Source organism: Anastrepha obliqua, chromosome 1 (assembly GCF_027943255.1).
Source record: "Anastrepha obliqua isolate idAnaObli1 chromosome 1, idAnaObli1_1.0, whole genome shotgun sequence".
Taxonomy (NCBI): Eukaryota; Metazoa; Arthropoda; class Insecta; order Diptera; family Tephritidae; genus Anastrepha; species Anastrepha obliqua.
Window position 1 is genome coordinate 43,302,565 of NC_072892.1, and position 288,358 is coordinate 43,590,922.

General features: G+C 36.9%; 4 protein-coding genes across 6 annotated transcripts; 2 read left to right on the plus strand and 2 right to left on the minus strand.

Moving 5' to 3' along the window:
• The first annotated feature begins 36,847 nt into the window (after window positions 1-36,847).
• On the plus strand, window positions 36,848-182,952 carry LOC129253100 (uncharacterized). Of its 3 annotated transcripts, XM_054891346.1 has the most exons (7): window positions 36,848-36,911; window positions 69,850-69,954; window positions 151,330-151,408; window positions 180,216-180,509; window positions 180,649-180,825; window positions 180,999-181,113; window positions 182,345-182,952. In XM_054891346.1, the coding sequence occupies exons 4-7, from the start codon at window positions 180,407-180,409 to the stop codon at window positions 182,502-182,504; spliced, it is 555 nt and encodes a 184-aa protein (XP_054747321.1). In that variant the 5' UTR covers window positions 36,848-36,911; window positions 69,850-69,954; window positions 151,330-151,408; window positions 180,216-180,406; the 3' UTR covers window positions 182,505-182,952. The 3 variants fall into 3 exon arrangements, with proteins under 3 accessions (XP_054747321.1, XP_054747322.1, XP_054747323.1); XM_054891347.1 differs by lacking the exons at window positions 36,848-36,911; window positions 69,850-69,954 and adding an exon at window positions 108,130-108,187; XM_054891348.1 differs by lacking the exons at window positions 36,848-36,911; window positions 69,850-69,954 and adding an exon at window positions 108,158-108,276.
• Window positions 138,774-143,990, minus strand: LOC129249857 (uncharacterized). Its single transcript, XM_054889556.1, has 2 exons — window positions 142,819-143,990; window positions 138,774-142,575 (listed from the first exon to the last, which is right to left on the minus strand). The coding sequence occupies exons 1-2, from the start codon at window positions 143,988-143,990 to the stop codon at window positions 138,774-138,776; spliced, it is 4,974 nt and encodes a 1,657-aa protein (XP_054745531.1).
• A 24,950-nt stretch (window positions 182,953-207,902) lies between the features above and the next one.
• LOC129247812 (protein HGH1 homolog) lies at window positions 207,903-211,549 on the minus strand. Its single transcript, XM_054887131.1, has 6 exons — window positions 211,345-211,549; window positions 211,090-211,277; window positions 210,802-211,021; window positions 210,456-210,739; window positions 208,160-208,377; window positions 207,903-208,088 (listed from the first exon to the last, which is right to left on the minus strand). Exons 1-6 carry the CDS (start codon window positions 211,460-211,462, stop codon window positions 207,980-207,982), a joined length of 1,137 nt encoding a protein of 378 aa, XP_054743106.1. The 5' UTR covers window positions 211,463-211,549; the 3' UTR covers window positions 207,903-207,979.
• Window positions 211,550-226,812: 15,263 nt separating this feature from the next.
• On the plus strand, window positions 226,813-238,730 carry LOC129249937 (uncharacterized). Its single transcript, XM_054889623.1, has 2 exons — window positions 226,813-227,163; window positions 238,521-238,730. Exons 1-2 carry the CDS (start codon window positions 226,813-226,815, stop codon window positions 238,728-238,730), a joined length of 561 nt encoding a protein of 186 aa, XP_054745598.1.
• The last annotated feature ends 49,628 nt before the right edge of the window (window positions 238,731-288,358 follow it).

Below are 288,358 nucleotides of genomic sequence, written 5' to 3' on the forward strand. Positions count from 1 at the left end.
GATATCATATTTAGAAAATAAATACTATGAAATTACGCACCGTTTTAATAAAAAAAGATTGCATTTTAACAATAAATCTGTTTTACATCCTCAAACTCTTAAAAAAACACCCGATATGCAGAAAAAAGTTTTAATCAAGAGAAAAACCGCATACTGACGGTTCTTCTAAATTTCAATGTGTTGACCAGAACCCAGCAACGAATGTTACATATCCTTTTATTGAAAAACCAATCCCACCCAGCCTTGATGTAGTTATTTGAAAATTATTCCAGAATTATCAGGTCAGTCAATAAGTTCGTGCGTTTTTTAAAGGTGGTTTTAAAATTAATAAAAAAGATGTTTAAAGTATTTATTAATCAATAAGATATTTTCCTCCATTATTTACAATGTCTTCCCAACGTTTAGGCAAATTTTTAATTCCCTGCTCAAAAAATTGTTTGTCCTTGGAGCCAAAATACGCTTCGATATCCCTTTTTATAGCTTCTTTTGAGGAGTAGTTCTTGCTACTCATATGGGATTGAAGTCCACGGAAAAGGTGATAATCACAAGGAGCAATATGCGGAGAGTATGGTGGATGCGGCATTAGCTCCCATCCGAGCTCGTTCAGCTTGCCTAATGTTCGCCTTACGGTATGAGGTCTTGCGTTGTCGTGGTGAAACAAAACTTTGCGTTTATTCACTAAAGGCGGTATATTTTTGTTAAGTGCCTCATTCAGGTTTGATAGCTGATGGGAATAATAATCAGCAGTTATTATCTGCTTTGCTTCCAGAAGTTCATAATAAACAATACCAGCCATATCCCACCAAATAGACAGGAGAATCTTCTTCAGGTGAAGGCCATCTCTAGGGGTCGGTTCTGGTGTTTCATCTTTATCTAACCATTGGCGTTTGCGAACAGGATTATTCTAAAGGACCCATTTTTCACCACCAGTAAAGATACGGTTCAAAAAACTTTCATTTTCAAGCCATTGCAGCAGCTGAGAACACACTATTCACTATTCACTCTCTGCTGAAGGTTGGCGAAGGAAAGTCTACGCGGAACCCATTTTCCCAGCTTTGAAACCTTTCCCAACTGAATCAGACGCCTGCGAACTGTTCCATGCGATGAATTTAACCTCTGAGCTATCATATCGACTGTCAAATTTGGCTCAGCTTCCACGAGTTCGAGCACGGCGTCGTAGTTAAAGACTTCAGGACGACCAGCGCGCGGGGCATCCTTCACGTCGCAGTTACCACTTTGGAATTCTGAAAACCATTTTTGCGCAGTCCTTACACTCACGGTATCCTCTCTGTGAACAGTGTTTATTTCTGCAGCAGCAGTTGTTGCATTTTAATTACCAAAAAAAAAAAATACAAAATATGCCTCTTATACGCGTTCGAAGATTCCATTTTAACAACACGTACTTCTCTCCGCGATTAAAATCACTTGTTGAACGCACAATATATCGAAAAAAATATAAATAGTTCCGTTATATTCCGCGAATAATTTTTTGTATGCAAAAATCGTACAAAAGTGAAATTATGAGTAAAATACGCATGAACTTGTGGACTGACCTGATATAGAGATAATTATTATTTTTATTTCTAACATGGATAATCTATCCGCCTTCGAACGGGAGATATTTTTTTATGAGGAACTTTTTCATCGCAGAAATACACTCGGAGGTTTGCCATTGCCTGCCGAAGGGTGACTGTTATTAGAAAAAACGTTTTCTTCATTTTGGTCTTTCACCGAGATTCGAACCTACGTTCTCTCAGAATTCCGAATGGTAGTCACGCAACAATCCATTCGGCTACGGCGGCCGCCGTGTATTTTGACTGCCGTCAATAAAAAATTTGCAAATGGAACTACAGGAAAATCCTATTGTGTCTAACATATACGCCATCCTAACAGCTCTTATCAACTGTAAATCACAAATGAGAGCTCTCTACTGCTGTTAATGCATACAGAATGTAGCACAAAGTAGGAGTTATGCATGAATGTGCCCTATACATATTAGTGATAATGTTAATGTTAGTTTTGATTCCTATGTTAAATAATTAATATGTGCAGATCATAGAGAAGCGATGAAAGGAATTATGTTGAGTCGTTTATGTTACCACAAATGAATATTTACTCCTAGATATAACAACTAAGAACAACTAGCTGTTAGCACTAACATTTGTATATATAATTCACATAATAACCGTTTTTTATTTTAATTTTTTGAATAATAGTGCAGATGAATAAAGCAAGAGATGTGGGAATTAGGTAAATTGCGTTTGAAAACATTTTGATTAAAAAGTATGCTTTGAATGGCGTTGTAACCTAATTTTTAATTTAAAAAATACTAGTGAATAATTAAGTAATAATAATTAAGTAAATGGTTTTCCAATAACATGTGTTATGAATGAATGGATTGCACTATCGAGATGTGATTAAAGATTTTTTATGGTCGGAATTGGATGGTATTGATCTGGACAACGTTTATTTTCAGAAATACGGCGCTACGTGCCACATAAGCAACGAAATCATTGATCTTTTACTGGAAAAGTTTCCGGACCGTGGTATCTCTCGAAGAGGTGTTAACAATTGGCCACAGAAATCTTGTGATTTAACACCTATTGCCTTTTTTCTTTGGGGCCACGTGAAAGAGAAGGTCTACGCCAACAGCCCAGGGTCGCTTCAAGATTTCAAAGATGGAATTCGTGAGACTATCGAGGACATAGAGCAGCCACTTTGCAATTCGGTTATGGAAAATTTCATGAAAAGGATATAGTCCTGTAAGCGTGGTCGTGGTGGTCATTTACCTGATGTTATTTTCTATTATTAACGGCATTCCTCTCTCTTTATAATGAAATAGACATCCGATCATTTATTTTAAGAAATAGCATTTTTCTTTGCATATCAAAATAAAACCTCTTATTGGAAAACCCTTTAATAATAAATAACTATTAGATATCATTATTAAAAAAATAAAGACAGAATTAAATATTCTGGCTCCAATCGAAGAATAAATTAAATGGACGATACAAAAACTCAAAAATGGAAAGGCAAGCAGTAAAGACGCTACTGCTAAATATACCAGCTGAATTGCTGAGACATTGCGGTCGCTTCCAGTGTTGGCGCTAACAAAACTATTGCGACAAATTTGGCGTTCGAAACGGTCCCTTAGAACTGGCAACTTACTTTAATATTTCTAGTCCATAAAAAAGCACATAAACGTGAACGGAACAGCTACAGAGGCATCTATCTTCTAAGCTCTGCGTACAAAGTATTCACCAAAATACTGGTCGACAAAATTAATCCGGAGGTCGAGTATATTTTGGGCGTTTATCGATGTGGAATCGGAACCAATAGATTAACAACAGTGCTTCGAAATGTGCCATATTTTTGAAAAATGCAATGAGCACCGACTGAATAATCACTGTATTTTCATAGACTTCACAAAAGCCTTTGACAGCATCAATAAGAAAAAGTTACGTGTCACTCTACATCGGCAAAGAATACCACTGAAGCCCGCCTAACTAGTTACTATGGCAACAGTACAAGGAAAACTTCTGACCGTTTTGATGTCTGTGTGTGCGTCAATCAAGGTGACGTACTGTGAACTTGTTATCCATGGCATTGACCCTGGCGTAACTATTTTCCCTAGAAGCGTTCAGATTAGTGCCTTTGCTGACGATCTTGCTATCATCCGAAGGAGCCCAAGCAAAGCTAGTTGGTCTAGAAATCAATACTGAAAAGACTAATGCTTGGTTAGATCGCAAAACAATGGTCGTCACGGTAACCTGTAAGTCTTGCCCCACGGATTAAAAAAAAAATCGAAACCTTCACGTACCTAGGAGTGCACTTAAGTTGTGCAGCAGATCCGCTTATCTGCATAAACTACAGATTGCAGGGTGCAAATAAAAGCTTTTACGCACTCCTCAAACTACTTAAAAAACGTTTGTTATGGACGTGTAAGCTACAAATCTATAGGACCCTTATAAGATCAATAGCAACGTATGGATGTGAAACATGGATTCTGTGTACTAATACTTATTTAAGGAACTATATCATACGCTTTGAGCGTAAAATTTTGAGGAGAAGTTTTGGGACTACACGAGAGTATGTGGAGTCTTATAAAGGGTGATTTAGTTTCAAGGGCCGGTGTTGATTTTGAATAAAATAGAATTTTTTTAAGAAATTATTATAATTTCTCTTTACTATGATAATACTGGTATGGCTCAATTACGTATGGAACAAAATATCGGCCAAATAGCCGCCCCGGCCTCGGCGGCACACCTCCATCCGAGGGTCCAAATTTTCGATGACGCTGAGGCATAATTGAAGTCTTATGCCGTTAATGTGCCTCATTCTTTACCTCTTGAATTGTTACTGGCTTATCGACGTGCACCTTTTCTTTCGAATAACTCCAAAGAAAGAAGTCCAACGGTGTCGTTGACGTTTAGGTGTGGTTCACATTCAACATCAGCCTTTGAAATTTAACCACCCTTTAGTATGAAACATAACAATGGGATCGAAGAATATAATATAAATGTACAAAACATAATGCGTTTCGTGAAGGCGCAACATCTTCGATTGTAGGGTACGTACTACGAGTGAAACAGAACTGCAAAGAAGGCTTTAACTCTCGCATTTTGGGCAGTAGAAGGCGGGGACGGCCACCAAGAAAGTGATGTGGAAGACGACCTGTGTAGCGGGATTGCACGAAGAAGCCAAGGCAATGTGCAGAGAATTATGGAGCGTAATAGTAAGGGAGCATTGACTCCCACCGAGCCGTAAATCCTGTGATCATGATTAAGTTAAAATTAGAGAAAAAAGTCAAGTTTCATTAGACAAAACCCCCTATCAAAATAGGAATTCATGACTGCGGTCGCCCTAGCCCAAAAACTTATCACTCAGATATAATGAACTTTATATTAAATTCTAGAAAAATTAGTCGGGGGTAAAGTGACGTGTACTTCGATAGATATCCTTATGAAAAAGGCCACTAAAGGATTTCACATGAATTTTAAATCTTGTAAGCGGGTACACACTTTAATATGGACCAAATAAGCTTGTGTTATGTGCATGTATATATATATATGTGAGTTTGTATGACGTATAGTACTTTGTTGCGGCTACACGTCTATTCACTTCAACGCGCAATTAACTTTGTTGTGGTTAAATTCTGTGGCCTCCCGAGATTTGAGAATTGTAGTGAGAACGCATCGCCGCTATTTTCTTGCTAGGCGGTCGTAAGCATGTAAATATTGACAGAGAAAGATTCGTATGTGTCTGTATATGCATATTTAAGTAAATATATAAACTTTTTAAAATGTTGTGCTGTTATTGTTATCCCTACAACGAGGTCAGTCCCTGAAAAGTTGCCTCACAAAGGGAATATGCACAAGTAAAAGTTTACTATTGTTTGCACAAGCTCTGTGGCCCATTTCATGCACACATTTGAACTACAATTGTAAACATATAGTAAATACATGTACGAAAATGGCAGATATTGTGACTGGCATTGACATTTTTCGTCCGTTTTCTTTACCGCCTATCTCTTATCTTCACTTAAATGAAAATTTACTTTCAAGCACACAGACATACGAGTACCAAATAGTGTGGGTTAAAGAGTAATATTTGTGGCTCGACCTTCGGCTAACAGCAATTGTCCCGAAAGCAAATAAAAATGTTGATCGACTCATATTGACTTTGTGCTTTAGGTTTTTAGGTTGAGGGAGCATCGTTGTTTTTGTTGTTTTTTTTTTTTTGTATCAGAGTTTTTCCGTTTTGTTTGTTTGGAATGATTTCATTTTGTATTGGCTATTGAATTGTAGTCGACAGTGTGCCACAAGGAGGATTTATTTTGGGCCAAAGTGTGCTTTTCTTTCCGGCGATAGTCGCTCTAACCTTCTCAACAAGTTACTATCAGAAACAGTGATTTGCCAGCGTACGGAGGGGTTCCTTGCAAATTTGGCGTAGATATTGAAGAGCTGTCCCACAGAGTGAATCCATTTTTTGCAAACATATTTCCCCTCATGTCACTAATATTCGAAGTAAATATGATTTTTCAAAATACTTCCAGCAATGCCTAAATAAATATTTCCAAGCATACTAAAAAAATTGTATCGCAGTTGCATGAATGGTGTACGGAGGTATAGATTTCAAACGGCCGCTCTTTTACATTTACATATACAAAGTTGCGCAAAATTAATCGTCCAATTTGGTTTTTACTGCAAACCTCGAAGTAATCTATCTTCTAAATAAAAAAAAATGATTTTGAGTGAATGAATTCCTTATTTTGACCTTTACGCATTTCAATTTGTTTTTTTTACCAACTTTTTAATAAAGGGTGGTTAAATTTCAAGGGCCGATGTTGAATGTGAACCACACCTAAACGTCAACGACACCGCTGGACTTCTTTCTTTGGGCTTATTTGAAAGAAAAGGTGCACGTCGATAGCCAGCAACAATTCAAGAGCTAAAAGATGAGATAATTTGGCACATTAACGGCATAGAACCTCAATTATGCCTCAGCGTCATCGAAAATTTGGACCATCGGATGGAGGTGTGCCGCCGAGACCGCGGCGGCCATTTGGCTGATATTTTGTTCCATACGTAACCAATATTATCATAGTAAAAAGAAATTAGAATAATTTCTTTAAAAAATTGTATTTAATTCAAAATCATCACCGGCCCTTGAAACTTAATCACCCTTTAAATGAAAAAACAAAACATTTTTTTTTGAGTTAAGGAGTTCCTTTTTTTGACTTTTACGCGCTCTACTGATTGTCTGTTTATATACTGCAGCTGTCTAGTTGAGAAGTGGCAAATATGATTGACATACACGCCATTTGCTAAAAATTGAAAATCTTCTGATAGTGTGATGGATTTTGCGCTACCTGGTATAAAAGAAATATAGACAAATTTGAAATAAATTAAGAATTGGTAGGCACCGTTCGTTTGTGAAGATGGGATCTGATGACATTAAGTGTCTATTGGAAATTTTCATTTTGGACCATTTTTTATATTATATAATATTTTTTTTATAAAACTCTTTAAAGTCCTTTCTTTTGTATCTAATAATAATAACTTCACTGCCAAAAACTAAAATTTGTTAAATTTCTACTCTTGGATTACTAAGGATATGCCCTTATGCATGGGTTACTTCTATAAGGATGGCGTTCGAATAATCTGATTCATCAATTTAGAAATGTTTGGGGCATTACTTATAAACTGTCTCAGGTAAAAAAATGAATGTACTGAAATTAAGAGCACTACCATTTTGGGTGTTTGGCCGAGCTCTTCCTACTATTTGTGGTTGTTTCACAAATAGAGAGACCTAAAGTTTCCAGCTGACTCCGAACGGTAGATATTTTTTACGAGGAGCTTTTTATGGCAGAAATACACTCGGATGTTTGCTATTGCCTGCCGAAGGGCGACCGCTTTTAGAAAAGTGTTTCTCTTAATTTTGGTATTTCACCGAGATTCAAACCAACGTTCTATCTGTGAATTCCGAATGTAGTCACGCACCAACCCATTCCGCTACGGCGGCCGCCAATTAATACGTGATTTTAAAATATTGGTTGGTAAGAGAAAAAAATAAGTCCTAAAGCTATTGCTTGACGTATTTCTTATTTACAAGGGTTCAAAATTTCAGACTTCGACCACACACGCTGCGTGTGAGGGTATATACCTTCTACTCAAATATGAACGAGACGGTATCAATAAAACAGTCCGCGGATGACATATGGCAAAAATAAATTTTTTGTTTTTTGGTAGGACTGTTATAAGCTTACATGGCAAATTTCAGCGTGATATGTCACATAGTTTGTTTTCTGTGCTACTGCAAACAAGTCAAGCTCGAGTGTGTTCTTCGAGTTCTCTTTTATGACTTCAATTGTCTCAAAATGTTTCAAATTGATACCGTCTCGTTCATATTTGAGCAGAAGGTAAGTATAAACTCTAAACACATAACAGAAGGATATAGCGAGTTAAAATGTGCTAAGAAAATATTTTTCATTAAATTCTGCTATAAATCTCCTAATACACCAACGCTCAAAATTTTAAAATTCCGGAAAGAAGTCATAAGGTAAGTCATAGTACCTAAATTGGCTAGAAAATATCCACTTACAGCCGCTGCAGCTAAGTACAAATATGTATATTTAGTTGTACAAGTGAAAATATAATTGTGAAAGATTTTGACTCTACTGAAAATAATCCTTCAATTCATTCCACAAGTAAGTATATTTGTGAAGAATCAGCATAACAGCAAAACAGAACATTAAAAAGTGGCTTTAGAAAAAGTAGATTGCAACTGTGTTTGGTATACCCTGTATGAAAATTTCAACACTCGCTTTCATAAACACAATAACAATTGACAAACTTCACTCAACGAGTATCGCACGTCCACTTGCACATTCTTGAGGCCGCTCAACACGTGCCCTCCACTGACACCGGCTATTGTTTTCGAAATCAATAAATGCCCAACGTAGAGCACTCCTTGTAAAGGAAAACTTTGTCAATATCGACACGCAATCAAAACGTGCGCTGATGATAGTGTTTATTAGGGATGTATTTTTTTTAAATTTTCACGATCCCAGGATTTCCGGGATCTAGTCCCGGGACTTCTTGTTTTGTTCTCTTGTTAGTGAATGCGGCACCTATTGTGCACACAGCATTCTGAAACCCAATGCTTCAGTTAAAATATTGCTTACACCTTCCAATGAGTTGCTTAGCACTTCTGCTCTCTCTTTCAGTCATTCGACGATTTTCCAATACGATCTCTTGTATTTTTCCTACGATTTCTGGTGTTGTTGCTGCTTTTGGACGCCCTTGACGTTAATCACATTCAAGGCTTGTGCGACTAGGTTTAAATTCAGCAACCCCTCTTTCTACTGTCCAAAAAAAAAAAGGTTGCTGGAAGCAACGCCCTCTTTTATCGAACTGCAAAACTTATTAAAAAACCTAGTGTTTGCTAAAAAGTTAGACTTATTGTTGGGTTTTTCTGCTGTGAAAAGAGATTTTTTAGCCTCAATCTACTACGATTCGTAAGAAATTACAAATCCTGCAAATTATTTTCTGCCTATAATCCCGGAATTTTTCAATTCCCGAAATCCTCACAACTTGTTAGTCTTGAAAATTACGACCTGAGCTGCATGTAATCCCGGAATTTTCGGAAATTCTAGAATTACAGGCAGATCATCCCGTAATATTCGAGACTAAACAGTTACCCGGGATTAACATCCCTAGTGTTTGATTGTTAATGTGCGCAAGCCAATATGCACTTGTTTCTAAATATGTGTGTGTATGTATTGGGTGTGTATTTGTGTTTGTATTTGCGTGCCAGTTTTGTTTGCATAGTAGCCTTTGTGGTACTTTTCGAAACTTTCACCTGACCCTACTAGATATTTTACTCCCTACTATAGTCTAACTACTTAGTTTTTTCTACGTTTTCGCATTATTAAGCTTTGTTATTTTACGTTTTGTATTGCTATTGTTATTGTTATTGTTTTGCTGCTTTTGTGTTTTTTGGCCGTTGTCTTTATTTTAGCATTTGCTATTGTTAAGTTTATCGTTATTACTGCCACTACTGTTGCACATTTCGAAGTTTATTCCTGCGTGTTTTGTTTTGTTTGCTTTCATTATCTTCCCACACTTCAAGTTCGCTGTCTTGCTGAATGATTTTGTTCACTCAACTCATTCAAAGAGTAGGTCGATGTGAGCGTAATTAGCTTATGGAGTTCAAAATGTTGGTTTTCTACGGTGAAAACAGGGTAATTCTTTCAATGGCAGCGCAGTTAGGTGATATTGTTGCTCCTAACCCTACCGAAATATTTTATACTAAGCTGCGGGGAGTAACTGCGGCGCATTAAATAAAAAGTCAAGTATTGATACTATTTTCATTTTTTATCTTTTCTGCTGTAAAATATCGATTTAGCTGTGTAAGTGTAGGTTGTAACAGCATTGCTAGTACAGTTTTATAGTTACTTCTTGGTTTCGTACTTTGACTGATTAGAAGGGGTTAGTGGAAACCTTTTAGCTACTCAACTTTTGATATATATTCTCGCTGAAGTTAGCACGTACTAAATTAAGACTTAACAAAAAACAAAAAATAAGAACAAGCAAATAAAATAGACGTCTAATGAGAGAGATACCAAACTAGAATGTAGATTGTTCATTAACATCGTTTTTATCCGTAGACTCATAATCTCAGACCACTATGAATTTAACAGAAAGGACTTTGGGTCGATCTCAAAAGTCACAAACGGTTCACAGACGTTTCGAAAACAAATACTAGAATCGGTGTGGGGATCTATGATCAAAACACAAAAATCTCCGAACCAATAGTCAAATGGCCTACCATCGTTTAGGCTGGAATTCAAGCAGTTTCAATTTGTGCGAGAATGAGTTATATGAGGGGCTACAAGAGATCACCCATAGCTATATTGTCGGGCAGTCAAGTTGCTTTAAATGCACTAGCTTCACATTCTGGGGAACCGAAACTAGGGTACGAATGCCTTAGCAACCTAAACCAACTTAGTGCAACAAATAAAATTGTACTTTGCTGGGTTCCGGGTCACTCTGGAATAAAAGGTAATGAAATTTCTGATGAGCTCGCTAGGCCGCAGGTGGGTGGCGGATTTTCCTTCATTCATTTCCAAAACCACACTATGGTATCAACTGGGTAGAAGATAAATTCAGGGTAAATAGTTGGGAGAATACTCATAGAATTACCTATTGGGGAAACATATAATAACTCTGTCAAACCAAAAGGCTTATAAGACCTTTAACCCACAATAGAGATTTACATAACTGCAATGCATAAAGCAGACATCAGAAAAATAGTAGGTTTCCTGACAGGTCACTATTAAAATTAATCTCGTAAAAATTCACATTGGGAATGAGACAGAGTGCAGACTCTGCGTGCTGGATGATTAAACCACAGAGCATATCTTGTACATCCGAATTGTCTTGGCAAAGAAAATACAGCAAATCTTTCATCAAGATCTAATGGATGTGAATGCAATCAAGAATACTCCTGCTGCAGATATTCTGAAATTCGCCGGTAAGGCGGAAAATTTACTCAATAATTTTGGCTTTCAACCAATTCTTATACTGGGTTAAATTAAAACTGATATAATACATTTAGTGGTAGTAGTGCCATTTCGAGAAGTTATACGAATATGATATTGACGTCTATTGCTTATTTGTGGACTTTAAACAAGTATTTGACAGCATAGACAGAAGGCATATTAAATTTTTGTTGCAATCTATAGGAATCCCGCTAAAGATAATTGCGCTTTCTTCTGTGACGCTTACAAATACCACGCCGAAGGTCATTGTGCAAGGAGAGTGTTCTGAATCATTTCCTACAATATCGGTAGTTAAATAAGGAGACGCTTTATCAACATTGATATTCAACCTGGTCCTGCACGCAGCAATTGCCGAACTAAAACTAAATGGGACTTTATACAACAAGCCGTTCCAGCTTTGTGCATATGCAGATGATATATGATACTTATCACGGCGAAAAGCAGGAGTGAAACACAGAGTGCGCTTAAAAAACTTGGAAAAAGTACGAACTTCCGGGCTAAGAACTTATACAGAAAAAACGAAGCTCATGGTCCGAATTCATCCGTCTTCCAAGTATTCAGCTTGCTTTGATAATCTGAAAACCAAAAATATATAAATGTAAATTTTGTTTTTCTAAGACTGCTGTCACCTTGAATAGATTTGAATTGCAACTGTTAACAACAAAATGAAAAAAGTCGCCAACCAGCCCCCCATAAAACTCAGAAATAGAAACACAGGCAGAACTTTAGTGCACTTTGGAACGCTCTGCGTCTCTAATTGAACTCCTGTATGCGCATATTCCCTGCGAATCCAATGTAGCCAAAATCGGTCGCTGAGTCCGAAAGTCCACGATGTTTTCTGCTGTCATGTAGTTTTCGAGGTAACGCCAAATAATGGTTTAGTATTAAAAAAGGAGGTAAATTATAACAATTTCTAATATTTAGAGAATTCGCAAACCCGCAAAAATAAGTTAAACATCAAACTAAGGGTAATACAATTAGCTATTTTTCATTGTTTCATAATTGGCTACTAAAATTAAAAGTCTTTAAGATATTGGCAAAGATAAAAACAAATGTATCGGAAAATTTCCGTTTATTAATGTAAGAAATACTTATATTATATATAAAAAACGACTTTTAAAAAAGCATTCCTGAACCAATATATTAAAACTTAAATAGATAACTACAACAATTTCAGATATGAAGGGAAAAAATTATTCAATAAATATTATATAAAAGTTGAAGAATCGAGTTTTAAAACTTCACTGATTTTCCCAGTAGCAAATTATAACTTTTTACGGCAATAAATTTGAATTATAAAATTACATACACAGATTGGTTGAAGCTTGAGGATGGTATCTCTGGATCGGGTTCTTTGGGCCGAACTTAAAAAGATCGAAACCAATGGGCGGTTATCAGACAGTATTTCAAGCGGAGTTCCATGGTATAGAAATTTGCGGTTGAGAATGCCTAAGAAGAGGCATCTGTAGCAAAGCGCTGAATTTTACCACATAGCCAAGAAGACCTAAGTGCACTGCAGTTCCACATATTACTGTCCAAACGGATGGTTGAGGAATGATCCATTCTTCTATAAGAGAATACATTTTGTTTGGAGAGCTCCAGAACATGAAGATAAAGCCGGCATGCCATGATGTTCAGGTGGATTGTCTAGCGAAGCATCAAAGAACAGAGCTTCTCTGCGAGCTTTCCAAAGCCCAAATAAAGGAATTCATATGACACTGGATGATAAGTCCAAGACAGAGGGAGGCAAAACAATTCGTACTTCTCCCCAAAAGAGCTTCAAATAAAACCATAAACCTGACTAGAGAAGCCTTGTCTCACTGTGCATACTGTGCGGGCGTTTATAGTCTTCGTTATCGTTTCAGAAAACTAAAATCAGTAGAATTACGTGCCTGTCGTTTTTACGATCTGAGCGATGAACTATAAGAGCAGATCCTTGGCGAATGTTAATCTCTCGCAAAGCGAAGACTCTCTCACCGAGGTGGTGAGACTCTGATATCATTTATAGTAAGGGACAAAAACACAAAGAAGAGAAAGAATCTTTCAAATATGAGCGCGTTGTTAAGGACATTATTCCATATTAGAGATCGCAGTTCACTACGCCCGAAATGAAACTGCATACTAATAACTTCATTACAGATACAATATTTTCAAAGATAGTAAGAATGCGGCCACCATAATGGAATGGGTAGGTGTGTGACTACCATTCGCCTTCGGAAGTGCTCGATTTCGAAACCTCGGGCATAAAACTGAAAATAATAAAAAAAGGTTCTTCTAATAGGGTTCTTTGTAAAAAACCATCTGCTGTTCGTTCTATAACTTTAGACTCGTCTATTTGTGGAAGATGCAAAACACAAATAGGAAGAGGAACTCGACCAATAAAGGGCGTAAGTTCTGCTAAATGATGGTTCATCTTCCATAGATATCTAGCCCTGTTGTGGATCTTACAGTACCACTGCTTTATATTACGCAATTTTTTCTATATGAAATCTTTAAATTAAATTAAATTAAAGTATTATTAAAAAATATTCTGAAAATGCAAACCCAACATTTTTGCTCGACGATTATCAATCTGAAACTAGAAAATCAGAAGCCGTTTGCAGACCTACTGGCCACTTAATGCATAAATTATTAACACCCGTCAATCTAGTTTGATTGATTGTAGTTTCTCATATTTCGTTCTTTTTTTAATATTTATATTTTGCATTTAGTTGACCTCTTTTGGTGGTAGATTTTGTTGCCTTAAATCATTTCATGGCCGCGCAGTGAGCTGGAATTCATAAATAATGCATTAACAACATGGAAAAAAGTTTAATTCCTGGTTTTTTGTTTGTTTTGTTAAATTTAATGTTTTGAAATATGTATGCCTAGTTATATACACATACATATATACACATAGACTTGTTATACAAAATTGAAGCTTGAGAAAAAATATGCAACAACTATTACCATGAAATGCCAGCAATCTGTCTCGGTAAATGCATAACATGGAAAATGATATATGTCACCATTTAATTTCATGTATCTAATTTTTTCATGAATATAATATTTTGTCAATAATTCCTTCAACAATAACAAAAACCAAAAACAGAAGCAATTAATTGCTGCCGTTAAGACACAATTGCCAGTCATTTATCAGCGTTCCAACCAGCTAAATGGTGAGCACACCTTTGTTTCGTTTTTAATGAGCTGACCGATTTTTTGTATAATGCTAAGTGAAAGTTGTATACATGCACACACACACACACACATCCATACCTGCACTCATATATAACTAATGATGATAACTTCTGGGTAGCCATTTTGCGTAATTACCTGCCTGTCTGCGAATTCGGGCATTTCACTCACTTCGCTCACTTTCACTTTTATTGCCCTGCTACACGTCAAGCTCATTATTCTTTTAGCGAGAGGAAATGTGAGGGTTGAAATTTAAGAGACTTGGATTTAATTTAAATTTCTAGAATACCACATTTGTGGACAAATGGAAAAAAAATAAATGTTAGTTCTCAACTAAAATGGATTTAAACGAATTTTCTTTTTGTAAAAATTACTAGTAATTATTAATTAGGTAGTATTATTTAAAAACAATAAGTTAATAATAATAAAAAATATGAATATTATGCCATCGAAAGCCAAAATTAATCAGCGCTTCTGCAAATTTTATTGCCTCATATATTGCCATAATACACAATTTTTTGGTTTCAGATAGGTACACCACACGACTAACTAAATTTCTTATAATTTTATTGTCAGTTTAGGGCAACAAATTTAATGTTTACATTTTTCATGATAAGGGGTTTAAAAATATCCAAAAATAAGTACATGAAAATTAAATTAGTTATTAAGAAAAGTAAAATTTTTAGATTGAAAGAAGACCATAAAACCAAGGTTTATATATTTGAAATAAACAAATACAATTCTTGGCGTTAGTTTATAATTTGGAGATAAGTAATTTATGTTGGATCCTTCTTTTATTATGACTTGTTGAGGCATTGCTTTTATTAAGTTTTTTTATAATATTGGGTTCACGCCCTCGTAAAAGGGGTATCGCTGTCGATACTACTTTTGTGTTCGCTGTAGTAATACACTGGTGATTTAAAGGTGTATATCGCACACATCTTGATCGCAGTAGTTGACATTCGTTTGAAGCGTAAAGATCCTTTTTTACTGACATTTCAAATGTCTACGTTCATCCCCATAAAAACAGTATTTGCGGGACGTCATGCTTCATTATTACTTTTTAAAGAAAAGTGCAGCTGAAACTTGTCGTGTATTGATCAATAGTTTCGGTAATCACGCGCCGTCAAATACAACTTGTTTTGACGCTTCCAAAGTGGTAATTTCGACGTGAGTGATAAAGATCACGAAGGGGCACCGAAAAAATTAGAAGATACTCAATAACAACAATTATTGGATGAAGACGCATGTCGAACCCTTGATGATATGTCGAAAGAGTTGGATGCTGACAGATCAACCGTCGGTAAATGTTTGCACGCAATGCGAATGGTCAAGAAAGCAGGTTACTGGGTGCCACATCAATTGAAGGAGAGGAATATTGAGAGACGTTTAGTGACGTGTGAGATGCTTCTTGAACGGCGGAAATGAAAAGGTTTTCTGCACCGTATCGTCACTGGTGATGAAAAATGCATCTATTATGATAACCCTAAGCATCAAAAATGTTGGAGCCTGCCAGCTGATCCAGGTCTATCGACAGCGAAAAAAATATTCATGCTTCAAAGGTTATGTTGTGCAACTGGTGGGATCAGAAGGAAGTCATCCATTATAAACTCCTTAAACCATCTGAAACCATCACTGCGGATAAAGCGCCTGAAGCGAGCTCTCAACGGAAAGCGGCCGCAACGGGATGTAGACATAACCAACTGATTTTGCTGCATGACAACGTCAAGTTACACGTTGCTAAATCGGTGCAGAAATATTTAGAGGGACTGAATGGGTAACGCTTGGCGCAGAAGCTTGAACGATGACAGCATCCGATGATGAGTCGTTTGAGAGAAAAATTCTGCGCAAAATTTTTGGACCTTTGCACGTTGGCAGCGGCGAATATCGCAGGCGATGGAACGATGAGCTGTATGAGCTTTACGACGACATAGACATAGCGCAGCGAATAAAGATCCAGCGGCTACGTCGGCTGGGTCATGTCGTCCCAATGGATACAAACGGTCCGGCTCTGAAAGTATTCGATGCGGTACCAGCTGGTGGTAGTAGAGGAAGAGTTGGAAAGATAAGGTGGAGAAGAACTTGACTTAACTTTGTGTGTCCAGCTGGCGCCGGTTAGCTCGAATCGGCCAAAATTGCATAAGCGGTTATTGCGCCAATCAAGAAGAAGATGAATTGGGAAATATTGCCCCATCCGCCGTATTCCCCAGACATCTGTTCCGATCAATGCAGTCAGTTCTTATTGGAGAGCGGTTCACTTCTTACGGGAGCATCGCAAACTGGCTCAGTGAATGGATCAAGTCAAAAGAACACGAATTTTAGGACAAAAGAACACGGAATCCGTATGCTGCCTGAAAGATGGAGTAAAGTTGTAGCTTCCAATGGCACATACTTCACATAAAATCATATATTATTAAATTGTTTAATCACATTTCTAAAACTTTTAGCGCTATCAAACTGTCTTAAATTTTTAAAAACCGATTGAGAAAATATTGTCCGTACATTTTCGATTGGGTTAAGCTTAGTACTGCAGTCAGCCCATAAGGCAATTTTTCTTTTATTGCCTTGTAGATATCTTCATAATCGTCTTGACATTATAATTTTTTCGGATACTTAAGTGAGCGTATATATGTATGTATATGCGCATATGTACATATATAAATTCACGTATTTGTACTTGCATATGCCTTCTTATTGATTATTATTAATTTGATTTACTTGAAGAATTTAAAATAAAACCAAGTTTTTTAATAATACCTGTTGTTTTAATGTTATTACTATTAATTTTTTTTTATATATGAAGGAAAAAATGTATGGTAATATTTACCATATACCTTATAAGATATGTTGTTTACTAATATATATATATAAACATGCATATACATATACAATTTCGCGCCATTTTCAAAAAGAACAAATCTATATGTAAAGATGCATACAAATCATATGGACATATCAAATATACGAATCTATTCCGTACGCAAGCAAATGTAAGCTAATGTGCTTGAACTGCAAGCGAGAGCGCGGAACGAACGACAAAGAGCATAATCGGGCCCCGCGTTCGGCAACGTTCGACATCTGGCTCTGTCCTACTTGAGTGAGCATATATATGTATTTGCATATAAATTCACATACTTGTATTTGCATATGCCTTGTTCCTGTGTGCATGGTAATGAACCATTTCTCTGTTGAGAATAGGACGATGATAGAAAAAGTAGGAAAGAAAGGGAGTGTTTCGAGTGTAAAGTGTCTTGAAAAAGGCAAATCGATGATGGTGCCTCTTAGTGTTGTTGACTTATTAACGTCTGATGCACAATCGAAATTGAAGATATCTTTCATGAATTTGATAAATGTTTCGTCATTTTTCACGTTTGTGTAAATGTAACTTGACCTATTCCTCCTCTATATCCATACAAAATATCTATCAAACAAATAAAACTAAAATTTTGTTTTGAAAATTGCAACCATTCCATCAATATTTTTTTATGACGTTGTCACGTTAAACTATCGTCAGTAAACCGACTTTACAGACAACCTCTTTTTTTGTCTTATTATTATTATTTTTTTATCATTACCATTATAAATTACAATTTCTTAATATTGACAATAACTAATCACTGTGAGGGGTTGGAATTGAAATAATCCCTTCCTTTGTAGGAGAGCAGTGTTGGCTTTAGTGGTATTTAGTTATAATTCTTCTAACGTAACATGGCTTTATATAATTATATTTATAAGTATGTACGAGTATATTAAAATACGAGCAAGATCTGCGGGTATTTGGACCTTAAGTATTCTTGGTTGAAATCCCATTCCCGGTATTAGTCTCATTTTTTGGTTTTTGTACTCTAGTAGACGCAAGATATGCTTACTGCTGCTGCTCATTGCTGTTTCAGTGACTGTGTCCATGCCGAGGTCGTAGTGAATATCGTCATTTTTCATGTAACAATCTGCGTTTGTGATTGTTCTTAGTCTCTTAAACTGACTTCTCTGCATAATTTCTAGATTTTATTTACTGGCAGTCCACCATATTTCTAGTCCGTAAGCCCATGTCAGTCTAATTATTGATTTATACATTATTTGCTTAAATAAGCTGAGGTTTGATTGTTTTGCTAGTAGCTCATAGAGTTGTCGGAATTTGTTTTTCATCTCATTTTTCTTGTTCAATGTGTTGTTTCCAAGTGAGTTTTGAATAAATTGTGATCCCAAAATAATTTGCACTTCAGTGTATTTTTATGTCTTCTCCGCTAATTTGGATTGCATGTTTTGCAGATTTTCTCTTCGTGTTGTGTTTTGTCTTAATTTGCCCCATTTTTGAAACCAAAGTGTTGTAGCTGATAGTATATCTTGCAATGTTTTTCTTGCTGTTTCTTCACTGCTATTGGCTGACATAAAACTGTCTCGTCTGCAAATGTAACTGGCTGTTTGCAGACCTAAAAAATGCTCGCCGGTAAGAAGTTTCGCATCTTAACGTAGTTGTTAGATGGGCAACGGATTGCGGCCTGTCGGTGAATCCTCTTAAGACGGAGCTCGTCTTATTTACAAGGAAACATAAAATACCCAGAGCTCAACTTTCCTCACTAGGGGGCGCTCCTCTGATGCTTTCTGACAAGGTAAAGTACCTATGTATTATCCTTGACAGCAAGCTTACATGGAAGCCCAATATTGAGGAAAGAGTGAGGAAGGCAACAATCGCCTTGTATGGATGCAAGGGCGCAATTGGTAAAAGATGGAGCCCCTCGCCCAGGGTTGTTTTCTGGGTATATAATACCATTGTAAAGCCTATCTTGTTATATGGAGTCATAGTCTGGTGGAACTCACTAGAGAAGACGACATTGGTGAAGAAGCTGGAGAGAGTTCAGAGGTCGGCACTCATTGGAATCAGTGGGGCGCTTCGAACGACTCCTACTCTGGCGCTCAACGCAATGTTAAATGTGGTACCCGTAGACATCGCAGGCAGAAATGCCGCTTCGCGTACCGCAATCAGACTGAGGGGCTGGAGCTATAAGCTTAATCTCACTTATGGGCACTCAAGCATCCTCAGAAACTTCGAGTTCATCCCTCTGTCAACGGATCAGTGTATACCCTCGTTTAGCCCAACCGGAATCTTCTCCACTTATATTCCGTCAAGGGAAGAGTGGACGGAGGGGTACACTTGGGGGCAGGGCCTGGTGAACTTGTTCACGGATGGATCGAAGTTGGAAGGAAAGGTTGGTGGAGGAGTATTTTGCGAGGAGCTCCCCATCAGACTCAAATTCAGGCTACCGGACCACTGCAGTGTGTTCCAGGCAGAGGTAGCCGCAATCAAGGAGGCAGCCGATTGGCTGCTCAAATGCGTATTAACGGTCAAGAAAGTAAATATCTACTCCGACAGCCAAGCGGCTATAAGGGCCCTCGGGTCTATGACGGTGCATTCGGAATTGGTCAAGGAATGCTTGACCTCGCTTTCGACTGCGTCCGAGTTCTTCAACATCAGCCTCATCTGGGTCCCTGGTCACAGCGACATTGCTGGAAACTGTGAGGCAGATGAGCTGGCCAGACAAGGGACATGCGAGGTAATTTCCCTGCGAAGGGAGAGAATCGGGATCCCCCTGACTACCTGCGGTCTGCTTCTGGAAGGATGGGCATCGCACCAACTCAGCGAGCGCTGGGCAAGTACACAAGCGTGTAAGGTCGCGAAATCCTTCTGGCCACGTGTGGACCGCAGGCGCTCGGGCGAGCTTCTGAAGCTGAGAAAATATCAGCTCTCTAATCGCGTGGGCTCTCTCATAGGACACAATGCGCGAGGAATGCATGCTGTGAGACTTGGAATCGCCTCGAGTCCTTTCTGCGCTGGATGTATGGATGATGAGGTGGAATCATCTCAGCACCATCTCCTTAGCTGCCCTGCTCTGGCCTGCCCTGTATCTCATCGGTCTTTCTCTCCCCTCCATAATGGCATCACAAATGACGAATCCTTCTTCGTCCAAGTGTGCCCATTCCCTGGGCAACCATATCAACCTAACCTAAGAAGTTTCGCTCGAATGAAGAGGTTTTCCGCTGAAGCTGAGACCTATTTTGAGGCAAAAGATAAATCGTTCTACAATAGTGAAGAGATTACGTTTATAAATAAAGCTAATTTTGAACAAAAAAAAAAAGTGTTTTCTTTGTTATACCCGATATGTTCAGCCCATATGTTACTTAGATATGTAGTGTAGAAATACATTTTTTTAACCCTAGTGAAGGCATCTAGTTTGGTGAAGAAGTACTGAAAAGAAACGAGAAACTAATTAACCGATCTGATATGTCACGGCTACTTCTTTCATAAGTAGTTGAAAAAAAATAAATAAATTAAAGATAGATTATAAAATATCGCGTTTCTATAAATCGATTAATATGTAAAAATAATTTTTCATAGCCTCACATGATTAGTTTTGATGCAAAATTTTTAACAATAGTCGTTAAAAACAATTTATTTCATTTAATTATTTAAGAATTTATTAGTATAAGAAGAACATGAACCGAACTGAACTCTTATAATAAGTAGAATACAAATGGCAAACAATTTGTTGAGGTTTCAGTTGTAGTACTATTTCCACATAAATACATTTTCTGTACCCCAAATTCGACGTGCATTCTGCCGTAGCAGATGGATCTTCTACATTTCAGTGGATACTGAATTTCTCACTGGTTATATACTAGACTACATCCTCGTGCAGTATTATGTCAGAGGTAACGAAAGTATTTATGATACTTGAAACTACTTTTACTTAAAATTCTGCGAATTGAAGGTGAACCAGCGAGTCGACTTTGTTAAAGATAATTTCTATTAAAAATAGTCAGAAGCTTTATACAACATTAATCGGAATAGAAAAACACAATTCCTCGCCTTTATGTTTTTATAGAAGCGTCTAATAGAAGTGTGACCATCATTACTAAGAAACAATTTGTCAATTCCATTCTAACAAACTGCACTGTATGAACATATAATATTTATTATACGCAATATATTCAATAAAATGTACAGTCATCATCATTAGCTATAATGGCTTCAAATCTTTGAGTCATACTTTGTGTTAATTTCTGCGTTAGTTGTGAAGGTGATCAGCCAAATTTGCCTTTATAACTATTTGACTGTCCACATTTGTTTTCTTTTGTTTACCTATAGCGCAATAATATTCATGGTAGGCATCAAGGGACTGTAATGGCCAGTCCAAAATTTCTACCCCATTTTGCTGTTTCCACTCTACGCATCTTCGGCGTCAATGCTTGGAATCGTTGTCTTCTTTTAAAATCCAAAGTTGGCTAGTTCCAATCATCTTATCAGCTGTCTTAAAAATGCTTTTTGGTAACTTGCATTCATCAAAACTGCATCCAAATAAACGGTCGAATCTGCGGAGAAGCAGGACAAAATACGAACCATGACGAGATGCTTAACAGTTCGTTGAAGTTGTCGATTATCAGCAGTACACCAGAAAAGAGATATGCAACTATGCCCAAAGGAGAGGCTCATCCATGAGTGTTACGTTTACTCAATTCCATTCTGAATTTGCCTTAGTCCGTGGAAGTATTTTTTCAATGTGCTCCAGTATTGGTGGCCTTCTGCCGTAAATGTAACCGAATCGTGTCTTTGGATACATTAACACCTTCCTTGAAACTGCTTCAGCTCAAGGCAATGATAAGTTCGGCATTATCACAAACACTCTATTTCAATCAAAAAATTATGAAATTAAACGAGTAATAAATAAATTATCATGATTTATCAATAGGTCTCTTTGCTATGTTATTTCATGCAGTGTATTATCCAAGTAATGTATGCGTTAGCCTGATATTAAATAAATAATGAGTGAAAATTTATACGTGCCATGTGCACCGTTCATATATCTATTTTTGTACCTTAGTTTTATCTCGCTTAAATGAATAAATACTTTAAGTAAGCAACACTTGCCAGGATTAGTCCTTTTATTCTAGAGGCAACTGTACTAGACACATGGGGATTTATTTACTTTTACACCTTAAAATATTCCTATTTATTTGCTTGTGTATTTCTAGCTCGTATAAGTTTCATGTGTTGTGGCATGCAATCACCGGCATGTTTGGTAAATTTTTAATAAACTCCATGAATAACGTAGTAGCAATTTTCTAAGCTTCTCGGCTCGAGCGAATACACAGCGGGCTTCATAGATTTTTAAATTTCAAAATGTGCATGTGTAAGCTATAGTGTTGGTACATTTGTACCCTGCAGGAAAATCTAGAAATATTTTAGGTGAATTACTAATGTTTAAGCATCATCCGCTATTCAGCTGTCTGGAAAATGAGATGGAATCAGAATAAGACACATTCGCTCTCACTTTTTTGATACACCTGAGGACGTAGGAGGTATCACACACCTGGAGAATTTTATCAGTAGCATGAAGCGATTCAGGCAAATGCAATTACATATGCTCTAGTCGTCATCCTCTTCTCGTGTGCCCTTATTTTACCTTTGCTCTGTTCTTTCTCCTGTGTTTTCCCCTCTTCCATAAAAATAAATTTAATTTTTTGTCCAAGTGGGCCCTTGCATGGGCAACAATTAATCCAACCTAACTTCTTAAAATGTTACATATGTAAAAAATTGAAATACCTATGTAGTTTATTACGGTTACCGGTAGAATAATCATCCCGAAAAATTTTTGTTCCGGAAGGTTTTTCCATAAAGACCAAAGTCAACAAAAGTACATTATTTTCCTAATTTCGGCAGAATATCTATTTACTAATGATCGCAACTTCTTCTTGGTATAAAGAGTTTAAAAAATGGGGGTGGCACTTTAATTAGAGTGCGCAAAACGAAATTCCAAAGAGGATGCATTTGTTTTGTTAACATCTAATCAAACTATATCAAACACAATATAAGGTATTTGGTTTGTATACTCATGTTGTATTTGTGCAGTATTTGAATATAATTTAAAAAATAAATTCATGTACATACAATTTGAGGTACCTACAGTTTTATGCCACCTGCAAGCGGCAGATGTTTTTTAAGAGGAGTTTTTCCATGACAGGAATACACATTTTCTATCATTTGGTGTTTCAGGCCCATAATGGGTTTCGTTCGCAGACCCTATTGAATGGCCATTTGATGGGCGCCCTAACTAATTTATGGATGTCATGGCATTGACGACTTTCTATATTAGCAAGGAAGGCTCAGAAAACGTGATGCGAGACGAAATTTCTTCACAACTTTATCGAACACATTGGTCCTTGCAAAGATCGAAACTCGTATGAATAATCCAGCCATTATTTTTCAATTCACTACTTATTGCGCTATGGAATAATTTTTTAACAAACCACAACCTGGAAATATTGCAGTTAACCAACCAACCGGAGTCGATACACTCACAGCGAAGGGAGATTGTCGCTTTTGCCATCAAGGAGGTGAGAAGCTTCCTCGAAAAACTCGTTTTAATTGTATTTTATGGTAGAATTTACTATGTCTACAGCACTCAAAAATCTCTTCTGCATATTTTGCTTGTCTTCCACCGAATCTATAAATTAAAATCATTTCATACTTTACTATAAATTTCAATGTAATCAACTCTCATTCTTCAACCTTTTTCAAAATGCGTCAAAATAAAGAACAAAACAAAATAAAGACGTTTTTTCGCAAACCAACATATTTTCAGCGATTATTTTTGCTTCTGTAGGTAGCCTCAATGCATGTCAAAACCGCTTGAAAAATGTAAGAAATTAAAAATATATACCTTGGATATTTAAAAATGAACTATAAATGTGGCACATTTGCCACATATTCCCATACAAATGCATGTAAATACATAGGGGTCTGGCCGGACCCGGGTGCCTAAACGAAGGTTTGAAAAAAAGGTGTCTAACGGAGGATTAATTGAGAGTAAGCCAATTTTGAAAAAAAATTATAAAATTATAACTTAATCAAATTTCATGCAAAATTTTATTTCGATTTCGTTAAGGTGACTGAAGAATTCTATAGGCAATTCTGAAGAATAAGGCCCATGAAAATAAGGATCTGAATTACATTTCCAGCATCTGAATTTAATTATTAGTCCTTTCAAATATCTGTTTTACAAAAAAATATCAAACAAACAATATTTTTTTTTTAAGTTTTTAAATATTCCATATTAAAATTACTACGAAAAATTATTTTTTTATTAAAAATAATTGCATTTTATTGATTGTTTCTTGAGAGAAAAATTTTACTTTCATAATTTCTTCCATTCGGGTCTGTTTTGCGTCAATCTCTTAACTTCATTCTAGCTGTGGCATATGGCGCAGGGTTCTGACTTCAGTGTGGTCTCCAGATGTTCGCTGGCTTTCTTCGTCTGCAGCTTTCTTGGCTGTTCCAACGGCTCTTGTTGCGTCGCCATTCTCCCTGTGTAGAACATGACCAACCCAGCTCCATTTTCTCTTTCGGGTATCGAATAGCATTGGCTCCTGCTTTGTTCTAGCCTATAAGTAAGCATTCGATATAATATTTGGCCATAATATTTTGAGGATTTTTCGTAGGCATCGGTTTACAAAGACTTGTAGAGAGCTTTTATTACCTGTCGTCGCATTCCACGTTCGAAGTTTTGTGCGCCGTTATATGTGTGATGCGTTCCAAATTGTTTGCAGAGATCCAAATGCAGCCGTTGCCTCTTTGCTTTAGTTTTTTGTGCAGGATTTCTCCACTGCTGCGTTCACTGCACTGTTACGGAGCAAAATAAATGAATACTCCATATTTAAGAGCTCTATACATGCTTTTTTCTAAAAAATTATCTAAAAGAAAATTCACAATATAACTACATATGTGGAATTTAAGTATCTGTCATATTTATGAGGTTTAATGTCTAAACATAAAACCAAGCAGGCATCAAACTAATTATAGAACTTTTTTTGTAAAGTAAATTGTGAAAATAACTTTCATTTCATTTTTTCTGAACTAGTCACACTCTAGTCCCAATCTGACTGCATCAAAATCAAAAACACTACCCTAAAAATTACCTCACCAGTGAAAGTTCTCCCTGTAGGTTGTTTCAATATTGCGGGGGTAGTGCCTCTATGCCACAAGAAGTGCAATGTTGTGGCAAGCAAATAAAAGGCATAGGTCGGAAGTTTCTGAGTAAGTGTTGTGGGCAAGCTTAAGCCATGCATGTATGTGTTTATACATGTATGTATGTGCATGTAAATGTGAAAAATTTACTAGTAACCAGCAAAACTTGCCCCCACCAGTTGAGTTCAATTGGGAAAGTTGTATTTTGCATGTTTTTGTAAAGTTTTCAGTGTTAGTTTGTCTTTTCACTGCATTGTTTCTATTTTGGCGCATAAAAGTTGGTTGATTACTTTGTGGCTTGATTGCTGTGTGGCTTCGTTTTTCAGACTGCGTTGAGGGAAAACGCTTAGCTAATCATGAATTTTAGATGCGCGTTAGGCTTTGAAATAATATCGTAAAATACTTTTGATAAGTGCGGGAGGTAATCATTAGAAATTAAATTTAAAAAATTTACATGTTCGAAAAGTCATAAAATACTTGTGAATACATACAGGTATTAGTTTTTGCATATTATGTACCTCCTAAAATTTGTATCCCAATAATTATTGTTAGTGTTATTTATTTGTGAGAGATGCTTCATTCTCTTGGTGGCAATGCATTCTTTCCACCTAATTTTCCAAATCTTTGCCTCTATCTAACGAAGGCTTCAAAAGATATTCAAATTAAAAGCCTGGATCCATACTGGAAAGGTAGGGCCAATTGTACCTTTTTTGGCGTTTTTTTAATATGAAAACACAATAGGTTTTTATGTAAAATAGATTTTTAGTTATTTAAAGCGCGGACACATAAATTTTTAAGTTGGTTTTGGGTAAACATATTTAGACATGAACGGAGAGATATTATTTTGCCATTTTTACAATCATTACTAACTACATTCAAATGACCAAGAAAGTTTTTGCACATATCAACATATTCAGCCAAGACTCATAAAAAAACAAAAAGCTTGGCTTATGCTACCCATATTTCAAATATTTTTCAACTCTAAATGATCTAATGCAGATCATTTTAAGAAAGTTGTTTAGATGGACTCTAAATAGTGGTTTGGATGTGAAACCTCAGGCACAATTCCACAATTTTTGAAGACATCATGGAATGGTGTACGGCTAGAAATAGGAGATAGCGCCAGGTATAATTCTAGACAAAAAACTAAATTGGAACATGAATGTAGGCAACAGAGTAAGGAAAGCTACTGCCGCTCTATTTAAATGCAAAACGGCCAATGGACGTAATTACGATCTTTTTCCGAACAACACTTACTGGCTGTGTAGAACCAGACCTGTCCTCCTTTACGGAATTATGGTCTGGTGGACGGCACTCGATAAGACTACAATTAGAAACAAGCTCCAGAAAGTTCAACGCATGGCACTTAAATGCAGCAGCGCTGCTCTTTGAACCACACCCTCTGATGCTTTTAATTCTCTTTTCTCCCCTCCCCTAGACTTGTTTGCCAAACAGAACGCAGGTAACCCTGCTGGTCGGTCTACCAAAATACTTTGATTTATCGTACTTTAATGATACTGATGACCTTAAGGATTTACTAATAGCTTAACGAGCTGACGTATGTAAACTGCTACTGTGGTATCACAATGGATCGGCAAGGGTGTAAGTGAGTTGGTTTAAAGACCGACTGGCACTTCTATGCTACTCATCATCTAAAAGTTTCTTAGGAAACTTAAGGGGTCCCGGTGGTCTAGAGCTCGAAAATTTTGGGCATTTTCAGGAAAAATTGGACCGGGACGGCTGTGTCCATTTTGGCTCTTCTATTTATCTAAAATACAAAAACCAAAAAAAAAATCATTAATCAGTATGACTGCTGCTATGCCCCGTATTAGGATTGACAAAATGGCGCGGTTTTGAATTTGACATTCTGAAAATCGGCTTTTGTTTTTCAGTTTTTTAATAAAAACAAAAAATACGAAATAATTGAAATAATAATATGATTCTAGTACGGGCGACAGCCGTACCTACTGATATAGGTCAATCAGTCTTTCGTCTTTCCTGTTAAAAACCTTCGAAAGACTTTTGGATATAGTATATCTCAGAAGCTCTTTGGAGAGCTCTGCTATATCAACTGCACAACATACGTACATTAAAGGCAAATCTACCGAGACAGCGCTTCACGGGGTAATCCGAACCATAGAGGGCTCTCTAGAGAACAAACATTACACCATGGCGGCATTCTTGGATATAGAAGGCGCCTTTAACAATGTTAGTACAGATGCCACGGGCGTTGATAGTCTTAGGGGTGGACAATTGCATCAGTAATTGGGTCATTTCTATGCTAGAAACCATGATCATCAAAGCTAATATGGGTAATATCAGCATAACCAAGAAGGTGCCCATAGGGGCACTCCACAGCGCGGAGTATTGTCTCCACTTCTCTGGTTATACGTTATTAGCAAAGTTTTAACAAAACTTAATAGAGATGGGGTAAAAGCGGTGGTGTACGCTGATGATGTGGTGTTAATGGCGTCAGAACTGTGTCCTAATACGATCACTGGGATCATCCAAAGGCCGTTAGGCGAGCTTAACTCTTGGGCCACGGGCTGTGGCCTAGGCTTAAACCCGGGTAAAATAGAACTTATGCTTTTCACCACCAGATATAAGGTACCAACTTTTACCCTACCAAATATTAACGGGCAAACTCTCTCACTATCACCCAGTGCAAAATACTTAGGGGTAATTTTGGACTTCAAACTAAGCTGGAAATTAAATGTTGAAGAACGGGTTAGGAAGGCAGAATTTTCTTTATATGCCTGTAAACGTATGCTTGGAAGAAGATGGGGTCTTCAACCTAAGCATACATTATGGCTGTATAAAACGGTTGTACGACCTTTTTATCGTATGGTTCGGTAGTTTGGTGTAAAGCTCTAGGGAGAGAGTACAATACCAAATTACTCGGCAGAATACAAAGATCAGCCAGTGCAATAACGGTCGGTGCAATCAGATTATGTCCTAGAGAGGCTATAAAAGCACTAACACACGTTATTCCAATAGACCTACATATTAAGAAGACAGCAACCATGGGTGCATTTAGGTTAAATGAAGCGGTTCGCTGGAGAGAAAAAACATATGGTCATGCTAGTCTATTATTGCGACAAACTCAGTTAACCTCGGTGAGGACTGACTACATCGTCCCGATGATAACTTTCAATAGGAATTTTGCCACTCTCTTTCCATCTAAAGAAGAATGGAATAAGGGATTCTCTCTAAACAACTTCGACACTACAGTCTATACAGATGACAGTAAAATGGATTGTAGTGTTGGAGCTGGTATATATTCTCATAGACTTGGAATTGAAAAATCTGTGCGTCTCCCTAATACCAGCAGCGTCTTCCAAGCGGAAGTACTTGCAATTGGGGAAGCCTGTAGGTTACTAATCGCAGATTTCTCTTTTAAGGGCAATATCGCTATTCTTTCGGATAGCCAAGCCGCAATCCAGGCGCTGGACGCGACTATAACAACCTCCAAAGTGGTGGAGCAAAGCAGGAATAGCCTCAACACCTTGAGTGAAAACCTTAAAGTAACCTTAATTTGGGTCCCGGGACACCGTAACATAGAAGGTAATAAAAAAACCGATGAACTGGCAAGAGGGGGATCTGCCATGAATAACGTTCTTGCAGTACCGGTATTCACACCATTAGGTGCAGTCAAGAATGCAATTGCCCTAAAATACCTTCGAATCGCAGATTGTAGATGGAGAGATCAGACGAAATGCAAAATCAGCAGGACGTTATGGCCCACCTACAACTTCAAGTAATCGGCGACATTGATAAACATGAAACGACGGGACGACTGGAGACTAACGGCAGTCATAACTGGCTTTTAGTCTATCGGAGAACAAGCAGGCAAAATGGGTATCCCTCACTACACATACTGTCACAGTTGTAAACAACCGGAGAAAAAGGAGACAATCTTCCATTTCCGCTGTGAATGCCCTGCCCTATGGAAGGACAGAATGTTAACTCTGGGCCTACCGCGAGAATCTCGAACAACTGTCTGGCTTAGACGTCAACAACCTAATAAGGTTCTTAATGCTGTAAATAACCGTTAAACAAGTTAGTAGCGAGGATGTGGCAACAAAATGGTGCGGAAGCGCTAGTTGGATTCTGGAAGAATCACCACTTTAACCAACCAACCAACGGGCGATAGCCATTGAAGTTATGAACAACATATTACAATTTCAGACGATTCGGTTGAGTAGTTTTTTTTCTTTTGACAACACCAGGCCGAAAAAAGTCATTTCGAAATGAGCTTAATACTTGAGGATCAGGAGCGCGCGGACAACTCTTTATCTAGTTAATGGGCTATAGAAACTATAATATTGGGAATTTCTGCATGAAAATTTCACAGTATATTCTTAAGATGCTATGCTTTCGAAATATCGAAAAAATGAAAAAAAACATTTTTTGAAATTTCTAGACCACCGGGTGCCCGCAATACTGGTTACTTCAGCAGTTGACCCGATGTTTATAAGCTTGAAACACTGTATTGAGGCTTACTCGATGCCTACAACTAGAGAATAACTCTTATCGTCCGTTACTCAATTGGAAAAATACGCATCCTGGGAAAGGAGGCAGAATTTTTTAATTGATATGTTTAACGAATATGTTTCACGGAGTTTCAGTTTTTAGAAACTGATGGTTCCATTATCTTTGCACACTTAGTACTCCACAATTCGGTAGCATTATATTTGGTAACACTGTGCAACAGCATTTTCGAGCGACATTTAGGCCAATATAACGTCCCTCGGCAGGCTATGACTAGTCTCCCAAAGGACTTGCGCTATGAAAGAGGTCCTCATAAAAAAATGATTAGCGGTTCGGAGTGACCTTAAAACTGTAGGTTCCTCCGTTTGTGGAAAAACATCAACACATACACACAAATTGAAAGAAAAGCTCGGTCAAACACGCCAGTTATAGTTCAAAATTTCTTTTCATAAAATATTCAAATAAATTTTTGGCACTGTAGCCCTATCGATAAAATAGTTACGGGTACGTGTAATATATAAGGTGGCGTAAGACTGGTCACTCATAGCACATCATATAATATTTGCCACTTAGTTTTGAACTAGACAGCTCCAATACAAAAGCAGATAAGCAAAGTGGCGCTTAAAGAGCCAAACATTTCTATCGCTCAAAATAATCTTTTTTAATATTTAGTAAAAAAGTCTGTTAAAATCTAAACTAAAGATTAATTTTGGGCTACCTTGTAATTTTATTTTAAATAAAGACACCTATTATTTGATACATTTTTGTGTTTGATTTGTTTTCATTAAAATACGGTGTTTTTTGTTGGTTCTTATTAATTTTTTTAGATTATTGAGAGGATTTTATATAAAAAAATCGGAAAAAAATGCCGTTTGTGTACAGCCACTCACAGACATCACGTCACATCCTTAGATCACTTGTAACTATTTTGTAAGTAAATCAGAAAAAAGGGGTGCTATTCTCAGTTGTTAAACGCTTTTAAAGCCATTCATATTGAATTTGCCGTACCAAAAATGATTTCAGTGAATAATTTTTCCATGTCAAAAACAAAATTGGCTGACTTGCCAGCGAGAGCCGACCACTGTTGCATGCCCCGAAGCAGAGCTGAAAGCAACACCAGCTGTCGCCAAACATAAAGGAGACTTTCAAAAGTGACGCCTAGACGTCACTAGGGAATAATTCCTAGATGGTACTTGTTTTCTATGTTACCTTTGACATTTGTCAAGTAGGCACAATAGAACAATGCGTTAAAATGATTGAAACTCATTATTCAAATGATTGAAAGAATCTTCCAAGTGAGTTGAAAAATCGAAGGTTGTTAAAAAAATGTGAAGAAACTGATTCTTTTGAGGTTAGGAAAAAGACTGGTAGTCTAAAAACTGGACGTTTTGTTGAGAATAATGCTGCTGTAGCGCAAAGTGCTTCTGAGCAACCTTCAACATAGATATCTCGACGTTCTCAACAATTAAGTTTTCATGGGTCGGCTACTAAGCGGATTTTTCATACGGCCTTGCATTTTCATCCTTACAAAATTCAAGTAAAATAAGAATTAAAGCCAATAGATTATTTTCAACACAGAAATTTCATGAATTGATTCTTTCCAATTCCAGAGTAGAAACACAACATTCGGATCGAGATTGCTGAACTCAATGCGATAGTGTGTGAGCGAATCCTTGAAGATGTTAATTCTAATATGCTGGGCGGTAGACGGACATTTAAGTGATGCTATTTTGCAAATATAATTCTTAAGAGCCGTGTGTTAAATAGAAATAGTGTAACCTAAAAGAATCTAAATTTTTACATGTTTTATTTTAGAATAACCTGTAGACGCGTCTTTAGAAAGGCCCTTTACTTGTACAACGCAATGTAACTGTCAATAAAGTTAGTTATACTTTCAGGCCTAACCAAGCCAAGAAAAAGAAGACTGAATACTCTCTCTATACCAAAATTACCAAATTTTGTTGTATGTCGACCTGCCTCCTACTTTTCACTTTCTAGAAATTGTGTTAATATTAGGTTTTGGTTTCATAAGTTTGAATTCTTTCGAATATACCCAGCTTGCCATATGCCCATAGTTAACTGGCCTTCTTCTTGAGTTGGGTTCCACCAGCCTACATACCTTTTTTTTGCCTACATCAGTAAAATTAAATCGGATTTGCTCTGCACTAATTTTGGTTCACTTTTGATTACACTACATCCCACTTAAGTTCTGAAAAACGCTATACCTACGTCGCACAATGTTCTACAAAAAGTATTATAACTTAAAAACCCACAATGTTTTCTACCCAACTCCGCATTATAGATATGAATACATATGTACATATGTATGTACTCATATGTACGTGTGTAGTTACTCAATTGCCTAGACTCAGGTGCTGTATTTGTGGCGGTATTTGACTTAATTAAACAACTTTTTGTGGTGTGAAAACCACAAAAGCACACACGTGATATATCAACCTACGAAGCACACCCCTATTTACATTCCCTGGTGAACTGAGTTTATCTTTCTTCATCAAATAAACTATGCAAGCTCGGTTTGTAGTGCAAAGTCTTAACATCTTTGCAGCTCATCATTTATTTGGCATTCGCTTTCAGCTGCTACTACACAATTTATTAACCACCAAGTTCTCACCTTATCATTTGTGGTTTTGCGAAAGGATTACACTTAATATTTATAGGAGTTTAAGATAAATTCTTTTGAGGCACTTCGGTCTACCAACACGAGTAGGTATGTTTGTATGGGTATCAGCATTCACATACACACCAAAAAACTTTGTCTATATATTTCGAAAGTGTTGGTAAGCTCAACATACGCATGCCTGTGACTATGTATGTACAGTTAAGATAAAATAATTAACAACGCTACAGCGGTTCAGCTCCATACAATTTTTGGAGAAAGTAGTAATTGGCGATGTGTTTTTTTCGTAAGTGCGGTTTTTGAGCGAAAAATTGGTATATCCTTTTCATTTTAAAGCATAACTTCCATGCAAGTCTAAGTTCAAAAACGGTTAAAGGTGCTATTCAGATGGCACTTAAAAACTAACCTCAAAAAATATTAAAAATGTGATAAAAAGCGCACCGATAAATAAACGTTGTCAAAAAAGTCTTGCGGTATTTGTATTGAATTTTCAATTGTTCATAAAATTGGTTATAATAATGCCATTTAAGTCAAATATGCGCCGTTTTGTTCGATGACGAGTTCCCAACGAGATGCCAACTTCATAATGCCCCTCTTAAAGAAGCTCGCTTCCCTATTGTCCAAAAACTCGGAGAGCCAATTTTCACAGGACTCTCTTGTGGACAACTTCCGACTACCAAGCTCGTTCGCCATGGACAGAAATAGGTGGTAATCACTTGGTGCGAGATCCGGACTATACGGTGGATGCAAAAGAATCTCCCATCCGAGCTTCCGGAGCTTCTGGCGCGTCACCAAAGATGTGTGTGGCCTGGCGTTGTCCTGCTGGAAGACAATTCGGCCTCTGTTGATCAAAGATGGCCTCTTCTGCATGAGTGCTGCATTTAAGCGGTCCAGTTGTTGGCAGTAAAGGTCCGAATTGAGCGTTTGGCCATAGGGGAGCAGCTCATAGTGGATGATTCCCTGCCAATCTCACCAAACACACAGAAGAACCTTCCTGGCCGTCAATCCAGGCTTGGCCACCGTCTGGGCAGCTTCACCGCTTTTCGACCACGACCGTTTGCGCTTCACGTTGTCGTAAGTGACCCACTTTTCATCGCCAGTCACCATCCGCTTCAAAAACGGGTCGATTTTGTTGCGATTCAGAAGCGATTCGCATGCATCCATACGGGCAAAAATGTTTTCTTGCGTCAAGTCGTGTGGCACCCATACATCGAGCTTCTTTTTGAATCCAAGCTTCTTCAAATGGTTTATAACGGTTTGATGACTCATGCCCAGCTCTTGGCCAATGCTACGGCTGCTACTATTCCGGTCTCTTTCGATCAATTCAGTGATTTTATCGCAATTTTTGATGACAGGCCTTCCGGACCGTGGCGCATCTTCGATCACCTCTGCACCAGAACGAAAACGTTGAAACCATCGTTGTGCGGTGGAAAGGGAACCTGTATCGGGTCCATAAACTGCACAAATTTAAAATATGCCGTATTTTCTCTTTATTTTGCTCCATGTTTGCGACGCTATAACACACGAACGACTAAAAGCAAATAAAAATTAATCAAACACGTGTTAGCACGTGAAAAGAGCTTGCCAAAAAGCTCTAGCGTGAAGCGATGCGATGAATACAACTAGAACTACGCGCTTGCAAAGACAAGCTTGCGGAAATACCGCAAGACTTTTTTGACAACCTTTATATATATCGGGAGTTTTTTAGTTACATGCGAAATATCGACATCGACAACTATAATTTGATAGCTGAGAATGGTAAACTGTGTTGACATTTCAGTTTAGTAAGGCTTGGCAAGTCATCATGAATTGTTTAACGCCAGAGCAACAACCAAATTGTGGAAATTTACATTGAAAAAAAAAAAAAAAAAATAAATAAATAAATCTGTGCTGTTTATACGTAGGCGGCATCGTCGATTTTATTTCCTTTGAAATGAGGAAGGAGCTGCCGTGCTGACTGACTTTTTGTTTTCTAAAATTAATCAGCTAAATATCGACGGCGTTTGGCTCCAACAAGACGGCGCCACTTCTTGTACTCAATAATCAATTTATTGGGGTGAGCGAATAGACCATGTAACTCGTAGCTGCGGTGGACATCATATTCAGAAAACAAATGCCATGCAATTATCCACCAGTCTATAATATAAGCAAACTCCTTCTATCAATATATGTAGCTTATATTATCATTTTAAGTTCTCAAGTTCTTAAAAAAAGACACCCGACGTATATACCTATATTTTATTTATTTTTATTTATTTAAGTCTATGAATTACAATCCTTACAAACTATGATACAAAAGTTGCTTAGACGAAACTACAGATATATATGTATTTAAAAACAACTATAATATAGAATTCAGGAGATTTAAAAACGCTACTCTTGAAAGCGAAAAATCGAGAACAACATCATTATGAACGGCATTTAATTCCCGTAAAGCACGAGTAATGGGAGCATTTTTCACGCAAAAGAGCCATTGTTTCGTTAGCTATGTGACAGGTGGCACCTGTGGTCCTGTTGAAACCACATATCGTCCACATCCATATCTTCCAATTCGGGTCATAAAAAGTTCGTTATTATCTCACAGTAACTGCCTGACCGGCCTCATTCTGGAAAAATACGGCCCAATGATGCCGAAGGCCCATAAATCGCACCAAACAGTCACTCTTAAAGTCTTAAAGTATATGGATCTGATGTGAATAATAATGAATGTTCGTTGTTGAACATTAACTCTTCCCAGTATAATGTAATCGGTATAGTCTGTAATCTTCATTTCGCGCTTCTTGTGCTTCCTCAGACTATTGGCCGATAGCAAAATTGGGAAATGTCTTATTACACTTTCACCATTAATAAGGATTTTATGCGGCGAGGATGACATATAATTCTTATTATTGTATATTTATTTACAAATATGGTACTTGATCAATATATATTACGTGTTGATCGAATTCGGTGGAATTTTTTGCGACTCCGGTTGGCATCGTTTGTAATATTATATAAAACCAGATGTATAAACTTTTCGTCAGTACCTGCAGTATTCGCTGAAGATTTATAGTTTGAAAAAAAATCTTCGCGCGGCATTACTATCACTACCGTTGTCAGTCCCTTGTCAGAGTTTTTCTATATGGAGGCCAGGTTCATTTCAAACCCAACTTTGCACATATTTTTTTCTCTTACAATTTACTTTAAAACTTCTGCGTGACGAGTGATTTTGTATTGCCTTTTGGAGTGATGAAGCCCATTTTTATTTCAATGATTGTGTAAATATGCAAACGTGCCATTTTTGGTCACCTAAAAGACGGAATCCACTATTAAAACATCACAGTCACAAAGTGACTAGTTGGTTATGCACTGTCAAGCGGTGGAATAATTGGACCATATTTTTTTTGAAAATTGTTCAGGGTAAGCATGGGAGGAAATAATAAGAAAATAATCCTCTTTGACGCCACGCCAGACACGATCAAAGAGCCCATGTCGACACTGTGTGATTTCTTCCCTAACAAATAATAAGCCGTTTCGGTGACATATCCTGGACCTGGACGCCAACTTATCCCGCCCTATTGATTTTTTCCTAGGAAGGTACTTCAAAAGTAAAGTCTATCAAACAAACTCAGTGCCTATCCCAGACCTTAAAAAATATCCTTCGCGAGGTTAGCGGCATCTCGACATCACTTCCTCAGCGATGGGCAGATTCCAGATTCCAAAAGTGTATCCGAGGTAATGGTCAACATTTAAATGGAATAACTAAACAAAAAATTATTTCCGATTATAATCGATTTTTTACGAAATTTATGAATTTATGTTCTGCGTAAATTAAAAATAGCAGGTGCAATTGGTGAGCGTGGAAGAAATGTCACTTTGAAGAAAATGTAACTTTGTAAGAGCAAAAAAAAGCATTATTTTTATAAATATTGCTGAAAATAAAACAAGTATTACTTTTTTCGTGAAACTAAAGGGAATACCTTGTATGACCAATTTTCCTTTAAACACTAAATCTCAGATGTTTACAAATCACTGGTTGGAGTGCGCCGCCACCCACATCCGGTGAGAAAGTCTCACGTAAATGAAATTCTCAAAAAGAGAAAAACAAAAAAGAAAAAAAACAAAGGAACAAATACTAACGGTAGCTACACTGCGCATGCCTTGTTTACATGCCAATTGGCACAAACAATTCCATGGGAAAGAAAACGAAAGGAAACAGCTGGTTTGAATTTTTTTTTGAGAACACACTTCAGTCAGTTGGCGGCACTCGAAACGAACGGAAATTGAATTATTGTATTTGTGCGAAGAGCCGACGACCACACGCGCGTGTGTGTGGGTGTGCGTCTCGAATAATTGAAGTGTTAATAACATGTGAAAGGGGAAAATATATGTAGTTGCGTGTAGTGACTTAGTTTTTGCAGTATTGAAATGAAAATAAAAGAATTTGATTTGAAACTTAATAAAAAGCGTAATTTGTATACATTCGCTGAGATTTATGGTTCTGCTCTTATTTGCTCAGCAGTAAAGAAATTCAAAGCAAAGTAAGTCGAACGTTTTTTGGTTTATTTTTCAGCAACACCTTGCTTTCAACAGACATATTTGCGGCATAGCTAGTGAGCTACTAGTGACTTACCAGTTGAAAGCAAGCAACATTAAAAATACATGTGGTTTCTTGATGCCAGATGGATGAAAGCACTCAGACAAGTGGGCCAACAAATTTAAATTTAAGGTGAAAAGCAAAAACCGCAATTCAAAAATAAATAAAAACTTTGTGTATTGCCCTGTGGTGAATCCTCTTTGCTGATTAGTCTGCTATTTTTTATTTTTGTTTCTGTTTTCGTTTTGTTCTTTTCTAGAATGTTTTGAAAATTTCTATGGCTATAAAAAACACTCTTTATACTTTTTCTTTTACGCTGTACTGTGTTAATTAAGATGAAGGATTTGAGATAGGTAAGAGTTAGGATGGCTCCGAAAAAATATTCTGTTTTCTCCAGGAACCCACCAAATCTGTAATATGACTAAAAATATTAATAACTTGTACTAATTTTTTTTTTTTAATATTTAGTTGTCCCGCCGACGCTTTGAAAATGATACCTTTTGTGTTAGCTTAAAAAAATTTAGCTCGAAAAAAAAATTTAAATTAAAAAAACAAAAATAAAAGATTAAATAAATAATTTTGTTTTGTCGCTTTCATTTTAAAATAATTTTAAAATATTGCAGAATTTTGAGGGTCACTATAAAAATTGTTATTTATTGTTTATGCTACAACATAAGGTATCGTTTTTCGAAGCGTTGGCGGTACGAAGAATACTAAAAAAAACATATTTTAATAAAAGTAATTAATTATCTTGGTCATAATTTTGGCCTTAGGAAAGCAAATATTTATTTATTTTTGTTTTTATTTCTAGTATTACCTACTTTTTGGGCATTGCGTAGAGAAATTAAAAAGAAGAGATTAAATAATATCGATATGTAAATATTTTATAACAAATTTATTGAAATGCGAGTTCAATGGTAGTTTTCAAAGCGTTGGCGGTATGAGTAAATATTAAATAAAAAACATAAAAATATAATATATATTTTTTATAGCCATAGAAGAAATTTAAGGATAACATCACCACATTGCAAACATACTTTGGATAATACAGGGTGAACGATATGAAGTGTTACCTATTCAAAACACCATAACGTTTTTGTGTGAAATTAGTTTTTATTGATTTCAAAGACAAAATTATTCAAAAATGATTACAATTTTAACATATATTCACTTTAGCTCGATACGACCACGTTTTGCTTTGACTATAGCCTTCAAACGGTCAAAAAATGAGTTGCATGCTGCCAGAATGTAATCTTGAGATATTTTGGCCCATTCTCATAAATTCGCTTTTTTCAGCGCATCCATATTCACATATTTTTTAGTCCTCGCCTTGCTCCCCAAAATGGTCCAGATGGAATAGTCCATCGGATTTGCGTCTGGCGAATTCGAAAGGCATTGTGTGGACAAAATGAAGTGTGGAACATGATTTTTTAACCATTCTTGGTGCACACGAGCTTTATGAGACGGTGCCGAGTCCTGTTGGAACGTCCATAGTCTACGACCGAAATGTGTGCGTGTTCACGGCTCTATAGCAGCTTCTAAAACATTTTCCCGATAATAAGTCGCATTCACTTTGACACCAGGCTCCATAAAAACGATGAGAGAGCGTCCATCAGCGGCCAAAACTCTTACTTGCGATGGGAAATTGCTTCGAGTGGCCATACGTAGGCTCAAATTCTCGTATGAGCGTTCAGTCAAGTAAACACGATCGTTTTGGGTGTTTATGAACTGCTCAATTGAGAAATTTTTTTCATCAGAAAACACAATGTTAGGAAATTCGCCACGATCGTGCAAGCGCAACAACTCCATTGCTTCTTCGCACCGAACTTTTTTTTGCTGGGGTGAAAGATTGTGTGCTTTTTGGAACTTGTAAGCCTTGACCTTGAGCTCATTTTTCAATATGCGTCGAATGCTGCGATATTTTTTGTTTTTTGGCCATTTTTCTTCCACTTCACTTCGACATGGATTCCGTTCAAGTCGAGCCCTCACTTTCCGAACCATTTCTGGCGTTGTTGCGGTTTTTTATGGTCCACCTCCATAGCGTTTTGCAATGCTACCAGTATCATTGTAACGTTTTATAGTGCAATACACAAATATTTTATTCACTTTGAGGTGACTGAGCTCACGAACAATGGATTGTTGTGATTTTCTAGCCAAATATAACGCAATCACACTATTACGTTTGAATTCCATCACAGAAAAAAAAATTCAACAAAACTGAGACGCAAATGCTCTTGATGGCTTGTAAACAATATATTGAACTGTCATTAGAACAATTTTGACGTTGATGCCATGAACTGTTTTACAGATACAAGCAGTGTGAAGTTGGTAACAATATATATATATAAGAACGATCACACTAATACTTGTCGTCAGTTGGCACAGTTTTTTCATTTTTTGCTGCAGTTTTTTCCCCTATTGAGTTGCTCTTTCTCAAATGATATCTCAAATATTAATGGACCAATTTCAAAGAAAATTCCTTTTTGTACTTCATTATACTTCATTCGAGTTGCAAAGTATTGTTAAATGAAGAAATCGCCCCTTCCCGTTCCAACGCCTTCATTTCGCAAACTTTTTTGACCACCCCTTGCATGACTATAACTATTATTAGTAAACAAGTTGAACACCGCCAAAAATATATGCAAAGTTAGACACTGGTTTTGTTACCTTTTCAACGCAATTATTAATATCAGCACATCAGCTCATTACTCTGCCACCAAATACTGGTTGAAATATTGCTTTGATGAAGTTCTAGGCACAATGCCTTTAGTGTATTTGCAGGGAAAATAAAGCACAATTGTCGCTGAATATAATAACACTTTTGTGTGTGTGTGTATGTGCATTTGTCGCTATGTGCTTTGCATATACAAATGGAGCTAAAGCGAAATACTTTTACAACCCTTGCAATGAACATTTTGCATCAACAATGACTGAATAACCTTAATTACTAAATGGTGCTCCACGGCGTATACTGAATATTTTGCAGTAATTACACTAGGTAACAAAATAAGCAAGAAACTGAAATTATTGGCCGGCCTACGACTACTGTTTTGTATAGTTTGACCTATCCAAGCCACGAAAATCAATAAAACACTTGGATGTAGCTCCGTCTTGTAAGAATCACAGCTGACATATATCGATGTTATCGAGATGTGGCCACATAAAGCCTCCATTCTTAATTGAAGTGAACTAAGTTGTGGTAATGCCATTATGTTATAAAATTTGCCAAACAGTCCGCTTTTGATGATGCATTGATACGTTCCATTAAGGCTAGTTGTGCTTCTTGACTTCACAGGCTTACCAGAAATAGCCCTCTTCCGGGAAGTTGACGTTTTGGACAAAGTCCGGATGTGCATAGCGTATTTTGCAACTGATCTAGAAAATTTTATTGATTTCGCTCGGCAATCGTGCCACGATGCATACTGGAAAGGCAAATCCTACTTAATGTTTGAACGCTATGAGTAACTTTGAAAGCTGCTGAAACAAAAGCCTTCCAAGAACCATCATAGCTATCTGGTCACTTTTTAAAAAGAAGCCAAGTATTAAAATGAAACAAAATAAGATAATAACAACGTCTAACATCTATAATTATATTGTACGATAATTTTCAAAAATACAAAAAAAAAATCGGTTTTATAAAAATTATGAAAAAATGCGCCTAGAACCGCTTACATCTTAATAATATTTTTATCAGAAAGCGATTTACCGAACTACCATTTTTTTACACAATTTGTTCATAATACAGGGTGGGCCATATAGCGTTTGCTTTTTGAACCACCTATTTTTTGAGAATGGTAACACAAATGGCATGTCAAATGTGTTCATAATTTACTTAAAGGTTTGACATTTACGAAATGGGACGCTATACGCTTGAACAAAATTGGGAAATATTGAAAACCTATTTCCAAAGTGGTGAGTCTTTTTCTTCTTCCGCGGTTACAGTAAATGGCGAGCGTTACCGTGACATGCTCAACGAGTTTTTGTTTCCAAAAATTGAAGAGGATGACATGGATGACATTTGGTTTCAACAGGACGGTGCAACTTGTCACACTGCCAAAGTTACACTCGAACTTTTTTCTACCGTTTTTGAACTCCAATATCAATTGGCCGCCTCAGAGCTGTGACTTAAGCCCGTTGGACTATTTTTTGTGGAGAGACGTTAAGGACAAATGCTATGCGAACCATCCAGAGACGATTGATGCTTTAAAACACGAAATCGAAGTTACCATTCATGAAATTGGAGCCCAAACAATCGAAAATGTGCTTAAAAATTGGGTTGATCGAATGGCCTACTGTAAAGCTAGTCGTGGCAGTCATTTGAACGATATTATTTTTTATTCATAAATGAAAATGTTCAATCTTCAAAATAAAAAAAAAGTTTGAAAAACTATGGATTAGTTTTTTTTTATAGCCGATGCAAAAAGCAAATTTTACATGGCCCACCCTATATACTTACGTATATGTAAACGAAGTAATATTGACAAAATTTATGTTGTCTAGTGCAATTTCGTACGAGATAGCGGTATGGCTCATGTGAAGGCAAGCGACTAAAAGCAGCGTCAGGTGGAGTTGAATTTAAATTGGCTTCTGTTTTGCTTTTACTCAGACCCTTTAACTAATCCGGCAGAGAATATTAATGCATAAATACAATTACATGTAGGCATATATGTGTGTATATCCGAATGTATGTGCCGTCTTTAATTTAGTATTTAAGCATTAAAGTCAACACATGACATGCAAATTAATTGTCACAGTGCAAAATTCTCCTTCGGCAATTAGGGCTCTGCGTGTCAGTGCCCTTAGGCAGCAACGAGTAATTTAATGCACACAAATGTAATTACCTTAATTACAAGGGGACGCACTTTTACACATTTTTGTAAACAGGATTATATGTAGTGCAGCATGTAAATTACGCATACTTGCTCATCTGTACTAGGGCCTCTTTCAAGTCTCCCGGTATTTTCGAGATTTGTAATTCCTTACGAAGCAATTAAATTACACACCCAAATATTCTCTTTCGTTGCAAAAAGGCCATATTAAAAATTATTGGTGTTGCAGAAATCGGGCGGGTTTCTTTTGGTCATCATTCAACTCTTCAAATTACTAAAATATATATGAATGGCTTTGTTGCATCAAACAATATCCCCTTCATGAGTATTATTGGTATCGATAACTATGGTTTGATTGCTGAGAATGGCTAACTGAGTTCACATTTTCGTTCACTAAAGTTATTTGGCGGCCATAGCTGAAAGGGTTGTATCGTGACTACCATTTGGAAGAAAGTAGGTTTGAAGCCACCGTGCATGAAACCCCAAAGTAATAGAAAAAAAAGGTTTTCTAATAGGGGTTGTCCCCCGACTGGCAGTGGAATACCTCCGAGTGTTTTTCCGCCATGAAAAAGCTCCGCATAAAAAACCATCTGCCGTTAGGAGTCGGCTTGAAACTGTAGGTCCCTCCACTTGTGGAATAACACCAAGACGCACACTCAAATAGGAGGAGGAGCTCGTCTAAACACCCAAAAAGGGTGTACGCGCCAATTATTTATTTTTTTATTTTTATTTAGTACTAATATAACTTCATTTAAAACTATTATTTTGTTCTTCCCAATCATAACTTTAAAGTTTAGAAAGCACTTCATCCTTTTTGCGTACGGTTTACACGCTGGCGGTATCATCCATCTTATTACCTTCGAAATTAAGAAGGAACTACCGTTACGGTGAATGACGAGCCCTATCCAGCCATGATGACTGACCTTTTGTTTTCAAAAATTAATCAGCTAACCTTGATGATATTTGGTTCCAAAAACGCGTCGCTACTTGCCATACAGCGGGCTTAGTAATTTGTTTATTGCAATATTCACCAGTTTTATAGGAAAACGTAGCTAGAAATTAAACAGATCGTATGGATACCCGCGGCGGACAGTTAAGTGAAGTTATCTATCAGATTATAATATAGTAAAACTAATTCATTCCAAAAATATTTCGATTCAGTGTTATCATTTTAAGTTCTCATTTATTTTATTTAGTAAAAAAGTTATTCAAATAAAAATTGGGTAATTCATTAGCGCCACCTAAAGAAATAATAAAATTAAATAATAAATAAAAAAAAGAAAAAAGAAAAAATAAAAAAAATTCAAATTCAAATCGTATTACCCAGGTTTTGTCTCGCAAAAAACAAAGTCAGAGGACTCCGCCTCCGATTGGGCATAGCTTTGAGTTGCCCGCGACAAAAATTAAGCAACTAAATATAAAATATGTTATTATCAAGTTTTGTGAACAGAGGGGCACTTGAAAGCGCACCATGTTTGAGCATTGAATTAGTACGAGTAGTAGACAAAAAAGCGAATCAGCGCGATTCTGTCCCTTGCATGCAGTTCAAACTAACGCTTTATTTTTTAAATAAAAATGACAAAAGACTTGGAGCTATTTTCGCAAGATTGACGGGCATGCACAGCCTTAAATTTTTATCGTTTGTAAAATTTGAAGAGCTCCGAGTTGTAGTGAGAGCTAGCGACTTTGAGTTGCCAAAATATCGAAAAGCTATTGATGGTATCGCCCTCAAATACTATTGTTTTTTGATTCATTATTAATTTTGGCTTTCAATAAAAACGTTTGCTGTTGCTCGCTAGAAAATTCGATCGCTCGCCAAGCAAAGAGTTTGTGTGTGAAAGCAACATCAATTAAGCGATGACTAAGCGACTTTGGAGGATGGTTCCATGTGTAGAAGTCCACGCAAGTGGGGAAAGTTACTGATCGCCATTCACTTGGGAATGGCCAGGACGATTCTTCTGCATATGGTTCAAGCAGCTCACAACGGCCGGGATTAGCCCACGTATCCTCTGGGTAGCTTCCGAACATCCGTTCGGGAGTGAGCTAACGTGAGAAGGCGAAACATTCCAGCATAGCTGGTTGTGCGTTGGGTTTGGGACCCGCCACTTAAAAATCGCCCCCAATGAAAAGTGTAAAAAAGCCTCGGATGAGACTTCCCTATACTGATGACGACCCCTGCAAACGAACTAAGGATTATGATTTGAGGGCATGCACCTGGAATGTCCGGTCCCTTAATGGGGAAGGTGCCTCTGCCCGGCTGGTTGATGTCCTCGTGAGAGTAAAGGCTGACATCACTGCCATCCAAGAGATGCGATGGACGGGGCAAGGTAAGAAAACCATAGGACCTTGCGACGTCTACTACAGCTGCCATGTAAAGGAGCGCAAATTCGGTGTCGGATTTGTTGTGGGAGAGAGATTTCGTCGCCAAGTACTGTCGTTCACTCCGGTGGACGAGCGTCTCGCAACAATCCGCATCAAAGCCCGTTTTTTCAACATATCGCTAATTTGCGCCCACGCCCCGACGGAAGAGAAGGACGATGCGACCAAAGATTCCTTCTATGAGCGCCTGGAACGTGCCTATGAGCGCTGCCCCCGCCACGACATAAAAGTCGTGCTTGGCGACTTCAACGCCAGGGTGGGCAAAGAGGGAATTTTTGGTCCCACAGTCGGAAAATTCAGCCTGCACAACGAAACATCCGGTAACGGACAGAGGCTGATCGACTTCGCCGGGGCCCGAAACATGGTAGTCTGCAGCACCAGATTCCAGCATAAAAAGATACACCAAGCTACCTGGCTGTCTCCTGATCGAAAAACGCGAAACCAGATCGATCATGTTGTGATAGATGGAAGACACGCTTCTAGTGTATTAGATGTACGCACGATCCGAGGACCCAACATCGACTCGGATCATTACCTTGTTGCAGCCAAGCTGCGCACCCGCCTCTGTGCAGCAAAAAACGTACATCTACCTACGCAAAGAATGTTCGACATCGAAAAGCTGCAATCACAACAGACAGCCAGAAGATTCGCCACTCGACTCTCACTCCTGCTCACCGAAAGCACTGCCCAACAAATCGGCATGCGCGAGCAATGGAGCAACATTTCTCGTTCCCTACGTACCGCCGCCGAAGAAGAAATCGGATTCCGGCGAGCCCGAAAAAACAATTGGTACGACGAGGAATGTCATGCTGCCGCAGAAAGAAAAGATGCCGCGCATAGAGCCACGCTGCGATCGGGCGCAACGCGAGCCATGTGGGATCGCTACAGAGAGCTGAAAAAGGAAGAGAGACGTATTATCCGAAAGAAGAAACGAGAGGCCGAAATACGTGAGTGCGAAGAGCTTGAGATGCTGGCCAACAGGAACAACGCCCGAAAATTCTACCAGAAAGTTCGGCGGCTTACAGAAGGTTTCAAGACCGGGGCGTTTTCCTGTAAGAACAAAGACGGCGAACTGGTGACTGACGTACAGAGCAATCTTAGATTATGGAGGGAACACTTCTCGAACCTATTAAACAGTGACAACTGCGCATGTCACCGAGAAAGTGAAGATCCCGATACCCCAATCGTTGACGACGGAATTGTCGTTCCGCTACCCGACCATGACGAGGTGAGAATAGCAATATCACGGCTAAAGAACAACAAAGCCGCGGGCGCCGACGGACTGCCGGCTGAGCTATTCAAACATGGCGGCGAGGAGCTGGTAAGGTGCATGCATCAGCTCCTATGCATAATATGGTCGGATGAAAGCATGCCTGCCGATTGGAATTTAAGTGTGCTCTGCCCAATCCATAAGAAGGGTGATCCTGCAATTTGTGCCAATTACCGCGGGATTAGTCTTCTAAATATCGCCTATAAGGTTCTAGCGAGCGTATTGTGTGAAAGGCTGAAGCCCACCGTCAACCAACTGATTGGACCTTATCAGTGTGGCTTCAGACCTGGAAAGTCCACCATCGACCAAATATTCACAATACGCCAAATCTTGGAAAAGACCCATGAAAGGAGAATCGACACACACCATCTTTTCGTCGACTTCAAAGCTGCATTCGACAGTACGGAAAGGAGTTACCTGTATGCCGCGATGTCTGAATTTGGTATCCCCGCAAAACTAATACGGCTATGCAAGATGACGTTGCTCAACACCAGCAGCGCCGTCAGAATTGGGAAGGACCTCTCCGAGCCGTTTGATACCAAACGAGGTTTCAGACAGGGTGACTCGCTGTCGTGTGACTTCTTTAACCTGATGTTGGAGAGCATTGTACGAGCCGCAGAACTTAATCGCTCAGGCACAATATTTTATAAGAGCGTACAATTATTGGCGTATGCCGATGATATTGACATCATTGGCCTTAACAACCGCGCTGTTAGTTCTGCCTTCTCCAAACTGGATAAAGAGGCAAAGCAAATGGGTCTGGTGGTGAACGAGGACAAAACGAAGTACCTCCTGTCTTCAAACAAACAGTCGGCGCACTCGCGTATCGGCACCCACGTCACTGTTGACAGTTATAATTTTGAGGTTGTAAAGGACTTCGTCTATTTAGGAACCAGCATTAACACCGATAACAATGTCAGCCTTGAAATCCAACGTAGAATCTCTCTTGCCAACAAGTGCTACTTTGGACTAAGTAGGCAACTGAGCAGTAAAGTCCTCTCTCGACGAACAAAACTAACACTCTACAAGACTCTCATCATACCCGTCCTAACGTATGGCGCAGAAGCTTGGACGATGACAACATCCGATGAAGCGACGCTTGGAGTGTTCGAGAGAAAGATTCTGCGTAAGATTTTTGGACCTTTGCACGTTGGCAACGGCGAATATCGCAGACGATGGAACGATGAGCGGTATGAGCTTTACGACGACATAGACATAGCGCAGCGAATAAAGATCCAGCGGCTACGTTGGCTGGGTCATGTCGTCCGAATGGATACAAACGCTCCGGCTTTGAAAGTATTCGATGCGGTACCAGCTGGTGGTAGCAGAGGAAGAGGGCGGCCTCCTCTGCGTTGGAAAGATCAGGTGGAGAAGGACTTGGCTTCACTTGGTGTGTCCAACTGGCGCCGGTTAGCACGAGAAAGAAACGACTGGCGCGCTTTGTTAATCTCGGCCAAAATCGCGTAAGCGGTTATAGCGCCAATTAAGAAGAAGAAGAAGCGACTTTGTATATATCACCTTAGCTCACAGGCGATATGCTTAGGCCAGTGTTTGCAAGTATAAGTAGGGATATTTTTTTATTATATCTTGCATACTTTAGGCGTATTGGAATTGCATAACAGTTTGAGCGATAGGTGATAAAGAGAAGGACGCTTGTCTTTTGACTGTCAAACGACGGAATCGAACCGTTTCGCATACTTTCGGGTGGGACGCTTCTACATTAGCAATTCGCCAAAGCGGAAATAATGCCAAACCATACATGGCGTGGCACAAAATTAAGCATTAACTTTGGTTTTTGAATAACTTTTTACTAAAAAAAAAAAGATTTTGAATATTGAAAAGGAACTGCAGCTATCTAGTTCACAAGTGTCAAATATTGCTGACATACGACGCCATTTGAAAATATTATAAACCTGCCAGTAGGTCGAAACGGGTACATTTTTTTCTTTTATTCACTACTCACTACGTGTTGGTGAACCTAAAGCAGTTAAAATAGGTGCACATTTTACGAGTTAAGTAGAAGCAAAATAATAATTATCTAAATCAGGGAACGGAATGTCGTGATTATAATCAACAATTCATAAAAATTTACATCCCTTATCTCTACATGTGCAAAAAACACAGCATTGGGGAAAATAATAAAAATCGGCAGTATGACGAGCCTTTCGTGCAGACTTACATATCTTCCATATCCACATTTTTCAATAGTCATACCGATTATTAGATATTGGTATATTGAAATGAAAAAAAAAAAAACAAAATAAAATTGAAATATCTGACTGAAATTTATTCCAAATGTAGTACGTACATATGCTGGATTTAAATATGAAAGTTATATCGCCCATATCAGAGCCGTAAACACGTAAGCCAACATTCTTTCAATTTATTTATTTATATATTTAAGTCTATGACTAAAAAAACTTTAAAGTCTAGATATATAAAGGAGATAAAATAAATTTGCCTGTTTTGTTTTATTTAAACCCTCCCGGTACTTTCTGCTCGTAGTGCATGTCCAGGGTCCCGCCCAAGAAGTGTAACCAACTTCAAAATGCTCGCGCAGCTGATGTACAGGCATTAGCTGTCTATTTGTTCGCAAAATGACAGTCCTGAGTATTGTTTACAAGCGCGCGGAAACAATTTTCCGAGAGTGAACGCGAAAAAAAAAATCAGTAATGGACTTCAAACGTAATAGTGTGAATGAGTTATATTTGGATGGAAAATCACAAACAGCGTTTGTTCGTGATATCGAGCCCCTTAAAGTAAATAAAGTTTTTGTTTATCACTCGTTACAATGAGACTGGTAGCATCGCGAAACGTCATGGATGTGGTCATCAAAAGACAGCAACGTCACGTGAAATGGTTCAAATAGTGAAGAAGCGACTTGAACAAAATCTCAGACGAAGGGCCAATCAAATGGCGAAAGAACTAAAAATATTTGAACGTAGCATCCGCCGTATACTGAAAAATGATTTCAAAGTCAAGCCTTACAAGATCCAAAAGTCGCATGATCTCACACCAAAGCAGCAACAAGTCAAACTTGAGAGAGCGAAGAAGTTGCTTCGCTTGGTAGAAAGCGGTCAATTTCCGAACATTGTGTTTTGTAACGAGACAATTTTTCAAATTGAGCAATTCGTAAACTCCAAAAACGATAGGGTTTAGTTGACCTATCGTACGAGTATTTGAGTTATCGATTGACCATCAGGAGACAGCACTTGCCACAGGTAATGGTTCGAGCCGCGGTAACCGCAGATGAGCGCTTGTTCTGAAGGTTTCTTTGAAGCCGTGGACAGACAAACATTCCAGTGGCTGACTATAGACGTTTCAACAGGACTCGGTACCGTCTCACAAAGCTCGAGTGAACCAAGAATGGTTAAAACAGCGTTCCGAACTTCATAACGCTTCAAGGCTCTCAAATTCACCAGACGCGAATCCGATGGATTATTTTTTTGGACTATTTTGGAGAGCAAAATCCGTACTAACAGATTCACCAGTCTCGCGGCGCTAAAAAAACCATTTTTCGCGAGTGGGCCGAAATACCTGGAAATCACATTCGGGCAACTTCCGATTCGTTTTGGCCTTCTCAAGGCCATAGTCAAGGTAAAAGGTGTTCATATCGAGCAAGATTAACTTGGTTCTTAATTTTGTATTAGTTTCACACATTTTTTACTTTGAATTTAATAAAAGAAATTTTCCAAACTAAATTTGTAGCCATTTTAATTGGTTACGCTTCGAGTGCAGGACCCTGTACTTCTTGGTACACAAATTGGTCTGTAAGAATTAACATTAATCTAAAAGGGGATCTATCGTAAAATTAGGTACAATTTGGACTGCGTAATTTGAATTTAAATAATCCTGTGAAAGGATTAAGCGGTTAAAGTACTCTAGCGACCGGAAAAAGACAAACTCTGACGATTTATTTTCGAAGTATGAACAAACTCGAGTATTTTTTTTTACTAGGTTTATTTAATATGTATTCAAATATAAAAATAAATAATTTCTTATCATTCTTATATAAAATGGCGGATTGCTGACATCAATCTTCGAAATCACATTTAATGGCCGAGGAAAATCTTAAATTCGCAGATTTATACAGAAAAAGGGTTGGTTCAATGAATTGTGTGATATGGAGAACCATTCTGTTGGAAAAAAAAGATCAACCAAGCTCATATCTCCACTGTCAGCCTCAGAAGGCCAACATCACAAACAGGATTTTTTCACAAACATTGACTTCTTGGCATGCATGGTTTTCGAACCTTATTTACCCTTATCTTGTCTGTTAGCATAGATATCGAAATAAAAATGTGTATTATATAAAGTTAGTTGTTTTGGGTACAACTTCGCAATATTTATTGATGTTTTTGTATTCCGCAACTTCGTGAAACTGATTTTAAAGTTGTTCAAATATTTCTATTATGGGATTTAAAAAAATGGCTGTCTTTGGATCACCCGGTACATGTGTGAAATTTTTCTTACTTCGAGAAGGTTTTAGCGTCACATAAATTATCGTTTTAGCCACGCTTTAAAAACTAGCGAAATCGAGGTTTCTTCACAACTTTTCTTTATATGACCAAATTTAAAAGTCCGATGTTTTTTAAAGGCAAATATATCCAGTTAAATTCATGTTGACCTAAATTATCTCTTTCGGTAAGTGAACTTTATTATCCAAAATTCCACCACAATACATTCAAATTTAGTTTCTAAAAAATTTAACACTTTTTAAAATAACTGGGATGTAAACCAGGTTTGGCGCTTTGCAACGATCGTAGTAAATTTGCACTGATTTTTCAAAAATTTTAAAATTTGTTACTTCATTATATGGGTCCGCCATATAACTTTACGGAATTAAAAATGCTATAAAAGAGAAACTACTCAATATTTTTCCAAACTGTTTTTTTTATTTTGAAGTACAATCCTTCCGGTTAATGATGGAACACAACTTCATTCATATGGCTGCCTCGGCTAGCCATGCACCATCCCATACGAGCGGTCCAATTTTTCAACACATTTTCGATTGTATGCGGCTGTATTTCAGCTATGACATCGCGTATGTTGGTCTTCAGTGCATCAATTGTTGCTGGTTTATTGGCATAACACTGGTCTTTGACGGCACCCCAAAGATAATAATCCAACGGTGTCAAATTGCAGCTCCGAGGCGGCCAAACGCATAGTAACGCACATACGCTTCATTCGGTGCTTTTCTTCTTTCCATTGCCGTACGTAATTTTCGTACACATTCTGCAACATTACCATGATTTTCAAAGTAATGTCGCAACATTTCCCAGCGTTCTTTGAGCGTATACACAACCACTTTCGTTCAGCGGAAGAATAAAACTAATTTTCTGTCAAATCAGATGACAGCTAAGTGTTACCATTCTTCAAATAATACCTAGTTCAAATCCGTAACGATAGATGCCGGGCCCTGTACATAGTGTGGTCTATTTTTACTACACTTCTTTATTTCCTTCCACTAATACTTTTAATGGGGAAATAAGTCGCACAAAAGTGATTTTAGAGTGATCCATTGGAAAAATTTGGTATTCAGGTTGGACAGCAAGCTTGCTTAACTCACACACATACAAGGATAATTTGGGAATTTATTACAAACGATTCGGTTTAAATTCTCAATTTTCTCCCTGTCATATCAGCAATTGCTTATAAATAGTGCTTACACCTTTCAGTGCGATTTTGGCCGAGCTTCTCCTTCTACTTGTGAAGTACGTCTTGACGTGTTTTCACAAATAGAGGAACCTACAGTTTTAAGCCACTTCCGAACTGCAGATGATTTTTATAAGGAAGTTTTTCAAGGAAGATTTTTGCTAATCGTGGATTTGCATTTGCCTGGCGAGTGGCGAAAGTTGTTATAGAAAACGTCTTCTATCAGATGGCTCGTCATTTCCGGGGTTTCGAATCTGGTCACTACGGCGGCTACAATGGTCGCTCCAACGATGTGAAGCTATAGAGTTCTTCTTCTTCTTCTGTGTGCTATAGATTTCTTCTTCTTATTCCTGTGTGCTATAACCGTAAAACGCGCCAGTCCTTTATTTCTCGTGCTAACCGGCGCTAGTTGGAAACACCAAGTGAAGCCAAGTCCTGCTCCATCTGATATTTCCAACGCAGAGGAGGCCTTCCTCTTCCTCTGCTATCACTATAGAATTCCGACTCATACTATTCTCTTCTCCAACTTCAAGTAATACTCGTACTTTCACCAACTTGCCAACTTTTCTGAAAATATACATACAATTACTGTTATCATTCATTCATGTGTTATCATTGCGTGAACAAAGTAAATGTGTCAGTTGAAGAGATTTAATAAATGGCAAATACAAAGAAAAGATTTACATTTGCATTATTCAATAGCTATTCAAGAAGAAACACTGCGACAACAAGTACAAAACGAAGCAATAGTAGAGCAATAGTGGAAATACAAGACAGCCATTCGTTTTGAATTGATTTATATGGCTTGCAAATGGATTTCCTTGCTCTCTTATTGTATCCCCTTTCAAGGTAAGAAATTGGCTTTATTGGTGGGCAAGAGATTTGCATCCTCAGATATGTAGTGTATGACGCATATGAAGAGTTCAATAGTAGTTGTAATGTTTGAATAAGTCATATAACGGTATTCACATACTTTGCATACATTTGTATGGGTTAGAAAAATAAGTTTAAGAAATTTTGTGAATGGTCTTTGATTGGATGCAAATGTTGGCTTTGTAGCAAATTAAATACAGTTTGGTATATTTACTAATTTTTCAGTTACATTTAAATTATAATATTTTTACGTGGAAAATATATATTTGATAAATATTAAAAAAACAAAAAATCTGCGAAGTTGCCGTACTGCTTGCTGAGCAGCTCAGATATGGCGGCAAGGTGCTGGCAATGAATGTTTGCCTGACTGTTGGAATATTAAAGCACTCCGTCGCGTGCATAAGAAGAAGAGTTATTCTGAAATCAGCACCAATTGATGTGTAATTATTCTTCTCGCTATAGGATGCATGGACCTATCTTCTGAAACGCCATCTTTTGTGAAACGCTGAAGCTCACCATTTGATATCCGATGAGACTTTATCAATTTCATGTTAACACATGGGCTGAAAAGTTCTGGGCCTAATACATAGGTATCACTAGTTTTATTGTATTCACCTCTTTTTGAGTTCACTTAACTAACCTTAAAAAGACAGCTGTTTGATTTCATGATATTCTATTCATTTGTTTGTGAATTATTGTGCTAAGAGTGACGCTACTTTGGTTATTTTCAGAACAATGAATCAGAAAGGATTTCGTGTTTTAATTTCAAGTGAAGCAATGGCTTGAAAAGTGTTATGAGGACGTCCAAATGAGACGGTAACACCAGAAAACATCAAAAAGCAATCAACAAAATCGTTTTCGTGATTGAAAATGAAGTTGCTTACGTTAGCTGATATCGTAAAGATATCAAAAGTATGGCTTTATTTTGCATGAGCACTCAACTATGAGAAATCTCTATTCAAAATGGTGGGTAACTTCGAATTGCTCCCACATCCCCCGCATTCGGCAGATTTGGCTTCCAGCGGCAATTGGCTATTCGCAGACTTAAGAAAAATACTCGCCGGTAATAAATTTCGCTCGGACCTTGCTCATTTGTCGTTACCTTGCTCATTAGTGTTACCTTGCTCATTGCCGTTACCTTGAATGAACTGCAAGCAAAAGCGTGGAACGAACGACAAAGCAAACAAAGCAAACGAACGGCAACGTGCGACATCTTGCTCTCTCCTACTTAAGTGAGCGTAAATATGTATGTATGTATATGCGCAAATGTACATACATATATAAATTCACGTATTTGTACTTGCATATGCCTTCTTATTGATTATTATTAATTTGATTTACTTGAAGAATTTAAAATAAAACCAAGTTTGTTAATAATACCTGTTGTTTTAATGTTATTATTATTAATTTTTTTATTATATATGAAGGAAAAAATGTAGGGTAATATTTACCACATACCTTATAAGATATGTTGTATACTAATATATAAATGTATATAAACATGCATATACATATACAATTTCGCGCAATTTTCAAAAAGAACAAATCTAAATGTAAAGATGCATACAAATCATATGGACATTCAAATATACGAATCTATTCCGTACGCAAGCAAATGTAAGCTAATGTGCTTGAACTGCAAGCGAGAGCGCGGAACGAACGACAAAGAGCACAATCGGCCCCCGCGTTCGGCAACGTTCGACATCTGGCTCTGTCCTACTTGAGTGAGCATATATATGTATGTATATGCGCATACGTAGGTATATAAATTCACATACTTGTATTTGCATATGCCTTCTTCCTGTGTGCATGGTAATGAACCATTTCTCTGTTGAGAATAGGACGATGATAGAAAAAGTAGGAAATGAAAGGGAGTGTTTCGAGTGTAAAGTGTCTTGAAAAAGGGAAATCGATGATGGTGCCTCTTAGTGTTGTTGACTTATTAACGTCTGATGCACAGTCGAAATTGAAGATATCTTTCATGAATTTGATAAATGTTTCGTCATTTTGCACGTTTGTGTAAATGTAACTTGGCCTATATCATTGCAATTCCATTTACCTCCTCCTCTATATCCATACAAAATATCTATCAAACAAATAAAATTAAAATTTTGTTTTGAAAATTGCAACCATTCCATCAATATTTTCTTATGACGTTGTCACGTTAAACTATCGTCAGGTAACCGACTTTACAGACAACCTCTTTTTTTGAGACAAAAGATAAATCGTTCTACGTGTTTTGTTAGGCCTGAGACTTTTCAGACCATGTTTTATATCTTACAATTTTACTATCGACCAGATATTCGTAATTCTCTAAATCTTGGAAAAGACTGCTGAAAAACTATTTTCTACATAAACCTTTTCCCTGCGGATTCTAAAGCAGCTTTCCAAAGGAAAACATGGATTCGCTATAAGAGACGATATCTGAATTTGGTATCAACGCCAAAATAATGCGGTTGTATAAAACGACGGAACTGTAAAATACTCAACAAAGCTGTTTGCCAGCAAACGAGTTTTTAGATATGGTGACTCCTTCTCATGTGATTTTTTTTCTTCTAGTGCTGAAAAAATTTGTTCAGGCTGAAGATCTAAATCGTTAACTCGTAGTTTTTGATAAGAGCATAAATAAAAAATTACTGGCGTATGACAACGATAATGATATCAGCAGCATCATAAGACACCCCTTGGTTTTGACTTTTCTAGGCCGGATAAAGAAGCGAGGCGGATGGATCGAGAAATGAGCGAAACCAATATGAATTATTTTCTCTTCCGCATGACTGCTGACATACATTTTGCGATGTAAAAATAATATATACATATATCAAAACATTCTACGTTAACCTGAAACTACTAAAATCTCCACCACTCTCGCGCAGCTGTAGGTTCAATATTTACAAAACAACCAGTTTTGATGTATGGCTGTGAGTCATGAGTAATGTCACTCAAGGATGAACAAAATCTCCGAACATTCATGTAAAGAGTCCTACGAAAAGTGTATGGTCCGATTCGGGTTGAGGTAAGTTATTGTAAAATCAGATATAATAAGGAGCTGCTGAGGATTAGCAAAGGAGAAGATGTGGTTAAGCTCGTCAAATGGAAATGAATCCAATTGCTATTTCATATAATACGCATGTTTCACAAGCCATTATTTGTTCATTCTTTCCAATATGTGAACAAATAAGATGATCAATAGAAACCATAACTCCCCTGGGAGTATTTTTTTTCTAATTGTTAACAATTAAAAAGGATGATCAGTTCTACGCGGTTGGCTTTCCTTAATTCTGCGAAAACTTCTGGTAAAAAAATGGTTGTGTGCTCACCCAGAACTGACTATTGTAAATTGCTCTAGTGGTGCTGTTGGGACATTATCAGAAAGAGAGATGCTTTGAGGTGCTTCTTCCCCGAACAATTTTTATTGGACTAATCTCATCTTGAACCATCCATACTGCTGATTGCTGCTTTATCCGACTCATATGCAAAGATCCAAGACACGTTACCTGCTACGATGCCACAGACTTGCTTTCAACCACCACGGCCGAATTTCTTCGAAATTTCTTTATACCAAACGACATGAGTCATTTCTTGGGCATCTCTCAAATTTCGCGATATCCGAAAGAGCATATCATCTTCTTCGACTAAATGTTCTTGCGATATTGAATGTCCGAGTATGCTGATCCCACTAATGCCCAAGGATGTCTCTATCTCATGATATGTCGCGTGACGATCTTCCGTTATAAATTAATGCACAGCATCGATTGTTTCTGCCACAATAATCGTTTCAGGATGGCCTTTACGAAATTCATCTTGAAAGGATCGATGCCCACGTTAGTGGCGAAGTGTGATGCCAAAACACCAAATGTCAAAGTGAGTTGACCAATGCACTTCTGTCTCGACAATCCATGTCGAAAGTCGTAATAAATCAACGCAAGAAAATTTTCACGAGTTAAACCTATCTTTTGGGCGAGAAAAAATTTACAACTCGCTGAAAAAAGGACAAATAAAGCTCATAAGTGAAAACATATTTAAGTTTATGCTGAAAAATACCAAACTTTTCGTATTGTATCAATATGTAAGTAATATCGAGTTAAAGCTCAGCGCATGCAGAGTTGCAAAGGCGGAAAATATAAAAGGCAACCCTCGTATATTGAGCGGCAGAAACAGTACTATATCTGCACTTAATCCTATTAATAAAATCATAATGCAAGGAGAATCAAAAATAGAAAGAAGTACAAATTTATCAGCTGACCAAATGTAACAAATCGAGAAAAATTAGCTTACATTACTTCACCAACAGAAAATTAATCATTATCCAATAATACGGATAGGGGCGCCAATACCACATGCAAACACTGCAACATATATACATATATATATTTTGGGAGTTTGGCCGAGCTCCTCCTCCTATTTGTGGTGTGCGTCTTAATGTTGCCGAGGGCGACCGCTATTAGAAACATGTTTTTCTTAATTTTGCTGTTTCACCGAGATGACATAAAGCTCGATGCTAAGTTTCGATGGAAGCAGCCTACAAAACTTAAACGCCTTCAAGTTTATCTGAAGATAATAAAAATGACGAAGATTTTAATTTGACGAAGATCAAAGCTCTATTGCTAAATTATAAACAAATTATAAAATATGTGTAGTCCTACGGCGCACAATTAAAGGTTTGTGCCAGTCAAAGTAATGTACATATACTTCAACGACTCCAGAATAAAATCCTTCCTCAACTCAACATGGTACGCAATAAGGCTGGATGTTAACTTAAGGAAGGAACTATGAGAATCTTTTCCCAAAATTGTCTTTATGATACTAAAATTGTACCGCTCGTTAGTTTATTTGTAACTTGTTGCAGTGTTAACAAATATTGGTATGTATTTTATGTTGTATATATATCTGTAATAAAAAAATGAAAAAAATAAAAAATTGTATTAGTGAGTTTTCAAACAAAGCTGCAGCTTACCTTCTACTCAAATATGAACGAGACGTTATCAATAAAACGGTCCGCGGATGACATATGGCAAAATAAATTTTTTGTTTTTTGGTAGGACTGTTATAAGCTTACATGGCAAATTTCAGCGTGATATGTCACATAGTTTGTTTTCTGTGCTACTGTAAACAAGTCAAGCTCGAGTGTGTTCTTCGAATTCTCTTTTATGACTTCAATTGTCTCAAAATGTTTTCCACGGAGCGGCAACTTGAGCTTGGGAAACAGGAAAAAGTCACATGGAGCCATATCAGGCGAATACGGTGCTTGCGGAACGATATTAACATTATTTTTGTCCAAATAATCGCGAACAAGACGTGATGTGTGAGCTGGTGCATTATCGTGATGCAAGAACCATGACTTGTTGTCCCACAATTCCTTCCTTTTAAGACGAATGTTCTCGCGCAAACGCTTTAAACGTCTAAATAATATTCAGCGTTAACCGATCGGCCTTGTGGAAGGAACTCCGAGAGCACCACACCTTCGTAATCGAAAACAGTCAGCATAACCTTAATTTTTGAGCGACTTTGGCGTGGTTTTTTGGGTTGATGTACGGCCCTCTTTGAACGATTTGTACCACTGGAAAACACGTGCACGCGATAGAGCAGAGTCCCCATAGGTTGTCTGCAACAATTTTAAGGCGTCTGAAGCCGAAATTTTGTTGGAATAACAAAATTTCAAACAAATTCTTTGTTCAACTTGAATTTCCATCGGTAAATTCGAAGAACACACTCGAGCTTGACTTGTTTACAGTAGCACAGAAAACAAACTATGTGACATATCACGCTGCAATTTGCCATGTAAGCTTATAACAGTCCTACCAAAAAACAAAAAAATTATTTTGCCATATGTCATCCGCGGACCGTTTTATTGATAATGTCTCGTTCATATTTGAGCAGAAGTTATGTGCCTAAAAAATTTCCCTTCCTAATATTTTGTTGTTGCTATTGTAGCCGTCGTAGCTCATTGGGTTCGTGACAATTATTCGGAATTCGGGGTACGTAGGCTTGAATCTCCAAATATCTGCCGTTCGGAGTCTACTTAAAACTGTGAGTCACTCCATTTGTGAAACAACGTCAAAACGCACACCCCAAAGAGGAGGAGGAGCTCGTCCAAACATCTAAAAATGGTTTAAGTGCCAATTATATATATATTTGTGGTATTGTGATACTTAATTGTAACATCTTCTGTCTTCGGAGGCTTTTTCGGGGTTTTTCTTTTTTTTTTATTAAAATATTTCGCTTTTCCTGATAGACTTCGTGCAACTATTTCTACACCTACACCAGTTTTTGACTAAGTAAAAAAAAAAATGATTTAGAGTGATGTAAATTTTTATTTTGACCTCTATTCGCACGATTGCTTGCTGTTTATATACCGCGGGTGTCCAGTTCGTACGACAAAAGTTTTAAATCTTCTGTTAAATCTCAGGGGAGGGTCAAAATGTACTGAAAAGTTATACTTTCTGCAAAAATTCATTAAAAATTTTACAAACAAACCAGAATCGAAAAATATTTACATTTTCTTTTGCTTAAAAGAAGCCTTTTCAAAACTTAGGAGCATTTTTTTTAAATTATTAACTGGCTTGCAAAAATCTCTGAAAGCATAAAAGCTACAAGAAAAATAAGACCAAATTCAATTCTGATTCAAAATTCTTAATAAGAAGCGATATTGCAAACCGAAATCTAAGACCACTAAACGAGAGCTCAGAGGCAAAAAAAAAAGTACACAGTGCGTCGTTTAGGAAGAAGTCTGGCTCCAATAGTGATACTAAAGCTCCTCAAACTCTCAAGAAACACTGAATTATGTAATCTCTTTAAAAACAAAGCAGGGGCCTCCCAAGCAACGAACAAATTTAAGATTTCTTTGTCTTAAAGGCTTCGCAATTTCTCAAAGAATTTCTTCTCCAACTTTAAATGTGTTCAGCACATCAGTCGAAATTTGATTGATGTAAACGCCAGTTAAGTAATCACTAACCACTCACCACTCTAAATACAGCCCTACCTGGCAGCCAAAGAGCCAATGGGAGTCACTTCTCTGCGCGGATAGTGACGATATATTTTAAACTAGAACATGAAATATTAAGGAAAAAATACCTTCAATTTGTAATGCAATACTTTTAAATGAAAATACTTTTAATACAATGTAATGCAATACTTTAAAAAAATTTCTGTAAAATAAAATCAATATCAAATATTGCTTAAACTGATATCCGTAAAATCACAAAATTCGCTTTAAAAATATACATATATATTTTTGTTAAAAAACATTATATATGCATAATGAGCAAAACAGTATATGAGCATAATTCAATCAATTTACACATCATTAATCAAACACTTAATGCGCCTCCCTGTTGGCTTTTCAAAGTCAAGCAAAACATACCGTCAATGAATCAAAGCTGCCACATGACTGTTTGGCTCTCAAATTTTCAAATTTCCATAACTCATTATGACTTTCATAAATTCGTATTCATTGCATTTAAAGGTCACAAGAACAAGAATTTTAACTGAATTTTATACTGCTCTCCCAAACTCATACCAACACTATTACAGCTACCACCCGCCTGTTGCTATATGGCCCTCTACCAATTGACGCTGGCTAAGATATCGTCTTCAAAAGCCATAACATTTTTTATCTCATTCTTCTAGTGGCATAAAATAGCACCCTAAGACAAATATTTGAAAGCTGGTTAGCCGTAATTGGCAAGCTTATTTGCAAGCTCATTCGTTTTTATGGCACCACCCTCCGCCCAGTTGTTTATCCCAATCCCAATAATGGGAAAATAATCTTTCGAAATCTAGGTGGAAAAAATGTTGGCGAAATTTTATTCTTAAATAAACGTACAATCTCGTATGTCATGTGAAATGATATTGGCTTATTAATAAAATAAGAAAAAGTGAAGAAATAAATGAGGGCTGACAAAATTTAGTAATAAACAGAAGGAGAAAAGAAGGAAGTTAAAAGATGAGCTAGAAAATGAAAATGAATATATTTAAACTCTAAACAATCTTCATATGCATATTTGCATATAATAGATATATATTTTATACGCATATTCTATCAAAAAATTACTGCGAATAGAAAATTGAAGAAGTCTCTTTAAAAGGATGGTCGAAACTAACAGTAAAACGGGATCAAAGGGTAAATATAGAATATTATCTATTTGTTATGAGACTTTTGAGAGATCGAATCTTTCGAACAAAGCCAGATTTTTGGATAAAGAACTCCTGAATTTTAACACGAAAACGCATCGTCTGCCCAAGAACCCAACACTGGGATCGAATTTTTAACTTTTGTTTTTCGGCAAAGGTTTTGCTAGTTCCACTTACTTTTTTGAGACTTTCTAAATTTAATAGCACTCACCTTTTCGCCAGAGTGCCTACAGTTTTCGAGATAATGGCACTTGAAAATTTGCTTATATTTTCACTTTTTTGTAAATAACTCTCTCAATTTTACAATTATTTTGCTAAAATTTTGCGAGTGACTGTTTCTTAATATTATGCATAAATATCGAAATTGTATGTGTGTTAGCTACCATGCAACTGGCTTTTCAGATATGTGGTTTTGCGCTATAACTTCTACAATTAAGCAGGTAGGAATATTAAATTTAGTACCATTTTTATTTATCATTTAGATCGGATTATTATAACATACAGCTCCCATACAACTGAAGTGATGCTACTTTTTTTTTAAATAAATTTTAAGATTTTATGAATAAGTTCATGCGGTTTTACAACAGATGGCGTAACTTGATTATTATTCCATCGATCCACATTTCCAAACATTCATTGGAGAGCTACTGTCGTAAGGCACAAACGTCAGTATAAGTTTTTTATTTGAAGCGTAAACAACAATATTTTTACCACACTTGAAAATGTCGAATTTTGTGCCAAATAATGTGTTTTTGCGGGGAATTCTTCTTCATTATTTTAATATGAAGAAAAAAGCAGCCGAAAGTCATCGTATCTTGGTGGAAGTTTATGGTGAGCATGCTCTAGCTGAGCGAACGTGCCAGAAGTGGTTTGCACGCTTTAAAAGTGGTGATTTTGGCTTGGAAGACGAAGAACGCGAGGGTGCGCCGCCAAAGTTCATGGATACCGAATTGGAGGAATTGCTCGATCAAGATCCGGCTCAAACGCAAGAAGAGGTTGCAAAAACTTTGGGAGTTGATCAATCAACCATTTCCAAACGTTTAAAAGCCATGGGAATGATCCGAAAGGTAGGCCATTGGGTGCCGTATGAATTGAAGCCAAGAGACGTTGAACGCCGTTTTATGGCATGCGAACAACTGCTTCAACGGCACAAAAGAAAGGGTTTTTTGCATCGAATTTGACTGGCGATGAAAAGTGGGTCAATTACGACAATCCAAAACGTCGAGCAACGTATGGATACCCTGGCCATGCTTCAACATCGACGTCGGCGCAGAATATTCATGGCCTGAAGGTTATGCTGTGTATCTGGTGGGACCAGCTGGGTGTTGTGTATTATGAGCTACTGAAACCGAATGAAACGATTACGGGGGATGTCTACCGACGACAATTGATGCGTTTGAGCCGAGCACTGCGAGAAAAACGGCCGCAATACGCCGATAGACACGACAAAGTTATTTTGCAACATGACAATGCTCGGCCACATGTTGCACAAGTGGTCAAAACATACTTAGAAACGCTCAAATGGGATGTCCTACCCCACCCGCCGTATAGTCCAGACCTTGCGCCATCCGATTACTATCTCTTCCGATCGATGCAACATGGCCTGGCTGACCAGCACTTCCGTAATTACGATGAAGTCAAAAAATGGATCGATTCGTGGATTGTGGCAAAACCGACCGAATTTTTCACAAAGGGAATCCGTGAATTGCCAGAAAGATGGGAAAAAGTAGTAGTAAGCGATGGACAATACTTTGAATATTAAATTTGTAACCATTTTACGTCAATAAAGTTTCAAATTTCGAAAAAAAACCGCACGAACTTATTCATAGTCCTATGCAAAAAAAGGCTTAGGAACGGAAACTGTAGATTTCACATTCATCCATTCCCATATGTAACTTTATACAAATTTACAAGTGACGTTAGCTTGAAAACTGGAGCCTATCTGGCAAAACAGAGCACGTCATTGAATTTGGAAGGCCCCAGTTGAGTAAAATCAACATAAACAAATGAACATAAAAAAAGCCAAGCACAATGTAAGCAATGGGAGACGGCATCATCTCGTCTGCATCATGACGGCAGATGGTGGAGCAGATGAATATGTCAAATTCTGACTAAACAAAGCAAGGGCGGCATTTGGACGAATTCATACAGTACGGGAAGTTTGCAAATCTCCAGGCGCACTAAACTACGAATATTCGGGTCATGCGTAAAGCCAGTATTGTTGTACGGAGGCGAAACATGGCTGGTACAATCCTTCATCAACAAATGCCTTCGCATCATCTGCAGAATATTCCGGCCAAATACCATCAGTAACGACGCACTGTGGAGATTAATGAACGAGGAACCCATCCTTAGGCAAATAAAACGCAGAAAGTGGCGTTGGATAGGTCACACGTCGAGAAAACCACCAGATAGCATCTCGAGAATGGCACTATACTGGAATCCGCAAGGGAGTAGAGGTCGCGGTCGACCAAAAAAAAAACACTTGGAGATGGTCGATGCTGCACGAACTAGCAGATGCCGACATCTCATGGGACGGTGCAAAAACAACAACACGAAACCGTGTACGATGGAAGAGTCTTGTCGAGGTCCTATGCTCTCGAGAAGAGTGATCAAGGGGGAAAAAATTGTAGTAAATAAATAAATAATAAAATAAATATTTTGTGTTTTGGTGACCCATTGCCAGTTTTTTGAGCAAAATATTTTGCCACTGAAAATTATCATATTTTTGGTTTAAAACTAAAATAAATCAGAGATTAAGTACAGGCTCGTCTTTCCGATAAAGCTAAATATCTAGGAGTAATCTTGGATAAGAAATTGACCTGGAAGACACACGTTGCACTGAAGGTGAATCGCGCATTAAAGATTTCTCAGCCTTTGGTAAAACCTGGGCTCTGAAACCTGATGTGGTCCCATGAATATACACAGCACTTATCAGACCAATAATCACTTACCCTTCTGTGGTCTGGTGGCGACGGACCATGCTTACGTCACACTCCGGGAACTATGCAGGCTGCAAAAAAGTGTATGATTATGCATTACGGGTGCCAGAAGTACAACCTGCGGCGATGCTCTAAATGCTATGTTGGATTTGCCCCCCTGGATCTTAAGATACAAAAGGAAGCAAAAGAAAGCAATGCGTAGACTCCATAAATATGATTTCTGGCACGAAGACCGAACTTCGGGACACAGAGAAGTCTTTAAGATGCTATCTGAGCAGTATCCACCGTTTTTGGCACCTGAAGACCACCTGACACCCATATATTCATTTGGAAGGAAATTTGATGTCAGATTGCGTGAGCAATGGATCAATCCAGAATGCATTCAGGGAGGTTTGACGGATATTTTCTTTACCGATGGGTCCAAGTATGAAATAGGGTCTGGAGCCGGATGGTAATAAGTATCACTTTGCTATGGGCGGCATGGCAACTGTTTTCCAAACGGAAATTTTTGCCATCCTGAAAGTAGCCGAATGGACAATCGAGATGAAATGAAGCGGAAGCAGATTGGAGTTTTCAGTGACAGTCTAGCTCCAGTGAAGGCGATCGCGAAGCAAACCTCGAAGATTGTTCAAGAATGAAAGAAGAAACTTAATTTTGTCGCAAGACAGTACAGGCTTGTACTTATAAGGGTTCCAGAACACTCCGGTGTACAGGGAAATCAAATTGCCGATGAATTGGCCAATCGTGGATCAGCGGTTCCCCCAGAGGGGCCAGAGCCAATAATTGGAATCAGTTCCGCGGTAATCATGAACTGGATCAGCGATTATGTATGCAATTTACATAAAGAGCGATGGTCCGGTCTAGAACGCTGCAGAGCTGCAAAGTGTTTTGTGATAAGTCCGAACAGAAAACTGTCAAACTTTCTACTAAAACTTAGAAGGAAAGACGTTCGGTTGATGGTCGGTATTATTACAGGACGCAACCCATGGGCTCAGCATATGACTACGATTGGGATCATTGAGGGCCCAATGTGCCTGGCATGCTTGGGGGAGGCGGATAGCACTGAGCACTTTCTCTGTGAGTGTCCTGCCTTTACTAGAGCACGGCTACGAGTTTTGGGTTCCGATGTCGTGAGAATGAGTAATATTCGTTCTCTAAAACTGGAGGATATTTACAGATTTGCCAAAGAAACTGGAAAACTCTTACAGGACTGACTGCCTTTGTCTCTGCCTGTATTTTTTCTTATCTCTTTTTTTAATACTTTTCTCCTTTCCTCCGAGACTATCCACCCTCTTTCCAGAGCTCTGAATACAATGGAATTTTTATCCTGAATATTTTAGGAGCCACAAAACCTCTCGGTGCTCCTTGGCTCGACCTTTTCAGGTTTCAATTTTCAAGTATGATACCTGTAATTTTTTCGAATTGAATGGTAAAACATGCACAGCTGAGGTAGTGTATGTGAAATATGGTATCTACATATGTACATATGTGAAGTATATGAGAGCTGAAGGAATTTCTCAAAATTTTAATAAAAAAATTAAACTGAGAAACAAATAATAAATTTATACGCTAAAAAATGTGAAATAAAATAAATACGCGGCCATACGATCACTAATTTTTACCGACTAAATAACCTAATATATAATACTGCACCAACGCACTGCGTAACACCGTTTTGTAAGCTGTTGTCAAAAATAGTAAACGTGCTCCAATTTAGCTGAAACTTAGTATGCGTTACTTCCACTTAGCAAAGAAGGAGCATAAAATAGGGAACAGATTGACACACGCATATCCTTTTGCGGGCGGAAATTTTAAGTGCTATAGGTTTTTGATGAAATTCGGTTTAAACCTGGGTTTTACCCTAAAAAGTAAATAAATCTCAATTATGGTGATAGGCCTACTGCCATGCTCACCACATCAGGTTTTGAAAGGGAGAGCGATTCGAATGAAGGTGCCTCCATTAGTTTATTTTAAATATTTATATTCAAAGACTTTCGAGTGTAATTACTTACAATTACTTACTTCTTTACACAATTGCAAGACCCCTTTGGAATTGAGCGATTTCATGGGAAGTGATCCAATTATTTCGGTCATTGGAGTAAATTTAGCTGAAAATTCATTTGTTTGGGAGCTTGAGAATTATAAAAAGATAACTGCAAATTTAGAAAAAATGTATTAACTTTTAAATGCATTCGATGTTGGAAATTTTGAGTAAGGAGATCGTTCAAATCAAATATCTTTGGTTTTCTTTAATATTTTTATAATTTCGTTTTTTCTTTTCTGGAAAAAATATACTCTCTAAATACATTTGGTGCATGCAGTTCAAGAAGCGATGAACTTTGTTGTCGAAAACCGATGGAGAGGCAGATCTATATGTGTCTGCAACGACAGCCAAGCTGCGCTTATGGCCCTAGACAGGCCCCCAACCACATCAGGGGTAGTCCGGTAGTCCTGTAAGTCCGGGCTGAACTATGTCGGTAGACATAATAGCCTGATGCTAACATGGGTCCCGGGACACGTAGGTATCGCGTGTAACGAGACCTCTGACTCCTTAGCTAAGATAGCCTCTGAAGCCAACTTCTTTGGCCCAGAGGCCGTTTTGCCACTCCCTTCTGCAGCCATCACAGCCGCGGTTAGCAAATAGGTAACTACGACCCATAAGCGGGCTTGGCAGGCTGGGAGAATCTGCAGATGGACTAAACTGATGTTACCTGTCATGTCCGATCGACTGTCGCAAACCCTTCTGTCATTAAGCAGAGAGGAGTGCAGACGGGTTGTTGGAGTAATGACCGGCCACTTTCTGTGGCCGAAGCACTTGGAAAGGTTGGGCACCTCAGACAGTGTACTCTGCCCAGCTTGTGAAGAGGAAGATGAGACGGCGGACCACTTCCTGTGCGTCTGCCCCGCCTTCGCTCGAATCAGGTTTGAGGTATTTGGGACTGATGTGTTAAGAAGCGCCCATCTTGGCTCCTTCGCACCACAAGATTTACTCAGATTAAATACATTTTTTTGGAAAAAAAATTTGGGAAACCATTTTTCTGTTGTGAACACTTCCCCCTCATATTTTGTATTATTAGCTCAGCAATCCCTGAAAGTTTCATAGTGGGATTCCATTAACTTTCCGAGCTATAAATACGTACAGCGAAGCAGTGAAAATTCTCTGTTTGTGCTCACTAATGTAAGCAACGACAATCGATCCATTTGCAAATGGCCGAAATATGACAAAGTACGTGTGCAGGCGCTACGCAAGATCAATATTGTATACTGATTTTTCAAATAAACCAGTTTTCAGAAAAATGTAAAAATCAAAATACGTGAGCCATTCAACACGTAAGTGCTCAATTAGTAAAATTGATATTATATATTTAAAGAAAGTTCACATAGTTTTTTATTTTAAGTTCAAACATCAACTTGATACTATTTTGCTCGCTCTCACCAAGATAGTACCAGTAAAATACTAGTAGTAAACACGAACTACAATATAATTCTACTTGTAATGCAAAATATATATATATCTAATGGCGGGTGGGCGAATGGGTTGGTGCGTGACTACTGTTCGTTTCCTCCAAAATCACGACGCATATTACAAAAAGGAAAAGAATCTCCAGAAGAAGCTCGGCCAAACAGCCAAAACGGGTGTACGCGCCTATTATTTATATATATATATATATAAATGAATCTAATTGGCCCGAAAGGGTACATTTCTAGTGAACTCAAAACCACGACCAGTACGCATTTGCTCTCTCCTTCATAAAGAAAAATGAATAGAAAAAAGTACATATATATTATTTAATACTACATATTTTATGGAAAAATATAACATAATTTACATCTAATTTACTTCAAAACAAAAAATAAAAATAAATAAAAATCAACTTTATCTTCCAGCCATACCTCATACCTTTTTCTATTACAAACCTCCTCCTTACACTCCGCCACCATCGTTATGCAGTAGAAAGTCGAAAACGAACTATACCGACCCACAAATTTAATTAACTTGTTAAGATTTTCCCTGCAGGGCTTTAGAACATAGACCACATTTTTTACCTGTGTATATCCAATCATGGTAAGGATGAGGTAATGTGTGAACTAAACGAGTATGCAGCGCGAGTTTGTTTATAAGCACGCACTATAATATGCATATAAATATGTGTGTATGTTTTAGCTGTAGGGAAATATGCGGAGCATAACAATCGTATAATTAGTTCTGCTTAAATGAATAAACAAACTTAAAAAAACACGAAAATTAAAAAACAAACACTGCGAGCTCATTAATATAAATATGTACAGGTGGCGCAAAATTAATAACCCTTTTGGTTTTGAATAAATTTCCGTCATGCCCTCTTGGAAAGGCTTCCTCTTATTTCAGAACAAATTCTAAAGAAAAAGTACTCAAAAGAACCAGAATACAACATACCAAGAATTGATAAAGTCCTTGGTATTTTCTCTTCTTGAAACTCATCTTTCTTGTCACATCAGAATCAAGACTTTGCCTCTGGCGTTGCGCTTTCTCATTCAGCGTTTTACACAATGCTTCCGCGAATAAGAAAATATCCCAGAAGGAGAACGAAAAATGCATGGATGTAAATTCTGTCCTCGGAATTTAGACAGAAATTATACCCGCCGTAGCCGAATGGGTTGGTGCATGACTGCCATTCGGAATTCAGAAAGAACGTTGGTTCGACTCTCGGTGAAACACCAAAAATAAGAAAAACATTTTTCTAATAGCGGTCGCCCCTCGGCAAGCAATGACAAACCTCCGATCTTGGCCATGGAGTTTTTATGTTTGTTTTTCCTTGCACAATGTTTTTCTTCTTAATACCTCTTTTAGTTTCGAAAACTTGAAAGTTATAGAAATAAAAAATATACAAATTCATTAGCCCTGAACTTTTTAGCTTACTAAAGTGATCAAAGGTTTCCCATAAATAGTAATTTATGGACTCTTTTGTAAATTTTCTGTAAAATTGAATAAACTGTTTTTTATAAGTAACCTGGTGCATTTAGGGTAAACTAGGACAGTTCTACAGCAAATATTGAGTGATTTCGACTTCTAGTGCATCACTCGAAAGGTAGTTTTTCACTTCTTGGTAAATAAACGCATTCGTGGTAATTTTTTCATCCAATATGTTTACTTTGATTCCAGAAATTATAACTTTTATAATAAAAATATTGATAGAATTGTAAAACATTATAATGCAGACCATTTAAGCTTCACATCTTCTATCATATGACGTGATTTTTGGGAAATTTTTTTTAAAAAACATATTTAATTGATACCACCCTCGCTTTTTGAACTGATTCAGTTCACTTATTGTATATTCTGTCAAAAAAATATCGGGAATTGTTCTTTTAAAAAGCGTGCGTGTAATGTGTAATATGTCTAAATTTTTTTTGCTGGGATGTTGGTACAACTGCCCTCTATAGTGTCGCCGAGTTTGAGCGTGATCTGTCAATTATCTTGTTTTCGGCATTTAATTACATCATAGGCTGGAAGGCGTGGAAGATTTGCCCCGATCTGGTCGCCCATCAACGTCTTTAAAGGATTGAAACGTCAAACGTCGAAAAAGTCAAGGAAATGGTGCTGGAAAACCATCATTTAAGTTTGAGGGGGTAGCTCGTGACCTTAGCGTATCTCAATTGGACATGAGACGCGTGCTGCCCCACTCGTTCGAAGAGAGTTGAATTTCTTTCAAAAAATGCATTGACTGAAGACATGTTTGAGCAAGTGAATTCGGACCCAACGTTTATCCAGCACATCAAACAGATGATGAGACGTGGGTATATGAGTTTGGCATGCAAACCAGCCAACAGGCGGCTGAATGGCGCTATCCACATGAGCCGAAACCCAAAACACCACGTCAAAGTCGGTCAAAAGTGAAAGGCATGCTATTCTGTTTTTTTGATTATCATGGTTTTGTGCACTTGGAATTCGTTCCAAATGGTTCTACGGTAAATAAAGAATATTATTTGGAAGTTATGCGACATATGAGAGAGAACGTGCCTAGAAAGCGGCCCAATTTGTGGAAAGAAAACTCATGGATTTTGCCCCATGATAATCCACCGTCTCACAAGGCTCATATTGTGAACGCTTTTTTGACCAAAAAACTCGAAAAGTATCATCGAACAACCACCGTATTGACCGAATTTAGCCCCTTGAGACTTTTTTCTTTTCCCAAAACTTAAATTGCCACTAATTTTAGAATGTTGCGCATTGATGTCTCTTAAAAATAGTTTTGATTTTACACAAAAATTATTTATACATTCTATTTTTTCAAATAAAACTTCGCATGTGACATTTTTTTCTCTCATGATATTTATGTTGCTTCTATTTCAGTTTACACAACAAGAGTAAAAATGTTTTTAAATCAACAGAAGTATTCAATGCATTTCTTTTCATACATATGTATAACCACAACAAACTTAAAAAAATATGTAGCAGAATAAATTATTATATATTATTAAATTAAATAAAAATATATTTAAATACTTAAATATAAGTAAGATTTTAGGGGGCAAAAGCCAGTGCGTTATAAATCCCTTTAAAAATATTTGTCAAAATAAATAAAAGTTTCTAAATAAGAAGCTGCGTTTACATGATTTTGCATTCGAATAAAATTTGTTTACATACATTAATTTTAATTGATTTCTTATGAAAATATGCTAAAACTACGTAATTTTATTAACTTTTAATATCTTGTCCGCCGTCGATCTTTTGGAGGAAATGCCCATATGTATAAATATAAGTACATTTCTTATCCTTCTTGAATGCTACAAAGACCTTTAAAATATGTTTTTCTTTAGTTTCAGGTTGATGAAATAAATTAAACGCTTTTCTTACTCTTACGCATCATTGGATTTCCTCAAACTTAAGTGCTTAGTCCCATCAAAAGCGTCATTCAAATGTAGGTGAGTAGCAAAATGAAAATGTATCTGATACAGCAGTGCAGTGCATGAATATAATAATGAGGCGATATTGAAATACTCTTTATTGTAGAAAAAATATAATGAGCTATAGTTCTACGTATTCGAAATTTTTTTAAAACTTCTGATGAAAATGTTTGAGATGTAAAAGTTTTTTTTTAAATTGCACAAAGTAGGGGTTTTGTAAGGATATTTTTGAAATTTGTTATGAAAATGTTTTTTTCTTTCACGAACTTTTTTTAATTTTCACAAAGGACATTTAATGTTATGACATTGTAATGAAAATTTATTTTTTATCAAGTTATTATTCATTTTTACAAAGCTTGAAACTTGGTTTTTTATGGTTTTCGTAGGAGAATTAACTATATTTTCATAAAAAATTATTAGAATTAATCAAGAAATAAAGAAATTGTTAAAACTTGTGGCCTGTCCAATACCTAGATCGAAGGCTGGATACAAAGCAAAAATTTTATTACTGACCTGCTTGTTTACTGTAAAGCGATTCAATGTCAACTGAAGTATTTATTTTGGTTATTATAGCAATTTTTTCTGGAAACTGTTTCATATGTAAGCTGAAGTGTAATAAGAAGTCAACTCAATTTTTTTTTTTTTTAATTTTTTTGCAAATTTAGACTTTTTTAAAGTGAAATATGTTCGGACCTTTTTATTATTTTTATAATTTTATTTTGATTTCTTTTTTAATTTTTCAGGGTAAATTATATTTTTTAAAAACAATTTAAGTTTAAAATTTTTTTTAGTTTTTTTTGCCATTATTGACATTGTCATACCTCCCATCATATTTTTTCTTATTTTGTTTTTTGCATAAATATGCTCATTATTATGCTCAGTAGCCCTTGAAAGTTTCATCGTGGTATTCCCCTATAACCTTTCGGGTTATATTCGATTGCGTACAGCGATTTTGCACTGGTTTTTCACTAATTCCGGTATGACTTTTTAATTTAACTTTAACTAACGTTCCTAGTTTAAATTTAATAATCTTAAAGTAATAAGGGGGGGTGGCGAAAAATGTATCACCACATCCGAAGATTTAAAATTTTTTTTAATGGCGTTGTACTTTTATCATATTTGACACTTGTGATTTAGACAGTTGCAGAACAGACCAGCAGTAAAGGTCAAAATAAAGATTTCCGTCATTCAAAACCTTTTTTGTTTATGGACTTAGTAAAAAGTTTTCAGCAACAAAATTGGATGATTAATTTTGCTCCACCTTGTAGAATGTGTACTATTGTTTGTGGCCACATTTGCTAGAGCTGCTCAGCCTTGTATTGGAATGGTATGGATTGTTTGGAGCTAAGTTTGGAGCCACTAGAACTGAGCAACTTTAACGTTTGCTTAGGATTTTAAACGGCTTAATGGAAATGGGAGGCTTCTTACTCAGGTCACCTAGAAATCATTTCCGTTACTGTTTTCCTTTTTAAGTTATACCGCGAGTTAACGTATTCAAATGGTAAATTTTTAGTGCTCATAAATCACTCATCACAAAAACCAATCAACTAAACAAAGAAATTTAAGCGAATGGAAATTGAATAATCTAAGAAAAGTGGCTTACAATGGTTTCCACAACAGCTTTAGAATTTGCTGGTAACTGGTAACTTTCAGTCTATTAAAACTGCATGTATTTATTTTTTCTCTTTATGCTACAAAAATGTGCTTGAAAAGTACTAAAATTTGTTTAGGAATGGCATAGCTGTCTGATATTCCAACAAATTGAGCACCTGAGGGCTCTCAGCGCAGTACAACAAAGCATAACTAATTCACCATTCATTTTTAAAATGCTATAATTTATTCTTCATACAATCCATGCTGCAGGTAGACTAAGAATACTGAAGCATTTGTCCTAGGAATACTGTAGCCACTTAGTCTATGAAGACAGCAACAAAATAAAAGAACAACATTTAAAATAAAAACGCCCTCTTGAAAGGAGGAGCAGGTTAATGGCTAACTTTTATGCGAGAGCAGGTTACACTTCGGTAGTTTATTGCACTGCCCTTAGAAATGGAATTGCTAGTGAAAGGAATGGAGGAAATGCAAACTCAAAACCGCACAGTTGTATGTATGTATATATGTACATACCCTGCAGGAAAATGAACTAGTGTCGCAATGGACTAGTGAATATAGAACGATTACCTTGGGCGATACAATCAAGACCTTTCGAAATTGATAAGGTTCCGGCACAGGATTATGGTAGAGGAGACAAAAAAAAACAAACATTTGCATGTATCGGCGATTTGAATTCAAAGTTTTCATCTTTTTGCACAGTCCCAACCTTCAGTACATCAGTAAAGGAAAGTGTATGATTCTTACATTTTAGAGATATATGTTCCACATCTCTGCATCAAAATCAATAAGGAACATATTAGTGGAATATTTTAACCATTTAACTCCTCAATAGAGGGATGTTTTTTGTCTCTTAAAGCGTAAAAAATACTCAAATAGAGAAATGAAATCGATTAAAATGTACTACAAATATATTTGCTGAAATTAACTTGATTGCCAGAAATAAGTCAAAACGAAAAAAGTGTAAGAGTTTATTTAACAGCCTACCGTCGCACATCCCATCGTCGAATTGCTTCATATTTGCACGCAATGATAAATTCTTTATCAATATCAATTATCAGCTGACAACAAGAGAAATATTGTGGAAACAAATTTTTTTATTATAATCTGGTAGATGGTTAATGGTTAATGGTAGTAAAGGGTTAAGGGGGTGGTAGGGTTTAGCGCTAAAAAAAACACTTTTTTTTGAATTTTTTACAGAAATATGGCTTAAGATACTTTAATAAAATCAGTTTCATGTTATTGTACATCTTTTCAATAAGTTTTTAAAAATATGAATAATAAAATATTGACAAATAAGCCCATGGCAGAGTTTTTTTGGAGATATGTTTTTCGAGAGGTGCTCTGCGGTGCTAATCGGCATTCGTCGTAGAATCATCTGAAACCAAAAAAGTCGAATTTTTCAGTTATGACGTAATGCTCCCGCCCCGCCCCCCCCCCCCCCCCCCCCCTATGAATACAATTTTTTTTTTTTCATTTTTGTAGTTTTGGTGGCAAAAAAACGTAAAACGAGCATTTTTGGCGAAAAAGTTCGCCATATTTGTAAGTGAAAAACAACCTTAAAAAAAAAAAAATAAAAAAAAACATTGTGGGGGGGAGGCGAAAAAGTTCGCCATATTTGTAAGTAAAAAACAACCTTAAAAAAAAAATAAAAAAAAAACAGTGTGGGGGGGAGGTATTTTTGATTTAGAAAACGTGTGCCAAATTTGAAAAGAATCGGTTGAATAGTTTCGGAGTTGTGATTGGCACCGACTTTTAAGAAGTCGTTTCGGGAAAAACGCGTTTGAAAAAATGACTCTGAAAAATTATCGATGCTCCGCATTCGAGGTAGAGTGCCTACAAAGGCTATAACTTTGAGAGTTCTGCTCCGATCCACTTAAAATTTTGACACAACATTCTTGAAATGATTTACTATAAGATGAGTGAAGAAAAAAATTTCGATTTTGTGACCCTACCCCCCCCCTTAAGGTATGGACCTTTAGCACTGCGACCATATTGATCTATTGTGAACCCTATGCTGTCTATTGACTGTTAAGTATGCTTATGAATTGTACCAGCTCCTTCTGAGGGAGTGATTGTAGGTCTTCATCTATAAGCATGAACTTGTTTAAAAACTTTTTCCTTCTATTCGTCAACCCCGGACATTCGATGATGAGATGTTCTATAGACTCCTCATCATCGCAGCAAAATCTGCAGGTGCTGGTGTTAGTTATGCCTAATTTATGTAAGTGTTTGTTGCAGGTGAAGTGACCCGTGAGTGTGCGAATGCTCTTTTTGTTTAACGTGAGGGCCATGTTAGCTCTTTAGCTTTTGAAACTTAAGAACTTTTTGGAGTGTCTAAGACCCTCTACGTTGTTCCAATGCTGATTTATTAGAGTTTTGGCCGAGTATTTTACTTTTTGTTTTAGGTTGTTTTTGTTGAATCCCAACATAGGACTAGGTCCGATGAAGTTTTCATCTGCCCCTTTTTTGGCTTGAAAGTCTGCCTTTTCGTTGCCGTCATATCGCTCATGTCCTGGTACCCAAATTAATGAGACATTGTTTTTGGATGCCAGGTTATTGAGAGTCTTGTGGCATTCTAAGAGAGTTTTTGAGTTGTAGGCATAGCTATCTAAAGCTTTTAGAATTGATTGGCTATCCGAGAGTATTCTAATCTTTACTCTCTTGTCGTTTCTACGTTGCATGATGTTTGCTGCTTTCATTATTGCGTATAATTCCGCTTGGAAGATGGTGGTGTCGCTGGTGAGAGTGAATGATTTGTAGATTCTGTGCCCCACTACTCCTGCTCCTACACCATAAGGTGTTTTTGATCCATCAGTGTACCATTTTTGTGAATCATCATTCATCCATTTTGGGTTTGTTTTCCACTCGTTCCTCTCAGGAAAGGTAACTGTGTATCCTTTTGTGAAACAGAGGGTTGCGTCAATGTGGTCTGAAACTTGAGTCATGCTTATGGTATTTTCGACTTTATTTAGGATACTTAGGTGACCGGTGAGGTTGCCTAATTTGAAATTTTGTTTCATGTGTAGCATGAGTGCTTGCGTAGCTGCTTCCTCTTGGATTGCTATATGAAGTGGTGCGAGATTAAGGAGTGCTGGTAGATAGTTTCAGGGTATTTAATTTTTCAATAGAGTATCCGGCATATGTCCGCCTCGGCTACGAGTTGCATGGTCCATTCGATTAGTCCAGTTGTTTACTACTTTTTTTAATTATTGGGAATTATAAATCTAAACGAGCCAAATCAGCAAACGATGGTCATTTGACTTCAATTTTCGCACGAGGTGGGAGGCATGTAAGCTAATTTCGTAGTAAAATTTTCCACGCAGTCGAAAGACAAAGGTCAACAAGTTGAGAACGACACCAAATCGACATTTCGACGTTTTCTTCAATACTTCGCTCAATGAAATTCGCGAACAAATTTATTTATTTTTTTTTCAAAGAAAATTTCCACAATTTGGAAGCGTTGTTTGGCGCTAAACGAATTATCAGGACTTGCCAATCTTAATGAATAGAAATATTAATACCGTTTGCTATTCTCAGCTCTCAAACAATACATAGTTATCGATATCGATAGTTCTCGTGTCGCTAAACAAAACCAGATGTATGTGGCACTCAGCGAATTTTACAGAACCAGCTTTTCTTTTATTTTTTCTATTAATCTCCTTGCTTACTTTAACCTAATCTAACCTTTCATTTTTATTTACAAAAACTGACAATTTTGTCATCTTCTTCTTAGTTTTCCCACACACCTCACCTACAATTGCAATACGGCGACGTTACGCTCATTTTTCCCAATTCAATCTGCGTAATCTTGCCTTCTATCAAGTTAGAGTATCAGAGAGGCTTGGAAGTCTTTCTTGCAGGTCGTGTAGATATAAAAAGCGGACACTCACGTTTATGGCCCAGTAATGCTGACTTATTTTAAATATTACCCAAAAAAAAAAAGAGACAACATGCATGACTTTTATCGAGTTTTATGCCGAAGGGCACCACGTTGATGCGTTAATTTTTTATTGTGTGGCTTGCCCATTTAAGCAGAAACATATGTGTGAGTAAGCGCATATATTTATATAGTTATCCGTACAACCCATATGCTTATACATATGTACGTATTTAAAAGCACGCCCGTGTAAATGTATTCCTGTGTCTGTTGTGTGCAGCTGTGTAAAAAGTTTGCAGGTAGAAATTAAAATGCAGTGAAAGGAGGTTAACCACAACATGGCAAATAAGGCATTGTGTACACATATATACTTATACAGTTATGGACAGAAAAAAGTACACTTCAAACAACAGAAACTAAAAATAATAATTTAAACCAACAATTTTTTAAATTTTCCAAAAAAAAAGGCATGCTAATTATTAATACAGAGGCAAAAAAAGTTTTAAATTAACTTTTCTTACTTTTGCGGTTTGTGAAATAGACTGATGTAAAAATTTTACACGACAGAACAACGCGTTCAAATTATTGAAATGCATTATGAAAATAGTTGAACTTTAAAAAAAGCATATCGCGAAATTCGTAATTTTTTTTTGGTGGAAATGAACATCCGAATGAGTTGACAATTCAAAGGTTGGTAAAAAAATTTCAAGAAACTGGTGCTATCGAGTATAGAAAAAGGACAGACAGACCAAAAACTGGACGTTCTGTTGAAAAACCACCTTAAACATCGAAATCTCGACTTCCTTAACAATTAGCATGAATCGACCGTTTGGTGTATTTTACCTGAAGACTTGCTAATGGTGGACATTTAAATGATGTAATTTTTCACATACAATTTCTAAGGTGTGTTTTAAATAAAACTAGTGAAAACTGAAAGAATTAAAATTTGTATATGTTTTATTTTAAAACAACATCTAGGCGTGTCTCTCATACCATTCAACGTAAATCAGCTTGAAGATTTATAGAGTCTTTTGTAATTGCAATATCTTTAAATCAGCAGCACCCAAAATTTGCGTTATTAAAACAATTGGAAACATTATTAAACATTTTTACTACAATTGGAAATATTATTAAAATTTTTTTTTAAATAGGGGGCCCAGTATACTTAGTTGGGGAATACCAGAGGTCGCAATGAAATAAATGGAGACAGGACTTAATCCATTTTAAAAGAGTGGAGTAAAATCCTGAAGTATTCAATTGGAAAATTAAAACTTTGTGACTAACCTCGTCAGGTGTTTTTAAATGCGTCTATACACAGTTCAACTTAAACTCGGTTTTGAAAAGCAGAAATATAATATTCATAAAATACTGCCAGTTGTGAAACCATGTTGGTTTACGGGAATTAAACTATTAATTGCAAAATAAATTTTATCTTCCACAATAAGCACAAATAATTTTGAAACCGACTATAATCTGGAGATTGGTTTATAAATAGCAGTATTTATTTACTGCCACTTTTGACTACTAGCATTAATGAAACTATTCCTTACCTAGTCTGCAGAATATTATACTAGAATTGTTTATAAAATACACATCTGAGAAAAACTTTGTTATCTAGACTACAAAGTACCAAATGGCCTAAGGTGTAGAGGTATGGTAGGTATATGCAGCAGAAAATTTGGTCTGTCTCACTCAATGTGACTACCAAATTCAGCTTGAACCAGGTTAAGTTAGGCTAGGCGCATCTAACGGAAAATCTTTTTCTTTTTTTTTTGTTTTTGTTTTTTTTTTTTTTGTAGTGGGTGAGGAGGGTTTAAAATGCCTTTGCACTTACAGCGACCGTCGTCAACTGCGTTGAATGGTATAGCCACTAAAACAATTCCTCCGCCTCTTCTGGTTAGACTCCCTTCCCGGAACTACCTTGCATTACTTCGGGAAGGCCCAGAACGGTGCCCATTAAATGGATGAATACTATTCACCCACGTCTGGGTCCACCATATTTGTAGCCAGCTTCATGTTATAGGCTCGTCTTCTAACGTCTCAATGCCGTCATACCAGTGGCATGTGTGGCATGCTCTCAGGTTCCTTTCACATGGGCGTATGTATGTTATACGCTATCGAGGCTTCTTTTACATCTGCACCAAAGGAGATATTGCAATAATATTGTACCGTTTTATGCCGTCGTAAGCACATGACTCGACCGCCTGTCATCAGTTCGTAGACAGTCCACCTCCTATCGAGGGCTGATTAGTTTTTCTCTGCGTATTGTGCTGCCATTCCGCGCGTTACAGGTGCAGCATTATCCTCTTTGCAAAATTTTTAGTTGCGTTCCAACAGTCATGTGATGCACACATGTGATGTTATTGACTAAGCTGTCTGGGCTCAGCTGTTCACCCAAGACTAACTCAAGCGTTCGGCGTTCTTCGTTGAAACGATCGCAGTAGAAGAACACTTGCTTCGCGCTTTCTATTGCATTGTTGCAGCTTGGACAGAACGAAGTGTCCTCCATGTGAAAACGATGGAGGTACTCCAAGAAACATCCGTGACCGCTCAACATTTGGGTTAAATAGCGGTATACGTCACCGTGGCGCATCTAACGGAAAATCTCATAAATACTGCATAATGCTCCTTGTGAATGCCAAGAGGAGACAAATCCATCAAACTGAGAGTTTTTATTTATACACATAACTAGATGTAGGATAACTGCAACAACCTAGAACCCCGCAATAATGAATGCAATCGTCCTTTGTTGATATTAACATCTCGGTATGGACTGAACAAGCTTCTCACGTCATGCAAAAGCTAAGGTGAATTCATATTAGGAGTGGAAATATTACAAATGAAGAAATCAAATCAGCGCTTCTAGTAAGGTGTAAGCTGTTGCCGTTAGCGAACAAAGTTAGTAACGAGGCTTTTATAAGGTGAACAAGAAATAAAAAAAAAATAATAATTATAATATCTCATACTCATTTCAGTTTCATCCTTCTGACTATGCCAAATACGCTCAAGGTAATGGCAGAATGACAGCTGGTTTTATTTTTGAGTTCGCCTTCTTTCGGGGCATTAAGTAGATACTTCTACTTTTAATCTTAACCTAAGTATGTAATTGAGTCTCTTCATGTTTTGCCAAGTCGTACACAGATGTTTGCATCTAAAATTTCATGAACACCTGGCTATCCAGTTTTTTTTTTTTTTTGTGTTTTGACATGAGTCCTGATGTTGTACTACAAATACGGAGAGGGTTTTTAAAGCGTCTTCGCTCAATGGTTTCTCATTATGAAAAAACTTGCCATTGCTCACCAAGGGAAGAGAGAGAAAAAAACCTGTTTTATAGAAAAACCGCTATTATTTGATTATTCATGTGCAAAGTGAGTATCACTTACCTGTATGAATGGCCTACAGAATGGTAATCTGTCAAAAATTTATAAGGTTGCAGCAGACCCGGTGGGCCCTATTACTGCGTTAATAAAAGTTTAAACTTTTCTATGAATACGAAGCTTTTGCGAATATTTTTGGTATACTTTCTCTTTTATCAGTAGACCATAGAGCAGAGATCTTGCCATGCTATTTCTGGCTTTTGATATTTCTTCATACTCGTATTGTCACCTAGCAGTGATATGGAAGTGGTCCAGTAATGTCGGCGGTATTAGTTTGATTAATGTATGCACTTATTCCCAGATAATCAAACAGTCGTAGGCATTCGATAATGGCAGGCTCAAGAAATGGTTCGTCAACTCATATGTGAGTCCTCTGCTCTAGCGTTGAGTTAAATAAGTTATTTGCAGCAACTGAATGACATCTTTAAACTATGACTCCATGACTAGCAAACGTAGATTCAATGCGAAGTCTTAACCCTCGAGAAGGCACGCCTTAATAAGTTACACGAATTGGCGCACGTGAGCATTTTGCTCACACCACTTTCACATAAACATATTATGCTCCTAGGTTAGGTAGATTAGTAAGATAAAGTGTTTTTTTATAGGTTAATGGTTTATTTTTATTAAGATATATGCATTTTTGAGTTTTAAACTCTTAGAAACTATTTTTGATAACATAAAAAAGATAAAACGAAAATTCAATACATTTTTTTTCACTAACAACAAAAAAAAAAAATTAAATTAGTAGCAATACATATTAATAAAAATTCAATATTGAGCCAGATCTTTGTTAAAGGAGCAATCGAAACAAGTTGGACATATAGTTCTTGCGTGCACCAGTAATTTGTTGCACAAAAAACATCATTTTTTGGTGCGTCTATTTTTTCGCCTCGGACACAATGCGCAAAATCCATTATTTTCAGAGGCTTCTAAATGTTCATTGTTTGGCACTATATGAGATATAATTTCTTTTAATGAGCTTGGAAGTGTTTTGATAGTCTGACGACGTACAATATTTGGCTTTATAAGCTCCAAAGCAATTTCTTTCAAAAATAACCTTCTCTGTGTCATGATTTGGGTATTGCATTTATAAATAATCTGGGCGTTTATACCAGCAATATTAATAATTGTAAAAAATAATCGCATGGGCCACCTGCGAGTAGTTCTGGATACCGAATAAGTTTCCTTCATCTGATCCACAGTATCTAGTCCACCCTTTGTGTGGTTATAAAATGTTATAATTTCGGGTTTGATTTTGTCACCCGTTTCATCATCTATTCCGTCGTCGGTATGAAAAGAAGATAACAAAAGTACAATTTTCTTATCTTTCTTTTTTGGAATATGCGAGACAATAGTTTTATTTTCCCCAAAACTAAATAGGTTATGAGGTACTGGTCTTCCTCTTGTCGAAATGAATTGACGAGGAATTTCCTTATTATTTTTTCTTAGTGTACCAACAGCTGTCGTCCTGTAGTTTTTGTAAAAATCATCAACCAGGGGTATGGACATAAAGTAATTGTCCATTGTTAAATTTCTGCCTGTATTTAATATTGCAGGTGAATTATCTAACTGATAAGGTCCAGGTGGCTGTTTTCCGCAGAATATATATTTCCATTTTATAAGTGCAAAACGTCCTTGAATCAGCCAATGCGTTGAGTTTTAATCCGTACTTAGCTGGCTTATTAGGCATATAAATTCGGAACTTACACCTTCCTCGAAAAGATTCCTGCATTTCGTCAATGGTGCAGTATTCTCCAGGAATAAAATGTTCGGAACAATAGTCATTAAATTCTTCAAATATTTCTCTGAGTTAATGAAAGCCAATTTCAAACAAATGTTTAGAAATCATGCTTCGGATAGTAACAAACTAAGTAAACCTGCGCCAGAAACGATTCATTGATTTCATAGTGTCTGGATGGGAGTATTAGAAACACAGGATACTGCTTGGTTGAAAAATATCTGATACATTCAATATAGACTAGTTTACTGATATGATGTTGATAGTTGTCATGTTGTGGACTATTAGCAGTCGAGTCCAGGTATTGAAGGTATAGGAATTGAAGGTGTTATTGAGTAGTACTACAAAATGTCAAATCCAGCAAGACGGATAGTAGCTTTCTACAACTGATCTCAAAATCTCTTCATCAAACATAAAACAATTATTCTGTATAAAACAGCCACCTAGGGCTCTTCTCGCGAGACAATCGGCTGGCAGCCCAGAACCACTCTCCTATGCGGTAAGCCAATCACCTACCAATCTTAAAATAACTTGGTTACAGAAACCTCAAGCGGCTATTTGTTTCTCTCTGGAAACATAGGAAAATAGAGTATAAATAATACTAAAAAATGCATTTTAAATAACTCTTGGGGAGACTTCTACATAATCATTACTTATCACAATAGGAGTCAGCTTCTAATTTTAATTCGATTTGTTCCTACTTTTTTTGAGAGAATCACTCGTAGTAATTTGTATTTACATAACTTTTAGACTATTTTTAAGTTTGCTTCACGTTTTATAAATATATGTAGTGGTCACACCCCTGAATTGCAAAAAAAGTAAAATTATATATCTCTTAATTTCTATTTTTGATAGATTTAATAGCATTTAACACCTTTTCATCACCACCAATCAGAAGATTACTGACACCCTCTCTGAAATAGTAATAACATGTTTCGGCAACTTCTGCCGTCAGGCTTACATACATTTTTATAAACTTTTGTAATTTGTAAAATAACTATCAGCCTTCGAGAACACTTCCCGTGCATTTTTCCCCACAAAGTTAGTAGCAAAGTATAACTGTACACACTGAGCTATTTGCTGTCTGAAATGCTGCGAATTTTAAATATGCAAGGTTATCAACACATTCCCTGAAACTAACTTCGTAATGCAGTTTGTTGGAGAAAGCAAATATAAAGACGGATAAGGGAACTTGAAGAGTGTTGGTAAAGTATTCTTGAGAAATGTGTAAAGAAATTTCTGTTTACTGCAGAAATTTTTTACCTCCTACAACTTTCAACTACATACACCGCTTACTCGTGTAAAAAAATGAGTCAATTGTGCAGCATACAATTTTTTATCACAGCCTTTGGGAAACGTGTATCTACCATATACCCACGTATGCATATATTTGTAGTCGGAAATGCTTTTGGCTATATGGGGAATTTTTGCGAGCATAAAGTTGTTGAAGAAAATTTCAAAACGAAAACTCTCGATAAACTGTTGCAAAATAGATAGAAGAAAATGAGATAGAAATAAAAATATATTGAAGCGCACACATATTGGCAGACATTATTTTGTTTGTCTATCTCTTCTAGAGTCCGAATTACTATGCACCACTGATATTATTTCGAGATTACAGGCAATCTGAAACACAACACTTATTTGTAGCAGGCAATATTTTACTACCTGAGTTTACTAGTCTGTGAATTTAACACTGTGTTTAAAGGGTTTTCCAATAACAGGTGTTATTTTGAATAGCCCGCTATTTTGGTAGATATCCCTTTTGAAGCTACCATTTTTTTATATTTGACAAGTAGAAACTACGCTATTAATAAAAATGGAACGATACATGCTTACAAAATGCATTCAAATTATTTAAATTTACTATAAAAATTGTGAAAATTTGGCAGAGACGGTTCGTAAAACTCGAACATTTTTGGGTCATCGTGAAGCACCTTGTTGGATGGCATTGCAGAAATTGGTGAAAAAATTCCAGGTGTTGAGACAAGTTAGTAATGTGAAGAATAAAACCCGTGCACGTCGCTCAAGAGCAGACGAAAATATTGCTGTTGTAATGAGTGATGAGGCCCCGTTGGTTTCGTCAACAAGCAAAATAGTCAGATTTGGGGATCAGAAAATCCAAGAGTTATTGTTGCCTCTAGTTTGCCTGCAGATAAAAGTAGATCTCTTTTATTAGCATTTGCCAACTTTAGAAATGCGAAGAAAAATTTCATCGGTAATGTCTATAAGGGGCATACTATGAACCATATAAAATGCAACTTCTTACTGGAGCTAATACTTTTTAATTGTCATTTACCTTATCACAACACCAATTTTAGTCAGTATGAACCACTTGCACGTTGTATAAGGCAGTCTAACCAATTTTGTAAAAATTTACATGTATTCTCTAACTGACGAGAGGCTTTCAAGTCAAAGCTTAATCTGGAAATGCACATTTTGAATTGTGACTAATGTATCTCACAGTTTTGCTTACCATATATTGTATTATATTTAAGCTTTAGTATCAGTAATCTATTTGAGTTGTATTTTAAACCGGCGTTCGTCGCTACTCGGTAAAAAATAGCACACAGGTACTAACTTTTTTTCTACAAAATATCGCGACCTGCCGCTTTAAGTACCTTTCTGCATAGAAAGAAAAGATGCGCTCCCTACGTAAAATAAATATTAAATTAATCAAACACCTATATATTATGTGTAAATTTTTACCCGGTTGCGACACTTTGTGTTTGTATTCGCCTAGAGACAAACCCCGGATTAAGGGGCTACATACCTCCAGCAGCGCCAAAAATGCGCTAAGTGAAAAACTGTTTTTAGAAGGGATAACAATAGAAATAAATATTAAAAATTTTGTGCATTGTTTATTAGTACTTAAGCTTTAAAAAAATTTGATTCTAAGTTTTCTTTACAAAAATTAGTATATAAAAAATCACGTGGCTCAAAGTACAATGAAAAAAAGTTGCTCCACGGTCTGCATCATTTTTCCTTGAAATGTTGATGGATCTGTAAAAAGTAGAAAAATTCTTGTAAAATAAAGACGTAGTTATAGCATGTCGACATTTAAAAAAAAAGTGTGCGTTTTACGTCATAAATGTCATAATTAAAGTATGTTTACAAAATTTTTTAAATAAAAATATCAAAAATCCGGCGCGACAGTCTATATAGAAAATACTTTTGAATGTTTAAAAAAACGCATCAAAAAATAATAAAAACTGTATGAGTTATCATGCGGATCGTGCCGGAAAAAAGAAGTTTCGAGAAAAACGAGTTTAAACTTTCAAGTGCATTTCGCTCGAGCTACCTGCGCGCATCAAACTTCCGTAAACCAGTTACATTTCCTGCCATAACTTTACATCTATGGGGAATTTTTACAATCCACTTCCACAAAAATACGCATAAAACTATAAAGAATATTAATCTGTAAAACAAACAAAAAGTCGATTTTTTGAAAACTCTGGACGTATGTAAGCCCTTAATTGATAAAAGAATAAATAAAAAAATAAATATTTATTAATTTAAATTTAATAAATAAATAGAAAAACAAATAAAGCTTAAACTAAATACCAGTGCAACTTGATTAAAAAGAATACAATTATATTAACGAATGAAATGTCGCAATAAAGAAGGAAACTGATTTTAAGTTATTGAACGACTTTTTTCCTCGTCCTCTTCTCCCTTCTCTTCACGCACAAATAAATCATGCATAGTGACAATAATTGTTTTCCGCGTTCCATGTCCACCCAGCAATAAACAGTGTGAAATTAAAATCGCCAAAAAATCCACACGTGTTTGGCGAAATGGGTTTTAGCCGATTGCTTCGATTTGTATCCCGCCTGTGGCTTGCTTTATTTGTGTGTGATATTTGTTCGCTTCATTTAAATTTTTTCCAAGTTTGTTCATTTATCTGTCGCAACCGCAGTGTTGAGCAGTTTTGGATATAAAAAAGCAATAAACTGCCCATTTAAAGAAAAGAAAATAACAAATTTGCATTGAATTACTTAAAGAACTTTATATAGACTGTATGGAAACAAAGGCCAAAAAATTTTAGTGCTATTGAAAATTTGTTGGTTCTTATAAAATTTGATGTTTTGAAAATGGAAATTTCTTTTTTTCTATTGAAACTTACGACTTTTGTAGCTTCAAAGTAAGAAAAGAAACAAACACCAAACTCATAAACTTCTTCATTTTGGGTTTAAAAAAGCACTACATTTATTGCGAAGAGCAAAGGGTTGGCAACATTGCACAACTAGATGTGATGACACGCACTCTTTGATGGGCGCAATCTTGTTTCTTACTTTAAAAGTCTTAAAAAAAGTGTGTTGCGTATAAACGGAGAGAGTGGGCGCTAGTTATAGAAAGGAATAGGGGATAGCCCGATCCAAGGATAGCCCGATCAAGTTCAGATCAGAGGAAGCACCATACACCATATAAACTAATGATTTTATATACCTGACGAGAATTTCTTTGTGTACCATTTGTTAGAAAGTCTGCTCTATGGAAAGACTCCTGCTTTTAAGGGCACAATTTGTAAATACATACTATAGCTTAACTTAATTTAACTTAGCTTTACTTAATTTAATTTAACTCCAACTAACTTCGATTAGATTAACTTAGCATGGTATGATCTAACTGAGAGGAATTCAACATCGATTAAGGGACCTTGAATTGGTTTAACTTAACTTAATTAAAAATAACTTATCTTATCTTATCTTCACTAAACTAAACTTTGCTTATATTTACTGAACTTAATTTAAATTAACTTAACTTAAAAAAGTGGGTAGAAAGAAAGCGCGGTGACGTTAAGTATTTCCTCACACAGTTTTTGTCCGGACATGGTCCTTTCGCAATCATTTATGGCGAATGCGTAAGGTAAGCCTACCAAACTGCATTTATGGAGATACTGAGTGTGATGATGCGGAGCACACCTTCTTTAAATGCGAGAGGTGGAACACAGTGAGAACATCTCTGGAGCGAGCTATTGGGGTATTTATGTACACCTGAAGAAATAATCAAGAAAATGATGATAAGCGAAAAAAAGGGAATACCGTTGTGGAGGATATTATCCGAAAAAAGAGACGGGAAATGGAAACTTATGCTGGAGAGTATTTAGCATAGGTTTCTCAAAACAGGCGAGTGAGTGGAGTTTAACTTCACGTAATTCAAAATAACTTGGCTTATCTTATCTTCGCTAAAATAAACTAAGTTTACCTTTACTTTATTTAACTTATCCTAAATTAATTAAACTGAGTGGAATTGAATTCTTTGCGTATTTTTGACGTATCAGGGCGTCATGCATTTATTTGGCCAAATTTGCACATGACGTTCTGACGCGTCATTGAGATAAATAATATTTAATTTGTTCATTCTTGTTTGCTCGGTGGTAATTTGTATCAGTTGCAACAGAACATATAATTTCAGTATTGAGGCAAACCTTACGAGATCTACCAGGAAGATGGAAAAAAGTGGTAGCCAGTAGAAATTTCCTTGCCGTAAATTAATTTAATTCAACTCAACTTAACATGACCTTATATAAAAACTTCGTGTTATTCAATTTACCGAATCTTAACTTAACTTATCTTTTCTCATTTGTCCAAAAGAATGCTCCAAGCATACAGTTGCTGCTAGATATTTAATGATAGTCAAACAATTTTTATTTTTATTTTGCACACTTATAGGAGGCTTATAACAATAGCACAAATGATGCCCTTTTGCACCTTGACTATGTCATCACAATTGCACTCTCGTGAAGGAACCATGTTTGACTTTTAGCAATCGATTTGGAGAAGGCTTTCGACCGAATCCGAGAGCATATCATTTTGCAACAATTAACATAGTTGAAGGTTGGTTCCAAAATTATAAACTTTGTTAGAAGTTTTCTCACTAACAGAAAATGCAATGCGAGAATCAATGGCTTTACCTCAACCATTGTAAATCTAGATAATGAAACGCCACAAGGGTCACCACTCTCTGCGCATCTTTTTATAGTAGCGTTCAATGAAATTGCCAAACTTTCAGGGAACTATCCTAATATAGAATGTCAGCTCGACACCGACCATATCGCGGCCTACCTATATACGGAAACGCAGATAAAAGTTCAATTAGCCAAATATCATCGCCTTATCACTCTGCGATACGCTGAAGCAACTACACCACTTCGAAACTTGTTTGCGGAAACAGGTTTGTCAAAGATTCCGGATCGGATCGAAGACAGCACTCATAAACTTTTACTAAAACTACTTTTCACCCGCAATGTCAATCTTATTAAAGACTTCAGAAACGCAGCTTCAACAAAAAACATCCTAAAGTTCACCAGTTGTTGCCAAATGTTTGAACTTCCAACGAAGACTTGAACTGCTATTTACCATTCGCCACCGCACAGCTGAAACGCAGCCTAAATGGACCAAAAGAACATAGAGCGAAAGAGATGCACAAAGCACTTTTTACATCCGAAAAGCACTCCAAACAGGGTTGGAAGTTTATATTTATAGATGGCTCAAAAACCCAAACCTCAACCTCATTTGCTGCCACAAAGCAAAACGAGAACACGATCGTACATAGTTTTTTGCAACCAAAATGCTCTGCGTTTACAGCAGAAACAGTGGCATTGTTGAAAGCCTCCATTTATGCCAAACAAATCAAGGGCAAAATAATTATATGCACAGACAGCCAATCATGTATTCTGCGTACCCCTTTACCCCAAAAGAATATTCGTATATTGCTGTTCGAAAGTTTTGCAAAATGTTTCAACAGTTTTGTTTTTTCATTTAAAATTTAATCAAACATTAAGAACACTGATTCAATTTTCTTTCCATGGAGAGTGTATGGCGAACTTCTTTTATTTATTGAACAATTTTGTTTACTCGCATGCTTCCATTTTGTATTCCATTCACTACAAATCATCAAACTCACGCTTCATAAATTCCCCTTAGGTGAGCTGCTGCTGAGATTGTGATTGATTGCTTTTGTATCAATATGTCATAACTATGTTTTTTCTACTTCTATATCCATTACTTGCAGACTTGCTCACTCAACTCACCCAAGCTCAGTCCACTTGTGAATAGCATTGCACTAAATGGGCAGTCAAGGTGCACATGAAAAATGATGTACAACGATTTTTTTGTTTTTCTTTTGTTAGGTGCTGTCGTTACCTTGTGAGTGAAAAATAATAATTATGTTTGGAGAAGCAATTTATCAATGGCAGGAAAATTTGGTTATTTAAAGTGCATTATATTATACATATGTTCTCTGTGTGGAAAAAAAATTCCATCCACTTTCATGGAGACTTATCACAAGTTGAAGGTCTAGTAAAACTTAGAAAATACGTGAAATCTGTACTGCACCCTCAAAATCTTATTTTATGGTCAACAAATTGGTTTTATTATATTGAAGATTTCTGTTTTATTTTTGAAAAGGCAAATAAATTGTATTGCTAATTCGCAAGCAGGCAAGTCTCAAACAGACCAGAAATACGATTTTTCAATTTATCTTATATTTTTGAAAAAAAAAAAATTTATTTTCACTTTCCTAATACTTGTTTTGAATATTCTTCATTTATTCATCTACAGATATTCTAGATTAGTTAAAGATTTTAAATAAATTCGAATTTCGTTATTTTTAATGTAGCCACAATTCTGGCCGAAAATATGATTTTAAAAATATTTTAGCGCCAGCGCCACCAGCAGAGCATTATTTTAGGAAGAGAAATAGCCTATAATTTGCTGCAATAGGGAAAACAAAAGCCGAAAACTTCGAGCCTTTTGTATATTTAAGCAGTTAAAGAAAAATTACCACTTTTATATGTCAGCATTTTCTTTTCTATTCAACGAAGTTAGCACTGTGTTTAAATAATTTGCAAAAGTTAAAAAAATTCACGGCAAAAAGTCAAAGTAATCAAAAGAAGAACTCGATAAAGTTCGATGTATCCGCGTACATGCTAGCAAATTATGAAATATTCAGCATTGAACAAGTATGCGAGTGCTCGTTACTTCCGCACCCGGGCTGGTCGAAATATATTGACAGATCTATCATGGGTCTCAAAGCTGTTTTTAGTGAATAATTTATCTCTCTTTCCTAAAAAAGAAAGTCACATCTTTCAAGCATATAGATTTACACTGATGGACAGAGGTCACCATCGTTTGGTCAATACCATCACGCTTAGGAAATACTTGAAATACATAATTTTGTATTTTCAACAGAAGTTAAAAATAATTCTAAATTTATTTCTGTTAGAAAAAAATATCAATCTTTGCCTCAAGCACAAAAGTTACTATTATACTAAAAAAGTTAATATACTATTATTTTGTATTTGTAGTACAACTTTTTTGGCAACAAAGAGCAACTTCGTTTGAAATTGTGTTTTATTGAAGTGAAAACTTCTTTAGAATCGTTGGGAGTGATTTGAGAAAAAGTGAAACGAAAAAAGCGACACTCTTGGCTACGAAGCGTTATATTATATGTTGATATAAACGTAGCGACGAACTAAATAACTTTTAGGCCAGCGCCGACAGCATGGCGCGGTAGCCGAGCGACTAGCAATGTGAGCTTCCGATCCAAAATCCTTGGTTCGAATCACAAGAAAAAAAATTTTTTTATACAGTTATTTTATTTTATTTTATGATATGTTTATGAGGAGCTTTTTTTCATGGCAGAAATACACTCGGTGTTTTGCCATTGCCTGCTGAGGGGTGAGCGCTATTAGAAAAATAGTTTGCTTAATTTTGGTGTTTTCACCGAGATTCGAACTGACGTTCTCTCTGTGAATTCTGAATAGTAGTCACGCACCAACCCATTCGGCTACGGCGTTTGTTTAATTTTACTGATGCAAAAATGAGGGAAAATATTTGAATAAAGTTTGCTTACTGTTTATACATTTTCCAAAGGTGAGGAGAACCAAAAAAAAAGTCGATTTTCAAACAAATACGAGTGCATATGTGTAATTGTGTTAGAGTTTCGGTCACGCCCCAGCAAAACCTGCGTGCATATGTGTTTGTAACATTCAAAAAAAAGTAATTGTGTTAGAGTTTCGGTCACGCAGGTTTTGCTGGGGACGCTCATAATAGCAACCGCGTGTGTATTTTTATATTCGTAAATATTTTCATTTTTAAATATTTACCGCAATTATGCCGAAAAATAATGCAGAAAAGTGTCGTGAATATCGACAGAAAAAAAAATCAATAAATAGCATCACGGAATTCATTCACGAAAATTTAATAAAGTATACACCAGAAGTATCGCGGATACTTAGAAAAGATTACGATAAAGTTCCAATGATTTTAAGTGGCGATTTTAACGTAAATTTTGCATTGGACACAGCGGTTCCTTCAATTGACTTTCTCAATACAACATTCAATTTAAAAATGTGTAACAATCGCACTGAATCGACAACACGATCAAAAACAACAATTGACGCGGTATTTCAAAGATATGTTGACAACATCGAAACCATCGTATCATTTGTTGAAATTGAAAACATAATAACATAATAAAATGAAGAAAATAAAATATGAACTTTATAGCAATATTATAATGAACCTATAATTATCCCGCCCCTAATGCTGCTTTCGTCTCATTCTCTCTCAGTTTGTTTTACGGAAGGTTTCACTTCTATCGCGTCTAACCGTTAGACTGGTAGTTTTTTTATATAAGAACCTTCCATTACAAGGTGCTAATCCCCGAACAGGATGCGAAGTGAAATGTTACTATACTCATATATATCAAATTATAGTGCTCAATATGAAACTTTGTACAAGCTTTTAGGATTTAAATTCAATGATGAACTTTCGAAATTCTTGTGTGAAAAAATTTTTAAATTTTTACTCAGCGTAACATACTCCATTTATTCAGTTTCTTCTACATTTCTGTTTCGTATTGAGCAGAGTTTTGCTCTGTTTGCGGAACATTTACACACAAATTTACCTTAAATCTAAAGCCCATCCTTATTAATGCCATTTACTACATTTTACGTCAATTTGCAATTATTGTAGTGCGCGCAATAACAATAAATAAGTCCGAAGTGCATCTTTCCTAAAACAGAATTGTTTCAGACATGGTCAGCAGCACGTGCCAGTAAAGTTCTATCTTGCAAAAATATCAAAGTTAAAATTAATGACCAAAAAACATATTAAAAATGTAGTTTTTCACGAATTACTTATATGAATAACATTACATATTATGGTTGGGTTAGAGTTCGAAACATTATGGCAAGCAGTAGTAAGAAGGCGAAGACATACCATTTCCATTCGGAATGGGAAGAACAATACTTCTTCACAGAAGTTAAAGGCAAAAGTGTTTGTTTGTTATGTAATACATCTGTGTCAGTTCCTAAAAAAGGAAATATTGAGAGGCATCATAAAACTGTACATTCGAATTTTGAGAAGGCATTCCCGTTAAATTCTGCTACCAGAAAACAAAAACTGAAACATTTAAAAATCCAGTTAATTGGACAACAGTCAATATTTTTGAAAACAATCGACAAAAATAAGGCTGCAACTGAAGTATCTTATCGTGTTTCCCAGATAATTGCACAAAAGAAACAACCTTATGAAGACGGGGAAATCATAAAACAAGCATTTTTGGAAGCTGCAGATTCTTTATTCGCCAACTTTAGAAATAAAGACGAAATAGTGTCTGCTATAAAATCTATGCACTTTCTGCCAATACAGTGATGAGGCGAGTAGAAGTAATGAGCAATGATATTTTTTTACAGTTAAGAAGTGACTTAGATAACTGTATTTATTTTTCACTGCAACTGGATGAATCAACGGATATAGTTGACACCTCACAGATGGCCATATTTGTCAGGATGGCTTTTAGTGCTTTTACAATTAAAGAAGATCTTTTGAAGTTTATTCCACTCAAAGGACATACTACTGGGCTAGAGCTGTTTTCTCATTTAAAAAATCTCATCTCTTCTGAGAAAATTCCAATATCAAAAATGGTAGGCCTGACAACTGACGGTGCTCCAGCTATGGTGGGTTGTGATAAGGGGCTCGTGGCGCTATGTCATAAGGATGAAAGTTTTCCACAATTTCTTAGTTACCACTGTATTATACATCAGCAAGCATTATGTGGAAATTTTCGAAACTTGAACAACGTTATGAAACTGGTGGTGAAAATTGTGAACAAGATTAGAGCTCAAGCGTTACAAAGAAGATTATTTAAAACCTTGGCTGATGAAATTGACTGTCAATACGGAGAGCTACTTCTTCACTCTGAAGTGCGATGGTTAAGCAGAGGACGCGTGCTCAAACGTTTCAATGATGTCCTGCCTGCTATACTCCAATTTTTCAAAGAACGCGATGAACCGAATCCTGATCTGGAAAATTCGACTTGGCTCAGAGATTTTGGGTTTCTTGTGGACATTACAGAGAAATTAAATGAGCTTAACTTGCAGCTTCAAGGCAGGGATAAAGAATTAGCGGAAATAATTTCTGATATAAATGCATTTATTACAAAACTTGAATTTTGGGAACAAAACGTAAAAAAACCGCGATAATAAGCATTTTCCTATTCTTTCCGAAAAGATATCCAAACATCTATTAGAGCCCTATGAAATTAAATATCATATGGAAATAGTTTCTAACTTGAAGGAAAACTTCAAAAATCGTTTCAAGGATTTCAGCAAAATTGCTTTAGTGACGCAATTTGTTGTTTCACCCTTCATGGACATTGATATACAACAGTTTGCAACTTGTGTTATGAACAACTTTGGCGAAGACATTGCTGTGACAGAAATGGAACTGATTGCTTTTCAAAGTGACTTGACTTTAAAATCTTTATGTTCAAATACAAAATGTATATGAAATTTATTAAAAATTAATACCGCAATCGGCTTACAGATATACATTTGGATAACTGTATTCGAATGACTGTATCAAATTATACTGCAAATATTAAAAAAATTATCGATGAGTCAGAATGTCAACCTTCTCATTAAATATGCTCTTTTTATCTGCCCATATTTTATTTATATAATAATGTACTATTACCGTTTTGTTGTTCTTTTAAGTCGCTTGTGATTTGCCATTATGACTGCAAAAAATTGTGTTACGATTGATAGGTGTGAACATGGATGTAGTTATGCATAAGTATAAGCACTATAAGTCATAAGTTTATTATATATAGAACGTATATTAGTAAAATAAATACATGTATTGTATGTCGAATATAACTGTGTATTATTTAATTTATGTTGGCTTGTGCAAGTAGCTCGCTGTTTATTTCAAAATCTTGAAAGTAGCTCAACACATTGAAAAGGTTGGCGACCACTGTTTTATAACATCTTGTAAACATTTCAGCAGCGAATACAGTATCTTTGTGGGTATACCTGACTAAATATTTCGCCATTTGTAGGGGAGTGCTTTTTTATAGTATGCGCATTTCCCAGAGTAATGAGGTGCTTCGAGAATATGGATGAATGGTTTGTTGGCTGAAGATATGGTAACTGACGTGGAGATTTTAGAACATGAAGGGTGTTGTATAAAATCTGCAAGCGAGCATATTTCACTGTATACTTAGGGTATTCACCCTGTTAAAAGTAGTAGTCAATGCCTAATTTTCCTGCATTTTCTTAAATTGTTATTTGAGAATACATAAATTATGGGGTACTTAAATCACGTCTTGGATATTTTACACAAAATATGTGGCTATGTGTGACTAGCGTAATATTCTTTATATTTAACTAAAAGCGTTAAAGGGATTAAACTTAACATTTTCTTTTTAATTTACAGTTTGTGGCTTTGTGTAACCGAATGCCAATTTTACATTCTGCTCTTAATGAAATCATGTGACGCTTGAAGCTACTGATATGCATCTAAATTGACTACCATTTGAAACGCAGCTAGCCAACGGATTTTCGTACATGTTATCAACATAAATATTTATAGCCAGCATTCAAAATAATTTCATATCAGATTTAGTGACGCTGAAGCATAACATTTAATGCTGGCATGTATATGTGTGTAAAACGGGTGCCACTTTTTTCAAAGCATGCAGCTTTTAATGGAGATAACTTTCAAGCACTGCTGAAGAATTTGATTTCGGCTTGCTGGTACTAAACATTTGCCATACCATAAATGGTTTTGAAACGTGCAATCCCAAGACTCGTATAGAAAAGTTTTGAGTTATTTCCCAATTCGGATTTCTCTTTGAAACTATTTAATGCTCTCAGAGAATGTTGCATTTGCGTGGTTACTTTCTGCAGTTGCAACAGGAAAGCATCTTAGTAATTGTATTAACACCTCCTACAGGTATATTATAATAAACTTCTGTAGAGTTCTACAAAGTATCAGGTCAGTCCATAAGTTCGTGCGCATTTTACTCACAATTTCACTTTGGTACCATTTTTGCATACAAAAAATTATTCGCGGAATATAATAAATGGAACTATTTATATTTTCTTTGATATATTGTGCATTCAACAAGTGATTTTAATTGCGAATAGAAGCACGTGTTATTAAAAAATAAAATAGAATCTTCAAACGCGTATAAGAGGCATATTTTGTATTTTTTTTTATAAAAGTGGTAAAAAAGCAACAACTGCTATTGCAGAAATAAACATTGTTCACGGAGAGGATACCGTGAGTGTAAGGACTGCGCAAAAGTGGTTTTCAAAATTCCGAAGTGGTAACTGCGACGTGGAGGATGCCCCGTGCGCTGGTCGTCCTGAAGTCTTTAACTCCGACGCCTTGCTCGAACTCGTGGAAGCTGAGCCAAATTTGACAGTCGATATGATAGCTCAGAGGTTAAATTCATCACATGGAAAAGTTCATAGGCACCAGGTTCAATTTAGAAAGGAATGGCTTGAAAATGAAAGTTTTTTGAACCATATCGTTACGAGTGATGAAAAATGGGTCGTTTACTATAATCCTCTTCGCAAACGCCAATGGTTAGATAAAGATGAAACACCAGAACGGACCCCTAGAGATGGCCTTCGCCCCAAGAAGATTCTCTGGGATATGGCCGGTATTGATTATTATGAACTTCTGGAACCAAATGAGATGATAACTGCTGATTATTATTCCCATCAACTATCAAACCTGAATAAGGCACTTAACAAAAATCGACCGTCTTTATTGAATAGACGCAAAGTTTTGATTCGCCACACGACAACGCAAGACCTCATACTGCAAGGAAAACAACAAATGTTTTGAGCAGGGAATTAAAAATTTGCTTAAACTTTGGGAAGGCATTGTAAATAATGAAGGAAAATATATTATTGATTAATAAATACTTTAAACATCTTTTTTATTAATTTTAAAACCACCTTTAAAAAACGCACGAACTTATGGACTGACCTCATACTTTGTAGGGTTGTTCCCTTATATTTCTTCCCAATGTACCAAAAGAACTTTGTCTTATTTAAGAGTGAAAATCAATACTTATATAAAGACAGATTTTTGCTTTTAACTAGGTTTGATGGGACGGATCTCTCATTTTTGGTGATAGTTTCCAGCAATAATATCATAGCTTCTGACTGAGCTTGATTCCCCAAATAGGGCTACATTTTAAAGATCTTCAAAGTTCTAAAGCAAATATTGAACCACAACATAGGTCCATATTTTTCTGCTTTTCAGGGCATGCATTAATGAATTTATGTCTACCCTTACAGTCTGGAAGTCTGCTCATCAAGTGTTGCACATGTTTGTGGGTTTTGATAGCTTCCTATTAAATGTGGCTATTTATACACTTTACGGACAGGTGCAATGATGTGTAGCGAAAAATATCTGAAACAAATCTCTGATATCATTAAAATGGATTTCCGCAAATCGCAATAAAGCCCACTATTCGCTTACCACGCTATTCACGAAGTTTTATTCTATTGGAACAAAAAGTTCTTTGCCATTAAAAACCCACCCGTTATATATGCACATATTTTATAAGTACTTCCAGCTGCGTACAAGTATAGATGATGTGTCGATGAATGTAACAGTATTTCATAATAAACAAACCCCCGCGTTTTGCAAAGAAAATATGTCTGATATATAAACAATTTTCGCAATATGTCCATGTCACGTATACGCCATGTTGCACTTATGTAAAGTAGGCGCTGAAAGTGACATTTGAAAATTTTCTGTGCACAAAAAAGTTTATTGTATAAGCTAACGAGTTTTGTATCAATTAATTAGCTCTGGTAGTACAAACAAAATGTAATACAGCTGTAGTTGAGCGTAGGAACTGATTATGTCACGTATACGCCATGTATTGTGTTAACATATTGGAATTTTGGCATTAAGTCGTATTAAATAGAAAATTGCGGATTCGTAGAAAAACGCACAAACAGAATTTTGCACTTTAGTACAATACAGTTACACGTGCAGTTAATTTCTCATTATCCGAAAGGGATACGCCAATTGGAGCAGCAGGAATCTATGGTATAATTAATAGGATATTAGACTATACATAGTAAATAATTTCATTGTCTGTGGCTGAAATGTGTGTTATTTTGATTTCAGTTTAAATTTCACAACAATGCAAGGCCTTTACGGTACGTCAGGTAAATATTGCACTGCAATGCTTCAACATACACATAGTATCTGCTGGTTCAAGCTTAAATTATAAGTAAAACGTAAAAAATAGAATATCCACAAAAACGAATTAAATCGTAAATGTTATGGAACTGTAACTAGTTCGAATTATTTTTATCTTAGTTTTTTTATATAAACCTTGTTTAGTTCAACTATGCATATGTGTGTAAGATAAATAAACCGAAAAAGGAGGCGAAGGATCGACTGACTGTGTTTTTCTTAAGGCTCTCGTCTCATTGAAATGGTGTTTTTTGGGTATTTCTTTAAAAGCGTGTAAAATGGACACGAAAAAAGATTTTTTATTTCAGGTTACAGTATTTTGTTTTTTGGTTCATTGTGAAAATTAGATGACAATTTTTTTTCCTGCCATTCGTGGTTTGTTTAAAAAGTTGTCAGCCTTCAAAAATTTGTATTGAGATGGACAATGGATACAGATATAGCCGGTTCTAGTGAATCGATTGTGATGAAATAAAATTTAAATAACGTGGAATTGATGTCGTTATCGTGTGATCTATGATCATTCGGGGGAAAAAATTGTATTATATTTTCAGACCTTTAAAGTCCAAAAAAGAGTTTAAAAATGGTTCTTTGAACGTTTGTCATTTTATGATTTTTTTTTTTTTTGTTAAACATCGTAGTTTACACCACAATCCTCCCCACTCCTTTCCCTTTTGTCCTATCGTCCTTTTTCCTTCACCTCTTTTCCCCCTCTTGTAATGGTATCACAAAGGACGAACCAGTTTGTTTTCGTCCAAGTGGGCCCACTCTCTGGGCAACCATCTGCTGATTCCTGCAATGTAGCACTACCGTACATTTTTGTGTGTATTTTTTTCATGAATTTTCATTCAAATTTATATCCTACTGTTTTTGAAAGCTAACTAAACCACTTATTAATGCCTCCTCTTGAGAAAAAATGTTAATATAAAATGTTTTACGAGAAGAAACAGTCGGTTCTACGGTGCCGGTTCTATATCCGGCCAAGGATTGTTACTCCAGCAGCATGTTTCATACATTTACACACACATAGTTATGCTGCTCTAGCACAAAAAATAAGAAGAAATAACATTTTTATGAGAAAGACTAATTTTCTCACCAAAAAAGTAAATATTTTATTACAAAACAAGTTTTATATTTATCTTAAAAACAGCATAGTATAGAATTAGAAGAAAAACTGGAAAAAACGTTATGAAATTAAATCATCAGTTCTACTAAATTCTTCAATATGAGAATTTATAAATTCACTAACATATATAAATATAAAATAATTAAATCTGTTGGTTAGGAGATCTTTTCGAGACTTAGTCTGGGAGGTAAAAAGTGCTATTAACTTATGGTTTCGTCTATTCGTATAATTACTATTATGCTCCTGCGCACTGTGACCAAAAGAGATTATTCCACTATTTCTAAGGATGCATGGCAATATTACCAAGGGCATACAGCCTTTTTCTGCCTAGTCCAGGACATTCGCAAAAATGCGTGCTGAATTTTCAGTAACAATTTCATAAAATCATTAGATGTATCACAGTCTACTGTGGTATGTAAAGTAACCAGTTGAAAGTTCAGCAAAAGTAGCTTATCAGAAAATCCTCTGTCCGGCGTTAGGAATTTTTGCCGCGGACCGATTGAATTTCGGCAGTGTTCAACGAATCTATTCTCTTGTTTTCTTTCTAATACGGAGACATAAACCTCTATTGCATATCACTGTGGTATTGGTGGAATCGCCTAAGAGTTTGAGGTATTCAATAATTGATACCAAAGATTTTTCAAGATTGATCACAGTTTAACTCGTTTTCATTAACTGAGAAGAGAAAAAACGGTAAAGCAATTCCAATATTAACAACACATTCCGGTAATTTTACATGAACAAGCAATAATAATTACGAAATAGGATTCTTTGCCAAAAACAGTGCTAGTTGAGAAAGCCTGATTTTCTTTGCGGAGAGATCGAATTTCCAAATATTGGGCGAAACTGCCAACAGTTTACTTAAGGGGTTATATAAAGTTAGAATTTTCAAAAAATCGATTTTTTTCTTAATGTACATTTATTTAAGAATACACACAGAAAATTTAATATCGTTCTGGTAAATATTTTCAAAGTTACACATACAAATTTGAAAAGGCGTTTCAGAGTGCTTTAAAGTACAAGGCAAACTTTAGAAAGGGTCTTTCAAAAGACTCACCTAAAACAAGATATGCGAAAATTTAGATTCCTTCAGGTTTTACTATTTTTATTCAAAATACTGCTCTTAGTAGTTATAAATGCCAAATTATTATACATAATTTAAATGTCCGCTATTACTACCTCACTAGGCAAAATCCACCGAACAGTCGATACGTGAATGGCTAATTTTTGAGAATGTCGAGTTATCGATGCTAAAAGTTATTCTACATATAAGCGTCACTTTTGGAAGACCCTTTTTTATGTATAAAACGACTTCAAATATAATTTTAGACTTCAGCCTGCGGCAGCAGAATTTAACAAAAAAAAAATTTGGTGATACAGTCCCTCCCTCTACCTCCTACCCAAATAGATAATTTGACTCTTTCTCAAAGCTGCTAAAATGAGAGTTCATTAAAAATGCGGTTATCGTTAAATTGTTCGACAGAAATTTTAAGGAGTAAATTGCACTGGAGGTAACCAAAGACAAAAACTTGTGAGGGTTAAAGGGGGTGCGCAAGAAAGCTTTGTATGAAATTATGTTTAATGTTTGGTTAAAGGTGCATTCTAAAAACATAACTTTAAAAACACTAAGGCGAATGGATTTGTAGGGAAAATAGTTTTGGTCTTATTGTTTTGTATTGCCGCATAGATTGGAATAAAAACGAATTTGTGGCAAGTAAATCAAAAATAGCAAACGCTGTGTACTTTGTTTTTGCTACTGGTTCCTAAAATATCAAGATCTATAAACAAAGATTGACAGTTTAGAGTAATTTATACAAATTTTTTTTTTCATTTGGTGCCAAATAAATGGAACAAAAAAAAAAACACAAAAAGAGCTGCTCTGCTGACACCACCTGTTCACTGCGCCTCAGTTCGAAATAAATATGCAGCAGGTTGTCTTGAGCATTTATTTTTTTAAGCTAGGAATGCAACTGTGTTTATCTAAGCTGACTTAAAAATCGTTTGTTCACGTTAAATGACCAGTATTAAGCAATGTAATTACTCGCCATTATAAGGAGCTGAAGTTTCTAAATGTATAAACTCCATTGAGAAGCCAGTACACAAAATTTACTGAATCTGCTAAGGTGCAGGGTGAACGATATGTAGTGTTACCTATTCAAAACACCATAACTTTTTGTGTGAAATTAGTTTTTGTTGATTTTAGAGACAAAATTGTTCAAAAATGATTACAATTTTAACATATATTCACTTTAGCTCGATATGCCCACCTTTTGTCTTGACTATAGCCTTCAAACGGTCAAAAAATGAGTTGCATGCTGCACGAATGTTATCTTGAGGTATTTTGGCCCATTCTCGTATAATCGCTTTTTCAGCGCATCCATACTGGCATATGTTTTAGTCCTCACCTTGCTCTCCAAAATGGACTAGATGGAATAGTCCATCGGATTTGCGTTTGGCGAATTCGAAAGCCATTGTGTGGACGAAATGAAGTGTGGAACATGATTTTTTAACCATTCTTGGTTCACACGAGCTTTATGAGACGGTGCCGAGTCCTGTTGGAACGTCCATGGTCTACGGCCGAAATGTTTGCGTGTTCACGGCTCTAAATCAGCTTCTAAAACGTTTTCCCGATAATAAGCCGCATTCACTTTGACACCAGGCTCGATAAAAACGATTGGAGAGCGTCCATCAGCGGTCACTGCGGCCCAAACCATTACTTGCGATGGGAAATTGCTTCGAGTGGCCATATATAGGGTCAAATTCTCGTATGAGCGCTCGGTCAAATAAACACGATCGTTTTGAGTGTTTTTGAACTGCTCAATTGGGAAATTTACATCACAAAACACAATGTTAGGATATTCGCCACGTTCGTGCAAGCGCAACAACTCCTTTGCTTTTTCGCACTGAACTTTTTTTTGCTGGGGTGAAAGATCGTGAACTTTTTGGAACTTGTAAGCCTTGACCTTGAGCTCATTTTTCAATATGCGTCGAATGCTGCCTTGCGATATTTTCAGTTCTTTGGCCATTTTTCTTCTACTTCGACGTGGATTTCGTTCAAGTCGAGCCTTCACTTTCCGAACCATTCCTGGTGTTGTTGCGGTTTTTTATGGTCCACCTCCATAGCGTTTTGCAATGCTACCAGTATCATTGTAACGTTTTATAGTGCGATGCACAAACATTTTATTCACTTTGAGGTGAGTGAGCTCACGAACAATGGCTGGTTGTGATTTTCCAGCCATATATAACGCAATCACGCTATTATGTTTGAATTCCATCACAGAAAAAAAATTTAACAAAACTGAGACGCAAATGCTTTTGATGGCTTATAAACAATATATTGAACTGTCATTAGAACAATTTTGACGTTGATGTCATGAGCTGTTTTACGGATACAAGCAGTGTGAAGTTGGTAACACTTCATATCGTTCACCCTGTATATTTCAACCGAAATGCATCGATGTTTCAAGACGATTCACTAGCATAAACTCACTTTATTCGGGAATGAAGCCTAAACATACCCGTTATGAAGAAGTTCCGGACAACACTAACCAACTCTTCTGTGAACTACATGACTCAAAAAAAAAAATAAAATAAAAATATATAAAAATTAAATAAATTACGAAGGCACTTGTGAACATAAGCACCGCATAACTTATGGCCCATGTAAAAGTACTACGCCACACATCATTACAATTATTCAATCGGTCCAATATATTATAGCGGAAGGCTCAAAATATAATAGATTTTAAAATTCCAGTGGGAAAGTAGAACCAGGTTTTGGTGAACCACTCTAATGTGTATATAGGTACATTGATATGTGTGTTCATATTACGAACAGCCGTTATGTGAATAAAATTATTGCTATTATGACACCACAAAGCGCTAGTGCAAGCATGCTAGAATACAAATAAAATAAAATTCTAGTTCAACCAGCACCCAACAATAACCGTCCGTCATGTGTCTACCCCAGCGCTAGCAGACCTGACAGCTCGCTACTTTAAAATGAATTAAAATTTGTATACATTAATAAGCTACAAATTTTGTATATGAACATCTCACTCACATCACTCTCTGGCCATACCCCTGCTGATCGACACTGGCACTTAGAATTGTTCCCCTAACAATTGTTTACTTTCGGCGAGTAAATAATTTCTTCGCCAACAATTTTGGTATACACTGCATTTGTACGGTCCACTATGGTTCCTGTAGTAGCCAAATTCAAATTAGCAAATTTCATCGCACTGCCATTCATTTCGTGTTTGCCTTTATTTCTCGTTTTTACTCTTCGCCCATTTGGCGAAGGGGAGATTGTGCTCTAGGGCTCCGAGTCATAAGCGATTGCAACAAAATGTAATGAAATGAAATGTTTACCTGTCAAATGTTAACAAAAAGTAGCATTCAATGTGCAGCGCAGTGGGGCACAATGCAGTTGGCGTTTGTTTGAATGGCGAACTGGCGGATTGACGGTCTGACGGACGTGGAATGTATGGAGGTTGGCAGACTGGCACATTGATGTGGTTACTCGAAAGTTGTGTTCTACTTAAAAATTGTTTATGCAGCCAAACACGCAAATTGTATGTAAGCAACACAATTAAAGTAGCATTCGATGTGGTAGGAGCAGAGTCGGTATGTAAAGTATACTGGTTGTGCAGGGCGTATAAGTTACGTTCTATGTAAATGGTTATGAAATGAGTGTGGGAGCGAAGAATATAAATAGTTTTTTTCGTAATTCATATACTTTACGTTGATTTTATGTAGTATTATATAATTATAATGCTATGGATCATATCCAACGTGCGCTAATACTTCACTAAAAAATATTTCAAATAGTTAGTCTTCAAATATTAAAAATATATATATTTTTTAGATTATTTATGGTAACTCGAGTATACAAAGATTATTCTGATTTAGAGCGCAATTTTTTCTGATGTCGCAATATAATTTTCCATTCAAATTTAACATATTATTGCTGTTGTCGCAAAACTGGTTACGATTCTTTACCAATGGGTCAAAGCTTGGCTATGAAGTTGACTATGGCGCCTGTAAGAAAACAAAAAACAAACATTTCGTCTTGTATTTCTAATTACAGTAGCGTATTTCAGACTGAAATTCTAGCCATTAATAAGGCCTATGTCTGGTTAGTGTGAACTATCTTTAGAGAAACCTATATTTTTCCGATAGCCAAGTCTACGTTGTTGTTGTAAACATGCCCGCAAAATATTTATTAATATTAATATTTACAATTTTCTTAGCAAACTTTAGTTGTGATACTTTGCCGAAAAAATTGCAACTAAAGAAAATTTTCCCAACCCGATGTAGCATTTAATTATCGTATATAAATTTAGCGAAAGGAGTTTCATACGAGGTGTGTTCAAAAAATAAGGTGAATTTTAATTGTTTTTCAAAAAATATTTATTTATTCATCAGTTTATATTTTTTCTCCTTTAAAGTTGTCGGAAAACGCCGTCCTTTCATGGTTCTCTGCAACCTTGGGAACAGGAAAAAGTCGCAGGGGGCCAAATCTGGTTAATACGGTGGCTGAGTCATGATAACGGTGTTGTTTTTTGGGCAAATAATACCTCACAAGCAAAGATCAGTGAGCAGGTGCATTATCATGATGCAAAAGCCATGCACTTTTTTTCCACAATTTCTGGGGCTTTTTCGCATTGCTTCACGCAAATGGCGTATAACTTCAAGGTAATACTCTTTTGTATTGTACGATCTTATGGTAAGAAGAAAATTGATAAGAAACGCCAATGGTAATCGAAGAAACCGTCCAGCAAAACCCTGATGTTTGATCGAACTTGGCGCGCTTCGACGATTTTCCATAAAAACTTTCCTTCCTTACTCAACATTTTCATCAGTTGTTGATGTGCTGTGCCATCCAGAGCGAGCGCCGTCATTCACATCTTCTCGACCTTCAGTGGAAAGCTCGTACCCCTTGTAAACACTTTTTTGACTTAGAGTACTCTCACCGTCAACATTTGAAGTGATTTTGTGCACTTAATTTTTACAAATTCTGTGATCCATTTTTTTCGATAGCAGAAAATCAGTGAACACGCAAAACACTTGCCTTATTTATGGCCTCTCACAAATAAACTAAACCTGCTATATTGTTAAAAGCGTAAACATATCTTCGAGACGACGTAAAAAAAATAATATTAGGTTCGCAACGAAGTCCTCGCTGTTTTTTTTTATGAAAATACTACTTTATTCTAAAAAAATGGTTGCAAGTGAATCATTGAAAGTATTTCCCATCGCTGGCTGCTACTTTTTTTCATCTTTTAGATGGTGCTGAGAATGGCGGGTGCGGTAGGATTTCCCATTCATTTGAGTGTTTCCAGGTAGGTTTTAATGGGTTTGGCAACGTGAGGCCGAGCGTTGTTTGCTTGGTTTCAACAGTTCATAATAAATAAAACCAACTTGGTTCCACCAAATACAAAGCATAGCCTTCGCAGCGTGAATATTCGGCCGAAGCGACGGCGCAGAAGCATGACCGGGCAGTCCCCATGACTTTCTTTTTCTTTGGATTGCGTTAATTAATCCATTTTTCGTCACCCGTCACGACGCGATGAAGAAATCCCTTCCTTTTTTTGCCGATGGAGTAGTTGTTCACAGGCGAAAAAACGACGTTCAGCATCCTTTGGTTTTAACTCTTAAGGAATCCAAGTCCCCTGTTTCTGAATCATTTCCAAAGCATGCAATCGCTTGGAAATGGATTGGCGGGTAACTCCTAATACTTAAGCTAATACTCTTGCGTTTGACACGGATCCTCATTGAGCAACGCCTCCAATTCAGCGTCTTCGAAGGTTTTTGGCCTTTCTTCACGCGGACGGTCGTCAACATTAAAGTGATCGTCTTTGAAGCGATGGAGATTGATTCGGCACATTGTTTCACTTAAAGCAGCATCTCCATAAACTTTTTGTAGCTCTCGATAAGCTTCTGTATGGAGTCCAATTCGACACATATTCAAAATTTTCAAACATACACTGCGTTAACTAATTATAGCTCCAGGATATGTTGCCAAAAGTGGAGAATTTTTTTCGTAATATATTTTTAATATTTTTTTACGAAAATATAGTTCATTCTACTGTAAAAGCTGTACGCGTGTACGTCTGAGACAGTGTGCAAATTTAAGGAAAAATTGACTAATTTTCATTCATATTTTAGTTAAGGAAATAGGTGTTCATTGCATATACTTGAGTTCTTCAGAGGAAAGTTTAACTAATTTTTCACATTTTGATAAAACAGGAATAAGAGCAAAGTTGAGGTATCTACTACTACATACATATTTTCTTTTGAAATAATTCATTCGGAAATTTCAAGAATATTTAAGAATAAATCTTTCAAGGGCCATTGGTGTATCATATTTTTCGCGGATTGGTCTGCTACGACTGCAACATGGTATCTACCGGATACAGTGAAGGATTGCTGCAGCTATTTAATGAGAGATGACCGCTTCCAGAAATTAATCGACGTACAAGAACGTCTAAGACTAACATGGTTTAAGCAAGCTCTCATGAACCTGAGGACACGAGGACACTGAGTATTAAAAACTCGAGAACTGTTACGGAGGATTCATATGTTTGAAAATGAATCGTGAATGAAGTCAAAGCTCACCCCGAGCTGTTAAGCTGGCCGATGATGATGATTTTCCGATGCAAAATCTAAAAAAAACAGCAATTTGGTTTATTCGTTTGATATCCAAAGTAATATGATAGCGTGACCATAAGGATTTATCTTAACTTTTTAAATATAGATTGATAGGAAAATAAAAAACTGAGAATGCAGCATTACTATATAAAATCTATAGTTTTGCGCGCATATGAAATTTTTCCTGGATAATTTTTGCAGTGTTAGTTTTGACGGCGTTATATTTGCAATTGTACCACGACGAAAAAAGCGGATTAGATTTGGGCAAATTTTGAGAATTCGCCTATAAAGGAATTTATTAATATAAATTTAAATTTATTTTAACAAAATGCGAAGCAAATGTGATATCTTCTGTTTACTTGCTATTCCGCGTCAGCCTTTGGCTGGTCACAACCATGCGAATGAAATATATGAAACATCAATATATTTCACTTAACGCAAATATTATTTTTTTTTATATTTCTCAGATTGATTTCATTTATTCACTGCAAAGTGACGAATAGCTATATGGTGTCCTTCTGCTATTTTTATTAGAAGCAGTGCAATTTTTAAATGCAAAATGCCAGTTAAAGCAATTTCCAGTTTCCAAAAAAGAAATTGAAGTGGGCTGGGTATGACTAGTGCAGATGAAAGTTGAATGAAAATAAATGCATACAGAAATACATACATTTGGGATATAAAAAATTAAGCAGCTTGATATTTACTGAGAAGTGGGAATATTAGTTTTCTATTTCAGGCATGATTAGGCAAAAAATTTTAATAAACCTCCTACATCTCTCTTTCAATAAATCTAAAAAACAACGAATTAAAAATTTTGCTCACAGGACTACAAGTATAAAGCAATTACTTAAATAAAAATAATTTAAAAAATATGTGTTTAAATCTGACCAAAAACTCTAACATAATTGCTCTTAGGTCAATATTGATTCTTAATCACATTGCGGTTGTTCCGAAAAATTTTGCTTTCTGGGACTTACCGATCATTGATGTTTATAAAAAAATGAAGCTCATCAGGTTTGAATAAAAAACTACGCTTTTAAATTATCATTTTTAATATAATATATTATAATTTTTTTGTTTTACTTTGAAATGAGACTTTCAGCTATTAGTCCATAGATGTCGCTAGGAGTATTTTTAAACCTTCCCAAATGTCTTGCTTTTTTCGGCTGTCATCTGTCAACAATATTTAGTTTATTGTTTGTTACGTTTCATACAGCAATACAGTTTTGTCGCTCTTAAAACTGTCGAATTTCGTACCTTCAAACTACGATTTGCGGACATCGAAAAGCCACTTGTGAAAAGCTGCTCTCCCGGTTCAAAAGGAAGTCTTTTTTGCATCCAATCGTTACAGGTGATGAAAAATGGGTGTATTTCTCCAATTCCAAGCGTAAACGATTGCATGGTCCGCCTGGCCACAAGCCAAAAACAATGGCCAAGCCAAATCGCTTCGGCCGCAAGGCAATGCTGTGTGTTTTCTGGGATCAGCGTGGAATGATTTGGTACGAGCTATTAAAACCAGGTAAAACAGTTGACGGGCCACGCTACCAACGACAATTAGCCGATTTGAACAGCGGTATACACCGAAAACGCCCAGAATATGCCGATCGGCGTCACAAAGTAATTTTTCTTGATGACAATGCACCGCCACATCGAACAAGAGCGACCCGGAAATTGGTGGAGACGTACGATTGGGAACCACTGGTGCATGCGGCTTACTCACCAGACTTGGCGCCTTCCGATTATCAATTGTTTGCATCGATGGGCCACGCACTTTCCGAGCAGCGCTTCAATTCTCACGAAGAAGCCAAAAAATGGCTCGATGATTGGTTTGCGGCCAAAGGCGACCAATTTTTTTGGCGCGGCATCCACAAATTGCCTGAGAGATGAGAAAAATGTGTCGCTAGCGATGGCTATAATTTTGGAGATTAAATTTGTAATCATTTTTTGTTAATAAACGTATGAAATTGAAAAAAGGTCTCATTTCATAGGTACCCTAACAATGTTCGCAAGGGAGACTCCATTTTTCTTTTATGGGAACTTTGAGATTAGCTCAGAAGTGATACAGCAGACTACAATTTTGATGAAACCAAAGAGTTTTAATGAATTCTAAGTCTTAACTGATATGCAAGTCACAGTGCAAAGCCCATTGCAATGTCCTTACCCTGAATACCTTACCAATAACAAAAGCACCACATAGTGGCAAGTAGTGACTGTTTATTCATTCGTTTTTTAATTTCAATTGTTTTATCTATAAAAGTAAAACTCATTCTTTAATAAATGACATATTAATTCAGTTTTCAAATTTTGTGTAAGATTTATAATAATTTCAAAAAAATTTGCATCCAAATTTGAAGGTACATTTTTAATCGGTGAGCAGTTTCCATTAGTTTTTAGTACAATAAGAATAAAATAGAGTGACTAAACACTTTATTAAATGTTTTATTATTTTTCCTTCAACGAGAATTTTCAGCCGGTTAAGAATTGTGCTTTAGTATACTAAAAACTTTAAATAAAAAAATGAACGCTTAATAGAAGTTCAATGAATATTGAAAAATTGTGTAAAAAGTTTGAAAATTGGATTTATGTGGTTTTTGTTCGAACGAAATGTATTGTTATAAAAAAAAAATTAAAGTATATTTGAAAAAAAAAAAATCTAGTCAAAATCTATCAATATGCCTTATCATTATGCCACTGACTTAATAGAATGGTGGCACAAAATTAACCATTCAGGATGGTTTTTGAATTCCTTTTTTTGCTAGATATAAAAACAGTGATTTTAAGGGATGGACATTTTTATGTGGGCTGTTTGTATACAGACTGCAGTTGTCCAGTACAGAAGAGTCAAATATGATTGACATATATTATAAATTAAAAATCTTCCGATGGAGTGTATTAATAGACAAACATGTACGTATTTAATAAGTCTACCCATAAGTATGAGAGGAATACCAGAATACGTGAACGATGAATTTGAGAAAAAGTGAGACAATTTTGATGACAATATTTCTTAATTTTTTAATTGATCTCCCTTCAATTTAAAAATTGCATTTAAATCAAACACCCTATATTTTCAATACTTTTTCTAATTGCTTCAATACAATGAGAATACTATAATCTGACTGAATACACTTACCTCACACATATTTAGTTAGTAAAGAAGTTCATACTGCGCATGTTTTGTTTACATCGAAGTGCTCTCACTGTGTATGGGAAAGAGAGCGCAGTTGAAAGCAATTGAGGGAACACCTGCTGTGATAGGCAAATCAAATGTTATTCAGTCACTTGGCGGTACTTGATGAGTTTGGGAGTTCAATTTTTCGTACGTATGCAAACGGAGAACGACGCGTAAGTGAACAACAAGTGATTGAAAGAAAGTGAAGCAATAAAATTTGCGATAAATATATAAAAAAAAAATATTTCATAATCAACACAAAGTGAGCAGCTAATTAAAATAAAAAGAGAAGTTATTTGAACAGAGAAAGTTCACGGTTAAGAATTACAAAAGAAAAAAAGGTATTTAAACCGAATCTGAGATGTGGATTTGTTTAAAATAATGATGGAAAATGGAAAAGTGTTAAAAATTGAAAATATATCTTTTTGATTTTGAAATTATACTAAAACTTGTATTTAGTATTTTCCTTCTATCCCTTTACTGCATGAATTAATAAAACGATGAGAAGAAAATTGTTTCATGATGGAAATAGCTTTATTTAGTTACTACAATAATAAAAAATTAAGGACACATTTTTTTTCGGAACCATATATATTATAAAAACTAGTTGTAAAGTAGGGAAAACAGTTGAAAAGCAAAACAAATTATTTTTCGCCAAGATAGATGAGTATATTGACCTCATCAATGTATTTGGTTGTTTTGTCAAAAAGTACTTACGTTTTACTCTGTTATCGTGTCTTGAAAATAAGTCACTCACACCTCAATTCTGCCCACTTGAATCAAAGTGAGAATATTTCGAAATGTCATAAAATCATAGACAAGTTTTGCATTTTATTATTATGAAATATGTACTTGATGGGTCATATTAGTTTGTATTATCTTGTAATACTTATTTGGAAATAAAATTGAAACAAAAGTGCAATACCATATATGGGCCAACATGCAATAAAGGGTTAACTTATATATTAGTTTGCTTGAAATAAATGTTTCAAGAGAGTTTATTCGAAAAATGGTAATTTTGCTGTCGAAATTAAACTATGATTTATTTTTAATATTTTCTTGTAATTTAAATATGTATTATATATATACATATATAATTGCCTCTAAACCCTTTACTGTGTGTTTGGTCGAGCTCCTCCTCCTATGGGTGGTGTGCGTCTTGATGTTGTTCCACAAATGGAGGGACTTACAGATTTCAGACGACTCCGAATGGAAGTCGCTTATCAACCCATTCGGCCACAACGGTCGCGTTTATTTATGGAAAAAAATATTTAAAAAAACAGTTGTATTAAAAATGAAAGTTAAGTAAAAATTAAAAAAAAAGTTATTAAAATTTTAAATATTTAAAAAATCTGCTGGGTGAGTTTGTATCAAGTAGTATTAGTCAAGTTAGGTTAGGCTAACCTGACTGGCATTAAGCCACGCATAGACTGTTTGGATTCCTAGCGATACCCGATGAAGACTGAGATCTAAAGTAGGCATCACGTAGGAAGCCAACGCTTTTAGTAAATCTAATCAACTCCTCAAGGTACATTTTTTAAATATCCTCCAGTCCCCCAAACTGTGGCATTTCCAGCGCGTTTCTGGTAATATCCGACAAAGATACAGAAGATGTTCTAAAGTTTTCTCTACTATATATCATCTCTGCACCTCCTGCATTTGTCGTTGCTAACAACCCTTATCTTGTAAGCATGTGCAGCCAATAGATTACGACTTGTCAGCACAACTATTATTATGTAGTTCTTTAGTTTTTACAGGAGAGCGTAAGCACTAATTGAGTCAGTTTCTTATTATTAGTTCTTCACCTGACATTTGCAGTTTTGCATGTAGTCAAATTAGTCCGCCTAGTTTTCACTTGAATTTTCGTGTAGTCGTCCGTAGCGGTTTTTGTATGTCGTTATTTGTTCAAAAGATAGGATAATAGCACTTTTAACTATCTCATCTACTATTTCGTTTCCTATAATGACTTTGTGACCCGTTTCCCAATAGATGTGCAGCCTTCTCTGTGCGGCTAACCTTTTTATGGCTCTCCTGCTCCGTTGAACATTTTGGGACATAACACAATACGGGGTTATTGTTTTTATTGCTACTTGACTGGCCACATAAATATTATGATAATTATTGAGTTTTCGAACCGTCCTTATACTATAAATATGAAATTTTCTATGGCTAGACTTCGTGTCTTGTGCTATCGTTCCTCTTAAATTGTAGTATGGAACTTTATCTCTCAATTAAAGCGCGGAGTCAAGTAGTCAGTGTAACTTATACTCCTCTTTCCTATTGAGTTATGTCCGAAGGTTCTGTAAGTAAATACTCAACAGCCACTAATTATTAGTTAGATAAATCGTGAAGGTAATTGCAAACAAAAAGTGGCTAAATAAGTTAAGCTTATACATTAATTTTTAAAAGTCTTCCAACTTCAGACACTATTACTCGTAATAAGAAACTAATGCGAAATATATGCCCATTAACGTCGAATTCAGACAGTAATTTTAAGTAATTATTAGCTACAACTTTTCATTAAAGTAGCAGCTGCTGCTGGTCAAATATCCTTAAACTATCAATGTCTGCATCAATAAATACCAAATTTGTGTGTTTTTATAGAAAATCAAAGTTTCTCATTAACAAATGAATTATACAGGGCAAGAAATAATAACACCCATCACCTGAAAGGTTTGCATGTATATTTCTTTACTCTTCTGCATCTTATATTTCATAGACTTGCTTAGAACATACCATAAAAATATTTAGTCATCACAAAAAGGGGGCAGTTATCGACACCTATTACGAGCATCTCATAGCCATACAAAAACAGACATACAAAAATCACTAATAGCAACCAACGACTGCTGTCCTCATTCAAGCTATCTGCCTTTCTTGCAAGTGAAGTTGGAAAGTTGTTTATACATAACTAATACAGGGTGGCGCACGAATCGTGCTACAAAAACAAAACGTAATAACTTTTTTTCTAATCAATGTATTTAACTTTTTGTTTTTTTATTGTATAGATAATTCAATTTTATTTTATGTAACTAATTAGTTTTGAAAATAATAGAACGTAAATGACCTCCATGCTCATTCACGCATATGCGACACCTGATGAGAAAATTGTTCATTGCGCACTGAAGGGTTGAAGTCGGGATCGCCTCAATTATTGTTGTGATGGACTGCTTAAATTCAGTCAAATTACTTGGTTTTGCTTTATACACCTCTTGTTTGAGATAACCCCATAAAAAAAAATCTGGTGCAGTGAGGTCAGGTGACCTTGGGGGACAGCGGAAAGTGGAATTTCTGGATATCAATTTATTTCTAAATTTTCGTTGGAGCTCCTCCATAACCGGTCTGGCTATATGTGCAGTTGCTCCATCTTGCTGGAACCAAATGCTGTTAAAAGGGATACGTCTTCGCCGCAGTTCTGGATAAAAAAACTCCTTCAACATGTTTAAATAACGGCCCCCATTTACAGTCGCTGTTACACCACCGTTTTCTTCGAAGAAGTATGGCCCGACAATGCACCTTGATGAAACTGCGCACCACACTGTGACTCGTTCTGGGTGCAGTTCCATCTCATGGAGTATTTGCGGATTTGATTGACTCCATGTTTACATTGCCGTTTAGATCAAAATGGGCCTCATCAGACATAAACAAGCAATTTATGAAGTTGTTGTCTTCTTCGGCCATTTCAATAATTTTTTGGCAAAATTCCAGGCGAATAGGCAAATCCAGAGGGTTTAATTTGCTTGTGATTTGAACTTTGTACGGAAACAAGTTTAAGTCATCATGAACTATCCGCTGCAATGACCGTCTGCTAACTCCAATTTGCGCCGACAAGTTACGAGTCGAAACTCTTGGATTTGCCTGAATTGACGATGCTACAGCCGCGATTGTGGCTTCGACCGGAACATGGGGATCTCGATGGTACGGTCTGCGTGCGATGCTTCCAGATTCAGCAAACATGTTCACCAGCCTCATAATGGTCCATCTGCTCGGGGGAGTGCCGCCAAACTCCCGCCTAAATTCCCTTTGGACGGAAATGATGGACTGCAAAGCATGGTACCGCTGCACTATCCAAATCCTCTTTTCGGTATCCCAAGCCTCCATTTTTTGTAAATCTAAATACTAATCTGCAAAATAAAAAAAAAACCCCGATTACTCACACAGAAAAAAAGTTATTACGTTTTGTTTTTGTAGCACGATTCGTGCGCCACCCTGTATTTAATTAAAATTTATTTAGTTTATATGAAACTTTTCAATAGCGACATAACATAACTTTTGCATACCTGCATTCCTGTAGGAGACGGTTTGAAGCTTCAAATGATTCAGGGGCTTTATGTTGTATATTCTTGTGCCAATTTGAACCCAATTTGTAAAAGTATAGGAAAATTCTTTTTATAAAAAATTCTTTACTTAACCGAAAATTGGTGCAAGCCCTTTCAAAGTTGTGGTTACTGGTTCGGACTACCAATATTAATTTCTCATAGTTTCCCGCCCAGGCTAATTAAAAAAAAATGATCCATTCTCAAGTATTTCGCTCTTGCAGTTTGGTTGTTTGATTGCTAAAACTATATATTTTAAGCAAATAAAACGGCAACAAAAAGGGTGACCAATTTGAATAAAAAAAAAGAAAAACCAGCTATTTTATTGGTATCACGGGATATGGCTCCGCTGTGCTCCGAGCGCTTCAAAGTGACAGTGAGTCAGATGTTTCTTAAAGTGGCTATCACAATGAAAGTTCATATAGAGGTGGTTTTTCTGAGATCTCATTATAAAACTGGTACGATTTGACATCATTATTGTTATTGAAATTTTTACTATTCAAGGAGTTTTGTAAATATCGAAACAAAAAGTAATCAGATGGTGCAAGGTCAGGGCTATATGGTGGATATGGCAAAACATCCCAACCAAGCTCCAATAATTTTTGCCGAGTGGCCAAAGATGTAGCCTTGCATTGTCATGATGGAATACAATACTTTTTCGATTTGTCAATTCGAGCCGCTTTTCTGCAACTACAATACATTGTTTAATTTCGTTATTTGTTCATTGTAGATATTATAATTGATCGTACGGTTGTGTGGTAAGAGTTCAAAGTAGACAATTCCTTTGTAATCCCACCACACTGATTTTGATGAATATCAGCTTTTGATGTTGTTTGAGTTGGTTCACCTGGCCTGCTCCACGATCTTTTCCACTTGATATTGGTGTAAATAACCCATTTTTCATCACCAGTTATCAGTCGTTTTAAAAATGCATCATTTTTATTACGTTTCCTTAGCAAATCGCAGCTGTTAATGCGATGCGTTAAATGCGATTTTTTCAGTTTGTGTGGAACCCATGTATCGAGTTTCTCAACATATCCAAGTTGTTTTAAGTAATTTCCCTTGCATGTATGTGATACAGGAAGCTTCTCTGCAATCTCACTTATTGTACTGTGACGATCCGAATCGATTATTGCTTCGATTATTGCTTCAACTGGACGACCAGAGCGTTTCTCATCTTTGAGTGAAAAATCACCAGAACGAAATTTGGCAAACCAATTTTTACATTGCCGTTCTTTAAAGGCTTCGTCACTATAAACAGCACATAACTTTTTATGAACTTGCGATGCGCTTTTCCTTTTGCGGAAATAAAAAAGCAAAATGTGACGAAAATGTTCCTTTTGATTTTCCATTTTCCAACGACCTTTTTTTACTGATTGACAGCTGAATTGTCAACTATCAAATAACAAAATTTGTTTTACATTTGTACTACGTTGCAAACTTAAAAATCCAACTTAAGCCATATATGAGTTAAATGCGTAATTACTTAGTTGCCAATGCAAGATATTTATACATATATATATACATATATATGTGTAAAAGACATTTTTCATAATTCCAATTGACGCATCTAATAAAGCAAACGATTTTAAAGAGAAAATTACAAAATTACTAACCATAAAATGTTTTAATTTATTTTAAGCCGAAATTGCATACAAATATGATTCTATTTTCCGAGAAATTAGCAAATTCTTTAAATATAAAATGCTGTACTATGTTTTAAAAATTTGATTAATGAAAATTTCTTCGAAATTGGCTTGATTCATCCTACAGCTGAAGTCTGTATACGTTAGTATGCCCAATACAACGCTTATTATTGTTTTTGACTAAAAAAACTCGACCTCAGCGTTATTAAGTACAAGTAAATTTAAGAGATATTTTCCTCTAATGCTTGAGGTTTACTAATTTTTTTCAAACTTATTTATAAACAAACAAACTGCGCATATGAAGCACATGTATTCAGAGAATGGCATTAACAAGTTTTCAGCGATTAGTGTTGTGCTTTGTTTATTGTGATTGCGAGAGTTCAAATTTAAGTGACTTGGCGCTGGTTCATAAAAATTATTGAGCATTCGTAATGTTGGTATTGTTTTTTGTTTAGTTTTCTCTCTCCCTTTTTCTCTCTCTCTTTTTTGTTTCTAGTTGCTTTAGATTATAGGCGCTTCATCTTCAGAGAGCAGCAGGTGTAATGGCATACCTGGCAAGGCCAATAAAAAAATTGCCTGAAATTTGTCTCTGCAATAAACTCGAGATCGTCTAAGCTTTCTGTTAGCTTTCGAAACTTATAATAAAACAAGATAGATGATGTATACTGGGGAAACGTCCTCGATACTTAAGGGCATTATTATGTAGGTAACTTCTGATTGATGGGTTGGTGCATGACTACTGAAAACAAAAACATTTGTATGGAGACTATTCTGAAAATTAATTCAAAAACTAGAAGGTCTTTTTAGTTATACTTCTACACTATGTTACTGATCAAAACCCTAGTGAGTTTGAGCCAAAAAAAAATTTGTCTGAGTATTGCTATTCTAAACACTTGAAGAGATTAGAGGTATGCAGACCTCAAATTCCAGAGCACACTGAAAAAGGATTTGCATGGGCTAAGGCAAATTCCGAATGAAATTGAGTAAAATGTATTTGTGGATGGATCTTTCTGATAATCGATCATTTCAACGAACTGCATCAATTTTAGATTCATGTTTGTGGATGCTTCTCTGCGAAAGTACTTGGCCGTTTATTTGTGTTTCCCGCCAATTTGAATGCAGTTTTGATGAACAAAATCTACCGAAAAGTATTAATACCGTCAACTGCAAAGATGTTTGAAAGAACTAGTCAACATAGGGTTTTACAAGAGGCCAACGAACCCAAGCATCATAGCCGAAAGTCTGTAGAGTGGAAACAACAAAATGGATTTTTTTTTTTTGGTGGGTGAGGTAGGGTTCAAAATGCCTTCGCACTTACAGCGACCGTCGTCTACTGCGTCATGTGGTGTGACCACTAAAACGATCCCACCTCTCCTTCTGTGGAGACACCTTTCCCGGAACTGCTTTCTATATTACTTCGGAAGAGCCCAGAACGGCATCCATAAAGGACCAATTCTGTTCACCCACGTCTTGGTCCACCATATTTGTAGCCAGCTTTTATGTTATCGGCTTTGTCACCGCAGCTAGTGATGGCGTGTTTCTTCTTAGAGTCCCACGCATCTATTCGTTCCCGTACCAAGAGGTCGATGGGTATCTGACTGCTGATCATGAAAATTGCAACGCCTGAGACAGTGCGAAGGGCTAAGACAACTCACCGATGTTCGTTGCACAGCCTCCAGTGCTTTGCGCTTAGCTTTGCAGTTTAGCACAATTCCCCATACTTCGCTGTCGTACAGGAGAATTGGGCTTGTGGCCGCCATAATTAGCTTTCTTTTGCTCTGTGTTGGCCCTCCGATGTTTGCCATTAATCTCCTTAGCATACCTGTTACCGTTGCTGCTTTGGTAGCCGCATGCCGTATCTGGCCCCAGAAAGTAAGCCTGCAGTCAAGTATAATACCTAAGTATTTTACTACTTTTTGGGTCCCTAAGGACGTGTCGCCTATTTGCATGATGACCTTGAGCGGCATATGACCTCACGTCATAAGGATGACTTCGGTTTTATGTTTGTCGTGTTCCAGGCCGTGGTCCTCAAGCCATATTTGCGTCCTTATCATGACTTGGTTCAGCTTCCTTCTAGCGTCTTCAGTGTCCCGAGCTGGTATGACCACCACTATATCGTCCGCGTATCCCACTAAATATGTATCTTCTGGCATTTCTATGCTCAATATTTTATCGTAGCTCAGATTCCAGAGAACGGGGCCGAGAATAGATCCTTGAGCTGCGCCAGACGTTATCGCTTTAGTTTTCTGACCATCTGGTGTGTCGTACAGCAGTCGCGCTCGCTCAGGTAGCTCTGGAGAATCCTTAGCAGGTTCGCAGGTATTCGAAATCTTTCTCGTAGTGCTTTTATAATGTCTGTCCATCGTAGGCTGTTAAAGGCGTTTTGTACATCAAGCGTTACCAGGGTGGTGATGCGGTTCGGGTAGTGGCGTCTGCGTTGAGCGCTGCTTACTACCTCCTCTATTGCGCCAAGGGTTGATTTTCCCCGTCGGAAACAAAATGGGATTGAAATGTTGGACTGACCTATACATTAACTTGACGCATACTTTATTGAAAACTTTTGAAAAATAGTTAAGTAAAAACTCCAAGGAAAGCAAGTATAAGCGGTAAAATGGGTATGAAGATAAAGTAGGTTAATTTGGAGCCGATTAACTCTACAACTTGCGCAGAAATTAACCGAAAACATGACACGAAAATGTAAACTCATTATGGCTAATGATGATGACTATACATTTTATTGAATATATTGCGTGTAATAAATATTCTATGTCCATACAACGCAGTTTGTGAGAATCGGATTGTCATACTGTTTCTTAGTTATGGCGGTCACGCTTCTATTAGGCACACTGTATATTCAACACGCAAGGAAATTGTATTTCTTAAAAATTTGTAAGCAAGCCAACTGCATTATCATAAGTCACTTCTTCGATAAACGCATTGAAGTGCAATTCAATGGTGTAGTTTAGTGAAATCTAAATAAATGTATTTATTACCTTTGCCCCCTTGCTATTGCATTGGATAAACATGTGCAAATTGCTATAGAATTTAAGTAGACTAAATATTAAAGACATGTTACTAAATATTATATTCAAAGAAAAAATACTTCTCTCTCAATTTTTAGCATCTTAGTTTAAATTGTTTTCGTCAGCAATAGTTCACCTACAATTGAAGTTAATTTACAATTTTATATATATATATATATAATTGGCGCGTACACCCTTTTTGAGTGTTTGGCCGAGCTCTTCCTCTATTTGTGGTGTGCGTCTTGATGTTGTTCCACAAATGGAGGGACCTACAGTTTTAAGCCGACTCCGAACGGCAGATATTTTGATATTTGTATGAGGAGCTTTTTCATGGCAGAAATACACTCGGAGGTTTGCCATTGCCTGCCGAGGGGCGACCGCTATTAGAAAAATGTTTTTATTAATTGTGGTTTCACCGAGATTTGAACCGACGTTCTCTCTGTGAATTCCGAATGGTAATCACGCACCAACCCATTCGGCTACGGCTGTCGCAATACAATTACACATACACCAATTACAAATGCCATTCGACATCTCAAGTGCTTGGCTGTCTAACCAAATGTAGACCTTTAGCTCTTCTGCCAAGACATTCACAGTTACAGTTTCGCACAAACGATTTAAATCGATTTATTTTCTGTTTGCAAACAACCATAACATAGGTAACTATATCAGTTCATTTTAAGCATATAAAGAGAGAATTATTCACGCTTACTTGAAATAATATTATTATAAGCTGATTTATGTCGACGCCAGAAATGAGAACAACGCAATGGTAAACAAATTTGATAGCAATTACAAAATTCACATATTCTGTAAATTTAGTTCATACCCCTTATACTGGCACATGCGAAAATGATCGCACATATGCTGTTCATGCCTTTATATACCGTCTAGAAAAAAATGAAGGCAACTTTCTGAAGGACTGATTTTGAGCTAGTGCACAGCGGATGTGAAGTACAATATGATGTACTAGGTTGTTCAAAAAGTTTTGTGGTTCGACACTTTATTATTTAGTATAGTCTCCCTGAACATCAATACACAACTTACAATTTATGAATTCTATCCCTAAAGGGAGAATCTGGAAGGGCTGCAAAATACGTTTCCTCAGCTGTTATGACCTCATCATTTGATGAAAAATGCTTTCCGCGCAAGAATTTTTTTTTAGGTTTGGAAACAGATGGGAGTCGCTAGGAGTCAAGTCTCGGGAATCCGGTGGATGCTCCAACAATTCGAACTTTAGCCATTATCAAAATGCTTTTCTGACACAGTGCATTGTCTTAATGATTTTTTTTTTAGAAACTGAGTCTTTTTTCAGGAATTCCTTCCTTCAGTTGGTCCAAAAAGGTTACAATAATATTCAGAACTTATTGTGTTAGCAGCCTACAAGTAATCCACAAACAAAATTCCTTTCGCATCACAAAAAAACTGATGCTAATGCTTCTTGGTCGATTTCTGGACACGAACTCGTTTTGGAGCCAAAGAACCAGATTCACACCACTCTTTCGCTTCTTGTTTTGCTTTCGGATCATGGTGGTAGACCCAAGTCTCATGCATAATGATGAATTTACGCACAAAATCCACTTACTCCTTTCGGAAGCGCTCTAAATGCTACTGAAAAATTCGCTTTCGAATATGTTTTTGTTCCACTGTTAGCGAATGCGGCACCCGTCGTACACACAGCTTTCTAAAGCTAAATATCTCAGTAAAAGTATTGCTTACACTACCCAATGAGATACCTAGGGCTTCCTTCACTCACTTGGTGACTTTCCAATACGATTTCCTGTATCTTTCCTACGATTTCTGGTGTTGTTGCTGTTTTTGGACGTCCTTGATGTGGATTGCCTTCAAGGCTTGTACGCTGCGCTTCGGTGCATATTCAGAATATACTATTGTATTCATTATTTTATTTCCCCATTCTTTCTTCAAGGAGTATAGGGCCGTTATAAAAATATTCCAATTTTCCCTGTCTAAAGCTAGGGATTTTATTTCCACCCAGCTCTTGTTTTGGGCTGCAATTTCTAGCTCGATCTGCTTTGTCTAAGTATGTGCTCTGCGTCCTGGCCTGCGGCTGCACTGCGGATTCCATTCGATAGCCATTTTCCTTACGACGCCCGTTGGTCTACGCAGAACATGACCAATCCATCGCCATATCCTTCTCCTAACTTCAACGTTAATAGCATCTTGTTGCGTTATAAGAGACTATTTATTCGTAACGACTTCTGGCCAGAAAATGCACTATATAGGTCGCAAGCACTTGCAATTTTTTATATCGCTGGCAGCCATGTTCCACGAACCTAAAGCCGTACAAGAGTACTGACTTTACATTGGAGTTGATTTTTTTTATTTTGATGCGTGTTGACAAAAGGAAAAATTTCCAAACTGGTTGTAGGCCTGTCTGGCTTTCTGAAGTACCTTCTACTCAAATATGAACGAGACGTTATCAATAAAACGGTCCGCAAATGACATATGGCAGAAATAAATTTTTTGTTTTTTAGTAGGACTGTTATAAGCTTACATGGCAAATTTCAGCGTGATATGTCACATAGTTTGTTTTCTGTGCTACTGTAAACAAGTCAAGCTCGAGTGTGTTCTTCGAATTTAACGATGGAAATTCAAGTTGAACAAAGAATTTATTTGAAATTTTGTTATTCCAACAAAATTTCGGCTTCAGACGCCTTAAAAATGTTGCAGACAACCTATGGGGACTCTGCTCTATCGCGTGCACGTGTTTTCCAGTGGTACAAATCGTTCAAAGAGGGCCGTACATCGGTTGAAAACTTGCCTCATGAACGTTGTCCAGCAACATCAGTAAACGACGAAAACATCGGAAAAGTAAAGGAAATTGTGCTTGAAAATCGCACAGATCGCAAAATCGGTTAACGCTGAATATTATTTAGACGTTTTAAAGCGTTTGCGCGAGAACATTCGTCTTAAAAGGAAGGAATTGTGGGACAACAAGTCATGGTTCTTGCATCACGATAATGCACCAGCCACACATCACGTCTTGTTCGCGATTATTTGAACAAAAATAATGTTAATATCGTTCCGCAAGCACGGTATTCGCCTGATATGGCTCCATGTGACTTTTTCCTGTTTCCCAAGCTCAAGTTGCCACTCCGTGGAAAACATTTTGAGACAATTGAAGACATAAAAGAGAATTCGAAGAACACACTCGAGCTTGACTTGTTTACAGTAGCACAGAAAACAAACTATGTGACATATCACGCTGAAATTTGCCATGTAAGCTTATAACAGTCCTACCAAAAAACAAAAAATTTATTTTTGCCATATGTCATGCGTGGACCGTTTTATTGATAACGTCTCGTTCCTATTTGAGCAGAAGTTATGTGATTAACATCAGCTCCAGATGAGAATAAATGTTTTGCTCTAAAGATAGTTGACGCTTGTGCTTTTACTTTACAGCTTTCACTTTCCTGTCGAGGTATTTTTAAAAAATATTTCTGCACTTAAATTTGGGTCATATTAATAATATAAAAAATAAAATATGTCAAATTGGGTAGATCATCGTAAAGTGATCAAAAGTGGCTGGGCAAATATTGGGTGATTGCCAAGATAAAGGGGTGCAAAATTAAATTTTGTTTTTGTTCAAGTCTGTTTCGTGTGAATTGTAGGCCAACGAGTTGTCGATCTTAGAGAAAATCAAACACACTTTTTATAGAATTGCATCCTTTTTTTGGAGAAAGTATTAAAAAAATGGTACCAATTTTGTGTTAAAAAAATGTATTTCAAAACTTTTTTAAATATTTTCAAATTTACATATGCACAATTTTTTTTTTAATTATGCTCAAATTCAAGTTGAGAATATTTCCTTTAAAATGATACCTAACCGTTTAAGGAGCGACAAAATTTCATGTATAAATTTTAATCTTTTTCTTGGTTTTTTCCCATCAAGTCTACGCTGATCGATTATACAGCGCCATGTCCGAAGAGCGCTTACAAGAACAACAGTACCATTTGAGAGAAGCTGCGATTTGTTAGACCAATTAAGTGATAAGCAAAAACAGAAATGTATACTTGCTAGCGAGGAGAAAATTAAACGAAACCCGTTAAAACATCCTTCAGTATTTGTTTACAAGTGGTGATGGAGGTGTTTTCTGAGTGACATAGCCCAGACCCAATTAGCACCAAATTTTCTATTTTGATCCCCCACTTGTACAGCCACTATTTTTTATTACTCAAACCATCTTCATTTGTTTACGAATCTGCCTTAGTCGTCTATTTTTTTTTTGCCGCAATCTCTGTCAAGTTGACCACCGAGAAACTACCCAGCATGTCGTAGAACACCCAGACTGTTTTCTTAGATTCTTTCTTAGCAACTTCTACATCTATCGTTGTACGGCCATCCCATCTTCTTGGCATGGTCTTACAAAGGCGAGTGTCCGATTATTGTAGGCGTAATTCTGAATATATATGCTTGTGGCTTTCTTAACAACTCGTCAGTTCTGGATTTGTTGTAATTGTTATTTTGCAGGTATTCGTGTTAGTCCATCTGTCAATGGCCTGCTTCTGGAGTAGCGAGAAGCTTCTAGAGTAGAGATTTGTACCGCTTCGGATTCATTATAGATTGCCCTCTGGCTCGTCAGTCCATCAGCTTTCTCATTCCTTTCTATGTTCCCATGGCCAGCTAAAGAGATTAGAGTGATGTCTGTCATGGGTGCTAAAACGTTAAGGTTTTCTTTGCATTGTCAGACGATTTTTAAATTGGTTGCAGGTAAATTTAAAGCTAAGATGGCCGCTTGACTATCCGAAAAAATAGTTACATATTTCCAATAATAGTTTCTTGCAAACTTGCCTTATCCCAAGAACTTCTGCTTGAAAGAAACTATTCCAATGCCCCAGATGTAAATACTTGGAAGTTTGGAGGACTTTTGAAAATACGCCGGCTCTGATGCCGCAATCCATTTTGGATCCGCCATGAATACTTGTAGACATTTGAAATCCCTGGACGAGAATTGCGCGATAAATAGGTGCATCTTTATGGGAACCTGTTCTAGCCTATTTCCAAACTAGTCCAATTTACTACATGGTTTATGCAAACATAAACACGTATGCACATATACTGAACGAGTATTTAGACTGCCTACGCCAGCAATCGTCGACATAAGTTTCCATTTCAGCAGCGCAGTTTAAGCAAATATTATATGTTGTGGTGCAGATGCTTCCCATTCGAAAGGCAGCCAAGTTCATAAATAGTTATACACATATACATTCACATACATAATTAAACCAGCTACAGTCAATTGAATGCCTTTTTTCAGGTAATTCGGTTAATATGCTTAGTTGAAGAACATTAAATATATAACCAGCAAAACCCAGGCAGATGTTGATATGCCAGTGAGGCAACATGTTTTTATATTGGGAAGTAGCACCAGTCGAATAGCAGTTAACAACAGTTGGCGATTTATTCTGGGGTACAGAAGGTGTATTTCATATACATATACTGAAGGTTCTAAAAATATTTTGTAAGCATTATAAAGGTACAGGACATCAAACAGGCCTCTCTCCAAAACCACCTTTTTCAATACTTTTACAGGCGAATAGAGTTTCTTTTGTAGAGGACCAAAAAAAAAAACAGAAACTTGTACAATCTATGCGCTAACGTCTTTAGAAGTTGAATATATGATTGGCGCTTACACCCGTTTTGGGTGTTAGGCCGAGCTCCTCGTCCTATTTGTGTTCCACAAAGGAATTTAATAAAAAAATGTTTTTGGCCAAAAAACTAAGCAGTAAATTTTTGAAAACAGATCGCTTAACCCAACAATAAAGAGGTTATGTACTTTCATACAAATAGTGAATAAGATTTCAAATCAAATTTTACTTTGCACGTTTTGGAAGCATCGGTCTCTATATGACGACGTGTGGTTTTTTCGTCCCAAATACGAAACTTTTTTACGTTTTAGCAAAAATTTAGTTTGCTGTTTTATTGTAAAATCGACCTTGAGGTCGCAAAAAAAATTACAAGAAAAAAGGGAACAAAATAATTGTTTTTGTTAATACTATAGCCGCCGAGACGAAAGTGAGCTTTATCTGAAAAATTGATTTTCAATGAAAATTTCATCTTCAACCAACTTTTTAATATTTGCTTTAATACTTCTCACACAATTTTGTAAATTTATTACCAAAAACTAGATTTAACGCGTGTTAATTTAACTGAGTCAAAAGATTTATACCACATATTTCAAATGGTAGACGCGCTCCACCGCACTTCGTTGTTGAAGAAGTTTGCTGAAGAAAACAATAACGAGAAAAACTCGTTTCAAGTCGCATCAATCACGTGCGTTTATGACATTGGCATCTGCTGCCAACCACAGAGACCGCTGTAGTTACATGGGTTGGTGCATGACGATAGAAAAAGTTGTTTCTAATAGCGGTCCCTTCCAGGCAGGCAAACCTCCGGGTAAATTTCTGCCATAACAAACTTTTCATTATGTATGTATACAAGGTGGCAAATGGCGTCATATGTCAATTATTTGAGGCACTTGTGAACTAGACAGCTGCAGTATACAAAAACAGACAAGCAATGGAGCACGTAAAGGTCAAACTACAGATTTTGATTACTCAAAATCATTAAAAAAAGGGGATGATTAGGTAGATAGGTATAGTGGTTGTCAGTTGACACACCTAGGCCTGCTGTAGGCCCATGGTGATACCACCAGGGTTGTCCCCTCTTCTCACTCTACATTCGCTACTTCTGCCACTTTATTCAAGGAACTTTTTCCTAAATTATTCAACCTTCTTCTATCCAGAGCCATGCACCGGCATAGAAAGTGTTCTATAGTCTCTTTTTCTTCAATGTCGTTATAGCTTCTGCAATAGTTGTTATAGGGTGATCCCAATATACTGGAATGCCAGCCAATCATACAGTGCCCTGTTAGGGTCCCGAGAAAATTTTTCATGTTCTTCCTGCTCAGTTTCAACAGTCGGCTTGTGCGGCCCATGGTCCGTTCTACTTGTTGCACAGGTCAGGGACTGAGTCCATAGCCCGTTCGCAGCTCTGATAGTGTGTTTGTCTATAAGCATCTTACAAGTTGCTACAGATATATGTAGGTATGTTCGCTTTGTCTGATTGGATCGGTAATGTGGTACCCAATCTCGTTAGTTCATCTGTTTTGCAGCTGTCTGCTATGTCGCTGTGAGCCGGCACCCAGAGCAGGTTTATTGTAAAGTACTCTGATAGTTCTGTCAAAACGTCGATACATTCTTTCACCGTTTCCGAATTAATATTGTATTAGGTGAAGTGGATAATTAATTTTGTATATATTTCTGTTGTCAACATCCAGTTCACGGCGTTGCAAATTTCTCTCAGTAACCGTTCTTTTTCCTCAATTTTGATTTGATGTCCATTTCTATGATTCAAGGCGGGTTATATAGACTGCATTAGTTTTTCGTTCGTCAGCGACAACAATTAATTACTCAACTTATGAGTTTAGGCAAGTGGATTTATAGAGTTTGTTTTTTCATTCATTTGGCATACTCACCCAAAAACAAAAACACCATGCAACATTAGTAACTTAACACGAACAAGCGGCAATAATTACGGAAGAAAATATTTCTGCCATCAACTTTGGCGAAGAAATCACTAGTCCGGAGAACCCGATTTTTTTAGGAAGAATTGAAGTTTTAACATTTTGCGCAAAATTGCAGATATTTTATTAAAAATATTATGCTTAAATTGATTTCAAATATAATTTTTGTACTCATATTTGCATGGTAGAATTCAGCAAGAAATTAGTGCGTAGCGCATTTCAACCCCCTAACTCCTGCTTAATTTAGTATTTTTGACACTTTTGCAAAATAGTTTTAAAAAGCCTCTTAGAGGGTTAAATAGCTCCAAAGAAATTTTAAGCACATAATTTTACTTGCAGCCATCAAAGACAAAAAATGTGTACGGGTGAGGCTGAGTGTGCAAGAAAGCTTTGTCCAAGCCAATGTTTAATGTGTGGTGTAGATGCATTGCAAACACATATTTCTATGGTCATTAGAGCAAGTTGATATGTTGCAATTTTTTGGCTTACTGTATTGCTGAGATTTATACAGAAACGAATTAAAAGTAATTTTTCCAACCACAGCGGTCCGGTGCGAGTTTAGTTCCATTTGTGTTAATTTGTACTTTTTCTTTGCTATGCTTCCATAGTACAGCGATTTTGGCAACTTCTCTTTACAAATGTTCAAATCTTTTTACATATATACCATCATGACTTCATGAATAACTTCCACCTTGTAGCTTTCTTACAAAATAAAGAACAAAAAGTTAACTGCTTTTGAGACTTTTAAAGTCTATGTGCTTGTGATTTAGTAAAGCGCTCGCCGAGGGAGTCACCAAATTGAACGTCAAATTCAACCTTGTAGCGGACAAAGTCTACGACTGCCTAAATACATACATAAGTAATGAGCTCAGCTGCAGGTAGACGGCGCTAAAAGGCAATGCTTTGCTACGCTTGACTGGTTGAAAATGTTTCTTTTTGTGGTATTTTTATTTCTTTTTTAAACGTATTTGGAAAGACTTTTTACAACTTACCCTAAATATGACTTAAGAGATACGGAGGTGCAGAGATGCCCAATGGCAATGACCTCAGCGTTTAATGATGCGTTAAAGCCCTGCAAATTTTTGGATGTTCAAATGAAATGGGATTTATTTTACACTTAGTTGGCATGGCACGGTTTCAACTATCATCCAATCTTCAAAAAGTCACATATAATAACCTGCAACCTGAGTGCAATTTCACCCATTCAGTACTCAATTCCAAAATATTTTATTGACTTTTTGACGTGATAACGTCTTATAATTCGATTTAACAGGCTGCACGCACGAAAAAATGTGTCGTTACCTTGCTCATTACTGTTCATATGTAGTTACCTTGCTCATTGCCGTTACCTTGCTCATTACTGTTCATATGTAGTTACCTTGCTCATATGTAGTTACCTTGCTCATATGTAGTTACCTTGCTCATATTAGTGTTACCTTGCTCATATGTAGTTACCTTGCTCATATGTAGTTACCTTGCTCATATGTAGTTACCTTGCTCATATGTAGTTACCTTGCTCATATGTAGTTACCTTGCTCATATTAGTGTTACCTTGCTCATATGTAGTTACCTTGCTCATTGCATTGAATGAACTGCAAGCGAAAGAGCGGAAGGAACGACAAAGCAAACAAAGCAAACGAACGGCAACGTTCGACATCTTGCTCTCCCCTACTTAAGTGAGCGTATATATGTATGTATGTATATGCGCATATGTACATATATAAATTCACGTATTTGTATTGGCATATGCCTTCTTATTGATTATTATTATTTTGATTTACTTGAAGAATTTCAAATAAAACCAAGTTTGTTAATAATACCTGCTGTTTTAATGTTATTATTATTATTTTTTTATTATATCTGAAGGAAAAAATGTATGGTAATATTTACCATATCTATACTAATATTATAAAGAGGAAAACTTTGTTTGTTTGGTTGTAATGAATAGGCTCAAAAACTACTGGACCGATTTTAAAAATTCTTTCACCATTCGAAAGCTACATCACGAGTAACATGGATTATATTTTATTTTGGAAATAGGGCTCGAGATATAGGTCAAAACGTGGACCCGGGTAACCTTCGGATGTGTATGTACAATATGGGTATCAAATGAAAGCTGTTGATAAGTGCTTTAATACGGGGTAATTTTCATACCTATTGATGACTAGGGTCTGGAAATATATGCCAAAACGTGGACCCGCCGTGCCTTTGCACCGAATTAAACCAAACTTACACACATTGTTAAGTAGGTATTGAAGATGATTTCCGTATAGTTTGAATACCTATTGGTAGATAGGGTCTCGAGATATAGGTCAAAACGTTGACCCGGGTAACCTTCGGATGTGTATGTACAATATGGGTATCAAATGGAAGCTGTTGGTGAATGCTTTAGTTCAGAGTATTTCCATCTGCTCCGTGACTGGGGTCTCGAGATATAGGTCAAAACGTGGACCCGGGTAACCTTTGGTTGTGTATGTACAATATGGTTGATAAGTGCTTTAATACGGGGTAATTTGTTTTGTTATGTTATGTTATGTTATGTTATGTTATGTTATGTTATGTTATGTTATGTTATGTTATGTTATGTTATGTTATGTTATGTTATGTTATGTTATGTTATGTTATGTTATGTTATGTTATGTTATGTTATGTTATGTTATGTTATGTTATGTTATGTTATGTTATGTTATGTTATGTTATGTTATGTTATGTTATGTTATGTTATGTTATGTTATGTTATGTCATGTTATGTTATGTTATGTTATGTTATGTTATGTTATGTTATGTTATGTTATGTTATGTTATGTTATGTTATGTTATGTTATGTTATGTTATGTTATGTTATGTTATGTTATGTTATGTTATGGTATGGTATGTTATGTTATGTTATGTTATGTTATGTTATGTTATGTTATGTTATGTTATGTTATGTTATGTTATGTTATGTTATGTTATGTTATGTTATGTTATGTTATGTTATGTTATGTTATGTTATGTTATGTTATGTTATGTTATGTTATGTTATGTTATGTTATGTTATGTTATGTTATGTTAAAGTATATGTTATGTTAATGTTAACTCATTCTCTATATCCATACAAAATATGTATCAAACAAATAAAATTAAAATTTTCTTTTGAAAAATGCAACCATTCAATCAGTATTTTCTTATGACGTTATCACGTTAAACTATCGTCAGTAAACCGACTTTGCAGACAACCTCTTTTTTTAACAATTTTTTGTCAGTTAAAAATTTTACAAGTTCACAATATTAGTTATTTAAATATATTGGGCGTTTTTCTTAGCTATATAAGAACTGTTGATAGGTTTGACAGCTGCGAATGGTCACCGTTTGCGTCACATTTTTCCTGATTGCGCTCAATTACATTTATTATTCAAAGGCAAACCTCCGAGTGTATTTCTGCCATGAAAAAGCTTCCCATGAAAACTATCTGCCATTTGGAGTTGACTTAAAACTGTAGGCCCCTCCATTTGTGGAAAAAATATTGAGACGCGCACCAAAAAGAGGAGGAGGAGCTCGGCGAAAAACCCATAAAGGGTTTGAAGGGTGAATTGTAATCTTGCATATAAACTTTTTGCAAGAATTGCATATTACTCAATGCTTTAAGATCTTTTTCAGGTAAAACTCGCACCGAGCTTCACATAACAGCAATCGTTTTTTTATTATAATTAATAAATTTGAAATACTCAGATTCCCTGTGCAGGAAAATATGCTCGCATACAGTAGTAACATCTGGCGAACATCCATATGCAACGCCTGATGTTGTTACTTAAATCAGGCAAGCAACCGGACCAACCATCCGCATACAGTCCCCAGTTTGTATATTAGATACAGTAAGGAAATTTTTTGATCGTATCATATGTGATCGCCTGCAGGAGAACTTAGAAAGCCCCAGCGGACTCTCTGATAAACAGTTTGGTCTCCGATGAGCAAGGTCAACCGTAGATGCTATCGGAATAGTCACAGACATAGCTTGGGAAGCTATCAGCGGGAGAAGCACCTCCACGAAATTCTGCGCAGTCATCACATTGGATGTAAAAAATGCTTTGAATTCGGCCAAATGTTCTAACATACTGCTAGCCCTAAAACTTTTAAAAGTGCCATGTTATCTCTCGCGCATCATCAGAAGCTGTTTCAGCAACCGTATCCTTCAATACGATACTGAAAGTGGCCTAGAAATGTATGAAGTTACTGGTGTGGTCCTTCAGGGATCGGTCGGGGAGCCAACACTTTGGAACGTTATGCACGACGGGGTCTTAAAATTGAAACTTCCCGTAAGGTAGAGATCGTAGGATATGCTGATGATATTGCACTGGTAGCTGTAGACAAGCGGCTAGATCAGCTGGAAGCAAAATGTAACGATGCAGCAGCGAGAGTACAGCGATGGCTCGGTAATGCAGGCTTGGAGCTGGCAGCCCAGAAAACAGAGGCTGTGCTTATAAGGGCGGCGAAGCAAAAGAGGATTATGAGGATCACGGTTGGCGGACATGAAATATTCTCACAGGAGGCGATTAAGTATCTCGGAGTCATGCCCAATAGGAGGCTAAACTTCAAGCATCATTTAGCAGTAGTTAATTCTAAAGCAGCGGCTGTCAATAGCGCGTTCGTAAGAATTCTGCCTAACATAGGTGGCCCGCAAGGAGAGAGGAGACATCTCATATCGACTGTGATGGACTCTATCGTATTATATGCAGCGTCGATATATGCTTTGGTTAAATATAGCCACGCACAGACGCAGCGCACTACGTACTGCATGCGCTTATAGAACGGTATCAGACGACGCAATATGCGTTGCTGCTAGAAAGATACCAGTGGATATTCAAGCGATGGAGTTGTATTGCCTATATGGAGGTAAAGGAGTAAAACCGACGGAAGCAGAAAAGGCGGTAGATATAACGCGATCGATGGTCGAATGTCAAAGATGTTGGGATGAGTCAAACAAAGGCCGGTGGACTTACAAACTCTTACCAAATCTTGAAGGATGGATGAATAGGAAACATGGCGATATTGACTACTACCTAACACAGATACTCACCGGAAACGGCTACTTCTTTGAATATCTACACTAGGCCGGGTCGATTTGTGGGGAGGCAAAAAAATCGCCCATTGCTCTGTTAAAATCATATTCTAGGGATCAAAATAAGAAACTTTGCCGAAAGAACCATACCTCTAAAACGAATTCTGATGCCCTCCAATTTGGGTCGAACTTTTAGTGTCTTTTGTGGGGAGCCAAAAAATCGCCCATTGCTCTGTGAAAATCATATTATAGGGATCAAAATAAGAAACTTTGCCCAAGGAACCATACCTCTAAAACGAATTCTGATGTCCCCCATTTGGGTCGAACTTTTTAGTTTCTTTTCTCATGTAAAGGGCAAAAATTGTGATATTTTTAAATGATTGTATGGGGAACCCCCCAGGGGAGTTCCAGGGGGTGTGCCACTGGCATGGGTGGATCGGCCGTCTAAAGTTAGTGGGGGTCGGTCATACATTTGGACTCGATTGGCGCACTCTAAATGGGTCAAAGTGGGATTTTTCGTTCGACCCAAATTGGGGGACATCAGAATTCGTTTTAGAGGTATAGTTCCTTCGCCTTCGGCAAAGTCTCTTATTTTGATCCCTAGAATACGATTTTCACAGAGCAATGAGCGATTTTTAAATCGACTCGCCCTAATCTACACCGTTTCCAGCTGGCCGACGGCCCTTTTTGCCCGAGTTGCTCGAATGCAGTCGATAGCGCAGAACATGTGGCCTTTCACTGCAAACGTTTCAGTAAAGAATGGGTAATGCTGGCGAAGGCATTTGAACACCCGCCCTCCCACTTAAGATTTGTCCGGAATATGTGTTCGACCATCATTAAATGGAACGCCGCAAAAACGTTCGCGGCTACAGTTGTGACGAGGCTCAACCGCATTGACTGGGTGAGGAAAGCCCAGAAATGACAGCAGCAGTTGAAACAGAAAGATAGATTAAGTATTCAATACTATTAAAATCTTTAATTAATTAGGTAGCAAGACCAGCTAGATTATTTTTTACGTAATGTACATAATCCAGCTAAGTCATCATTCGACAGTTTTGAGGAAAAAGGATGAAAAAAAGAAACAAAACAACTTTATAAATAATACAGTTTATATGTAGTCTAGGTTGACAGAGGAGATGACTGTTTTAGCCAAATCGACGACAGGTACAGACGCCTGAGTCAAACACTCACAATAGCACCAAACTGTTCCCGCCTGAAAAGGCAGTGGAGGGAGTGAATACCATCGATGGCGTAAAGTCTCCATACGCCTACAGGAGCAGAACCTGGACGCAGGAACCTGTTGTGTCTATTGGCATAAGCGCGGCTCCACCTTGAAGTTATGTTAACGCGATCCCAGGGTGGAAACCAGCCGAGGAGGAGGCATTTTATAGTGTTAATGGGAGTTTATCCCACATACCATTCCTGATTTAAAAAAAAATACTCTGTAAGTATGCTCAGTGCACTGACTGCTGTGCAGCTTTGTTCACTGCATCCCACTAGTCCCTGACGGCAACAAATATACACTTAGATACATAGATACATAGATGACACATAGATACACTGTGAGAAGCAAAAATAAAATTATTTTTGATAATATTACTTATTTTTATCACACAGCATAATATTGTGTGTTAGAATTAAATACGGAGTCCCAATTTATTAGAAAACTTGAATCTTGCTTAGCTACATTAAATAAGTTTCAAACTATTATTCTTACTATCCTTTGTAGCTTGCAAAGACAAAAAAAACAAGCTTTAGGAAATGTAGTAAAATGGAAACTTGCCAATTGCAACAGCTGTGATGAAAACTATACCTAATGCAATTTGCTAATTTTTCAGCATTCATTGCAACTTTTTGCAACCGCAAAAACAAAAAAAACAAGCAGACAAATTCTTAGCGAGTTCTCCTTTAAACGCGTGTAAACTATTTGGTGGTGCACTTGTTTTGTAGAGTAGTAAAAAGCATTGTAAAAATGCCGACTAAAAATTGGGTTGCTCTGGTTAATTTTATCTTTTTATTTACTTCGCCGCAACTGCAAACTTTTTTGCTCTGAAGTAACTTTTTTTGCTACTATTGGTGTTGTTGCCCTTTTATTACCATTTCATTTGTGAGTAGTTGCGGGAAAAAGTTTCCAAAAGTTGTTCAAGGAAATTTTCAGTGTGACTGTTGAATGTGTGTGTTTATGTAGATCTGAATGCAATTGGTTGGGAATAGTAGTCAGGCAAGAAAGTGATTTGGGCAAGAAGGCTTAAAAGTGTAAAAAACTAGACATGAAAGAGAGGTATGAAGTGGCATTTAGAACTTGTTGCATTTCGTGGTGCTGCTGAACATAGCTTTTAGAGGGAGTAAAGAACAGCAAAATATTTCCTGAGTACAATTACCGCAGATTGTTTTGGGAGCATTTTTCTTTTATTTTTCGTTTAAGTCTCGGAAGTGGGACGCAGAAAATATGTTCAACACTATTTCGCTGGATGTTACTATTGTAGGCGAGCATACTTTTATGCACAGGATGTTTCTGAGGAGTTAAAAGAAATAACAGAATGCGCAGTTATGTTATTTTACGTTATATTGTGTTATGCTATGTTTCGTTATGTTCTGTTATGCTAAATTATGTTTTGTAATGCTATGTTTCGTTATTGTTTTGTGATTTGTGATTTAATGTTTTATTAAGTTATGGTATGCTATGTTATATTACGCCATATTATGTGGTGTTATGTTATTTCAGTTAATTTCGTTTTTTTTTTTTAGGCGAAATTCCATACTAAACAGTGGGTTATATAAATTAAACTAAGAATAAGTGATTTTATTTAAATAGCCACCGTTTCGGTGAAAATTTAATATTAGTTTTCTTTTGATATTTTATTGAAGCCTGTAAGAGTTAACAAAATAGTTGCAAGAGCGAAATAGTTTGCTTTTATTGCATGCGGACAAAAATAAGGTTTAAACGCAAGACTCTATTGGGAACATTAAAGCATATCTGTGGGGGCATTCAATATAATCACGGATGAAATCAAATGAGATGTTACGCTAAGATATGTTTGTTATGCTATGTTATACTATATTCTGTTTTTATTATGAAATGTTTTGTTATGTTAAATCATGTACAATTATGTTATATGATGCGCAACTAAGTTCCCGCTGCTTTTCAATAGATGCCGCCAGCAGTGTGTGCTAGTCGATTCTAACATAACCTAAACATCATAAACCAAGCTTAGACATATGGTAAAGAAACTGCTTCGTCACATTAGAGATTTTGTTTTGGTTTCATGTACTTTTGGTTTTGTGAAAATATCTGATTTTGTACCAAATAATCGTCATTTGCGGGAAGTGTTGATTTTCCTCTTTCATCAAAAAAAAAAAAAAATCGGCGTCTGAAGCGCATCGAGAGCTACAAAAAGTTTATGGAGATGCTGCTTTAAGTGAAACAACGTGCCGAGATTGGTTCCGTTGCTTCAAAGACGGTGACTTTAATGTTGACGGCCGTCCGCGTGAAGAAAGGCCAAAACCCTTTGAAGACGCTGAATTGGAGGCTCTGCTCAATAAAGATCCGTGCCAAACACAAGACGAGCTTGCGTAAGTAATAGGAGTTACCCGCCAATCCATTTCGAAGCGATTGCATGCTTTGGGAATGATTCAGAGACAAGGGATTGAGTTCCTTATAAGTTATAACCAAGGGATGTTGAACATCGTTTTTTCGCCTGTGAACAACTGCTCCAGCGGCAAAAAGGGAAGGGTTTACAGCAATCCAAAGAAAAGAAAGTCATGAGGACTTCCCGGCCATGCTTCTACATCGTCGCCTCGACCGAATATCCAAGCTGCGAAGGTTATGCTATGTATTTGGTGGTACCAAGTTGGTTTTATTTATTATGATCTTTTAAAATCAAGCGAAACCATCACTGGGAATCAGTATCGACTTCAATTGATGCGATTGAGCCGAGCACTGGGCGAGAAGCGGCCGCAATACGCGGAGAGGCATGAAAAAGTGATTCTACGGCATGATAACGCTCGGCCTCACGTTGCCAAACCCGTTAAAACCTACCTGGAAACACTAAAATGGGAAACCCTATCCCACCCGCCATATTCTCCAGATATTTCGCCGTCCGATTATCACCTGGGCCAATCAATGGCACATGGTCTAGCTGACCAGCAGTTCGATTTATATGAAGATATCAGAAAATGGCTTGATCCGTGGACAGCCTCAAAATATAAACAGTTTTATCGTGTCGGTATACGAGATCTACCAGAAAGTTGGGAAAAAGTAATAGCCAGCGATGGGCTATACTTTCAATGATTCACTTGTAACCTTGTTTTCAGAATAAAGTTGTATTTTCATCAAAAAACAGCGATAACTTAGTTGCGCACTCAATATTATTTGACATTATGATATATGTTTGGAGTTCCAAACTATCCAATATCTGATCTCGAACGTGACCTCGCTCTTGATTCAGTTCCAGACACAAAAAGGAGATAGCCAATTCTCATAAAGAGAGACTGAATAAACACCATAAACAATGGCCAATTGGTCAAATGGTATCTTTGTTAATTGATAAAAACAAAAAAAAAACTCTTTATTTATTTCAATAGTATTTAAAAGAGTATCCCAATCTTTTATACAAACTCACTTAAATTGCCCGTTGGGTTTAAATATTTTGTAACGAGTCACAATGCAAAGTTAATAATGAACAAAAAACCGCAAACGCATAACGAATGTTAAGTTTTCATCTACAGCACTATACCTCACTTCGTGACTGATTTTCCTATTTGCTCTTTTAGTAAAAGAAGCAGTCTTCTTTTTCCCATTTCTTCTTCTTTTTAGTAGTCCATAATGTTACGTATACGCACCGGCACCCAGAGAAACAATTTAATTAACAACATCAACAGCCTATCAAAGACAATAAAATCCAGACAAAGAAATTAATTTCTGTGAACTGCCTGGGAATAAAAATACTACTCGAACATAAGCTCTGAAAAGAAGTTGAAATTGTTGGCTCACTTCGTTACATTTACTTTGACTTAGTTGCATTAACTTTTTGCTTTTGCTAGCTGTAATTCCTTGTTTCCAATTAAATGAACTAAAATAAAGGCTCAAACGTCAAACTGTTTGGGCTTTGCTCATTGAAGTGAAAGCTGAAAATTTAATTGAAGGTAAAATTGGCCAGCAGTGGCGTACATTATATGTAAGCACCATGGAAAAAAGCAAGAATGCAAGTTTTGAGGTGTACACTTTTTGCATACTTTTACATTTGAGATAATTCAAAAGTCATTACCTTTGGTAAATTTTCAGAACACGTTACTACTAACGAAATGAGAACAAATGTTATGAAGAAATTTAAGTTGTATGTGGCGCAGGGGCAGACATTTTTTTAAAAAACGTATTTCATGAATACGAAAATTTTAGATTGCTGGAAATTCAGCGCCTTTGAAATTCACAGTCACTATGAGATATATTTTGGCGTTCTAATATTAAAGAAGGAAATTGAATTCAATTTTAAAAATGATTCGTGATTTCAATTATATTTTGCATGATCTGATGCAGGCCATTATTTAAAGTAGCAGTCACATCTCAGTTCAAGTTTTAAAATTTTCTACGGATGTGTGTTTGTGTTTTGCTTAATTTAATTTAGTTATATTTTTATTTTTTTAAGCTCCCAAGCCAAACCCTTTAACGAATTTATTTAACACAAAACAAATAAACTCACAACAATTGAGGGCGAATAAGAAAATTTATACAAAAACACATCCTGCAAGTAATCAATGTCACACAAATAAGCGCTCTTAAGTCCCATAAAATGTATCTAAACAAATATCCTTCACCAATGAATAGCAAACATCAAAAACCTGCCGCATTGCGTATTCCCAACCCTTATCGTGGTGAAGCGCCTAAGAGCTGCCAACAAAATTTCGTTACCAATTTGTCCGGTCATCGAGCCTACTTAATCCAATTTAGTCATAAAAAGGGTGTTTGAAAAGCTTGCGACCCTTTTTTGTATATGTTTGTAATCCTTACGTCGCAGTAAAAGAATAACTAAATAGTAAATATTTTATACCTACGCATCAATCTTTGAACTTTGGGTGCATGTGGCGGCTACTTTCAAAACTTCATAGCCATCGCTTTATTGAACGGAAGGATGCAACACAAGCATGTAGCTGATAAGCATTTAAGATGTGTATATTTGCATGTGTATGCAGGTAGCTGTGTGATTTTGCTTTCTTGTTGCAAATTCTAATAAATGCCATTTGGAATCAATTGTCATTTTTAATGGCCATAATTGGAGATAAGTCAATACATTTTCACAAAAGTTTAGCAAAGTATTTTTAATAAATGAAAAATGTGTATTTACATGAAGGGTTTGAGTTAATCAATAAATATTTAAATAGTATTTATAACAGTGGTTTTGGGGTATTTTTCCTGAACGGTCTATACATTAGTTTAGGGAAAAAGAAATCCATTATTTGAACTTAAAACTGTTTTATGGGCGATCTTTAGCTTTCGGGCTAAGCTACCACTAGCATTCCGACCATCTTCTCATTTTCTTGTGTTTTTGGCATTTTTTTAAACATCAAAAATGCCTGAACGGAATTGCAGAAAGCATCAGTTGGCCTAATGTGGACCAAAGGAACAAAAGGTTGATCAGGTTCTATAAACTTTTGTGAATAATTCTTAACGTTCATTACTTTTATCATTTTGATCCTCTTTAACCCTCTTCTCACTTAGCTTGTGGTTCAGCTGCAATACATCTATCCCTTGCTATAAGCAGCACCAGCTCCTTGCCATTGTATGAGCTTTTTCATGCCTTGCAATTCTTAGGCTCGCTAGGAAAGATCTCTACTATCTTTTGACTACTACTGGCAAATGATGTGTCTCCTATCGCCTTCGGTCAAGGAATGTATTTTGGTAAAAAAATTCTTTCTCACACACAATATATGTAGATTAGCTTTGAAGAGAAATAGGAGTAAGAATAGCTCTGAATGGAACATGGCCTTTCAAAGTTTTTGCACTAAGACTATCACATTGCTTTTATTCACTTTGTATCGCAGGCCGCCGTAGTCGAATGGGTTGGTGCGTGATACCATTCGGAATTCACAGATAGAACGTTGGTTCAAATCTCAGTGAAAAACCAAAATTAAGAAAATCATTTTTCTAACAGCGGTCACCCCTCGGCAGGCAATGGAAAACCTCCGAGTGTATTTCCGCCATGAAAAAGCTCCTCATAAAAATATCTACCTTGAAACTGTAGGTAACTCCATTTGTGGAACAACATCAAGACACACACCACAAATAGGAGGAGGAGCTCGGCCAAACACCCAAAAAATGGTGTACGCGCCAATTATACAGGGTTGGCCATATTAAACTGACCCATGTGATTATTAAAAAAATATGGAAAAAGAAACATTTTTTTGTGTTTCATTGTGAAAAACATTTAATTTAGTTCAAGGAGATTCGTTTACATCACTTTTTGAATATGATATCGCGCAAGTGGTCGCCCTTAGCACGTATTTGGATATGTACAGGGTTGGCCATCTTAAACTGACCCATGTGATTATTAAAAAAATATGGAAAAAGAAACATTTTTTTGTGTTTCATTGTGAAAAACATTTAATTTAGTTCAAGGAGATTCGTTTACATCACTTTTTGAATATCATATCGCGCAAGTGGTCGCCCTTAGCTCGTATAGCGTAATGTGCCCGTTTTTCGGCGTTTTCCATAGTTTTGGCCAGCGTCTCGGCCGATATGGCGGCTATTTCCATTATTAGCATTTGTCCTTAACGGCTCCCCACAAAAAATAGTCCAACGGGCTTATATCACAGCTCCGAAGCGGCCAATTGATATCGAAATTTCGCCTGAGTATTCGGTTTTCAAAAACGGTAGCCAAAAGTTCGAGTGTAACTTTGGCAGTGTGACAAGTTGCACCGTCCTGTTGAAACCAAATGTCGTCCATGTCATCCTCTTCAATTTTTGGAAACAACTCGTTGAGCATGTCACGGTAACGCTCGCCATTTACTGTAACCGCGCCTCCTCGCTCATTTTCGAAAAAAAATGGCCCGATGATGCCGCCAGACCAAAAACCGCACCAAACAGTGACTCGTTGTGAATGCATTTGCTTCTCTACAATAACGTGTGGATTTTCTGAGCCCCAAATCCGACAATTTTGCTTATTGACGTAGCCACCGATGTGAAAATCAGAAAAGAAGAAGAAGACTCACCACTTTGGAAATAGGTTCTCAATATTTCCCAATTTTGTTCAAGCGTATAGCGTCCCATTTCGTAAATGTCAAACCTTTAAGTAAATTATGAACACATTTGACATGTCATTTGTGTTACCATTCTCAAAAAAATAGGTGGTTCAAAAAGCAAACGCTATATGGCCCATCCTGTATATATATATATCGCATAACAAAGGACTATAACAGTGCTTCAAATTTAAAAATCATGCAAAAGTATAGATCTTTTATAAAATTCAACTTTATTTTCTTCTTTTGTTTGCTTTTTATCTCTCAAAGTGTCACTTTAAATGCCACACTGCCACTGCTACTCACGATGTTATTTCTTCCCCAGTTGAATGACCGCTGCTTTAAAAGATATGCAATACTGTTGAAATAAAAATTAAGTGGCAATACTGTTCCAACATTTTCCTACATTAAAGTGTTTCTAAATATATCTTATTTTCTACCGTTTAATGAGTTTAGGTATAAAAAAAAATGGTACAATTATAAAATTTTCAAATATAAATATTTCGTCTGACACACATTTTATAATTAATATATGTTAAGTTTCTTAAGTATTAACTTAAATATAAATAAATAGAAATAACTTTAAAAAATGTATTTTAAAAATTAGGCGGCAACCCTGTTCAAATACTTTACGAAGTATTTTTAGTACGTATGATGCCCATATTGCAATATTTTACTTAAATTGAAACAATTCAAATTTTTTCGCTGGACTTACATTTTGTAATTTCTATTTATGATGTTTAAAGTATTTATTAGTCAATAATATTGTTTAAGCAAAAGACAAAGACTTGATTACTCCGATGCTGTACAAGCACTAAATTTATTGAGCGTCTCATTTTTCAATAACTGTTCAAAGCTAACTGTTTAAAGCTAACTGTGCATAGATGAATTCGAAGAAATAATACCAATAATGCTATAAATTGAGGTGGTGCCAGACTGGACGAATTGATGAACATCTTAAGGTGGTGCCAGACTGGACGAATTCTGAACATCCTGCCCGGTTGAGGCGTTGGCCTCAAAATGCTCTGCGTCCAGAAGCCGGCACAATTTCTGTACCGCACGCGTCATCATACCGTTCGCCGTCTGAAGCGTGACATTACGTATTAGACCATTGCTGCCCGGATGAACCGCAGTTACGCGCCCTAAGCGCCAATATGTTGGTGGTAAGTTCTCATGTCTTACGATGACTATGTCTCCGATCTTTACGTCCCTTGATTTCGTCTGCCACTTGTTTCGAGTTTGAAGGGTAGATAAATATTCCTCGCTCCATCGTTGCCAAAATTGTTGATGTATCTGACGCAGCCAGAGCCAGTGCTTAATACGGTTCGACGGAATTGTTCTGATGTCAGCTTCAGGGACTGCAACCAGTGGAGCGCCAACCAGAAAGTCGGCAGGGGTCAAAGCTAACTTATCATTGGGATCATCGTTTATAGGTGTTAGCGGACGAGAATTTAGGCATGCTTCAATGCGTGTCGCCAAAGTCTGAAGTTGGCTATACCATAATGACTGCGCTCCAACGAGGCGCACCAAATGATATTTGGCAGATTTTACCGCAGCCTCCCAGAGACCACCTTGATGAGGAGCGCTGGGAGCGATAAAGTGCCAATGAGTACCGAGATTCGCCAAACTTTGTTGGTTGTTGTCGTTCTGCCAAGCAGCCAAGTCTTCTTTAAGCAAACGGTTAGCACCTGTGAACGTAGTACCGTTGTCACTATAGAGATCTCGACATGGACCTCGTCTACTTATAAATCGCGTAAATGCATCTAAGAATGCAGGTGAAGAAAGATCATCGACAACTTCAATATGCACGGCCTTGGTCGCCATGTAAACGAAAACAGCTAGATATGTTTTGATCGTTGTACGCGATCTTTTTGTGCCGATGCGCACTGTAAAAGGCCCGCAATAGTCGACGCCTGAAGATATAAATGGCCGTGCTGCAGTAATGCGATGCCTGGGTAAGGATGCCATCTGCTGAGATAACGTTACGCCTCGATGTCGTCGGCAAATAACACAAGTCTGCACGAAGCTTCGGACTGCTTGCCTTCCGTTCAATATCCAGTACCGTGCGCGAAGAGCTTGAAGAGTGATTTGCGCCCCACCATGAAGCGTGGTTTCATGTGCGTGTCGGATGAGTAAGTGTACCAAACTCCCATGCTTCGGTAAAATTATCGGAAAACGTCGATCTTCTGGAAGGTCAGCGTGACCAATACGACCTCTGACTCGCAATATGTCGTTACAATCTATGTAAGGATTCAATGACCTTAGTTTGCTGGAGCTGGATATTTCCGATCCCTTCCGAATCAGAGACATATCAGTCGCAAAGGTATATTGCTCGTTTCGGATTAGCACGTTAAGAGCATCGTCCATTTCTGTAGGATTGACGATCAGTCTTCGCAAATGTCGGCGAACTGGTAGCCACCGAAGTACGATTGCCACGGTACGAAGAAGCTTTTGCAATGAACTAAAGCGTTCGCTTAATGGAATTATTTGGCCGTCTAGACGTCGAGTTGTAAGAATGCTCGCGTGGGCCGTCGTTGCTACAAATGATGACACTCTCTGTTCACCACGTACAATGTCAAGCTCGTCATCTTTTAATTCGATCCCAAAGGAAATTGGTAGCTGTTTGTCCATAAGCCATTTTGGCCCTTGCCACCACAACTGATGTTCAACCAGCTCTGATGCTCGGATACCTCTACTGGCACAGTCTGCCGGATTTTGTGCAGACCGTACATAATGCCAACGATCTGGTGATGTCAGCTCTTGAATGTGACGAACACGATTGGAAATGTACGGCTTGAGAGTAGTTGGAGGTTTACGTAACCAACATAACACGATTCGCGAGTCGGACCATAAATGATAAGAAGTGTCCGTTAGACGTAAAGCAGTCCGCACACTGTCAAGTGTGGATGCGAGTAAATGTGCCGCACAAAGTTCTAGGCGAGGAATCGTTGCACCCTTGAGTGGCGCCACTTTGGTGCGAGCTGTTAGCAATGATACAGTTGACCGACCTTCACCGTCTGTTGTCCTAGTATAGAGGACAGCCGCATAGGCAAGTGGACTTGCATCACAAAACCCAAGTAGCATAGTAGTCTTACCCTCAGCCAAACCTAACCATCGTGGTACACGGATACGGTTTATCACGTCAAGTTCTCTGTGAAATAAGACCCACGTATTTTGAAGTGCATCTGGGAGTGGTGCATCCCATTCTAAGCCAGCAGACCACAACTTCTGAATAAATATCTTCCCGGCAATAACAATTGGAGCAAGCATGCCAGTAGGATCAAATAGTTTGGCGACCTCACTTAAAACCCGACGTTTTGTGAGGCATCCGATGTTCTGGTTTAGATTCGCTTTGAAAAAGATCTCATCTGTTGTTGGGTCCCAACTTAAACCAAGCACAGTTGCCGTCGATGGTTCACTTGCTAACTCTACGATTGAGGAATTGTTACTAATTAAACGCTTTACAACCTCACCACTATTAGAATTCCATTTTCGTAAACGGAACTGTCCGGCCGACAAAATCGCACTCACATTGACAGCGAGTTCGAAGGCTTTATCCTCAGTGTCACAACTGATGAGAAAATCATCTACATAAAATGATGACAGAATCGCATCGCGCGCAACAATCGACTGATGGCCATCTGCGACTACGTTGTAGTTATCATAACTGCATTGATTGAGTGCGCGAACTGCGTTGTACGGGCTACAAGCCATCCCATACGTCACTGTAGTTAAACGGTATACTGCTAGGTCAGTGTCTGGTGATTCTCTCCAAATAATGCGTTGGAAATCCCTATGTTCGGGAGTTATCAGAATTTGACGGAACATTTTCTCGATGTCTGCTGTTAATGCTACGCGAAAACACCGAAAACGAAAGATGATATTCACAAGTGGTTCTTGAATCGTGGCTCCCACCAACTGGACGTCGTTCAGTGAGAGGCCGCTCGTGGTCCGCGCTGAAGCATTGAACACAACGCGGAACTTTTCCAGAACCGCGTGGTGAGGGATGTAGTAGTTGACCCCCCCATCTCCAATGTGACTAACGGGTTCCATATGGCCGAGGTCCGCGTATTCGCGCATGAAGGCAATGTATTTTTTCTTGAGCTCACAATTCGCTGCTAGTCGTCGTTCAAGAAGGTGAAATTGTCGTAAAGCATGGGCGTATGAGTTGCCCAAAGCCGGTGCGTCAGGATGAAATGGTATATGAACCATGTAGCGCCCTTCCCTTGTGCGGGAGTGTGTGGTCAAAAAGATTTTCTCACATTCATCTTCGCCGTTACAATCTTGTGAAGGCACTTCCTCTAACTTCCAAAAGCTTCTTACGAGCTCCTCCAAACGTGCGTCCTCTTCGCCTTGCTGGGCGCTGAAGGAAAGAGTTGGCGGCGTTGCTGGCTGCGCTGCTGGCACTGGACCGAAGACAACCCAGCCGAAGCGGGTTCGCTGGGCGTGTGGCTCATTGAGGCCACCGAGTCTTATGTCCCCTTCGACTGCTTTTCCCCATACATCCGCACCAATAAGAATGTCGATATTGCTAGGAATGCCGAACTGCGTATCGGCCAATTCTAGACCATTCAAATGCTGCCACCGTGTCATGTCAATATGCACTGTTGGGATGACCTTAGTAATTGACTGCATGACAAGTGCAACGATTTCCAAACTGAAACTGGAATAGAGCGATTTTAACGTGAGTGTGACACGCCCACGTGTACGTGCGTAGGAGTAAGCTCCGATTCCTTCCACCGAAACTTCGCATTTGCTCCTATGAAGAGACAAAGAGTTAGTTAATTTATCTGTTATAAAACTGACCTGTGATCCGGGATCACAGAGCACCCGCGCCAGACGTCCATTGGTAGAGTTGCCGCATGCGTATACACGCGCAGTTGCCAATAACACTGTTGAACTCGCGTTGGCAAGGCAACCTACCACAGCAGGCTCTAGTCAGAGATTCGAATTTCTGGATGCAATAGCAGTGACGGCTCCATCCGGACACGTTGACACTGACTCTGATGGATTCTGAGATAACGATTCGCGGCAAAGTAATGAGTTGTGCTTACGACCACAGTGACGGCAATTCCCCGATGGGCATTGTCTTGCTGAATGACCTTGCTTTAGGCAGTTAAAACAAAGCTTTGTAGCCTTTGCAGCAGTAATTCTGTCTTCGTATTTCATCCCAAGAAAGCGTGCGCATTTCATAATGCGATGTGCACCTTGGCAGTATGTGCATTTACCCTCCTCTGCAGATACGACGTGTGATCTAACAGCTCTTGACGGACCACCAGCGCGTTGATGACTCTTGGACGTAAATTCAACCCCATTGGTCCATGTGACAACTGTTGTGCTGAGGCTATGAGCCCGCTGACCCAAAAACGTAAGCAGCTCATCGAGGCTCGGAATTTCGGTGGGTGAACAGCTCATGTTCCACTCGCGCTGTGTAGTTATCGGAAGTTTCGAAACTATTATCGGTACGACCACAGCATCCCATTCGGCCACTGGTAGACCCATGACATGTAAAGCTCGTAGTGATTCATGAACCGTGTCGACGATGAACAGTAACGCAGTTGGTGTGTCCTCAGTTGTCGGCTTGATATTGAGTAAGCGTGACACATGAGTCTCAGCCAGTTGCCTTCTATTGTCAAAACGTTCTTTAAGCGCCTTCCATAAATCAGCGTATCCCCCAGAATATACACTCCCGACGAGCGGTACAGCACTTGCGCTTACTGCCTGCCGCAACTTGCCTAACTTGTAGGCCTCAGGATAGTCTGTATTGTGGACAAGCAATTCAAAAACGTCCTTAAACGCCAGCCAATTCTGCATAGTTCCATCGAACGTTGGAATTGCAAGCGGTTCTAACTTAACCTCACATTCTCGCACAGGCATCACAGCAGACTGACTCGGTTTTGCACCCATGATTGCACGGTTCAAGTGGGTACATGCATTGTTGTAAATACCTTCAACCTCTTCCCATAACTTCTCGTGGGCCTCCAACTCGGCGTTTGCTGCATTGCCCACCAACAGGTCATGGTTGGTCACGAAACGTGCATAATGTGCTGACAATGATTTCAACTCTTGCTGAAGATGAAATTCATCAAATGCACCCTGCTGGAATCCACTCACCCGATCGTGTATGCGTTTAATGGCCTTTATTGCCGAAGCGCGCAAATTTAATTCTGCCATTAGCTGAACAATAATTTAATTAAACGGTTCTATTTCACAATTTAATTATTTGTCCTCACAGGAGGCACCAAAATGTTTAAGCAAAAGACAAAGACTTGATTACTCCGATGCTGTACAAGCACTAAATTTATTGAGCGTCTCATTTTTCAATAACTGTTCAAAGCTAACTGTTTAAAGCTAACTGTGCATAGATGAATTCGAAGAAATAATACCAATAATGCTATAAATTGAGGTGGTGCCAGACTGGACGAATTGATGAACATCTTAAGGTGGTGCCAGACTGGACGAATTCTGAACAAATATATTTTCCGTCATTATTTACAATGTCTTCCCAACGTTTAGGTAAATTTTTAATTCCTTGCTCAACAAATTTTTTGTCCTTGGAGCCAAAATATGCTTCGATATCCCTTTTTATAGCTTCTTTTGAGGAGTAGTTCTTGTTACTTATATGGGATTGAAGTCCACGGGAAAGGTGATAATCACAAGGTGCAATATCCAATAAATAGTTCCGTTATATTCCGCGAATAATTTTTTGTATGCAAAAATCGTACAAAATTGAAATTATGGGTAAAAAACGCACGAACTTATGGACTGACCTGATATTTAGATGGAAACCCGGTACAATCGAAATAATTGTAAAAGCATTTCGTTGGGTACCCATAATGTTTTGTTATTCACTTTTTAAATAAAAAATAATTTAAATATTAAGTGGTAACCCTGTGCCACTATTTTCTTGTTTTAAAATATTTTTTTGCGTATTGAAATATTTTAATTAACCATTTTAGTAGTAATTTTAAACTTTTTTTGTAGAAAAATATATAAAAAATTTTAACTTTGCTTTACATATTAAAATTTTAAAAATTCTATTAAAAAATGTTACGTGCTCCAACTCAATTAATTAGTTATTAGGTTTTAGGCCCGGAACAGTGAAAATAATTTTAAATACATTTCGTTGTATTTTCTGTGGATATAATTTTCAAATAATAGTAATTGTTAATTTCTACTAAGTTTTTAACTAAAAAAATTTTAATGTTTTGAATTTAAAATTATGTGGCAATTCTGCTTTTTTGTGTCGTTAAATACTTTCTGAGCATATTAAAATATTTTCTTAACGAATTTAGTTCGTTGCGAAAAAATTTAACGATTTCTGAGCTACCAAAATTCAATGGTCTATAGAATTGCTCACTCGAAATTTTGAGTAAAGTTGGAAGCATGGACTTATTTGTAAGAAAATGAACTCAATTTTCGTTGCAAGAGTTATTAAAATAAAATGAGAAACAAATAAGTGGTCAAAGCTTTTCAATAAGTCCCTGCACTACTCTTACTGCGTTAAAGTTATTCACGCTTATTATGAAAACGGGCGTTCAAATCAAAATGCATATCGCACTCTTCATCTTCAGTGAGGACGCACATTTTCACCTCAGTGGATTCGTCGATAAGCAGAATTTCCGCATTTGGGCGAAAGATAATCCAAGAGAGATTGCCGAAAAACCAATGTACCCACAAAGAGTGACTGTTTGGTGCGGTTTACATGCCGGCGGCGTAATTGGCCCATATTTTTTCGTTGACGAGAACGATCGCCACGTTACTGTGAATGGAAATCGATACCGCGACATAATAAACGATTATTTTTGGCCGCAATTGAATAGTATGGACTTAGACGACATGTGGTTTCAACAGGACGGGGCCACAAGCCACACAGCACACGCTACAATTGATTTGTTGAAGAGTAAGTTCGATGAGCGCATTATTTCCAGAAATGGACCGGTCGAATGGCCGCCGCGCTCGTGTGATTTGACGCCTCTAGACTATTTTCTTTGGGGTTATGTGAAGTCATTGGTCTACAGTAACAAGCCGGCGACGATTTGTGAGCTCAGAGCCAATATTGAACGCGAAATTGCTGGAATTTCGGCCGATTTATGCAAAAGAGTGGTCGAAAATTGGGTTCAACGATTGGACTTCGTAAAACGTGCACGCGGTGGTCATGCAAAAGAAATCGAAATTCATACTTAAATGTATATGATCAAACTCGATAATAAAAAAAAAATTAGTTAAAAAAGTCAAACCGTTTGTGTTTTATTCAAAAAAAAAGTTGAAGCGCTCTTACTGAAAAACGCTTTAGCTTGGGAGGAAAAAAACCCATTATTTTCTCGATAGATGGCTGTAGTGGTCGATATTTCCTAAAGTATTGCTCAAACAATTTAAAGTGTGCGCTCGTTTTTTAGGTGACAATTCACACTAAAAACATCGTTTGCTGTTTTGGTTTGTTCCATTCAGTTTTAAGTTACAGGGGTTTAACAATGGAAGCCAAAAAAGAGAAAATTCGGTACGTTTTACAGTTTTTCTTTGATTAGGGCGAAAATGCAAGTCAGGCCGCTGAAATTGTGAACGGTGTTTATGGTGCCACTGTAACAGATGCTACTGTAACAGCTGATGACGTGGAATTTTGGTTTCGTCGGTTCCGTTTAGCATTTTTGATATTAAAGAAAATGTCGATAAAATCACAGATATATTTGAAGTTGACCAGCATGTTAGTAGTTGTAGCATCGCCTTGGTGCTAAAGATCGACAGTTTTAAGCCTTTTGCGCAAAAATTTTACGTACAAATAATGTATTTCTTTTTCCACAAACTAATATATAAAGTTAAAGTAATGTTGAAAAAAAAAATTATTATTATTTACAAATGAAATTATTTCTTTTTAAATAAGTTCAAAGCAAAAGCAAGAAAATCTTCAAAAAATCTTTAAATGCCAATGAGGAATTAGCGATTGTATCACTAGATCAGCTGCAGCTAGCAGAAGTTTTACCGACTTTTCAGGTCCGTATCTGTATGAATGACTTTTTCGTGCTTAGTGATCCTTTTAATTGAAGGCACGTTAATATCTCGAACATAGCTGCGTTCTATACCATTTCAATTCATTGAAAACCTTGAAATCCTCCTAGACCGCGCTATGGCCTCTACGAGTAACATTTGAACCTGTTGAGATGTCAAATTGAAGTAGTACTCTAAAGGCATAATTCCAAAAACGCAACTGTTAGAGAAATTTCTTTAAAGTCCAGTGCGAGACTTTAGTCTCACACACAAAAAGAAACTCATTCGTAATTGAACGCTTCATTCGAATTCATAAAGTAAAGAAGCCGCCTTTAAAACATCTGTTTATGAATAATTTTTGTAATATTCGCATGTTCACACAAATGTGCAACAAACATGTATGCATGTATATATGTTTACACCATATTTGGTTTAGAGCGCCCTCTTCCAAGCAACACACCTAGACAACCTAGTAACCTCCAACAGCCGCCTGCAGCAATGCAATGGCATAGAATGTTGTGCAAATAAGTTTATGTGAAAGTTGCATGAGGGCATAAACATACACACATACTTTTTTGAGTACATATACATGTACATGAATGCATACATAGCATAAGTAAACACGTGCATCTATGGCGGCGAATTTATGTGCATGCAACACGCAGTAACTGGCTGGTGATGCATACTCCGCGTCGTTCGGTGTGAAACGCGCGCACATGAAAGTACAAAAATACCAAACGTAGACAGCATCGCTATAATTAGTTTAGTACAGCTCAGTGAACAGTAATGAATAGAAACAAAACAAACCTCAAAGAGGTCATACATAAGCAAACAGTGAGGTGAAAAGTGATAAAAACAGATACAAAAAGCAAAAAACAGAAAACCAAGAGCGAGTACAAAAAATGATGCCAATACATACAAAAAAGTTGTTTACAAACTCAAGTGGTTTTTTGTTTTGGATTTCGCCATTCAGGCATATGTGCGAATGCTTCAGCAATTCTATATATGTTGACTTGGCTTAAAGAGAAGAACTCGCTTTGAGATATGCAATAGTTGGCTGTGGACTCGCATGTCTGCTTAAGAGTGGATTCCCAGTACGAAAATCTACTCGAACTAAGCGAATATGCTAGTGAATTTAAAATAGTACTGGTTTTCGTCTCTGGTTTTGTATTTTATGAAGGCATGAAACAAAATCTGAACTAGTCCGAATGTACCAGAAAGAACTTTTACTCTCCTAAGGAAAGTATTTCCTTAAATAGAACTGTGTTAAAGACAACATAACGGCAAAATATGTGGATGGAATGGATAGATGGCAAGTTAATTTGTGAATCCAACATTGATGAAGCCAGATACTCAACCATTTCATGGATTTATATGTCAATGGGAATAGTAATCATACTTATATATATTTTACGGTGTATTAAAGTGGTGGTCGGCCGCCGTAGTCGAATGGGTTGGTGCGTGATACCATTCGGAATTCACAGAGAGTACGTTGGTTCGTATCTCGGTGAAACACCAAAATTAAGAAAAACATTTTTCTAAGAGAGAGATTCCGTTATCTCTCTTTAGTAATCAACTTCCCTACTTTTCAACACTCCTAACGAATTCAAAACTGGCGATCCGGGTGATGATTAAGAAGTGAGCGCAGTCAGGGAGAGCCATTCCATTAATCTGTACACAAATAGGACGGAACCAAATGCAAGGACTGGATGTTCAGAACACCGTTATATTTCACTGAACATTGCTTGAGTTGCATGCTATTGCCTGGCTGGACATTCCCCTCTGTAAATGTTGTCTAGATAGTAGTAGTTGCATAGCAACAATTTACTCTCGGTAGATGTACGGCAGGCTAATTACCTACCCTGTCAGAAAGCAAATATATTAACGAAACCAACGCAAGACTGAGTCTATGCTCCCGAGTGGAGTTAACAAGGAAAAAAAAAAAAATCAAAAAAGAGGCATGGTTTACAATATTGTTTTGTTACAAATAGTTTTTTATTTATTTTTTATGAAAATATAGTTTGATGTATTAAAAAAATTATATAAATAAAAGTATGAGTCTTTGCATAAAATTCACAAAAATTTAACAAATTTTACAAAATTCATCAAAATTTTCAATTCTTTAACCGGAATCTCCAGAATTATTACGCGTAAGCAATTCTATAGATCATTGAATTTCAGCTCAGTAAAGTGTAAGTTTTTAAGTCGTTCAAAAATTGTTTTGATTCTTTGTAATTTGTTTGCATGCGGTGTTAAGCATTTCCTTCCATATGAACTACTTTCGAATATGTATTTTATATAGAAGGAAATTACGGATGTTGCATAAAGATAAAATTACTTGATTATATGGAACACGATGATATGTGCAGATATAAATAAAACCTGAAGTTTAAGAGAGGAGTAAAGAGTCACAGAGCAAACTCAATACATTTGAGAGATGATAGCTAGCAGTACAAGGCCGTTGGCCTATAAGGCTCAAATAAATTGAAGGACAAAAGGGCTCACCGCGAAGCGCTTTGGTCGCCCCTAGCTCCTCTCTCTAACCTCTAGTTTTTAAATAGTTTAAGCAAAAAAGGTTACGAAATGCTTGTTCGTCCAGGTATATTAGGTGAAATCCAAATAAAAACCACTCAGTTCTAGTTTTCGATATGAAATTTTTGTATCATCGTTCGAGTAGATTCTGTCGCTTAGAGGCAATTTTTAGAGAAAATCGACTTTAATTAGCTTATTTCACTAAAAAAAATTTAAAACTTCGTTTCAACTTCTCGTACAAACACATGAGCTAGAAATTCCCACGTTTTCTTTTTTGCTCAAAAATAGCTTTATTCATCAATGTTATTTCCATCAAGGACAACCATCATTCCAGCACCGCTTTAACACTTCAATACCACTTTTGTAGAACGATTTATCTTTTGCCTCAAAATAAGCCTTAACTTCAGTGAGCGAATTTCTAGGAGAAAATTTTTACCGAAATTTCTTACCGGCGAGCATTTCTTTTAGGTGTGCAAACAGCCATTAGTCGCTGGGAGCCAGGAGATGTGGGAGAAACTCGAAATTGAATTCATGCAGTTTTGCTATTGTTTAGATTGATTTGTGACACAGTGCGTTGTCTTGATGAACTGGAATGATGAGCAAACGCGGCGCCCACTTTTAACACAGCTTTCTCATAGTCAAATGCTCAAGCAATATAAAGCTGAAATGTTTTTTTGATATCTTTATGATGTCAGCTAACTCAGCCAACTTCACTTTTCGAACATTCAAAACGATTTTGTGGACTTTTTTAAGTTTTCTGGTGTTACTGCCTCATTTGGACGCCATTGCTTCACTTGAACGATAGTTTTTCCCGTCAAGAAGCAGTGTAAAATTAAAACACGAAATTCTTTCTGATCCATTTTTTGAAAAGAACGAAAGTAGTGACACTTTTAGCACAATAACTCACGAACTAGTGAATCAAACAGCTTTCTTTGTAAGTGTAGTACTAACTAAAAAAGAAGCGAATGCATTAAAACTTTTCAGCCAATATAAAAGGAAGAAAAAATGACAGAAAATTAAATTTAAATCCATTTTTAAACATCTTTCAAGAAAATTTAAATCTGCCCACAAAAAAAGTTTTATAGAAGCTGGCATTTTTTCACCCTTACGCAAACATTTTAATTTCTTCCGATTGCTACTTCGGTGTTAATCATAACTTAAAGGTAACCGCTTTGTAAAAGGCTGTATAATTTCATACCGCCATTGCATTTCCAAAGAGCCAAAGAAAATCAGTGTTTATTAAATTTATTTAATGGTTTCAAAAACTCTGAAATGTCTATAAAATTGTAGTGTAGATAATAAAATAACAGATTTTAAATGCTTGAAATTATCTTTGATATAACTAAATTGTTTCTTTCTCTAAACTTGACTGAAGGAAAGAGTCAGAACTAAATTTTATAGCAAGCGGTTCCATCCATTCCAAAAATATTGCAGTATAATTTTTCCATTCAAATCTAACTCAGCGACATACAGCAATAAAGACCATAGCCAGGTTCAACCAATACACTTATAATATACGGTTTTTTTTGCCGCTGAAATGGTTAGTGAAGTAGGTTGCAGTTGTCGAAACCATGGTAGTTCTGAACCAGTAATTTATTTCACCAGTTGATATTCTCCCTGCAGGGTATGTAGCTGTGTAAAAGCAAGCATATGCAAAAGTTCATGCACTCACAACCATATTTGTATGCAACTTATTAAAGCTATTCAAGTGGCGAATGTTGTGTTGGTTCAAACACACACCAAAGGCTTTCAACGCACAGTAAATTATTTTGTTGACAACATCAATAGAAAAAGCTTTTCCCTCGCTTCATAAACATTCATTCAAAATTTTGTGAATGAGACTAACTTTATTTGAAAAATGTAAAAACGTATATGTAATATAATGTATGTATTAATGCATATATATGTATATGTAGTCAACGTTTATTGAAGAATTTCACGTCAAAGCAAAAGTCAGTGACAATATTTTAATGAACTCTTTCACTTTAAATTGCAGATTAATTGCAGATAATTTACGAACTTAGCTGGAAATGTTTAAGAACAGGAGTTCAAATAAAAAATAAGTTTATATTAAGGTAAGATTTTTACATCAAATGTATACTACAGTGTGGCATAAAATTAATGAACTCGTCGGAAATTTATAATTCAATTAATTTCACACTTGTCAGCCTGGCAGCTGTGATATATAAGCAGACAGTGGAGCCCGTAAAGGTCAAAATAAAGATTTTTCTTACTCAAAATTATTTAGTTAAAAGCAAAAATTAATAACTGCCAGAGAGGGTAATGCGCTCATAAAAATAAAGAAATAGCAACTTTTAACTCGAAAAGTTAATGGTATCCCACTATGAAACTCTCAAGGATTACTGAACTTAGTCAGCTATTAATAAAAATGTAAGACAAAAATTTTTAGTGGGTGCTTGTCACAGACGGCCAAAATAAATATTTGCCAAAAAATTTTGACGAAATTTTTTTAACTTTAGCAGATTAAATTACAAAAAAAAAAAACAACAACTATAAATAAATAAATATTAAATGTTAAAAGCTAGGATTTTCTCAACAAAATTTTTTTAAAAAAGTAATTTAATAATAAAAAATATAAAAAAAAATCCGTGTAGCGTAGTACACAAAACAGAAGTGAAACTTTCAAGGCAGACAAAGAAAGAGGGAGAGACCCGAGAGAGAATGAGAGAAAGAGAGAGAGAGAGAAAGAATATATATCTAAATAAATTCACAACATTTGCAGAGAATACAAATAGACAAAATTTACAAAAAACGGAGAAGGGTCGACTGGTGTACGTAAACGCCGTACACAAACCGTGGCAACAACGCTCTAAACTCTAAACTCTGAGCGTTTATCACCCCCACAAACGCAGCGATTCCAGGATCGCATCAACGGCACAAATTACCGCTAGACAATACCAATAAATCCGACGACAGAATGGATAGCTCTTTATAGAACGCACAAACACTAGCAAGGAAACGAATATAATAGCCAAGAAGTAGGCACCAAAAAAAAAAACAAAAAAAAACCCAAAAAATTGGGACCAAAAAACGACCCTAACAGTAGGCACCAAGGAAATATAACGCCAAAAAGTAGGCACCAAAAATATATTTTCTACAAGTTGGCACCAACAAACAAGCGCCAAAAAGTAGGCAGTGTTATTTCTCACCATAAATTAGCAACCACAAGGAAAAACTCAGGAAAAATAGCCTAAAGTGTATCTAAGATATTTATAAGGTATGGCTCTCTCTCCTTTTCCTCTACGTTATAACTTTTTTCTCTCTCGCAGAACGAAAATGCCCAAAACGTTGCATTACCTTGAAATTTAATCTCCATTCTCGCTTGTCCAAAGACGCCTAAGAAGTTGCACTTCAAATATATATTATATAAGTAGATTTTATACTATAAAAGCACAAAAAAAATACTTAGAAGTTTTAAAAACGACAAAGCCGAGCGAGTAAGCGACCCCTCCAGCAGGTCAGGTGTTAAATGTATTCAGTGGAGCGTTGCTATTTACGAGTATTCGGGATCTGGCCCACGAAGCTGCTTAGTCTTTATTTGCTGTACCATTATAAAGCTCATGCAGCAGAAAGATCTATAAATCTTCCACAGAGCCATTATTTCGCACACTCCAAGGGCCGTCGTATCGGTTGATGTTAATGTGCGAAGTTCTGTCCTATGCACTTGAACGGGATCAGTTATTCTTATCTAATATAAGATACAGTAGAAACCTTTAGCTATCATTTCTAAGTAACTGATTTTGAAATTATTTTCTCTTGCGTTTCAAAAATCCATTGGTTTCTGTCGAATTCTGAGCTTTGTAATTAATCACATTGGTTCTCAAACTTTCCATTCATGTCGCATGAGCAACTTATTTGTGTATATCTAAAATTATATTTGTATGTAAGGCTATATGCGTTTGTACATACAAAAGCTCATTAATTTACTTCAAGCGGAAATGATTAATGCCTTACGCTCGTAATCGAGCAAAGTTTCGATCTTTGCTGTTCAACTCAACGTAAAGTATGCACCACAAGAATTAGTCACTTCAGCCAGGATGGGAACAAATGAAAGAAAATGGTTGCTGAATTTTTAAAGAATAATAGGTCGCACCACAACCACTCGGAAGAGAAATGCATCTTACCATCGATTAATTATTGTTGCAGAAATCCGTTCACGTTCTTTTTTTCCATCAATCGAAAGAACAACTTTCAGCTTGCGAATTATTTAAATTCTATCCATCAAAAGGATTTTAGCCGTAGCAGCAGCTCGAATACTGAGCACATTAATATCGCAATAAAAGCGGAAGCGAAAAAGGAAGCATTTAACTTACGGCATTAAGTGTAAGGACGCACACATCCAACCATTTTTGCGTTAAGCTTTTAATGTGCAGTTTGTACAAAAGCAACAAGTCATCTAGGGGGTGAGAGACAATGCGCACGGCAACTCGGCAATCAGTGAAATGTGCAGTAAAATCGAAATGAAAGTTAAATAAAAGAACAAAAAGAAAAGCAAAGACAAAAAATTATAGGAAAAGAAAATAATTTAATTGCCGCTTCGTATTTGGTTGTCCGTTTGTGCTGCATGAAACCCTTGCTGTGGTGTTGGCTACTGCAGACACATACAGCACCGCAAGATTTTCGCTGTTTCACTTTGCTTGTCACTTTTCTGAATAATATTTGCGCTTTTCGTAATGATAACAACCCCGTTAACACAAAATTAAATTATTACGCGGCTTTGAATGCGTTCAGACAGTAATTTTTTTTTTTTAATTTTTTTTTTATGCGTGTGAAAGGAATGAGGTAAGAGCAAATCACGCATGCAATAAAATAGAGAAGTAACTGAAAATTTATTTTTTTTTAGATTCTATCATAAATTAAAATTGACGAAATAAATACATTTTTCGTTAACAGCCCAATAAATGTATTGGTTTAGTTTTTCAAGGCACGAATAATTAAAAATTATTTTCCCAGCATTGAACACCTTTTAAGCACATACTGCAGTAAAATAGAACATTTTATAAGAATGCAAGATATTTCTTAAACAAAACTATAATATTTAGAAAACTAAAACTAAATTTTTTTTTTTTTGAAATAGGTTGCTAGCTATATTTATACAAAAAAAGGCAAATCAGTGTCAAGTGATGATTCTTTTATACATTGCCGAGAATTTTTCTAAACATTTATTCAGTCTAAGGCTTGGACATAATAAAAATAAACTGAAAATTTTTGAAAACATTTTATAATTTTAAGACTTATTCAATGTTGACAGTTTTGGTATAGAGTTTCTCCATGAGGAGCAAATTAAAGGTGATATAAGATGTTCAATTTTCTTTACTTAATAAATTCGCGATGTTTTCTGAAAATAATTACATTTTATTTCAGAGCAAATTTTAAAAGAAAAAGGACTCAAAAGCGTAGCAATAAAAACTTTTGCTGAAAAATTAGCAGCATATAATTTATTCTCATTGAGACGAATTCGCACAAGTATGGGATATACAGAATATATCAATATGTCTGTACGAATACAATTGATGACATTGTATACCATTTTACGTAAATAACTCATTATTTCAGCAAAATGAGTTTCGAATAAAGAGATAATATCAAATTTCGTTTCAAAATTGGTAAAACGTTTACCAGAATATTTGAATTGATGGAAAAAAGTGTACGTCAATGATGATCTATCTCGTGCCAGAGTTTATGAGTGGTTTACACATTTCAGAGATGGTTGTGAGAACATAACAATAAACAGCTCGTATGCTAAAATAAGTACTCACCGAAAAATCCTTCAAAATTGTTTGTATATTTATCAAAAATGGACCGTAATCATATGTATCGCATTGTAACTGATCATTTGGTCTTACGAAATGTCTGTGCACTTTTCATTCAGCACAAGTTAACTGAGGACAAAAAAATCCTCAGATTTCAACATTCGAAATGCCTCATTAAAAAGGCGAGAAAACACGAGAACTTCCTTTACAACATTGTAACTGGTGATGAAGGTGGTATTTCCAACATGAATCTGAAACTAAGCGTCAAAATGCCGAATGGAAGGCCCCAGATGAGCCGTCACCCAAAAAATCGCGTTTGGAAAGTCAAAAATCAAGTCGATGCTCATTTATTTTTAATGATTTCAAGGGAATTGTCCACAAGGAGTTTATGCTAACGCGCCAACCCGTCAATGCAATTTTCTACCTTGACATTTTGAGTTCGCCCTGAATACCGCGAAGGAGCAAGCTTTCGCTTATTACATGATAATGCACCATCTCATTGATCCACTTTTATACACTAATTTTTTGACTGAAAATCGCATTTTAACCATCAATCACTCACCGTATTCGCCTAATGTGGCTCCCTGTGACTTCTACTTATTCAGAAAATTGCATTTGGCCATGAAAGGAAAACGTTTTGCGTCCGTAGAGGCCATCCAAAAGACTTGTACCGACATCCTGAAGAACATTCCGGTCAATGACCTGAAACACTCTTTCGAAGAGCGTTTAGATCGCGCAAAACCGTGTATCGAGGCCAAAGGGGACTATTTTGAATGAATAAACTCGAAGTTATCATAACAAAGCTCCTGTATTATTTACTATTTTAGGTCAGTATTATTTATTTTGGACTTCACCTGTTATATTTTTATTCGGCAAACAGCGACATTAAAAAGTTAGCGGGACTTATTGCCCATTATTAGAAGGAAGTTGTTTGCATCATAACATTGGTATACAAATATGTAGTAATACCAGTTAATCTTCGAAGAAGTAACATTTCGTATTGAGGACACTGTAAATGTGCTTTTTCTCTGTTCATAGCCTGATGTGACAAATCAACGGAAATAGTTTAGTTAAAAATATAAATAATTGAGTACCATTCATAGAATAACCTACAATTATTTTAAGGTTTACTCGAACTTTTTCAATTTTTTTGCTATCTTATCATGAAGGGGACAAACGTATGCTTCTTTTTTCGTCACTTCCAAATTACATCAATGGATGAAGAGCATCCGGAATCAGTGGTCAAACTTTACATAACTTTTTATTATTAACTCATGAAGTTTTTTAAAGTGATTCTTTTTAATATTCTTTTTAAAAACTTCCTTGAAAAAAAAATTAGTTTTTGCTGCGACCACAGCTTTGATTAAGCATTACTCATTTGAGCCCCCCATCCGCAAAAAAAACAAAAATAATTTTTAGAAAAATTTACGTTAATGTCCAAATTACTTGGATTACTTAGTACGTGATTACTCAAAAATAAAACTTTTTAAATACCTCTGTACAATCCTAAGCGTACGATACATATATATACCTATAGTATAATATACTTAGTAGTAATATACTATAAAATTATAATCCTTTTTTTTAATTTTTAGTTTTATTTAATATTAAAATATTAAAAATGTGTTTTTAAATTTTCATTCGAAATGGTCAACAAGTCCTCGAACGAGTAGATCGTTCAGCTATTGCAGCATGCACGGTTTCCATGGATTTTGACGTCGCTGCTCGTATGCCATTTTGCTTCGTAATGCCATTTTCTCCAATTGTGACCACGAACTGATTCAAATTCAGATCTGGACTTCCAGAAGCCAGCCACCACTGCTGGGTGGTTTTTGCCATATGGACTAAAACGGAATCTTACTGAAAGATCCAACGCTCTCTATTGAAGAAAATACTATTCAACTGCTACACTTTTGCTCCGGTCTTAAACCCGTTTTTCGTTGAAGAGAGATAAGAGATATAACACCTTTACAAGACGCTCCCCACTGGATGGTGGCCACGCTGAACACTTGGATCAACATTTTTTTCGTCTCTAGAAGTTCTAGCATAGATTTGGCCGATTTGCTTATTAAAAACTTCTTCAACAGTGAACATTTTCTTATCTGTGAAAATAATATTTTTATGGCCGTTGGCTGCGTGCCACCGAAGAGCCATCTGTCGAGCCTAATTTTCTTAAAGCGCATTATGAAAAGATGACCAGTTGAGCGACAGAAGGCTTTCATGTGGAGATAACTAATTAGTCTTAACTTGCATTTGGTCGATAAATTCATTTCCCTGGGCACGACTTTCTGCAAACTTTCTCGAACTGCTTTTATGACTGCATTGGTTCGATTCACACGACGACGACCACTTCTTTTTCTGTCCGTCACTTCAGACGTTTGGGAAAAACCATTGGTCGTGCGGTAAGCCAACATTCTCGAAATATTAAGTTTTTTTTCAGCAATTCGTAAATCTCACTTGCACTTTGATGGGTTCACTACCATACATCCGTCCAATTTTTCAGAAATATTTGAGGAGTTCAAAGCCTCAAAATGATAAAAATGGATTACTTTCTCAAAATAATTAATAAATGTTTATGAATTGTTTCATTAAAGTTATTTTTTCAAATAAAACGCATAGTTCTGTATTGCTTCAATTCATTCATAGAACATTCAGTTAATTTTGAAAATGGTCTAAGTTGATTCCGACTTCAAAAACAACATTTTCATATGAAATTCACATACAATTTCGTAATCATAATTAATTTCGGTTGATCAAGACTAATAAAATTCTAAATAAAAAGGTCGCATAATGTAAACATTTTTTTAATTTATTTAAATTTAATTCATTCAATATCTCGAAACAAGAAAGATATGAATTAACCACTAACATAATTATGGGCACATATAATTATCGGTAAAAACAGTTTTAAATATAACTCATTGAGAAAACTCTAAGAATGCCGCTTTCCTTGAATTTGATTTGATCCGCGTAAAGATGGAGATATTTTAAAGATTTGCAGATATAAGATATGCAAAATCTTATCTATGTCTCACAATAAGTCCCCAACCTTAAAAGATTTTCAAAACTTATCTTAAAAGTTATTCAGAATATTTTATATTGTTTTGAATTGTTATATAAGGACCAATTGGAGGATCACACTTGTTAATAAAATTTCAACTTGAGAAAAATATAGTTTCAAACTTATTCGCAAAATTTGATTCTTCAATAGGCCGAAAATTGTTTTCACCATATACATATATAAGTACATGGATATATACTCTTTCTCTTAAGAACACTATATCTCTCAACTGGCCTTACTGTTGAAAATCACCATTTGAGTTTTGAGAGGTACTCCACAGTTTTCAACTTTACTCCAAGTAAACCTTAAAGCTTAAGGTTTATTGGGTTATGATGTGGAATAAATGGTATATATCATACATTTCCTCTGAAAATATGGCTTTCACTTATTTGATGACGTGGTTGATATTTTATTTTACTATCACTTTAAACATTTTGTTAATTACTTTCGCACACTCGAAAAAACGTGACGATGTGCTTCTCGTCAACCACTTCACCCAATGTCAAATGTAGTTGTATAATGCAGGTGAGGAGGCTTGGATAGGAGGATGTGGCGTAATGAGGAAGTTTGGAGATTATTTAGAGGATATTCCCCTTTTCAATTTCTAAAAAATTCATAAAATTTTAATCTCAAAAAAATATGCGTTAAATCTATTTCTAAATACTTTTTATGGGCTTTAAAGTAGGAAAGAAATGGAATAAATTATTTGGATAGTACAGGAGGAAAAGTGTACTGCAATTTATAACAGTGGTACGATATCACGTTGACCAGCGCGAATTCACTTTCACGCTTATTTCTTATATTCTTTGATATACAGTCTGTATCAGAAGGAAAGAACCGGTTTTTTCTTGTAACTTCAGATACGACGCCAGTGCTAACTCGGGTTAGTGTCGTTCGAAACTTTGCCGTAAACGCAACCAAACAAAAATGAGTGAGAAGTGCACGAAGCGTTTTGAGGTGGTATTTTTATGCACGCATTCGAAAGGGCCGAAATTATCTTAAGTGATTAAAAAATTAAAAAAGCTTGTTGTGTTGTGGAATCAGCGGTATAGGATGTAAAAAAATGTTTATAGCTTTTCCGGGCGCGGCTTGAAGCGAGTGATGACAAAAAACTAGGATAAAGTGATCGTCCAACTTTTTAAGCGGGAACCCTTCTTTGCGACTCCGCCAAGCACGCACAATTCTTGTTAAAAAGGGAATAGGTGTGAGTATCAACACCATCGAAGAGTAATAAACAATTTTTTAACATAAATAAAAAAGAAAATGGCGGAGATTCACACCCAATTACTTATTGAAAAAAGTGCTTTTTTTCGCTATTTTTTCTTCAAAGAAGGGGTCAAATAACATTAAAAAATTAATTCTTTTTGTATTTTGTTAGTTAATTAGTTGCGCATTTTAATTATTTTTATATAGATTAACGATAACTTTCGTCGTTTTTTTAATCTTACACGCCATTTTCAAAAACATGGTTTTGAGAAAACGTGTTTCAAAATTTTCAAAAGGTAGACAGTATAGTCACACGAGGGACGGTACACAGGCCTGTAACTCCGAAATCACTTGGAGTTCCGCTATAAAATTTTAAGCGAACATTCTCCTATAATATATCTATCGATTGCAGTAAAAAAAATCGATTTTTTGAAGGCGACTGATAAGAGGCCCCCCTTAATAACAATTGAACTGAAAAATAGAGTCCGAGTAATACTTATTTTATTATTATTTCATTTGAAGAATTTCACAGTTTATAGTTAAATAAAATAAATTAGTAAAATTAATTTGCCTGTTAAAAATCCATTAAAATGAAATGCAATGGAGGAAAATGTTTCAAAAAATGAGATTACCTTAAAAATAATGAAGCGCCAACAGACTATGTACAGTGCCCCTGAAACCTTCAATTGGTATAACTTACATAATGAATACTTAGAGGTAAATCTGTTGTCAGACAAGAATGATAGAATACAATATTGTGCCTACGTCTCACTATTGCAATTGTGTGAGAGAAATGTGAACAAGAATGCAAGGGGAAGCATAAACTACTCAAACTACACACACACACGCACAAGTGTGATATCACACACACAGTGATTTTTCTAAGCTCACTGAGCGCAGAATAGCGGTATGAGTTGGATGCCACCTTTGTATTCTCTACATTATGGTCATCAGACAAAAAATATATAAGTAAATGAGGATGTACACGTCGTATACGTAACATTCGTGTGTAAACAAAAACTTAATCGCTTTTGAATGGTTCCCCCTCTTGTATTTTTTTGCTTTTTTACAGAATATTTTAACAAATGAGTTCCCCAACTTGTTGTTTTTATTCCAAGCCCAGTTACTTGGCAGCTTATCTCGAATGACTTGATGATTAAGTGGATGGTCATTAAACTGCCGCAACAGCTGTTGCCTTATGGCCTTACACTTGTCAATGTTGAATCGTAATGCGCTCGTAATCATATTAATTGAAAGGAGTGATTATTACTTAATGCAGATGTTACTCATTTTGAGGTAAATACATATTTTGTGCCATATTATACATAGATTAGAAAGTTTATAAGGCAGTGAAATAAAATTATATGGATAAAATAGCATTAATATTATCATCATAATCATAAATGCTATATTCTTAGAACTAGTCTTAAAAAATATTGCAAATTAGCCTCTTGTACAAAGTGTAGAATTAATTAGCCGAAATTGCGCTTAAAACTGAGATTTATTAAATACAGTTTTTAAGATTTATATAAAGAAGGTATATGTAAATAATTTTATTGTTGTAAAAATTAAAGAAGGGATTTGTTATCTATTAAGTAAGGGGTATTTTTGTTGAGCCCCAAATAAGAGAATAGATTAATAACACAGCTTTCGAAAACGCTTTATTAGATATAGAAAAAAGGACTAGAAATTATTTACAGAAAATTTTTTACAAAGCAAGAAAGCTGATAAATGATTGAAATTTTTCGACTTATGATGGACTCCTATCACGTTTATATATATTATATATATATTATAAGTTGTGCAAAATGTGAACTTTATAGAAAGGTTTCTCTAAACCTTGGCTTTTGATTGTGCTGTTCGCGGTTGTCCTTGCTGTCGTTATACATTATTGGATGTCCAGGATCGAGGGAAAAGTGTATGTAAGCATGAGAAGTTTCTTATTGCTTTTCAATTGAAAGCGGCAGGCAACTTAGCTAAAATAATCTCTGGATTACACCCTTTTTGGATGTTTGGCATAGCTTCTTCTCCTATTTGTGGAGTGCGTCTTGATGTTGTTCCACAAATGGAGGGACCTACAGTTTCAAGCCGACTCCGAACGGCAGAAATCTTTTATGAGGGGCTTTTTCATAGCCGAAATACACTCGGAGGCTTGCCATTGCCAGACGAGGGACCACCGCTATTAGCAAAATCTTTTTGTATTATTTGTTGAGGCGCGCTGCGCACTCCCGATTGGTTGTCACGCATCAACCCATTCCGCTGTGGCGACCGCCATTAGTACTAATTGATCCATAGAATTAGCATAACATTTTTACAGTTTTACAAAACTGTTCAGGGGATTGCCTCTAGCTCAAAATATATTTCTCAGTTTAATTTTTAGCTGATGTGTTATGGTAATTTCAACTACAGTCGCCCTGCTGGTTGCAAAAGAAAGAGAAAGAACGTTAAAAAACGGAAGATATACTTGACCTTTGAGTGTCAATCTTTGTGATTCTTTATGTAAAGCCGCCACAGATTATATTGCTCATACAAATAAAAATCTTATATCGAGTTATATTTCTTTAATAAAAAATAAAAATTGTTTCGCGTATAATTTTTTCGCTCTGAAATGGTGGTTACTCTTTGAGTCGTTTTTGCTTGATCAGAAATAATCATTATTTTATGAGTTTTATTTTTTTTAACCAGAAATAATGATTATTTTTCGAGTTTTTTTTTTGTTCGATCATTTCTTGAGCGATTTTTTTTTTTTGTCTCAGAAATAAAAATTAATTTTTGAGTTTTACTTTTTTTCGGCATATTGAAAAACTCAAAATAGTACGTCTCGCCTTAATTCTCCCTAACTCACCCAGTTGAGGTGAGGTGAGTTGCAGTGAATTCTATTTAGTTTAGATTAGGCGTGGCGCGGCCTTTTGAGTTTTTCGATGTGCCAAAAAATATTCATAAAAAATATATAAAAAAATGTATTTTCAAAACTCTTCTACGATATTAGGAAGCTTTTGAACTTTTTGATTGAAGATTTAAAAATCATGATTATTTCGGTCCCTGCTTATAAATATTCGAAACAATTTTGGATGATTTCAGACATGGTTTTTGCCATTATATCTCAGAATTTTACATAAAAGGAAAACTGTAAGTTTCAAAGTGGCATAAAATGAAAAAAATTACTGATACAAACATTTGATATGATACTTGTCTTCTGATTTTCCAAGGCGCTAAAATTTCTAGAATATTTTCTATTTTGTTCCTGTGTGTTGAGTAATTTTCGTAGTATTTATAACTTTCAAAATATAGGCCAAGTAATACAACCTAATTGTCTGAGAGTCATTAAAGGTTTTTCAGTTTAAAGTGTTTTCTGTTTATATTGTAAACCAATTTGCTTAAAAAAATCCTCAAATAATATGGAAATACCACCAGTTCAACTGATCCGAGCTATTAAAATTATCCCAAAATTTAATTTCTCGAATTTTTCTAACAAATTCCAACCCAAATTTAAAGGCTCGTTTGGCACCGATGGAATATTATATAAAAATATCTTAGCTTCAGATCTTATACCTAACATCTGAACACATTTTTAAATTTCGTTACTTAATTTTGAATTCCATAAAAATCTAGTCATTAGCAGTTTTCCGTTATCACTCGTACTATGAGTAGGATCCTCCGCATAGCTTTATCTTTCCCAATATTTTTCTCCCACATACTTCATTTCCCTCTTTTTTATCATAATTTAACTTGAACAAAACAGTTGTCCCAGCAGTCTTTTTATTTTATGAGCTGACACCTGTTTCCTGTCATAACCGAAACCATAGCTGTCACTGTGTTCACACCATACCTACCACATCCCACACAAAATGTTTGTAAATGTGACAATATATACATGCCCACAGATAAACAAGTTGACACCGCAATAACGAACAGTAAAATTCTACAAGTAATGGCATAAAAGATGATGAAGGTTATACGTGTATAAAAGTTAAGAAATACCCTGCAGGGAAAGCGTATGGGGATGCAAACAATTTTTTATAAAAAAAAAGTCGCATTGCTCATAATAAAGCAATTAGCAACATCTATCTTCGGAGCATTTTTATAGTAAAGTCGAGAGTAAAAGCCAAATCAATATTTTTCACTTTTCGTACATAAACCCAAGCCCCAGCAAATTGCTGATTCGAATTGGGTTGGCAGGTGATGTGAGAACTCTCTAATATTCAACAGCATATCTGGAATCAAGAACCATCCAATAAATATCCCTGAAAATATATCTTTTGCAGGGCATCTAATTTTTTTTTGTAGTCGGTCACAATTTTGGTCCTAGTAATTTGTAATAATGAAGTGTAAAAAGTCTAGTAAGTCAATTTTCCATAAAAGTATTATTGTCAATATATTATAGCAGAATTTTACGAGGAATATTTCTGTGGAACATTTTGGCCCCCTAGCTTGTATTTTTATGGGTAAACTTGACACTTATTTACAAAAAGGTCCAGAGCCCTTTTAAGTAAGATATTTGTTGACTAAAGGGTTCTACAAAAATATTTGACAGAAAATTTAGAGGGAGGTTTATATGTTGTATGAGGCATGTACAGATGCGCTTTAACTAATTGTTAACCCTGTGTGAGATACATTACAAAATAAACTTCAAAAAAATTTTATATAATTTTTGTTTTTTAAGCGCTTAAGAATTTAAAACGAAATATTGCTGGAATAATTTTTTAACATAAATTTGATAGATAATTTCAGGCATTTATTTTATGATGATATGATGATTTATGATGATTATAATGATACCTCCCATATGTCCGCCACGCCTATAAGCTGCATGGTCCATTCGATCAGTACAATTTTTTACTATTTTTTCCAATAAATCTGAATAATAAATCTGAATGAGCCCAATCAGCAAAAATGGTACGCAAATAATGGTCATTTGGCACTTTCCTTAGGAAAGATTTTCCACATAGTCGAAAGACCAGTTGAAAACGACAACAAATCGATATTTCGGTGTCTTTTTTACCACTTTGCTCTACGAACAGATGTATTTTTTTCAATGTAAACTTCCACAATTTTGACGTTAAACGTAAGCAAGTAAGTCTTTTGTAGCCTCCATATAAATTTTCCAGCAAATATTTTTTATAGAGCACTTAAATATTTAAATTTTCTATCTTAAAGTAATTTTTAAGCTTTTCCGAAAAATCTTTTACATATACAAGTTAAAGACCTCCCAAAGTTTGCAGAGTCTGTCTGGAAGTGAACGGCTGCAAAAGACACCTGTTCTTAGAAGCGGCCTCAAGCTGTTGAGTATCTGGTCTTTCTTAGGCTTGTAATTTATGAATATACATTAGGTTTTTCGAGCTAGTGAAATAAAAACCTGCATTTAAACCAGCAAGGAGTACAGCTTCCAAGTGGTACCCACAGAAATGTGAAGAATCCACCTGTTACGGCAGCATGCACGTCAGATTTGGAGTAAAGAATTTGTGTGTATAGGATAATTTTCTACAACTTAAAGAACTGGCCGTTCTCTGAATTTCCATTCCGAATAACTTATACCGTTCCATGTTATCAGTTTCATCAGCAGGGAGGCATGCGTGGAGGCAGTGCATCACGTTACTCCGGTTAGTTTGGTTGATATATTAATCTAATTTGATAACGGAGCTATATATTCCCATGTTCAGTTAAAGAAGACCTAAAATAAGAAGATCTGAAATTATGTTCGAAAAATAATTGCCCCATGAGCATCAAACAAGTGCGTGGGAACTCGTTGCTCATACACCGGGGCTGTTCAGAAATATGCGTACTAAGTCAAGAGCTCTAATTTGAATGCTCTAACATTTGCTGCTGAAATTTAATTCAAGAATTTTAGCATAATTTTTTTCACATTAAGTACAACAATAAATTATCAAGTACCACTCACCCTACGGCCAATGATTACCAGTTCAGCAGCATTCAACAAAAGATTTACGAGAAATATTTTTATTTTAAATTATCAAGAAATATAAAAGTACAACAAAAATTGCTCAAATTATTTTTATTTACCCTACTCCATCTGATTTTTAATCATTGATATTCTGCATTTGAGCCATAGTGGGTAATTTCTCATCGATTGCCTGAGAGAAAGGACTGCGTATGGCTTTAAGCGCACAAGCAATTTAAATAAATTTAATTTATGCACTTTGGCCTTTAACTTCATGCCCATTAAAACGTTTCCGACAATGAAACACCCAGCCATTCCACTTATATAAAATGATTCAGAATTTATTTACTTTTTTAAGCTACTCCATAAAACTTTGGCCGTAGTTTTTAGCCAACCGACTTCGCAATGCTTTTATTATTTACACACTGAATAAATAATTTGTTTTTCAAACCATTGTGTTGGCGACTTTACGGCTACGTACACATTTAACGGCAAAGAGGTGAGTAAAAAATTTCTGTGGCCAATTTTATTGTTGGGAAATCAAAATTTATGACTATTAATGTTTTTTCTTTTGGTGCACAGAAAAAATGTGGCAAAAATAACAAACAAAAAAATGTTACATAGAATATTTACCTGTTAGAAATAAATACCAATAGAATGCAGCCGAATGCAGTTAAACGAATTGTAAAAGAATGCCGCAAAACTCTCGAAAGTATTTTCTCCCTTTTTGGTGCTTGGATTTTACTTGCAACTTAAATATTGCCTTTCATGCATGAGAGTGTGGAACGAGCGTACATAAAATTATTAAAAAAATTGCTCACCATACATGGCGTATACGTAACATTTGCTTATGAAGGAATAACTATTTATTCATTCTAATTTATTTACTTACCTGCGTACCACCAAAAATCGATTGAATTGTAACCCTTCATAAACGGTTATGCTTCCCATTCAGCCTTCCAACTCCAATTCATTGAAAGCGGCAACATTTTTCGCATTTTCTTTCTTGATTTTATGAAACTCGTTCCAAATGTTTGCCTTTTATTTATAAGGAAAAGAAATTAAGTGGAAATGTTTCGGCTAAGCTAAGCTCTTAGTTTTATTTACCAAAGTATAAATAAGCAAATATAATGACTCCTCGACTCGTGAACACGCGACATAAATTTCTCCATGTGCGTTATACGCCAACTCTAAATTAATCCCGCAAACTTCTTGCACGTGACCTTTTGATTTGACGCAGCAGGAGCTACAGCCCTTTGAAGTAAAATGGCAATTCTGTTGAAATAATCATCGGATTGCGGAGAATCGCAGCAGTTTCCTTTCGTACTTTTTTGATAATAACAAAAATTAACTTTTTCTATAATCCACAAAAAAATGCATTTGCATTTGAAGTCATCGATTTTATACGGAAATACCGCATACTCAGTTTTTTATTTTCTCATGAATTTAAATTTTTTAATGAATTTTGACCTTCAATATACTTTTTTTCAAAGTAGGAAAGTTAAATTTTTTTCACAATTCTACTTTTATTCATAATTTTTGTATTTGATTTATGCATTTCTAAGTATAAAAAGAACAACAAATTCAATTATACTGACATTGTTTATAAAAAATAGTATTTGATCGTCTTTTATTTGATAGTCTATGGAATTAATGTGTGCAGAATATATGCAACCGTATAAAAAATCATGCAAAAGTAATCATCCAGTCTCCCTTTTGAATAAATTTTTTACTAAATACAAAAGTGAAACGATTTTGGGTCATGAAAATTATTATTATCACTTCACCGAGCTCCGTTGTTTGTATGTTTGCATACTTCAGCTATGTAGTTTATAAGTGCCGTACGATTTCATTTGTAAAACTTATAAATCTCCTGATAGGATGATTAGTTTTGCGCCACTTTGAACTACTACGTATACTATATGCCTTTAACATATCCAAATATATTCCAAATAATTGACGGATATTTAAAGAGACATTTTGCTACAGCCATAGGCCAAAATACAAAGCAAATAAAAAGGGATCCAAAATTGAGCTTTGCGTCCTCCTCTAATTACAGTTAGGAAAAAAAAGTTTCTGCTAAAAAAAGTTGCGCTCCTCTGCTAGTATAGCAACCGACTAGTATAACAACCGCCAGAAACAAACTGGCACTCTAAAATAACTGTGACATGTACCCAGGCCCGACGAGAGGCGCGGGGGGGATCGGGTACTTTTTCCCCCGGGCCCGAAGTTCTCTCTATGAATTAGACATAATTGGAAAGGGCCCGCATTTGCAATTTTCCCCCGGGGCCCGGATATGCTCTCTACGGCCCTGCATGACCCATTTCTATAATACATCTTTTAAAATAGATTCCTAGCTGCTAGACTGCTTCGACTTTCACAAGGATTATTTCATTTGAAGCTGTTCTTCCCTGGAAGGTTTTGTTTGACATAAAATCCATAAGCTTACAAGAGTGTGCGTGTCTATAAGCCAAAATGTGTTCAAAAGTCACAAAACTAATTTTCAAATTGCAAGAAGACAACCTTTACTGAACCACTTTTAGTACTGCTTTTTCGCTATACAATTTTGAAGTGTCTACCTTCACTCTGCATTAATCAAATTTATCATTTATTTCGTATTACTAATAAAATTGTGAAAACAAAAAGCACATTTTTCACAAAGTTGCTGTTTAAGTGAATGTTCGCGGTTTAGCAAACTCCACTAAGTGGAAATAAACAGGCAAAGTAAAGATACAAAATTTAAGCTCTCTATTTTTCACATCTGAGAGAAAGATTTTGACCATGGCTTAGAATCAAATGTTTTGCCTTAACGGCAGAGTAGCGCATGGCGGGTAGTTACCATATATTTCGTATAACAGTCAAAGATATCCAGGAACAATAAGAATGTGAAACTATAACGAAAAAATTCAATGCTAATCACTACAGTGAATATAGATTGATAAGTCTAATGAGTCACGCCCTAAATATATTTCAGAAAGCTCTACTTATACACAACAGAATTCACAGCACATGCGAAGAAGCAATGTGACATGAAGCAATGGGTACCTTTTTTGTGCACAAGCACCTGTGAGAATTGTAGAGGTGTACAAAAAGATGATATTTTATGTTTTGTAGACTACGAAAAATATTAGACACAGTGCAACATGTCAAATTGTTCAATATTTTAAAATCGTTTAAAGTCGATGAAGAAGAAATTCAAGAAATTCAGATGTCCGACAAGGCTGCAAACTCTCTCGACTGCTCCTTAATACCAACTGGTGGAAAGTAGGAATAGGCTTACCAGCTTACGCAGAAACCATAACGTCACCTTAATATAGGTCCCGCGACATCGGAACATTGAAGAAAACGAAAGCAGAACGAACTGGCGGCAGTAACATTCTTTCAGAATCGATATTCTCATCACGGGGTATAATCAAGATTGCACCATTCTGGCTCAAAATACCTACAATTCGCAGATTGTAGATGGAAGGATCAGATAACCTGCAAAGTCAGTAGAACGTTATGGCCAACCTACAACCACAAACGAAGGCTCAAATTGATATATATGAAACGAAAACGAAGGGATGCCTGCAGGCTCACGACAGTGATAACTGGATTCTGGCCCATAGGAGAACAGGCAGTCAAAATGAGTATCCCTTATAATATTGGAAAAAAAGGAAACTATCTTCCACTCCCTCTGTGAATAACCGCTTTTTGAAAACCTCGAAGAACTGGCCGGTATATACGTAAATAACCTCATTTTTCAATCGCACAGACTGGATATAGTCGTAGAAAAATCACCGTATAACTTGTTGGTAGCGAGGATGTGGAAACAAAATGGTGCGGAAGCACTAATTGGATTCCTGGTGAATCACCACTTCAACCAAACCTAACCATGCACCATTACTACATAAAATCTATAGTTACAGGCGCATATGAAAATTTTTCCTTCCTTCAGATATTATTAAAAAATAAAAAAATGATTAAAAAATCGCAATTACCAAGTGCACTTGTCCTAACATTAAAACACTTAGTGTAAAAATCAAAGCATACTTTCATGTCTACATTTTTGAAGTTTTATGCGAAAATTTGATATATCTTCCCACCCTTTTTATTATAATTTCTTTTAACTAATGAGTTTCTTGACTTTATATTAAACATTTTTCTTCCAAGTCACTGCAGCACATTAGCTAATCTCACAAAGCCCAGTTATTAAAAGCACAGTCATTATGCTACTACATAATTCACCGTATTTGCTGCTTTTGTGTGCTTAGTCCACCTTAAGTTGCAGAAAACACCGATAAGCATATTCATTGCAACGCTTACGATTATTACTTCATGCTAATGACGCTCATTTTACGGTGATTACAAGATGTATAGGCATTTTCGACAGTGACATTATTGCAACGCACGCAAAGTCTCCAACCAATTTTATGTTCTTCAAGTTTCCAATTTGCTGGTAGTAAAAATCGCATTCAAGGTTAACGACGAACTGTGACGTACTACAGTTTATCTTTCTGCTTTTTATTATTCTTTATTTCGCTGAGTGCGTGAGCGTGATTTATTATATTTTCAGAGCAATTTATTTTCCACGCTTTGCTTACAAATATAATTGCTTTCTATTCAGCTTTTTATCTTGGCCATTTTATCGGCAATTGAGATGGATGCGTATACATATGTATGGTATGTATAAATATGTAATAAACTGTGTTCATGCGTAACTCATTAGTAAAATGTAGTAGCATTTCTAAAACTCGAATATGATTTCATTCAGAGTAAGTTCTCTTTGCATGGAAAGCCTGCAAAGAAGGCTGCGTGCGAGGCTTCATAGATGAGAGATAGGGACATTAAACGATGATGTTTTCCAAGTCCAATAAAATTACTTTTTTTAATAAAAAGTTATAAATTTAAAAAACTTTGTTTGCGGCCATATAAAGGGTGGTTAACTTGATTTTGAATAATATACAATTTTTGGAAATTATTGTAATTTCTCTTTATTATGATAATATTGGTATGGCTCAATTACGTATAGAACAAAATATTGGCCATCCGATGGTCTAAATTTTCGATGACGCTGAGGCATAATTGAGGTTCTTTGCCGTTAATATGCCGAATTATCTCATCCTTTAGCTCTTGAATTGTTGCTGGCTTATCGGCATACAACTTTCCTTTCAAATAACCTCAAAGAAAGAAGTCAAACGGTGTCAAATCACATGACCTTGGCGGCCAATAGACATCGCCGCGACGTGAGATTATTCGGCCATCAAATTTTTCACGCAAAAGAGCCATTGTTTCGTTAGCTGTGTGACAAGTGGCACCATCCTGTTGAAACCGCATATCATCCACATCCATATCTTCCAATTCGGGTCATAAAAAGTTCGTTATTATCTCACGATAGTGAACACTATTCGCAGTAACTGCCTAACTGGCCTCATTTTGGAAAAAATCCGGCCCAATGATGCCGCCGGCCCATAAACCGCAGCAAACAGTCACTCTTTGTGGGTGCATTGGTTTTTCGGCAATCTCTCTTGGATTATCATTTGCCCAAATGCGGCAATTCCGCTTATTGACGAATCCGCTGAGGTGAAAATGTGCCTCATCACTGAAGATGATTTTCTTCAGGAAGTGCGCGATATGCTTTTTGATTTGAACGCCCGTTTTCATAATAAGCCTGAATAACTTTAACGCGTTGCTCGATTGTGTATCTTTCCATGGCTCAAATTGAGTTTGTCTGAAATTCAAAAATGTCGAATAAAATGCAGAAAACACTTTATGTTTAAGTGTGGTTCACATACACCATCGGCCCTTGAAATTTAACCACTCTTTAGGTTAGCCGTAGCCAAATGGGTTGGTGCGTGACTACCATTCGCAATTCACAGAGAGAACGTCGGTTCGAATCTCGGTGAAACACCAAAATTAAGAAAAACATTTTTCTAATAGCGGTCGCCCCTCGGCAGGCAATGGCAAACCTCCGAGTGTATTTCTGCCATGAAAAAGCTCCTCATAAGAATATCTGCCGTTCGGAGTCGGCTTGAAACTGTAGATCCCTCCATTTGTGGAACAACATCAAGACGCACACCACAAATAGGAGGAGGAGCTCGGTCAAACACCCAAAAAGGGTATACGCGCCAATTATTGTGTATATATGTTAGGTTAGGAATCTAAATATACAGAATGCGGTAAGATATGTTTCGATAAAACACCGAAAACATTTGTAGGTATGGCTCAAATGATTCTCATTAATATGCGTCATTGGTCTAGTAATTTCCGCTCTTAGAGAGCCAAAGGTGCTATAGATATGTTTACTGGGCTCTCGTTTAACAAGATCTCATACATATATTGTAATGAAATGCCTAAGATGCGGTGACAACAGGTTCGAGATTATATATCTAAGCCCATTCTCGAACATCCAATCTCTTGTTCTTACTGTTGTTGTAGTTTACAAAACCACACTTATTTTGCTGAAGACATCAATTGCCATTCTCGTTTTTCATTTAGGGGGAGATTCAGTAAACAGTCTGTTTCGACAGGGTGAATCTGAAGGGAGAGAGGTGTCAGATGCATGAGTGGGTTGAAGTAAGCAGTGAAGAGGAGGTTAATATTAGGCGTGTTACCTTCACATGCAGGATATGTATTGAGCATGCCTGGGTCGATTCTGGATAGATAGAGATTTAACCTGCTACAATATCCTGAATTTTATTGTACCAGGTAAATTTTTTGCTGCCATGGTGCTGTATGAAAGTACAGCACTGCTAAAAACTCTAAAAAACATTGGAGTCGCCGCAGAGTTTCTATGGAAATCATGTCGATTAATATTTTAAACCTCGTCGAAAAAACCTTAGCATGTGCGGAAAGCTTTGGTTTTTCTATTTTTTTTTTTTATTATGAATCGTTATTCTCAAGCTCGTGTCGAAATAAGCCGCCGCCTTCTGATCACGTAAGATACGTAACAGATGTGGGACCTATGCGGATACAAGGAAATGTGCGCTGGGAAACTTGAAGTTTTCTCTTACGAGCTATGAAGAGATTTCATCAATGTTTCTTAGATTTGTTGTGGATAAACTATGAGAATCGTACATTGTCTAAATGTGCTTCAAATTTTCTGCACTACCATCAGGAGCTCCTATGTTCAGTGATTTGTATGAAAACCCAATCAGGTGACTTTGAAGTTCTTTGGCTATTCAATGGTCGCTGTGATTAGCGTGCATAGCGACGATAATATTTCATTTGCTAGATTGGAGAGTTTAGAAAGTAAAAGAAGCTACTAGAAAAGTGCATTGTAATACAGAAAACTAAGCAAATAATGTATAAAAGAGAGGAAATATTAGGAACACATTCCAAAAGCTTACTAGCCTCTCTAAAAATAACTTAAGAATGTTAACAGATCAGTGCATATAAGTAAATACAAACACGTAATTCACACAGCCTAGTTAGGATGGTGGAATGCTTCATGTTGCTTTTGTGGGATTATGGCAGATAGTTCGTTTCTGGAGCTACAGCACCTAACAGATTTTAATACCCCAGTGTACACTTCAACACATGCATATGCATCCGTCTATCCATTTAATCTAATCAATATACCAAACCGAAGCGCGATTGATGCGATCTCCAAGGTGTGCAGTATCGCAAAACATACCCTACAGGGCAGAAATTGGCTAGGAGACAAAAAACAATATTGCGCGATTATTACCCTGGACGTAAAAAATGTATTTAGCTCTGCGAATTGGAGCCGAATAATAAACGCACCTGAAAATATTATACATTCACCAAATTCATGATAAAACTGCACCAAAATGATCGCTACGGTGGAGACATAGTTCCAAGGAAAGGAGCTGGAACTAGCGGAGCGCAAAACCGCACTTGTACTACTAAGCAGCCAGAGAAAGTTGGAACGGGTGTTCAGCAAAGTAGGAAGTCACCAATAGAGTTCAATACACACCTAAGGTACCTTAGCGTTTGATAGACCACAGGCTATGCTGCACAGAGCACCTCAAGCAGGCTGAACACGAAGCTTCTAAGGTGTGTAACTGCCTTTCCAGAATTATACCGAACGTTGGAGAGCCTAACCATAAATCAAGGTTACTACTTGGCAATCTCCGAGTGTGTAGGGCTTGCCGTATAGACTCCGATGAAGTAGCCGCTGTAATCGCTGGGAGGTTACCCAATTACCACGAAGTTAAACTAGCGGAAGCAACGTGGCTTCGCCCCGAACAGAATGATCAGGTTAGGATTAGACTGGCAGAAAGAAACATTGGTAAATCGTAAAGCCGTTGGGACACAGTACAAAGCGAAAAGTGGACGCACTACATAGTTCCAGACTGCGAACCTGGGAGGAACGGAAATATGGGAAACTGAATCACATAGAAGACTTCCTTTCTGGTCATGGGTGTTTCAGACAATACCTGCACTGATTTAAACATATCAGCGATCCATACTGCCAATTCTGTGTCGATAAAATCGAAGGACCTGAATATCCAGCATCAAAATGCTGGCGATTCACAAAACTGCGGAGACTGGCGAATGAGAACTGAACAGCACACTGAGCGGATATGACAAATGTTGTCTTCACTTGAAAAGTGCGAAACTGGAAGCAACTACATAAAATCAGTATTGATAGGACTGCGACAAGATGATCAAACTGCACGAGCCCACGGCTCCAGCGACTAACTAACGGGAATGAGTGGGATGTTTTAGTTCGAAGGCGCTTTGCGAATCAGACATGTTTATAGCACGGGCTATAAGTATCTTTATAAGATTTAACCTCCAAGTCCGCATACCACAAGAAATAAAAAAAGAAATCCATCTAATACTATAAAAGGCGTCGCTGTTATGCCTTAATGCTGTGACTTTCCAAAGAGGAAATTGTTGCTTTATTACGAAATCAAAAATGAATGCAAAAATGACTATGAGTACGAATGCGAAAGGGACAACGAATACGAATACAAATATGGATATGAAAAGAATAGGAGTACCCCTAGTAATATGAATGCGAAGACGATTAAAATTACGAAAATGAATACGAGTACAAATCCAAGTACGAATACTAATGCGTAACAGAATACGAATACTGAAACGAATACAAATACGAATATTATTAGGAGTTCAATTACGAAAAGAAAAACGAAAAACACATCAAAAAAAATACGAATACGAGTGCAAATACCAAAACGAATACGAGTGAAATTATGAAAGTGAAAACGAATACGAATACAAATGTGTATGTGATTATGAATACGAATACGAATGTGTATCCAAGTACTACCACATATGCGAATACGAATACGGACACGAAAACAAATATGAATACGAAAACGATTCCGAATACGAATACGAGTACAAATGTGGCTGCGAAAGCGAATAAAAATAGTAATGCGATTACGATTATATATATATTATATATATGTACATATTATATATATATATATACATATATATAAAGGGTGATTTTTTAAGAGCTATAGGAAAGTTTTTCAAAAAACACGCGTAAAATTTAGAAAAATGTATGCAATTTTTATTTAAATCGATAGTACAGTCCATTTAATAAATTTTTGATTATTATTTCATGCAAATGTTGACCGTGACTGTGCTTCCGCTTAGTCCAATTTTCGCATTCTCTTTCCAATGTTTCGGCCCGTATCTCACATATAAATGCTTTAATGTTGTCTTCCAATGCGTTAATTTCAGGCTTGTCTGAATAGACATGAGCCTTAACATAGCCCCACAAAAAATAGTCTAAAGGCGTTACATCGCACGATCTGGGTGGCCAATCGACAGGTCCCGAATGTGAAATAAAATGTTCACCGAACCCGCCTCTCAACAAGTCCATTTTACGCGTGCTGTGTGGCATGTGGCACCATCTTACTGAAACCACATGTCATGCAAGTCAAGCTCTTGCATTTTGGGCAAAAAAAAGTTGGATACCATTTCACGATAGCGCTCACCATTCACAGTTACGTTACGATTCGCAGCATCTTTGAAGAAGTACGGTCCAATGATACCTCCAGCCCATTAACCGCACCAAACTGTGACCTTTTCTGGATACATTGGTAGCTCTTGCAATTTTTCTGGCTGATCTTCACTCCAAAATCGACAATTCTGCTTATTTACGTACCCATTGATCCAAAAATGAGCTTCGTCGCTGAACACAATTTTTCGACTTTAAACTTGTTTAACAGACCACGCATTTTTATAATAAAATTCAATGATTTGCAAGCGTTGTTCGTTTGTAAGACGATTCATGGCTAAATTGTAGACCAAACTGAAGATGTTTGACAGTGAAACAACTGTTTAAAAAGATAATAGCTAAAAAATCACCCGTTATATATATAAATACATAATTGGGTGTTTAGCTGAGCTCCTTCTTCTATTTGTGGTGTACGTCTTGATGTTGTTCCACAAATGGAGGGACCTTCAGTTTCAAGCCGACTCCGAACGGCAGGAATACACTCGGAGGTTTGCCATTGCCTGCCGAGGGGCGACCGCTATTACTATTGCGAAAAATATTCCAAACATTTACTTCTTTAACCCTTCACTTTAATTTAAAAGTATATTTCATTCAATTTAAAATTGTAAAAAAATTGTTATCACTCGTATGTACGGTGCGCCTGTTTTTATTACCGAAACTGTACACGTGCGCTTTTTCATTACAATTGGTATTGCATTCGTCATCTGTTTATAACCGTTACGCATTATAAATCACGAAATATCTAGTTAGGGATTTTACTGTCCCTTTCTTCCAGTTGCGTTCATTTAATGCGGAATGTCTGCTTCGAATGTTCTGTTTGCTTCCATCCAAGATGGTACTCTTTGAATTCATTTTGTTATTTTCATGTTTCCATTGTTGCCATTGTTCAACATAATTTTCAACTCCATTTAACTTGATACGCGCACGTTGCGAGAATAAAAGTATTTAATGGATCCTAGAGTGGCAACAGTAAATGGCAGGTTCAACCACCGGAGCTGCGTGCTATTCGCTATTTACTGTTCTGTGATGCATTGTTTGCGAGGAGAATTAAATGGAGAATGGTATTTGTGCACAGAAGGTGACATGTAACTGGAAGCGCAATTGGTGACTTTGAAATTTTTGATATCAGTATAAGGATTTCAAGGAGTTGTTTAAGTATTCACACAACTCAAACAAAAAAATATTACTTAGGGCTATTTTCCCTAAAGGTATGGGTCTGTAGTTTTATTGCAGCCCAGAAAGAAGGACTTCATGCTTGTATTTTGATTTGGTGTTTTCTGAGGTCCAACTTCGTACATACCCTATGATCAGACAGTATAGGGAATGTTCAAATAAAACAAAACAGAGTTAAATTTCAGGCAAATTTATTTTATCTCCTTCAAAATATGACACGTCTGAAGCAACACACATATACCAGCGTTTAACCCAGTCCTCCATACACCCATAGTAGGCCGACGAAGGGATGGCCTTCAGCTCCATCGCCGCATTCTCTTTGATCCCCTCTATCGACTGAAATCTCCTTCCACGAAGTGGTAACTTCAACTTGGAAAACAAAAAGAAGTCACACGGGGCCATATCAGATGAACCCGATGCTTGCACGATGGTATTTACTTGGTGCTTGGTCAAATAATCCAACACAATTTGGGCTCATTGCGATGGCGCGTTATCATCACGGAAAATTCAAGAATTGTTTGGCCACATTTCTCGCCGTTTGTGACGCACAAAATCTCGCAAACGCTTCAAAACGGATAAATAATATTCTTTATTGACTGTCTGGCCCGATGGAAGGTACTCATGGTGCACTACGCCTTGGTAATCGAAGAAAACAGTCAACATCACCTTCTTTTTACTTTTTGATTATAGGGTATATGCATGAGTATTATTAAGAGTATAATTTTATATACAATATATCGTCTTACATCGCAAATAAATTGTTGATAACAACATTACTGATACACTTTTTCCTTCACATCGTCACAATAAAATCAAAATATCATCGGAGGGACCGTGGAGGATCCACATAAAATCAATTCATCCTGCGAACGCCATTCGATGAGTTTGTTTTTCAGAATGTTCACAGCACACATTTCGGTTGCATATATCACAATACTGCTTCTATGTTCGGAATATTTTCGAAGGACAAATGTCACAAGGTTCCTTTCTTTTTGATACAGTTTCAGGTGATTGAGACTGATTTCTGATTTGATCATACCAGATTTTCCATTGCGACTAAGCGATATCGCAATAGTCCTTTCTTGTTTCGTCTCCGTATGTGAGGGGTGATCAATTCGATGGCAATTTCTCATAGAAAAAGTCTTCTCTGTGAATTATTTTTCTATTGGTTCCAATTAGTATTAAAATTTTTTCATAACATTAGCAATGGAATGCCAAAAATATCTATAAAATTTTGAAAAAATACAATCGGCCATCTATTTTTTTTCGCCGAACTGAACTAAGCTAAATTTACATCTCTGTTTTGTCCTTCTTTTCCAAGATATGGTATACCATACAGAGAATAGTTTATTATTCTAATTTTTAGCTATTATCTTTTTAAACAGTTGGTTTAAACAGCTGACGCACGTTTCGTGTTTTGTTTCACTGCTAAACATCTCCAGTTTGGTCTATAATTTAACCGTGAATCGTCTTACAAACGAATAACGCTTCCAAATCATTGAATTTTATTATAAAAATGCGTGTTCTGTTAAGAAAGTTTATCGCGCGCTTATTCCATTTTATGGTCAGTTTAATCGATCCACTGAAGCGGTTATTCGAACTATTGTGACTAAATTTAGAACCAAATTTACATTAATGGACATCAAGCCACCAACACGCTTACGTAGAGTGCGAACTGAAGAAAATATCGCAGCTGTATCGGCCAGTGTTAATGATGACCATCAATTATCGATTCGTCGCCGTTCGCAGCAATTGGGCCTCTGTTACTCAAAAACATGGAAAATTTTGCGAAAGGATTTAGGTATGAATCCTTTTAAAATACAGCTGGTGCAAGAATTGAAGCCGAACGACCTACTGCAATGCAGAATTTTTGGTGAATGGGCTCTTGGAAAGTTGACCGAAGATCCACTTTTTTATCGAAAAATTGTGTTCAGCGGCGAAGCTCATTTTTGGATCAATGGGTACGTAAATAAACAGAATTGTCGATTTTGGAGTGAAGATCAGCCAGAAGAATTGCAAGAGCTACCAAAGTATCCAGAAAAGGTCACAGTTTGGTGCGGTTTATGGGCTGGAGGTATCATTGGACCGTACTTCTTCAAAGATGCTGCGAATCGTAACGTAACTGTGAATGGTGAGCGCTACCGTGAAATGATATCCAACTTTTTTTTGCCCAAAATGCAAGAGCTTGACTTGAATGAGATGTGGTTTCAGCAAGACGGTGCCACATGCCACACAGCACGCGTAACAATGGACTTGTTGAGAGGCGAGTTCGGTGAACATTTTATTTCACGTTCGGGACCTGTCGATTGGCCACCCAGATCGTGCGATGTAACGCCTTTAGATTATTTTTTGTGGGACTATGTTAAAGCTCATGTCTATTCAGATAAGCCTGCTTCAATTAACGCATTGGGAGACAGCATTAAAGCATTTATATGTGAGATACGGGCCGAAACATTGGAAAGAGTATGCCAAAATTGGACTAAGCGGATGGACCATTTGAAGCGCAGTCGCGGTCAACATTTGCATGAAATAATCTTCAAACATTAAATTATATTATATGGACTGTACTATCGATTTAAATAAAAATTGCATACATTTTTCTGAATTTTACGTGTGTCTTTTTTGAAAAACTTTCCTATAGCTCTTAAAAAATCTCCCTTTATTTTATCGGTCTGTTTCCATTAAGGCGGTAAGCGTGTTTAGTGCATAGCAACGGCAACATCCCTACTTTGACTCCTTTTACCATTTCATGAGTGAATTTGAATTTAAGAAGAAATCGAAAAGTGCGTACAGACCAGATTCTGTGCAAAACTTCCCCATTACATAAATGGGAAATTTGCAAGTTTTGTTGAATTCCCCTACTGTGCCTATCAAACACTTGTGTGTTGGTGAGTTAGTACTGTAGTTTATTGTCAATAAATACCAAACTATATTCGTTAAACAATATTTTAATTGCATTTTTAGGCTTATAAAACTCTGTGATTAGATTACATAAAAAGTGAATTTTCAATAATTAAAACTTTCGTTTTTATAAGGGCCAGAAATCGGTATCATATCCGTGAGACACTACTGGATAGTTAAGGATTAACAAAAATACTTATTCAAAAGTTATGTAGGGTTTTTTAATAAGAATTATCTATTTTTTAATATAAATTGTCGGATGTTTATTTCATTATAAAGAGGAAGGTATGCCGTAAATAATGGAAAATAACATAAGGCAAATGACCACCACGACCACGCTAACAGGACAATATCCTTTTCATGAAATTTTCCATAACCGAATTGCAAAGTGGCTGCCCTATGTCCTCGATAGCCTCACGAATTCCATCTTTCAGGTTTTGAATCGACCCTGAGCTGTTGGCGTAGATCTTCTCTTTCACGTGTCACCAAACAAAAAAGTCACAAGGTGTTAAATCATAAGATCTCGGTAGCCAATTGTGATCACCTCTTCGAGAGATAACCCGGTTCGGAGACTTTTCCCGTCAAAAAGCAATGGTTTCGTTGCTTGTGTGGCACGTAGCGCCGACTTGTTGAAAATAAACGTTGTCCAGATCAATACCATCCAATTCCGGCCATAAAAAATCGTTAATCATCTCTCGATAGCGCAATCCATTCACCTGTTATTGGAAGACCCTATAAAATGATGTGTGAAAAGTCGTTGGCGAATTAGGGCCATGTGGGCTTACAAATTACTTTTATGTAAAAAAATGTATAGCCCCTTCCTGCTAAGTGACAGTCCAAAGCATTTCCGCATTCTACACACATAACACGACACTCATTGTGTTTAACCAAATTTTGCATACAACTTTCTCCTTTCTTCTTGCAGTTCACCAAAAGCATGCAACATCAGCGACGTTTTCAAATTCGCCAAAGAGAGTTGTAGTAACACAAAGGATGATGAAAAAGAGACTTAAATCAGCTTTAAATAAAAGTGCACTGCATTTATAGGAAGAACTGAAAACACAGCAAAAATAATAAAACAGCGGGAAGGGCAGTGACGCAGCGACGCAGAGGCATATGAAAAACATGCCGCCTATAAACGAAATACTACGAGCGAACTGGAATTTTCAAATCATATCATGTGTCGTCGTCTTACTCGCAGTGCATAGCATACAACTAGGTAAGCACACACACATACACACCTAAAGCAGTTTGCAGTTTACATGCAATATGGTCTGCAATGTCATACTGCCTAACAGCTCTAATGGGTTTTCGTTTTTTCATATCCTTTTTTCATTACTTTTTTTCTCATTCTGCAGCTAACTGTATTGACTGTTTCAAATGCGTGTCTTTCAACGGAGCCAACAAGGCTTGCGACGATCCCTTTCACAACAACTACTCAACCGCCATACTAGAATCACCATGCATGGGCGGACGGAAGGGACGTGACGGCCTCTTTCCGGCGACGGCCTGTATCAAAATTGCGGGGATTTATGGTAGGTCAGCTGAATTGTATTTGTAATTATGTAGTTTAGATAGACCTGAACATTTAGTTGATACAACTTTGATACTCTTTCCGTTTACCGCACACACACACACACGCTCATACACAATCCACGTTCTTTATGCTTCATCCTTGGCATGTTCTGTTGACGCTGCACTTATGCAGATGACACTGGCGAATCGATAACAGTGCGGGGTTGTGCGTTGGATAGCGGCACACTCACCACGGACACGGAAATCATACGGATGTCACATTGTGGCAAATTCTACTATGACAACAGGTAAGTTGAAGATGTGGTGCATGCACCGGTGATTAAAATAATAGCAGTGCGGCATGTTGCATAGTTTATTTATTTACTGTTATTATATTGTAAATTGTTTGTTTTAGGTTTGCAATATATACAAAATATTTGATTTTGAATTTTCTAATATTTATTAAATTTATTAAATATTTTTAATATTTATTAAATTTTTTTTTTAATATTTTATAAGAATAAAACCATAATAACAACTAAAAAGTCGAAAAACAAAGAACAAAATGTGTTTACTATTTATTTATTCTTATTTCATTTTTATATTAAAACAAAAAAAGGCAAAGCTCCATCAAAACCATTCAACTTAAATTCGCTAAAAAATTTCGAAAATTCAAAAAATGTTCATTTAAATTTAAAATTTTTTAGTCAGAATTTTTGGAAAAATTCTGGGAATGCATTCAATTCAATTTTGGTATAACAAAATGCAAGTTGAAAGTGCCTCAAAATTGACTGATATTTTCTTCCATAAATTTTTTTTATGGAGAAAGTGCACAAGACCGCCAGAAAGATATGCATACATATAACATCCTTTAACTCCGGGTAGAGCGTAGGAAAAAATTATCAAATATCAGCGTGATTTTCAAGCAACTTTTTGAACCCGATGATCAGATGATTCAAAATAACGGTATTTGTGAAAGCTCTATTGCATTTTCTAGCAAACCTTGCCCTAAATTAACTGTCGATCAAATGTTTTTTTTATCAACTGTAATAAAAAAATTTAAGCCTTATGGTATGCAAAATATTTTTGTACAAATTCGCACTAGAACTAAAAAAGAATTCGCAAGACGTCTTTGAGCTACTTTAAACTGGCAATTTGTATACCGCAATTCAATATGCTAGAAAACTGCCTTCTCGAAATTTCGCTAAAAAACATTTTAGGTTTGAAATTTTTATGTAAATTGGTTGATTTTGTTTTTAATTTTTCAAGGTGATCTGAATAGTTTCTGTTGTAGTATAAGCTTGATTTTTAGAAAATAAAAAAAAAATGTAACACAAAATAAATAAAAAGTCAAAACTTTGCAGCCGCGCTGCTATTACTATGAACAAAGTTGTACTTGCACATCTGTAGTTAGGTTAAGGAGGGGGGTCAAAAAGGTTGTATGGGTTGCAAGCTATCATTATTCCTGTTTACAGATACATCCCGTTATGTACATATACTTCTTGTTTCTTATTTCCCCTCTTGTCCATTCATTCGCAGGTATGTGCACGGCTGCCTACAAAGTTGCCACGATGCGGACGCATGCAACCATGCAGCGACCAGCTATAAAAGCCCCCCACAAACACTGTGGCAACACTGCAGCTTAGCGTTATTAACATTCATAGCGTTACACCAGCATCTGTTCGCTCTAATCAGGTAGCAGTGGGCGAGAGAGTATACAAAAAACTAGAAAGTTGATCAAATCCAGCGGTTGGGTTGGCAGCACCATGCTGAGGGTATGGCGAGAAATTGTAACGAACACAATGTGAATTTACAAATAGGCTTAAGCGTTATTATATTGCTATACTGTACAAGTAGATGAAAAACAAGCAAACTCACACTCACACATACACAATGTATATATGTATACTACTAACCACATTCACTGCAAGCAATTCGAATTGACAAGTTATTTAATTAATTTTTATCAAATCAAATTTGTATAAAATACGTACATAGATATATATGCATACTTTCACATCAAAGCATAAAATTTACTTTTCTCTAACAAATAGCACCAAAGTATTAGCTTTTCTAAGATTTTAGCAATAAATTGAGTGACATATAATTACTAGAGTAAAATTCTATGTGATTTGCATAACAAAGTTTCAAACTTTCAAAAAAAAAACGAAAAATAATCGCCTTAGAAAATTATATTTAATTTCAACTCGATACTCTTAAATTATAAACTGTTTTTTTTTTATTATGTAAATAATTATTAAATATTTAGCATAGAATATTGCATCAAAGTATAACATTTTTCTTCTGCATTTTTAGTGAAACAAATTAAACTAAAGTCTAAGGGTGCGGCCTGTACAGGCTTCATACATTTTTTAGCAAGAAATGTACTGCTTATTTTATTATTACAATTGCTATCAGTTTACTTTATAAATAAATTACGAAAGTATACTTTTAACCAGGGTAGGACATTTTTGTACTACCACGAAATTGCACTACCATTTAGTGATAGTGAAAAACCAAAAAAACAAAAAAAAAATAACTATCAATAAACATTTCATAGTGAATAAAAATTGCATTATCACTATCACGAAATTTGTTTCCAGATGGATTCCAAGATATTTGGCAGATGCTGTAATAACTGTACTGTTGTTGAGCTTACTCGGCATAGCAGCAACCTTTGTCGTGAATATTGAAATTTAAATTTCCTAAAACACTAGGGCTAAAAATAAAAAGCCCATTGTATTTACAGCTCTGAAAAGGGGGTAAATAGTCAAGGTGGGAAGGAGAAAAGTACCAGAGAAAGCGATAGGAAAGAATAGAGATAGAGATAGTTAGTCTTGTGAGAATTTTCCAGATTCTTTGGCAAATCTGTAAATATCCTCCAGTTTTAGAGAACGAATACTACTCATTCTCATGACATCGGAACCCAAAACTCATAGCCGTGCTCTAGCAAAGGCAGGACACTCACAGAGAAAGTGCTCAGTGCTATCCGCCTCCTCCGAGCATGCCAGGCACATTGGGTCCTCAATGATTCCAATGGTGGTCATATGCTGGCCCCATGGGTTGTGTCCTGTAATGATACCGACCATCAACCGAACGTCTTTCCTTCTAAGTTTTAGTAGAAAGTTTGACAGTTTTCTTTTCGGACTTGTCACAAAACACTTTGCAGCTCTGCAGCGTTCTAGACCGGACCATCGCTCTTTATGTAGATTGCATACATAATCGCTGATCCAATTCTTGATTCCTGCGGAACTGATTCCGATTATTTTCTCTGGCCACTGTGGGGCAGAGCTAATCCACGGTTGGCCAATTCGTCAGGAATTTCGTTTCCTTGAATACCTGAGTGTCCCGGAACCCATATAAGTACAAGCCGGAACAATCTTTGAGGTTTGCTTCGTGTTCTCCAGTACCTTCAGTGTAGCCTGACTGTCACTGAAAACTCCAATCTGTTTCCACTCCATCTCTTCTCGATTATCCATTCGGCTACTTTCAGGATGGCAAAAGCATTGTGATACTTATTACTATCGTTTAAGTATCATCCGGCTCCAGACCCTATTTCATTCTTGGACCCATCGGTAAAGAAAATATCCGTCAAACCTCCCTGCATGTATTCTGGATTGCTCCATTGTTCACGCAATGGACATCTGACATCAAATTTCCTTCCAAATGAAACTATGGGTATCAGGTCATCTTTAGGTGCCAAAAACAGTGAGTACTGTGCCGTCTTCGTGCCAGAAATCTTGTTTATGGAGTCTACACATTGCTTTTATTGCTTCCTGTTGTATCTTAAGATCCAGGGGGAGCAAATCAAGCATAGCATTTAGGGCATCACCAGAGGTTGTACTCATGGCATCCGTGATGCATAAACATACACTTCTTTGTAGCCTATATAGTTCCCGGATTGTGAACTGGACCAAGCTCCGTCGCCACCAGACCACAGAAGCGTAAGTGATGATTGGTCTGATAAGTGCTGTGTGTATCCATAGGACCACCGCATGTTCCGGACCCCAGGTTTTACCAAAGGCTCTACGGCATTGCTGAAAAGTCCCCAACGCGCGATTCACCTTCAGTGAAACGTGTGTCTTCCAAGTCAGCTTCTTTCGAAGATTACTCATAGATATTTAACTACATCGGAAAGACCAAATATCACACCTTTCAGTATTGGAAGACTGAGTCCATTCAATTTCCGTTTTCTCGTAAACAAGACTATGGTTGTTTTGTTCGGATTAACGGAAGGACCTGGTCTCATGCACCAGTCATCGATTTTGTCAACACTTTCGTGCAAAGGCTCCTTAAGGCCGTGAATATTACTTGTACAGATTTGTCCTCATTTATTTTAAACTCCATTTATCAAACCACTTCTTTACATTGTTGGTGTAGATCTGTAATTTAGTTGTTACGGTTGAGAGCTTTTTGTCAGAATCAGAATTAAATTGTGTCGTGTTGCTATAGTTGAGTTAGTTTCGTCTGGGAGTGGTATGTATGTCGGAGATAAATAAGACGTATAGCAGTGGTCTTGGTGCGTTGCCTTGAGGAACTACTGCTGTTATTGGATGCATTTATACATAAGTGAATATGTATCACTATATTTAATGTAGAAGCAACGGTCAGTAAATTTCCATAATTTGATAATTTCCTGGGTCTCCCGTCACAAAAACTTAAACTGATCTTTAATTTTTCTCCATTACTACTACAATAAACGGCAATATATAAGCCAGCATATTCCAGTTTACACAAATTTGTCATCAGCGATAGTCATCCATATACAACTGAAAAGTTTTCTATAGAATGGGCCACCTCAACTGCCGATATGTGGCTAAGATCCCTAAATTAGATACCAATGTCGCAGAACATTGTTGCAGATACGTATGTGTAAATAGTGTTAGTAATTGCTTTCGGGAGTGGTGACTTATACAAATGTTGCGGAACATTGCTCCCCAAAACGGTGATCCATACAAATGTTGCGGAGCACTGTTGCTCACACTGGACACATGTTTAAGAAACACTCTGAGAGCACATACCGAAAGCACATGTTGGACAGTGATTAACTAATTTGCGTGAATTTCAAATATAAATATTATGCAAAATTTGTAGAAATACATTTAAATGTTTTTCAGTTATGACATTTCTTAAGCAAAATATTAGTCCTTATGTAGTTAGAATACACGAAATTCATTATACATAATCGTACTATTGTAGTTATTTAAAAAATATTCTTGTTACTCATTGCGTAGATATGCATATATTATATATTTAAGAAAAAATAGTGGAAAATCATATCAAAATAACACATCGTAATTTTTAAATTATAATTAATGCGGAAGGTTATTGGGCTAAAATAAGAAATTCGAAGCGAATTCGGGGTTTCTTTATATTGTTCTAGTTTTTCCGAACTCAGCCTTACCATACCAACTAAGTGTCGTTTTGACATCGGATCCTAGATAACTCTTGTAACTCTTAACCTCTTGCGCTATAAATTCATTTCCAAAACCGTGTGACTATCCCATGCAAAAAAATTCCAAATGAGCTTATACGTGGAATAATTTCTGTTAAAGCTTTGAGCAGATCGCGTGTGCGAAATGCACATAATTCTACTATTTATTATTTAATTTATAATACATCTTTTATATGTATTTATATATTATGTTTAATAAAAGATTGGCTATTCTTTACAGTTCTTTATTAAGTTAGGAGCACAGAAAACTCAGAAAGCTCTGAAGACGTGCGTGACACGTCTTTTAAATTTTGAGGCCAAATTTCGTGCTATACACGTCCAAATAGCGCAAGAGGTTAATATGGTTGTTGGCACGAATATTTAGAGATTTCTATATAAATATTTTCTCAGTTAAACTCCGCTATATTCTTCTTCTTCTTTTTCTTCTTCGTTAGCCGCTTACGCGATTTTGGACGAATTTAACAAAGTGCGCCAGTCGTTTCTATCTCGTGCTAACCGGCACGAGTTGGACACACCAAGTGAAACCAAGTCCTTCTACAGCTGATCTTTCCAACGCAGCTGATCTTTCTTCTGCTACCACCAGCTAGTATCGCAACCAATACTTTCAGAGCTGGAGAGTTTGTTTCTATTCGGACGACATTACCCAGCCAACATAGCCGACTGGGCTATGTCTATGTCGTCGTAGAGCGCATACAGCTCATCGTTCTATCGCCTGCGACATTCCCCGTCACCAACGTGCAAAGCTCCAAAAATCTTCGGCAGAATCTTTCTCTTGAACACTCCAAGTGACGCCTCATCGAATATTATCATCGTCCAAGATTCTACGCCATACGTTAGGACGGTCATGATGAGAGCCTTGTAGAGTATTAGTTTTGTTCGTTGAGATAGTACTTTATCGTACTACTTAGTCTACTTAGCCTATTTAGTCCAGAGTATCGCTTGTTGGCAAGAGAGACTCTTCGTTGGATCTCAAGTTGATATCGAGATGCTATCTTAGTAATGCTGAATATATGTATAGAAACGGCTTCACGGCTTCTTGCTGCTTTAGCAATAGATCAGAAGCTCTTGCATTTTTCATATTTGGGCACCTCCTGAAATCGGAGAAAAACACTGGAAGCTATTAATGGAAACTATGTATATATTCGCATGTGGTAGCTGTTACTCTAATTACATATATTACTGGCCATATATCAAGTACGGCAATAAGTTTCACCAGAGCTCTCCAAATATACGACTCCCGGCATAGCTGAGTGGGTCACTGATGCTCATTACGGATGGTGCATTACAAGTTTTTCCTAATAGTAGTTGCCTTTCAGCTGGCTAGTAGTTGCCTTCAACTTCTTTTCTGCGTTGAATAGTCGTACCACATAAACATAAGTATTGAACGTACTCAGCATAAAACTGTAAATCCCTCTATCCATCAAGACATTATTATAAAGCCTTAAAATAAAGGGCACGTTAGATCTCTTTAGGTCGCAGTGCTCAATAGCTCAATAATAATAGTAATAAATTAAATTAATGGTCTATCTATCTGATTACTCTGATATTTTTTGGATATTTCTTTAAACTGAATACCAAATTTTATATAACAAGAGCCAATTGCAAACGCTATTCACTTCAGCTCGACTTTGCTTAATTTTTTTTTTTTTATTAGAAAAGTTAATAATAATTTGGGGAAAAAGAGGTCCACTACTTTTGCGCAAATGGTTTACAACTGTTTTATGGTCGATCTTTGGTGATGAGCTGGCTAGACAGGGAACTTTGGAGACGGTTTCGCCGCAAAATGACAGGATTCGGGTTCCCTTAAGAACCTGTGGTCTGCTCCTGGAAAGATGGGCCTCGAGTCAACTCGGCGAGCGCTGGGCTCGTTCGAAACGTGCAAGGTCGAAAGATCCTTCTGGCCACGAGTAGATCTGGGACGCTCGAGGGAACTTCTAAGTCTAACTAAGCCCCAGCTCTCGAATTTGGTGGGTATGTCATGTCGGGCATTGTCCGTTAGGTGTTCATGCGGTGAGACTTTTTATGCGTTAGATGTTCACGAGGTAGAATCATCTCAACATCTTCTTCTCAGCTGCCCTGCTTTCGTCGGGCAAAGATTTAGACATCTGGGCTCGCTACGCCTGCGGATATAATATCAAAAATTTGGTGAAGTTCATCAGTAGCTTGTTGCGGCTAATTACGAACGCAAATCAGCCACCGTCGGCGTCGTCGTAAAATGCATGGTCATCATCGTCTCTAATCCCAAGGTTCCTTCTTCCTTTCCTTCTCCTTTCTCCTCTCCCCTGTATGGCATCACAACGGACGAATTTTCAATATTCGTCCAAGTGTGCCCTAAGCTAGCGCAGCCATTTAACCTAACCTAACCTATGGTCGATCTTTAGCTCCTCAGCTAAAGCTACGACTACTAACAAGCTGGTCAACTTGGATTATTTCTGTGATCGACGAAACCAAATTTGCACGCAATTACTTATTACGGTATCGGCACCATACTGTACTGTATCGATACTTTACGAGATATCGATCACTACAGCCATCTACCGAGAAATTAATGGATTTCTTTGCCCCAACTAATACATTCAAATAGCGACCCGACTATGTGAAGAAATAATGATAGAACTCATTTGACAATTATATAATTTCCTAGGCTTCGAAAATGAACTAACTTCGGTGTAGCTTTTGTCTAGACAACACTCGCAAAGTCAGAAAATATCTCCCATTTCACTCCATTTATTGCATTCTTTAGTGCGCAAGTGAAGTGCCAGACAGTCATTCCAATCCCTCTAATAACTAGTTTTTGGTTAAATAAGAGTTCCGAAAGTCCTGTGACATTATCGAAACCCTCGACATCGTCAGCTAGGCTAAACCTCTTGGTGACAGGGCCACGGCATAAGTTCAGGCATAAGTAACAGACAGCTCTGCGATGATAATCTAGTGCCTAAGCAAAAGTGAATGAAAGCCTCATTAACCAATAACCAATCCCAAAAATTTATACCAACAAGTGCAGTCCATCTTATTTAGCCTAATCTTAATCTTAATTACGCCCAAACCAGACATCGTTTGCCAGGAAATTTACTAAATTGGCATGCGCCCCCAATAGGCAGTGAGCGGACATGTGACGAAGGAGAGGCTGCTTCAAGTGGCTGAGTGGGTTATTTAAAATGACAAATTAGTAAAAAATTTCGTAAGAGAATGAAAGCTAAATGCGTCTAGTTATTTTTTTATTTCATTTTTTTACACTTAAAATTTTAACTTAAACTGGATTTAGCTAGAATTTCGAATACTGAATAGTAGGTATGAATTTAGATGAACTTCGAGTAGAACGAAAATGAGGCCGTAAAGCTAGTAGAATAATATTTTATTAAAAAAGGATTATAGAAAAATTAAAAACGAAAAAAACTCAAAATCAATTTTTAAGTGATTTGTAAAACAATAATTTTTTCGCCAACTATGTACTTGTATAGTAAAAAGTTCGATGAAACCGAAATTATGACACAAAACAGGTACAAGAATTTGCTGCATAACTAATAAAAGGTATAGCACTTAAAATAGATTTAAATATGTATATGTACATATAATAAAAACAAAAAATTATACACATATATACTCTGTTACTATAATAAATGCTTGCCGAGGCTCGCGGACGAAGTAAAAATTGTGAAATAAGTAAATAAAAAACCAGCTTTGAACGCTTTCAACTCACCTTAAACATTGAAATTTACTATTCGCACACATACTTAAATAAGTAGAGGGTCTTTCGAGGGAAAAAACACCGCTTGAAAGTCCCGTTAAATGCATATAAAATGAAATTCATGTAATATTGATAAATATTCGTCAAAAAGGCTTCAACCAATTGAGCTTTAATGGTTTCCTAAACTCACCACACACACACACACACAGAAACTGTATATAAGCTAAGCGCGGCTTTTGTTAAACTTTATATAGCAATAAATGTCTTTTTCTAAATATTTCAATAAAAAATTATATAAATGAAAAATATATTAAAAAAAATACAAATCACGCAAAAAGCACGAAACAAGCAATAATAAATAACAATGCATATTTAAAAAATAAATATATATATATGAAACAAAAATTCATTACAATTTCGCCACTCGCACACTCGCAAATCGCTCACACACACACACACGTATATACATAAATATATAATATATATATACACTTGCAGGCATTCAATAGATTTAAGTAGCCTATTTTTCTAATATTTGCAAATTATAAACAAAATTTAACGGTACAATGATTTGGCTTATGACTACATACATACAAACGTGCATGAAAAAATGTGTTAAAAAATTGCAAAAAAAAGACCAAATATACAAAAATGTGAAAACTAAATGAGCATTCTTTGCATTGAAATATTTTTGCAAGAGCAAAGTGAATTTACGCACACAAAGTGCACACCTACACACATACACACACGTTGAATATGAAAAGCGCATAATCAAATTTGTAGCTTCAAACAAAAATTTGTAACAAAAAATTACAAAAAATCAGAAATCAAAAAACAAATCAACACTAATCAGGTGCAATCAAATAAAGCAGAATACCAAAACAAAAAAAAAAAAGTTAAGTGCACAAAAAATAAGTGGCGTCATACGGCAACTGAAACAAAAATAGCGAATATCAAAATGCAGCAAATACAACACAAATTTAAAAAAAATATTTGCGACATTAAAATAATTATATTATACTATTGACAGTTTTTAATACCGTTTACTATTAAATAAAAAAAATACAAATATTAAAAAAAAATTACTGTTAAGTGATTAACTCAAAAGGACACATTCACATTGCCTAGTTATTAAATATTCAATGCAGTTATTCGCAAATTCATTAAACGTTCCATTAAATCGTTTGTTTGTTGATCAAACATTGTTATGATTTGCATTTAAAGTACACGCACACATGCATGTATATGTGTATACACACTAACATAAACATATATAAATAAGTACATTCAAGCCGAAATAAGTATTTAAGTTAAAAAATTTGAAACAGGAAGCGCGTGATATCCATAAAATTCTAAAATAAAAAAAATATCCACTTAATAAAATTGACGGTTGTTTTATTTATTGCAAGAGCCCTGATTCGTTTCACGGCTGAAAGCATGCAGAGGGTTGCGGACTCAGGTCTCAATGGATTTTGATGGAATCAGCTGTTGAGCTGACGCAATTGTAGAGTTTTGCTTAAGGGGTTATATACCTGGTGAGCCCGAAAAAAGGGGCGATTGTCATATTTTTTTTAAATATGTTTTAGAATTTTCATTCAAATGAGGGTAACTCTCGAAGAATACATTTTGGTGTTTTTATTTAAAAAAATGTTATTATTTATTGTCGATATCGCCCCTCCCCTGAAAGGCCGTTTTTTAGAAGAGGCTTGCGGTGATCACGGTAGCGCATGAGCAGCTCAACTGAAATCAAAAAAATTAAATGATTGTTGTAGAAAAGTGTTTTTAGTGAATCTGAACGGTTTATTTACTCAAAAAAATTTTTTTCTCGAAATAAAAACCGTTTTGCATCAAGAAACGATTTTTGAGGGGTTGAAAAATTAAAAAAAAATTAATTCCAGCGAACTATGCAAATATTTATAAAAAGCGAATCGTTCAGAAACACGAGGTTGTAACTTCGAATAATTAAAAAAAAGTTTATGCAAATCGATCAAATAGTTTTTGATAAATAATGATCACCGCGACGGTTATTTTCAAAAAACACGACTTCGAGATAATCGTGTCTAAAGTTTTGCGTGCACTTCTCGTTCCAAGAAAGTTCACGCTCTTCCACGGTCTGTAACTTTCGTTCTAGTGCTCCGATCTTTATGATTTTTTGTTTTTATTTTTTTAATATGATGCACTTTTAGAATATGCCATAAAGAAATTTTTGATTTTTTAGTCCAACACAGGTATATAATCCCTTTAAATTTGTTGTTGTTTCCAAAAAATTTTTTTCGAGCTCTTCTCTTTCATTTCTCTTTTCCATCCTCTTGTAGGGTTACCTTAACCTAACCTAACTTTTCATTTTTGTTCACAAAAGTTTACTCTTTTGAAACCCACTTTTTAATTCTCTGCATTTACGTCTTTTCCACTTCAATTTGCTTAAACTTTCATTCCATCATTCTTGGATTCGTTCCCGAAAATGAATTCAACTAAGGTAGGTAAAAGTATTGAGATATATGAGTATGTATATAGGGTCCCTCAAGTTAGAGTTTATTTTCTGTAGACAGTTTGATGGCGTCGCTTTGGCCAGATATTAAGTAGAAAATCTCAAATTCATTAAAAACCATAATTTCACTCGAATACCTTATTGAAATAAATAAAATGGCGAATTCTCAGCTTTGTAAAATTGTAGATGGTAATACATAGAAATGCAAGTTAATCGAAAAATTTATACCCACTCCAAGCCGACGCTCTTTCCGGTTCTTCAATTGAAAATATCGCTGCCAAAAGGGATAATATTGACTAAGTTCGAAACGCTTTCATCTTTCTCTTCTCCTTTTGAAGGTAGTCAATTCTCTTTTCCATCCTCTTGTAGGTTTACATTAACCTAATCTAACTTTTCATTTTTGTTTACAAAACTTTTAATTCTCCAACACATCCCAACTGCATTTACGTCACAAAAAGTGAAGCTCTGCCTCCACTTCAATTTGCGTAATCTTGCATTCACACTGTAGAATAGCAGAATTAGGTTTTAAAGTTTCTTCCTAATCAGTAAGCGTTTGAGCGGGGAGAGGACCGCATTAGCTTCGTTATTCGCATAGTATAGAAATACAAGTAAAAACACTCTTCTTCTTCCTATTTTTTTGACAGGCACCTAAGTGTGTAATAGTGTGAGTGCTTGGTCTTTTTGGCGGGGTTGCAATGACAAATTACAATTTTTATGGTAATATTAAAAACATTAGAATGTCGACAAAAATACAAAATAATATCTTAGACCTAGAAAATTTACAATAACAAATATATTTCTTAGCTATAAAAATACTTTTTATTGAGAAATGAACTGTTTTTTTTTTAAAGTGGTATAAGCCCCCCTTTTAAAAAAAATGAGTTAATGGTAATTTTGGAAAGCTATAGAAACCTTCACAGTTAAATCATTACTTCAATAGACCTCTATTTAGACTACAATAAACCAAAACAGTTTTGCTGAGCAATGCTATCGCACAAATATTTCTTTTGAAAGTGGAATAAGTCCATTCCAAAAAAAAAAACTTTCTTATTGAAATTATTATTGCTTATTTCTTCTTCAATGCTACTACTACCTGTTCAGTTCATACACTAAAAGATTGCGGCTTGAGTACGTTTAAATAAAACTGTCATTAAAGCAGTAAGTTGAAGGAAGTTTAAATAAATAATATTATATTATTTGCTACAATGAGTTCATTTGCCAGTAAAGAAAAAAGAGGTGTGTGTGTAAGCTTTGACACGCGACTGGAGTTTACTCCTTAAGAACGATTACTGTGATATTTAAAAATATATTTAATATGCAAAAGGAGTAAATGAAGACCTTTTCTATATTACTGGAAAAATATAAATTTATTTATTCTATTCGCTATAGTAAGCCACCTGGAATGAACAATTTTTTTGGGGTTTTTCTTTTTTAAGCTGTCGTTGCAATGTCCACTACAAATATCAAATAAGTATTTTTTATCCGTACTTAAATCTTTTTCACTGGATATATCTGGTAGTGTGAATATAATTGGTTTATAATTGACGAAAGAAAGCTTCTCATAATCCTTCAATTTTTTCTCTATTTCACCGTTAAAGCTTTCAGACGTAGAGCCATCAATGTATTCAAACAAATGTCTAAGCGGTAGTTCATTGGCGTGTAATTGGCAGATGAACCGTTGTAAGGGTTTTTGAAGACAATCTCCTCCAAAGGTTCAGATGATATCACTGGTATATGTAGGTTCTCAACGAACGCAGAAGCACTAGATAGGAAACGGAAATAAGCACCAAAATGTGGGCAGTGTTATTTTTGACTAGAAATTAGCAACCACAAGGAAATATATATTTCCTACAAGTTTTCACCAACAACCAAGCGCCACAAGGTAGGCAGTGCTATTTCTCACTGGAAATTAGGAACCACAAGGAAATTATATTTCCTACAAGTTTGCACCAACAACCAAGCGCCACAAGGTAGGCAGTGCTATTTCTCACTGGAAATTAGCAACTAGAAGGAAATATATATTTCTTACAAGTTTGCACCAACAAAGTAGCGCCAGTAGGCAGTGCTTTTTCTCACTAGAATATAGAAAAAGGGCAATGCGTCACTTCCGTCAGCGTACGCCAGTGATTCACACGATTTTACTACCCATATTTTTTTCATACCGTGGGCCTTATATATTGTTTCTTAAGGAGTAAACTCCAAAAATTTTATTTGTTATAGAAGTAAGACCCATGAATATTACATGAGGAAGACGAATTTATGATTCGGATTAGGAAAGCAATTTGCGCAATATTAATTCAAGATTTCTACAATCTAAGAAGAGAATTAGAATTTTGGAACTAAGTAATTCATCGACTGACGAAGGTGTTGCTACTGATTTTCGATCATCTTTTGAAAATAATGATCAGAAGATTAGGAAAAGTAAAAGGAATAGAGGCGAAAAATATTATTCAAAAACTGGAAATATTATTTCTGCTAAGAAATTCAAAAATAAGAATTGTAACTGTAAGAAATTGTGCGAGAAGCGTATTACAGAGAATTCGCGAATATCTATCTTTAACTCCTTTTGGGCGGCGCAGCCGAATGGGTTGGTGTGTGATTACCATACGGAATTCACAGAGAGAACGTTGGTTCGAATCTCGGTGAATGCAAAATTAATAAAAACAAAACATATTTCTAATAGCGGTCGCCCCTCGGCAGGCAATGGCAAACCTCCGAGTGTATTTCTGCCATGAAAATGCTCCTCATAAAAAAAAAAAATAAAATATCTGCCGTTCGGAGTCGGCTTGAAACTGTAGGTCCCTCCATTTGTGGAACAACATCAAGACGCACACCACAAATAGGAGGGGGAGCTAGGCCAAACACCCAAAAAAAGGGTGTACGCGCCAATTATAAATAAATAAAAAAAAACTCCTCTTGGGAAATGGGAGATTTTAACAAACAGAATATATTTTTGAGTGCAACTACTCAGCGTGCGCCAATAAAAAGAAGACGAGTCAGAAATGTGAAGGGGTCAGCCAGATATTGTAGTTATAAATACTTTTTAATATTGAAATGGAAAGCATTAAGGTATGTAAAAAGTTGTTTATAGATACATTTGATATATCTATAGGCACACTACATAGATTTCTCAAAGCAAAGATAATCGGAAATCGGAAATCGTTCTAACAATCCAAACAAAATATACCTGAGCTCTGATCTAAACTTAAGGAAAATGTACAACTTGTATGTTGAAAAGTGCGATGAAAACCATACAACAGTTCTCAGCAAGCGAATATACAGGAATATTTTTAAGGATAATTGTAATTTAAGTTTTCATCACCCACATAAAGATACTTGTCAAAAATGTGATTACTTAAACATGAAAATTAAGACTACCTCTGAGCCTAATGAAAAAAGTAGCCTTTTAGAAGAACATAGCCTACATTTGAAAAAACCCGAACTGGCTAGAAAAACTTTAAAAGAAGAAGAACTTATCGTTAATGAACCCAGATAAATATTTTGCATTTTCCTTTGATCTACAAAAGGCCCTTCCATATCCCAAATTAACAGTTTCTGTGGCATACTATAAGCGAAATATGTATGTTCTTAATGAAGGCTTTCATAATTTTCATGACAATAATATTCATATGTATGCATGAAACTGAAAAGTGTCCCATCAACATGGAAAGAGGTAAAAGTGGTCTTTATCCCTAAAGCGGGAAAAAGTTCACACACAACACCTAAGGATTTCAGGCCAATAAGCCTATCCTCCTTTCTGCTAAAGACATTAGAAAGAATTTTAGAAGAGCATATTAGGGCTAACATCAGCCCTAATAAGCTCAGCATCTCACAACATGCGTACTGTAAAGGGAAATCAACTGAAACAGCACTTAACTCACTTGTTACAGAAATCGAGAAGTCAATGTATAATAAAGAATTCACACTGGTAGCCTTCCTAGATATCGAGGGCGCATTCAACAACATCCTACCGGATACCATAATAAAGGCACTGACGGATTTCGGGATCTCTGGCGATCTGGTTGAGTTCATCAAAAACATGCTCTTGAGCAGATTTGTGATCGCAACCCTAGGGGCCTCAGTGATCAAGAAAAAAGTTAGCAGAGGAACACCTCAAGGCGGCGTGCTGTCTCCTCTCCTATGGGTGCTGGCACTAAACTCATTGCTAAAGAGCCTAGAGGAGAGAGGACAACACGTAGTAGCATATGCGGACGATGTTGCAATGGTAGTAAGGGGGAAATTCCCCAATACACTCATAGAAGTCATGCAGGATTTACTAAATAAGGTTGAAAACTGGTCAAAAGCAAATGGGCTAAGCGTCAACCCCAATAAAACTGAACTAATCCTATTCACCAGGAAACACAAAATACCAAATATAACTCCTCCGACTCTAGGTGGAACGGCACTGTCATTTAGCGATGAGGCCCGCTACCTAGGTCTAATACTAGACCGAAAGCTAACATGGAAGGCAAATGTCGAAGATAGAGTAAAAAGGGCGACAATAGCACTATACTCTTGCAAACAGTTGATAGGACTAAGTTGGGGTCTCTCCCCATCTATCGTATACTGGCTGTACACGGCAATTGTCAGACCTATCCTAACATACGGCATATTAGTATGGTGGCCAGCTTTAGATAAATTGTACATCAAAAGAACCATGGCACACGTACAAAGAATGGCCAGTCTTTGCATCTGTGGGGCCCTCAGAACCACACCCACAGATGCACTAAATATCATGCTTAACATTTTACCAATTGAGCAGTACGGTAAGCGAACAGCTGCCAAAGCAACTCTCAGACTAAGAGAAACCGGCCTACTCAGAACGAACCGAAGAGGACACTCCTCAATTTTAGAACAATTCCCCTGCATTCCCAACACAACGGATTTCTGTAGGACCAAGGACATCAATTTTAATAAATCCTTCGTCACAGTATTTCCTTCCAAAGAGGAATGGGATAACGGGCTCATTGTTAAGATAAATGATTTAAACATCTACACAGATGGCTCAAAACTGGATAATAAAGTAGGTGGAGGGGTCTACTCGGAGTAAGCCAATCATTTCGCTTACCTGATCATTGCAGTGTATTTCAGGCGGAAGTCACTGCCATAAAAGAGGGGCTTAAAGAAATAAAAACGAGAGTATTATCCACAAATGAAATCTTCATTTACTCAGACAGTCAAGCAGCAATAAAAGCGCTGGAATCAAAAACGCACTCGTCAAAAACAGTTCTAGAATGTTTTAAACTACTAGATGACGTATCTAAGTGCTACAAGGTGCACCTTATCTGGGTACCAGGCCACAGGGACATTCCAGGAAACTGTAAGGCGGATGAACTTGCAAGAGCCGGTACAACGCTCGATCTCGAACCAGATAAGGCGCTGATACCCATACCTATAGCCACTTGTAAATTACTTATAGACAGGGAAACCATCAAAAAGGTAAATGCAATCTGGCAAAACCTCACAACATGCGAACTAAGCAGACAGACATGGCCGAACTGGAATAGCGGTCGATCGAAGATCTTGCTAAGATTCAACAGGGAATCTATAAGAAAAATGATAGGTGTATTAACAGGTCATTGTTTAATAGGCAGCCACGCTAGAAGGTTAGGACTACCTTACTTCGATTTCTGTAGAAGCTGTCTAAATACAGAAGAAGAGGAAACAGTCAGACACCTTTTATGTGAGTGTGAAAGCCTAGCTAGGAGAAGGCTGCGCACCCTCGATACAGCATTTCTAACCGATGTAGCGGATATAGCGCATCTAAAACTAACGAAGCTCTGCTCGTTTATTAAAGCAACCGGATGGTTTGAAAGGGAACACGTAGAGTAAGGATAAGCTCCAGTGGTATCACAATGGACCTGCCGAAGGTCTAAGTGTGTCTCACGACAACCACCCTACCTACCTACCTACCATGCATGGGATGAAACTGCAGCATCTAGAGGTGCAGAAGAAGTAGCATCTTGCTGTCTAAAGCATATTCAGACAATACCAACTCAAGATCATGTCATAGCATACAGTGACATGTGTACCGGACAAAATCGCAATATTAAGTTCGCACTGATGTGGTTAAAAATTGTTCAAGCAGACGATAATAACATAAATGTTATTGACCACAAATTTTTACTCTCGGGTCATTCATTTCTTTCAAACGATAGAGGTTTTGTAGTTGTAAAACAGCCTTAAAGAAAAAGGATCAATTATACACTGCTGAAGACTATTATAATGCAATAAAGACTTGCCGAAAAAAACAGCTTCATTTTGTATGAAATGAAAAGAGAAGACTTTGTCTCAACCAAACCTCTTGAAGAAGCAATATCAAACAGAAAAAAATACGGACGGAGAAATTGTTAAATAAAATAAATAAATAATTGGCGCGTACACTTCTGTTAGGTGTTTGGCCGAGCTCTTCCTCCTATTTGTGGTGTGCGTCTTGATGTTGTTCCACAAATGGAGGCACCTACAGTTTCAAGCCGACTCCGAACGGCAGATATTTTTATGAGGAGCTTTTTCATGGCAGAAATACACTCGGAGGTTTGCCATTGCCTGCCGAGGGGCGATCGCTATTAGAAAAATGTTTTTATTAATTTTGCTTTGACCGAGATTTGAACCAACGACCTCTCTGTGAATTCCGAATGGTAATCACGCACCAACCCATTCGGCTACGGCGGCCGGAGAAATTGTTAACTGGCTTAAAATATGTTGGATGAGGTTCAAAAGGAATGAACCTCACAAAACATTTTATAAAATTAGTATGGAAGAAAATGGTCCATTTAAAACAAATTTTTTAATTAGAAAAAGAGGAAGACCAAAAAGTTTCAACACAATTAATATGTTACAACTTTATGAAACTTCAAGGAGCATAACTAGAGAAAAATATAATGATATTATAAGTTTGTTAAAAAAAACTAAATTTAAAATATCTTCTTTTTTTATTTAAAGATCTTAATGAAGATCTTTTCATTTTTATATTTTTATTGTTACTGAAATAAACTTCTAACTTGGTTATTCTTCTATTTAAATGTCTTCGTTTTGGCTTTTACTTTTTACATAAAAATCAATTTCAGGTAAGCTTAATGTATATAAAAATATGGACTTAAATTTGTTCTGGTTTTAATTTTTTGTAATATATTATTTTTGAAAGTGGTATAAGTCCATGTGGAGCCAAAAAAAATGGTAATTTTGACAAATAATTTTAGTAATTATTATTTAATAATAAAATTTAATACGTTTATAGCGCAAAAAACATCTCTAAAATTTATTAAAGTTGGTCAGTATTTTTAAATTGATTCAAACGCAAACCCTTAAATATCTCAATATATGAAAAAATGGACTTATACCACTTTCAAAAAAAACAGTTCAAATATCTATGAAAATCATTTCTTTTGCAACCATTTTACATAAAAGAGCGTTTTGGAATCAGGCGATCTCAGCTGTGGGCATTTTTTGACGATAAGCTGAGAGTGCTTTTACTAATGGATCTGTATAATAGTTATTCGTGCGGATATTTAGTAATGCCACCCGACACCCTGTAGATAGAATTGCAATAGCGGATCTACCGGGTATGAAAACGTGTTGGTGGAAATTAGTTGACAATTTGGCGATAGGCCTATAGTTGGCAGCATTGTTTTTGTCACCACTTTTAAAAATAGGGCGAATGAAAGTTACCTTCCAAGCATCGATAAACACTCCACAGTAGGCTCTTACAATAACAACAACTCCACAAAAAAGTGATCTTAAAAAAAACTAAGAATTGAAAGAAGTGGGTTTGGAAAAGCCAAACAGTACTAAAATAGGTAAGACTAAAATCCGTCGACATCTGTCTACAAAAATGTTTTGATGTGCTAAATGTCATCATTCGCACCCTCAACAGATATAGAGAGAACCTCAAGATTAAGGTTTTAAAAAAATCGATTTTTTTTATTGCATTTTTGTAATGTACATATATTCAAAAGTATACGCACGAAATATGAAGTAGATCTAAGCAATACTTTCGGAGTTATACCTAAATACGTAGAGATGCCTCGGCACGTTTTAAGGTCGGTATTAAAACTTTAAACGTGTTTTTTTCAAAACGGCATTTTTCAAGTCGGTGTACACGATATCTCGAAAACGGCTGGTTTGATCGGTCAACCGTTTTAACACAATCTTTAAAGATACATTTTCTAGTAATTAATCGTTCCTTTTGTAAATCTTATACTTATTTTCCATTTTATAATCAATTTACGGCCAAATTTTAACGTAAAAATCGAAATCATTTCTTTTAAAAGCTGCCATTTTGTGAAAATTCACTATTTTGATTAGCCGAACGATTAATTACTAGATAATCTAATATATTAACAAAATTTGTTTGGTTTTTTGATTTCAGATAATCCAATCCTGAGTTACGATGTACACCGTAAATCGTCTTTTTTTAAAGGAGGTTCCAGAAATCGCCTGCAGCGCGCTCTATAATTAACATTTTCATAAATAAAAAATTTTGTTACGTTCTTGAAGGATGCTTTTATAACCGCCAAAAATTTTCAAATTAAAATATTCTGAAGTTTCTTCAGGATAAATCCTTGACAACCCGTCTTGTATTTGCTTCACAACTGCGTATAACCCCTTAATTGTGGAATTCACAGTTAAAAAGAAACCTTTAGAGGTTGGCGGTTGTTTCACATAGTTTGAGCGACAAAAAGATTAGCAGCCCCACGAGTTGATGCGGCATGTGTCCGCTTAAAAAAAAACTTCAGAGGGTTTATTATAAGCATGATTTTTTAAATTTAACGTAATTCCAAAGAGATTTGGGTCTAATTATTGTATATTAACAGATTCATAATTTCGAATGTATCTGCTCTGAAGGCTTTTCCCTTAAAGTTTAAACTCATTTGGATAGCGAAAATATTAATCTTTATAGACAGCGAGTTTAGTAGATTTGTTAGTTTACCACCCAGTCTGCAAATATCTAACCATAAACTAAGTTTTTGACAAGTCGATAGTTCAAGTTCCACATTCTAGATGAAAAGTCAACTAAGGAAAGCTATCTTGTACAAATTTTACTCGACGGACACACGGAAGGATGGCAAACATGGTTAAAACGACTCCTCTTCTCATTCTAAGAAATTTGCTATATATGTACAGTTTGTCTCATAAATCTTTTCATATGAAAATATTAGCCACGAAAGAACTTTTCAAGTGGACTTCGAAACCAATGCCATTTATGTCCGCCATTTATGAAAACTTTAGCTTTGAAGTGGGCAGCACAACAACCAGCAATATAATAACAATATCCTGCCCCAGCCTAGCGGAGATTGAGGGTGCAATTAAGAAGCTGAAGCTCAACAAAGCTGCGGGCGAAGATGGCATACAGCCTGAACTAATGATTGCCGACCCGAAAATATAATATTGGGAGGTTGAATTAGTTTTAAAGGTTTTTTTCGAAGATTTGGGGCTTTATTGTGAAAAAACGGTACAAAATATTTTATTCGAAGTATTGGCCATCGCTAGCTACAACTTTCGCCCATCTTTCGGGCAATTTCCGGATGCCGCTTCTCCAAAATTCTGGCCGCTGCTTGGCTATCCATGACTCAACCCATATTTTGGTAGCCTCGTACGAGGAGAACCGCTGGTCCGCCAAATCGAGACTCATATGCCGGAACAAATGATAATCGGAGGGAGCTATGTCTGGACTATACGGCGGGTGGGGTAACACTTCCCAGCCAAGCGTTCCAAGGTATTTTTTGACAGGTTGAGCAACATGCGGCCGAGCGTTGTCATGTTGCAAAATAACCTTGTCGTGTCTTTTTACCGTTTCCGGCCGTTTTTCTTTCAATGCCCGGCTTAAACGCATCAATTGCAGTCGGTAACGATCCCCCGTGATTGTTTCGCCCGGTTGGAGCAGCTCAAAATATACGACGCCGACCTGATCCCACCAAATGCAGAGCATGATTTTCTTGCCGTGAATATTCTGCTTGGTCGTCGACGTTGATGCGTGGCCGGGCAAAGCCCATGATTTTTTGCGTTTTGGGTTATCGTAGTGGATCCATTTTTCGTCGCCAGTCACCACCCGATGCAAAAAACCCTTCCGATTTTGTCGCTCGTTCAGCAATTTGCACGTAAAAAATCGCCGTTCGACGTCGCGCAGCTTCAACTCGTACGGGACCCAATGTCCTTGCTTTTGGATCATTCCCATCGCTTTTAGACGCTTGCAAACGGTTGATTTATCAACGCCCAATGATTCAGCAAGCTCTTCTTGGGTTTGGCACGAGTCCTCGTTTACCAATTCTCCCAATTCCGCGTCCTCGAACTTTTTGGGCTGGCCAAGACACTCCTTGTCTTCGGTGTGAAAATCACCACTTTTGAATCGTCGAAACCAGTACTCACATGTTGAAATCGACGGAGTATGGTCTGGGTAGGCCTCCTGCAGCAATTCACGGGCTTGGGCTGTATTTTTTTTCAAATTGAAGCAGAAAAGCAAACTTTCCGCAAATTGCGTTTCGACGGCACGAAAGTTGACATACTCGGAGCACTCAAACACTGCGTTGTTTATACTTCAGCGAAATGACAGATACTGATAAACAAAGCCTAGGGATGAGGCTTTGTCATGAATATATATTCAGTATTGCCAACGCGATAAAGTGATAAATAGCGCCATCTGTGTGTCACCTTTAAAACTAATTCAACCTCCCAATATTAGCAGAAATTCTTCATCACCGCCGTTTGGAGCAATGAAAAGCTGTGTCCGTCCTGGACAAAAGGCATCATAGTGAAGCTGACCAAAGAAAGGCGACCTGCGTGACTGCGGCAACTGGCGAGGAATAACCCTACTTAACATCATCTACAAAATTGTAACCGTGATCATACAAAGCAGGCTTAAAGATATCGAAAGCTCCTTAAGAGACGAACAAGCTGGTTTGCACCCTCACCGCAGCTGTGTTGACCAAGCCAACACACTTCGGACTGTAGCAGATGGTGGAGCAGATGAAGATGTCAACTGCAGGCTAAACAAAGCAAGGGTGTCAAAGTCATCGCAGTTCTGCCTTTGTAGTTCTTACCATAGGAGTCGCCTTGTTTCACGTAAATATCCACAACATTTGGCCTTCGACTAATTATTTTGGCAATTTTGAGATTTGAAAGTCCCTCTAAGGTCAAAATATTGATTTGTTCTCTTTCGCAATCTGTCAAACTTTTCTGCTTTCCCATTTTATTAAAATTAAGAAGTTTTCGACAAAACATAATGAAGGCTTAAAACACGGAGCTTTAATTCTGAGTACCTCTATTCAAACTCTAGTGTAGTATCAAATGACATTGCTTTAAAACCCATTTTCTTCCATCACAATTATAAGCGATATTGGCCTTAAGAGAGAAAACTGCGAATAGTAACATACATTCTGTCTAAAAAGTATTCGGAATTGTTCAATAAAAGGCAAAATAAGTGTTTAATCATCAAAATTTATTTAGTCGCCTTCAAAATAGGGTCCGTTTGAAGCCAAACACATATGCCAACGATTGATCCAGTCATCAAAGCACCTTTTAAATGCGTTTGAAGAGATCTTCTTCAGCTCACTCAGCGAATTCTCCTTAATGGCCTCTCAAACGTCGTACAACTTCCAAATAATATTCTTTGTTTACCGTAGAACCACTTGGAACGAATTCCGAGTGCACAACGCCAGGAAAATCAAAGAAAACGAGTAGCAGACTTTCCCTTTTGACCGACTTTGACATGGTTTTTTGGACTTCGGCTCATTTGGATAGCGCCATTCAGCCGCCTGTTGGCTGGTTTGCATGTCAAACTCATACACCTACGTTCATCATCAGTTATGATGCGCTGGAAAAACGTTGGGTCCGAATTCACTTGCTCAAGCATGTCTTCAGCCACCTTCTTCCGATGATTTTTTTGAAAGAAATTCAACTCTCTTGGAACGAGTCGAGCAGCCACGCGTCTCATGCCCAATTGATGGTGTAGAATGATGCGAGTTGATTCGGTGAGACACGCCAAGGTTACGAGGTACCTCCCTCCAACTTAAATGATGGTTTTCCAGCACCATTTCCTTGACTTTGTCGATGTTTGACGTTTTCATCCGTTGAAGACGTTGATGGGCGGCCAAAACTTTCACAAATTCTCAGCTCACTGCAAAAGCCTTATAGCCATGATGTAATTAAATGCCAAAAACGAGCTAATTGACAGATCTCGCTCAAACTCTGCGACACTATAGAGGACAGTTGTAGCAACCTTCAGGGGAAAAAAATTTAGATATAATATATTGCACTAAATATTTTTTAAGTATAAATTATTTGCTATGAATCATTTCCATTTATGTCAGTATTGTTGTCATTTTCAGTCAAAAAATAATGGAAACTAATTCTCGATCCGCCAAAATGGTGGGAATGGCTTTAAAAAAACAAGATGGAAAAGGTAAAGAATGCCAGATAAAAAGTACATCAACGGTGAATTTTGTTGAAATGAAATCAGACATAAAGCTCGAGCTCATTTTCTGAGGATGATGACGATTCCGTATGTGATACCACATACATTCCACCCGATATTGTCAGTAAGAGTAACAGTCACTGCGAACCAAATTCAACACCAGACAGTTCTGAGGCTAAGACAACCGGTGTCGAAACTCCGATGATTTTAACAAGTCCACTAAAAAAAGGAGTGAAGCGTAAACGAAATGAGAGTAATTGGGTAAGAAATGTAATCAAAAAGTTGAGAAATAGTGGAAAAGAATACAAAATGAGGTCTACGTGTCAAAAAGTTCGAAAAGAGAGAAAAATTGAACCTCCATGTACAGAGAAGTGTAAGCGAAAATGTTTTGAAAAATTTACAGAAGAGGAACGGATGGTAATTTTTAGATCATTCTGGGATTTGGCTATGTACGAAAAGCAGCGACTATTTATTCAGAATAGTATGGAGCTCATTCAGTCTAAATATCGTTATGTGCGTGAAGGTGGTACGAGAAAGAAAAGGGAAAATAATAATGGCTTCTATTTCCATCTCAATGGGCAGAAAGTTCGAGTATGCAAACTGTTTTTTAAAAATACTTTGAATATTAATGATCGCCCAATAAGAACTGTGCAGGAGAAACGAAATAAGGTGGCAAATGTTTTACTGATGGAGGATTGTCGAGGAAAACATGGAAAACAAAGAAAAATTGAAATTATTTAAAATGAATATTATTTTTTACGTGAATTTATGTTTCTTTATTTTTGTACCTGAAGTAATATGCTAATTTTTATGTTACAATAAAATATGCAATGAATGCAATAAGTTTTATTTAATATCCATATTTTTTTCTCTTATAATGTTTAGTAAAGTGCAAATATAATACAGTCACAAGTCAGAATTTGCAATAGGTTTTCAGCTATAAAACTTTTTGTTATTTGCAGTAACGTCACAATTTTAATTATGTCACACCATAAAACCTATTTTTGCAGCAACAACGTCATAAGAAAAACTCGGAGTACTTTTGAAGCTACAGAAAAAAGTCCATTATACATTTCAACCTTTAATTTACATATACGTCTTAACCAGATGCTATTCCAGCAAATTTGACCATAACCTTCTTTTCATATACAATTTTAATATATATAAAACAATTTAAAAACTGAAAAATGCGTCTCCTGTAAAATCACAATTTTTGAGTTATGACGACGTTGCAGCAAATAAGCGATATGTGTAACGCGCGCTTTTTACTGATACTTTTTTGACAGAATGTACAAGCTTCTCAAATTGTCAGTACTTCCGTCTGAAAGACCCTGCAAGTATTAATAAGACGTTCAGATTTTTAAACTTTAAGTCTATGGGAATATATACCTGCTCCAACACCAGAATCCCTGGAGCCATCTATATAGTCTTTACTGTCGAAGTTAGTAGATCTATCGGGATAACATGAGTCAATATGTTAAGAGCCTCCCTAGAACATGATTTGATTGCACCGGTTGATCTTTGTATTCTGCGAAGTAATTAGGTATTGTAATCTCTCCCTAGAGCTTTCCACCAAACTATAATGGAATTGATCGCGAACCGCCTTATACAACTATAATGATACTTAGGTTGAAGATCTCACCTTCTTCCTATCATACGTTTAGAGGCATACTCATGTAACGCAATTTCTGCTTTCCTCGCCCGTTCTTCAATGGTTAATTTCCAGCTATGTTTTAAGCCCAGAATTATCCTTAAGTACTTTGCACTGGGAGAAAATGAGTTGATCAATTAATATTTGGTAGGGTAAAAATTGGCACCTTGTATCTGGTGGTGAATAGCATAATTACAGTTTTACGCGTGTTTAAACTTAAGTAACAGCCTGTGGCGCAGGGGTTAAGCTCGCCTAGCGTCCTTTGAATGATCCCGCTGGTCGTACTACTCGAAAGAGGAATATGAACCAGAATATGTAAATTTATAAAAAAGGAAAAATTAAATTAGGAAGTCGTAAAAAATTTACAAAAACTTGTTGAAAATAACGGAGTGGGTAGTAAAAGTAATTTTTTAATAGTAGTAGAGATTTCATTGAGTGTAAATAAAAATAACAACGCGAACACTGTAAAAAGTGGAATGCTGCTCCATATTCGAAATAAGCGGACAATTTTTTGTAACCACTTTTTGGGCAAGCGACAATCAAACTCAAACATATGTTTCCTCATAGTAAATCGGATTCGTCAGCTGTATTTATATTTTATTTACACATTAATTTTTATGACATCCAAATATCGGTTACATCCATGATTCAAGTATTAAAGGTTTGCTCACTAGTGACATTTGTTAAAAATAGATAAATAATTGGCACGTACAATTCTGTTAGGTGTTTCGCCGAGATCCTCCTCCTATTTGTAGCGCGCGTTCCACAATTGGAAGCCGATTCCGGTAGATGGTTTTTTATGAGAACCTCTTTCATACTGGTACTGTGCTTTTCTAAGCCTCCTCTGGACACTTCATCCATCCATAGGAAGGTGGGCTCATTGGAAATAAGTTCTGCCAACTTTTTTATAATGAGGTCAGCATTGTAATCGTCACCACATCATAAGAAATAAAGCTTTGTAAATTCTCCATCTCGATCTCGGATTGTGTCAAATACTCTATCATGTCCTGACTTAAGCGGTATCTATTTCATGTCATACTACCATAGTCCTGAACATACCGATGAAAACTCTTGAGCGAGTTGTTGCTCGTAAGCAGTCCCTTTTGAAAATGAAATGTTTTTTCTACAAATTTTACTTTTCCTCCACTTTTAGTCAAAATTTCTAGAGCTGGCAACCCAGTGTCTTGCTAAGGGAGCCGATTTGTCAAGAGGGAATGAGAAAGCTGCTTACTGAGCAAACCTTTTATTATTGAATCATGGGTTACATCCACATAACTCAATTCAAAGTAGTTACTGCCACTTGGCAATATTTTTTAATTTTACTGAGAATAATTCTTTGTATGTTCCAAGAATAATATAAAAATCTGCCTCATGCTTTTGTGCTAGAATTATTAGTTTTTCTTCAGTTATTTAGTACATATTATAAAAATTTAATTGCCACATTTTGTACGTAATAAATTCCCAGTTTATATCGAATTTTACATTATAAAACGTTCTGCAAATATTCACTATCTTCTTTTATAAATTTATCAGCCACATCTTCGGGCACTTCCACCTCTTTGTAGTTGTCCAAGCCAATTTCCTCCTCTTTCCTGCAATAGTAACATAAAAGCAAAGCTTTTATTTGGTACTTAACAAATTCTTTTTAAATCTGCAAACTCACTTGATCAAAATGTCCACGACATTCTCACACGCTAACAAACACTCTTTATCCTTGCCAAATTTTGCCTCCCATTTGTGATATTCACGCAGTATTTCATATACACCTTTTGACCGCAAAACTTCGCGAAAACGCTTTGTTGCGCACAGCTGCAACAGTGATTCCAAAAGCATTTTACGCAAATCTGGATCTTCCTCACGTGTTTTTGTTTCAGGCAGGTACTGCATAAGTGAACAACAAAGTAAATATTTAGTTTTAAGATAGTTGCATATGCACCTAAACAGTTATTGAAAAAGCTATTGAGTCCAAACAGATAGCCCTATGTGCATTATTGACATATCAGGAGCTTTTGATAACACCTCCTATGAGGCAATCTATAATGCCCTATATCTAAAGGAGGTACCTGAACCCAACACTAGATGGATAATATTCATGCTGAAATCTAGGACGATCAGCACCGAACTAGGAGGAACAATCAAATCTATTAAAGCCACAAGAGGTTGCCCTCAAGGTGGCGTACTTTCTCCTCTTTTGTGGACTCTAGTCATAGATGAACTTCTCCACAAACTGAATAACCTAGAATTTCACACTCAGGGTTACGCTGATGACCTAGTAGTGTATGTATTAGGCTGGCATGAGGAAACCATTTCGGATCGCATGCAGCAAGCCCTTACAATAACAAACAAATGGTGCACGAAAAAATGGCTCTCCATTAACCCATCCAAAACAACACTTGTACCGTTTACTAGAAGAAGGAACATAAATCTCAAATGTTCTACCCTTAATGGAACAACACTTCAACTCTCGACAGAAGCGAACTATCTTGGCGTCAGTCTTGACAAAACGCTTACTTGGAATTCCCATATTGAGAGAGTTACTTCAAAAGCCTCAAGGGCATTCTTTGCCTGTACAAGGCTTTTTGGTAAGACATGGGGACTAAACCCTAGAATGACCTTCTGGACATTCACCACAGTTGTGAAACCCATAGTCACTTATGCATCCTTAGCATGGTGGTCCAAGGTCAAGCAAAGAAAGGCAGCAAACGAATTAAGCAAACTGCATCGCCTGATTTGTGTTGGTATTACAGGGGCTATGAAAACATGCCCCACGAATGCATTGGGTGTGCTCCTGAACATACCACCGCTTCCAATTCTAATTGAAAGGGAAGCTCGCTCGAGTGCCTTAAGATTAAAAGGTATATCTGAACTTAAAGTGGGGATATGAAAGGACATTTAAAGATCTTGGAAGACTTCCTACATAGTCCCATTCTTCATAGGGATGATATACTATCACCCAAACCAATACTCTTCAGGAACTTCCAAGTTATAATTAATGAACGAACAGACTGGAGAACTAACTCTATCACTTTCAAACCTGGCTCCCAGCTATGGTTTACTGATGGGTCCGAATTGGAAAATGGTAGAACAGGGGCAGGAATCAATGGGCCCAAATTCAAAAAATCGATTCCGATGGGACCCTACCCAACAATATTCCAGGCAGAAATACATGCCATTGAAATATGTGTGAGAGAATGCCTTAGCAGGAAAATGAGAGGTACTCACATCTACATACTTTCAGATAGCCAAGCGGCTCTAAAAGCCCTTCTATCAACAACTATCACCTCTAAATTGGTAAAGGATTGCCTAAACCTTCTCAACACGTTAGGGAACCTCAACATAGTAACTCTATGCTGGATTCCGGGACACGAAGGACATGAGGGAAATGAAATGGCTGATGACCTTGCAAAACAAGGAGCAAATATGCAACTTACTGGTCCTGCGCCTTTCTATGGACTCACAAAAGGCCACATTAATGAATTCCTTAAGAAATGGGAAGAAAGAAAGCTTGCCGCACACTGGCTAAACTGTGCCGGTCAGCGTCAAGCCAAACTATTCCTAAGTCCCAACAAAGGAATATCTGACAAACTTCTCTCACTAAACAGAGTAGATCTGCGTCTTTTAACAGGATATCTTACAGGACACTGCAGCCTGAGGTATCATCTAAATAATATTGGTCTATCTGAGACCGCTTTTTTCTGTCTGTCTGTCGCTTTTGCGAAATGGACATAGAAAGCTCAGACTTCAGAAAGAGACTTCATCACCTTGGTGGTATCGTAGTATCTCCATGCAATCTTTGGAACAACAAACCCAAAATTGTGCTAAAATTTTTAAAAAGCCTAAAACTCTAGTGTTACAAAATAGGCCTTTCACAATAGATCAACTCTGCTCGCAGTGCGTAATGGCCTTCTAATAATAATAATAATAATAATACATATGCACCTACGTGCCACTTAACTTACTTGTAGTTCGATTGGCAGTTTTTCATTCTCTTCATCTGTGAACTCTTCAGGGCCACAAAGTGGATAGAGTATCGCATGTAGTATATCGTCCTTTTCGTTTAAAATAATGCTGTGATACATAGGATCGAAGCAAATATTTTTCAAAATACCTATAGTGCCACCGCGACGCACGATTGAGTCTTCATATGAAGCAAATGGTAAAATTTTCTCGAGAAAATCATATTTGGCGTTGCAAGCTAGTTCGCGACCTCTGCCACTTTGCGTCAAATTACAAAAGATTGGTGCTACAGCAAATAATATTTGAAGTAATATAGAAACTACGTTTGTAAATGTTAACAATATTTACCCAAATAATGCAGCTTCGCTTTCTCCTTGTTGTAATCTAACTTTGTGAAAGCCTTTAGTAAGTTTGGCAATGTTTTGTTATTCAGCTCCAATTCAATGATGATGTCTTCAACTAACTTTTCACTACGTGTTAAGTTGCTTAACACCATAGACCAGGGGTCGGCTAACTTGGATTTTTCCTCTGTTATTTGCTTAATAGCCTCGGAAACCAAAGGAAACGCCTAAGATCATAGTATAATTTAAATGAATAAAAGGAATTTAGACAAAAAGCAAAGAAATTTATGCTTACCGGAGTTAGCGACTTTGCAGTTTCGAATACCTTTACAGCACCCACCTCTTCTGCAGACAGATTGATAAGACTCAATACGGCATCCTTAGCTACAGTGTGGTTGTCATCGTGTGTGAGGTTGAATAACGCAATTAAAACATCATCCAGAGTTAGTATGGCTTTCTTGCCATCTTCTGAACCCGTTAAAGCTAAATGTTTATAAAAATTCGATTCATAAATAATTACATTGAAGGAACATTCCATGGAGAAAATTACATAGCACATGTGTTAACGCTACCGCCTTCAAGTCCAGGCGTTGTGTTGGGTGCATAAATGTTACCAATTCCTTGAGTGTGGCAGTGTATGCTTCCGCACCAGATTCAGTAGCTGACATTGTCGTTTTTTGCTTTATTTCATACAAAATTTACAAAATATAGAGGAGCAACGTGCACGCTAGAATTTACAGACGAACATAAACAATTGCAGTGTTGCTGATGTCAATAGAATTTGCCTTTCGTGGGACAAAGCAAACACTTTTTTAATTTTTTTTTTTACTTAATATAAAATATATTTTTATAATTTTTAGCCAAACTCAATACTCAATATCTCTCTTTATTTTTAGTTTTTACCTATGAAAAATATTCTTATTTAAGTGTACATCTCCAATATTAAGATATATTTAGCACAGTGGCCGCTTACGAAAGAACAGCAACATTGTTGAGTGAAAGCAAACAGCTGTTCATTATCAACAACTGTACGAAGTGCTGAATACTCGCTGAATACATGCACAGGGTTGTATTACGAAATGTGAAGTCAACGTTATGCTTCCAAATATTTAAATTATTGTTAGCGTTGAAGTTTTTAGATATTCAAAAGAAATATTTGAAAACAATATATAGCGTTTTTCAATAGGTGCGCTTCAATTTTTTTCCGATAGGGAGGGCGAACGACGCAATATTTTTTATTTTTCGCTTGTCATTTGTAAACTTCTTAGTATACATTTCATCATGGAACGCTACACAGTTGAGCCACGATTGCAAATCGTGCAAATTTTTTATGAAAATAAACGTTCTGTTGCTGCTACTTTAAGAGCATTACGGCCATTTTACGGTCCATTTAACAAGCCATCCCGTTCGACAATCGACCGTCTAGTGAAAAAATTTGTATCTACGTTTTCGCTACATAATGTTCCGGTGCCAGTGAGAGCAAGAAGTGCACGAAGTGTTGAAAATATTGCTGCCGCCAAGGCTTCTGTTCAAGAAGACGCAAATGTGTCGCTCACACGACGTTCTCAACAATTGGCCCTTTCTGTGTCGTCATTGTGGTGAATTTTGCGAAAAGATCTTGGCCTAAATCCGTACAAGATCAAGCTGACACAAGAACTGAAGCCGTTTGACCATTTGAAGCGACGTCGATTCAAAATTGGGCTGAAGATCAACCCGAAAATGATCCAAATTTTTTCCAAACAACATCTTCAGTGATGAAGCTCACTTTTGGCTCAATGGCTTTGTCAACAAGCAAAATATGCGTTATTGGGCAGAAAGCAATCCACACGTGATTCATGAGGCACCGTTGCATCCCGAAAAAATCACTGTTTGGTGCGGTTTACATGCCGGCGGCGTAATTGGCCCATATTTTTTCGTTGACGGGAACGATCGCCACGTTACTGTGAATGGAAATAGATACCGCGACATGATAAACGATTATTTTTGGCCGCAATTGAATGGTATGGACTTAGACGACATGTGGTTTCAACACGCTACAATTGATTTGTTGAAGAGTAAGTTCGATGAGCGCATTATTTCCAGAAATGGACCGGTCGAATGGCCGCCGCGCTCGTGTGATTTGACGCCTCTAGACTATTTTCTTTGGGGTTATGTGAAGTCATTGGTCTACAGTAACAAGCCGGCGACGATTTGTGAGCTCAGAGCCAATATTGAACGCGAAATTGCTGGAATTTCGGCCGATTTATGCAAAAGAGTGGTCGAAAATTGGGTGCAACGATTGGACTTCGTAAAACGTGCACGCGGTGGTCATGCAAAAGAAATCGAGTTTCATACTTAAATGTATATGTTCAAACTCGATAATAAAAAAAAAAATTAGTTAAAAAAGTCAAACCGTTTGTGTTTTATTCAAAAAAAAAAAGTTGAAGCGCTATTACTGAAAAACCCTATACATTTATCTCATTACATTATTTTGTCGCTGTGATGACTACTTTAGACCAGTTTAGTAATTGGTCGCTCTACTACTATTTTGAACACAGGTGTACATAAATACACCAGACGAAAATTAGTAGCTTACTTGAATAGACTTGGCTTAATCGGCTCTTAAAAGTGGATTATAAGCAATTCAAATAATTACCACAGATACTATTCCACGTCTAGCAGACCTTTTCAAAAGCTTGGCAGCACTAAGGAATTTTTTCTATTTTCAAGTATTATTTAGAGTTAAAAATGAAAGTTCTTACATTATAAAATTGGCAGTAAACTTTCAGTACGTACTGCTTGTTCGTTGGAAGAAAGTCACAACCCAAAAGAGTTTAAATTCGATTAACATGACTGTAAAAGTTTTCCCTTTATTTATATATATATATATATATATACATATATGTATATATGTATATATATAATTGGCGCGTACACCCTTTTTGGGTGTTTGGCCGAGCTCCTTCTCCTATTTGTGGTGTGCGTCTTGATGTTGTTCCATAAATGGAGGGACCTACAGTTTCAAGCCGACTCCGAACGGCAGATATTTTGTATGTGGAGCTTATTCATGGCAGAAATACACTCGGAGGTTTGCCATTGCCTGACGAGGGGCGACCGCTATTAGAAAAATGTGTTTCTTAATTTTTGGTGTTTCACCGAGATTCGAACCAACGTTCTCTCTCTGAATTCCTAATGGTAGTCACGCACCAACCCATTTGGCCACGGCGGCCGCCAATCATTTAATTACAAGACTAAAAACCAAAAAGTGCAATCCATATAAGTTAAAAAAGAAATATATGTATGTATGCAATTGTTATTACATACATATCGCGCTTTTAATAATATAGAGAAGTAACTCAAGACAGATACAGAAAAGCGGTCACTGCCCTATATGCACGGAAAATGTCTATAGGTAAAAAATTGCGGTTGTTAGGTCTATCTTTTTCTACAGCGTCACTGTTTGGTGGTCAAAGTTAGAAAATATGATATCCTGAGCAAAATGGAAAGTATATAAAAAGCACCAGTTCTGCTTATCGCAGGAGCGCTGTCTTCTACCCGCTCCAAGACCCGTGATACTCTATTAGACCTTCTCCCCAAAGACGTCTATGGCAAATTACAGGCTAATTGCCACGCAATCGTACTGAATGTATGCCTACGCGGGAAAGATTTCAGATTTTGACACTTGAAAATTGTCGTAACTTTTTCTGCAACACATATAGGACTAGATTACACTGATCCACAATTTGGTTTCGAAAATAATTTTCGGCACGAGTGCCAGAGAGATGGGTTAACATTAAAAACCTTGATCCAGGATATATTTGTTGACAACTCAAGACTAAATTATAGCGTTAAGAGGGGCTAATACTACCAGAATACGCCAGCGTCTTTCAAGCAGAGTTAGTAGCAATAAAAGAGGCTGTGTTGTAGGACAGAGACTCGTCTGTTATAGCATAAGCTATCATTATCTACTGTATCAATCAAGTGCCCATTAAAACTCTACAATGCCAAAATACTTCATCCAAAGAAGAAATTGAACGTGAATCTATTCTGAATGCACTGGCTAAGCAGTGCACTACGAACGTTGTCTGGAGCCATGGACGTAAAGATTTTCCTGGAAATTGCATTGACGAGGTGGATTGGAGGAAACTGCTCTTAAGTCAGTCAAATCTCCTTTTATCCTCAAACAAATTCTGAATCAGCTTGGTCTACATCGCGCAGGCCCACAGCAGATGAATCACGTAGCCCACTTAAAAGGTAACTAGACAGGTTTGATCTAGAAATGATGAACCGGTCTTCCATTAGAACGGTGGAATCAGCGGGCACTACCTAATGCGAACACAATCAAAACGTATGCGGTTTCCTTGAAATTACTTCTGTAGCAGCTACAGGAACGAGAAGCAAGTGGAGATCGATGAACATTTCTTACCAGAATGCAACGTCGATGTCTAAACTCTTAACTTTTAAACTCTAAGATCTAAATTTTTGTATGTCTGGCAGACTTAAAGTCCATAGCCATCTACAATATTTTATCATTTTATAGAGAGACGAATGATGATGAATAAAGTGATCGAATTCAGTATTGCACTAGCATCAACTTGAAATAAATCCATTTTTCACTAACATACCAATATATCATCTTGATCAGAAAATTCCTGGAACAACCCCTAGGTTACGCTCTAAGTCGACTAGAAAATAAACAAATAATTTTTATTTTTATTTTTTAATGATAAGATTTCATTCATTATTCATAGGAAAAAATTAAATGTACTATCTGGAGCATAGGGCGTCATCTACTCCTCTTCGCCAACAAACACGGTTATGTGTTTGCGATCTCAATTCGTTTCATGTTAGGCTGAGAGTTTTCATTTCGGCATCTGTAGAATTCGTACGTGGTTCACCAATTCCTCGATCGGTTTGTTGAAAAGGATGCTGGCGCAGGGCCTGTTTAGTAAAGTTGTCATCGCTCTTTCTCAGCGTGTGGCCATTTTCTTTGTCATATTTCGGTTGCTACATTCACAAATCGGCTACATTCACCAGAGAGCGTAAATTCATGAATTCTCTGCACTCACAACCACAAGGTGGACGGAAAAATTATAATACTCGTATACATAATTAATTCTGTGTTATTTTAAAAAATACTTCATCGGCAGGGAGTGCTGAAGAAACTCGCGTCTTTCGTATCAATGACCCTGGCAAGAACAACATCTAAGGTGGTGAAGGAAAAACTTCAGACTAATTTGACGTTGTCACAGGTGTAACTGGTACACTTTCTACCGTCATATTTAACTTAGTTTTAAATTTTGTAATCAGCGATATCGACCATTTTCATGAAAACCATCCAGATCTGCGGCTCTGCTGACGACCTTGCTTCTTGTTGCGAGAAACCAACACGCATTTGCTTACTATACGCTGGAGCTTTAGTTATCAGCAAAGCTATTCGGCCTTGAAGTTACTGACTGTAAGACAAATAACTTCGTTAGGTCTTTAAGCGCCACACGCTAAGGCAACCTGGAGGTCGGCCCATATATTTTTCACAAAGTGGAGAGTTTTAAATACCTGAGTGTAAACCTTAACCGCGCTGTAGACCCCCTAATCGGCGTGAATGATAGACTACAAAATCCTAATAGAAGTTATTTTGCTTATCTAAAACTTCTAAAAAATAAATTACTATCAAAGTCGTGTAAGATACAAATCTACAGAACGCCAGCAATACCAATAGCAGCAAATGGCTGCGAAGCATGGGTACTGGTATTTAAGATAAAGAGCTACCTTCTCCGTTTTAAGCATAAAACCCTAAAACGGATATTTGTAGCAATAAGGGAAGCTGATGGATATTACAGAATTAGACACAATGATATGATCGAAATATTGTGCGTTTCACTAAAGCTCAGCTGCTGAAGTGGTTTGGACACCTACTCAGGATGAGCAACAGCAAAATTACGAAAAGGACCTGAAACTCTGTTATTATGAGCAGTAAAAAGCGCGGAAGACCGCCAATAAGATGGGCAGATGATGTTGATGCAGATTTACGTCTTGTAAATGATAGAATAAGCGATGCAATGAACCGAATTGCATGTAGCTCGATTGTGAAGGAAGCACCTGCTCGCCCCGAGCTATAATGGCTATGATGATGATGAATATGTTTATTGCGAATTTCTGAAAAATATCTGAATTTAGAAAAAAAAAAAAATAAGAATAATAAAACACTGATCTTAGTAGAAAAGTATTTAATATTTGACTTAATTAAGGATTTTTTAAAATAGTTTTATTACCAAAAAACTAATTCACAGTAAATAATTGTTCAATGTACAAACACTTTTCACATTTTTCAATATCAAATCATTAACTCACTTATTTGCGTATTTTTCCATTCAATTGCCAAAGATGATAAAATACAGGTTCATTGGTTAAAATTACTTACTAACCGATTCTGTTAACAATAATGCTCAAAACTGTTCCAATGCAATAAAAGCATTTTATGTTTGAGTATTAGCGAGTAAGAGAGTTAGTGCCAAAAAAAAAATGCGAGAGTGCACAGTGGTTAAAAATGTAGAAAAAACTGACTAAAATATGGAGAACTTTTTGATTTTTTGCACACCTACGATTTTGGAGGTTGGTGCTGAGTTCACGTTCCCAATATGCAATATCGCGAACTCGAAATGGCAGACGCAAAAATTTGGTCAATTTCTTTAAGGGGGGGGGGGGGGGGGGGGGGGGAGGCATTAAAGCGCTAAAAAAAAACACTTTTTTTTTAATTTTTTACAGAAATATGGCTTAAGATACTTTAATAAAATCAGTTGCATGTTATTGTACATCTTTTCAATAAGTTTTTAAAACATATTAATAATAAAATATTGACAAATAAGCCCATGACAGAGTTTTTTTGGAGATATGCTTTTCGAGAGGTGCTCTGCGGTGCCAATCGGCATTCGTCGTAGAATCATCTGAAACTAAAAAAGTCGAATTTTTCAGTTAAAGTATGACGTAATGCTCCCCCCTACATTAATAATTTTTTTTTTTTTTTCATTTTTGTAGTTTTGGTGGCAAAAAAAACGTAAAACGAGCATTTTTGGCGAAAAATTTCGCCATATTTGTAAGTGAAAAACAACCTTAAAAAAAAAATAAAAAAAAACAGTGTAGGGGGGAGGTATTTTTGATTTAGAAAACGTGTGCCAAATTTGAAAAGAATCGGTTGAATAGTTTCGGAGTTGTGATTGGCACCGACTTTTAAGAAGTCGTTTCGGGAAAAACGCGTTTGAAAAAATGACTTTGAGAAATTATCGATGCTCCGCATTCGAGGTAGAGTGCCTACAAAGGCTATAACTTTGAGAGTTCTACTCCGATCCACTTAAAATTTTGACACAACATTCTTGAAATGATTTACTATAAGATGAGTGAAGAAAAAAAATTTCGATTTTTTGACCCTACCCCCCCCCCCCCCCCCCCCCTTAAGCTTAGTATATTTAAATGAGGCTGATTACGTCATTACATTCAAATTTCCATGACTTGAAATGATTGCTTTAAAATGAAGGGCGAATTTCGAAAAAAAAATCATTAAATTGGCTTGACCTTAGCACACCTACTTATAAACAAATTCTCTCTGCGATATTTAATTTAAATTTTCAAAATTTAAAACAACGGCTTTGATGTGGCGCACATATGTATATTGGAAAAATTTGTTGAGTCTTGAGCACAGTTCTAGAGATGTTAGCTCTTCTTGGGTGTATATATTACGAATATTTTCAGTCTTACTTCGGCACGATCTTTCACCGAATTCTTTAAGGGGAGATGCTGACTGACCTTTTGGTTGCTTCCAGTAAAAAATGATGTAGAAATTGACTTGGCTGGTTGCTTTTACTATATTTATTGACGTTGCTCCAAATCAGTAGAATATAAAGCGTCCGCCATATAACTTTACGGAATTAAAAATGCTATAAAAAAGAAACTACTCAATATTTTTCCAAACTGTTTTTTTTTATTTTGAAGTACAATCCTTCCGGTTAATGATGGAACACAACTTCATTCATATGGCTGCCTCGGCTAGCCATGCACCATCCCATACGATCGGTCCAATTTTTCAACACATTTTCGATTGTATGCGGCTGTATTTCAGCTATGACATCGCGTATGTTGGTCTTCAGTGCATCAATTGTTGCTGGTTTGTTGGCATAACACTGGCCTTTGACGGCACTTCAAAGATAATAATCCAACGGCGTCAAATCGCAGCTCCGAGGCGGCCAAACGATATCAGAATTTCGGCTGATAATGCGATCTTCGAAGACAGTGCGCAAAAGATTGATCGTAGCATTCGTTGTGTGGCAAGTCGCGCCATCTTGTTGGAACCAAATGCCACCAATATCCTCCTCTTCAATTTCTCGGAACAAAAATTCGTTCAACATGGCCTGGTAACGCTCTCCATTGACGGTTACGGCCACTCCTCGCTCATTTTCGAAGAAAAATGGACCAATGATGCCTCTCGACCAAAATCCGCACCAAACAGTGACTCGTTGTGAATGCATCGGCCTTTCTTCGAGTGCGTGCGGGTTTTAGGAGCCCCACATGCGGCAATTTTGCTTGTTAACATACCCGCCGAGTAACGCACATACGCTTCATTCGGTGCTTTTCTTCTTCCCACTGCCGTACGTAATTTTCGTACACATTCTGCAACATTACCAAGATTTTCAAAGTAATGTCGCAATATTTCCCAGCGTTTTTTGAGCGTATACACAACCATTTTCGTTCAGCGGAAGAATAAAACTAATTTTCTGTCAAATCAGATGACAGCTAAGTGTTACCATTCTTCAAATAATACCTAGTTCAAATCCGTAACGTGATGGCGGGCCGTAACATATAAAGGCTGATCAGATTAGAGGTACTTTTTTCAATAGGGTTTTTTTGACAGATCACGCGTGGCTAATGTCATATTTTTTCAGTATTCATTGACACTTCATCATGGAAAGACGACGCTCTGTGAAAAGTGTTCATCGCGCGCTCAGACCAACTTATCGTGTTCAGCGATGAGGCCCCTTATTCGGCTTAATGGCTACGTCAATAAGCAAAATTGTCATATTTGGGATGAAGAGCAACGCGAAGCCATCCAAGAACAGTCCCATATGGCCTGGGCCAATCATCGGCCCATATTTCTTCAAAGACGAGGCTGGCATCAATGTAACAGTGAATAGCGAACGTTATCACGCCATGATAAACAACTTTTTGATGGCAGAAATTAAAGCCGTGATCTCCAAAACATTTGATTTCAACAAGACGGCGCTACTTGCCACATAGCACATGAAATAATGGACTTACTGCGCCGTCGTTTCGGTGAGCCATTTATCTTTCGTATCGGACCAGTGGTTGGCCACCAAAATCGAGTGATATCACATCTTTGGATTTGTATTTATGTGGTGTTTAAAGTCGAAATGCTTTGTATATAAACCAGCTTCAATTGAGGCATTGAAAGCCAACATTACTGCAGTTATTCAGGAGCTACCGACCGAAGTCCTACAGCGAGTGATTAAAAATTGGCGTTTACGGATAACCGGATTAGGGCGCAGTTGAGGCCAACATTTGGAAGGGATTTTCTTTAAAAAATAAATATCATGAATAGTTCTACGCGAAAATGATAAAGATTACCCAATCAATTTGGATTTAATTAATCACCCTTTAAATATATAATTGAATTCCTCCACGTATTTGTGGTGTGGACGTAATGTATGATGTAATAATGGTATTTTGTGGAGCTTTTCTATAGTAGAAATACACTCGGAGGTTTGCCATTGACTGCCGAGGCGATTTGGTGAGTCATGCCGAAAAATATTTTTTTGTTCGCACTATGGAAGGGCCAGCTTACATATAGCTGAGTCGTGAGTTCACTTCAACCTTGCCTAGAATGCTTAAATTAAGCGTATTAGAAAAAAACCTATCGAAAAATGTATGTTACAGTTTTAGCTCGGTTTGGTATAAAAAGTTAGCTTTTACTAGGGCTCTTCGATTCGCCAAGCGTTAGCAAGTGGCGAATAGATGACACAACAGGTATAAACAAATATATACAGGGTTGGCCATCTTAAACTGACCCATGTGATTATTAAAAAAATATGGAAAAAGAAACATTTTTTTGTGTTTCATTGTGAAAAACATTTAATTTACTTCAAGGAGATTCGTTTACATCACTTTTTGAATATGATATCGCGCAAGTGGTCGTCCTTAGCTCGTATAGCGTAATGTGCCCGTTTTTCGGCGTTTTCCATAGTTTTGGCCAGCGTCTCGGCCGATATAGCGGCTATTTCCCGTCGGATATTGGCCTTAAGTGCGCCTAGTGTCTTTGGCTTGTTGACGTAAACCTTAGATTTCAAATTACAGTAAAAAGTTATAGGGTTACTCAATGGGTCAGTTTAATATGGCCAAACCTGTATATGCTGGTAGCACTGGAAAAGAGCTGTCAAAACTTATATTTGTCTGGAAGCTTTTAATGATATTAGTAAGACCATACAGGGAAATATTCATACAGGGAAATACTTGTGGCTTCGACTCCTTACTTGTTATGCTCGTGCTCTGTCAATACCCTTTGCGTTCTCGCTCTTCTCAATGTTGTTGATGACTGTATACCAAAAAAAGCCGAGTTGCCGTGTGTGGTCACGACGGTCAGCTCCAAAAGAGAATTCGCTAAGTTGAACTAATCCTGTATGAACGCGGTCTAATGAAACTCTCTTGAAAGAGAGTTGGCAGTATTGAAAATAATGAGTTATACTAGTTTTATGAGACATAACCATACTTGCTAGCGGCGGCGAATATTGCTCGATAACTTTGTTACTGCTTACACATGCAAATTTTTCATCACGTGAGCAAAGCCCAGAGATAGCGAGCAGAGATGTGGCGAATCGAAGGCACTTACTATTTTGGTTGTCAAGGCGCAGTGAAGTCATCGGTCGCTTACGTCTAACTCATCTAACGGCAGGCCCAGGAAAGATGTAATCCCGATGAGGTGAGTGCAGAGGGAAAAGGGTGCAAGATGGGTGGCATAATAAATTTCAGTTTTCAGGCATAATAAGAGTGGGCATTGACAGATTATTTAATATCTTTGTGAGATAAGCACCAACTACTAGCATTTACTATAAAACTTCTTAATTGCTATAAAATCTCGTATTAGACCCTTCATCTATTCACATTTGCTAATATCTCATTTCATTCATTCATGTTGCTGAAATATTCCAAATTCAAAGAAGTTGAAAAACGCTAATTTTTGGCCAAATTATTTGAATTTTAAACCACTACTGGTCGGCGTACTTTTCACATACAAAAAATTCGCGCAGTCCCTGTTAAGTGGATACAAGAACGCCACACCGCAGCTCTAAACTAATGATTTTACATTGATTTAACTCGAATATTTCCTTTCTTTTACCACTCAAGTCATTTAATATTGGGACGAAAAAATACCTAAACGGTTTGTGCTTATAATCCACGAAATTTAATTGCCAATACTTAATTGTGTTGGTTCCATGAACAAACAACAATGACAATCAGTAAAATGATAAAAGAGTTGCTGTAAAGGCTGCTGGGACGAAGAAAAGTTGAGCATCGACCGCAGCAACAGAAGTGGTTTTCTTTATGTCAATAAATTAATTAAAGTTCGAACAACAGCAAAAAATGTACAGAAAAAAATCTGCAAATTACAGACTTATGTACATATGCACCTATAACAGAGCAATGCAACAATAATGACAACAGAAATAAAACAGGGCGTCGCGATAGCACTGAAAATAGCTGTGTGAACAACAATAACAACCGGCAAACAACTGCGTGCGCACACATACATATGGACTTATAACATGACAAACAACAGCCATACCCACAACAGGCGGTACTTCCCAGAGCATGCACAGTAGGTGAATATGCCAAAAAAGATTCTGTATCACAATGCATTAAAATTGTGGTTTTGTTTTTGCTGAACTTCTCATTACATAAGTTGTTCCAGTTTGGTGTGAAAATGTAGAAATGTACGGGTACATAACAGAATAACAAGTGATTCATTAATTTGTGTCATTTGTTTAATTTGTTGAATAATAACTGTTAACTAATTAAGGCACATTAAAATATGTCCTCATTTTTATTTATTTTAAATTTAGCATCAAGAGATACAGGTATTTTGTTTTTCTTTTGTATAAACGCAATAACTCAACAGATTATTTTTAAGCAGAAGACTACCAGCTTCATAAATAAAATTATCAGTAATCATGCGTCGACTAATAACGAATATCTTTGAATAACTAAGATTGAGAGCATCCAGGGTGGTTAGGTTAAATGGCTGCCCTAGCTTAGGGCACACTTGGACAAATATTGAAAATTCGTCCGTTGTGATGCCATACAGGGGAGAGGAGAAAGGAGAAGGAAAGGAAGACGGGGCCTTGGGATTGGAGACGATGAGGACCATTCATTTTACGACGACGCCGACAGTGGCTGCAAGCTACTGATAGCCGCAACAAGCTACTGATGAGCTTCCCCAAATTTGTGATATTTAGACCCGCTATATCCGCAGGGGCAGCAAAAAGATTAGAGCCCAGATGCCTAAATATTTGTCAGACGAGACCAGGCCAGCTGAGAAGAAGGTGTTGAGATGATTCCACTTCATCCTCATGACAGCTTCTGCAGAACGGACTTGAGGCAATACCAAGTCTCACCGCATGACACCTAACGGACAATGTCCATTAGGATACCCACCAAATACGACACCTAGGGCTTTGTTAGCTTTAGGAGTTCCCTCGAGCGTTCCCGATCTACCCGTGCCCAGAAGGATCTCGCGACATTGCAAGTTTGCGCACTAGTAAAGCGATCGCTGAGTTGACTCGAGGTCCATCTTTTCAGGAGCAGACCACAGGTTCTTAAGACAACCCCAGTCCTCTCTTGCGCGACGAAACCGTCTTCAAAGTTCTCTGTCTAGCCAGCTCATCAGCCCAGCAGTTTCCCTCTATGCCGCTGTGACCGGGAACCCAAATGAGCCTGATGCCGAAGTATTCGGATGCAATCGAGAGAGAAGCCAGGCATTCCCCGACCAATCTCGAACGCACAAACAACGAGCCCAATGCCCTAATTGCCGCTTGGCTGTCGGAGTAAATATTTACTTACAGTCTACTGCTCCCTTAATTGCGTATACCTCCGCTTGGAAAACAACACAGTGGTCCGGAAGCCTGAATTTAAGTTCGATGGAAACCTCCTTACAGAATACTCCCCCATCAACCCTTCCGTCCAACTTCGAGCTATCCGTGAACATGTTTGCCATGTCTTTCCGCTAAATGGTGCACCCCGCCTACTCATCCCTTGAGGGAATATGAGTAGAAAACGGGCCGCTCGGAGCTAGCGTGGGTGTATTGATCCAGCATCATGGGGATGAACTCAAAATTTTTAAGAATGCTAGCTTGTCCGAAACTTAAGTCTAGCTTTTGTCCCGAACACTTTAGTCTGATTGCGGCGCGTGCAGCGGTAGTTTTTCCTACAATGTCCACGGGTGCCACATTCAGCATAGCGTTAAGCACTAGAGTAGGAGTGGTATGGAGCGCCCCACTGATTCAAATGAGGGCATACCTTTTTACCCTCTCCAGCTTCTTAACTGATACTATCCTTTCTAGCGAGTTCCACCAGACAAGGACTCCGTATAGCAAGATTGGTTTTATAAAATTCTTATAAAGTCAAAAAGTTAAAAAGCTAGATTCAGATAACCCTGCATCAGTTCCATCAGAGTATCTGGAAACTTGCCTCAGACAATAAGTGCCACGTCATCCGCATAGGCAATCACCTTACAGCCCCTCCTTTCCAGCTCCTCCAGCAGACCGTTAAGTACGGCAATCCAGAGAAGTGGCGAGAGAACACCGCCTTGTGGAGTGCCTCTGTTCACTTGCCGACAGAGAGAGGTGTCACCCCATTCTGCCACGACCGTTCTATCGCTAAGCATCATATAGATAAGCCTTATAAGTTCGGTTCCGGCTCCTAGTTTACCCAGCGACCTGGTGATTGCCTCCGGGAGGGCATTATTAAAAGCCACTTCAATGTCTAGGAAGGCGCCTACAGTGAATTCCTTCTGATGGAGAGACACCTCGATGTTCTTAACAATTGTATGCAAAGCAGACTCTACCGATCTGCCTTTACAGTAAGCATGTTGAGCGTACGATAAACGCCCCGAGGAATGTCACTCCTTATGTGAAGATCAATCAGCCTCTCCAGGGTTTTCAGCAGTAACGAGGAGAAACTGATGGGTCTGAAATCTTTAGGGGATACGTGTGAGATCTTACCTGCCTTGGGTATGAAAGTAACTCTCACAGCCCTCCAAGAGCTGGGTATGTAGCCCCTATATATGCAGTTCGCGTAGATAGGGAGAAGCCAATCACATGATACCTCAGCAGATTTCTGCAGTTGAGTCGGTATAATGCCATCAGGCCCAGGAGACTTGAAGGGCTTGAAAGAGTCAATCGTCCAAGCTAGGCGTCGTTTATCAGCCAGCGGTGGTGGGTGTGTGGAGTGCTACGCATCCTATCCCAGACTATATTAAGCGAGTACGGACTTGTCGGAAAATGGGCGTCGATAGATAACCGAATCATATCAGCTATCAAACATCTTAGTATGGATACCACAACAAGTGTAAAAGTCGGTAATTACCTATCTAAGAACCTATTAGTAATCTCTGGGATAAAACAAGGTGAAAGCCCTATACTCTTTAACTTAGTTATGAATGTGATAATAGCAAAGGTCAAAAATACAGCAAGGATATTCAAATTAAAACCGGAAAATCTGAAATAAAAATATTTTCCGACAATGAAGACGATTTACAACTTCTTCTCCATGGTTTGAAAGCTGCAGAAAGTTTTAATATGAAAATTTCCGCATGAAAAACAAAATCGCTTACAATCTCAATACATACGCTAAGATGCAAGCTTGCTGTGTAAGGTGCACCAATTGAGCAAGCTAGTGAGTTCAACTACCTCAGTGCCAAAATGACTTCTTCTAACTTCTTCTTAGGGACACTATATGACGCAACAGCTCATCGCCAAAGGTAAAGTCAGAATATACAAAACATGCGTGAGGCCTATACTGACAACAACCGAGTAGTATCAAGAACCGAAATGCACACACTACGCGCTATAGCAGGCATGAATCGCCGAGGCTTTAGGTGCAACGAAGAGATACGACAAATATGCGATGTACAGGATGAAGCAGAAAGAGGTGGAAGGAATAGTAACATGTTAGCATGTACAGGGAATGTCCGACCAACGACTGGCAAAAATTGTTATAAAACAGGATTTAATTATAAAATAAAAATGAAGCAGAATAAGTTTACTAGAGTGGACAGATGTGAATCTGCCGCTTGAAACCATAATCTTCTTCCTCACAGCCAAACTAGAATTGTAGGTATGTAAATGTAATGCATATGGAATTTTATTTTAAAGTTGTATAGAATTGTAGATATGTACAAAATTTCTTCCTTAATTATTTTTTTAACGCACATAAAACTGCCAATAAAAAATGTCAACGATAAATGCTGGCAGAAAACTGGTTTAGTTTGTGGGTTGCTTGGCCGTTGGCAATGAGCCGGCGTGGTTGCCGGCGTGGTTGTCGGCTTCGAGCGGTGACGACCAGCAATTATTGTAATTTTCGCTTTGGCTGTGGGTGAGATGCTGTGATGTCATCATCAGAACATTTGTGAATTAACATCGTTGTTTTTTATTTTTATACATTTGTTTTTTTGTTTGTTACTAATTTCACTCAACAGCGAAAATGAGTCGTCGACATCATTTTTAAATTAAATTTAAATAACTAAAATCCGGTTAAAAAGCAGTTAAGGCAAATAGCGGTACTTTCGTACCGCAAATGGTATGCACGCAAACATGCAGCATAAGCATCCCTGCAGGAAATGAAGCAAGTTTTAAATTTGTTACGAATTGTAACGCGTGTTTTTTTTAGAGGTTAGGTTTTCAAGTTGGCACTACTTTTTTCGTAGATGGTCTTTTTGACAGCTGCCACTTGATTTATGTTCAGTTTGGTTTGCCATTTCATAATGAATAGACTTACACCTGAACAACGTTTGCAAATCGTGCAAATTTATTACGAAAATAAAGGTTCGGTTCGCGCGACGCATCGCGCGCTGCGTCCAATATTCGGTCGACATAATCGTCCATCAGAGTCACTAATTCGATTAACCATGGATCGGTTTCGCACCACGTTTGCTCTAGTGGATAATACGCATCCTCAGAGACGTCGTACAGTGCGCACCGAAGACGCTATTGCTGCTGTGGAGCAGAGTATCGAAGAAGACCCGAATGAGTCCATCCGCCATCGCGCGCAGCAATTGCAGATGTGCCCATCCACTTTATGGAAGATTTTGCGGAAGGATCTTGGTTTGCGGGCTTACAAAATATCCAACTCGTGCAAGAATTGAAGCCGAACGACCATCAAGCGCGTCGCACGTTCGGTGAATGGGCCCAAAACGAGATGGCCACCGATCCCGATTTTCACAAGAAAATTCTGTTCAGCGATGAAGCTCACTTTTGGTTGAATGGGTATGTCAATAAGCAAAATTGTCGCATTTGGAGTGAACATAATCCACAAGCCATTGTTTGGTGTGCTCTATGGGCAGAGGGAATCATTGGTCCATATTTCTTTAAAAATGAAGCCGGCCATAATGTTACAGTCAATGGAGAGCGCTATAGAGCCATGATTAATGACTTTTTCGTGCCCGAATTGGACGATGTTGATGTGGACGACCTTTGGTTCCAACAAGACGGCGCTACATGCCATACAGCCAACGCAACAATCGATTTATTGAAGGAAACTTTTGGTGAGCGCATTATCTCGCGCCGTGGACCTGTGACGTGGCCTCCAAGATCGTGTGATATAACACCGCTGGACTATCTTTGTGGGGCTATGTGAAGTCGCTTGTCTACGCAGATAAGCCCGAGACGATTGACGTCTTGGAAGAGAATATTCGGCGCGTTATTGCTGACATACGGCTCCAATTGCTGCAAAAAGTGGTCGAAAACTGGGCCTCTCGGCCGGAATTTATTCGAGCCAGCCGCGGCGGCCACTTGCCCGAAATTATTTTTAAAACATAATGGCAAACCCTTATCTTTATAATAAAGCTAAATTCTTGGCCATAACATTAAATTATATACGTTTTATTTCATCTTGAAAACCTAACCTCTAAAAAAAACGCACTTTAGAAGAAGTATGCAAAAAAAGTACCCCAGTAAAAATTGATGTGTGGGAAATAATTCAAAATTATTGAAAGTTTTCACTTTGTTTTGAGCAAAGTGTGTTCTCGAATTTATCTATACCTTCAGCATATCTTTGAGAGCGGTTGCCATTATCAGTGAGCACATACAGTGAATTGTCAACGACCAAACTCGCAGGTGGGATTGTAGCACTCCCACCTGCATGCACTTTTTTTCAATTATTAATTGTATTACGCTGTTTATTATATCGGTCCCTGCAACTCTCGCCCGTAGCAACAACTCTATCCATCTGCAAATAAATCTTTTCTCTAGTATTTGACATGTTCCCGAACGTGAAGCATTGCCAAAGGCTCATTCGGTGTCGAGAAAGGCACAAGGTAATATCTCCTCGCAGTCAAAAGCACTCGGGATCTCTATGGGCGCCTGATATAGTGAGATGCTAGTAAATTTTCCTGCTCTGTATGTGTGTTGATTTAGATGGTGAGGTGTTAATCACAGAATGTTTGAACTGAGTTCAGCAACAATCATTTTCTCTAGTATCTTCAAGGCAAAGGAGGTACGGTTAATCGAACTGAAGGACATGATTAATCGACTTGATGAGTAGTCATATATAGATACGAAAACTTCCGAACAAAAATTACTTCACCTCTTCCCTACATCTTTGGAATGTACGCCAGTATACGACTCTCTCGCTTTATGCCAACAAAATGTGGCAGATTAAATTCGTTTCTCTGTTCTTATAACACCAAACCAATGTCATCTGCGCTGAAATCTTTTATGCAACTCACGGCCACCTTTGGGTTGCTGGGTAAATAGATATTTAGTCAGTCCGATTGAACCGGATTTATACATCGCTAATTGTAACAATTTCTTAAATTTGCTGTGCATCGTCTTCAGAAACGCTATGAGTTCATTGAACAACTAAGGTATTTTGAGTATGCCTTTTCATTTTGGTCTCGGGGCAATTGCAATTAATGGCAACAGTAAGCATCTTCTGGCCCTGTTTTTTAACTTCATATAGTAATTTATTTTGTAGTAAAGTAAAGTGCTAAGTAAATTTATAGCCACAATATTTCCAAATATATTGAAATTAGTGCTCTGGGGTTCCTCTCAGGATTTCGTTGAGTGACTTTTGCTCTCAGCTTAAACTGGACGATTCTGTGGTGTGATAGAGAGGTCTCGGAGGAAACCTTCTAACAGGAGACCATATTCTCGGCAAGTTTGCTGCTGAAGCTGAAATAAGGATATACAGGGATTATGGATTTGAACTAGGTATTATTTGAAGAATGGTAACACTTAGCTGTCTTCTGATTTGACAGAAAATTAGTTTTATTCTTCCGCTGAACGAAAATGGTTGTGTATACGCTCAAAGAACGCTGGGAAATATTGCGACATTACTTTGAAAATCATGGTCATGTTGCAGAATGTGTACGAAAATTACGTACGGCAATGGGAAGAAGAAAAGCACCGAATGAAGCGTATGTGCGTTACTTTGCGAAAAAAGTAAGAGAAACTGGGTTGCTTATTGACAAACCAACGCGTGACCGACCAAAAACCGTGCGTACACCCGAAAATATTGCTGCTGTGGCCGAGAGTGTTCGTGAATCACCAGGAACATCAATTGATGCACTGAATACCAACATATGCGATGTCATAGCTGAAATACAGCCGCATACAATCGAAAATGTCTTGAAAAATTGGACCGATCGTATAGGATGGTGCATGGCTAGCCGAAGCAGCCATATGAATGAAGTTGTGTTCCATCATTAACCGGAAGGATTGTACTTCAAAATAAAAAAAAACAGTTTGGAAAAATATTGAGTAGTTTCTTTTTTATAGCATTTTTAGTTCCGTAAAGTTATATGGCGGACCCTATATTAGAGACTCAGGTTAGGAGAGTATTATAGTATTACTAAGGGCAGTATTGTCGTTTTGCGGATTTTGAAATCATTAAAAGATAGAAAACCAATGAATTCTCTCGTCCCTCCACAAAATATGTAGTTTCTTATATTCTAATATTTCAGCACTAAATAAATTTTTTCCTTAAAAATAATTGTAAGCTGTTTTATGGATGTACTTAAATTGATATCTCAAAAATCAACTGCTTGTTTTTATATTATGGGTTTTAAAGGCTACTAATTTACGAATCCGTATCTTATGAACTAAAATAACTTAATGCGCAAAAATCATCTTCTAAGACAAGACCAATTTCTTGCTCAGCAGCTATGTTCGCAAGTAAATTTGTCGTTATTGGAGTGAACACAATCACAAAATCCACAAATATTCGAAAAAGTACCAACGCATCTCTTGAAATGATGAAGCAGAACCCGTTACCGACGATAGTTCTCAGTATAAAGGGGTGTAAACCGGCATCCTATTTCGAGAGCTAGACAACATAAAAATATCCGAGCTGTGGTTTCAACAAGACGCAGCCACGGGTCATACAAGCGATTCAACGCTCAAGATTTTGAAGGACAAATTGAGCTACCGGGTCACATCACAGCGAGCGTTCATCAATTGGTCACCACAACTTGAAGTTCCTTGATTATTTTCTCTGAGACTACTTCACATATCACTTGGTTTTCACGTAAAATTGGAAGATTTGAATATCTTTCACTACCTGCTCTTCGAAAAGTGGGCTTTGTATCAAGTCGGCGAGCGCTGGGTAAATAAACTAATTTACAAGTTCGCGAGATATTTCTGAACTTGTCTGGATCAGAGCCACTCAAGAGAGCTCTTAAGGTTAATACAATTGGAGTTCTCAATTTTAGTGCTACGTTTTTCTACTTTTTGTGCTGTGTGCCTTGGTGTTTTCCATAAATGGACGAACCTACAGTTGTACGCCATCGCACGCCAGATGGGTTTTTTCATGAGCAGCTTTTTTGTGGCAGAAATACACTCGGAGGTTTGCCATTGTCTATCGACTAGCGAGAGCTATTAGATAAAAACGTTTTGTATCAATTGGTGTTTTGTGTCCGGGGTTTCGAACCTGCGCACTTTTGAATGGTAGTCAAGCAGCAATCCATTCGGCTACGACGGCCACATTACTCGAAATTACGTGAAGTCATTTTTGAAGCAGCTGATTGGAGGGTGAGGTTGAATCATTTCAGCAACTTTTCTTCAATCCTACTGCTTTGCATGGCTAATACTTAGGCATCTTGACGCTAACTTCTTTGCAATGCCTCCATATACATATACGAGTTGTAGATTAAGATATTAATCGCCTGATGAATTTCTAGCGGTTAATACAAAACACGATTAGTATTGTTCGGTCTTTTATTTTTCATAAACTTCATTCTCTGTTCCATTTTATTGCGAAGTCGAGACGCCTATTCGATTGATGTGCTGTTCGGTATATATCGGCACGTTACTTAAAAATAACAGCGAGAATCTATTCCATATCTCACAGCGTTTTTGCTTGATTTATATTTCTTTTCTGCAGATTCTCATCTGATCACCCTTTATGTGGACAGAACTTTCATTATTGCATTTTGTTGCTCTAGTAGCGCTCAGGCAAAGTTAGTGCCGCTCCTTCCATTTTCTTTAACATGATGGCTGACCTGTGCCTCATAATTTGTTTGATTTTTCCAGTAGGGCTACAAAATGAATGCTCACAATAAGGGGATGCTGAAAAGATGATAACTTACAGTGGTCAGCATTTCACTTTCGTGGTAATTGATTCGTTTTTAGATCCACTTTCGCAACTGATGTGAAATTAATTATAGCGCATACGCCTCCATCGCCATGGGTCAGTCGTCGGCAATGCGAGTGTTACACTCATACACACATACATACATACGAATGTGTGTGTGAAAGCAAGCATGCATGTGTGATGCGTATAGGGGCGGAATCGAAAGTTAAGTTGTATTTTTAACGCTTTTTTTTGCGTTCTTCGCTTTTATTGTTTTTCTTAATGAAGTACCACCTGATGTGCACTACCTTGGAAAATCAGTGTGGCCACCACGAGCCAGCCAGCCAGAATCGTATGATGTCATGTACAGGCAGATAGGAATGCGGTTCACTTCCACGTTTAGTTTCTAACTAACTGCGTAGAAGTTGAAATATATAAAACTATGTTTAAAATCTGCCGGCACGAGGAATTATAAATGTTATTGATTGTAGTTTCTATTCCCGTAGTAGAAGGTCTGGCGAGCACGGACACCAACCTTCAACCCCTTGCGTTTGGGTTTTCGTTTTTTTTTTTAATTTTTTTTAATGAAATAAAAAACGAAAAATGCAAATATTATTTTCAAATGTAAAATACGTTATTACATGCTAGTAAAATTTATTTAATAAGTACTGATCTATGTCACGTCAGCCTACGTAAAGCAACTCCCCGCCAAACTGACTAGCGACGCCCGAGTTCATTGAGTAAATGCGTAATTTTTTTGGAAAAAACAGATTGGCGCTTTAGTGACTCCCCTCCCAATTACCCAGTTTTCTACTAAACTAATCAGCGATTTTATATAAAAATAAAAATATTTTGCTGCTGCGTGTTCTAAATAATTTCATTTCAAACCTAATTGATATGCAGCGCCCGTACGCGATCGTTAACGTTTTACGAGGAGCACAAAAACAAAAAAGAAACGAAAACATCACAAAAAAGTAAATAAAAAACGAAAAAAGCTTAAATACAAAAAATGTTGCGCCAACGGCATAATAAATGCGCAAGCGCGCACGCCGCCGCCGCCTTCACTTTTTTCTAAGAACTAAAAACAGGCTGGCCAGTTTGCAGCGTGCGTATGGGAAAACCCAAAAAATTAATTGCATGCAATGGTTGACATCCACTATGCGGTTTTTCTCAGAATCGAAAGACCGGCCGGCCGAGCGAATGGTTTGGTGGGCATCGGCGAAAACATTAACGTTCTGATAATCAGCGACATTTTACGTGATTTTAATTTCTAAATTGCCCAATTCATGCTGATAAAGATCATTGTTTGTGTGCGATTGCCACGATATGCTATGCATATGACGGCTAGAATTTACCTTGAAAGAGTTTACATTTCAATTATAATATTCTTTGACTGATAAACAAAAATTTCTGAAGAAAATGGTTTCAAGCAACTTTCCTATTTACTAGGAAAAACCCGACGTTCGTTGTTAAACCGCGGAGCCAATGGTTTTTTGAATACTGCAAAATAAATAAATATTTTGTTTTTAGTTCTATTTTGTTTTTAGTTCCATTTTGTTTTTTCCAATTTGTGTCAAAGTAAACAATTAAAAAAAGTCCCAATGTGGGTGCAACAGAAATTTTATTAGTCATATAAGGGGTATCCATCGATTAATATTTCACTCAGGTTAGGTTAGATTGAAGCGGTTCTTCTGTGGGACACACTCAGGGTCATAGCTCATTCTGATGCCGCGTGGGGTCCTTGTCTCTATGACTCCTAAAACCAGTGTCTGCTTTTCAAAAATTTTAGAGTATTCCTGAATTCTGCAGAACTGAGATATTCCAATTCAGTTAAAAATTGTCTACCTAGAATAATAAACCTACCCTGGATAGAGCAGGACAATAGCAAAGAAGGTGTGAGATGGTCTCCTCCTCCTCTTCATCTAAACAACTTCTACAGAAGTAATGTGTTTATATACCCATCCTTTGGACGTGCCTACCTATTAGGCAGTGGCCGTTATGATGCTTATTTTGGCTTAGCAGAGATTCCGTGCATTTAGCATTGAGGAAGGTAGGCAGGTAAGTAGAAGTGACAGTCGGTCTTTAGACCAACTTACTTAGACCGTTGCCGAACCATTGTGATACCACAGTAGCAGTTTATCTGCTACTTCCCGCTAAATCATTTTGATTTAAGTGCAAACTCTTTGATCTGGCTGACACTTATATCCCTAAGGTCAATCATTTAGAAACGATGAGCCATAAAGTAGCGATAAAGTAGCGCCTTTGATCCACTTGACCGATAAAGTAGCGCCTTTGAGCCACTAGCGTCCTATTTTGTCAAAATTCTTCTTGTAACATTAAAAGACAGACTATTAACCCATCTCGTGTTCGCTGAAGTGGCAATGCGACTTGCACCATGCAGTTTAAAGGGCACCCATATCAAATGGATGCGGAAATATTCCGCCGTCTCGTTAAGAGACGCCCGGAATTAGCGAGCAATGATGGAATTAGTGACAACCCCACTAAGAGATTTAATCACATTTTTGCCTAACCAGACAGCTACCTCATTAATGGATAGAATTTCAGCCACAATTGTCGGGCGATTCTGCGGGTAGTTTCATTACGCCATCTTTCGTTCGCTGTTCTTACGATTTCCTCACGGATAAGTAGCTTACATGTTTGCAAGGGTATGCCCATGCCATTGTCAATGTACTCATTGGTCAATTTGGTGCCAAGTCTTGCTAGTTCATCGACTCTCTAGGTCGCAATGGCCAGTAACCCATGTTACCTTTAGGTGAAATGACTTAGCCATCTTGTTAAGAGATTTGCGGCATTTCATGGTTACCTTGGAGATTGTCGACTGTCTTGTGAGGAATTTTATCGCCACCTGGCTATCAGTGAAAATATAGATATCATTTTCAGATATTGGATCACACTGTACCAGTCTCACGGCTTTCAATATTTCGCTTAGCGAACGAAGAAATGCCAATGTTGTTTTCAGCGTCCGTTACATCCCTTTTGATGCCCATTATTCGGCCGTCGTAGCCAAATGGTTGGTACGAGACTATTATTCGGAAGTGCGTAATTTCGTATCTACGTGCATGAAACACCAAACTGATAGAAACAGTTTTTTATAATAAAATGCCGAGGAACAGGCAGGCAATGGCAAACCTCCGAGTGTATTTCTGGCACGAAAAACTTCCTCATAAAAAAATATCTCCCGTTTGGATACGGTTTAAAACTTTAGGTCACTCTCTTTGTGAAACAACATCAAGACGCATGTCGCAAATAGGCAGAAGCTCAGCCAAACACCCAAAACGGGTGTAAGTGAAAACATATTCTCAAATGTACGGACGAAATCTAAGTGCGGGCATTATGACAACAATAACTCTAATTCCCATTAACATAGTTTTTGACAGATTTAAAAAATCGCTTGGTAATGTCAAAGGCAAGGTGCATAAGATGTGGCAATTACAGTATTTCACAGTACGCTGTTCGGAGTTTGCTAATTTTGTCAGAAATTTACAAATTGAGTCCCGCGAATGAAAAACTATTTGAAGCAGCGCTCCGGTGTTCAGACCTTAATGGTCCAAATAAGGCACGTGTATCTGTAGCAAAATATTTTAAGAAGTTGAAGATGTTCAAAAATAATTGAGTGCAATGGCATAACCAAATTAAAAAGTTTGACGAGTTCTTCGCACGAGGCCAAAAAAAAACCTCTCCAAAACAAAATCAGAAGATCATTGTTCAATCAATTTCGGAGCGCATTAAAAAAATCGCTGCTCTTATTATCACACATTGAAAAAGGGCTTGCGTGGGCGAAGGCACATTCTGAATGAAATTGGGCAAACATAATATTCACAGATGAATCTTCTTTTTCTGGGTAAATAGTTGCATACAGGGTTTGATTGAAAAGTAATGAGCCGTCCCGCGCGGAGCGTCTGCCAAGCGATAAACCGAATCGGCTGATGGGGGAAAATGATCGTTGGACCTTCCCCTTCCACTAGAAACCGGTCCAAGTTCGCTGGCAACAGCGGTGCAGTCAACATCGCTCCGCGCGTGAAAGCTGTTTTAAAAGTGTGTTGGGATTTTGCAGTGGCAAAAATGCAGCGATCGTTGGAGCAACGTTACTCGATCAAATTTGGCGTAAAGCTAAACAAAACGAGTACCGAAACCATTGGGCTACTCAATCTCTGTCCAGTGCCCAGGTAAAACGGTGGCACAAGTCGTTCAAGGAAGGCCGGGAGGACGTCGAAGACGAACAGCGATCTGGAAGGCCTTCGACGACGCAAACAGACGAAGATGGGAACCGGGGGCGTGAATTCGTCCACAAGGAGTTTGTACTCCAGGAAGCACCCTTCATCACGACAATGCGCCGGCGCACACCGCCTTCCTCTGCACCTCTGCATTGGCCAAGATGGGGGTTCCGGTGCTTCCCCACCCTCCCTACAGCCCAGAGCTGTCCCTTCCGGACTTCTTCTTGTTCCCGCGCCTGAAATTGAATTAGTATAAAACATTGTTGCCTGTTCCCGAGACGTCACCAAGTCATTTCTGTTCTTATTCCACTCAGCCTATTAGTGTTGAGTTACTGCGAATAACTAAGAAGCTGAGGTGTGGATTTAAGACGCTTCTTGCAATAGGCACCCATTACCGATGGCAAATTGTAGCCCCCTAACCCGTTGGCAAACCCCCGAGTGTGTTTCTTCCATGAAAAAGCTCATCATAAAAATATATGCCGTTCGTAGTCGGCTTGAAACTTTAGGCCTCTCCATTTGTGGAACAACATTAAGGCGCACACCACAAATAAGAGCAGGAGCTCGGCCAAAGACCTAACAGAAGTGTACGCGCTAAATATTTATTTTTTTTATATTTTTTTATCATACAGAGAGTCGTGTTGGGTTTTATCCATAATTTAATTATTATATAAATATCGGCGCGTACGTTACTGTTTTTATGCTTACAGAGAGAGATTCGTCTTGTTTTTAAAACCTTCTACCACCCACCGATGCCTTTTTCTCTACTTAACATAATTGATTTTTTTGGCTTGGTGACGCGCGATTACCTTTCAGAAAGAATACGAAAGGAATGAGAAATATGAGCCTCGTATTTGCACTTGCTTTAAACTAAATCGCGGTTTTTTTTGTTGATGAGCCGCGGTATGTGCGAATCTGAATTAATTTTAGATTTTCAGAAACACTGGGCTGATTTGTTTTCTCCCACGTAAGAGATCTTCTATGTTTTTCTTTTTACTACAGTCTTCTAAAGCTGGGTCTTACAATGAATCCTATCTGTCAATCCAAATATTCTTACTAGCTTATTAAGAATTTATAGCCGGAAAGGTAAGCATCATTTTTTAGCGAGTAGTGTAAAGCGTTCTTAACCACTTGTCGTGCTTTAACGAGTCTGACTCGTGATGAAAATTTTAGTCCAAACATGAATAGGACTAGCCCGGCTCGTGAATAGGACTAAACGTAAATATCACGAGCCGAGGTCGTAATTGAATGTTAGTTTCTATCTGTACTCCACCAGAGTTAGTCACGAGTCTCTTAATTGCTGTTACAAAGTAGTTTCTATTATTCTGATCTGTTTACCACGCGATGACGCGTAACACTTGAGCCCGAGTTTCGTCGAGCTAAATGGCACGGCAAGGGGTTAAGTGTATATAACCTTTGGTCAAACCGTCCTTCACTGAGCGAGGCATTGGAGAATTTTAACTCGTTGAATAATGTAGCTGACGCTGGTCTATCAGAGTGAAAACGGCTCTCGCTGGTAATAGTGTTTTCTTTTGAGTTCATTATCTGAAGATTGCGCGGGTTCGTACCCCCACTTATTCGAACGCGAAACATCCAACAACTAGAAGTAACAGAAAAACATTTCCACTAGTCACCTATAGCAAAGTAGCGTGGGAGCTGTTTGCCTGAACTGCTTACAAAACGAGCTAAAGCGGATATATTTCAATATTTGACACTTTTTTGTTTACCATTTGCTTGTTAAATTCAAAGATCTCTAACGTTTACTTCCTCCTCAGGTGTGGTAATATTTTTTCCTTTATTTTCTGTCTGCATATTTATTTCCTAAACATATTAATTTGCTACAAGCAACATTCAAATGGTGTCTATGGAAAAAATTAGCTCTCTATCCACACAGAGAATCCTTCTAAGCGTAATTTTATCTGCCGACGGAGGATATCGAACATCTGTTGCGCTGATCTGCAGACAGTGTTTTCAGTTATTTTTTCTTAGTGCACCGTATGTGGAATGCTGGCGTTTTTTGTTCGCCGGACCACAATGAAGTTTTATTGAGTTGAAGCTCAGTGATCAGTGAAACTGTTATCCGATCTGAGCATTCTCACGCTGGATGCGTTCGTTGGCCGCAGCTTTCCTCTCAGGTATCCAGTTGTTCCATGGTCATTGATGTCTTATTTCCTTTCTTCCTGCTTTGAAAAGAGTTAGTTGACATCAGCAACATCCACAGGTGGCTAAGATATTTATTATACTTATATGTATGTATGTGTTTGTATATGTATGTATAAGCTGACATCATAGAGCCTCCTTCAGCTTACTGGCTTGCAATCATCGCTTTATAGTGACGTCATTGAAGTTAAGAAAAAAAAGGTTCACACTTAATTGAAAAAGAAACAACATGTCGTCATCAAAATCCATAGGACTTATTCCATTTAGTTACACTCAGGGGCAAGTAATTGCGCAGTAGCGTGAAAAGATGTGCCAGTCAAGTAGAATTTAAAATATACACTCGCACAAACCTGCATATATTGTATGTGTACTTGGCAGTATAAAGTGGCAGTTGTATCCATAAGTCACAATATCACAGCTCAGCAGGTGTCACATAACACTGGCTTTTATTGTTGCAGTGATCAGCTGTATTACAGACTTGCCCCATATTACATAACGCCTTGCGTTACAGGCTTACTCACAATTTCACACCCATCCCACACTTATTGGGGGGAAAAAAGATTTTTTGGTGCAAGAAGTGCCGCCAGTCGCCGACGACCTGCTGCCTGTAGCCTACCGCCTGTCGTCCATTATTACCTGTTGCCTGTTGTCTGTTGCTATGCCACCGCCACCATCATCACCAGCTGTGCCAATTTTCACAATCAGCTGCACACTCGACTGATGAAAAAAAAAACAAATTAAAGAAATACTTGCAAACGAACATACCTGTGGATACATACGTACATATACACATACATGAGCCTGGATATTTCTAAGCGTGTATGTAGGTACGAATTTTTATATTGTATATGAAAGTTCACAAGCATATTTATGTATGGGAGAGTGTGCATGCATGCTTGAATGTATGTTCCCTACTCATATGTCGCTGGCTGGTACATATAAACATACATATACCTACACATACATAAATAAGTAGTGAATTGTGATGAGGCACAAAGGTTAATAACTTGTGAAATATGATAGCCGTAATGAGGTAGACGACCGTTCTTGATGCCAGCAATAAACAGCTGATACTTGTATGGGCAGTGGGTAGCGATATGCAAAAGTTGTTGGTAAATAAAACTATTATGCTTAAAATAGATACGGGTGGATTAATTTCGTACAAAATCGAAGTGCAGTATTCCAAAGAAGAATTACTCCGCGTAAAATAGAAAACTAACATTATTGACTTTGCCAATTATTTTATAACAATAGTATTTTAAATATATTTAAACTTACCATATAGAACGATCTTTTCTAATCGATTGTACATTTTTATCGATTTTTAATTTGTTATGCTTATCGATTATTTCATGTTCTCGATAAACATGTACATATGTATATACGTTATAACCGTACTCCAATTATATTAAATCTTATCATTTAAAATGATTTTCTAATCGATTCTATATATTTATCGATTTTTAGTTTGTTATTATTATCGATTTTTTATCTATTATTTAAAATAATTCGATTTGTCTTATCTATAGACATTAGGCCGGGTCGATTTGTGGGGAGGCGAAAAAATCGCCCATTGCTCTGTGAAAATCATATTCTAGGGATCAAAATAAGAAACTTTGCCCAAGGAACCATACCTCTAAAACGAATTCTGATGTCCCCCAATTTGGGTCGAACTTTTTAGTTTCTTTTCTATAACTCACTTAAATTAATTTTTTCATTTCACATATGTTCTGACTAAATAAATTTCTTAAGAGAAAAAATAGATATTATTATAAATAAATAATAAATATTATTATAAATAAATAAAAATAAAGAAAAAACATAGCCATTTAGCTGATTTTTTCATGTAAAGGCCAAAAATGGCCCCAGGGGAGTTGCAGGGGGTGTGCCACTGGCATGGGTGGATCGGCCGTCTAAAGTTAGTGGGGGTCGGTCATACATTTGGACTCGATTGGAGCACTCTAAATGGGTCAAAGTGGGATTTTTCAAAATTTGCCCCTACCCAATAGTTCGACCCAAATTGGGGGACATCAAAATTCGTTTTAGAGGTATGGTTCCTTCGGCAAAGTTTCTTATTTTGATCCCTAGAATACGATTTTCACAGAGGAAGGAGCGATTTTTAAATCGACCCGCCCTAATAGACATATACATATAGTTTTATAAACGTATTCCAAATGTATTGAATTTTACACTTTAAACCACTGGAGCATAGGGCCTCAGTAAAACACCTCCATCTGGTTCTGTGTTTTGCAAGAAGCTTCACTTCGTTCCAAGTTTTTCCTGACCTTTCAACTTCCTTTTGGACCTTTCTCCTCCAAGATGTTTTTGGTCGGCCACCCTTCCGCACACCTTGTGGACTCCAATCCATTGCTTGACGACAGATTTCATTCGCGTCCTTTCGAAGCGTATGCCTAATCCACCTCCACTTTCGTAGTTTTACCATGTTAGCTACCGGCTGAATTTTGCACCTCTCGTATAGATCGCCGTTACTTATGATGTTGTACCACCAGACCCTCAATATCTTGCGTAACCATCCGTTCACACAGCTTTGAATTTTGTTTGCAACCCAATTGTTTGTGAGCCAGGTTTCCGATCCATACAAGAGTACTGATAGTACATTTGACTTAAAAATCTGTAACTTTGTATGTGCGCTAAGGATGCTCGACAACCAAATAGATCGGAGCTGTGCATATGCGTCGTTCGCTTTACTTATTCTGGCGATAACGTCTAGTTTCATACTATCTTCAGCGACAATGATACTACTCAAGTAAGTAAAAGTGTTAACGTTTTCAATTTGATCACCATTTAAGAGGAATGAGCGGTTGCTGGTGAATCGAAATTTCATGGCTTTCGTTTTCTCGCGACTTATTTTTAGTCCTGCATTCAATGAGGTTGAGAACAGATCGTAAATTTTGTTCTGCATGACTGTGTGTTTGACGGAGGGCGGGCATTTATCATCAGTGTAGGCAAGGTCTTCGAGATGTTCGTGGAAGTTCCAGTAGATACCTCTCAATGCAGCTTCTGAGTACATCATCAATAAAAATTAAAAATAACACAAGAGACAATAGGCAGCCTTGCCATATGCCAGCACAGGTGGGAATGCATATGGACAGATTACCGCTGTGCAAAATCCTGCATTTAACTCCTTCCAGTATGTAACGCGTTCCGTATGATGTTCCGAGGAATGCAATCAAAAGCTGTACTATACTCAACAAAGATTGGTTGGATGGTTGTCTGCCACTCTTGTAGTTGCTCCATAATAATACGTAGGGTGTTAATTTGATCTACACAGGAATGGTTGCTTCTGATGCCGGCTTACTGTTTTCCCCAGGAGCTTTCTATAGTGGTTTTAATGAGATTTAACATAACGCTGCACGGGATCTTAGACGATTTTAGATTTTGTAACGGATTAAAATTGTTTAAAGATTTTTAACTTATATTAGTATTATCATTGATAAGCATATACATAGATCCGTTATAAATGTCTTCAAAATGTATTAAATTTCACCATTTAAAATAACTTTGTAATCGATTATAAATTTTTATCGATTTTTAAGTTATTATTATTATCGATAAACATATATTTGCCTACATATGTATGTATGTAGGTTATACAAATTTTCCAAATGTATTGAATGTTACCATATGTTATCGGTTATGTAGTCCGTTATACATATTTATCGATTTTTAAATTTTTATCACTTCTTCTATAAATATATAATATATAAATACATAAAAAAATGCGTACATATTTTGACCGGGTTTGATCACTTTTCTTTAGTCATTTATTCTACCACAAACCATCCATAAATCACAGGCTGTAGACTCTGTACAAGATTTATAAGAAATCGACAAGTTTCCATCAAACTCCAACACTTTTTAATCAGAATTTTCAAAAAGAAAAAAAATTGGTACGAGTTTTTCTAGCCCAATAAATTGTAGTTCAAGTTGGAAGTGGCTTAAAATTCTCACTGATTTTTGATAATCTTTTACGTATATGGGCTATTTATTGTAAGTTTTTGTGTAGAATTAGTATAGAAAGAAATATAGTAAAATCGCATATTAAGCTAAGCCTTTGTCTAAAGGAACCTAACCATGTTACATAGCTAAAGAGAAAAAGAGAAGAAATAGATGGATATATTGACGGCCGCCGTAGCCGAATGGGTTGGTGCGTGACTACCATTCGGAATTCACAGAGCGAACGTCGGTTCGAATCTCGGTGAAACACCAAAATTAAGAAAAACATTTTTCTAACAGCGGTCGCCCCTCGGCAGGCAATGGCAAACCTCCGAAAACCTGAAAAAGCTCCTCATAAAAATATCTGCCGTTCGGAGTCGGCTTGAAACTGTAGGTCCCTCCATTTGTTGAACAACATCAAGACGCACACCACAAATAGGAGTAGGAGCTCAGCCAAACACCTAAAAAGGGTGTACGCGTCAATTATATATATAGATGGATATAAAAAATGGATGTAGCAGAACGAGGAGTCACTGCGATCTAACTGACCTTCGCTATCCCCATAATACTTGCCTATACATCTGTTACTAGGGTTGCCCAAGAGAATGCTCAGCCTGCCAAAAATTGCTAAACGATATTTGGTACATAGATTAATCCTCAACGCTTAGTGGTTCTACACTACAAACATTGCCGTGCATCAGTTTTTATTCGCTCAAAGCTGATCCTGTTATCTACAATATATATAACAAACTTTAGCTGCATCCAGCTTCTTGATTCATCACAGATGTTCTAGAAATGAACATTTGAATGGAACGCGGCGTCTGCTCTCATGAAATCTCATTGAGGGAAGCCAGACCACTAGCAGAGATCTATACAATTTACGGATTGATAGAAATGTAGGAAGCATGACTCCCCCCATTGTAGATAATCGAGCGGATATGGGAATCTTGGATCATTAATAACTAGCTCAAAATATGGTCTAGAATGTCGAAGATCACTACAATCGAAGAATCCTCGTGAACCAATACTCCGTAAAAAGAGCTCTCTCCAAGATTCCTGCTCTCGCAGGCTGAGAAGAGGACTAGAGCAGATACTAGAAATAGTTGAAATTTGTGCACCTACAGGGTATTGCGTCCACTTTGACCATAGTTTGATGAACAAAAAAACACTAAGCTCGCTAAAGCTCTCTGAACCAAATATACGGCTTTTGACGTGAATACTTACGGGACACTCGACTATTAACCATACCACCGCCAATATCGGAGCCCCATAAAACAATTTATGAAAACAATTTATATAAAACTATAGAGATGAGAAGGTGGTAAAATCGATCCAGCATTTTCTGTGCAAAAGCGTCGCAGATTTCTTGTGTGCCATTTCTATGGGTAACTGGGAAGTTGGGCTTACTTCTTTGAAGGCGATGACTAGATTCGCCAACAGATCCGGATGATTTAAGGCATGTAAAGAGAGGTCTGGGGCAATTTTCTCGTAGTCTTTTAGAAGCAACCTGTCTATTCTAGCTTAACGGTAAATTTAATATTTTATTTTTTTATTTTTTTTAATTCACTTCACATTTTTGATGGATTTGTTGTACCGTAAATCTCTAGGTCTGCCTCTCATTTTCTCGCCATCATTGCTTGCCGAAAATTACACTCTTCTGGCTCTTTTGACTTTTATCATCCCTCTGTTCATTCATGCATGCATCTTTGTGCATCCAACTACATTTACAAGTATTTTTTGCGACATCTTTAGCATCTTTTTTTGTATCAGATTACAGCTATATCAACAACAGTTCCGGCCACTCACTTGGCACTTGGTGCTTTGACGCTTAACGCTTACCGCCCATTTCTCATTCATAAGCGTGCAAGGCACGTTACCAATTAATATTATCAAATATGATAGCAAATACAAGACAAAAACGTGAAAACAGTTGAGAAGTACAGCATGTATAAACCCAGCAGCAAAACGAATTATTATTATATAAGTATATAGTGGGAAGAACTACTATAGTTCCTAAGAAGATGACTCTGCTGCTCCCTTTATTCTTCCATAATACATTCCAGGGCCTACCTTCAACGACGATACTCTACGATGTGATAAACGTGGCGCTTTGCAGCACTTTGGAGATATTTCTAAGACAGTTTCATTACTTATAATGTATTAAATTTTGTAATAAAAAAGATAGAATGTTGGCATAGTCTAGAGTCTCCTCTAGGTTGGGCTCTTCGGCCATTTGTTTTAACATTTTATTATCATATTTTTATCTACAATTAATTTGCCAAAATACAATCATTTATATTTATTTATATTTTATAGTAATAATTGAACGGAAAAATTAACATCTTAAATGCATCGAATGTGGAAAAACACATTCAGCCCTCTAGACAATTCGAACTAGCAACTTGTCACAAGCATCACAAGCCATAGCCAACTCTCGGTGGTTACTGTCAGCCTATGCAACAAGTCGATTTTTTCTCAGCGTGAGTCATATCCATATACGCAGACGATATCAGCGCAAAATCAAGCACCAACTTTCACACCCTGCAGAAATTTTGCACTAGTTTGCAAATGTTCATTAAGTGTATAGTACAAGACTAGTGTCATAAGAGACTGTTTCAATATTTTACTATAGGGAAGTGTTATAAGATATGGACGTATCAGACAAAAGATAATAAATTACATTGACTCGTATATGAGTGACGGTATGTATATTCATATGTGTGCATGTGGATGTGAATTTTTTTCTTGGCAGTGAGGTGGTCGCGACGAAAGGTTACATATGGCAAGTGAAGATTTCTTTTTGTAATAATATTAAACAACAAGTGGATGGAGCAGATAAGAAGAAGAAACAACAGTTTAGGTAATACGAAAATTTTAATTATATCGTAATAAAACAACTGCATAGAAGTAATGCTGCTCTGGCGACATTGGCGCAATAAAAGAAGAATAGTAAAGAAACCGACAAACCACGCGTGGATTTGTTTGGATTGGATTTGAATTGAGTAGAACGGTTAGTTTTACTTGCGATGATTAAGGTTGAAAAAGAAATTCGATAAGTAGAAATTCGCCCAAGATGGCTCCACAAAGGAAAAAATGTTAGGGGAGAGAAAGGAACAAAGAAAGACATTTGAAGGATTGCGATTAGGAATTGGAATTAATAATGGGAATTGCGGGTAGATGTTGAAATGGAATAAAACAAGCTGTGTGTGAGTTATTGACAAAATTATTTTTTTTATATTATTTGAAAGGCGCATATATGCCATTAAGTGTGGAATATGACATCATTCAAATGCCCGTCTCGGCTTTTTACGGTGGAACGGATCCGAGTGGTCCAATTTTCAATGACTCTTCCGCATAGATCCGGTTGAATTTGAGCGATGGCCTGTGTTATGTTCCCCTTTAGAGCATCGGTCGATTGTGGTTTATTTGCACAGACCTGAGACTTCAAGAAACCCCACAGGAAAAAGTCTAGCGGGGTCAAATCGCATGACCTTGGTGGCCAATTCACATCCCCCCTGCGAGAGATAACCTTACCCTCAAATCGTTCATGCAGAATGTCAATCGTGGCGTTTGCTGTGTGGCACGTAGCGCCGTCCTGCTGGAACCACATGTCGTCTAAGTCCATATGGTTCAATATGGGCCATAGGAAATTGGTTATCATCGTTGTGTAGCGCTCGCTGTTGACGGTGACCGCCTCACCAACGTCGTTTTCAAAAAAGTACGCACCTATGACTCCGCCGGCCCAAAATCCACACCAAACGGTAGCTTTTTGAGGATGCATTATCACCTGGTGAACCTAGTGTGGATTGGTGTTGTCCCATATACGGCAATTTGGTTTGTAAACACAGCCATTCATCCTAAAATGCGCCTCGTCACTAAAGATGATTTTTCGCCCAAAACTGGGGTTCTCTTCCAAACAATTCGAAGCCCAGTCAGCGAACAAACGGCGTTGTCTATAGTCATCAACTTTGAGCTCCTGGATCAGTTGGATCTTGTACGAGTGTAGGTCCAAGTCTCGACGCAAAATTCGCCAAGTTGAAGTCTGCGAAAGGCCAAGTTCTTGTGCACGGCGAGGAATAGACTGCCTCGGGTTCTGCTGTACACTTGCACGGACCGAGGCAATGTTCTCGGCTGATCTTGCGTTCCTTGAACGTACGGGTATTGGCTGATAGCTTACTGACCCGGTCGTCTCAAATTTGGCCACCAAACGTTGAAGAATCGACTTTGAAGGGCCACCACGTCTACCGAAAAATGGGCGCAATGCGCGCAACGTTTGCGTTAATGAACACTCATTTTGATAATAAAATTTTATCATTTGAACGTGCTGTTCAATCGTGTAACTTGCCATTATGATTTGGCATAAATAACTAAATAATAAACAAAGGATTTGACAGATGTCACCAAAACAAAATGGCTGCCACCGGGCGCCAAAATCGACCCGCGCCAATTGAAAAACCCTTTATAAGTCAGATAGCTACTCAGGCGTAAATAAAAAGTAATCACCAAGTTACCTGAATCTGAGCATTGCAAAAGCAAGGCAGCTGAGGAGCAGAAGCTGAGATGATTCCGACTCATCAACCTTCAAACAGATACCGCAGAAGAGACTCGAACTTGTGTTGAGCCTTATAACCTGTATTCTTATCAGTACACGGCTGAAATACATAACTTCATTTCTCGATAGTTGCGTTTTTCTTTGCCTCAGAAGTGGTCCTGCATGCCTCAGTTGCACACACGGACAGAAGAATTTCGTTATCCTGCGAGTCAGTACTCTACTACTAGAACTCACTGAGTTTGCTCAAGGTCCACCTAGCAAAAGACAGATGGGTGACTACGAAGGGAGATCCAATGCTCTATTTGCAGCAAAAAGCCATTGCAAGAGGGCTTGCCTATCCAGCATATGCAGCTACTTAGACAACGCTTTCAGAAATTTATTGAGTAACAGAGCGGAAGAATTGTCTAAGTAAAGAAGAATCTAAGTTCGGTGAAATTTATCTATTGAAATGTATCTACTCGGAACATGCTTTTAGTATAGGCTCGTAATCATTAGCTTCGAAATCGTTAATAGCTTTAGGAAACCCGCAAAAGGGTTATACATTTATGATGTTGCGCTTGATTTCGCTAGGTCTTCCGTCTATTCGCCGTCTACAAGACTTTTATGCCTTGAGATCCAACCTTCGCAATGGGTGTACCTTGCTCTAAAAGTGTTAAGAGCAGTGACACACTCCTCAAGTTGGGATTATACTATGTGAGACCGCCGACCACATAAGGCTACCTGTAACACTTCGAAGAAATTTTTGATATAATTTCCTATGCAATGAATCTCCGCTTGAAAGGCTGTGGGATAACCAATCAATTGGTATACATTTTGTTAAACTTGATCCAAAGTCACCCGCACCAGTCCTACCACCCGCTAGCCTAGAGCTATCTGTGTCCCACTTTTCCGAGCCCGATTCAGTGCATTGGACTACATGTTTCTTATAACGTCCGATCTAAAATAGATAATAATTTCGAAATTTTAGGAGATATTTTGTTGCACCACTCTTGAACCAATTCCTTTTTTATGCGCTTTTTTATGCGCCCTTTTAAGTAAACTAACTACATATGCTTCTAGGCTCAACTGGGAGCTTTTATCGTGATTGAAATGGATTTTTTGTACTTCGTATGCATTATTTCCTTCATTTAAAAAGTTCTTTTCGTACTGGTGTAGGAGGTATGAAACCTTCTTGTTCAACCGCGACGGGTTGGACCCTTCATTCGTAACTTCTTAAGTTGCATATATAGAGTTGCCAAGTGAGAACGAAAATAACAAAGGGTTGTAGTCTCCAGGAAGCCTGTATGAAGCATACGAAGATCTAAACCCTTTTGCTTTCCAGAAAGGTTTAGATCTTAGCATTAGTGAGTAGCTCGATTTTTGATGCCATCGAAAAAATATACGTTCTTATGTATGTAAATGGCCCGATCGGGTCATAAATACGATTTTGGGGAATATTTCGATGCCAGCATTAGTTGGCGGGTCTAGCAGTAACTAAGAATTAACACCCACCAGTTGAACTTGCTGCGACGCCCCACACTGGGGATTTAGCGGAAAAAAGTCAAATTTGCAACATACCACCTACGCAATGTTTAATGGTATTTCTAAATTCCAGAATAGAACCAACAATAAAATCAAAAAGAATTACTAAACTCCGACTTACAGTTTTTTTTATAGATATGTCAAAAGTATAATTTTTTTATAATATAGTATTGAACTGATTAAGAAAAAACTTCAAAGCCCAAGGTGGTTTTTTTCCTTTTGCTTGAGCCGACTTCCAATTTTTTATTTTTCATTTTTCATTTGCTTGAGCCGACTTCCAATTTTTTTTTTTTTTATTTTTCATTTAGGGTACGATATTGGCTGGCAAAAATCCTCCACTGAACCCGCCCAGAGGGTGCCGGCTGGTAATAGGTACCACAGTAGTCCTGAAATAGGAGGTACCTAGCTAAGTTAATTATACAAAGTTTGGTGTTCGCTACTCCTCAATAGTACAACATCATTCGGAGTATCTTTAGCATGGTCGGGGGTAAAGGGCTGGATCAAGGTGTAATGCGACCCGTGCCGAGGATCTGTCAGGCTGGGGGCCCTTTTCAAAAATAACTCAGTCGTAAACGGAGCTTACGGATACCTGGCGCCCTCCGTAATAGCTAGCCTTACCTACGTACCTGGAGCTATGCGTAGGCGGACTTCTCCTTCTCCAACACTCGTGGGTCCAAAATGAATATTGGCAAATTTAAAAATAAAAATTATAGGGAGACCGGTTCCTCCGCTAAAGGACCGGAAGGAGCTTCCAGCTCTGCAAAAAGGGCAGCGTCCTTGACGAGCCTCTCTTCAGCCCCAATTGCGACTGAGGCCAAGCCTAGTCAAAATTCGGGGGCTAACAAATCTACGGCTGATAATTTGGTCCAGCCAAACAAGCAACTGTTGCGACAACCGAAAGTTGGTCGCCAAGATGAGGTGACTGCGACCTCAGTCAGCGCTAAAAGCAGTTCTCAGGTCCAGAAATGGCCTACAATAAAAATTTCCGACCCGTCAAAAGCTGGGTACCAGGAAAGGCGCAATGCGGCCAGGTTACTCACTAGAGTACACTCAACGCCACCAGCTGGGGAAGAACTCACTAAGGAGTTGCAAGAAGCGATCGAGTGGGCGAAGGCGGTACTACCCAATTTCCAGATTGAGCGTCCGGTGCATCCGGACATATCTAAGCGTCAGAGGTCAGCCGAGGGGGACAGCTCGCAGGCGAAGAAAATGAGGTTGCACAATGTCACGCCTCACAAGTCTTTTGCGGAGGTTGCAAAAAACCGCATCATAATAGGCGTTGTAGACGAAAACGACCCTGAAGGAAAAATCCCCAAGAACCAGTGGAAATGGGTGAATGCTGCGCTGACGAAAGTAGCGATGGAAGTTATGACCAGCAACCCTGGGCCTCCTCCTTCCTGTACAGATGCAGGTTGGTATCAGGGGCAAATAAAGATAGTTGCTTGCGACGACGAAAGGTCGGTGCAGCTTTACAGGATTGCCATCTCTAAAGTTGGTGAAGTATATCCCGGTGCCAAGCTGGCGGTGGTCGAGAAGAAAGAAATTCCGTCTCGTCCAAGAGCAAGAGCTTGGTTACCAACTACTCCATCAGAGCCTGAGGATATCATGCAGCTGCTAAGAGCATGCAATCCTAATCTTCCAGCTGACAAATGGAAATTTGTCAAGTCTTTTGAGGAGAAGTCAACCACCGAGGTGGAGTCGAAAAGAGCCACTATGCAAGTCATGCTACTGCTGACTGAGGACTCACTAGAGCCATTGGCGAAGAGCGATGGCGAAGTCAATTATGGCTTCTGTAAGATTAAAATCAGGACATACAGAAGCGACATGTTAGGCCAGCTTGCTGATGATGAAGAGTCGTCTAGCGAGATGGACGTGCACGAAAAGGAGTCAATAGGCGATGTCGACAGCATTGGACACGCTTCTTCTGGGGCGGATTTGACAGAAGACTTTGCTAACCTGTTGTCGGAGAAAGAGCTCCTGGGTGAGGTAGACGCAGACGTAACCAATGAGGCTCCTTCAAATAAATCTGCACCACAGTAAAGCAGCTACAGCAGCCCTTGTTGAACTAATGGCGGTAGAAAATCCTGACATTGTCCTCATTCAGGAGCCATGGGTGAGACAAGGGCGCATATGCGGATTGAGGGCTCCGCACTACAAGCTTTATGCTGCCAGCTGTGCAGGTAAAAGTAGGACATGCGTATCAGCTAAATCTAAACTTAACGTTTTCTTAATCCCAAAATATAGCAATGAAGACTTCACGACGGTAAGCTGGGAAGCAGGTGACATCGAATTTCGTATGGCGTCGATGTACTTGGCCCACGAAGAACCCGTACCACCACAACTGTTGGTGGATTTGATAACGGACAGCGAAACCTCCAAAAGCAGACTAATACTGGGTGGTGACGTGAATGCACACCACTCTGTATGGGGAAGCTCGGATATCAACGAACGTGGTGAGTTACTTTTCAATTACATTTTATGTACTAAATTGCTGTTATGTAATCGTGGGAACGATCCTACTTTTATAATCAGGAATCGTCAAGAAGTTCTTGACATCACCCTAGTCTCAGATTGTTTAATAGATAAGGTGGTTCAATGGAGAGTATTAGAGAAGCACTCCTTCTCAGACCATCGCTATATTGAATTAATATTAGAAGAAGAAATCCCTCAACCTACTAGTTTTAGGAACTACAGGAAGACCAACTGGCAGATGTATAATTACGAGTTGGAGAGAAATCTTCCCGAAATTCCCCCTTACTATCCAGAAAACGAGGAAGAATTAGATAAGCTAGTCAATCTGTTCACCGGAACATGTTGCAAAGCGCTAAATAAGTCTTGCCCTCTTGTCAGGCACAAGGGGAAGACAAAACCCCCATGGTGGTCCTCAGAACTTAGCCTTCATAAGAGTGTATGTAGAACACTATTTAATAAGGCGAAATACTCTAATTCGGAAGACGATTGGGACTTCTATTATGAGCAACTCAAAGTCTATAAAAAAGAGTTGAGGAAAGCAAAAAGATCTTCATGGAGGTCGTTCTGTGAGGATATAGAAACTACAGCGGAAGCTTCTCGCTTAAGAAAGGTCTTGGCTAGATCAACGACATCTATTGGCTTTTTACAGAAGCCAGACAACGGCTGGACGACTTCTACCAAGGAGTCGCTAAGTTTACTATTAGATACTCACTTTCCGGGGAGCTCTGAAGTCTATAACTCGGGTCCTACCCGAACTTGCAACCCCAGAGTATCAGAATTTCAGATTAACTCAGATATCTCAGACATAATCAATGGAACTAATATTACTTGGGCTATAGGAAATTTTAAGCCGTATAAATCGCCAGGCCCTGATGGGATAATACCGGCACAACTTCAGCAGCCTCTGGCTCATATCACAAGGTGGTTAGTAACCATTTTCAAAAGTACTCTTCAGTTAAATCACATTCCCTCAGCATGGAGGGAGGTTAAGGTCATCTTTATCCCGAAGGCAGGTAGAAGCTCGCATACCAAACCCAAGGATTTCAGACCGATTAGTCTATCATCCTTTCTACTGAAAACATTAGAAAAGCTGATCGACTCAGTTATCAGGTACAGCGTACCCCACTCACGTATTTCCAAATCGCAACATGCCTACTGTAAAGGAAAATCTACAGAGACGGCCCTAAACTCACTGGTCACATCAATTGAAAGCTCATTTGAAGTTAAAGATTATTCACTGGCAGCCTTTTTAGATATCGAAGGAGCTTTTAACAATATCCTGCCTAAGGTCATAACGAACACGCTGTCAGACCTGCGCATCTCCGGAACCTTTGTGAATTTCATTGAACAGTTGCTTACGAGCAGGTTCGTGAATTCGACGTTGGGCTCTTCGGTGATGCGCAGATCTGTCTGTAGAGGTACTCCTCAAGGCGGGGTGCTTTCTCCTCTTCTGTGGATTCTAGCTATGAACAAGTTGTTGCTGGATCTGGAGGAGAGGAGAATTAAGGTTGTGGCCTACGCGGACGATGTAGCTATATTAATAAGGGGGAAGTTTCCAGACACCCTCTGCAGTCTAATGCAAAGAACCTTAAAATATGTGGATACTTGGGCCAAAACATGTGGTTTGAGCCTGAACGCGGCCAAAACGGAACTAGTGTTGTTTACAAGGAAATATAAAATTCCCGACTGCCGGCCTCTGACACTCAACGGAACTCTTTTGCTGGTCGGTGAAAAGGCCAGGTACTTAGGTTTAACCCTTGACAGGAAACTTTCATGGAAGCTGAATGTTCAGGAAAGAATAAAGAAGGCTGCTACGGCGCTTTATTCCTGTAAGAGAACTGTAGGCTTAAAATGGGGACTAGCCCCCAAAATAGTTCACTGGCTATATACGGCCATTGTCAGACCAATTATGACCTACGGAGTCCTGGTCTGGTGGCCATCCCTTGATAAGAAAACTTCCATTAAGAAACTAGATAGTATTCAGAGGGCGGCAAGCCTCAGTATCACTGGGGCGCTCAAAACAACGCCAACTTCGGCTCTAAGCGTTATGTTGCATCTACTACCAATTGACCTATATTGCAGACAACTGGCCGCCAAAACGGCTCTAAGATTGAGGGAATCATCGATGCTCAAGACAAACAAATGGGGACACTCGCGCATACTTGGGATGTTTCCAGGTATTCCTAATACCACCGACTTTTGTGACTCGGTGAATACATACCTAGACAGGCCTTATACAGTCCATTTTCCATCCAGAGAGGACTGGGTGAATGGGTTAACAAACAACGAAAACGCGGTTAGTATATATACGGACGGCTCAAAACTCAATGATCAAGTGGGAGGTGGTGTATATTCGGAAACTATTTTCGCCAATTTATCCTTTCGCTTACCTGATCATTGTAGCGTATTCCAGGCCGAAATCCTGGCAATCTCAGAATGCCTTTTAATGCTAAATAAAAGCGTAGTCACTGTTAGAGATATCTTCATTTATTCCGATAGTCAGGCAGCTCTGAAATCGCTTCTATCAAGCAAACACTCGTCTAAGACAGTAAAGGAGTGTTACAAATTATTAACAACACTTGCACAGTACTTTTCTATTAATCTACTCTGGGTGCCAGGACACAGTAACATTATAGGTAACTGTAAGGCAGATGAGTTAGCTAGATTAGGCTCCTCGCTCCAAATTAGTCAGGACAGGCTTGACATACCTATGCCCCTGGTATGCCCCTGGCAACATGTAAACTTTTGATAGACAGATACACCATTAGTGCTGCTAACTCCAACTGGAGGCAGTTAAACACCTGCGCTATAAGTAGGCTAGCGTGGCTCGAATGGAACATGGGTCGAACTAAGAGTCTACTTAAGTTAGGCAGGAGGGATCTAAGGATTGTAGTAGGTGTCCTATCTGGGCACTGTCTAATAGGAAGACATGCCAGTAGATTAGGGGCACCATCTAATGACTATTGTAGAAGCTGTCAAGATATAGAGGAGGTAGAGACAATCGAACACCTTCTATGCGGGTGCATGGCTCTGTGTAGAAGGCGGTGGAGATTGCTCGGTTTCGCTTATCTGGACAGCATTGCAGATGTTGCAAATCTCAAACTATCTAGTATAGCTAGCTTTTTAAAGGCCACACAATGGTTTAGAGAGGACCAAGTTGAGTAGGATAGGACAGTTCCGGTGGTATCACAAGGGGCCTCTAACTGGCCTAGGTGCGTCGTAGGACAGCCACTTCACCTAACCTAACCTAGGGTACGATATTTTTATATATTTTAGCCGGAAGAACAAAGACTGCGAAGCATTTGATTATCTATTTACAATTAATTTTACGAAAAAAAAAAAATCATACTCCTTCATATTCTTGGATCTGCAAGTTGAGCTACATTTACCTACGGTCAGAAACTAATATTAACGTGTTGCTTAATAGCGTCTCTTTCAGTTTTAATCAATTGCAGGTGCCACCAGGCGCCACTGATTATTTTTTGGCAATGATAATAACTAAACGCTTTCTAGTGTGTGCATAATGATAACGAAACACTTTTAATTTTGTTTTGACATTTTGAGGGTAATTCAGAATTATGAACTTACATGTATCCTGTGCGTAAATATTTGCTGGCTTATATTACAATAATAAAAAAAAATTTATGAAAAAAAAAATTGTTTTTAAACATGTTCTTTTCATACACATATATATATACAACTTCGTTAGTAGTAAAAATGTAAATATTTTTTGGGATGTATACTTTTTTCCGCATCTCTGTACAAAAATCCCCAGTGTGCGCCCCCTTGGTTGCCCGTTATACGTATCCCAGTCAGCATATTCTAATTCCATTGAATTTCATTTAATTTTATAACATAATGCAATGGGGGGGCATTTCCAAATGCATTCTATAACGCACCCGAGGGAAGTCAAGGCTAAAACCGGTCTCAGACAACAGGATATGCAAGAACTGCGCCACTGCCAGCGAACGAAGATGGTAATCAAGCAACGACCACAACGATCAGGTAGTCAAGTTGGGGACAGGCTGCTGAAAAACAGAATTAGGTTTAGGACTTTTTTTATTCCTTTAATTTAATTCAAAAAAATATTACACTATATCTTTATTAACAATAAGCAATTTGTTTTAAAGATATTTGGATAGTTAAGTGAGGCCATTGCACTTCAGGATTATTTAGAAATATGTAGTACATTTGTAAAATATTTACTAAAATAACACAGGTCAACAACCAAAAAACTTTTTCGATAATTTTAACTAATTACTTTGTAATTTGGTGTCCTGATTACGAAAAAAATTATTAAAAAGTTATATCACCCATAAATTTTTCACATTTTACAATTAAGTAAAAATAAAGTTTATGTACCAAAATGTATCGGATATATTTCACAGTCCTGCGAGGTACAGTTTCTAAAACGGCTATGGGTGTTTCTTCAAGGTTTTTTTATGCTGAAAAAGAATATGACCTTCAAAATGCCCCAGCACGTCAGGATTTTTGGCAATTTGAGGTTAAATAGTCAAAAAATGCAGATTTTGGCCATTTTTTTTTAATTTTTTTTTGAGCAAGGTAAAGTTTGTTTTTAATTTTCCACAAAGGCATCGCAAATTACTAGTCTTCAGCTTTAAGGCCAGGTTACCCTTGATTTGTGTGCTTTTTTAAATAAACTTTATTCATAGTACAAAATATATTTATTAATCAATTTTTTTACATGTGAAAAAACAAATATTAAATTGCTTAAAAAAATTTTTTTTTTTTTTTTTTTCAAATGGTGGCTTTCAAAATGGCTGCTAAATTTTAGCTCATTCGTAGTTGGATGCCATCATATCTCGAAAACGAATTATCTGAAAGTAAAAAATCAAACGGTTTCATCTTCTGTATTGAATTGGTTATGACCGCAAGCAGAATCAAATATTTTTAATAAAAAAAAACAAAATGGCGGACTTTTGAATTTTTTGCCACTATTTTTTCACTTTTAATTGTTTATAACTTTTTTAAATAACAATAAATGTTTGTGATTCTGCTTGCGGCTATAACCAATTCAATACAGAAGATGAAACCGTTTGATTTTTTACTTTCAGATAATTCGTTTTCGAGATATGATGGCATCCAACTACGAATCAGCTAAAATTTAGCAGCCATTTTGAAAGCCACCATTTGAAAAAAAAAAAAAAAAAAATTTTTTTTAAGCAATTTAATATTTGTTTTTTCACATGTAAAAAAATTGATTAATAAATATATTTTGTACTATGAATAAAGTTTATTTAAAAAAGCACACAAATCAAGGGTAACCTGGCCTTAAAATCCATTTTTTAAAATATTTTTGCGGTTAATATAAAAAAAGTTATACTACTTTGAATTCGCCCTTTACAGGGGTGTTAGAGAGTTAGAAAGGTTGAATTTGCATATCTAAAAGTCTCCAATTCAAAATAGAATAACTTTTTTTATATTAATCGTAAAAATATTTTAAAAAAAGGACCTTAAAACTAACATGCGTTAGCATTAGACAGTAGTTATATGGCGACCAAGATTGGAGTTTGTGCAGTAATCCAGGATGCCATACTTTGTCAAAGGCTTTAGCTACGTCGAGATATACAGCCACGCATACTTGTTTATTGTTAAAGTCTTGATTAATTTTGTGAGTGACTCTGTGCACTTGCTGGATTGTCGATTGGATTCGTCTAAATCCGAACTGATGTTAGGGAATTAAATTTATTTTTGTTATAATGGGCTCTATGCGATCAAAGAGTAGCTTCTCAAATGTTTTTGATATTGTCGGCAGCAGACTTGTTGGCCGGTACAACGATGCATACGGCGCGTCTTTATTGGACTTTGGGATGGCAATGATTTCCATGATTTCTTTGTCTTTGCTGGTTTGAATTTGTCTGTGTAGCAGACACTTCCTTTTTCCGCAGCGCTGGGAAACGTTGCACTCTTACGGATTTGGTTTAAGACTAAAATTGTAAATAAAGCTTAAATTTCCTTAAAAACTTATGTTTTCTTTTGGGCGACTAGCTCATTAATTTTTTTAAGTGTAGAGGGTGGAAATCCTTAACTTATATAAAGGGTGGTTAAATTTCAAGGACCGATGTTGAATGTGAACCACACCTAAACGTCAATGACACCGTTGGCATTCTTTCTTTGGGGTTGTTTGAAAGAAACAATGCACGTCGATAAGCCAGCAACAATTCAAGAGCTGAAGAATGAGAAAATTCGGCACATTAATGGCATAGAACCATTTTGTGGAACAACATCAAGACGTACACCACAAATAGGGGGAGGATCTCGGCCAAATACCCAAAAAGGGTGTACGCGCCAATTATATATATATAACGGCATAGAACCTCAATTATGCCTCAGCGTCATCGAAAATTTGAACCATCGGATGGAGGTGTGCCGTCGAGGCCGCGACAGCCATTTGGAAAATATTTTGTTCCATACGTAATTGAACTTAACCAATATTATCGTAATAAAGAGAAATGACAATAATTTCTTAAAAAAATTGTATTTTATTCAGAATCAACACCGGCCCTTGAAACTTAACTACCCATTAGATAAGGAACTATTTGCATTTGGTGGTCTTTGGAGGTGTGCCGCCGAAGCCGCGGCAGCCATTTGGCCAATATTTTGTTCTATACGTAATTAAACCATATTAATATTGTCATAATAAAGAGAAATGACAATAATTTCCTAAAAAAGTGGTATTTTATTTTAAATCAGCACCTGGCCTTGAAACTTAACCACCCCTATATTAGGATGGACAAAAGAATTTGTTTTAAGAGCAAAGTGCAGTTTTTCCGTAGGAATTCAATGGTAGTTTTCAATGCGTTGACGGTACGGGTAAATTTAAAGCAATATAAAAAAATTAAATAGTGGATGCCTCTTTTTTGGCCATAAAACAAACTTGGGAGGATTGCATAAAAGAAAAAAAATCTTTGAGCCATCCCGATACATACATATGCATGTTTATGTATGTTATGCCATGTATTGTGTCCATTAGATCCCTGATAGGAAATCAATTTGGAAAAGAGTATCAAATAGTAACTTTGGACAGGGTGGGCAACTTTCAGGATAGTTGGGTTAAAAAGTGAGTACGTCACGGCTTATTCTACGTAAGGTTAGAGGCTATCCTTTGGTAGGCCAAGGGAAACTTGGAGGCGGACAGTTGAAAGGGAAGCTGGAAGCTTTAGAAAGAGCTGGAATCAATTGAAGTGCATTGCCAAAAATAGCGTAAGATGGCGCGCAGGTGTGGTTGATGCATTGTATCCCACGAGGAATTAAGGACCTGAAGAGGAAGATCCCTCTTAAAAATAAAAAAAATATTTGAAAAATTGGAAACTTTGCCACATAGTTGTCTCTATTCTACTTAAAATCTCCAAATCGCATAAATTTTACGAATTTAAATTGAAAATTTCTGAATTTGAATTGTAACTTCCCGAATTTGCATTACAAATTTCTGAATTTCAAATGGAAATTCTGAATTTAAGTTGCAACTCTCGGAACTAAACTAAAAAATTTATGAATAGGTGTATTTTATAAAATAAAAACTACTGAAATCAACTTCATCGAATAAATAAAATAAAAAGAATATAATTTCTCTTAAATATTTATCAGTTAAATATTTATCATCAAAGCATTGTTTAATTAACCAATCTACTCTTATAAATGTAACCAAAGCTCTTTTACTGTCCAAGATTGATTTTGGTCTCCCGATATATGGCAATTGTGCGAGAAGCAACATTAAGCTTCTATATTCCCCATATCATACGGCCGTTAGCAGGCGCATACGCGCGTTTCCAAAATCTCGGATAAAATTCATATTAGTTGAAGCTGGATTACCGTCAATAGAAGAAAGATTTGATGCATGTCTCATGAAACTCATTCCAAAGTTATTTCTGTGCAACAACAACACTTTATATGAAACAGTGTTAACCGAACTTCAGCGGGGAAAAACGCCAAAACGGAAATCAACAATTGGACTTGTCATCGACTTGGCTAAAGAACTTGGCATATACTCACCAGTAATTTCAGAAAAAGAAGACTTCCCGCCCTGGCACATAAACAAGCCTTTTTTCATCTTGGAATTAGAAAAATTCAATAAAAGTGGCACTAGCCCAATAACCTATCAACGCATATTTTCAGAGCTCACTAACCCTCTACTTGGCGAATGGAACATGATATTTTCTGATGGATCAAAAACTGAGACAAGTACATCCTTCGCAGTCGTGGATTCTTCGGGGAACACTGTCTCAGCAGGCATCCTTCCCCATTTTGCCTCTGTTTACACAGCTGAAGCCACAGCAATCCTGAACGGGCTCATTTCTGTTGAAAACTCAAATCTTAAAATAATTATATGCACGGACAGCAGATCAACAATACCGTCAATACTGAATATAAGAAATAAAACTTATGTTATTTCCCAAATTCGCAACAAACTGATCGGCAATAGCAACAACATAAAATTAATGTGGGTACCAGGCCACGCAGGCATTAAAGGGAACGAAATAGCGGACAAACGAGCTAAATTGGCCGCCATGGAACCGCTCAAAACATTTAACAAGTTTTCGAAAAAAGACTTCAAGAAATATGTACTTAATCACCTGTATCAAAAACAATTGGTTACATGGGGATCTACACAGCACCAATACACTACATTTAATCCAAACAGGCTAAAACCCGACTATCCATCTTACTGCCGATGCAATGATGTCAAAATATTTGTTCGGCTACGGCTTGGGCACACGATTGCAAGCCACTCCTATATATTCAACAGAACTAACCGGCCAAACTGCCAGCACTGCCCTACATCACCACTAACATCAATTCATCTTCTCGACAACTGCACACAATTTTCCACAGTAAGGAGCAATATTTTTGGGGACCAAATCCCATCATCACTATTAAAAAATATATGCTACGAAAATATTATAAAAATATAAGATTACTTAGCACAGACCGATTTAAAGAAACTTATTTAACTAATTTACCATAACTTTACTTAGTTTGCCTGTAATTAATTCATAATTCATTTTATAACAAATCAGAGAGCCGAAGGTCCTGGCAGCCAGTGCTCCTATTCTCGTGTTAAAATAATTATATTATTATACCACGTTTGTAAATAAATAAAATAAATAAAATAATTTCTCTTTTTATTATTAATCACTACAACTGTTTGCTAGCTTGAGACGACTTAAAAGAATTTATTATCACTAACCTTTGTGAAGCTCCGAAACTTACTCATTCTAAACGCTGACCAGATCCTTCCACTACTGTGGCCTTCATTACATTCGTGACAGTTATTGCTTTCACTATTTACCCGTGGGTACCGAGTCGAAGGAACTTTTAATCGAGCTTTACCGCCCTTACATACGACATATCCAAGTCTGCGTTGTATTTTTATACGTTTGGCTATGTTCACAATAATTAATCAAATAATAGAATATTCTCAAAATTTCGTAACTAGAGAAGGTGCAAAATCAAAGCGAAAATCCGTTTACATGCTTCACTCTCGCGTCCTATATTTGTCTACGTTTAATAAGTCGAATAATGTGAATCATATTAAGTTTCACATTTTATCCTAAAAAATCTGCACTTTTCTCCGAAATTATTTCAATTCAAGAACAACCATGTAATCACCAATAATAGGTGTATGCAACTGATTATAAGTGCAATACATAACCAAGAAAGAGGACAAAGAGGGGCACAACTCTTTGCAAATACATCTAAGCAGCCATAGTGAATTCTAGTCTCCCTGCCGGCCAATGCCATCCAAGGGAAAACGTTATTCAACACCTTCACTGCAAAGCGTTACATACAAACCATTGCCTATTTATAGCATAAAATTATTTGTATATATGTAAGTTCTTACATACATATTTTTAAATGGAAATATGGCAGTTATGAATGCGTGTATCCTACGTAAGTACATGTGCTTGCCTGAAGGAAAGGTTAATAGAAACAATTCGCATACGCATTGCACAAGCATTGGGAGCTTTAAACGTGACTAAGCATTTTCGAGAAAGTAAACAAGAAAAAATATTTGAAATAATTCAGTTAAAATGTAAGAAATGGGTGAAATAAAGATGATTTAAAAAAAACATAAAACCACTAATATCCTTTTTTGAAGAAATGTAGCACGAATACGATTAATTAGAGGATAGCATTTTTTATTACCTTATCTCAAAACAATCACAGCTTGACGCTGTTCAACTAATGCAAGGATCACCAGTTTTACGCTGCTTCAAAATGGCAGATGATTTTTATGAAAACCTTTGTTTTTTTTTGGGGATGAGGAGGTTTAAAATGTCTATGCATTATCCACGCTACCGTCGCAGCAATGGTATGTCCTGAGACTAAAAAATTCTCCCTCGCTTGGAACCATCACCCACCATGAAACCACTTTCGCATTACTTCAGATTCGCGTTCCATCTTCTTCATTATCAGGTATACTCTTGTGTGCTTGCGTCCAGGTCCCGGAACAAATTTTCTGTGAAACTACTGATGATTTTTTACGTTTCATCGCTACTTAGAATCATGTCTCCAACGTTCGACGTTCCTGTTCCCAATGCGTGCATTGAAAAAGTAGTGTTTAGCGTCATCTTCGGCTGCAGCCACCGTATAAGCATGTGAAGTGTTCGCATTTCTCTATTTTGAACAGTTATTCCTGGAAATACCCGTGCCCAGAAAGCATTTGGGTTGTATAAAAATTGACTTCACCGAACTTTCTGCTGTATCATCTAGTGACGTCTTTTCTTAGTCTGGTCGTCCATCTGCCAAGTGTTTCCTTTCTTCAGCGGCTTTGCTATTTTCTTCTCGATTCGTTCTTTATTTCGCACGCTGCAAGTTTGCTTACTCCTTTTTCCACCCTCCCGTTCTTTAATACCTACAACTTTTTGCTCTCAAAGGCTAGTAAATCTATCTGTATTGAAGCGATTATCACTTGAACAGCTGGCCCATATATTGTGCGGGAGGCAGACACAACTCTTAGAGCTGCCGTTCGGTGTAACGATGCTAGGAGCTCTTTCGTATAGGAAGACGGAGAGCGTTAGATTGGTCCCCCTATGTTTGCCATCAGTCTACTAGAAAGAGATGCCATCTTGGCTACTTTCTCTGCCGCGTGTTTTATTTGGGCCCAGAAAGTTTGTCTTGGGTCCAGACTAAAAAAATGTTTGCCTTTAATGGATTGACGGCTCAAGTTTTGATAGATACCCGCGACAAATGATGGCACATCAATATAGTGACCAGTTTTGATTATTTTTCTTTGATTTTCAATGATATCGATGAGAACACCCTGCGACAAATCCATAGGCCATTAACATCTTGATTAATTTTCGTGTTTCTTAAATGTTCATTAATTATTTTTTATTACAAAAACCATACCATACAAATCGTTGCTTCAAACTTATTACAATAATTAGAAAAAACCCAATCCAATTCCATCACAATTTAAGAAAGACGGGCTGCTGAATCTAAACGTAGTCGTACAAGCCTTGAAGACGATCCACGCTAAGGACGTCGTATTGGAAAATCGTCGAGTGACTGAAACATATTTCGTAGAAGCCCTATGCTAATTTCGGCAATGCCAATCGGTCACGTCGAAGCAGCGATTTGACGCCTTTAGACTATGTTTTGTGAAGATCCGTTTGTTTACGATTCAAGTGCTTAAGTCAAATATCAAGCAAGGCATTCCTGGTTTAGCAGGATACGTTACTGCGAAGACAGCCGACATAAACCATTATAAGGGTACGCCCACACTTATGTGGCTATGTACTATTTGGCCTATGTCTGCTATGCTTATTCGAAGCTTCTTATAACGATTTATGTAGGAGCTGTGGAGATGAGGAATATATGGAGGCCTGCACTTCAACTCATCTTTTAGATACATTCGTCATTTACCAAACACATCGGAATGCTTTAAGAAGTTGTATGAAGATAGGGTTATGGGTACCACTATTTGCTTGATTATTTATATTGCCACATTTTCTTAAGCCAACTCATCCTAACGTTATTGTAGTTAGTATTTTTTATAACTATTTTTACACACTTCTCATTTCAAACGCTTTGCATCATCGTTTTTTTCTCGGAGCATCCTAAAAAGTATGCAATTAAATACAATTGTGATCCGCTGCGATCTGAAATTTTCTCTACATATAAAGAAAACATTGGCATAGGCGCTCAGCATTTGTAAACTGACGCCTGTTAGCTGTTTGTGGTTGTACACGGGTCTTTAATTAACGCTTTTGTGTGGAACGGAATTATAGGATGCTGCAGTTGGATTTTCGCTTTACTTTTTTATAGGACTCAAATATTTTTTCCATTCGTAAGCCTTTTGTCTGTGACCAACTATACACCTATACATTGCTTTTCGCTTCCACTTTCTCTTTCATTTGCGCTGGCTTATTTAAGGTTGCTCATATGAATGTTTACTCTAACTGTGTATAGGGTGTCACAATAAGGGCGAGTCGGAATGAAATGAAATGAGCTGTGTTTGCAGTAACAACGAAAGGGGTTTTTTCATTGAAAGGCTAATAATGGCTTATATGGGAATGTGAATTTGTTCAATTGTCCGGCACGATTTCGAATTCGAAATTCGATAGATCGACAATGATTCTGCTGCATAGATTTAGTTGAATTGGAGTATTGGTTCGGTTTATGTTGACTTTGAAGATATCGGTCGTTTGCTATTTATTGACAGCAGCCAGCGAAGTAATTCCAGAAAACCGCATAATAGAACAATTAACGCGGTGGTTCTGGTGGCCAATTCACGGCAGGGAGATAATCCACAAATTAATGAGTGAATGATCTAATATAGTAAACCAATCAAGGTATATTAGAATAGAATTTTAATAGAATTTTTTGCTCTAAATAATTTGATCCCATCGCAGGACGCGCCTTTTGACTATAAACCTGACAGAGAAACAACATGGCCAGCGCAGCCTGTCTCCATCGACAGACCCCCATTAGAAAACCCTACACGGGTGGATTTTAGTAAAAACGTGTGAGTTGTCGTTTTTCATTTGCTTTTGTGCGCCTTCTCTAAATTAAGTTACCTAATCGTCAAGAAGAAGCGAGGACGGCTTTCTCAAATCCATTTGACACTAACACTTACATGCACCTATACATTCACATATTTATATATATACATAGTTATGTGTGTGCCTTTATTTACCCAACAATTCGCAAAATACACACATATTCAGACACAATACTACTCTATACACATAAGTGCATATGTATATGTGAAGACTACAAAGTTGTTGCCGGCAAAATTTTTTCATTTCGCTTCTGTTGCCTTTCTTTCACATTTTTGTGGTTTGTGCGTTCGAGTTTTCTTTTGCATTTTTGTCTTACATACTGTTGTGTATCTTTGTTTGTTGCTAAGTTGAACAAGTTTGTTGTTTCACCCCCTCTCCATCATCCACCATCTTTTTGCTGTAACGGTTGTGTTTATCGTATGCTGCACGTGACTCGCCCACATGCAGCAACTCATGCTTCCCCAAAGGACGTCGTGGATATTTAGTATTGCCTCGTGGTTGTAGTGGTTTTACGAGCCGTTGCAGTGGCAAGCAGGCAATGTTGCGCCACGCTTAGTTGCGACGCGCTTGTTTGACGCACATGTTCGTTGCTGCGCTGCAACTCAATCTCACACTCGCTCTCTTCGCAGTCACTTCCTTGCAATTCGTTCGCTATCCTGGTCGATAGTGAAAGCGCTATTCCTTTGCGTGTGGCAACACAATTGATGGCTTGGACAATAACAAAAATCAAACTACCACATATAGCCAAGTTCGTATGATACAATGTTTGCAAGTAGCCAAAACTATGGAAGTGTAGCAGAAGCGAAAGTGCGCGTGTGAGTGTGCGTGGTGTCACAATAAGGAAGATTGCCTGCTACTTCGAACTTATTTGTTGGTGCTAAATAAGAAAAGTAAATAAATGGAAGGCAAACAAAAAAAAAGAAAAAAACAGCACAAAAAGCAAAAGGAGTTGCCTGAAGCAGCGCAACGTTGACAAAACGCATTTCATCAACACCGCATTGCGCTGCATACATTTCGGAGGCACGACGGAGACGACAAACTAATGGCACACAAGGCACCGACCGTGGCCAAGAAAGACAGGTCAGTCGATGCCGACTTGTTGTGCGTGGCGGATGGCAGATTGTCTCTGTGTATTTGAAAAATTGTCAAACGACACAAAAGCCATACTTATACGAAGCACTTATTAACGCTTGAGGGGATAATGTACGAGCGCCTGATGATGGCGGTGTCAAAGTGCTAACGCGAAGTTAATGCGAATTGTTGGCTGCGTGCAGTAATGAAGACTTATGAAGTGCTGAAGCGAAAAATTGGAGCAGTGGAAGTGAAAGTGTGAAAGTGGTAATAGTGCAGAAGAAAATAAGTTTTCGAAAGGGAAAGTGTGAATGTGAAAGTACTAAACCTATGAGAAAAATAAGTAAATATATAAATTTAGTGGAGAGTTGAAACGATTCAGAACATTTTTATTGACAGCAAAAAAAAAAAACAAAAAAAAACAAAAAAAACGCTCAAAGATGTGATATTGCGAATGCTGCTATTTTAATTGAAAAACTAAGTATTTCTTATTGTAAAGCAAAAAACCAATAAATTTTAATTGCAAACATGTTCCAAACCTAAAAATAGAAAAACTAAATTTTTCTTATTGTGAAACAAAACCTAATACAGTAAAAAATAAAAAAAATTACAAAAAATGTTCAAAGCTTAAAATTTTATAAAAATTATGTAACTACGAACTAATTTCAAGTTTTTCTTGCGAGTTGAAGGCTTTTATTTCAATAACATAACAATAAATTCCCGTGCGTTTTATTTTCTATGCGACAAAGATATACAACTTTTCAGATGATGATTTTTAAATAAGCTGACTCGTGAAAAAAAACTCTAAAAAAATATACATATTTTTTTTAATAACAGAAATATGTTAATTTTCCAGAAGATATTTTTTAATTATTACGAAATAGCGTGAATAAAAAATAATATTAAATAATTCAATAAAAAAATGAATACTAATTAGCTGATTATATGCGAAAAACTCAAAATAAAAAAATATTTTTCTTATATAGGTAATTTTTTTAAATTAATTGTATTTTTTAATAAAAGAAAAGAGTTAGGTGTTATTTTATTTTCTGCGCGAGCAACAACAAATCGCTCTGTTCTTTGTTTGCTTCTCCGAAGATGTTTTTTACTTCAGATCGAAATGCGCAAAAAAAAATATAGCAAATAATAAAAAAAAAAAAAATAAATAAAAATAAATTAATTATTTGTGAAAAAACCCCAAAATTAAGAAAGAATTTTTTTTACAATATATAATATTATCATATTTAAATGTGTGAAAAAAAATTAAATTTTCATCATTTTTGTTTTTACGTTAAGGATCTTTACTTTGAGTGAGAAAAGCTTAGAATTAAAAAAAGTAAAACAAAGAACTTAAAAATTAATTTAAAAATGAAATAAAATAAAATAAAGAAAATGCAATTAAACTAAAATAATAAAATAAAGTAAAAAAAAGTTAATAAAAAATGAAATGAAAAGAAATTAAATAAGGATATAAAAAAGTAAAATAAAATAAAGTAAAACAAAAAAATTAATGAAAATACTTTAATTAAACAAATAAAGGATATACAAAATTTCAATTAAACAAATTAAAAGAAAAAGAATTTAATTAAAAAAATTAAGTAAATAAAAAAATTAATAAAATAAAGTACAACAAAAAGAACTTAATTAAAAAAGTACATTAAAATAAAATGAGGTAGAACCAAAAAAAAATTAGATAAAAAAAATAATTAAATAATATAAAATAAAGAAAGTAAAAAAGTAAAATAACACAAAAAGAATTTAGTAAAATATGAAATAAAAAACATTTTCTTGCAAAAAAAAAGAAATAAAATATGGAAAAAATGAACTAAAAGAACAAAAAAATAAATAAAATAAAATAACGAGTCTGAAGAGTGGAAATAAATGCAAAGCAATTAATACCTGAGCCATACCTCTTTTGACTTACTCGTTTGGAGTAATAAAATAATCTCAAACAGATATTCTTCGGATCGAAACGCTGATACGCACCACTTTTACTAAGTTTCAAAGCCATTACCCACAAACCGCTGTGGAAAGAATATCGCTTCCTCGAAGCTTTGGTGGGAGAGGAATCATTAATACAGCGCGTCTACACTTTTCGCAATCGTTGAAGCTACGTACATATTTTCTTAGCAGCGAGTCTCATCTGTTTAAAGCTATTGCTATGGCAGATAATGGCTTTACGCCGCTCAGTTTGATGGAGCAGAACTTCCCAGGTACAGGACTTCCCAGTACCTGAGGGGGTTACATCCCAGCAGAAATGGTCGCAGCATGGAAGGCAAAAACAATACACGGTGCCCATCCCCATGATCTTCAAATGGAGGGGATAGACGCACAAGCATTCAATTTATGGTTAAAAAGAGGAAAACTATTTTCTGAAGCAGAAAGTTTCGCAATCGCTATCCAGGACCGAGTTATTCCAACCAGAAATTTCCGAAGGTCGATACATGGGGAGGTAATCGAAGATAGGTGCCGAAGGTGCGGCATTTATGGTGAAACAATTAATCATGTAATTGCTGGATGTAGCGTACTTGCCCCCCGAGAATATGTCATAAGACATAACAATATAGCAAAGATCCTGCACTAAAGACATGCGATCAAATATGAACAAAATGCAATATTAGAAAATGCAAATTTTAAACTATACTGGAACAGATTTTCCATATATCCACAGATCAAATCGCAGTTGCCAACAAAACAATCGAAATGATATAGCTCTGCCTCTTAATCGCAACATCCAAAGCATATATATATATATATATATATATATATATATATATATATATAATTGGCACGTACACCCTTTTTGGGTGTTTAACCGAGCTCCTCCTCCTATTTGTGATGTGCTTCTTGATGTTGTTCCACAAATGGCCGGAACTACAGTTTCAAGCCGACTCCGAACAGCAGATATTTTTTATGAGGAGGTTTGTCATTGCCTGCCGAGGGGCGACCACTATTAGAAAAAAACGTTTTCTTCATTTTGGTCTTTCACCGAGCTTTGAACCTACGTTCACTCTGTGAATTCCGAATGGTAGTCACCCAACAACCCATTCAGCTACGGCCGCCAAAGAACATACTCCATTAAAATATCAAAGTATGCAGCATAGAACTCGCTTTGTACATCCGTGTGTACAAGTGAACATAATACTAATAATTATATCTTCCACTGGTGCCTGAGCATCTAATAAAAACCATGCAGAAGTATGACTGCCAAAGACATGCAGAAGTCGACTATACTGGACAAATGTGAAATAGTTCGAAGATTTTTAAATATTGAAGCAATAGCTATAGCATGGGCGTAGAACTTGGACTACGCTCCACCAGAGCACAATCCCTTGTTAATTTTATTCGGGATCTGTAATCTCCAGCAATAGCAGAGATGGATTAAGCTCAAATGAAATAAAATAAAATGAAACTAAATAAAAGTAATACATAAAATAAAGCAAAATAAAATAAATTTAAATTCAGTTAATTACATAATTGCCCAAATTTAAAATTTTACAAATATTTAGAATTTCGGACTTGAAAAGATATTTTATATAAGTATTTGTATTATTAAATATTGTACATTCAGCTTAATAATAAAAAAGTTTACTTTTTCAGCAATTTCAGATGCCTGTAAACTGCCTATGAATTTGTTACAAAATTATTTAAAATTAAAATGGAAACTATTAAAGTTCTGCGTTGGAAAAAATAGCGCAAAATATAAAAGTACCAGCAGAGATAAATATTGTATGAACTAGAGTATGTTAAACTAATGAAAAGCTTTTTAATTCTAATTTTCCACAAGCGTGAGTAACACCGTCAATTTGAAAACATTAAAAATCATCTACTGCTCAGAAAATCATCTACTGCTAAGAAATGGTTAGAGAGGCAACAATAAAACCAAATTTAATTAACTGAAAATTTATTAATGCATAGAAAGTTGTGAAAATATTACCAAAAAATTGGCGAAAAACAATTGTGATTAAAAAAAGAACAAATATCGTACCTTGAAAATTGCCAACAACTTTAAATGGTGTACAAACGAATTAAGACAATTTGTAAGTGAGAATTAAATACATTTTAAATCATCCTAAAATTTTTTCCAGTGAACTTAATAGTTTACTATTACTTCACACTAAATTTAAGTCGTATTACATACATACACATGCGAAATATTTCAGTTCAAATATTAACTTAAACTCAACAAACCAACAACTGTACACAGAAAGCTACATAAAATAATACGCATTTACCGTTATGCAACAAGGGGTAAGTCTATAAAATATAAGAAATATTTATAAATGCATAGACAACTTTAGGTACTCAACGAGATATATTGAACAGATAGAAGCATTAGAGAGTTCATACATCTGTTGCTTTGTCATCGCAGAAATACACTCGACGTTAGCCATTTCCTGTCGCATAGCGAGCGATATTAGAAAAAAACGTGTTTTATCATGTGAGGTTTCATGTCCGGGACTTCGAACCTGTGACGTTTAGCCGCCATACCTTATAGTTAGAGTTAATATTTTATTTTTTTTTGCACCAAACATCAAAGTATACTGATGCTCTGATATGGGCGGCAAACTCAACGGTGACCTTTAATACGTCATTATTAATCTTTGTTACTTAACGACCGCTTGACTTATTTGTAAAGCCTTTGTTATTTGAACGACTCTTGGTGACCTTTCTTGATGATCTCTGCTGTGTACTTAATTGTAATTATAATAGCACGCCTGATACATCAGGACTTTTGTTATACAAAACAAACAAAAAAACTGATTTTTTAGTGAAGACAAATTAAATTCAAATCACAATAGACATACAAAAAATAGAAAAAAGTATGAAAAAAATTAATTTGATTTGAGAGATTTCCATTAATCGAAATCATTTTTTTTTGTTTTATTTGGTCATAAAGTTATTCAAAAACTAAAACTGATGCTTAATTTTGCGCCGTGTTATGGGTAGCATATAGGCTCAAACTATATGATGATTTAAAGATGACATTACGCCACAATTTTTGCTCATTGACAGTTATGCGTTTGGGGAAGTCCGCTGTGAGATAAAGCGCTCCATAATAGAGGTAGAAAAGTTACAGTTCCGCGACTTCCCCAGAACACCAATAACCAAGGAGAAAGTGCAATAATTATCCCATTGTTGAGGAACTAAATATCAGCTCGAATAAAAATTTGAATGAAGCATTGAATGAAGTATGCTAAAAAATATATTTCTCGGAACATAATTTTGATTTAAATTAAAATTAAATTACCTATAAAGTACTCTGAAAACTCCCAACAATATAAAAAAATTAAAATACCAAAATATTTACTTCGAAGTAGCATTTCTTTGACATTTTTGAAAAGAACTTAAACGAGGAGCTTAAATAATACCGATCTATAAACATTTTATATCAAAATTATGGAAGAGTAAGTATGTCTTGTAAGATTTCGATAATGATTTTCGAGTCGTAAATATTAAAACAAAAATTAAAAAATATGTCAAAACATGTCAAATATTTTGCAAATTGTCGTCGGTTTTCCCGAAAATCGGTTTATTTGTAAACTGAAAAAAAAAACTTTATATAAAAAATGTATACTTTCAAAAAAATTTTATAATTGTTAAAAAAAATTTTTATGGTTTTGAAAAAAATTTTGTAAATTAAAAAACATTTTATTTTGAAAAATAAAAATAAAATTTATAATTGTCAAAAAAATTGTTTAATTTTGAGAAAAATTTTGTATCTTAAAAAAATTTTATTTAGAAAAATAAAAAATTTTAGTTCTGAAAATATTTTCTAATTTTGCAAAAAAATTGCAAATTTGAGATTTTTTCGGTTCTTTCTAACATTCTGTATTTTTTTGTAATTTTTAGTTTATATTAAAAAAATTTTGAAAATAAAACAATAATTTTGAAAAAAAAATGATAATTGTCAAAAAAATTATATGACTTTGAAAAAATTAAATAAATAAAAAAAAGTTTAATATTGAAAAAAAATTTTTAATATTGAAAGAAATTTTCTAATTTTGCAAAAAAAATTCCAATGTTGAGGTTTGCTCAATACAGAAAATTTTGGTAAAGAGCTCTTTAAAGTGAAACATATTCAGTTCTTTCTAACATTCTGCAATTTTTATAATTTTTGGTTTGAAATCAAATTAAATTTTGCAAAAAAAAATGTTTGTAAAAGTTTGGAAATTTTTATTACATATTTAGATTTCTTTTCTAACTTTTTCATTAATAGTTGAGACTATGCTCAGTAAGCCCTGAAATTTTTATTATGAAATACTCACACATTTGCGATTTATATTCAAATAGCCACAGCAAACCAGCGATAAATACCGTGCATCTGCTTACCAATGTACGTAGAGACGACTTGCTAACGAACGTAGTAACGAGTAAATATGCTAGCGCTTCGCTAAAACAGTATTTTACAGTGGTTTTTCTTTTTATTATACTAAGGCTTACAAAAATAAACGAATTTTCAAAAAAAATCTGCGGCATTATCCAAGATACTATACATGGATTGAATTGCTCAGGAGCCTAATATTTGTACAATGAAACAAATTTAGGGGTTGCCAAAAAGAAAAAAAATCGTTTTTTTTTGTAACCTATATATTAACATATGTTCATACATCCAAGTATATAACTATCGCCTGATATTTGTCCCAGCTTCTAATTATCATAAGCTTTTTTCAGGGTACATAAACAATTAGAGGTTTACTTTTGGATGCAACGGGGAGATAGTTCTTAGAACAAACCTTTTATGTCTTCTGATGTTTCATTTTCGAGGAGAACCACTTGGTAGTCAAACATAAGCTCAGTCTGCTAGGACGAGTAGAGAATTATGATCAATTAAGGAATCCTATTGTAAAATTTTCTTTTTAATTAACAATAGATTTATTGAACTATTTTTATTCAATAATGGAAATCAGAAGAATTGCAGTTTTAAGTGATATCTTAGAAAAATGTTAAAGCAATATTAAGTAAAGGGCGGTTAAGTTTTAAGGGCCGGTATTGATTTTAAGTAAAATAAAATTATTTTAAGAAATTATTATCATTTCTCTTTATTATGATAATATTAGTATGGTTCAATTACGTATGGAGTAAAATATTGCCCAAATGGACGCCGCGGTCTTGACGGCACACCTCCATCCGATGGGCCAAATTTTCGATGACGCTGAGGCATAATTGAGGTTCTATGCCATTGATGTGCCGAATTATCCCATTCTTTAACTCTTGAATTGTTGTTGGCTTATCGACATACACCTTTTCTTTCAATTAACCACAAAGGAAGAAGTCGGTGACGCTTAGGTGTGGTTCACATTCAACATGGGCCCTTGAAATTTAACCATCCTTTATATTGGTTTTTATTTTTTTCTTTGATAAATTATTATAGTTTAGAAACCAGTGCGCTGTACATACAGCGCTCTTATTGATCAGATCAAAGGTGGGCTCGCGGGCTGAACAAATCAATGTCTTTTAAAGTTAATGCTATGACGGAGCTAGATTTTTTGATGCTTCGTTAAAGTGAACAAGTGTTTTTTACTCTGATGCCGATCTTATTTGTGAAGCACTTTCGCAACTCAGCGTAAATATTTTGAACTAAGTAATTGTGGAAGGATTACTAAAAATGTGTTGGTTCAAAAAAATCTAAATAATAAGGAGTACAACGCATTCAAAAGAATTTTAACTAGAGAATAATATTTCGTCATTGACACATAATATGTATTTTGCCTGAAAAAAGGTCGACTAGTCTCTTTCCTCGCGCAAGCTATCCCACAGTATGCTGTAGATGCAGTCTATTTATTAATGGACAGATCCGCTAATATTACTTTTAAAGTAGTATACATTTTTTAGGTTGGCCTATTTTGGCGGAAAATGAGCAGCTGCACTCTTAAAGTATCGCAACTGCAACTATGTACCGATGCCGTTTTCGCCTGAAACCCTTTAATATGTATGTTTTCAAATTACTTACACTGTCCTAAATACATATAGCTGCAAATATAATTCCGTCGTAAAAACCACTAAATTGTTGCAATAACAATTTTGTAGTATAAATTTCCAAACTGTAGCAATTACACCAAAAAACAAATAAATTTCTTACACGCGCAGTAGCTACATCAATAAATTCAAATTGAAAAACTGCCAAAATTACTACTTCATTGTCGGCGACTGGGTAGCCCATCAGATTTTCTCACTGCTCTCGTACCATTTTGCGCTCCGGTGGGACCTACAGGGCGTATGAGTGCGATTGCGTGTAGGGAAGCATTTAAATTGTAATAGTATTTACTGCGGTATAACGACTCAAATGTAAACTCAAATGAGAAAATGGGATGATGTCGTTAGTGTTGGATGTAGGGTTTGCGGTTTAACTGAAAAACCAATAATCCACTTGAGGGGTTAGGTGTAGAGTAAGTGGAAGCGACAAAATGGAAGCAGCTGCAGGCGAGTAAATTTGGCTGCCAAAAGTGAAATGTTGAGATGAAAATTTAGAGTGAAATGCAAATGCATATCTTTGTTGAGATTTTCGGTGTTTGTGGGGTTCGGGAGAGTAGGAATATAATACTTTAGCGTAAGGGAGTGCACGTTTTACGGAGAAATATTATGTAATAGATACAAACGAAAGGCAAACAAATTAAGGAAATCAAAGTCGACCATATTTAAGCTGCTTAATGAACTCAGTAGCATAAATTTGAATTGGAAATTAATATTGACTTGGAAAATACGTTTGTAATTTATTTATTTAAAATAAGCAGCTCATAGTGAAACACGCGACTTAGATCAGGATTTTTTTTTCATATATTATACATGAATCAGAATTCGTTTTAGAGGTATGGTTCCTTCGGCAAAGTTTCTTATTTTGATCCCTAGAATACGATTTTCACAGAGCAATGAGCGATTTTTATACATATATAATTGGTACGCAAACCCTTTTTCGGTGCTTGGCCGAGCTCCTTCTATTTGTGGCGTGCGTCTTAATGTTGTCCCACAAATGGAAGGACCTACAGTTTCAAACCGATTACAAACGGCAGATATTTTTTATGAGGAGCTTAAATTTTACTTAGTTTTCAATTCTATGCAAAACCTATATTTTTTATAGTTTTTCGAAATACGTTTCTGAACGCAGCTTCCAGTGAGAGAGTGGGTAAATATAAATAACTGTTGAGTACAACATTTTTAGATGCATTTTGTAGTACATTTAAAAGTGATAAAAAAATAAATAAACAATTAGCGCGTATACATCTGCCCGAGCTCCTTCTCCTATTTGTGGTGTGCGTCTTGATGTTGTTTCACAGACGGACGGACCTACAGTCGCACAAATGGCGGGACTTACAGTTTTGAGCCGACTCCGAATGGAAAATAGTTTTTATGAGGAGTTTTTTGATAGCAGAAATATACTCAGAGGCTTGCCATTGCCTGGCAGGGCTGACCGCTATTAGAAACAACTTTTTCTTCATTTTGGTGTGTCATGCATGGCGATTCGTACCTATGCTTTCCCGAATGTGGTTACCAACCCATTCGGCTACGGCGGCCGCTTTAACTTTAATTAGGTTAACTTTAATTTTATTTTCACTTATTACATTTTTTTACTTTTATTTAAATTAAAATTGAAATATTAATTTTAATACTAATTTTAATTTTGGTTTAAATTTTGTACATCAGTTCAACTCAGATCTTTAACTAGTTAATGAATCAATTTTATATAGTCCTTAATTTTAATATAAATTTTTGTGCTTGAATTCTAGTTTAGTTTAAATTTTTCAGTACAGTTTAGTTAAGAGCTGTATACTTTTTATTACATTTTTTGTAGAGAATTAAAAAAGTTTGAAAATAATAAGCTTTATGCTTTTGATGCTCAATAATAAGAAAAAATATTATTTGTATTTACCTTAGGTAATTAATTCTAAAGGATTTTTTTCGAATTTTAAATTAGTTTTAGTTCTTATTTTCATTTCGTGAAATTTTAGTAATATAAAAAAAGATTTAGTTAGCTTTTTTATTTATTACAATTCATATTTACGTACTATTACAAGAATTTCACTATAATATTTACTCTAAGGCTGATTTGAGTTAAATAAAACTAAATTTAAAAAAATTTTAAATTTTACCTGTTCAAATTTTTTCACCTGTTTTTGTTTTTAATAAAAACAAGATTACAATAATTATCAAATAACTAATTGGTTAGGTACATTTTACCCAAAATTGTATACTTTTCGATATAAAATAATTTTTATCCATCCACTTTGCTCATCAAGCAGATGAAATTTAACTTTAATTTCCTAATTATTTACCTTTTCGTACTTTTTCTCTTCTGCACGCTAAATAAACTCGCAAATAAGCTTTCAAATGGTGTGCGGTTTAGCTATTTAAGGGGGGCGTTGTATTTGCACGAATTCGGTAGTCAGTAAATACCCACTTAATTACATATTCACACACAAATTTCACAGCGCATGCATGCGCCCACACATATAGGGGCACGTATGTATGTAAATATGTTCACATAGCGGCCTGCAAAGCGAACCTACACAAACCCAAGTTTGGTTTATGTGTACGTTTGTTCATACACCAGATCGAGCACAATTGTGCGCTTGTGTGTGCGAAAATTACCTTTGCCTGCAATTTCCTGTCTCTTTGTATATATTTATGTGTGTGTGAGTGCGTGCTAACTGCGTTTTTATTTGTTGTACCTAATCTAATTAGCGATAATAATCATAAATATACGTAAATATGTATAAGTATATGTATACGTGTATGCATATGTATGTGTGGATGTGTACTTATGTATGCACATATTTAATTCTGAAAACCAAAAAAATATTTATTATTTTTCAAGTCTACTAAACTCCATCACACTCTTAGTTACTGGTACATCGAGCCACTTTACTTACAAAATATATTTATTTACCCTTACGAGTAGGCTTATTTGGTAAATGTTGATGCCCTATTTATTCATAAATGCAAACAAAAACTTACTGCGGACTACCGAGTTGCTACGTCGTTGGGTAATGCGCGTATGATGGGGTACAACAAGGTTGTGATCTCTTGTTTGGGCATCCAAATTAGGTCGCCTATTACTGAATTTGGAAAAACGACAAAGCGTTTATTTGGACAATTGTAATAATTTTATTTATAAAGAGAGTAGTTTGAGAAATTATGTATATTTAGCACAAATTATGCCGTGGATGACCTTTTTATGAGACTGAGCTTCTGATGAATATTTTGATGGCATTTCGGCTTAGAGCCGACACCCTTTGACTATTTAGAAGGAATTATCGAGGGTTGCTGTTACTGTAAGAATATAAAACATTCCCCAGAATTTTTGGAAATACCACTCAATTGCCATTCTTTCTTGTTCTTGATTGGTGCTATACTCGATTTTGGACGAACCTAACAAAGCGCATTGAATACACCATGTCCCTCTCCACCGGATCTTTCCAGCGCAAGGGATGCTTTAATCTTTTCTTACTACCATGAAGTGATACCGCATCGAATACTTTCAAAACTGTAGATTTTGTATCAATTCGGAAGCTATGACCTAACTAGTGCAGCCACTGGATTTTCATTCTCTTCACTATGGCAATGCCTGCCGTCAAGTTCATATAGCTCATTGCTCCACAGCCTGTGATACTCTTCGTGACAAACAAGCAAAGATCCAAAAATCTTACGCAGCATCTTTCTTTCAAACGCTCCAAGGGACGTTCAAGCATCTGCGCTATACAATAGGACGGGCATGATAAGAGGCCTGTAAAATTTACTAATATATATGATTGCCCGTCTTTGGCCGGATGTAAATCCTGCTAGTTCGGTATGGTGTCGGATGTTATGTATCCAGTCATTCTAATTTGCATATATTTCTGTCTTAAAACAACTTCAACGGAACACACACAGCGAAGATCTATAGCTTCCCAATAAGCAGTCTCATATTATAGGGTCCGGCACTCGAAGTGTAACCAATAAAAAAGGCCATACAATTAGGTTGGAAAATTACTTTTTATTCAATTCAAAGTAAAAAATATGTGAAAATAATACAAAATTAAGAATCGATTAACACTTGCTCGATATGACCACTTTTTGCGTTGACTATGGCTTTGAGATGGTCCAGAAACCAGTCGCATGCTACTCAAATGTGACTTGCAGATATTTTGGGTCACTCGCAGACAATGGCTTTCTTCAGCACCTCGAGACTGGTGGATCTTTTAGAACGGACCTTGCTCTCCAAAATGGCCCAAAGTGAGTAATCCATCGGATTTACGTCTGGCGAATTTGAGAGCCCTTTTGTGTACGTTATGAAGTTCGGAACTTTGTTTTTTACCTATTTTTGGTTCACTCCAGCTTTGTGAGACGGTGTCGAGTTCTATTGAAATGTCCATGGTCTGCCACCGAAATGTTTGTCTGCCTACGGCTTCACGAAAAATTTTCTCGTCAGAAAATACAATGTTCGGAAATTGACCGCTTTCGGCCGTGGGAAGCAACTGCTTCGCTCTCTCAAGTCTGACTTGTTGCCGCTTTACTGCTTTGGTGTGAGATCATGCGCCCTTTGGATCTTATAAGGCTTGACTTTGAAATTATTTTTCAGTATGCGGCGGATGCTATGGTCAGATATTTTAGTTCTTTCGCCATTTTATTGGCACTTCGCCGAGGACATAGCTCAAATCGCTTCTTCCCTTTTTGAACCATTTCACGTGACGTTGCAGTCTTTTGATGACCACCTCCATGACGTTTCGCGATGCTACCAGTATCACTGTGCCGAATAATGTAGCGATAAACAAATATTTTATTTACTTTAAGGTGCTCGAGCTCACGAACAATCGCTGGTTGTGATTTTCCAGCCCATTTTTTGTAATACAATCACACTACTCGTATTACGTTTGAAATCCATTACGGATTTTCTTTTTTCGCATTTACTCTCGGCAAAATGCTTCCGTACGTTTGTAAACAATACTCTAGATTGTCATTTAACCAACTAACAGACAGCTGATTGAGCTTTAATGTATTATAACTTGCAATATTAGATTTTTTCATCATGAAGGAGAACCATTTTCATTTGAAATTAAGCGCACACAATTTTTAATATCAGTAATTATTTTCGTAGAAAGGCAAACAGATGAATGGAAAAATGCTTGCTATATGGAAGAAGTGCCGATTTCATTTGCTTTAGCATTGTTAAGATGATAACAAAAATAATGTATATATGTACGTATATATCATATCCTGCAGCACCGTAATACTTAAATATATGTTTATGTATATATATTATAATTGGCGCGTACATCCTTTTTGGGTGTTTGACCGAGTTTCTTCTCCTATTTGTGGCGTGCGTCTTGATGTTGTTCCACAAATCGAGGGACCTACCGTCTCAAGGCTACTCCGAGTGGCAGACATTTTTATGTAATAAATATATTAAATATTCATGGCAGAAATACACTCGGAGGTTTGCCTTTGCCTGCCGAGGGCCGACCGCTATTAAAAAAATCTTTTTCTCTCTGAATTCGGCTACGGCGGCCGCCACCATCATCTGTGCTATTATTTATCACTTGAGCTTTAACATAAGGTGGCAACACCATAAACAAATATTTCTAAAGCTTTAATCATTCTCTTTGGTATATTTTGTAATATAATTAAAAATATATTTTTAGCTAAGAACATTTTTTTATTTAAACTTGATTAAACACCTTTCGATGAATATATATTTTAATATTCAAGTGAAATATTTGAAAAATTGCACGTTTTGCAATAAAGTTCAGGGGGCCACGCTGTAAAGGAATTTTGTTTAGAATATATTTTTCTTAAAAATAGCAGAAAATCGCCGAACATGCAAAACAATTGTGTTATTTATGCCTCCCACAAACAAACTAAACATACTATATTCCTTAAACCGTGACCGTATCTTCCAGACGTGTGGACCAACATAGAAAAACTAATAATAATAGAAAGTCGAATGTCCGTAGCCCACGGAATTTGAAACCTTTACCTAATTTTTTTAACACACCTCGTATATATAGAGAAGCATGTATGTTTTAATGAGCTTCTTTTAGTAAGGTATAATTCAGAATTCATAGGTGAGGCTCATGTCTGCAAGAAAAAAATATTTTCCTAATATTATGTAGGTATACGTGTCGTATGAGTAACTTTGCACTGCATCATAAATGAAATTGCGAATTGATCTAGAAAAACTGAGTATGAAGGGTTATTACACGTAGACTATTCACAACACATGTATGTACAGGGGTTGCTCCAGTGTGCAATGTAGGGGTTCACGGTGTTACACTTCGTAGAGTCGTTTTTTATCTTTAGCAGAAACGTGGGAGGAAAGAGGTTATAGTAATATATGTATATAAGCCCTGGCAGCTAGTACTCTCTGTATTTAGCTATAAGCATTCTTGATGTATCTAATAAATAATAAAAATAATAATATTTACATATTTTTTAATAATATTGTGAATTTTTATTGGTAATATCGGAAATTAAAAAAAAAAATCGCGTATTACAAGGAGAAAACTTGATAATCTTAAATATAATCCGTTGGGTCTACAATTTCCATTCTAGCATACATATACATCCTAGCATATTATACAATATAAATAATGGAATCTGTGTAACAAATCACTGCAATATATGCCCACTTAAGTATAAGTTTATACATACATACATTCATACATACCTCAAGTTTGTTATTTTGCTCCATTCGCGCGATAAATCTTTTGTATAAATGTTTCTTTCATGCCTTGAACATCGTATCAAAATAAGAGTAATAAAACACCCAAACACAGAAGCAGGATATGCCGTAAGATATAGCGTGGAATATAGCGTAAAAGTGAAGCCACCAAACCAAGCTGCAAGCACGTCGCCAACACAGCTGTAAAAGCCAACTAAATGCTGAGCTAGTGAACCGGCACGAATTGACATGATAAGTGTGACCAAAAGCAAACACAGCCATGCACAAATGGGCCAAAGACACTCGTGAGCAAATAATGAGCACACAAAAAAATATATATTCCTACTTACAGACATACTTAATACTCAATGGCCAACAACCATTCAAATTCAAGCTTGTGATGCTGTATTAAAAATTAGAAAAGTATTCATAAAGCATTAAATGCAGAACGCGTTACAAATTTGTGAACAAAATAAAGTAACCCAACTTTAATGGGCCGAATTGAATTTGTGCGAAGTGCATAAACTTATAACACGCACGAGTGGTCATAATCAACGGGGCGTATGAGTAATACGAGCGAAAGAAATTTTTATTGGGGTGAAAATAGCAATGAAACAACTTGATGGCGGCAAATACTGAATTTTGCCCCAATAAATGGTGGCGCATAAGTATGCACTCAGCATCGTCAAATATTGACAAATTCAGCGTGCACTTACGCATTTATTAAAGTGTAAATATTTAATGTAGTGTAACATAAAAAAGCTTCCCAAAGCGAGCCGTTTCATATCTATGCATTTGATATTAATAAATGAATGTTTATGACCAACGCGCGGGCTTGTGTGAGCGTATGTGTGTGTGCGTACATACATGTGCGAAGCCCGTTGTTAACACATTAACTGTAATAAAGACGGTTGCGTGGGAATCTGGGAATTAAGTTGGAGAAATTTTTAGTGGCGCAAATATCCGCCAGGCAGCACGTTCCTCTCCAAATGTCATCACACTTGATTACTATGCTCTTGGGCCATATTCTTGTCTTATTAATACTCCTGTTATTTCTGTTCTTCCCACACGCAAATACACATACTATTTATTTATTTATATTTGCTAAGAATATTCGAAAATCAAATCCGATCAAGCGTCGTTCAAATCAGCAAAGTGCAGGAAATGGCGTCGAAATGTAGAGAGGAGCTGTTTAACTCAGCTTCACTTGGATTGCTGTTGTTATGCGCGCACATTGTGTTTACTTTTGTTCAGTCCAAGCTGACCCGCGCGTAGTGAAATTAAGTCAGGTAAGTGAATAATATTACAAAAAACCTGGACATAGTTTCTTTGGCTGCTATAAGCGAATTCAGAAATTTGAAATTGCTAGAAACTCTTCGGCCTTGTAATTTTGGCTGTTTTAAGTCGTTAATTAATTTTTTTAACCAATGCAACATAAAGACGGCGGCCGCCGTAACCGAATGAGTTGGTGCGTGATTACCATTCGGAATTCACAGAGAGAACGTAGGTTTGAATCTCGGTGAAACACCAAAATTAAGAAAAACCGTTTTCTAATAGCGGTCGCCCCTCGGCAGGCAATGGCAAGCCTCCGAGTGTATTTCTGCCATGGGAAAGCTCCTCATAAAAATATCTGCCGTTCGGAGTCGGCTTAAAACTGTAGGTCCCCCCATTTATGGAACAACATCAACATGCACATCACAAATAGGAGGAGGAGCTCGGCCAAACACGCAAAAAGGGTGTACGCGCCAATTATATATATATATATAAGGACTTCCGACTTTAGTCAAAATATGTTTCTACATCTTTTGATTATTTCCTTGGGTTTTCGCTTAACCTAACTACACTAATTGTTATTTGGAAAACTTTTTAAAAACTGAGTTTGAAAATTTAAAAAAGATATATAAAAAAATTATGAAAAGATGGCTGCAAAAATTATTTAGTAATGACTTGCAAAAAACCTCAAGTTTCAAAAAGCCGGATAACAAAAATATGTTCTTACGATTTTTGATTACTTCCTAGAGATAAAAAAGCAACAAAAAAAAAAATGTGAAAATTATTTTTAGAAAATAGCCGCTTTTAATACATATATTAGGTGCGCAACTAAGTTCCTATTGTTTGCCAACAGATGCCGAAGCAGTGTGTGCTAGACGATTCTAACATAACTTAAACGTCATGAACCAAGAGCTTGCTTCAGTATTAGGAGTTATCCGCTAATCCATTTGCAAGTGAATGCATACTTTGGAAATGATTCAGAAACAGGACTTGGGTTCCTTATGAGTGAAAACCAAGGGATATTGAACGTCGTTTTTTCGCCTGTGAGCATCTGCTCTAGCGGCAAAAAAGGAAGGGAGGAAGGGTTTTCTTCATCGGATCGCGGCGGGTGATGGAAAATGGATTCATTACAACAATCCAAAGAAAAGAGTGTCATGATGACTGCCCGGTCATGCTTCTACGTCGTCGCTGCGAAGGTTATGCTATGAAGCGGCCGCAATACGTGAAGAGGCATTAAAAAGTGATTCTGCAGCATGACAATACTCGGCCTCACGTAGCCAAACCCATTAAAACCTACCTGAAGTCCTACCCCACCCACCATATTCTCTAGATATTGCGCAGTCCAATTATCACCTGTTCCGATCGATGGCACATGATCTAGCTGACCAGCCGTTCTATTCATATAAAGACATCAAAAAATGGCTTGATACGTGGATAGCCTCAAAAAATGAACTGTTTTACCGCGACAGTATACGAGATCTACCAGAAAGATGGGAAAAAGTAGTAGCCAGCGATGGGTAATACTTTCAATGATTCACTTGTAACTTTTTTTTTAGAATAAAGATGTATTTTCATCAACTTCAGAACTTAGTTGCGCACCTAATATTGTGCTTATCATTCTTATTAGAAACATTTTTGTTTTGGATTAATAAATTTGGAGATAAAAATTGAAATTTTTCGAAATATTTATGTTTTTTTTTTACCTTCTTGTTTCATTCCTCTTGGGAGCAAAGTCTCGCTGCAGTGCTTTTCTATTTGACCTGGTTCTAGGCTGTTATTTTCGCAGTACGCGCAAAATTGTATTGTCCGTAAAACTGTAAAAAAGCTTAGAAGCATTGCATGAAGTTTAACAAGTAAGGGGGCGTCCATAAATTACGTGACGTGTTTTTTTCAATTTTCTGTACCGAAGTAAATACCGCGTGTACTGCAGCATATTTTCTCTAAATCATCACGTATACTTGGGCAATAGAGATCATAAAGCGTGCTGATAAAGGCATTCAGCGGTTGAATCGGTAGGCGTATTAGAAATGGAGCAAATGACTTTCCGTCATGTTCTTTAAAGTCCGGAATTATTAAACGTCAATCAACCTAAGTGATGGGGTTTGGAGGTGGCAGAAAACGGTCGTGAAGAATCATATGCAGATCACTCCGGCGTGGGCTGCAGCAGTTCTGATCATCGCATTTCACAACCTAAAAAAAAATTAAAAACTATTTCCCTTTGTAACTCTTAATAAAAATTTGTTGACATTCGCGCTCCTTAAAAAACTGAAAAAAAACATAGGCACGAATAAAAATTTAATATGAATTAACTGCAATGTACCTGGAGTAAATATTGGCTCTCTCTAAACAAAGAAGGTTGGAACCTGTCCGTGTGTCGCTGCCACTCAGCTCGTACGCTCTTGTTCATCGAGTCGCACGTTCGGCTGATAGTGGCGCGAAAACAAACGACGGGCTACACTGTACTGTAAATTCAGATTAAATTGAGCTATATGGTATAAAACAAATATGGTGATTTGACAGCAGTAATGTATAACGTCGAAGTATGAATGAAATTATTTTCTTTCGAACGAATTAGTGAATGATCTTAATCATACTACGATTACGCTTAAGATCAATCTGGATAATGGACCAAAATAGTATAATTTTTTTTGTTTCAATCAGAAAAAAAATTGCGTGATATTTGCCGAGACCGCCCCCTCTTTCCAACGTAAGATTAGATGAGATTTCACTCGACCCCCTCCCCCCTTAAATATGTCACGTAATTTATGGACGCCCCCTAAAAAGAAATGGGCCATATTCAAATTTTGAAGCACCTATTGTTTCATCATTGTAGAGCTCAAGATGAGCTTGTCGTGTGGAATAAGTTGATTGTTGATTTGTTGGTCATTAGCTGAACTTGGCAAACATATTTCATTGTTGTTGGTCTAGATAAGTATCGCTACTGCTTATTTGCTATGTATGAATCCTAATTCTGTAGCTACCATAACTTAAATGGTTTGTGGGCTACCATCCGGTAGGTATCAGGTTCGAAACACATGGCGGATATTAAACACGAAATAATAGAAAAGGTTTTTCTAAAGCAGCCGCTCATCGGCAGACAATTACATGCCTCCGAGTATATTTTGGCATGAAAAGGTTTCTGCTTTTTGGAGGCGGCATAAATTTGTAAGTGCCTCCATTTGTGGAACAACATCAAGAAGCAGCGCACAAATTGGAGAAGAGCCTCGGCCAAAAAGCTAGCAAAGCTCGAATGACGTGCCAGTCTTTTTCTATTTAATGGAAATGTAAACAAAATAAACAAAAAAATAAGTAGAACAATAGTCAGCTATACAACAAACAACTACAATTTTTGCCCACACTTTGTTTTCTACACGGCACTACTGTACGGCGTTGACTGAGGCGCCATTTTCCGTTTGTTATTGTTATTATTATTGTTGTTGTAGTTGTTGCGGGCACGTGTTGACATAAAGTGTTCATAGACTCACAGTTCGGTGTATCTTCTCATTTTCACCATTATTTACCAGCATTGTGGATGAGACCATATCCACAAGTGTTGTTGTTGCTGTAATTCTTTTCGTCATGCTAGAAGGTTCTTTGCTTAGTCTTCAGCTCCATCGTTTTTTTGTATAAACATATATTTACAACTATTATATCCAGTTAAAATTATTACACTTGTTATATTGCAGTTGGACCTGCCTTTGTGGTGGTGTGCTGTACACTGTGTTCTGTATAATGTGCACTGTTTATGTATTGTGTGCTTTTGTTTTAATGTTTTTCTCATGTCTTTTGTAGTCTTCAACGTGTAGACAAGACAGTGGCGCCAGTATGACGAAGTATCGGTGAGTGTCGTCTATGCTTTGGTGTGCATGTGTGTGGGTGTGCTTTTGTGTGCTGCCACATCACTGCCTCCTCACTCAGGATACGAACATGTCAGCGGGGTGCGTGCATATAAAAGAGAATATTTAATGTCACGAATATAATCAGTGACTTAATAACTTCTACTCTCTACCCCAAAGTAGTAGACTAAGAAGGAGCTTATTTGTTGGTACGATTAGCGCTAATAAGAATCATATAGCGTATTGTTTATTATTCACATTGTTGGCTTTTTTAGCGTCGACATATTCTAGAATCTCTAATGTCGTAAACAACAATATTGTTCTGGAATAATTTTGCCATTCACAAATTTATACGATGCACTGAATGGAATAGTAAATCAAACAGAGCAAGTCACCCTCCCTGAGGAGTTAGGTTGTTGTAGGAAATACCTGCGTGCAACCAAATTTGGCAAACGAAAATTGCTAGTTTTGGTAAGAAAACTTTTATGCAAATCTGCTATTTATTTATGGCATACAAATGAGGCCAAAAATAGTTTAATGCTTGGTAGTTTAGAGTTTTTTCATCATTTCGTTATATTTAAAGTACTTCTGCAATTTTTTGCCTGCGATTGCCTTTCAAATCACCTCAGATTGACGTAATCAGTCTCATTTTGGACTCATTGTGTTGTTCCCCCTCTTTTATCTTCTGATATTTTCAAAATTTATTGGTCATAAATCCAAAAGTAATGCAGCTGGCGTAGCCGAATTTGCTTGAAGAAGGTTATGGGCGCAATTTCAAATTCGCTAAAAATAATTCTGTCACGAAATGGCATTCTGGAGTAGCTTTCTAGAAAAAAGAAAACAAATTCTTATTCGGATAGATAGGTACGGTGGCGCAAAATAAATCACTCTCTCGGAAGATTTATAATTTTTGCAAATGGCGTCGTACGTGAATCATATTTGACACCTGGGAACTAAACAGCTGCAGTACACAAACAGAGAAACAATGGAGCGCGTACAGATCAAAGTAAAGATTTTCAGCACTCAAAATCATAACTTTTTATTTGCCTAGTAAAAAAATTATTCGGAAAAAAATTAGGTTGACTTACCTTGCATATGCAGATAGATATCCATTTCAAAAGTGAAAAAAACTACGAAAACTAAGTATTTTATATTACCATAATTCATAAGGCCCTAACCCTCGTTAGTCAAGATAACTTCAGTTTCCCTAATGAAAACTTCAGTTTTTCTAATTAAAATTTGCTTGATTAACGAATTCCTAATGCTTAAGGGATCAAAAGCAATCAAGAGGGGAAATATGTAGGTAAACCTCTACCAACATGGCCGTCGTAACCGAGAGGGTTTATGCTTGTGAAATACCAAATTATATAAAAAGTTTTTTCTAGTAACTGTCGCCCCTCGACAGGCAATGTGAAGCCTCCGACTGTATTTCTGCTCATGACAGCATTTTATAAAAATCCATCTGCCGTTCGAACGTGACATAAGGCAGTAGGTCCCTCAAATTGTTAAAAATCATCAAGACGCATAACACAAATTTAAGAAGATTTCGACTAAGCCCACAACAATGGATGTACGTGCTCAGACGCCTCATCATCTGCAAGGCGAATCCATCAATCTGTCTAGGTAGACTCGCCTAGCTGATGCATATGGAAACTTAACCGATTGTGTTCACTTGGGTAACCAGTGTGCGCGACCTAATGCCAGCTCTAACCAAAAGCTAGAAAAGATAACCAAAAAGCTTCACTTAGCTGCCTGTTGTTGCTCCGTACTTCCCTACCTCTGAGTTTATCTATTCAGCAGTTTGAAATCTGAAGAATGATCAGATAAATCCACAGTAAATTTCCTATTTGATTATAATGATCATTCTCGGTGGCCTCGCAACCATCTCGCAGTGACGCGAAGTATCAGAAACAACAACAGCTTGTCAGAAGCTAAATGGAGTCATCGCACTTCTTAACTCTCTTGGTCGTAAACAGCCAAATAAAAATAAAGTTATAAGCGTGCCCGTCTAACTTTTATCGAGTCTCTAATGGCGTCGGCAGCAAACATAACCTGTCCTTCAGAGGCAACATACCTGAAACTGGAGTGGTCATATATAGGAAGATATTAAAACGTACATCACAAAGTGCAACTGAGGATTCATTACTTTAGCCTTTCAAAGTTGTGCTAAGTATTTATTTAGGATGCAGAATGGACAGGTGGCAACCTTGTTAAGTGGACCAAAGAGCCCAGCGTCTATCACAAGCGGAGAATATAAAATGTATACAAAGTAAGAAGTAGTATTTTAGGTGAGACTCATCAAGCCGACAAAAATATGCAAGACAACGACGAAATAAAATATACTGAATTTCCACGAAAGACCACTTCTTTCTGTTGTTTCCGACATTTATTTGCACATTGTGTAAGAATACATATGTATGTACTCGCAAACCTACATATGTATAAATATTGAGCAATCGATTTAGTATTCCTTCAATTCATATTGATATCAATACTCGTCGTTGGTGATGTTGTGGCTCTCTTTTTTAATTTCAATGAATAATGCCCACTTCGTGACATGCAAACTACTGTCGTCTAGCTTTGTTTACTTTTAATGCATTTTATAAGTTTTCGTTGGCTCTTTAGGTCATGTGAAGTAAATGTTAAAGGTCATATAGTCATAACAGGTTCTTATCTATTTATCTCTTTATTTAACGTTAGTTGGCTTTAAAGTGCAATACCAAGGGACAAATTATCAGTTCCCAGAACTTTCTGCGTTCTGCGTTTATCGTAATAGGGCCAACGGGTTTTCTAAATATCCCATAAAGAAATGGAGCCCCATCTGTTCAGCGCTTTTCTGAGAAATAAGTTATGCGATTCCCCTTTAACAACCGTCAGGGGGGTTTTGAAGACCGCGTAAAAGGCCGATGAGACCAATTCAGTCGACGCCTTCCTTGCAAGCTCATCAGCCATTTTATTTCCCTCTATGTTCCTATATCCTGAAACCCAAATCAGAGAAATGTTGCCTTCTCACCCAAGAGATTTGATCTCCTCATTACAGATGTTAAACAGTTTGAATCTGCACCATGGCGTCGTCCGTGTCCTGCTCGCAGCTTGATTATCGAAAAAATGTTAATATCTCCCTCGCTGTCGCGTTCCCTAAGCATTCTGCAAACCCGCAGATCGCAAAGGCTTCGGCAGTTTTAATGAAACAGATAAATTAGCTAATTCAGAAAAAACCCCTGCTCCCATCCCATTCTATCTTGGAGCTGTCAGTGAAGGCAAAGATGCCAGCAACGGGTACAGATTTTTCCACGTTTTGATCCTGTCTTCTCGTAAAGATTTCCCTAGTACGACATCAAACTCCAGTTTGCGGACAGAGAGATCTGTACGAATGAGTGAAATTTTACTTCACATATTTTTTTAGATAAGCGGTAGTTTTGAAGGCTGTTATTATTATAATAGTCCTTTTATTTCATTTATTCGTAATGATATCGTAATTTTTTCGGTTTTCGTAATTACTGTGAAACGTTTGATACAAATAGTTATTGACTAAAGCCACATATAATCATCCACTTTGTATGAACGAAAATAGTCGCAGACATGACCAAATCCATTGAACTCATCATCTTGAATATAACTTTTATATAGCATATATGTGCATACATACATATGTAACATAAATATATATAGTATAGGGTGGGCCATGTAAAATTTGCTTTTTGAATCGGCTATAAAAAAAAACTAACCAACATTTTTTTTAACTTTTTTTTTATTTTGAAGATTGAACATTGTCATTTATGAATAAAAAATAATATCGTTCAAATGACTGCCACAACTGGCTTTACAGTAGGCCATTCGATCAACACAATTTTTAAGCACATTTTCGATTGTTTGGGTTCCAATTTCATGAATGGCAACTTTAAATCATCAATCGTCTGTGGAAGGTTCGCATAGCATTTGTCCTAAACGGCTCCCCACAAATAATAGTGCAACGGGCTTAAATCACAGCTCCGAGGCGACCAA

Bases quoted from the DNA above. Each gene is read 5' to 3' on its own strand.
- LOC129249857 (XM_054889556.1), bottom strand. From the start codon at position 143,990: ATGGCAGAATTAAATTTGCGCGCTTCGGCAATAAAGGCCATTAAACGC. The intron at 142,576-142,818 runs GTCAGTGTCAAC...GTCTCTTCATAG, and splicing joins TTATCTCAGAATCCATCAGA to GAGCAAATGCGAAGTTTCGG.
- LOC129253100 (XM_054891346.1), top strand. From the start codon at position 180,407: ATGAAAAACATGCCGCCTATAAACGAAATACTACGAGCGAACTGGAAT. The intron at 180,510-180,648 runs GTAAGCACACAC...CTCATTCTGCAG, and splicing joins AGTGCATAGCATACAACTAG to CTAACTGTATTGACTGTTTC. The intron at 180,826-180,998 runs GTAGGTCAGCTG...GCACTTATGCAG, and splicing joins CAAAATTGCGGGGATTTATG to ATGACACTGGCGAATCGATA.
- LOC129247812 (XM_054887131.1), bottom strand. From the start codon at position 211,462: ATGTCAGCTACTGAATCTGGTGCGGAAGCATACACTGCCACACTCAAG. The intron at 211,022-211,089 runs GTAAGCATAAAT...CTATGATCTTAG, and splicing joins CTGCAAAGTCGCTAACTCCG to GCGTTTCCTTTGGTTTCCGA. The intron at 210,740-210,801 runs GTAAATATTGTT...TATTTGCTGTAG, and splicing joins AGCGAAGCTGCATTATTTGG to CACCAATCTTTTGTAATTTG.
- LOC129249937 (XM_054889623.1), top strand. From the start codon at position 226,813: ATGAATAGACTTACACCTGAACAACGTTTGCAAATCGTGCAAATTTAT. The intron at 227,164-238,520 runs TACAAAATATCC...CTTGCGTTACAG, and splicing joins AGGATCTTGGTTTGCGGGCT to GCTTACTCACAATTTCACAC.